Source organism: Numida meleagris, chromosome 1, assembly GCF_002078875.1.
Source record: "Numida meleagris isolate 19003 breed g44 Domestic line chromosome 1, NumMel1.0, whole genome shotgun sequence".
NCBI classification, from domain to species: domain Eukaryota; kingdom Metazoa; phylum Chordata; class Aves; order Galliformes; family Numididae; genus Numida; species Numida meleagris.
This window is the reverse complement of record NC_034409.1, coordinates 33,036,317-33,281,359: the sequence shown is the minus strand read 5'-3', so window position 1 is coordinate 33,281,359 and position 245,043 is coordinate 33,036,317. Positions and strand designations below refer to the sequence as shown.

General features: G+C 38.0%; 1 protein-coding gene and 1 long non-coding RNA gene across 4 annotated transcripts; both read left to right on the top strand.

Annotated features, from left to right (window-relative positions):
- On the top strand, window positions 1,762-185,136 carry FAM19A2 (family with sequence similarity 19 member A2, C-C motif chemokine like). Of its 3 annotated transcripts, none has more exons than XM_021385044.1 (6): window positions 1,762-2,532; window positions 128,561-128,667; window positions 158,918-159,070; window positions 160,115-160,239; window positions 174,211-174,458; window positions 182,211-185,136. In XM_021385044.1, the coding sequence occupies exons 2-5, from the start codon at window positions 128,562-128,564 to the stop codon at window positions 174,220-174,222; spliced, it is 396 nt and encodes a 131-aa protein (XP_021240719.1). In that variant the 5' UTR covers window positions 1,762-2,532; window position 128,561; the 3' UTR covers window positions 174,223-174,458; window positions 182,211-185,136. The 3 variants fall into 3 exon arrangements, with proteins under 3 accessions (XP_021240719.1, XP_021240717.1, XP_021240718.1); XM_021385042.1 differs by having other exon boundaries at window positions 172,874-174,458; XM_021385043.1 differs by having other exon boundaries at window positions 160,115-172,363; window positions 172,874-174,458.
- Window positions 204,278-206,137, top strand: LOC110401120. The gene is made up of 4 exons (XR_002440264.1): window positions 204,278-204,313; window positions 204,862-204,946; window positions 205,549-205,630; window positions 206,047-206,137. It is a non-coding gene; the product is annotated as an uncharacterized LOC110401120 (long non-coding RNA).

The following is a 245,043-nucleotide window of genomic DNA, read 5'->3' as shown; positions in this document are numbered from 1 at the left end:
TTTTTTTTTTTTTTTTTTTTTTTGCATGTGACTTGTTTGTATTAACTTGGTTACAGTAGTTCTGTGGCTCTAGATGTGTTTTTCTGATTCCTGTAACAGCAGGACATCAGCATGAAAGTGCCAAGTCCTCTCTGGTCTCACCATACACTGTCAACACGAGTGTAATGATAAAAGCAGCTAATATAGATCTGTGTGCTCCTATAATTACAAGGTGTTAGCTATGTCTAAAGTGCAACAGCTGCACTTTAGGCGTTATCTGGCTGCTTTTAATCCAGTAACAATGTTTGTGGTCCTACACTGACCCATGCAACAGTAACGTATATCTACTCTGTTATGTATTCAGGCACCACGGCCACTTTGCATTGCTGGGAAGGAGCATCCAGCCCCTATGGATTCACACTACCTTACGTCTGCTCAATGTACTGAAATTATACTGCTGATTGCAGCATGGTCTTAGTGGTTTCAGACTCTTCTGCACTATTTTTAGCCCTTTGTGAATGCAGAAACACAGCTACCAACGTTGGAAATTGTGATGTTATTTTAACAGCTTCCAGTGAGTAAGACCACATTTGTCTTTACAACCAAGGGCCTTTTAACTTGGCTTCAGGCACACCCAGCCCTGTGTACTGCAGTGCTTTCCTCAACTGTGGGTGTGACAGCCACATGCCAAGCTACTTTTAGCTTGCCCTTTCCACACCAGCCTCTTTGTGTTCTGTCCTATTTGTGTGTGAGGTAGTGAGCATTAAGCTTTTTCTGTATTTATTTTGCTTTTTCTTTTTAATTGCATGGGCCTCCAGATCTGCATTTGCTTTGTAAAAATTATAAGTTCAAACACTCTACTTACACAGAAAACCTCTAGCATGGACCATAACAGTTGAGGTATTGCTTCCTTCTGCTTCTCACACGGTTGACCATCAGCATCATACAAGATGTGCTGACAGCTAAAGGCTCAACAAAAGCTTCTTTCCTGAAAATTTACTGTTATGCTAGGTGGTACAGATAACAATAAAAAAAGACAATGGATGGTTAAGTAAATCAATGCTTCTTAACCCAGCACACGATCATTCCCATTTAATCTAGGAATGGACAAGCATTCTGGGAGAAAACTGAGAATCTGATCCCGTGTTTGATATTACTGGAATTAATGCAGGCCCTTTGGCTCTCTCCACTTTTCTGCATCCTTTTTTTTGAACAGCACAAACCACACTGAAATAACGCAGCAAGCTGCGCTTTTACTTATCCTCACCCACCAGCGCTTCCCTCCATCAACCAGCTGTCGTGGCCGTTAACAGAGGTAGGCAGAAGGAGGACAGCCCTTCGGGCTCCGACCCCTAATAAGACCACCTGCCGCCTCCCAGGCCAGCGAGAACGGACTCACCGGCACCGCTGGGGGAAGCCGGGCTTTCCCTCAGCCGAAGCCGCCGTAAGTGCCTCCCGTCTCCCTCTGGAGGGAGACACAGTCCAGCTTTTGGCTGCCGGCGCCGCCGCCTCCCTCCTGCCCCTGCCCTGCCCCTGGCCCCGCTCCTGCCCCGGCCGCGGCCCCGCTCACCCCCCAGGGGCGCTGCCCGGCCCCGCGTCCCCTTTCCGGCCGTCGCCCAGCGGGGTCCCGGGGGAGCGTGGCACCGCAGGGATCCGCTCCTTTCCGGCGGCCACGTGTGCGCGCGTGTGAAACTTGTCAGCCCCCCGTCCCGCTGTTAGGAAGGGAGGGGAGGGGAGGAGAGAGGAGGGAGAGCCGCGCGTGGGGCGGGCGAGACGGCGGCGGCTCAGCCCCGCTGTGCGCGGGCACTGGGGAGGCGGTGGGCGCTGCTGCGGAGCGCTCCTCGCTCAGACACAGCCGCGGGACCGAGCGGGCAGGAGACACACGGAGCAGACACGCGGCCGGGAAGAGACGGGCGTCCCCCGGCACGGCGCGCTGGGAGCTGCCCGTGCCGGCCCGGGGCCCCTCCGCACTCTTGCGCGGTGCGGAGCCGAGCGGAGCGCGCAGGCGGCTGCTGCTGCAGCAGGTGAAGCCCTCTCTCTCCGTTTACTTTTCCCAAGAGGGAGAAGGAGGCAGCAGGAGGGGGACGCGGCGCCGTGTGGGGCGGGCAGGCCAATCAGCGCCGCTGTAACGCAGGGTTCGCTGCAGGACGCGCCGGGTTTTCCTCCCATCTTCTGCCGCCGGGGCTGAATCGGGACCGCACGGACCGCCGGAGCCTCACCGGGCTTCAGGACTTCCTCACCCGCCGCTTCTCCGGCAGCGAATCCCTGTACTTCTCTTTTTTCTTTTTTTCTTTTTTAATACTCTTAAATCTTGCACGAGAAGCATTTCGAGTCCTCCCTCTTTCCCCACGCACTTAACACCCCCAGCGGCATCACCCCGCCGGATCCCTGCTTTCTCCCCGGGAGGCTGAGCCGAGCGGCGGGGAGCCGGGCGCGGAGCCGCTCCATGCCGCGGGCCGTGTGCCGGCGATGCCCGGGCGCTGAGGCCGGAGCTCCCCGCTGACGGGAGGCGGCCGAGCGCAGGGTGCTTCCAGCAGCGCGGAGCGGCCGCAGGTAGGTGTGAGCGGAGCGGGCGGTGTCCGTGCGCCGGGCCGGGAGGTGCCGCGGGGCCGGGCCGGGCTGCGGGGCGATGCCGGCCTCCCTCCCTCCCGCTGCCTGAAAGTTGGGGAGCGTGGCTGGAAGGGAGCCGCCTCCGCCGCTCCGGCCGCAGAACTGCGAGGTTTTGGTTGTAATTAGAGTTGGTTTTAGTGAGACAAACGGTTCTGCGGGGCCCACCGGTCTGTCGGCCCGGCGGTGTGGGTGGGGAAGGGGCCGCTAACTCCCTGCACCCCCGGGACGCGGGGTTTTGAGCAGCGGACGGCTGCAGGCAGAGGTTAACAGCGTGCAGTTCATTCGTGAATCCTTTAAAGAACGGGCTATGAAGGCATGGTTCGTGACTCCGTTTCCTTCTGCTTGTAACGCTCCCCGAGTTCTGGTGCAGGGTACGGAGCCTGTCTTGTTGTCCGCGTTGCTTCCCTTCCGTTTCAGTGAACTCGTTTACCACTAAATGTTAACAGGTTCTGTATTCTGCAGTGAAAAGGGTTTCCCCTTGCTCCATGCCATTCATGGCTCTGCAAGGCAAAGTTTTAACGTAACCCATGTTGTTCCCGTTGAACTGTAGGATCGGACACCCCTAATCTGTGCAAAGAATGTGGAGAAATATCCTACCTTGCCCTGTTAGGAGTTGCCAGACACATCTCTTGCAGTGTGCTTCATTCTTACCAGGAGTTAAAAATCATTGCTTGAAGCAATTTTAAATTATATGTGTAGTTACAGTTGTCTGTTTCCAGCATTTGCTCAGAGATAATCAGTATTTTTGGAAAGCATTGAGCACTTCACTGCTCCCACTCACCCTTGGTCGACTCCGGCTCTGCATTCACAGAACCGTGCTTCAGCTCCTGGAGAACCCTCAATCGGAATAATAAACACACTCAACCCCTATCCCTAGAAGCCCCATAAAACATTTGAGGTCTTGGGGTCTTCTGGCAGCACTGGATGCATTTAAATTACTATTGACTAAATGATAATTGCTATCTGGTCTCTCTGTTTCACCGAGTAGTTTCAGACATTAGCATTCAGCCTGCTACGTGTTTAATACTTTAAAGCTACTTTATGGGCTGATCTAAGTGAAGTCAAATTGATAAATTAAGATTATGTTGTGTAGCACAGAGTACACACAGAGGAGTAGTTCAGTGGCAGAGGGAGTGCAGCTCAGCTGAAGTTGGGAAAGTGCACATGGAGGCATTGTTATCAGGGATGGCAAGGGTTACATCGATTGTACTTTTGCCACAGTAATTGCACAGTCCTTTCATACCAATGCCTCTAAATTATTTTGGGCGTAATGAACAGTAGTAAAGCAATTCATAGAAATTTCATTATTAAAAATTTATTTGGGAGAGCTGATGCTGCTGAGGCAATATTAGAAGCCGTGTGCTTTTTGGTTTCACGGAGTCCCAATTCCCCAAACTACAGTACTGTCAATGTTACGAATGTAAACTCTCCAAGTGCCGTAATTTTAGAGGAGAGCTTTGCTCAACTAGTTGATTGCGGATCAGAGTTACTGTTCAGCGCTTTGCATGTTGTTTGAACATAAGGGGGTTCTCAAAAACATGCTATTAATTCTATACATGCTGTTGGCAGTGGCTGACTTTGAGATAAAATCTTGATTCCTGTCATACTGTTCTAATCAGAGAATGATGAGTAATGTGGCAGTGTCTGTTTATCATACTGGATACACGGGGTAACCCATTTCCCATCTCTCCATATGAGCAGAGGGATCTCAGCTGCACATGTAGGCTCTTGCAAGGCACTTGATAATTCTAGTAGGGAATACATGAATAACTAGTTCTGTACGGAAGTAAATAGATGTGTCTACAGATGGATGTTGGAGATTGCTTTACTGGCAAGTTGCAAAGTGATGATTCATTGAACCCTGTCTGGATTTACATAGAGCAAATAATACTTTACACTGAATTGTGGCAGCAGAAAAACATGTAGCAACCAAGAACTTTCATAATTTCATGGCAGGTGATGACAGGCTTGATAAAGGACCTCTTTACAAATGCAGGCTGTATGTTTCTGGTGAGAAAAACGTACTGTGGCATTTTTTTAGGTCTGAACATCTTCGCACATAAATTTATTGCTGGCTGTATTACTACTCACCAACGTGTGTAAAGCATAAATAGTGCATGAGCAGTATGATGCATTAATTATGTTGTGTGTTTTACTTACTATTAATAAGTAATAGAAAACTGAGGACTCATTATCCATGTTAAAGGAAATCACTGACTTCGGAAGACAAAAAAGTCACATTACCTAATACTCATCTACAGAAAAACATGATCCCCATCTTGAAAAATTATTCCAAATGATACAGCTATCGGTAAACAAGCAGTTCTATGTCCCTTTTTTAACTTCTGCAGTATTTTATTAGAAACGCTTCATTAAGTCATTCTGTAGCTGTTTGTTCACTGAAAATTAAAATAAAGATCAGGAAGTTTATACAGGAAAGCAATATTATTTCCTTTGTTAAGTACTGGAAGTTCAAACAACAACAACAAAAAATCCGTTAACTTCACTGTGTCAGAAACACTGAGTACTTTCTATTTTTGTGATTAACGGGTGGCATTTACTGTTGCAATTCATCAATGTATTTATTAGTCAAATGTCATCAAACAAAATAACTGAAAGCAAACAAAGACTTCGCAGTGATACAAAGGCTACAGCAAGTGAAGACTCTACAAATTTAATTAATTAGTGTTCAGTCTCATATTTACACATCTCATTTGAATGACACGTTTGTTGTCTTTCTCTCATTGATTTTCTGCTGTATTTCCAGATAATTCAGGTAGCAACCACTTTTCATTTGAAAACACATTTTCCATTTTCCCTTTGAAATGCTGTATTTTAAAGGGGTTGAGACAAAAGTTATGCTTCGATGAATATAACAGAAGGGTCCTCCCATGTCAGCAGAGCTGAACGCTGATCTGGCCCCATTCATGACCATTTTTATGTGTTAAGAGGGGCATCCTGAACTGATGTAGACTTTCATTGCTCCATTGAAGTAGTTGAAGTGCTGACATTTTAAACCAGCTGGAGATTTGCTCCATTATCTTTAGATCACTGAATTTAAGTGTGCACCTAAAAAGGATTTCAATTGCTTTTTTTTAGGGTGAGAAAACATTTACATACTATACTGGGCTTCACAGAATCCATTGTAAGTGGATTTGAAATAGTTTTGAAATACCCAAGTCCACTGTCGGAGCTATTTTAACAGAAAATTTGGCCCAGTTATTTAGTTTTGCGAGCTGTCAGTATATGCTTCTAAACACTCTTCATAACTAAGTCAGAATTATAAAATTAGACATGGGAATGAATGTGGAAACATCAACAACGTCATTCAGTGTTGAGTGCGATTTCCTTTTGCTATTGGTAGAACTTGGAAAGGTAGTAATTTCAGTGCTTCGATTCCCTATATGCCCTTGCAGCCATTTGTAGTTACCATAGAGAGTCAGTTATTTATCAAAAGAGAAGACAAAATAATAATGGCCACCTAATGTACTTTTTCTTACTGGTAGTGGAAAACAGTCACATTTTTTAAGATAAACAATTCAAGGCATTTTTATAGAGCTTCTTTCATGCAGCGTGTTTTGAAAAACACTTTCGAAGAAGAAAGAAAAAATAGACACAGTGCTTTACAGTACTAGTTATGGTAGAACACCATATACTTAGAAACGATGGGAAGAAGTCACTAAAAAAAAGCTTTCTTAGCTTTTTCTTGTGTTTCCTATGTTAGAATACCGATTTGTAGGAAGCATTGTAGCAGTAGCTATTGCTTGATGTAGCACTAGAAAATGTTTTCTATGGATTTGATCCCTCCCCCTTGCAGTATGGAAGCAATCGCATATATAATTGCATGCATAAAAATTAGGAAGTTGTGTTTGTCCCTTGTTTAAAGCTCATCAGACCTCGCAATCTGTACTGTGTTAATGGCTTACATATTCAAGCTGCCCCACTTCACATCTTGCTGATCTTGTAATAGGAAACCTGAACACAGGTCTCACAGCACCAGGACAGCGCTGTACACAGCCTCCTGTACTGCGAGCATCCCTCTAACAATGCCGAAGGGAGAGCCACTGGACAGGGCAGCACGCAGATGAAAGCAAATAGAGTTTTTTTTTTGACTGTGAGTTGTCTGGTAATCTTCTATACTTAAATCATGACTTGGAACTGAGGTGGTGGAAGGTGCTTTGGACTGCCAAACTTTGCAAATGAATAAATGCACAAGCACAGTTCAACAAACCCACTCAGCTATATAAATAACAAAGCAATCAAGAAATGGACTACTTAATATAAAATATTTTTTAAATAAATAACCAAATCTTCATTGTTGGTTGCATGTTGGTCTCTTGCTTTGTGGAATATTTCTTGCCTCTGTTGCAATATTACCATCCACTATTTGAAGATCAAGCACTGGACTAGATGGACCACTGGCTTGATCTGATTAAGCAGTTTCCTTTTTGAAATGCAAGGAGGTGTAATTGCAGCACTGTATATTTTAACTGGCTTGTTAGAACCAGACTGCAATTGTCTTGTGTTCTGTTTTTGCTTTCTTTTCTTTTTTCCCTAAAAAAAAAAAAAAGAAAAAAGAAAAAAGCAAGATATAATACGTCCTAAAATAAATCTCTCAGTAACATGCAGTCTCACACCAGCTCCTTTGGAGACAGGAGCACAGACCTGACAGGTCTCTCACATTTGCACTGCCGCTCTCGTATCGGCTTTTTCTCTCCTGCTCCCCCCACTGCAGTTTCTGCATTATATATTGATAAAGTGGAGCCGTGGCTCTGCTCCATCTCACTACAACCTGGAGGGCTGTGCGGTGTTTGGCCCTGTCCTTGTGCCTGTCTGACTTGCTGTGCCATGAGATGGGTCAGGGGATGTAGTGCTGCCCCTGGATCACGAAATGGCTTTGTGTGTCCATCTGAGCATCTCCACGGGGCACTCTTCTTGGTTGCGGTCTCTGCCTGTGACTTCTCCCTCACCATATGAAACCACATATGTCAAACTTGGGACACATATGTCCCAAGGCCTCCGAGATGCAGGCTGAGGTTAGGGGCCTTCATCATGGCCGTGCAAATGGGAGATCTGTGAGCACTGTGTTAGAACTGTGCAGTTCTTCATCCCCTTTCAGTTGAGACTTCTTGGTGTTTGCTCCTGTGTAAGATATCCGTTTGGCATTTTGAATTCCAGACTCAACCATAATTCATTGTTAGCTGTTGTATTGTTGCACTTAATGACACTGCAAAGTATGTCACGGTGGCTTGGTGGCTCTAGGGAAAAATAATGGCATTCTGTGCTGTTGGTATGTAGCAGACTGACTGGGATTTGGATCTTTTCCAGTAATGGATGAGAGTTAGTGTTATCTGAAGCTTGTTTCATGGTTTGTCTAAAATGAGTTAGTAGTCTTAGTCTGTTTTTTACTGTAGAACTGACCAGACCATAAAAGTCACCGCTGGCAAAAATGAGGATGTGCACCTGCTGTGTGCACAGCGAGGCAGAAACTGAGCTCTGATCAAGCAAGGCATTTCAGCTGCAAGCATGTGGCTTCAATGGGACTAGTCAAATTAATTATGTGCTTGCAGACTTTTCTGAAGGGAACTTGAATAAATGTTGCCAACTGCTTGGAGAGATCCACGTTGAATGCATGTGGGTGGGGTGCTGCTGAAATGGCTATGTTTGTGTCTGTATTCTGGGTACAAATTCAAGACTTGAGCTTTGTTTCTATGGGTTGTCAGCCCGACACCTTCTGTAAACATTCATTTCTCTTATCTTCTGAACAGAGACTATATAACAGCAGGTGATGTTCAGAAAGATGCTGCAAATACCTGCCCTGTATTATAGTACTAGAAACTACGATTACAGTCATGTGATTCTTCAAATGTGAAGTTACTGGTGTAGCACTGAAGTAAAATATCACTTTCTGACAAAGTATATCAGGCTGTGGTATTCCTGCAAGAAATGAGGTCATGTTTAAAGCTTAACTGCAGAAAAAAAGACCTATTTCTGTGCCATGGCAGTGGAACAATACTCTCTCTGCACTGTGCTACCTGTGTTTATTTAGCTTTGATTTTGTTTTCTTTTTAATCTATATATTGTAACAAATAAGCTATACTTAAGTAAGGTGGTAAATTTTATCTTGATATCTGGTAACAGTAGTAAATAAAGTGAGATAAGTTCTCGTTTATAAGCTTACTGGAATCAAAACAAGAAAAATTGTATTTGTATGCTAACATAACAAGCTATAAATTCAGATATGTTGTTATCAGCCAATATGGTTAATGTTGCCTGACACTTCTTCTTATATGATCCTGCTTTTTTCTGTTCAATCTAAAACTATTAAGGAAATCTCTTACACTGGGATTAAGATAATACTTCAAACACACTGCTGCCAGAGCACCCATACCTTCTTAACCAAGGCATTGCACTTAACCAAGGTACTTGCTCTAAGAAATGTAGCTGTCAACCCAGGTGCTGGTTGAGCTCCAGCCTTAGGGGATGTGTTTCTTCCCCATGAGGACAATGAATGTGCATTCATTCTCCTTTATGGCAAAATTATTGTATTATATTCTATTTTTAATTATATTTTGATAGAAGTATTCCTTTACCACATAAATCATCTTGTGGTCAAAAAGAACTGTGGGCAACTTTCTTCCTCTTCTCAGATGCACGTGCTTTGTCTGGGAATCTGAGCCCATGTGCAGTAGAGCTCCACACATCACTCTTTTAGATGATGGTATAAGAATGTATGGGGCTTTAACTGTCATGTTTGTGAAGGCTGGTATGGGCTGCATGGCCTGATCTTGTTGCGACTGTGCAATTGCACCGCTGCCTTCCCCCATTCTGATCACGCTTGCATCCTCTCATATAGTTGTTGGGGTCACTGCTCATGTGTAAATGTACTAGGAGGAAGTTTAGCTTAGCTTAGCCTTTCTGAGCTTTCATTTTGAGGGTATGATGTAATTTTTTATTTTTGTTTTTACCAGTGTAATTATTCCTAAATGTTTCAGAATTTCTTTGGAGTTGCTTTGATTTGTTGCATCTGTTATGAATACAGATTTGATGTCTGGCAAATACACACTTGACACTCTTATAAAATAAAGTATGCTTTTTAAAACATACTCGGAGCAATCGGTACACAACAGTTACCATGCTTTCTTGTAAAAAAAAAAAATATATATATTTATATATAATTGCTAATTATTCACCTATATGAATTCTAAGTAAAAGCCCATGTGAGAAAAGTGCTGACACTGCTATCACTATAGCTGCATGAATGCCCTCTCTTCAGTAATCTTATTCTCATTCCCACTTTGAAATTTAACTTGCAGTAATGACACTTGTATTCCCCTCTTCCTCATCATCCACCCAGCCACTCATAACCTAACTTTTTCTCCTCTAGTTCTCCTTGCCCTTCCTTTTCTTTTCACTGTTCACCTCATCTGCATTAGTGTCATATGATCTTTCGGAATGTCAAGAAAATGCAGTCTGCAGTCAGCATTACCAAATTGCTTTCCTGCCAGAGAACTCTCTTTTCATATGCCATGACCCATCATCTCACAGTTAGCTGCAAGTCATTCTGATTCCCAAATTTACAGTATATTTTCTATTTAATGAGCTATTAAACATTATGCACTTTTTAACTTCATCTTTTCTGACTAACTACATTCCTCCTGATAATTATAGCTTTAGAAAGAAACAATTAATTTGAAACCAATTCTGCAATAGAAGTGACATTATTTAGATAGCATTCCTCCATATCTATGCTCTAGGGATTATCTCATTAGAATATATTTATATTTGGAAACTCCTTAAGACCGTTATGTCAGTCCAATGCCACCATGTTGTAACAGTAATATAGACAAGACTACTGCATATGCTATTTTAATAACACACAAAATGAAAATAGATACACGGATGGGTGATTTTTGTTCTGACTCCACCCCAGGAGAACATTTTGAGTAAGCTTAAGTTATACACAGACACAAACAGTACTCCATACATATTGCATAGGAGTGGTCTTTTTGGAATTGGGATGTTATTCTCATGTTTTCTTTCATTAATCATAATGTTCAATTTGTTAGAATAATTTTTAAAATAAATTAGTTATATAATACAAATTTTGTAAAAAAAATTGCAAATGACTCAGTTGAATGAGTTCAATCTTCATAGCTCATACTTCCCCTTATGTTTGTGTATTTATTAAATTCAACGATATCTACTAGTTCAGGTGATACAGTCTGGTTCCGTCATTGTGCTTAATTATATCTAGTTAGTGGATAAATGCTGAATGCTGTAAATGTATGTGCATTCTGCTAGTAGCTCTGCTTGTGGTTCTAATCTCTTTTCCTCTACTGCTTAGAGTTACACTAGCAAAACATGGAAATGATTGACAGAGAGAAACTTTGTCCATGATCTTGCCATGGCAGGAAGTAGAAATGTATGTTTTTAAGTCTCCATCTTTCAGCTGTGAACCCTGTGTTGAAGCTGCAGTCAAAGTATGTCTCTAACAGCCTTCTCTTATGGCCTGTCAGAACTTCTGCCCAGTTCTCACAGTTACTTTTTGAAAATTATATCAAAAACATTAGTTGAGGGAAATTTCTCTGAATCAGTATTAGGTTAAAAAGAGTACAATATGCATATGGTACACGATAAACATATGGACACTCTAGATTCACAATTTATCTGTGTCTTAGATGCCTTTCCACTCCCTTTTGACAGCTTCACTTCCCTCACTTCTCTTGAAGCCGGAATGTTTTGGTCCACCACTACTTCAGTTTCATAGCAAACCTTTCTGTTTTCTTGGCAAAGTAACATGACAGGCCTGATTCTGTCACCTGAAATATTTCTCTCTAGTGAACAATTAAGATGATTCAAAGCTGCATTTTTAAATAAACATATCTGTTATTCCTCCAAACTTCTTAACCATTAAGCAAAGGGGTAAAAGAAAAATATGAGTATACATAATACTACCTGAACTTCACTACTTCTACTACTACCAAGGTTGGAAAAGACTTCAAGATCATCCAGTCCAACCATCCACCTATCACCAATATTTCCTACTGAACCATGTCCCTCATACAATGTATAAACATTTCTTGAACACCTCCGGGGATGGTGACTCCACCACCTCCCTGGGCAGCCCGTTCCACTGCCTGACAACTCTCATGGAGAAGTATTTCCTAACATCCAACCTGAATCTCCCTTGGCACAACTTGAGGCCACTCCCTCAAGTCCTATAGTTAGTTACATGGGAGAAGAAGCTGACCTGCACCTCGCCACAACCTTCCTTCAGGCAGCTGTAGAGAGCGATAAGGTCACCCCTGAGCCTCTTCTCCAGGCTAAACAGTCCCAGCTCCCCAGCCGCTCCTCATAAGGCCTGTGCTCCAGTATATTCAATAATTCAGTAATTATTGAAAAGAAAACAGCCAGCTATCATTTAATCCCTAAGTCCAAAGCTATTTTGTGTTTTGTATTTCAGTCTTTCTGCAGTCTTTCTCTCACCATCTTAACTCGAGCACTTTTTTGTAACTCGTGGTCTCCTTCCCAGAGAGGTGTGTTCAAATGGAAGAAAAGGAGGTTATCAGAAGTAATGAACTTAGATTCACCATAGGGAAATCATGTTTGACCAATATGGTAGCCTTCTAGGATGTCATGACTGGCTGGGTAGATGAGAGGTAGATGAGGGGAGAGTAGTTGTCTACCTTGATTTCAGTAAGGCTTTTGACACTGTCTGCCATAACATCCTCTTAGGTAAGCTTAGGAAGCATGGGATAGATGAGTGGACAGGGAGGTGGAATGAGAACTGGCTAACTGGCAGAGCTTAGAGGGTTGTGATCAGCAGCACAGGGTTTAGTTGGAGGCCTGTAACTAGCAGTGTTCCCCAGGGGGTTGGTATTATTTAACATCTTCATCAGTGACCTGGATGAAGGGATAGAATGCACCATCAGCAAATTTGCTGATGTGGAGCTGCGAGGAATGGCTGACATACCAGAAGGCTGTGCTGCCATTCGGAGAGACCTGCGGAGGCTGGAGAGCTGGGCAGAAAGGAGTCTTACGAGATTCAACGAGGGCAAATGTAGAGTCCTACGCTTGGAGAGGAATAACCACATGGATCAGTACAGATGAGGGACTGACTTGCTGGAGAGGAGCTCTCCAGATAAAAACCTGGGTGTCCTTGTGGACAACGGGTTGACTGTAAGCCAGCAGCGTGCCACTGTGGCCAAGAAAGGCCAATGGTATCCTTGGGTCCTGTTACAAAGAGCGTGGCCAGGAGATTGCAGGAGATGATCTTCCCCCTCTACTCTGCCCTTGTGAGACCACATCTGGAGTACTGTGTCCAGTTCTGTGCTGCCTGGTTCAAGAAAGACAGGAAACTTCTAGAAAGAGTTCAGCAGAGGCCCACAAAGATGACTGGGACCTGGAGCTTTTCCCGTATGAGGAAAGGCTGATAGACCTGGGACTGTTCAGTCTGGCGAAGAGAAGACTGAGAGGGGATCTTATCAATGCTTATAAATATCTAATGGATGGAGTCAAGAGTATGAGGCCAGGTTCTTTTCAGTAGTGCTCGGTGACAGAACAAGGGTCAGTGCGCACAAAGTGGAACACAAGAAGTTCCATCATGAGTACATGAGTTTTACATGAGTAAAACTTCTTTATTGTGAAGGTGACAGGGCTCTGGAACAGGCTGCCAAGAGAGGTTTTGGAGTCTCATTCTCTGGAGATACTCCAAACCCACCTGGATGCTTTCCTCTGCAACATGCTTAAGTGGAGTGGGAGTAAGGGGGAGGGTGGAGGCACTTCCACTTGCTTATAAAAGACATTTAGTCACAATAAGTATAACAATTCTAAAAAGGCCACAATATGCTTATATATGAATAGCTATGTGGCATTCGGAAAATTTGTATGTATCAGTCTACATTATCAGCAGAAACCTAGAGAGAAATATATATAATTTTTCTGTCTGCAGTACATACCTGATTAAGCAGTGGGTTGTAGAGTTCAGATCACAGTAATGACAGATTGTAAAGATTTGGAGAGGTATACCTTTCTCTGTTTTACTACCTTCAGGGTTGTTTGTTGGCTAAGTACAATTTTCTCAGTTGGTCTTTGCCACAGGATGAGTCAGGCATAGGAGTTTCCGGTACTAGATGGCTTTTGTGGAGGCAGAGGTGATGCTGGAGCTCAGTGCATAATTATATGTTGGCTCATGCAGTTTAATTGTTTCTTGTAGAAATTATCTTTTTTAAAATTCTTTTTCTCTTTAGTCTCTTCTTTCTCTTTATCTCGGGAGAGTTCTTGAAATCATTTAATTGTCCGTGAAATAAGAAGCCTGTCATTGGAGCCCACTGAAAAAGGAAATAGCTTCATGGGCAAAATTTTCCTCTGTTTTATTTTGGTAAGTTGTGTTTAAGTTTCTCCAGTGACTATGGACCTGATGAAGACATTTAATTTTTATCCAGGAGTTCTCTTTTTTGAAATTGATCCATTAAGAAACTTTTGGTCTGTTCAGAGCCACAGGACAAGTGGAAATAGACTCTAACAAAGAAAGGAAATCAGAATGTGAGACAGGGAGAAAAATGCTACTTCTTACTTTGCCTAATGCCTTGTCATATGCTTTCCATTGTTTGGTGGTGGCCAATATTTCATGTAAAGCAAATAGAGGAGGACTTATATAATGCTAATGCTTGCAAATATTGAGCACTTGTTCCCGTTTCAGAGGAAAGAAACTGACCTTGACCTATGCCTTTTGTTCTGTCTCTGTTTTGTGCTCTTTTCACATACTGAAGTAATTTTATTTGTGTTTCTGAGAAATCTCTAGCCATACATAGGAGAAAGGCATGCCTGCCTATGACTTTACCATGGAACCCTGGTTTGTTCCAGGCCAGTTCATTCTAAACTGTTGTAAATACTTTCTAGCACTGAAGAAGACAGGATAATAATTGGGGGAGAGAAGAATGAGAAAGAATAGATTGTGCATGCCCTTCCTTTTTAAAATTTAAACAGTCTTTAACTTAGGCTCCTGTCCAAGAAACATTTCCATAGGCAAATGAAACCAAATCTGTCATTCCATTAGATTTTTTGATTTTTTCTTTGACTGTGATTGAATGAAATATTATCTTTGATCAGTACTTGTGTACTAACAATTAAGAACTTCTTCATACTTATAAATGCATGCTTCTACAAAAAAATGGGTTTCTAAATTGAATTAAAAGTAATGCTGGATTACTTTAGAAGTGGTGTAATAATAGAGCAGAACTTGCTTTTCTTTTTTTCTAGGCTTACCAGCATAATAATTTATAGTAGTAATTTTCTACAACAGTTTTAATTTACCAGTTAAATTTCCAATGAACTTGTCATGATTCCTGAATTAAGTCTATTTTTCTTCTCTTTACTGTTTTAGGGCATTTCTCCCATCCCTGAGCGCTTTCAAGCCTCTATTTGTTTCTCTCTCCTTGAGTGTAGTCATTATTTTGCCAGTACACTGTCACTTTCAACACTGTGTTTCCTTAATAGGTCTTACTGGTCTGTAACTGGTTCTGAATAAAACAACCAGAAAAAAATTAAACTAAAAGCAATTTTTAATACTAACGGTCAATTATAGCAAAATATAAAAAGGATTTAAAAACAAGGGCTGTCTTACTCTCCAGTTTCTCTCTTCCAGTTGGTAGCCCAGGTTGGCTTGCCTTCTGCAGTTGCTCAAAGATCTCTGTAATTGAGGAGCTTTCTGAGAAAATGTTAAAGGTTTTCAGCAACAGGACAGGGATGCATCTAATTTTGTAACTGCTAGCGGTCCTGTTGTTACTGTTAGTTATTAAAATAGCATAATGCCCCTCCGTGGTTAACACCACGTGTTCAGTTTCTGTGGTAGTTCTCAATACTTTAAAGCTTTCAGACTGAGTGCCACACACCTCCTTTTTAATTTTGGTCTCTGAGGTGATGAAGGAACTTGAAAACCTGCTCACATGGCCTAAATCTGTCAGAGAAAAGAGTGGAGCCCTTCACACAACTGTTGCAGATACTCTGAAATTCACTCTTTGAACCTCTCATAATAAAAGCTCTTTGGGTGGCTGGTTTTGATTGAAAAGGTGAAGGTGGAGCCACCTTTCAGCATTTTCAACACTAATAAAACTTGTAGCTGGAATTACCTTTTAACCGATATTAGCAAGTCTGGAAGTAGGAGAACAGCTACAATTGTGTTTTACTGTCGTGTTACTCGATTGGCCTGAAAATATTTTTCCCAGTGATTCAATTTTATAATTTGGAATGATACAGCTAGGTGAAGTAGTAGCCTCATGGTATTATGTTTCTTTGCCTGTCCAAATGTATGATAGTAATTTTATTTTCTGAAGTTATTCTTTTTAATCTCAAAGCCTTTGCTCAAAACATATTAAATCTCAGGTTTTGGGGGAAAAGTAATAGTGGTGCATCATCAAATAAAATTACTGAGCAATCATAAAAATTTTGAAAAGAAAATCTTTCTAGACATCTTTTCAAACAAACAAACAAAACCCCGAATGAGCTACACCGGATTCAAAGTAAATATCCCTGTAGCTGAGATTCATTTTATTGTTACACAAAGAACCTTTGCAAAGATACATTCAAAATTGCCATGTCCTAATTTAATGATAATAGAAACTCCTTCTTTAGAGATTTAAGTGATGTACAGAGGGCAAAAGTCTTTTTGTGTCATCTTGCTGCTGCTTTGTGAGGTTATAAAGAGGAATGCAGTGTTGCCTGTTTTCTAGTGTTGGAAATTTGTTTGTAGCCTACCGAAGAGGACATTAGAGACAGGATTCAACTTGAAATTGACACCTAAAATGTTTCTACTTATAGCTATCTACTTGTGTGGTGGCTGTTTAACTTCATAATCAAGGGAAATCAAGGGTAAGATTCAGGTGTGTAACATCATTTCCAAGACCCTAGAGCAACCCGCCTGCGGTCCAGGAGGACAGCTAATAGTTAGCCTTACCCCCTACCCCACGCCATCATGGTGGTGGCTCTACCCTGCCAAGCAGCCTGGCCTAGCCCTCTCTGGGCACACACCTATTGCTCAGCAACAATCAAAACATTGTCCTAAGACCATTCCTCTTCACTCAGTGTGGCCCAGGTAGGTCAAAAGTTTGGACACCCATGCTCTAGAGTACCTTGTGTGCCCTCCAAGTGCTATTCCAGGAGGATGCAGAATCTGATATGCCTTACCAGTCTCTTCCTTTGGGGCATCTCAGATGAGAATGGATGGTCTTGTTTAGGGACTTGAACCATTGAATCCTGGCCCTTATCAGCAGATGTATAGAGTGTTTCTATTTGCCCAAGTTGGTCAAATTGAATAATTTGCTCTAAAATTGTGGTTTAACAATCTGTAGTAAGAATTTAAAATGTGCCAAAGTACCTAAGATACTTGAATAGGATTTATAGCACTGTTTCAAATCTATAACATGAAACTCGTGGACATGACAGGTATTGTATTTAGTCAATTGAATGCAGTACTTATTTTTCAGTGTCCAAGTGTAAATGTCATAATCTTGAACTGAATCCTGTCCCAAGACCTGATAGGTGACAGGAAGAATAATAGCATCATGCACAATAATTATTAAAATTAATTAACCTTGGGTTTGATTTCTGTTAAAACTTGTTAGCAAATTGGGTAAACTAGATTGAATGCTTCTGATAATTCCAAGAGGAATAAACAGAGCATAGCTTTTTTTTTTTTAAAGCAGGTGTGGAAACTGTGAATTCATTCTTTCTACAATGTAAGTTGCTCTGAAAGTAATGCAATCCTAATTATTCCCTTTGTTTCTACAACAGATACAAAAAGCACAATAACACTGTTTGATGGAGAAAATTCTCAGCTACAAAAGCATTTTTGGTAGTGATGAACAAGAGCCTGCATATGGTACTCATAAACGTCTGTACCAGTGCAGGTTAGCCATGGTCATTGTCGCCACTGCTGAAATGCAACAACCAGTGCCTCGCTGTGCTCACACCCACTGATTGGTCTCCATAAATGTTCAGCAAGCATTGATGAATGTCAGTGGGTGCATTTTTTTCATATGAAGGAATTAAATGATACACGCTTGCTTCATATGCACTTCCGTGCCAGATGCCATTTTGTCTGACTGCCCCTCTGCTGCCATCTGCCACATGGCAGCAAAATATAATGGAAGCTCCAACTTCCACCACCAACATCTGCCTCTGATGCTGTGGGTCAACATAATAAAATAGGAGGTATTACTTTCAGAGCAACCCTCGTAAATCATAAAGTACATGACAGTAATTAAATTTATTTCTCAGGTCAACTTCTGTTGCTGAGAGCATTGTCTAGAAGGGTAGTTAACTTCAGAACAAGGATTTATTGTACTGTAGTGTAGTAGGTGGAAATGAGAGGAAGAATTTTCGCACAAATGAATAAGTATATACGGAATGAGTGTAAGAAGCTGCTTGTGGAGATTCAGAACAATAAACCAAATGCACAGTCTAGAGGCATATTCCGTGTTCATTATTTTTGTGGCACTGGTACTTAGCATAACCTCAGGAATAAGGTACTGCACAAAGATAAAGCAAACAATTTTACTGTCTTCTGTTTTAGTTTAGCTGCAAGACAGACCCCTGCAAGAGAGTCTTTCAGTCTTTGCTTTTCATGGCAGCTGCCTGCCACTGAGTCTATAGCTGTAAGTCTGAACCTTGTCCTAACTGCAGCTGTGGTCCTTGTGTCTTGAACTAGCAAGACCGAGAAGTATATAACTGCCAATGACTGCCAGTATTTTATCAAAACAAGCATTGAGAGTGTCATAAAGATATTCCTCATGGTTTTGATTTTCCCATCAAGGATTTGACTGAGAATCATTAAGCTTCTTTAGTCTGGCTGTTATGTAGAGAATAGTTCACTGACATCAGTCCCCAAATTTGCGTTTTCCTCATTGGAACTGGATAGTCAAACTACAGGACTCCTACAGGGTAATCTATAGTTAAAAAACAACAACACCATAACAAAAAAAACAAAGCAATGCCGCTTTGTTTAGTGGGTGTAAGCGATGTAAGAAGGGCATCTTCTGTAGAACTTTTTAGATTATTTTACTATTTACTGCATAAGTGTAGCCAATCTTAAATATAAGAAGTTTTGCTTATCATTTGTCCTGTGAAATGATTCTCAGGAGAGGCAACAACAGTTGAAATCATTAGATTAAAAAAAAAATGGTTAAGCCCCAACCCTGACATGATTAGGCAGTAAATCCTCTCTCCTCATCTCATTTCTCCCTCTTTTTTCTTCTACAGCATTCCTATCTTCATTTCTCACTGTCAGCAAAATAATTTTTGACTGCATTTTATTTTTTTGAGGGTCTTCAAGGCTTGTTACTATTTCTGGACTATGAAAAATTAATCTTGATTTCCCCAGTATCAATATTTGAGAAGCTCTTGTTGCATTTCTCTTGTATTAGCAGAACATCAATATGTGACTAATTAGAGATGAAATGCCCAATGAGAATTGAGTAATGCAGTTTTCTAACTTTCTAATTAATGGCAAAACACACAAAAATGTTAATTATGGTTGGGAGGATCCTAAGTGCCATTTTGTGAAGAGTTCTTTTAGCTTTAATTGCAAGAAATGATGCAAATAATGGAAGATAAGATATTTGAGAAAAAAAAAGTTTCTCATGGCGCATATAAGACATATAAAATATTTTATGACAAGAAAAGGAATTTGAATAAGAATTATTCTTCTTTGCCTCCTTTTGTAACAATAAAAATGTTTTAAACTTGCTTTTAGAATGCTCATAGAGTGAAAAAAATTTAAAAATTCCTACTATATTATTTGTGATATCTTGTGATAACTGTTATCAGAAGTTTCGTAACTAATGACCTAATCTGTCTTTTAAATGTTGAGGTGGATAGATATATGTAGATTGATGGATACAGTTTAAAACCCTAGGGCTTGTCTATAATGGAAAGAATTAGTGTCAGCAATTTGTACAGCTGAACTGATCCCGAAGTATTTAGGTAAAAATGAATGAAGAAAGAATGTTGTTGAACCCCATTTCAAAATAACTGTTGTAGGTTTTTAATGAAGCCATAAGTCTGTGTATGGCTACAATGCCCATAACAACTTTCAAACAAGACACCTAAAAGTTTTTAATAAGGCAATACTGCATCTGCTTTGGGCCTTTTTTTTTTTTTTTTTTTTTGCTGAGTTCATACAAAAGCATTTCACAAAAATCAGGACAAACAGCTGCCCAGCAGTACTTGTGGGAAGTAGGACATTTCTGCTGAATCCACTTCATTCCACCCTCTGTATCCCATAGATGGGATAGAAATACTTCAAGGTTATAGTGCTGAGTGGTCTCTAGGAAGCAGTCCACTTGCTATATACCTGCATTCATACTTGCTGTAAACAACCACAGGCTTTGAAAAAGAACAGAAAATAAAACTGATTTCTGTATTTCTAAATTACTTATGTGGTGCCTTTTGCAGGGGCTATATAAATGAGGACGCATATATTGTACTTATAGTGAATGTCTGTCAAGAGTCATGAATTACTTTTTCCATATTAAGCAGATTTTGCTATTAACTTAGGTTCACTATTTGCATTAAATTTGAAGCATTAGCTTTGTAGCATTTTGCAGGTTTTATTTCAATAATTGTACAGATGCATTTATGATCAACCCTCATTTTTTATTAAAAATGGAGAGAGATCACAGAACATTGGAAGCCCTTCTGATTTGTCTTACTTTTCCTTTCCTTACAAACCTTCCCAAAGAAGATTTCCCAGAAAAAAAATTTAATTCTGAGTACAGTCCCATTTCTTTTTCATACCAGTGAAGAAATGAGCATCAGAAAAATTCACTATAATCTTGACTTTCATCCTGTTTCCACTCTAAATGTAGACCAGGATGTCTGCTTTCTGGGGAGCTCACTTCATTTCATGTAGTGTCTGGCTGACATGTTTGTGCTCTGCTAGATACTGCTTAGTGCTAACGGGAATGAAACTTCGACATGAGGACACAGCAGATTTTACCTTGGGTGATGCAGATGTCTTTCTCAGAGCCTGTAAACCCAGTTTTCCCACTCCCTCTGGTCAAAATATTTTTGGAGATTACGTCTGCATTTTCACCTGATACATGCCCATTGGAGATATTAAGTCCTTATAGCTTCCATTGACTTCAGTTATAATTTGTGGTTCTGCAACTCCAAGTAGAAAATTTCAATAAATAGAAATTTAGATAGTATGTGTAAATTGTGAGACAGCCTGCATAACTTACTGTCATTTCTGCATGTAAAAAGATTATGTCCATAAAACAAAGGCTCATATGCTAAAAAACAAGCTGTATTTTGATGAAATCCCCCAATTAAAATTGTATTTCAGCTACTTGTAGCTGTGTTTTCCTGAGGTGTTGAAACGCAGAGTTGTATGACGCCCTTCTCTGCACTAAACGTGCAGTCTCTGCTAGATCAACATTTTGGAAAATTGTTTGAGATATAGCTTACTCCAAAGGCTGTCAGAAAGCCCTGGAAAAATGAGATGAACTTTAGCGAGGTTTGCATTCAAGTAGTCTACTCAAAGTAACTAGTTCAGATTATTTAGTTCAGTGATTGTAGCTATTCCCAAGTACAGGTGACAAGAAAGACCTTAGCCTTTGTGCTTTAGTTGGAAAGCTCAGTTAGCCAGGAGATGGTGTCATGTCAGTGGAGGCTCCTCCAAGGCCAAAATCACTGTGAACTGTGGGTGCTTGGGGGAGCAGTTACAGCTTTGAGATGCAACAATGTGGCTCTGTAGTACAAGAGATGATAGTGGATTCATTTTTAACTGTGACATGAACTGTTTCAATTCCTGGTGAATGAACCTTGAAGCAATGATCAAGTTAGCTAATCCCAACAACATCTGAATCAGTTTTTCTAAACTGAACAAAGCTGTCGTTGCAGGTGCATACTATTCTGAGGATCAAAACTGAATTTTCTGTGGGGATTTTTCATTTATTGGCATAAATGTGCCTGAGCTTGGGCTGCAGGCTGGAGGATTTCAGCTGATTAAATTTCCTTATTTTCCTGTAGTTCAAGATATCACGTTTTGGACCTTGGTACGTGTTGAGTTATTCAGAATTCTACAAAGGAATGCTTTTATGACCTTGCCTGTAATTACTGAAAATGCTCTGTTTCCACATCACATTTTTGAAAAGCAGCTTTGAAAATTGTGGAAAATGAGAGTTTGAATAGCTATGCAGTTATCTGTGATGACCTGCACAACTTGTATTGACCTGTTTTAATTTTAAAGGAAAAAGCATCATCATCTTTTACAAATCTTACCCAATTTACACATTCTGTTTGATTTCAAGATATTGCTGTATTGTTGATGCTTCTGTGCATGGGGAATTTGCCAGAAGACAATATACTCCATTTGAGAGCTGCTTGATGGTAGCAGACTCTTGGAAAAATAACTTGGAACTCTCAATAAGTACCCAATACTGAGCAGTATTCCAGTGCAGTATGGAACTCTTGTGCTCTGTCTGAAGCAGAGTAAATGCTTTCAGAATCTTTATATTGTCAATTAAAATTAGCTGCTTCAATTATAATGTGTCCTTCAAAAGGCTTACAGAGAAACAATGTCTGTGAGATGGGAGTTTGTGGGGAAAGGTCACCCTCATGTTAACAGAAAGCGTTTTGTAGTAAACATAGGGCGAAAAACAGTTGCATCTGTGCATCTCAAAAAAATGATAGAGGACGATGGCAAGAGAAATAAACAAAAACAAAACACACAGTTTTTCGGTATAGAGCTCAGTGCTTGTTTGTAGAATAAAATATGCCCTCTATGGTTAACTTGAAAAAGAAAAGAAAGCAGTAGGGAAGTAGGGATGCTTTTTTTTTTTTTTTTTTGGACCTTTCCCTCTTCATACATCTCAACACAGTGTTGTTTACAATGTAAATATGTTTAAGTATTTTTGGAAGAAGATGAGAGAGAGCTCAAGGTCTGGAAGGAGATGAAAAATGAAGGGAAACTTTTGGCTGCCCTTCAAAAATTTGAAATCCACATAATCTTGGATCAATGAGCTTAGCTCATATAGAGACTTCTAAAAGTGCTGTATGTATGGCCTAAGCATATATGTTTTCTTAACCACGCCTATGAAAAATGGGTAGGATACTAGATTTCATGATCTGCTTTCTTTGGTTGCCTGAAGTAGAGGAATACTATTAACAATATTGTTTTTTTTCTGTTTTCAAAACTGAAATGACTGTTATTACAGGGAGATTACTCGAGTAGATATTTTTTTGGTAATATCCTTGAGGAAGAATTAACATTAACTTACTGCTTTCTTTGCGTATTTTGAGGACTTTTAAACGTAAATGTCAAAAGAAAAGTACCACACTAATATGAATTACCTGTAACAATCTTATGTTGATTAAATTTTTTTCCTGCCTGCTGAAGTGCTGTGGTTCACCTGCTTTGGTTGTTGCAAAAGGGGAATGAGTCAGATTCTCTTCAGAGTGCTCTTTGAGTATTTATTTACAGTTCAGCATCTTTCCAAAATTGTACTCTGAGGTGTGGGAGAAGTGATTTCCAAAGTGATGGATGACATTTGCGTGTGAAGCCAAACAGATGACAGAGCCCTTTTTGCTGTCATATTGAGAACTCACCGAGAGCTGTTGCAAGGACAGTATGACAGAAGCAACCCTGGCACCATAGGTGCTGGTGATTGTGCACACATTCAGCTAGCTGCTCCCTGGGAGCATTATTTAGTGGTTGGAATAGGCAGTAATAGCTGCTGGAAGGAAAACACGAAGGTTAAAATAGTCTTGGGGGAACGGAGGAAGCAAGAAGGGCACAAGGTCCAACATGTCCTTAGTTTTTCCTCGGAAATGTTGTTCAAAGTCAATGAAATTTATTAATATATTAGACTAGAAAGGAGTTTGCTGGTGACCCAATTTCTGTTTGCAGAAATGTGCTTTTATTCCTTAACATTTAAATATCAAGACTTGTGTGGACATGTAAAAAAAAAACAACAGTATAAAATCTATCTGGCTGTAGAATTTGATGAGAATTGGAAGTGCTGAAGCAGAGGTGTGTCTGGATGTGTTCTCTTCTCCCTCCCATAAACCACTCACGTCAGTGTTAGCTGCTTTGCTCTCTCTCCACACAGAGATGACCTTGTTCTGGCTGGCCTTGTACTTTCTCATTTCTTTGTCTGTGTTAAAGCCAGCTGGTTCTCTCTATGGAAATTCACAGCTAGGACCCTTTCAGCAGATGTCTACATGGCTTTAGCGGCTCTTTTCCTCTGCCCTTCTGTGACATCATTAGACTTTTACCCTCACATTACAAAGTGAAAGCTGGGTCACTCAACTTTCTTGAAATGTGTTAGCAATTTGAAGGCTATTTATAGCTGGACTACAGAGCATATGGAGTAAGCATACCCAGAATATTTATGACCTCTAGATCACTGCCCTTTTTTCACTCAATACTCAGATTTATGTAAGGCATTGTAGCCTTTTATTTTGGAACCAGGATCTGTCCTGATGCATTCTGTGATTATAGAAGAAGGTTTTCTACTGGAAACTGCAGATAAGTTAGACTACTTTCCAGCAGCATTACTTACAGAAGTTTTTGCACAGTTTGTAACAAGATGATAACTGTGAGAAGGTCACTATTTGTTCAATACACAAGAGAGACTTAAGATGGACTTGGGAGGTGGTATCACCTACAAGGCAGGCAGAGAAGTCAAATAATAGCATTGTCAAGTGGGTGCAGCAAAGGATTTCTGTATCTCTGCCAGCTCTGGTAAAAAATAAATGATGGTCTGTACTTGCTACACTTCCTTATTGCTTGTCATATGCAATAAGAGAATTCATACTGATTTAGCAAGAGACATGCTCAATTCACACTAAACCAAGTGCTCAGACCTCTTATAGAAGACCTGCCCATACCAACCAATGATCGAAATTTAGCATGGCTTTTCAGCCTTCAAGAAAGACTGGGAAGCTTACCCTTTTAATTTTTTGGTGAAAGCAGTAGTTTCATAAAAGCTTTCTATCTTTTATATCTCAAACTATGGTTTCTGTCAGCTTGTGTCCTTTTAAAAGACCTCAGAATGATATTTGAATGCTTGGGGTTCAGAGCCTCCATCAAGTGATTCCCAAACATTCTACTTGCAGAAGTAACAAGACTTTGAGATCTCTGTATAGATACAAATCGGGGGAAAAACTGGTTTAGACCTGTGTTTTATTTCAAATCAAATTTTGTTCAAGTTCTGTTGAAGTTAGCAAGAATCTTGGCAAACCTTTGTGTGACATTCTGATTACTTGCATTCTTTGGAGAAATAAATATCTTTGTAAATAGTAAGTTCAGTGGCACAGTGCACTAGTAGCTATGATTTTTTTGATAAGTACACAATTTTGATAGGCATTTTGAGTATCTTATCTGTGTAGAGGAATGTTCTACATTCAGATATATTGTTCCCCCTGTGTAGGGGAATATCCTTAACAATAATTTTGAAATGGAAAAAGATGGTGGCTGAAAATTGTTGAGCCTTGGTAGGAGAGAGATTCCTTTTATGGAATAAACTGACTAAGTTTGAAATGAGGAAATGAAATGAGGAAAAAAACCCCATAACTTCTACCAGAGAATATCAACTCTACTGCTGTTCAAATGTGAGGAATTTTTTTTATTATTATGGTAGGGAACTGACTAAAAACCTTTTCCTTTATTTTTTTTTCTCCAGAGTCAGAAATCTATTTTGGACTTCAGAATGAGGTTTTTGGGATCAGGTGCGGTGGCTGAGGTGGCCTTTTGGTTGTGGGAGGCACCTAGGTTCAGGTTCACTTAATGTGATCATTCAGGAATGGGAAACTGCAGAAAATTGTTGAAAAAGGACTTATTTCCCTAGTTAGTTGCTTGCCATCTGCCTGCAGTATTGTGATCATTTCTAGTTAATTATTCCTTCAGGCTCATGATGGATCCTGTACCTTCCAAGGTGATGCCATGTGGAGGTTATGGTTTCCTTCAGGCATTCCGCAGAACAAGTTCTCTTAGCTGGGAAGCTCATTCAAACTCCAGTAATTGAAAATTTTTTCATGACTCCTAGGTATTTGTCTCATATGCTTAGCAACGTGGGTTGTAGGAAATATATTACAACATGCTTTCAAAACGGAATAGTCTTTTTGTTAAATTTAGTGTTACGATTCAAGGTGGTGCTGCTGATCTCTGTTTACTTGAACTTGCATCTTAGCCACCTAAGTAACAAATAAGACAAAAGATGCAACAGATTGCAAACATGAAATGCAAATAAGTTGATCCTGTGTCTTAGTGTTTCTTCACATAACAAAACTAGAAAATGAGAATATTAAAGATGGGAGCCTTAGTGATCTGAAGCTTCCTGACAGCATTCTATTACACTTTATTGCTGTGCAACAGATGACAACAAAGGGACAGTATGACAAAATGATGTCTGACATGAAAGCGTGTATGAAGCAAATGCATGGCATTTAATTCTCCCACGTGGAGAAAATGGCATCCATTGACGTTCATTGGTGCTTGCTGAACGTTTCTGGAGACCAAACACTGGATGTGAGCGCAGTGGGTGGTGTGTTTCAGCAGTGGCTCCAGCAACAGTGGCTCACCTGCACTGATGCAGATGTTTACGAGCATGGCATGCAGACTCTTGTTCATTGCTGATGAAAATACATAGCTAATGGTAGTGAGTATGTTGAAAAACAGTGTTTTGTAGCTGAGAAGTTTCTCTATCAAACAGTCTTTGTATCTGTTGTAGTTTCTGTGGGAATATATAGGAGGCATTATTTTTGGAGTGACCTATATAATATATATTTGGAATGATCAAGCTTTGTAGTGGATCAGCTAACTTTCAAGCAGGTTTGATCAGTTAAGAATCAGGATATTTGGAATTGCCCTGGTTTGAACAGAGCACTGAAAGAGGAGGAAAGAAACCGCGGAGTCAATGTGGGAAAGAGGAGAAAGAAGGGGAGAATCAGGTTGGGAATTGTAGGGAGGCAAACGGTCTTCTTTGCATGGTTTCTGGTTGATCTGCAGAGCTCCTCACTCTAAGGTGTTGTGGACTTTGAAAGTTTACATGGCTTTGAAAATAACTGGGCACTTCCATGAAGAAATCTCCACCAAGTCTTGTTAAATACAATAATTCCCCCTCTGCGTGAAGAATTTCATGAGGTACAAATTACTAAAGGTTGGGAACATGTTCTGGGGAAATTATCACTGTAGATTTACCCTGTTAAAAACTCTACACAGACTTCTTGCGAGGCACCTCCTGTTGGTGATTGTTAGAAACGATGTACCTGAGATGCGCTTTCAGTCTGATCCTTCTCTCATGGGCAGGCAGACTGGGTTTCAACCATGAGAAACTTATGAAGAATAGATTGCCCTCTGGAAAGGGAAAGGACTGTCTCATGTCAGCTTTCTGTGGATAATGAAATAAACCAAAAGGTCTAAATCAGAATTGGGAATTATATGTTTTCTTGACAAGAGAGAATGGCAAGCTCTTCAGCTCTTTTTTTTACCCAGTAAAGGCAATTCTCGGTAAATTTATGGGTTGCATGGACCACATTCACTTCCCATAATGTCTCTGTCTGAGATTTGACTCAGTAGGAGCTGTTTCATTGGAAGATCTGTATATGTGGCATTTGGGAGATTTTGTTTTTTAATTACTCTTGTTTCTCTAATTAAGTGTGAATGTGGGGAATGATATGGATGCCACACATAACCTCTACACCAAATAGGATAAAAAGTGTAATGCATCTTCACTGATGTTTCAGCTGTTGATTTCCTCTAGTAATACAAGCTAATTTGGAATTATTTCAAATTAATCATACAGCTTTTTCTATTTAATTATGAATTTTAAGCACAATTTAAGGTGTCCATTTAAACTGTGAAACCCTGGCTGTATTTTCACTGCAAATGTGATTCACGTTATTTATAATTTCTTCAAAACCTCACAGTGATTTGTTTTTCAAGGTTCCATAAATGAGATCAAAACAAGTTCAAATCAGAAAGTATCAACTAGAGCCGTGAAAAAAGTCTGCCACTGTAGATGGTTCCCACTTGAGAAATACAAAGCAAAACCTGACTTTTTAACAGTGTACTTAGGTTAATGAAAGGTTATCTCTCTCAAAATAGGTTTCACAAGCTTGTTATTAAGTTTCGGTTGTGCTCAATCAAAAGTACAGGGCAAACTTTTTGAAATGTTTGTTCTTAATGGGGTTTTAAATTCCGGATTAAGTTTTTGTACTACTTTTTGAGAAAATTTTACTTTTTTTCCCTTGCATATAGTTTGTCTAAATAGAGATTTAAGCTTTTGTTATGTCTATCTAATGACGCCCAAAGGTAAGCAGCCTTCAAATACTTTAAATGTATGTTTGAGGTATTCATTGCTATACTTGGGATTTAGCCAGGCAACTCTTATGGAAATCTTCCAACAAGTTTAGGAAAGCAACATCACAAGAGTGACTAGAGCATGCAGGCACAATTCATATGTACATTTCTCATTTATGCATACCATGATACTATTATTGGTTTGGAAGGACTCTCTCCCATTCATCATCTGCAATGAATTACCTTCAGAGCATTATTTAGCTGAGATTTTTTTTCCAGACTTTTACCATTTCCTGTCATGATTTTGCTTTGTCAAACATCAGATTACCAGTGAGGTTCCTCAATAGATGTCATCACAGGAGTGCAATTTACAGGTGACATTTTGCTAATCTTTTATGAGTCATTACATTTGTTTTGACTTGCTCTCTGTATAATCATTGTGGAAGGGAAAAATACTGTTGAGTGTAATGTTTGCCTCGCCTCTCCTTCAGCCATTAAATGCAGTCCTTCAAAAAGGAAATGATAGGAAAGATCAGTGAACAGCGGTATGAAGTAATGTAGCAATGATGTTTAGAGATTGTAATTTACACAGTGTAGCCTTTTTATTTTACATATCCCAAAACAGATTTTCACCTGATTTACAGGTTCAGTGGTACTGTAAGGAGAGGCTGAAATGTGAAATGGGTTGCAGTCTGAGAAATGTATTTGTCTGGGGACAAAAGGGGAGTTTTCAAAATATAAAAATGTTCTTATTCCTTAAGGAAAATGTCCATATATATTTATTTTTGTGAATACACAGGATGTTCTAAAGCTACAGAAATGTAATTATTTGATTTATCCTTTGAAATTACATTTTTTTTGAGGTGACCAGAATTTTAAAATGGTTTAATAAACAGACACACAACTATAAAAATCCCCTTCTGAGTCAGATGAATCTTCTTTGTTTAAACAGATTTGTTGTAGGTCATCTTCGTTTGCTGAATAGAAATAAATAATAATAAATTATGGACTCTTACTACCTCAGCTGCAACTGCAGTGTTTGCACAGATCCACTGAAGGATGCTAATTTGATACATTATGTATAGCCTGGCTTCTTTTTCCTATTTAATAAAAATATACTGGGATTCTCTTTCCATATATGTGAAAATAAATGAAGTAGGGAACTAATTTATATACCCTGTTGTTGTTTTCTAAATGAGTTCTGTAGTTCCAGTTACCATCAGTGTCTTTTTAACAGCTACTGCTTTATTTCTGGAGGAGGAGGAGGGGTCAGAAGCATTTCTTTCTTCCCAAAGAACTATGCTGCAGGATGAGAATGACATTTTGGGGGACATAGGTGGCACACTTATAGTTAGTTCATCTTACCTGCTGTATTTATCAAAGTAAATTTTCTCATTCAACAAGTGTGATAGTTTTCTGTTAAAAGTACCAATAATTCAAATAAGCCCAAGTTACTAAACCATCAAGTCACTTTGTGGAATCTGTATTTTTCTTCCTTATGTAGGATTAAGATGAGTTCTGCAAATATGGACAGTAATTTTGTGTATTTTTTGTCTACAATCAGGAATAGATCCTGTGGGATTCCACTAGAAACAGCACCACAGCACCACTGGAGAAAAATTATTTTTTGAGATCTCTCATTTAATTGGTTTTTAATCCATTTAAGGTGTTCTAAGTTGATTTTGTGTAATGCATTTTCATCAGAATGTCAGACAGTGTCAAAGGCCTCATAGATGTCTAACTTATATCAACTGAATTTGAAAATACCCAGCTTCTGCAGATGTATTTCTAGCCTATAAGACATGCAAATTGGAGGTACTTAATAAGATTGAATCTAATAAAATTTTCTTTCTGATTGAGGACTTGATCAAACAACTTTAAATCACTTCCAAGCCAACATATCTTACCATGGCAGCTTATAAGTCCTGTGGATGTGTTATCGTTTACACAGAAGTAGTAGAGACTGTAGGCCTTTTACCTTTCTGTGTGCATTGTTTCAAGCTAGCTCAGGCCACACTAATCAGAAATAGCATCATGTACTGAACAACTGTTATTATTTTTGGTGACTGGCAAGCTAATTTTAAACATGGTTATAGGCTGAAGTATTTCCTACAGTGCACTGGCTAACCTGTATAACATGTTCCTATCAACTGCCTGTTTTAGCAAGTGGTTCACCTAAGATTGCTTTGAGCCTGGAAGACTTTATGCCAGATGCCTGGTCTGTTAATATTCCCCAGCTTTAAGCTGAGCTACAACTGGTTATGAATTATTCTAGTATTCTGTTTATAGAACAAAATGGTTAGGGCATGCTTATAAATTATGCTTTTTTTATAAGCCCACAAGTCACCTAAACCCTTTCAGCTTCCTTTGCAATTATTTTCGAACATGTGCATGAATGTGTTTGTGAACACATTTAGAAGAGGCTTTGGCCTTGATACTTATATTTACTGAATGACAGAATGAGATGCATTCTGAGGGGAAAAAAAGCAGATACATTCCTCTGCAAATTATTCAAACTGACAGAAGAATCACTGAAGAGACAAAACCTGTCACATCTTATATGAATTTAGACTGATATCTATCTGACCCATCTGCACGCATATCTGTATTAAATGATTCATAATACTTATAGACATTTTGGTTTTAACTAATCTGTCTTCAAACCTTTCTAGCTCCTTGTTTATAAACCTGAGAACTCTGAATTTCCTTGGCACAATCCTAGACATTTTGAAGAGTATAAAGCTGTTGATTACAGAGGCTGTATTCAACTGCTCCTTTTGCCTACCTTTGTACTGAGGTATTGCCACCAAAACCTGAAGAAATATGTTTCTAGTTCAGTACAGTAGATGAAAACTATCTGCAGACAAGTGTTTTTCAATGATAGCTTTGACGTTGTTGTGTCAGCATTGCTATTCTAGCATGAAAGATAATCTCATCCTAATCGAAACAAATTTCTGACATTTTAATAAAAGTAAATCAAGAAAAAGAAAATACTATTTACGCTTCAGAAGATTATCTTCTTATTTGTTGTGTCTAATTTATGGGACAATTTATAAATAAAGATTATATGCATCTTCATAAACCAGTCAAGTAGTTTTCAAGTACAATTTGTACTTTTCTTTACAATTTGTTTGCTTGCGTACATCTGATGCGTAGTGTGTGTTCTGTTCATAGCCTGATTACAGTTCTCAATGGGGGGGGCACAACAGTTATTAAAAATTCTTAACATTTTAAGTAAAAAAACCTGTTGAAAATATGTTGTTAAGTTTATTACTATTCTCTGCCAGGTTGTTTTTCACAGTTCTTTCTCCTTAATTTTCCTGTTTTAAAATGTGGATTCAGTACATGATCTCCTGTTTCACAAGAGTGTGTAAAGCAATTAAGAATACTTTTGGAATGGTTTGGCTCACAAAAGCCTTCCCCTGAGATAATTTCAACATGCTGAAAGCAAACTCTGATTCTTGGCAGCAGAAAGAATTGAACCGTTTAAAAAGCAGCCTCCCAGTAAGCACAATTAAGTTATTCGACCAAGCAAAGGTTGAATTTAGCCTCTCAAATAAATAACTCTGCCAGCTGCATCAGTGCCGCACTGGTCCCAAATTCCCCCTTCTTTGATATGGCATGGCAAATCCGTCAAGTGGAACGAGTGAGAGTCTGCGTTTATTTTATAGCCTGTAAGATGAAGTATTGACCAACTGCACAGTTCCCTGTAAGATCCGGGGGCACTTGTGCAGAGATCATGGGGAAAATTAAGAGTTTGGGCAGCGTGGTACCATGGGCAGTGTCTGTATGACACATGGAAAGGAGCAGTGGGTGTTGAGGCCTAATTCAGCTGCCACAGCCCCAGCTGCTGGCCTTCAGCTCTGCTCACCTCTGGCTATGTAGTATGGCGGGGAGATGGGGCCAGGTGACGGTGCCAGAAAGACATGGAGGGGGATGTGCTGCTTCGTTAGCATTACGGCTTTTATGGCTGGTAATACTGTCATCAGTCTTTAAATGGTATTTTTAGAAAACTAATAGCTGTGAATGAAGTAAGGAGTTTGTGTTTCTAGAGCCTCCTAATGCTGAATTATCACCGTTTAACAAAGTTAAATCCTCACGCATAGGATTCTTGTATTCAAAAACCTGAAAGAATGAAGCCATGTTGGGGCCCATGTTGGCACAGAACAGAGTCTTGGCTCTTCTTTGGTTCCACTCCTCCATGAACAGCACTCATCTTGGACAAAGAAACTTCATTTTAACTTAGAGAGAATTTTCAGCTCAACTAGAAGGAGAGACAGAAGCTTGCTAGGAACCTGAAGTTAGCAAATCATTGTCTTTGAATATGATCTTAATGATATTTTGTTGATTTTGGCATTTTACAATTATGTTCCATGGCTGTTTCCTAGTAAACACTCATTTTTCATAGGCATTATGTAATAATAAATCTTGATCTGAGTGAACTGTCATACAGCAAAGATTTCCACAGAGTAAAGTGTGGTAAATCTAAGCTGTTGCATCACATGTGTCCAGTTCCTTAAATGCTATTGAGAGAAACAAAAATTCAGCAGTGTATAGGCCAATTCAGTATAGGACAAATTGTCACTGAGTACTTTGGGAGTCCAAAAGCCATTACTATTTTTCTTAACTTTATCACTATTCCTGCACTTCAGGCAGCTGTATTAGTCCTTCCATGTCTCTTCTTACACTCAGAAAAGACCGTTGGCAAGTCCAGAGGGCAGTTCAGAGCACCCACAGCACGTGCGTTAAGCTATCCATTTTTCACCCTGCAGATGATCTGGACTTCATCCTCATCAGTCTTCAGAAATAATTTTTTTTCATTAAAGGGAGCTGCTGAGAATGCCTTAAGTTTTGAAGATGATTTTCTGCATCAGCTTTGTGCCACTCTAAGATAGTGATAACCTTTCTCTATATGAAGGATTGCCTGTTATTTCATTTTTTTGCATATGTAGGAGGAATGTGAACCAAAGAAACTTTTGCAGAGCGATACTAAGCAATATAACTACCGATTGATTCTTTTCCTTTAATTTTATTTAATAATTAAACCTGAAGAAACTCCTTTTGTATCATTGTAGGATGATTTAAGTTGTACACATGAAATGGAAATTATAGTGGCAGCTTCATACTTCAGATCTTTCTTGTTAGATCTTGGTATTACACTGGGCCTTTTTTTTGTGTTGTTCTTTCTACCTACATAAGGAAATGCTAGGATAAAAATTCTGGATTTTTTTTTCTTAAAAAAACAATGTAAAAAGCAAAAGTTTGTCACAGGCATTTGTCAGTTTTATTTCAAACATTCAGTGAACACTTTGTATGGGGTAGAATATAGTAGGAGATTATCTTCAGATGGGATATGGAAATTCCCGGTGGCCTTAACAGAGGCACTGATATTTCCATTTGATTTCTGCAGCCCGTAAAATGAAGCCGACCCCTATTCATCTTCACGGCAGTGTGTTTCTTGCACTCTGAATTGCTGAAATGACCGTTACAGGAGGGTATCAAGGGCATGTAATAGAAATAGAAAGAGAAATTGGATCCTTTTTCACTAAGGACAAGGACTAGGTGAGATTTTCAGAGAACTGAGGCAGAAGATTCCACAGATCCTATAATGAGGTTAATGAACCTCACCAGCTAGTAAGAAGGGCTAGCAAAATGTTATGAATACTCCATCTGAGTATTCATAACTCAACTCTGAGTTGCAGCATGAGGGCAGTCCTGTGTACTTTAACAGAAGCAGCAATAGCTCACATCTGCATATCACCCATCCAGGAATGTGAGAGGATCCAACTTTTAAACAGTGCACGGCTATGAGGGAAGTGCAAAAAGATGAGTTTTGAACATCTGTATTTCTGGGAATATGTATAGTTCATATAAAAGTACTGCAAATTGGATTATGTATCTGCTTAGATATTTTGTGTCCAAACATCATTTTATTCCATGTATTTGTCAAGGGGATAAATCTTACATGGAGAAAAAGTATTTGAGATTTATTGGCTTAGACACAGGGATGTAAAGGTAACAGAGCAGAAAAGCTGTAATATTGAATTGAACGTTAAAATTCTTAGCTGGTTGAGTTTATTTCAGGGTTGTGATTTTGATGGTGATTGTGGCCTAATAACTGTCAAAAAGTCAGAATTCTTCAGGTTGTAGGAATATGGTTCACAATTTTCAGAATGAATGAAAAAATATTTTGCAGGAATTGGTGAAGGTTGCCATAAAGCTTACTGTAATTTATCTAGAAGTTTCTTGATTGCTCATATGTAAAATATGTTGGCTGTAAAATTTTAGCATGCATTCCAGGAATTCTTGAAAATTTTTGGTTGCTAATAAATGTCAAAATAAGGAAAAAATCAGGATGACTAATGAGGTAAAACCTGTAGTGACTGATCTTTATGAATACAACTAAAAATTGAAGTTTAGTTTTCATATAATCTTGGAAGAGAACAGATGTGCATTATCACAGTGCAAAAGTTTATGTGCGTTCTTCCTTCTCTTTATCTGAGAAAATAACTAAAAAAGTTTTTGAAAAGAGTATCAGTTTCTTTGTGGTCAGTGAATATTCAAACTGTGGAATATTCAAGTGTTTTCAGAGGTTTCCTCAGGTTAAACCACAACTACAGAGCTGAAAGGGAAGTAATTCATCGTCTGCATGACTGTTTTCAAAATAGCAACAAAACTTCATATGGAATATTTGGCAATACGTAAAAGGCCAAAAATGAAGTATTTCAACACTGACATTGTATTCTTTTTTGTATTTATTCACCCTGATTTTAACTTAGAGAGACATTAGTCTGCTTTCAAGTTAATAGAATTTATTTTCTGCTAGTCTTCTAGTAATTTAACCAGCTCATATATGCTGCATCCTATAGGATGGTATGAGGGAAATAGGTCATCTCTTAGTCTTAGAATTATAGGCTAACAGTAGAGAGGTCTCAGAAGTCCACTCATGCTCAAAGAAGGGTTAGATGTGAAGTCAGACTGGGTTGTGCAGGGCTTTATCTAGTCTTATGTTGTAGATGTCCAAGAAGGAAGACTGCACAGCCTCTTTGGGCAGTCTGCTCCACTGCCTGACTGTCCTCATGGTGAATTTTTTTTTTCCATAAAACCAATTTATTTCAGCTTATGCTCTGTGTCTATTGCCCTCAGACCATGAAGAAGTTGGCTCCGTCATCTTGTTAACCTCCCTGCAGGAATGACTGGCTGCTGTTAGGTACCTTCAAAGTTGTCTCCTTTGCTGGCTAAACAAGTTCTTGTACCTCAACCTCTCCTTGCAGAACAAATGCTTGAGGCTCAACCTCCTTGAGGGCTCTCTGCTGAACTCACTCCAATTTGTCCATCTGTTTCTTATATTGGGGGGCCCAAAACTGGAAGCAATTAGATAAGGCCTAGTGAGTGTCAAATAAAGGAGGATGATTTCTTTCCTTTTTCTGCTATCTTTATCCCTCCTAATACAGCCCAGGATGCTGGTGGCAGTTCTTGCAAAAAATGCATATGAGTAATCTGTGCCCAGTTGCCCACCAGGGCTCTGATTCTTAGAAGGCTGCTCTGCAGCTTGTCTCCTCCATCCTGGGCTGATGCAGAGGAGCTCCACTCCTTGGGGCCATACTTGGATTTTCTCCTTGCTGAATTTCACAAAATTTTTGTCAGATCATTTCTCCAGCCCAACTGGATCTCTCTGAATCACAGCCTGGCCCTCTAGCATATCAGCTGGCCCTTCGTGGCTTGGTGTCACCTGCATACTTGCTGAGAGTCCACTCCATGCCTCCTTCTGATAAAATATTGAGGAGGACAGATCCCAGGATAGGCCCTTGCAGTAGTCCATTTCTTATTGGTCTCCTGGCAGGGTATGACGCATTAAGTATTACCCTCAGGGTCCTCCAGCTGCCCTACGACATCCCATCTTACAATGCCCTGAAGAATTGGCAGTCTGCTCAACTGAAGTCCAGGGTCTGAGCTCTGCTGTGCTCCCTCCTTGCTCATTGTAGGATTTTGGACCCTACTGTTGTGTGGTCACTACAGCCATGGCTGCCACTGGTGGTCAGACCCCCAGCAGGCTCTTCCTTGTTAGTGAATAGCATATGCTGACAAGCATTTCTCTGCTTGATTCACTCAGTACCCTGGCACTTCCAGAAACCTTGACTGCTGTTTTGCCTTTTCAGCAGATGTCAGGGATTCTTGAAAGAGGAATAACAAATTTTTTCAACCATGGTTCTTCATCTGCTAACACAGTTTTATAATTTCATAAGACATTTCACTTGTCAGTTTTTAAGATATTAAAGTATTGAGACATGCATCTTCAAGGAAATTATCTCTCTAATTCTATAATAAATCTCTGCAGATGTGGAGATATGAATGTTTTCCTGCTCAATATTTGCTTTTGTGTTCTAGGAAGTGATTAGCCCCTTCTGCTTTTTATCTTAAGAATTATGAAGGTGGGAATGATGGAAAGCCACTTTCTATGACAGAATGCTACCTCTAGTGCTTCTACAGTATGTAAGCACTTTTATTATATGAATATTACAATTATGACAGTCTGATCTTGTATGCACTGAAGTTTATGTGATAAGGCACTGACTAAAGTACAGGTAGAAGCAAAGGATCAACGACAAATCATTTGTCCATAAATGTAACTTTTTCTGTGAAAACGAAAATGAATTCCATTCTGTGCTATAAATAAGTTTTTAGGTCTGGCCTTTGATTTTGATTTCATTGAATGGAATCATTAGGCAATAATCACTACTATCAAGTTAAAACTTTGTAGATCCCTAGCTATGTATTGTGCTTATGAGGAGCAGAGTGCAGGCAAGTTCAGCAGAGCAAGCGTGCTTCTTCAGCAGTCTTGTGCCAGCAAGTATTCTGTCGTCAGATCCTTATTCTCTTGGCTTTTTAAAGCTTGGAGAATAGAATACAGTCAATTCCTGCCTCAAATTCTGCAGTGAAACTAATGTTTTCCCTATGTAAACAGCCTTGAATAAATTACAGATACCAACTAAATATTGATTTTCTTAAGGCTGAGTTTCAAATTAATTTCAGTTGTCCATATGAAGAGCTTTTTGAATAGATTTAAAAGCAAAATGTCTTCAAGCTGATAACTAATATCTAAAATAATAAATCGAAGTTCATGGTAATATAACTGTATATTTGAAGATGGCAGAAATATACATTAGAGAGAAACTTTGTGATGGCAATGGTATTTCTGTCCAGAATCCCTTAAATATATTAACAGTCATTTTTTATTCGTAAGAGGTTGTCGCCATATTCCCCTATTAGCATCCCAAACTCTTAATAGCGTTCTAAGCAATTGTTAGATTCACTGTTGTTGTTAATTTGGCATTTTTGATAGGAAGTTGTTATTGCTGACTAATAAATGTTTCATGTTTGGAAGTTTGCTTTTTTTGCTGATCTTTTTTTAAAGTGCAGCCACTGCTTAAAGGTAGTTCTTATGAACATCGTTTTTTTTTCAGGGTGATGGTTACGTTATCAGTCTTGCTGAGTTGGATAACTGGGGGGATTTGAGTGTGAGGAAGGAAACCCTTTACATACAAGGGATGCTCAGAAAGTAATACCTCCTATTTTATTATGATGGCCCACAACATCAGAGGCGGATGTTGGTGGTACGGCAGCAGAGGCTGAACCTTCCCACCAATATCCATTCCATGTTGTTGCTGTGTGACAGATGGCAGCAGAGGGGCAGGCTGACACAATGGCGTCTGACGTGGAAGTGCGGATGAAGCAAAGGTGTGGCACTGAATTCTTCTGAGTGGAAAAATAGCACCCATTGACATTCACTGACGCTTGAACATTTATGAAGATCAACCAGTGGATGTGAGCACAGTGAGGCAGTGGGTGGTGCATTTCAACAGTAGCGACAGTGGGTCAACCTCCAGCAGTGCAGATGTTTACAAGCATGGCATGCAGGTCTTGTTCAAAATTGGTGACAGTGCATAGCTAATGATGGTGAGTATGCTGAAAAACAATGTTTTATAACTGAGAATTTTCTCTATCAAATAGCGTTACTGTGCTCTTTGTATCTCTTGTCATTTCCATGGAAATAAATAGGATGCATTACTTTCAGAGAGACCTACACAGTCCTCAGAATTCTTGGATGAGTGTAAGTATTGCAGAAAAGCAACAGCTCTGAAGAAGGCTTTCAGACCCTCCTGCTTTTGTAAGCAGTATCATTGATTTTATAAAAGCATATTTCAAACAACTGGGTTTTTGTAGAAGCTCCTGTAAGCAGAACTTTGTAGCTTGTCACAAACTGATCTCAATGTAAGGTGGTAGGGCGCATGTTCATTTCTTTTTAAATTTTGTTTTCTTATGATAGAAATGTTTCAGTTTTTTGGGAAAAGATATTTCTTTTAGAGAGATAAACATTCAAGAGGACAAGCCAGAATTGTACATGGCATTGCTTTCTGTGCTAAATTGTTCCTACAGCTTGAATATTGACTTAATTTGCCCTTCACAAATATGCAGTCTGGTAATATGTTGTTTACAATGAACTAATGTTCCCACAAAGCCCACTGAAGTAGAGCAAATTGTCCCATTTCATTAGTACAGGGTTCTAACTTTGAATAATTTTATTTCATGTCAACTAGCTTTTTAGCTTTGCGTCGTCAATGTAACCACTATTTATTGTTTTGTAGAACAAGTTGTTGCTGTTTCCCATTTGTCATCTTTCCGCTTTGCTGACTCACTCTAGCCTTTATTCTCCAGTCTCTAATTACTCACACTTTCCTGATGGGATTGCAGCTGAACGCATCTACCTTTATGTTTAATTTTCACTCTTTTTAGATATCACATGCAAGTGGATTCATGCAAACAGTGTAGGTTCAGGATACCATCTAGTTACAACTTCTATCTTTTCATAGAGAAAACACTGGAATTTCTTCCCACTCAGGACAGGTGAAAATTGAATTTCTTATATTATTACACAACAGACAGGAGTGGTGGGCACCACTTTGCAGAGCTGCAGCCAGCACACTCAGAATGGATAGTGCTGTGTTTTGCCATGTCTTCCAGTCTGGTTCTGTGTCTCTGCTCTATAGGTGAAAGTTGATGGCATCAATATATTCATGTCCTTTGGAGGGTGCTCGCTTATCTGATCTGTTAGAAGCAATTAGTATGCTTGCAGTTAAGAATGCTTTTAGGTGAAATTAAGAATTGTGCACGTGTTTAGTTGCTAGCCTGAGACGTGTGGTCAGGCAGCCTGGGGTGATGTTTTCTGTCAGCCCTGCTCTCGCTGTGTGCATCCGATGGTCCTGAAGGAAGAAATTCCAGGTGTAATGAATACATTTTGCCACTAGATGGTGTTGTTATATGAGATTATGTATTTGCTTCGTACGAAGGGATGCTGAGGGGAAGTGGGGCTTTAATGGCTGCTGGTCGTGTGGGAAAGTGCCAGTGGCTGCTTCCGAGCGAAGTGCAGACGGCCAAAGGAACAAGGCTTAGCGGTTAATTAAACCAGAATTTACGATTTTTTTTTCTCCTGTAATTTGGAGGTTTGATTGAATAAAATAATTGCAAGTAATTGCAAGTCAGTATGCTGAGCGTTCATGCTGACAAAATACTGGCAAGTGGGAAAAGTCTTCACTGCTATTGTTGTTTTCTGTTGTATTTTACATGCTGTTGTCCATTCATGGCATCATTTGACTTTCAAGAAACACACATCTTCTGTGTTTGATCAAGTGGGAATATTATCTTCAGGAAATGCATGTGGTCAGTATGAGCAGAAACATAGGTAGATAAGACTTACAGCCTGTGCGAGGCAGTGTTATATGCTACATGTCTGCTAATGCATTATAACTTCCTGAAAATCCAAGGGGGGGAATATGTGTGATGTGTTTAGTCACTTGGTCAAGTTGATTTGCATCTCGTGTCTTATGGTGAAAGATAACAAACCATATCAGCTTGTAGTTGTTTGGGTTCTTTGGATGCTCCATTCTGTGAAGCACAAGGATAGTGAGCCTGAAAGGTTTTATCCCACTGCTTGCTGAGTGGAAGGCATTATTCACTTCACTTGGGATAGGGAAGCAGTTCTCTTAAGCATAGCAAAGCAGGCTGTTGCTTGCATTTGAAAAAAAATCTAAATAAAAAATATCTCTCTCCACTTTTTAGGTTTTTTTTTTTGTAATAACTTTGACACTTCCTTAAGCTTTGCTTTCTTAAAAATAGTGAGAGAAAGCATTTTACTTCAGCTGATTTGGAGTTTTAAATTGCTTTTTCATGCCAGGCTTTGTTTGAAAATGTGCTGATTTCCTGCTTGAGTCAGAGGCAGATGTATTGCTGGATCTTGGTGTTATGATTGACATTTGAGTTTTTCCTGTGTGCTGTGGTGCTATAGTTAAAGACCCAACTCTAGTTTTCCCAGAAACTGTATGAAATCAGAAAAAACATAAGTCACTTGTCCCAGAGCTCATATTAGTTCATGTATTTAGACACAGCTTTCAGTACAGAAAAGTGCCAGATGAATATTTTTTAGTTTAGCTCAGCCCTTCCAATGTCCTCCCCAGCCACTAGCATGGTGGAGATGTATGTGGAATAAGAAGGTGGAGCTCATGACTCTTGTTTCTCATTGATGCTCTTTGTTTTAAGTAGACTTGAAGGTAAAGCATATGTATGTTCTATGTAAAACTAATACCTACCTTTTCAGAGTGCTTCTCCATGTGAATGGCAGTGTCCTCTGGAGTAGCCATTATCAACGTATGCTCTTCCTCCCTTCATGACCCTCTGTCATGTCCTGCTGCTATGGAGGCACCCTCCTGCCTACAGTGAGCCCCTGGAGCTTGTCCACATCATACTGGCAATGCTGATGGAACACTCATGCCTCTCCCTCTGCCTGGTGGCAAGGTCTCATCTGGAGAAGGGCTTCTGGGACACTCAGAGAGACCATATAGATCATGTACCACATAAAACACAGTTTAAAGGACTGGTCTGCCAGCAGGTCTACATCACTCAGTTCTTAGCCCACTGGAAGACTTGGCACAGGAAATTGAGTACCAAGCTGTGAATAATTACTAGGTTAAGATGACCAGCAGACAGTGAAGTCCTAAACAGAAATGCTGCATCACACAATGTTGTACACCAAACTGTAACAGAGAAATGAATTTCATGTATAAAGTCATTATGAATATTTTAGAAGAACACGAAGGCCACTGGGATTGTAAAATATCATTGAGCTTTTTTCCTACATAATTTTCGTCTTGTGTTTTCTTCCTGGTATAGTTTTCCATGGATTAGGTAGTGATTTTTCTTCCCCTCTGGATTTCATTTAGCTTCATGTTTCAATTAACTTCATGATGGTGTTTATAAACATTGGAGAGCAAAAATAAAATTTGCCCTTTTTTTCTGTTTTACCGACTTCTGCGTTAACTGGTTTGTGTTTTCTCTAACAGTTTCCAGGCATAAGCCTGGAAGCTGCTGAGGCAGTTTTATTTTCAGTGAAGGAATCCACTATTTTAGATCATCTTCCACTACTGATCAGGGATAGTTCATAGTTGAGGAGTAATGCCTGAACAAAGTCAGCAACTGTTTATGAATATGTATTTCTTCTTTAAGTGATTTTTGGTTTGACATTTCTTTTATTTTTTAACTTTGTGCCTCTGACAAGCAACAGTGATAGGTGAATAACAATGAATGTAGTGAATGATTGCACTTGTGATTAATATAATGGTACAATTCAGTTCTACCAAAGACTTTCAGGAATACAATTATTTTAAGTGTATTGTCAAAAAAGAAGTCCCTATAACCCAGATTTTCTTTCTTTCCTTTTCCCTTTCTAAACTAAATTAGACCATCATAGCTTTGCGTGAGGTTCAACACAGCAAAGTGCAAGGTTTTGCACTTGGGCCGGAGGAATCCCAGGCATATATACAGACTGGGAGGAGCAATCCTTGAGAGTAGCCCTGCAGAGAAGGACCTGGGGGTCTTGGTGGATGAAAAACTTAACATGAGCCAGCAGTGTGCTCTTGTAGCTTGGAAAGCAAATGGTAACCTGGGCTCCATTAGAAGAGGGGTGGCCAGCAGGGAGAGGTGATTGTCCCTCTCTACTCTGCCCTCGTGAGGCCCCATCTGGAGTACTACGTCCAGGTCTGGGGCTCTCAGCACAAGAAAGACAGGGAGCTGTTAGAGAGGGTCCAGAGGAGTGTGACACAGATGATGAGAGGGCTGGAGCACCTCCCCTACGAAGATAGGCCGTGGGAGCTGGGCTTGTTCAGCCTGGAAGAAGAGAAGGCTGCGGGGTGACCTCATTGCAGCCTTCCAATACCTAAAGGGAGCCTACAAACAGGAGAGGAGTCAACTCTTTGAAAGGGTAGATAATGTCAGGACTAGGGGAAATGGCTTTAAGTTGAAGGAGGAAAGATTTAGGCTGGATATCAGGGGGAAGTTCTTTACTATGAGAGTGGTGAGGTCCTGGAACAGGCTGCACAGAGAGCCTGTGGATGCCCAGTCCCTAGAGGTGTTCAAGGCCAGGTTGGATGGAGCCCTGGGCAGCCTAGTATAGTATTAGATGTGGAGGTTGGCAGCCCTGCCTGCGGCAGGGTGGTTGGAGCTTGATGATCCTTTAGGTCCCTTAAATATAAAACCTATAAAAACCAGAGCTAAGAACATTCATTGCAAGCTTTCTTAATCTGCAGGAAAGTTCAGTACTTTTATGTTATGTGCCATTAAAATAGACAATAGTATAACTAGCTCATAAGTAATCAGTATTTTTTAACAGATATTTCCCATGTATGTGCAGCCTTGGTAGTCACAAATTAGATCTTCAGTGACCCGCAGTGAGCTTAACAAAGGCAGTAAGGTAAAATCGAGTAATTTCAGAGTGGCTTGCTGGTTACCTGTATTAATTATGGCTGGAGAGCACTGCATGTTGTGACTGAGGGAAAAGGAAGTATATATTCCTCATTTTCCTTGATTTGATGAAGAAGAACAGCAATTATTAAAAAAGATGCAATTTTGTGGGAGGGAAAACTCACTTGTAGCCAGTCTGTTCTACACACATGTTCTGTGATGGTTGTTTTGTCACCAGTGGTGTTTTTGAATGTCTCAGTTACCGTGAGTCTTAGAAGTAGTCATGACCGCCTTGCACAGAGTCCTTGGGGATTCTCACTGTCAGATTTCTTTTTTATCATTCTCTGATGCTGGTGCTAAGCTGAGCATGTCTAAAATTTAAATGGAGGTGAAAACTATTCTTACTGATTAGTAATGATTCAAATAATCTTTCTTCTAAATAATCAAACTGACTGGCTGAAAGACCTCAGATGTTGCCTCTGACTTCTAGTTTGATTCCAAACTTGCCTTTGGTGTTAGTATTTCATAACTCTTTTTGCTCAGCCTGCCAAAAAGGAACCTATATTTTCCCTTTAGTGCATGTACACTTAGTGTTCCATGTATTTCCTCTGCAAGTTTAGCTACTGTGTTATTATAGTGATAATATCAACAGCTTTGATTTATTTTCCTTTAGCAATACTACCTAACTTCTTGTTTGCTTTCTTTACTACTTGGCTAAAGGCTTTAAAGGATTTTTCTGTAATAACTTCCAATCTCTTTTTATGCTGCGGAATCTTTCTTTTAGCTGATAGTCTGTCAGTTTGGTTCTTTGTTCTAGGGCTTGTCAGTCTGCATTCATCTACATTTGCTTTTGGCAAGACCAAGGTCTTAAATGATAGAAATCTTTTCCTCTTCAATTCCAGTTTCTGTATGATATGCTGTGGCTCCTCATCTAATAACACTCACAGATTTTGTAATCTTCCCCTTTAACACTGTTCTTCAGGCCTTTTATAACACGTAAAAGACAAAATAAAAAACAACGGAGAGAAGAAAATAAGGCATTCAGGGACACGCCTCTGACTTCTGTAGTCCTTTTGCTCTAGTCTTGTTAACCTGTATATATCCAGAATTTGACCAAAACCTTAAAATGGATATAGCCTAGGTAAGAAAACCTTCCAGACTGAAAATTGCCTTTTGTTCACCAGAGTACTCACCATTTGTATTTTATGCTAGTCTGCCTTCACTGTGACTACCGTGTTCTTTATTGTACAAAGTACATCTGAATCTAGTATGATTTTTGAGAGGTCTTAATTCAACATAACACGTAAGTCCCTTCCTAACTGACTAGAGTGCTCTAATATATTTAATGTTTCTTGAATTATGTGGAGTGAATGGACTTGGTGAAAAAGATGAACACATGCCTGAATATCTTTCTGGTGCCTTTTTTGAAGCTTATTAGAAGAAGGGCTGTGCAGAACCAAGGTGCAGCCATGGTGGGAATGGGGGTAGTTAACTATGATCACCCTGTCCATGTGGGGACAGCCTGTTCCTAGGACACTTAGTGTGATAGAGACTAGGCTTGATCAGCCCAGTTCCCAGGCAGTGTGTTATCTATGTTTGCTGTATACATGCTAATAAATAAGATGGGCTTTGGGCCAGAAGGCAAGTGACATGGTTAAACTCATCCTTTCCCATTAAACAGGGCTTGTCATCCTTCCTATTGGGAACACAATTGGCCTGGATGTTGCCTAAGAGACTGCTGGCTCATGGAGACCGAAACTGTGAGAGGATCTGTGCCAATGCTGTAGCAGTGTCAGTGGTTGTGGGACACTCCTTGAGCCATGCTTTACTCCTGTTTAATTTCCTGGAATATATACGCAGTGGCTGCTCTGAGTGTGGGACATTGAATTGCTTCAGTCCTCAGGGTCACAAAGGCCCACACAGGAGATCTTCAGCTCTGTCAGCTTTGGCACCATGTCTGGGCTGAGAGAATCTCTTTCTTCTACCAAACATTGGGGTTTTGGGGGTGTGAGGCAGAAGCTAGTAGGGTAGGGAGCAAAATCCCTTTGAACTTCCAAGGAAAAATCAGCACTTACTTGGGTTCTTTAATGCTTTTTTCTGTGGAATTTTTATTGGCAGAGCTATGTTAAGAAGTAGAAAAAATAGGTTAATTTCTCACTGCTTAGAAAAATTATCAGAAGGTGTTAAAAAGTTTACTAAATGAAATGTCCGACTTTGAAGGTGAGACAATGCTTATCCTTAGTATGGAGGAAGGTATTTTGAACACTTGAGATCAAGAGTGGATATAAACTGCGAAAGGTCTCTTGCCCAAAGATATTTCCACTTGAAACTTTTACAGCTCTTCTGATTTCTGCCCTTTGGCCTCCTTCCAGTTCAGTGGATGTCACAGTCCTACACCAGGGAGATCTTCACAGTGCTCCATAAAACTTGTCAAATAATTCTCCAGATAAAATGTAACTGACATTTTTTCACTGCCTCTTTTTCACCCTGTCAGAACAGACAGAGCATTGATCAAACCACCAAGCTAGTGGCATGGAAACACAGCGTGCTGGTATTTTTGGTGTGTACCAGAACATCATTTGCTAGTAAGGCACGTGGAAGGGTCATCTAGGGGTAGACATTTCTTCCCATCCCTTCCTGGGGAGATGAACAGGACATTGTGGGGTTGCCTGTAAATGGGGTCTCACATATCCAGCATGATCATTTTGTGGAAGGCCTGCGACAGCTTGGGCCCCTTCCCTGTGGTTTACCTTACCCCACCAGACACCTTATTGTTCACTTTGTATCATCTTCCATATCACCACTGGGAGAGGTCTGTTTTCATCATTCCTCAGTGTGTGGGATGAACAGTGTGTGGATAGTGCCTGAGGTTGTGTTAGGTTTTCTTGGTGTCAGCAGTTTGTGCTTGGCATTGGATAGACGTTGTACGTCCTGCTTATTCTCTGCCCAGTTCAACCTCCTGTCTGTCACTCGCTGGTGTCACAAGACTGCATGGCACTCAAGGGATTGTGGAGGTGGATGTACCACCAAGTCTGTGATGAATTCACTGCTTTGGCTTCTGTCAATAGCTCAGCATGTGGCATGTTTTCCGCGGAATCTGTTCGGCTTGGTTGATCTAATGTGTCTCATTTCTGAATTCCCTTTCTCATAGAAAGGTAACTGCTCCAAGTTTCTCTAGCACTGAGGGGATTTAACCTCTGATTTTTAAATAGGTTTGAAGATACTCTGTTACTTGAGGGAGAAGAAGAAGATGGTTGACAGTTTTTTTAACAGAATTAGAGAACAGGGTTTGACTTTTAACAGTGAAATACTTTTTCCAGGACCAAGGCAGGGTTAGCTAAACCTAAAGCATTCCGAGCTGTAATGTTTAGGTTGATCACCTTTTCTAGGACTTCAGCAGCCTTTATGAGTGAAAATGTTCCTCATGCCGACAAAAAGAGGGAAACAGTAGGGTGGCTTTAGTAGCTTAGACTGAAATCTGAAACTTTTAGGCACAAGATGAGTACTGAGTTACTTGCCCGAGTGAAAATTTTCCCACTGTCAAGAACAGAAGTCCAGAGCAGCACTTGTTGTGGCTGTAGTTGAATCATCATGATCCAGAAAGCTAGTGGGATTACTGTGCTATTTGCTTATTGTGGCCCTGCAAGGTGCAGTGGTGGTTGAGGAGGATGCAGTGCTGCTCTCCCAGTGCAGCTCAGGCACTGTTGCTGCTTGAACTCTGTCTTGTCGTGGTGTGGAGCTTGTTACTGCTTGTGAATCTGCCCCTTTTTCTCAGCATTCATTTTGAAAATCAGAATTGGATAGCTGTGCCCTTTTACTTTCTCACTGTCCCTCTGTCTCCTCTGCTTTTCCTGGTTTCATGAGGGGCTCCTCGACCACAGCAAGGAAGGGATTGCCCAGCTTTCCTTGAAGTGCCAGTGTTCTCTGCGTCTCCAAAAATTTAACTGGTTGGGAAAGTCCCAGCAGATGCTAAACTGCTATATGCAGCACTGAACTGCTGAATTTTGCAGTAAGGGAAGAACTGCAGGATGAGGGTAAACGAGCTCTTCTCTCACAGTCTGTGTTGTCAGTAAATTTTTATAGAGTTGAGATTTATTCTAGCTATTCTGTATGTAGTGGGGGCAGGTTGAAATAGCCTATCTAAATAAAAGCTGTTTGGCAGTATGTAAAGCCACTCCTTCCAAGTTGTTTTTTTTTTTAATCCTTAATGAGTATTTTATCTCTTCATCCTGCTCTTTCATTTTTAGCCCCTTTCATGCCGTTCTTCATCTGGGTGATCCTGTGCATGTTAATTTTTACTAGAGGGAGAGAGTGGGAGATGAATATTTAGCCAAAACTCCTTTTGTTTGGCAATGTACAGAACTGATGTGTCGGTGAAAAGAGAAAAATACAACAGCTACTAGTCCCTTGCTCTTTTTTTTGTTGTTCTTGTTTATAAATATGGTTTTTGCTAGCTGATTGATGTTTGCTCCTGAAGCCATCTAGAGAAAAGCCCACCTGCCATCAGAGTGCTTGGGGTGCTGTGGAGGCACATCCCCAGCAGCTTGGCCTGGAGGCAGCATCAGAGATTGCTGCAGTGGGAGGCAGAGCAAATGCCTAATGTGGGCCCACGGCCACTATGCAGCAATGTATGTTTTCTTCTTACTGATCACACAAGGCTCTGCAGCCATAGCACCAGGAAGTTCCTGGGAGCCTACAGTTGCTGAAATGATTTCTTATGGAGTGAGCCCTTCTGCTAGTGTTCAAACACAGCCTGTGTGCAAGGAAGATGCTTTAACAGGAAGGCAAGCAGTGCTGCAACAGAGAGCTTTCCATGTGAAAGCCTACATACTATAGAATCATAGAATGGCCTGGTTTGAAAAGGACCTCAAAGATCATCTAGTTTCAACTCCCCTGCTGAGTGCAGGGCTGCCAACCACTAGACCAGGCTGCCCAGAGCCACATCATTATATATCACATATTGTCTGAAATAATATGGAGGAAATGCATAAATGAGCCAGAACACGTCAACTGGAGAATCTCCAACCAAGCAGTGATTTTTTGTACATAATTAAGTCAAATCTGCAGCATCAAATGCAACCAAATATTTTGATACATCTTGTAATGTATTAACTATGAATTGGATTTTGAAATATTTTTGGTCTAAAGTAGGACTGCATGGTGAAGACATGCTTTGTTTCTCAATACACTTGGAAATGATGGCAGTTTTTAATGTTTATTCAGATTCTCTGCAGAGAATTGCTGTAAAAGGAGTCATTGCATAGTCAAATCAAAGAGGAATTTAGTGGGAAAATTAAGAAACACTGAAAGTAGAACAGCCTGTTATTTTATTAAGGAAACTTAAAACATATGATACAATCTGAGGAAGGTATGATTTGCTTAGAAAAGAAAAATATATATCATGAAAAAAAATAGAAAGGAGAAAATAACTTCAAATTGAAATCAGTACCATGCATGACAGAATTACAAACAGGAAAAATGAGGGGGAACAACCTGAGCTGTTGAAGTCTAGAAGGAAAAGTATGAGCAAAATTGGCATTACAGTGATCTTTTAAACTAGCTGTAGGCTCACATAAATTGAATTATCAGGCCTGATGCTGAGAAGGAAAAATAGCAAGTTCTGATTAACTTGTGCTGGTGCTTTATCTCAGCCCCACCTCCAGAAAATATTTAGCAGTAGTGTTAGAAAGCATCCTCAGCAAGTGTAACTAATTTAGTTCCAAGTCTGTGATGTTTTATTTATTTCCATGATCTTGCTATGTGTGTGTGCTCTCTTTGTGCTCGTATATGAAATAACCATTCCTTTTATATGACACTGAATTTTCTCACCATTCTATAATGATCACAGCTTTTATTCTTGGCAAAAAAAGTCTGCCTTGCAGAAGTCACATAGAATAACTCTGTCAAATAAGATTTATTTCAAGGAGTATAAATGGAACTGCCTTCACTCACACAAAAATAGACTTGAAAAAACCCCCAACAAACAGAAAAAAGAAGCTTTTACAGACTCCTCTTTCTCGCTTTCTCGCCTGACCAGAGCTCCGAGCCAGCCAAAGACTCCCACTGACTGAAGCAGCTGTGATGTCTAAATGAAGTTTTTAGGTGAACACTTTAAATTGAAGCTGGCTAGGAGGTTCATGAAGTAATTTGAACTCTCAGTGTGTGCATGTGTAGTACATAGGTAACGATATTTTACCTGTTATCACCTCGGAAAAAACACTGGGAGTTGTGGATGTTGGCAAAGTTAGTTCAGACACATTCTCATGGTGGGCTGAGGCGTACATGTATCTGGATTTTCTTCGATGTATTCTTCAGAAGCTTTGTCTGGGCACATTCTGAATACTTTATAAATGTGTCTGGGATTTAGGGACATCTGATAACGCTAGCCAGATGCCCCTGATCCAGCTGCTGTACATAAGCAATTCGTATTTGTCTCCTCTGGGACTCTGGACATAGAAGCGGTCATATTTTGAGCCTCTGAACATGTGCGCTGTATTGTACAGCCATGCATTTTAATTTTGACACTTCTGGAAGGTCTTCTGGGCCTGTACTGTCTGATTGGTTTATGCATGCACAATAGTTTTGATACCTCTCTGAAGCCAAAGGGTTTCTGTGCATGTGCTTCACAGTACATACACATTTCAACCTGGGAAATTTTATATGCAGAGGTTGGTTTTGTCCCCACTGGAATCCTAAGACATTATTGTCAGCTTTGACGGTCAGATTCAAGTACTGCACCTTTTCTGAATGGAGATATGTATATATATATATATGAGGTTAGCATTTAATTTAGTGTGGTCCTCATAACTGGGCACTCAACTTAAAAAAAAGTAGTTTTCAAAGAAATAGTGTTCAGCATAGCATGCAGATTTGTAACCGGATCATTCATTCTTGTTAGAATATTTCAGATCATTGATCCTCTTTTCTAACATAAAACCGATCTCTTTGCTGGTATTGCCTCTCATGATGTAGGTGCTGTCAGTAATAAAAAGCATTATCTTTTCCCTGATCAGCCTGTCTTTAGTGACCTGCATTTCCCCTGACCTGGAAAGGAAATGCTGAAATAAAAGTATAATTCTGTAATGAGTTAATGTGCTATAGATTCATTACTATTATTTTGCAGAAATTATTCTCACTTCATTAGCTTGCTCTCCCCTTCCACCCATTTTTATAAGAATTACGAAGCCATAACTTGATTAGTGCTGCCTTTGTCAATTCAAGTTATTAATGATTAGTTAATTCTCTCAAGGAATCTATTTTCACTGTGGCAGTACTCATTTTAAACCGCTGAGCCTCATGTTTAAATATTTTTAGCACTTACTTTTCAATTATGTAGTCATACTAGAGTAAAAAAAAACGCTTAAATACTTCCTTAAATGTGACGTGTGAGACACTAATGATTTATGTCTGATTTTCACAGCTCTAAAATAATGCACTTTATGGGATGCTGTTTGCGAGATCAATAAAAAAGTGAGATTCTAGTAAAAAAATGTGAATATCTCTTCTGCAAAGGAATAGAAACCAAATGACTTCTTGTGTAAAAAGATGCTTTTTATTTATCAATTAGTAGTGGAAGCGCAAAATTTTTAAGTTGATTTTTTGTTAATAATGTAAGTCTTAGCTCTTCGTAGTGCTTGAAAAGATCTCTTCCTCCTAAGATTTTCAGGTATGGGCATCAGTTATATGTTTAGAATGACCTGGTACATAAAAATAACTCTGCTGTGCTAAAAATGACTTTAAATCTAAATATGAATCAGTGAATAGATGATGTAGGATAAAGTAAAGTAGGACAACTGCTGGGTGGGTTGTCTTTTTTCTTATGTCTTCTTGAGCTACAGTCAAGAATAAATAAGTAATGTGTACTTTTTGTAAGCTTAAGACTGCCCTATTTGCACTTTGTATACTGTGCATGGATTTGGAGAAGAGAGAAAAAAAGAGCTCACTGCAGAATGCATGTGAGAATATGTGGCAGGTCTCCAGGGAATGTTTGTATGGCGGTAAGAATAAACCGCATAGTCTAGGGAGGGACTACTAGTACAGGTGTCTCAGGAGAATATTTTCTTTCTAAGCCTTTGCACTGCAGTGCAGAAATAACAGTAGTGTCTCATGAGGCTACTTCTTGACAAAGTCTAGAGCTGAGAGCAGTTGGAAATGTCTTTTCTCACAGTGCCAGGGTAATCAGACCTTCAAGAGAAGTTATGGAAGTTGTATTTGAAATGTAACATTGCCTGGGATACTTCTTGGGCAGCATCACTGAGCAAACAATGAGGGGATAGTGCTTTCTCTGCTTCAGAAGCTCTGTCCTCCAGCCTTCGTCTGGTTACATTGAAATTTCATCTGAGCTGAAAGCTTTGAGCAGGACTTTCTGAAGTCACTGCTTAAGAAGTCAGGGTTGCCAAGCTCTCTCAGTTGGCTCTATGTCCCTTTCTATGTCACAAAGAGAAATGAAATAATTAATTAAGTGCACTTTTTCAGTTGCTGACTTGCAGGATCAGATAATGAAAGGTTGGATGGTGTTTTAGGAGATCATTTGCTTTCTGACATTTTAAAAAATAATTGAGTTCTCCACATTTTTCAGTCTTGTATCCCTTATGCAAATTGCATACAATGCCACCTCATAATTTTTGATGAATCAGTAGTCAATGTTAAGAGTATTCTGTTGGGAAGATTTGTTTCTCTGGCAAGGAGAGCCATCTGCAAACATGGAGGATGTCAGTACTGAATGGGCTGATCCATTATCAGTATTTCCTTTCTGTCCCTTGCTTGATGACTCTTGATATGAGAGTTTTGGATATACCAGCTCAATTAACAGAATTTCCTTGCAGCAGTTGAACTCCTAGTACTTAAATGGCACATCAGGACTCTTTTGCACACTTTTCTTTTGCTGTTTGTATACAGTGTATTTAGTATGAACTGTCCTTCCTTTTGTCAAATTAAGCAGTTTTCCATTCAGAATTCGTTAGTTTGCCAGATTCCCTATACAAGTAGAGCTTTTGGTGGTATGTTTGTTACAGCATAGTGCTGGCATCCAACAGAATATATATTTTTAAATCCATATTCATTAGATACATCTAGGCAAACACAAATTATATTACCAATTTTTGACAACATGGTGCTAAAGCCAGTGGAAAAGCCTATTTCTGAAGGACAACTCCATTACTTAAATGGGCTCTGGAGATTAGCTATACTCCATGGCAAACTCTTTTTCTTTCTTAATTCATTTCTGATTCATGTTCAAATAGACTATGTGCTATCTGAACCAATTCAGATTTTTCAAGTATTCCCAATATGCTTTTTATCAATAGCTATGCTCTACAAAGTTATCACTGCTTTTTAAATGGTTCATCACTTTTTTTTTCCTAGCTATTAGTTGGGACAAAGTTGTTCCATATTCAGGATTTGTCTTAATTCTATCTCCTTTTCAATGATCTTTTTTTTTTCTTTTCTCTTTTCTCTCATCATGTTTTTAAAATAATTTATTCTCCCCCTTTCCTAAGAATTAACTCGTTTGGTTTTCATTCTCTCTTCATTTCTCTTGTGGATATTTCACAACTATACATATCGCTGCCTATATAAATCACCAGTTCCCATTTTCAGCAACATTTCTTTTTATTCTCAAACCTCTAATCAATCTCTCTGAAGCTGAACTGACCTTCTTGTTGAGCACTTGTGGAGTAAAATCCCATCCCTATTGAATTCAGTGGGAGTTTTGTCATTAATGTCAATGACTTCAATGCTCCACTCACAGTTAACATGCATTAGGTTTTAATTATAATGCCTTTTAGGCACCTCCAGCCTTCTTCCTGCTTCATGGCTTTTAATTACTTCCTAGCGAGCACACTATTTACTCCTTTTAATTCCACTCAGCTTGTGTTTTCAGATGCTTATCTTTTCTCGTTGCTTGTCAGTGCATTGGAAAAGGATGATACCTGATGAAAATATAAAGATAGCTAAAAGGGAATTATGGTAAACATTTAAGCACTGCTTTTCCACATCACTCTGTGAAGGCAGTATGTCTATTAATTTTGGTGGGCTTCATGGGAAACCGCATTCCTTCACATGGAGTGAAGGACTGAATGATTATCACTTCTCAAGTACAAAGTGGTAACCTGTTTAAGGATAAATAAATGAAAAAAATGCATATGACAGACCTAATGATCCTAAGATAAGGAAATTCTATGCTTTTGCTAATGTGTCTTGGGAGAGACAGTAACAAAAATGATTAATAGCAATTAAATATCAGAATAAGACAACTTGTTATCAAATGCTGTTCATCATTGTGTTGATGACAACATAGTATTTAAAACAATGACTTTCTAGTATTTATTAGCTTATTTCTTTTTAGCCTCTCAGAAACTATTTAGGCAATTTTGCTATCTATGATCATATAGAAAAGTTATAAGTTGAGATAACTGATGCCCTCATAGCCTCTATAAATGAAATAAACCTGAATCACTCCATTTTTTTCTGAATTTTCTCATAGTTGATCTACAGTTTTTGAAGTTGCAGATAAATGAAACTAGTAGGAAAAAGGAGATGACTTTCTGTGTTTATCTGTGCCTCTTATGATTTTAAGGCTTATTTCTTACGTGCAACAGTATCTGTCATTTTCTGTATGTTTGTGTAACATGTGAAACAATAAGACCTGGTCTTATCAGCTTCTGCATATTCTGACCTCTAATGTTCCTTGTTCTTCCCTACAAGAGACAATACTATGTTGGGTCATGAAAAGGACAGAGATAGTGATGTGAAATTTATCTGAGCAAGATGTCCTACTAAGAACCAGAGCCACTGAGAATAGCATCTTCACATCATTAGTTTTTGATATGACTTAAAAAAACAGAGGAATAATGTCAGGAATAATGATAAATAAAAGTACTATGAGCAATGAAAGGGAATATATTGCCTGTAAATGTCTGAGCAGAAGAACTGGCATTGAGTTGTGGTAGGCAAGTCAGATATATCTAAGTACAGTAGTGCAGTAAGGTTATATTCTTTTTAAACAATATAATAGTTTTAAAAGATTTTGTCAGAATCAGTCCCAGAGAACTGACATCAGCATATATTTCACAGAATAGAGCTAAGTAATTCCTGACGAAAAAATTCTTGTGCAACGACAAAAGCAACTACCCTTGTAAAATCCTTTCTTCTCTCTGAAGTATTGCTGGTGAGTGGAGTTCCATCGCCTCCATCCATTCCATGGTCATGGGGTGTCCTGTCCCTGTCCTGCCTCACATTAGATGTAGAGAAGAAAGTACTCTGACAGTTTGGTCTAAAAATAGGTTTGACAACAAACAGGTGAAGATAGCTATCTAGTGGGTAGGGCAAGAGTGCATTCTCATTTATTTCTCACTGTGGCTGATTCTCCCTAGCTAATTCATTTTTAACAAGATTAATCTCCTCTTTGTCTTGTTGTCTTTGAAGAATTAAGATTTTGACAGTCCTGAGCCATACATCAATCACTTTGCCTTTTAAGTACTAAAACATCAACATCAATATTCTGAGATATCAGCTTTTTCTTCGATGACATTTCTTTTCTGATGGGTAGCACTAGTCGAGTCCTCTGAGTTGAAGTCATTCTGTAGCAGCAGCTAGAATTAGGTCACTGCAGAATGTGTAGTTACTATTATTTTTCTAATAATTAAGTCAGTCTTTTTTCTTTTCCCAGCTGGTATTGGTAGAAGAGACTTAGTCTCTCCATCCTTCCCCATATTCCTTCAAAATACAGGAAAAGAAATCTAGTTCGTTTGAGACCTTTTCCCTTGAACTACATCCTGCAAAAGAAATTTGAATGAAATATTATGGGAAAGAGATTATAGTTGGTACTGTGCGAATTGCTGCTGCTCTTTGTGAAAGGGGTACAAGACCTTTTCACGTGGCAGAACATGCTACCATTAGCAGTAGCTCTTTCATAGTACACGTTACAGGTTATACTGAGGATGGGTAGACATTTGCTTGTGTTGAGCAGTTGTCTTATCCCTTTATGTTCTTAGATTTTTAATCATCAGCACAAGAAGGGCAATCAAGAGAAACCTGGTCTGTGCAGCTGTGACAGGAACATACTGCTGCTCCATTTTCTTCTGTGGGAAACAGACTCTTTTCCATCTTGGTGCCAGCATTCGGGATGGGAGAAAACCCCCAAAACTTTTTGCCTTGAGTGTGATGATTATTGAGTGTTGCTCATTCAGCTCTTCTGACACAGTCGAGAATGTCTTGTAAAAAAAAGAAACACAAAAATAATTTCAAACCATTAACAAAACTTCCTCCTGATTCCATGTTTTCTGTGATAGGTGAATACAGCAGAATCAGGATATGATTTCCATTTTAAAGACACAGTAAGCAAGGACAAACCATTTTTCTTGAGCTTTGAAATAAAGTGTGTTTTTTAGTTACGCTAAAATTAATAAGTGGGTAGACACAAATGACATAGGAGAATCTTGTAGCTTAGTTTTACTTAATATTTTAGCTTACAGAACTGGAGATGGAGACAACAACTGTATGTTCATATTATGGTGCTTCAATATGAATGCTGCTAAGCAGTTGCGGACTTGCTAAGGACTTAGTCAACAGTTTGCCACAAACTAGGATGTGCTATTTCCAGTCCATCACTGGAACCAGACTGGAGTGTTTGTAGCTCCAGTGTCAGTCAAGTGGTGAGTGGAAGGTCCCTATTACATTTCTGTGTGACCCTAAACTTGAATGTAAAAATCAGAATTAGAGTGCCTTCTGACTTTTCAATCTCACTGTAAATCCATTATTATCAGTTACTCTTACCTTAAGGCTCCAGGTCAGTGTTTAATGCAAGTGATTGATGGTGTGTTGACATTCCAAAAGTTCTACCTCCTGCACTTAGGTTTCTAATGTGATCCCTATGTCTGATGCTAGGTAAAAGGGAAAAGAAAACACTTCCTATGTACCTCCTATGCACTTATTGATAGTGCTAACTGCTTTGTGGAAGCAATTCCAAGGCTTTGAAATTCCTGTGTTTTCCTCTATTTCTGATCTCTGCTATTGCTGTGTTTTTAGAGGGGTTGCACAGCCACTCTTCTGATTCGATGGGGCTTAAGGGAAAAGGAGGAGACTTAAAACATCTGGATGATGTTCTTTGCTTTAAAGGAGACATCTGATCCCTCCTCACCAGCTTAAAAGTGCTATGTGGATTGTTTGGTGGAGAGGAACCTTATGAGGTTCAGCAAGGGCAAGTGTAGAGTCCTACACCTGGGGAGGAATAACCACATGCAAAAGTTGGACCTGTTGGAGAGGAGGTCTGTGGAGAGGGACCTGGGTGTCCTTGTGGACAACAGGTTGAATGTGAGCCAGCAGTGTGCCTTTGTGGCCGAGAAAGGCCAATGGTATCCTGGTTCCTGTTGCAAAGAACGTGACCAGGAGGTTGCGGGAGATGATCCTCCCCTTCTACTCTGCCCTGGTGAGGCCACATCTGGAGTACTGTGTCCAGTTCTGGGTTCCCCAGTTCAAGAAAGACAGGAAGCTTCTAGAGAGAGTCCAACAAAGGCCCACAGAGATGACTGGGACCTGGAGCATCTCCCATACGAGTAAAGGCTGATAGACCTGGGACTGTTCAGTCTGGCGAAGAGAAGACTGAGAGGGGATCTTATCAATGCTTATAAATATCTAATGGGTGGAGTCAAGTGTATGAGGCCAGGTTCTTTTCAGCAGTGCCAAGCAACAGAACAAGGTTCACAGACTAGAACATAGGAAGTTTATCCACTGCAAGGAAGGAATTTGTTACACAGAGGTGAAATAGGGCAGGTATAGACCAACTCTGTCATTGAGTCTACTCCCATGCAATTACTGGGGATTATTACAGTTATTACAACAGATGTCTTGTTTGGAGGTTCGCAGAACATCTGCCTCACAGGATCTGATGTATGCAGAATGTCTGCCACACAGATTGTCACATATAACGGACCACAAAATGATTCCTTCTGTTCTGTGACAAATGACTAATCAAGACCAATGCAGTGAAAAACCCAAATCAGAAAGCTACAATGTTGCAGTACAGAAAATGGGAGAGATGGAAGAAGTTGCCCATGTCCTATGTCCTTGATATGTCAAGGGACTTGGCAGCTAGAACCCCTGGATGATCCCAGGAGCCAATTACATTGTCAATAGCAGAGTGACCCTGGCTGGTTCTTCTGGAGGAAAAGTTGAATTTCCTTCTGATGCAACATCTGAGAGTTGTTTGAACCTGTGTGGTGTGTTAGCTTAGGACAAACTTCAGTGATACAGAAGAAAATTGAATTGTCCCTCAGAATAAGTCCAAAGTCATACAGAAGTAGGACCCAGGTCCCGAATTGTGCAGTGTTTTAGCTTCCTCCCATCTCTCTCCTAATATAACATCCATCTTCATTAGTGTGAGATATCTGTGGCTGAAAGCTGTCTGAATTATCTAGCAGCACAATTTCATTTGAAAAATTTCTAATATCAGCGCTTTTATACTGTTGTCCCAAGTCTGGATCCTTGTTAATGAAATGACAAACACTTGCAGGCAATGTCAGCACTTAGTTTATTGCTTGTTTGCATTTATTCCTGAAAATTGAGAAGCTATGTGCATTAAATTCTCCTTGTAGAAATGTATTTGAAGATGATGATCTAGAAGAATATTCTGTAGGAAACCCTCTCATCTGACTCTATTTCTTTGTCCCATGAGCTGGGATGCTGCTGCATACGTTTAGCTCCATATACCGCATGTAATCGAACTTAATACTCGGTTCAGTGTCCAATTTTTCTTTTACATAGAAACAAAATATTATATTAAAGGAGTCTGTCCTATTTTGTTCACAAAGGTTCTGGAAGTTTAAATGCATTTAGGAAGATTTTTTGATAAAGAATTCAGCAGAAAATATATTATAAATTAAAACAGGCAGTTCTATGGCTGGATGCAGGCATCTTTATTAAGCTCTCTTCTCTTAAGAAAAATGAATGAATTCTAAATATGATTTCAAAACCAAAGATTTATTTTTGTTTGTCAGTTCAGCAAAAGGAAGAATTCCCATGTAGACAGCACAGTAAATGAGATCATGTCAGAGTGAAGTGGCAACTTCTTCCTGTACTGATTTTAGAAATAAGTGCTGTGATTAGAAAATATAAGGCAAAGTTTGCTCAGGTCCTTTGATGATATTCTAATGTAGGAATTGGAGTTACACTGATGTAAGACTTCTTACAAGATCTAGGAATAGCTAAAATCAGTAAAACTAAATGATGATGTGTTGAATTCCTTTTTTAGTAAAGGGTGCTCATCAGGTGTTTTTTGTGTTTGTTATAGTCTTTTGTGATCTTCTATCTTGTCATACTAATATTACTCCATAGTAGAAAGCAGATATTAAATAGTGAATAATGTAGAGTAAGAAAAGGAGAGGCTTGGATAGTTAATAGATTTGTGTTTTATCTAGAGCTGTTGATGGTGTATTAAAACTGTCCATAAGTAATTACATTAGTGTCCTTAAAAGTCTGTGTTCAGGCGCGTGAGGGAATGCACAGATGCTTTAAAGATAAAGACAGTTAATACCAAATTCAGGAAAGACTTACCACTGTCCAGTTCTAGGTGGATAAGTCACAGACCTCAGTGATTCTAAGTTCCGCCATAGATACCAGGTTGCCTAGTATATTAACCTTTAGGATGTTGTTTTATCCCAGATTTTCAGGAAGAACCTGGGATTTTTTTCCCGTCTTCCCCTTTTCAAGCATAATTCTACAACTAACCCATCAGTCACATTATCATAGAGTCATAAAAAAGCTTGGGTTGGAAGGGACCTCAAAGCCCACCCCATTCCAAACCCCTGCTGCGGGCTGGTTGCCACCCAACAGCTCAGCCTTTCCCGTCCAACCTGGCCTTGAGTGCCTCCAGGGATGGGGCACCCACAGCTTCTCTGGGCTGCCTGTGCTAGTGCCTCACCGCCCTCTGAGTAAAGAACTTCCTCCTAACATCTAAACTAAATCTCCTCTCTTTTTAGTTTAAAACTGTTCCCTCTTGTCCAATCACTATCAAACTGTGTAAAAAGACATTCCCTCTCCTGTTTATAAGCTCTCTTTAAGTACTGGAAAGCTGCCAAGAGGTTTCCCCACAGCCTTCTCTCCTAGCTGAACAAGCCTATCTCCCTCAGTCTTTCTTCATGGCCCTCCTCTGGACCCTCTCCAACAGCTCCACATCTTTCTTGTGCTGGAGTCCCAGGCCTGGATGCAATACTCCAGCTGGGTATTGCTGCCCATGAGGGCAGAGTAGAGAGGGACAAACAATCCCTTCCCTCTCTGCTGGCTACTCCTCTTCTGATGCAGCCCATAATACAGTTGGCCTTCTGGCCTGCAACAGCGCACTGCTGGCTTGCGTCAAGCTTTCTATCCACCAGAATCCCCAAGTCCTTCTCCACAGGGTTTTTGCAGGAAAGAAGAGGGCCTCAGGTGCCACTGTTTTTATCTGTTGATATGAGAAAGAAATCCTCCTGGTTTTCTGTCTCCATGACAGGTCACAAAACCCTGATACAACCTGGGGCCCTGGTGGGGGCAGGAAATGGCTCTGTGGGAACCTCACAGGAGCTGCACTCTGCTCTGTGGAGATGCCAACCAGAAGACAGCTCCAGACACTTTGCAGTGGTGCATGGTGGGACGGAAGGAACTAATTGACTTACGTTGCATCACAAGGGGTCCAGACCCATTAGGAATGGTACAGGCAGGGGAGGAGGTTGTCCAGAGAGGTTTTGCAGTTTCCATTGTTATAGGTCTCCAAAAGCTGACTGGGTAGTTCTCTGGGCAATGTGGCTTGACTTTGTGCAAAAGGTGAAAATAGAGATTTCCTGACTTCCTTTCTAGCCTGTGTAACTCAGCATTTTATGAAATTCGGGGTGGAGGATGGAGACCTCCATCCTCAAGGTGGAAGTGGAGATACACATAGTCCTTATCTGTGCTTAAGCACCTTTTTCTTCTTTTCCAAGACTAAAAATTTTGTCAGCTGCATATTTTAAAACACAGTCAGACATGGTTTTGGTGCAATTTTGTGTCACCTTTTGTTGTTAGGGCACTTCTCTTGGTGGTAGACCTTATTTGAGACCACTGGTCTCTTCAAGATGAGGAGGTTCAGATTTACGTCTCCATCCTTCCAGGAGACTACTCTTAACCTACAGTCATAACCTGGGTGTATCATCCATATTCCCTCTTCCTGAAGCAGTGCAACTGCACAACAAAGAATGCAAAATCCAGCAAGAGCAAGTGAGATTTCCAGGTTTTGCAACTGTCACAGCTGTCTGTCTGAGTTGAGTCCGGGATTCCAGTCTCTTTCTCTTGTGCTACATCTAACTTTTAGCTGGTAGACAGTTATTCCCACATACATAAGCATTCATGGAAGAAAAATTCATTTCTTTTAATCCAACTAAATATCTTAGTATGAAACAATATCAGTCTTTTCCACTCAAGCTACGTTTTTTTCTTATAGAAACAATTATGGCTCCCTTTTGTTTTGACTATACTTTCTCCAGTTACTGTGTACTTTGCTTGCTACAGATGCCTTCTAGATCACACCTCTGACAGGAGCAAGAAAGCTTCTTTATGGAAATCCTGCTTGTCTTTCAACTTTAATTCAAATCAAGTATTTTGTATCCTAATTTATTTATGCTGATTGATAGTGGCCAATAGTCAGGCCACATTCTCATAAATATTGCTGTTTTTTATCAAGGATACTCTTGTAGAAAATGTACAGTGTTCTCAGTGAAGGTAATCTCAAGTCACAGTGAAGCCAGTGCAGGGCAACCAGCTGCTTATCTGCGTTTTCCCTTGTCAAACACTGTTCATGACTCATGGCTTCCATGGGGTTGTTTGTTTTACTTGAAGAACAGAATGTCTCAATTTACAAGATGGAAGTGGTTTCATTAGAGAGTGTTAAATTTTATAGTTCCCTCATCAAATATGTCAGATTACTAGGAAGAAAGTGTTTGAAATGGTTGACTTTAATTAGAAGATAATAAATTCTGCAAGCAACAATAATCCATTTTTTGGTGACCAAGTGTTAAAGTAATTTAGAAGTTATTCCATTCTTAATTATATTTTCATTTACTGAAGTTCAATCAATTTGGAAAAACACTAGTCCTAATGGTATGCTTCATTCAGCATGAATTATGTGGCAGAGTATTTTATTTTTTTTTTGTTTTGTTTTCTAGTCTCTGCCTTTTGCTATTATCTTCTGTGGTGCTTTTAGCATCATTTGATACATCTGATTACAAAGTGTCATGTTGGTCTTAGATTTACCATTTGGTAATATTTCATCTGTTACAAAGACACCTTTGTAACATCACCAGGCTGAGACCTTGATCAGCAGTAAAGAAAGAGAAATGCTGATTAATTCTTCTGTCATATCAAGGGCTGATTACTGTAATTCATTCTTCTAGAGACTTTCAGAACATGCTGTTAGGAAATTGCAATAGACATATTATGCTGCCATGAGAATTCTCTTAAAAATCAGATTATTTGAATGCATTACAGTGATGATGAAATTTCAAAATAATCTGAATTTCACAGAAATTTTATATTAATTATGAAATATATATGGAAGAACTTAGAGAATTACCAGCATGAGCCTCTCATATAAGTAATCATTTTCTTGTTCTGATCTTTCCTGTAGACTGTCCATTTTACTGGGCTGTCCTGATAAAGGTTTGTATATCATCATGAGAGTAAATTATCTACTGGTATTCTCTAACCTGAATCTGTGTTGTTTTTCAGTCATCATGGAAGTGCTTTGTATTTACTTGAACATCTGAATTGCATTGCAGGCTTTCCTATTCCTCTTTTTATCTGGTGATTTATAATTATGTGCTTGGATGAGTATTCCTAAAAGATAATTATCAACAGATAGTGAAATTCACTAAATGACAGTCCAGTTTGGATAGTAGTTTTGAATACTAAAAATTAATAAAAGGTATAAAAAGCATTATTCTTTTTTTTCTCCAGCTATTTTAAATTTTGTCAGAAAAAGGGAAAATATTTCTCTTTCTTCAGAAAGAGAAAATTCTTACATAGGTGAGAAAATCCTGGTTTTAACTATTCTAATCAGAATAATTTGAATGGTTTTAGCTATATTGGTAATAGTGATAACCTGTTTATGTATGCCAAACAGCACCGTTTAATTATCAACCTTGCGTTAGTGAAGTCGTTTTCCATTTAAGAGGAAGCTTCAACCTCTAAAAAGTCCTTTTGAAAGGTCAGTTTCAAATGAAAAGAAGCTTATGCTTTATATTATACTGATTAGGACAGATAAAAGCTTTCTATTCTAATGGATTCTTGCATACTTATTTTTTGTTCGCTTGAAAAAATAAAATTCTACAGCCACACAGACTTTGGAAAAGCTCAAAGAATCAACTCCGGTGGCTCCACTGGATCAAACATATTTCTGACACTCTAGATTTTAGCTTGGGTTGTGTAGCATCTCATTTCAGTCTACTGCGCCTAAAGAGAGCGTCTTCCACTGTATTCTCTTGGTGTTTGAAACATATGCTGTAGTCTTGAACCAAGACAATATGCAGGCAGATGGGCTCCAAAACCTGTTTTATGCTGAATAACTAGTGTCATCTGGCTTTTTTTCCCCAGCCCCAGAGAGAGTGAGGTGAACAGCAAATGGTCGCCATTTATCAAGTCTGTTGTTGTGTACTGAAGAGAAATGCTTTATTTGCACTGAAGTAAAGAAGGGTGTGGGAGCCAGGTATGCCTTGGAAAGTGAGGCTCAGAGAAAGAGCACAGGCTCAGAACTGTACTCAGAGGATGTGTGCTTCTCCATAGATTTCTCCTCCCGCTTTAAGCTCTGAGACAAGTTAAAGAATTTTCCAAATGGGTTGCCAAAATAGGACTCTGAAAATATTTTCTTTTGTAACATGGTTTCTAGCCTTGTAGTAGAGATTAACATGTCTTATCAAAATAAGCATATCCTGTTCTGTAAAGCATTGTAGGAGTCTCACTAAGGCTGATAGATGGGATAACTTATCTCTCCAGAAATAACTAGTATAAGTAAAGCAGAATACATAGGCATTTTGATCTGCTTAGGTGCATATAACTTTCATGCTGCAGGGATTGCAGGGCTTGGCTGCATCTCCTTGCTGAGTACACTGGGTATGTGGGGCTCTGTCAGCTCCAGGCTGCTGATGTTCCTCCATCAAGAAGCAGGCAGTAGACCCAGCAACAGACCCTGAACCACTACAGTGTGGAAGATAAAATAACTTATTTCAGAATAGATTACCTTCCAAATACAAGGGAAAGATTTTATGCTCCTGTATCTGACATTTAAAACTTATTGAAGACAGTAAAAAGAACCATTGGGATGGTTGGTGCTTCTGTGTGCTTCTGGAGTTTAATTATGATATTTCCAAGGAGTATCTGTTCAATGGTGAAATCTCTTATTTTTCAGCAAAGTTAATGTGGAGCTTGGTCTATCTAAGAGCTGTTAGATTTGATTTGAGGACATCATGTTTGGTGAATGTCTAGGTTTATTGTCATAAGTTTATAATATCAGTTATTCATCTCAGATCCACAGTTGCCATTACCTATTTTAGCAAAGTTAATATCCTCTGATGTTTTTATTTTAATGTTTTCTAATTTAACACCGTTCCTGAAACCATCAGATTTGAAACAAACAAGTTTACATGTCCCAAACTCTTGAAAAATCTGTTTCTCATTTTAACAACTGTTCAGAATAGCAGGATTAAAAATAGAAAGAGTTTCTGTATTATAAAGTTTTTTTTGCTTTACATTTCTTGGAAAAATACAATCTCAAAGTCCCTAGTAAGCCTACTGTATGTCAAAACATGATGCTGAAATCTATTAATGTTCTAACAAAATTCTGGAAGAAGTTTTCTTTTTTACAAAATTACTGTCATCCCTCTTTTTATTACAAAATATTTTGTAAAGTTCATCATTTATTCAATAAATGTAATCTAAGAAAGGGTAACTTTTTATCTTAATTACTGCAGTAATGATATGTGGGAAAACTTTTTTTTCTTTCCTCAGGAAAATATTAGATACCAAGAGTATGACCCATTCATATAAATTGCTGAATAGATATATGCCAATTTGTCTTACTGCTGTTAGATCTTTTTATGGTTCATTTGCTTCAGTTACATTTACACTTTGTAAAATAGGAGTGAAAAAAATTGGTTCTGTTGGCAGTATGGGTCATTTCTTTTGCTTGAAATGGAAATTTGGCAGGATAGTCATTGCAGATCTAGTTGAAACTTGTCTTCTTAAACAGACTATTTGTAGGTTTGCTCAAATAAACTCTTATTTGAGATCATTTCTCTTGCTGCTGGCTGATTTGCTAAGCTACTTAATCTCAGCTTCAGTTCATTAGACAGCAGTGTGTGTTTTCAGTGACAAAAGCTAGAGGCTTGATTCCTGCTGACAGTTGCATTGTATCTGTACATGCCATTGTAGCTTTGAAGCATGCAGTTGAAGTAAAAGCAGAGGATTGTGGCCATTAACTTTTCCTTAGTGTGGTCCAACTTTTTTATTGTTTAGTCTTGGCAGAACTTTTGTTATATTGCAGTTCATAGCGCTGAATTAAGGAGATAAGTCTTCGCTCTGATATGCTGAAGCTCACCACTCTGAATAGTGGAAGAAATAGGTGAAGAATTATAATGACAAAAGAGATATGCTTGGAGCTGCATAATTGAAATAAAATTCCTCTTCAGCTTTCAGTGGTGCTGAGAAATCAGTTTCACACAGATGAAGGTGATGTTTCCTGTCTGAGAAAAGAGTGAGTGTAGTAGATAATGTGCAGCTGTCTTTTTCTATGGAGAGGACAGTCTGGGAGGCACCCTAAGCTGAGCGAGCAAGTGTGGCCTGTCTCTGTTTCACTAAAAGGTTGTTCTTCTGTCTTCTGAATGTAGATCTGATAGAAATCTGTTGTTCACTCAATGTTTAGATTGATTTAGAGTATGTTCAGAAATTCGGAAAAGTATTGCATACAGCAGTAGGCTTCTTAAACAGCATCTGCAGTGTATGTTAAATGAGACTATTTGACAACTTTCATCCATTAATTCTATTCCACAAGAACGTGTTGTATTCCAAAGTAATACTTTTAAATCTTTATGAAAAAATAAGTCACCTCATTGGGACTGTGATGCAGAGAAACTGAATTTCCCCTTGTACAGGAATTGGAATGTGTTTCTTCAGCAAGGGGGTAACATGTTTCCTGGCTCACGTGAAGCTGCTCAACTTCAGGTTAAGCAGGGTACTGTAGCTGCTTGTAAAAAGGTACAAAAGGACAGGAGTTTTGTGACAGAATGACTTTATTTGTTTGTTTATCTTGAATTTTGCAACACCACAAAACTCCCCTTTCAATTCTATGGAATTAGGAAATAAAAGGTACTAAAGCATTTAGAAACTATGTTGTGTTTTCTAGTATTTCAAAGAATCATTTGGAATTCGGTGTCCTCAAAGTATGCAATATTTGTTTTTACATCCATCATTTTTTGCCGTTTGTTTCATACCGGGATCTACAGCTGAACCATGGCAGCCTGAGGGCTAAGAGGCTATGTAATCAGATGCTACAGAGAAGGTAATGGGGTTAGGAAGCTTGGCATTTTTAATGGAGTTTTATTTTTTTTTCATAGTCAAAACAAAAAAACCCCACCAAAATTACAACTATTGGCATTTGTGAGTAGGGTTGTGATTATGAGCTATTACATAAAAATGAATATTAAATGTTCCTACTGTTAAATGTCCCAGTGCCACAGCTCAAGCCCTGGGTAACATCGCTCTTTCCTAGGACCAGCACTTCAGAAATTTCTCATTTTCCACTTCTAAGTTGATCCTGGTACTGTCAGACCTGTATTTAACCACATTTAAAGTTTATTTTAAAAGTTGTGGCAGCAGGTATCGATGAGGATGTTACTGGAGAAAAAGGATGTTAATTTTTTGGGGCGTAGATTAGACACAACTTCTTTTTCAGTTTTCTTTCTTGATAAGACATTTTAGGAAATGCTGAAGCCTTTCTTGAACAACCATGCCTTGGTTTGTTATCTTGAAAAAAACAGCTCTAGAAAACAGTACAAAAAGTATCTGACATATCAAGAGTTCTGACTGCTCAGGAAGCAGAGAAATAATCCATTGATCCATCATATGATGGCTATCAAACCTGTGCTGTGAAAGTGATTTGAAGGTCAAAGAGGCGTCAAATTTCAGAGATGGTTAGGCCCATTATTAGCAAGTATGTAGTAATTCATGATGATGTTTCTAGAAATACCTGGAAAATGAATGACGACAATCAAGAAAGAGGTTTTCAGCAGGTGAATTTAATATTCTTCTCTTGCAGTGGAGGACAAATACCAGACAAAGAAGATATATGTCTTACCACTAACTATATATAACTTTGGATAAAACCCATGGTTCTTAAGTTTTTCCTGTAGAAACATTGATGCTTTTCATTCACTTCACTGGAGTCACCTGCACCCACAGACTTTACTTTGTTTTGAAATATTTTGGGAATTCAGGCATAACCGCATAATTCTTAAAATATAAATCAGTAAATATCTGTTGGTTCTCTAAAGTCTAGAGATCTAATGTTTAGAGCATCTCAGCTGCCAGAAGCAAAAGCTGTTCAAATATTTGGTGGGAGAATTCCATTAAAATTACTACATTCTAAATACCACAGTTTGAGTGCGTGACTCAAATAACTATAATCCCTATAATCCAATGGTAAGACATGGTTTCAAAGCATATGATGAATTTTCTCGCATTATACAAAAATTTCAGGATTGCTTTTTTATGTGTGTCAACGGTTTACAGGCAGGTTCGGCCCGGTTCCGTGACTAATGGGGCGAGGGACCCACAGACCCATGCCCTGGGAAAGGGAAAAGGGAAAAAAGGGTAGGGAGGTGGGCCTAAAAACAAAACAGCGGCAATGATCTGAGGAGAAACAAACTAATTTACTAGATAAGATATCAGAATGCAAAATAACACAATATAATACAATATAATTACAATTTAAGCTAATAAATCCAATAAAATGAGAGAGAGTGTCCAAAATTAAAGTAGACCTTACTCTAATACTGATGGTGAGATGGCTGGGAGCAAGGTGCTGCCGGGACAAGAGACGGGAAGAGAAGAGGGGAGAATGTCTTGTGATATGTGAGTTTTTATCTTTCCCTCTGACCGGAAAACGGTAACAGAAGAGCAAAGTCCTCTGGGAAGTGTAGTTCTTCTTCTCTTTTGAGAACCAGGTACCCACAACTATCCATGATCCATGGAACTGGAGCATTAACTCTTTAACTCCCAGTGCACTGCATGATGTTATGATGTGGAATACCGATAACCAAAAATGATAAAACCATGACAACGTGTGACTACATTTTCTAAGAAACTCACTTGCAATTCATTTGCAAGTATGAACTTTATGTTTGGAGTCTAACTTTGCTTGTATCCCATGAAATCCTTTATTTGGACCATCCCTCTTTGTGAATCTGAAGCTCATATGGAACAACTTCTGACTTGTCAGTAGAATTGTCATCTGAACAGGGGATATAAGAACAGCTTTCTTTTGTTAAAGGCACAGTTTCTCATGCCATGTCAGCTTATACTTGGTTTCCAAAAAAAATTATTTTTCCCTTTTATAGAATGTACTCATGCTCCAAATACAGTTGTAACATTTTCAGTGATTTGCAGTTCCTTAATGCTTCTTTCAGCACACTCCAATCTTTGGCCAGATATGTTAAGATGATGCCTCTGAAGCTGTGTGTGAGAGACAGAAAGACAGATAAATAATCAATTTCTGTAATCATCTGCCACAGCAAATCTCCCTGAATGTTCAAGAAATTGTATGAAGTTCCTGTTAAGTTGTTGTTATTTACTTCACAGCACTAAGAAGTAGATGATAGACATTTTAGACAACAAGATCCTTGCTTTGGTAAAATGAGCTAAAATTATACTTTGAAGTAGCTGCAGTGTCATAATGATGAGGGGAAAAGGTGCTGAATGAAATGACAGTACATTGATTTTTGTGATGAAATAACCTCTTATGGAATGGAGAGCATAAGATACTATTTGGCTAAAGCACTTGACTGGGAAACAGGAATCAAGCCCATATCCTTCTAATCAATGAATTTATTGCATAGTCCTTAATGTAAGAAAGCAGGACATGAGGGGGCTGACTGGATCATCATAGTATAGCAGCTTTTCTGTACATTGTTTTTTCTCAAGAGGAATGCCTAATTTCCCTGTTCTCTGACTCCCCAGCTATAAGATAGAATTAACATTTTCCCTCCTTATGAAGGAAGAGCTGTGGGATGTTACCTTTATTAATTAAAGCATTGTGCTTGACAGAAGAATAATGAAAGTCAGACCAATAAACATTGTTTTTAAGGTTATGTTACTTCAATTGATATTTCTTAGTATGTTTATTAGTTGCGTAAAAGCGATGGATAATAATTGTCTATTCACTTCTCTATGTCCCTGTAAGCCCATCATTATTATATTTTACTATTGGTTTTCATAAAGTCATACATTTAGTTCCCAGTCTCATTTTCACTGGAGAAACTGGAGCAGCTATAGAACATTGCCCCTTTAAACTGCATACCTTTTGAACACAACAGAGGAAAATATAGTTTTAGTACTTCAAGAGCTGAAAGAAGATAGTTCAAAGAGTGTAGGCAAACAATGACGAGAATGTGTTGACAGTGCATGAAATCTCTGATGTGGATTGTTTCATAAAATAAAATGATTTTTCAAGGATGCAAAGGTGGCTGTTAATACCTCCAGTTATAAACTCTCTGGAGAAAAGAATCATCCTTTGCTTTTAGCATTGCTTCCCAGCTGAAAGAGTGATGAAAGATTGTTGATACATGCTGTGTAGTACATAGGTTTGTAACAGAGGTTATCCTGATGCTGATAAACTGTTTTTATGTATTTATTCATTTTCTTCATTCTTCAGTAACTTTTTTGTAGGAAATAAAAATAATTTAATAGGTGAGATTTTTTTAGAGAAAGAGTAGGATTCAGGAAACAGGAGAAAATTTATACGCCATTTACACAGCCATTTAATATTTGTCAAAGAAGAATATGTAAGCTTTTTCTGTACCCCATTAGTGCATGAGTTGTTATCCATAGAGCAAGTGCCCCAGTAGAAGCAATAGAACTCTCATTTATTTTGCACACTTTTGGCTCAATTAAGGAATTAAAGTGTTCAGTTTCATTCCATCTTACAGATACAGATCTGTACCAGTTGCGTTGTACTGTGTGCTGCAGGAACACCAGAAAGCACTCTGCCTTGGAAAAGTTGAGTCTAAGTCTTCTACAGTTTGTGAGAAAAATGCTGAAAACTGTCTGCTGCTCACTGAGGCCTTAGATGAGTCCTTCTAGCACCACAGAGACCATGGCCTGTGACAAACCATCCACAAAATTTACTGCAAATATCTGGAATTCAAACATGGAGATGCCATTTCCATTATGTATTCATTAAAGATTTATTTTGTTAGCACCTCGCTGTTCTTCTTTCTCTAAATGTTGGTCAACATTCTTAGAATCTGGCTGATGAAAACACATATTTTTGCTCAGTGCCATATATAGACAAGCTCTAAACCAGGTGTCTTGCTCAAGTTATTATGTCCTTATTCATGAGAGTTCTTTAAACAATACTAGCCCTTAAGCAGACATCTCAGAACAAACACAAATACTACAGGGAACTCAGTCCCTGGTATTTCAAATGTTAAAAACAAACACATAAAACAAATAACCAGGGGAAAAATGACACGTACTCTGCAGTATTAAAAAGTTATCTTTATACAGCTTCAAGAATCTTACTGCATTTGTACATCGTGAATACTTTGCAGCAGACACATTCCCTACTCTAAATGAGTTTCCTTTTGTTTTCCTGATCTCTCAATATTTACATCTTCTTCATTATGCATGATATTCATATCTAAATTTAATTGCGTGATTATATATTAATCCTACTTATACGAACCACCTTTATTAACATGGTGTTTCACAATTTTACTTTATTCTGTAAAATGTTTATTTATCTTATTGAACTTCCATAAAAGCCAGTTTTATGGATGCAGTCTTCATGTCTGTTTGGGTCCTATAAGTCCCATAGATAACTTACAGTTGTTTAGAAAACTGAGGTAGATTCTTCTAAATTTGCAGCTTTTGGCCCAACCACTGGGCCATATTTTTATCTGTAATAATGCTTGTTTTTGTTTTGCAAGGTGAAGGAAACTGAAATGATAATGCTGTTACAGACCAATGTGCTGTACTGAAATTAAATTACAGGAAGGGATATATGACTCAAAGTATTTCTGTATCTGTACTTCTTGTTCTCAAGGATGCAAGTATTCTTGCTTTTGATAAAAGACTACTGAAATACAAATACAGAATTGTTTCCTATCAAACATGCAAAAAAAAATCAGATATCACCTCTGAAAATATCTGAATAGCAAACACTTTATTATCTGAGGGAAAAGGACATTTTATAAGATGAGAACTGTCTGGAATTGGCAAAGTATCTTGCTGATTAAGTATGGACCAATCTTCAGACAGGAAATGAGAACTGTTTGAAGGATCTGGATTTCTGTCAAAATTAGTGATGATAGGGTAGTGTCCTTGATAGTTTCACTGCAAAGATGGAGAGGCTGGAAGAAGTGTTTGTGCAAGTTTGTGCAACAGAGAGAAAGACAGAATGTTAGGTGCAATTGTACAGTTCATTAAAACATTGCAGCTGTTCCATTATTATTTCACCTTCAGATGTGAAGGTGAAATATGTTCCTACATATTTAAAGGAAGCTCATGGCTCTTAGGATCATAAGGTAACAAGATAATTCAGACTGGAAGGGATATTAGGAGGTCAGCCAGTCCCTCCCCAGCCTGGGCTGCTACAGGGGTTCCCAGAGGCAGTGCTTTGCATTTCTCCTCATTCATTTTCATGAAGGTCTTTGAAAGTCCCATCAGTTCATTTCTTCAGCCCACCTGGGTCTCTCTGAATGGTAGCCTTGCCCTGCAATATATCAGCTGGCCCTCCATAGTTACGTGTTATCTGCAAACATGATGAGAGTCCACTTGATTGTCCTCTCCAGGTCAATGATACTGATGTTAAGGAAGACAGGTCCCAGGATAGACCTTCACTTCTTACTGGCCTCTGTGCAGTGTATGATCCATTAACCACTAACCCTTGAGCCCCATCATCTTGGCATTTTTTTTACCTGTCTGGTTGCCTGTACCTAAAAGCTGTACTGTTCAAACTTTTACACAGGAGTACCGTGGAAGGCAGTGTTGAAAGCCTTGCTAGAATTGAGATTCACTTCCACTGCTCTCCTACTGTACATACACAATCATTTTCATTCTTTATGAAACTAAGCTATGATGGAGTTACACATACCAGAACCCAAACAGTGAGAGTATAACTAGAGGCAGCTCCTTTATCTAACAGACCAGCCAATTCTGTTGCCTGGCTGCTTCAGTTCAACTGGAGAAACCACATGTGGTTAACTGCACCAACTGCTTACATATGCGCTTAACTGTTGAAAAGGGTTGTGCGAACATTAATTTATCCTTCTAATCAATCTATTTGTCTTCCCGAAGAAAATGTTGATGTTACAAGATGGCTACAGACTATCATGTATAGTAAAAGTACATGCAGGTGACCCAGTAGCAGCTCTGTAACTTTGTTAATTTGTGAATTAGGCTACAACATTAGTGGAGTTATGGCTGAGTAGAGATAACCTTCAGTCAGGCAACTGATTAGCTAAAATGCTACAGAAGTTGTGGTGAAGGAGGGAGAACCTGCACATAGGGAACTGATTAGCTTGTTTATGGTGTGATCTTTGAATGGCAATTGATATTGCAATGGTTCTGGCATAAGGAGATAACTTGAAATAATTATTTCTTGAGAAAAACCAAGCTAACAAACTAGGAAAATTAATAGTTTTCCTGGGATGTTACATTACTAGGAAAAACATACAGAACTTTTAGCTAGAACGTGGATTTATTTTAAAAAAATATAGTCATGATGTAAAGAATCGTCTCTGCCACAGCATATTGAAATTCCAAAGTATTTTGTTCCGTACCAAGAATTTTCTTTGCAGAAAAAGTAAACCCTTGAACACTTCCCAAAATGTTAATTCCTCCCCAAATTGGATCTATTTAAAATATGTGAATACTATGAAATGCTGTCTAACAAATGGTATGGTATTTATCTTCAAAATAACTACCGGATTCTTCATGAAATAGGTTCATCTAAAGAAAGGGATTGTGCCTACTAATTCATATGAGGACTTAGGTTTCGCCTTAAAGAAGCAAGGGATGATTTTTATTGTCACCCTCCTGTCTGAGGGGGAGAGCAGATGACACTTAGAAGAACTGGGACAGAATAAGAAGGGAAAAGTGGCTTATTGAAAGAGTGCTGGTTTATAACATTGGAACCTGCAGCTCTCTGCTCAATTAATAGTTGGAATAGCTTGGTGTCAGACCACAGCTGCTTTGTGTAATCCATGGAAAACATTTGATATCCCTCCAACTATTGCAAAACTCGAACTTGTGATTTTATTTTTTCATTGCTTTTGTTACGTGATGATGCTAAGTTGCTGGTTAAAGGTAAGTTTTCAATTCAAACTTTCAGTTTTGTTCTATATTAAATATTCTCCCAAGGCTATGTGAGATGGCCGTTAGAGAACAGTGTGGTGGTTCTGCCTGGAGAGCATGGCCTTTGCCACACTTCCTTGCTAAATGCTTGTCTCCTGTATTATTCTTCACAGCTGAGTGTGCATTAATAACGTCTTAATTTTAGTACAGGTAATGTGCTTTGAAAGGGGAAAGGGAACAAAAATGTATAGTTTTGCTTAATCAGCCTGCTGTAAAATTATGTCGCAATGTGACAGACACGTTGAGAGGGAGATTAAAATGTACATCCCTTGGGTGATGTGTGAAGGTGGCATTTACAAACTTGTATGCCAGAAGGGTTAGTGCTTATCAGCTGGAAATGCACTGTATGTTCTGATGGAAGCTAACATGCTGCAGTACTGACTAGGACTCTTTTCACTGTGTATGAAATAAAGACAGTTGAGAAAAAAATGTAATGCAGGTTAGCGTGTGTGTGGAGAATGTCAATAATTGTCTTGGTGGTGTGCAGACAGTACTTTACAGTAATTTTGTAGCACTAGTAGAATATTAATGGCATGTAGGTTTGACCTGATATCAGTTGTTGTGATTTGCATATCATTTGCATAACATTTTGCATATCACATATTAATCACTAGATTTTCATACTGCTAGAGTGGTGGATTTTGAAAATGACTATGGTAGCATTACTCCAGAGAAACAGATCACCTTCTAAGTTTATCTTTGTTTTTCTATTATTATTCAAAATATTTTATTATGATATTAAAAAAAATTCTTTTTTGAAATCATGATTAATAGCAAATGCTGGAGAGATCATGACAATACAGTTTGCTGTTAGTCCACCTCATTCTTATTTTTCCACTTTATTTAAACTTATGACAGGTTTACTTTGTAGTTAAAGCTGTGCATTTAAGATGTATTTAAACAAAATAATGACTATAACTATTGAAAGAATGGATCACAGAATGGCTTGGGTTGGAAGGGACTTTAAAGATCATCCGGTTCCAACCCCCTGCCATTGACAGAATTGCCAGCCACCAGATCAGACTGCCCATGCGCCCATCCAATGGAGCCTTGAACATCTCCAGGGATGGGGCATATTAAGTGTACTGTTTCCTCCCTTGCCAACAACGACCTTATCTTCACTTCATTTTTATTATTTAGCTTTGGCTTCCTATGAAGTAATCTCTTGGGAAAAAATCTATACTCAGAAGCCAAGACTGCATTAGAGAGTTTTTTTAATCTTGTTTGGTCTCTTGAGTTGTGGGCACACTGCCGGTCTATGAATGCTGACTGTCTGCGTTGGGAGAGCTAAGTATGGGCTTGCTGTGCATGAGCTGATCCTAAGTGCATTTGGTCATGATCTTGCCTCATTGCTCAGACCTCATAAATAAGAAACCAGGCTTGTTTTAGCTGTATGTAACCTTCTCTCTGTATATGTCTGTTGTTGTTTTCTTTTTTTTTTTTCCTTGGCAGTAGGAGTAGCTTCTCTTGAGAATGAGTTCAACCCAAATATAATGGAGAAGTGTCAGCATATTCCTAGAAATTTGATCTTGAGACATCAAACTCAAGGACAGCTTTTACACTGTGTTAGATAGCGATAGGGTGACAGCTCAATGTGTAGTACCTTGCTTTGACCTCATCTATTTATGTTTTGAGAGAGAGATGTTTTGAGTATGTACCGCATAGAAATCGAGAGTGGAAACAACTTTTCTTCCATTTCATTGTAAGGGAAAATTACCACTTTCAGAATGCCTTTCTTCATAACTTTAGAAAGATACAATACACAACAAATTTGAATTCCATTGGCCCCTAGTAAAATTCCTGGTTGTATTAGGCCATTGCATCAAGTTTAGCATTTATTTATTTTTAGTTGAAAGGTTACATACATTTGCATTGACATGGCAGGGTTAAGGTAGATGTAAGTGCTCTTATATTGTCAGTGGACTTTTTTTTTCCCCTCTGCTTATTTATAGATTCCAAAATAACTATTTCAGTTCTCAGCAGGGCTGTCTCCTGGAGTTCCAATGAAATCAAAGATGTTTTCACAGAATCATAGAATATCCCAAGTTGGAAAAGGATCCATCAAGTCCAACTCCCAGCTCCACATAGTACCATCCAAAAATCAGAGCGTATGTCTGAGAGTGATGTCCAGATGCTCCCTGAACTCTGGCAAGCTTGGTGCTGTGACCTCTGTCCAAGGAAGCCTGTTCCATGCCCACCATCCTATGGTGAAGAACCTTTTCCTGATATCCATCTTGAACCTCCCCTGACGCAGCTCCATGCTGTTGCCTCAGGTTCTACCACCGTCACCAGAGAGTGGAGGTCAGTGCTGCCCCTCTGCTCCCTCTTGTGAGGAAGCCATGAGGCCTTCCCTCAGTCTTCTCTGGGCCGAACAAAACAAGGGACCTCTATCGCTCCCCATACGTCTTCCCCTCCAGACCCTTCACCACCTTTGTAGCCCTCCTTTGGATGCTCTCTAATAGTTTTATGTCCTTTTTGCACTGTGTTTTGTTGTTAATAAGCCTTTCTCATGGCCAGGTTTTGACATTATGAAGGTTCCCAAAGAGCCTTTCCGATTTCAGTGGAAGACACTTACTTTTTAAATCAAAGTTTTCATCTTTATTTAAAACAGTAATTTTTTTACAGATCCTGAAAAGCCTCTGCTCAAGCAATGTATCTGCATTTTTTGTTTGGAGCGCATGAGAAAGGTTATGTAGAACTTGCTTTGCATTAGTTGATAAGAGACATCTTACAGTGCAGCCAGCTATTTTTGGTGCCCAGCAGTAGTGATGGTGCTTTTAGTAGGCCATATGTATACCTCATTCTCAATTGCTCCCCAGATAATTGAGAGTTGTCAAAAGTTCTTTAGTGAGATAAATTCAAGTTGAAATGAGTGTCTTCTTTCTGCCAGCTCCACTTGTGTCACTGTTGTCTAGATAAACTTTTTCCATTTATTAGGACAAACCTTGTGCAAAGATTACTTCTTCTTTCCATAGATCAGAACCAATTGGCTTTGGTCTGCCCAGGTAGGTGGTACCCCTGCAAATGCTTTCAGTTGGGCTCTCCATGTTCACAGGCTGGTACAGGCCATCTGAAACTTTCAAACAGTTGCAGACTTGGTGCTGTTATCTGATTTACTATCTTTGTACAGCTGTGCCAAGCAGGCAGATGCTACAGTAATAATAATTCACTTTCTAACCAAAATCAGACAGTCTTGTGGTTAAGTCTGGTGCAAAATGAACAGGATTTGCTTCATGTTTTGCCTTAAATCAAGCAGGCTTGCACTGTATTGGCCTTCCTACTGTGCAGGAGTAGACTAACATGCTGTATTGATGGTACTGCGTTTAGTTTGCATTTTCAGTAGACTTTCAGCAATCATAGTAAAAAGAGAAAAGAAGAAAAAATCCATACACTGGCAGATTGGGCATGGTTTTCTTTAGACAACTGCAATTTTGCTAGGAAAAATTAAATTAAACCTGTTTTCATTTCTCCCTTTTTAAGAGGTGAGGATGTATCTAGAGAACAGAGAAGGTGCAAAAAGATAGGTGTGACAACTAACATTTTAGCTTCAGAACTCAAACCGTCATTCCAAGATCTGATGCACACAATGAATGTGGAACTTTTGTGCTCAGAATCTAGTAAAATAGTTTTTCTTAGTGTTAAGTAAATATTATATGTCTTAATTACATCACGATAAAAATCTCCAGTCTGTTACCACAAGATTTGCTCTCAAGTTGTTACCATTTTTTTGTCCAATTTTTAAATATTATAAATATGAAAAGTTTTTCTTTTTGCATTACAAAAATGGATAAACTGAAAAATAAATTATTACATAGTATGCAATTTTAGATCATAAACACACCTTTTTAATCATAAAAAAGTCAGAAGGAATGGATCTATATTTGCACTAAGATTGACTTCGCATTGAAACAGTTATTTTTTTAAAATAAAATTCTGAATGTCATAATAATAGAGATTAAAGCAATATAAAATTGCATTATTTTCTGTATAATTTCACAGAATTCATACTATGGGTATGCACAGCTCTACGCTGAAATAATTAACTTTAATTCAGATCCAGTTTTAAGCGAACCAAACATTAACAACAACGCTCTAGAATAGAAATACTAATTTAATAAAGAATGATGCATCAATTTAACTCAGCATGATCTTCCTCTTTGGTGATTTTTCTCCTTTACTTTCAGATTGCAGAGTCTCATGGTACAAATCAGGGATAGGTCATGCATCGTTGCTTAGAGGTTTCTTAATTAGTATTATAATCCATTTGAATTGTTAATAGCTTTGCATTTGCAAATACTGTATCTCATTTTGCTGAGGGATCGTCACCACAGATATTCAAGAATAGGCCTGTTAGGGAACCAATAGCAATGAAATCCTTTGTAATCTTGCAAAACATATTTGTCATAGTCTGTCATCCAGTTGAATGTTTTTCATTGCAGCCTTCTGGCCTATTTTTCTGTGAAACCTGGGCTGACATCTGACCTGTCTGCTTGGCTGTATCTTTAAAGCTGGAGCTATTGTGCATTGTGGCTTTAGGTAGAACCGTTTAAATGAAAAAAAAATCATGCTACATGTAGGCCAAAAATGTAATCTCTGCTAGTCTTTTCATTCCTATTAAAGAAGGAAAATAGTATTATCAGGAAGAAAGCACCTGTAGAGACATGGCTGCATTGCTTACTGTTTAAAAGCTTTCTCAAAGCACCTTGCATTACATTGCTGAGAAATGCCCATGATGATTTTGTGTGGTAATGAGGAGCCAGAAGTCGTGGCACATCAAGTCTTACATTTACAGCCAAAGGTTTGCTGTGGCTTTGTTAAGCACATGGTGTGCTGCAGGGCACTCCTGCAGGTGGGCAGAGCTGAACTCGTGCTCAGTGCAGAGACAGGCGGGCTCAGAGAGTCGCTCCAGCTGGCTGCGTGCTCCTACAGGGCAATAAAAAGTGAAAGATATCAACTTGGGAAAATGACCAATGGAAATACTTCAGTGCCTTCAGGAAGAAATTCTATTTTAACATAAAAAAAAAATTACCAATCTTCATTAGCTAAAAAAAAAAATGTAATTTCCTCTTGACTTGAACTAATGTTGGTCTTGTTTAATGTTTATTCACCAGCTCACAAAGGAAGGCAGAGTATAACAGCACTGCAGTGCATGCTCGCTCAGCACTTGGTCAAGGTTTAGCTGAAGTTCAGGCTGTGCAGATGGGTAATAGTTTGAAAGTGCAGATGGAATTTAAAGATCAGCAAATTCAGTGGGAAATCTGCTGTATTGAAGAGAATGAACCAACAGCTTGAAACAGAAATATTCAGATCGAGCTGGTTATTACAGAAATTATTTCAGCCTCTCCTAGCCTATAAACTGTGAGGACAAATGGCCTATGTTTTGCAGGAATTAGCTACTTCCTCTCTATTCTCTTAAACAAGAAGTGCCTCTCAAACCTAATTAAAATATATTTTTTGATTGAGCAATGTTTTATTGGGAGCTAGTGGGAAATAGAGAAGAAAAAGGGCTTAAAAAACAAGGCAGAACTAAAAGATGTGCATAGCAAAATCAAGTGCTGGAGATTTTAATCCCAGGTTTTTTTAATCCCAAGAGCGGAATTAAAAAGCAGCCAAGTGGGAAGGACAACCTGTGGTTCTCACCAATCTGCAGGTCCCACCTGTGGTGAGAGCCTGCTCCTTGGCAGCACTTGCTGTTTCCTTTGAGCAGCCTTCCTGGAGAGGCAGGGCCTAGAAGCATGTCTGGCTGCCCTTTCCCAAGAGGAGCAAGAGGAAGGGTTCCCAGCTACCCGCTCCTTTCTCTGAGCTGTGCCCGCTCAGTAATCTCTTTGCATTTACCCGCTTCCCACTAATGCCAAAATTGCATTGTATCTGCAGTGACTTAATCTCATGCCCATGTACAATAAACTTTAGTTCTTGCTTGATCATCTCAAATTTCCTGTCAGTTGTAGCTGAACAGCGCAGTGTCTCCTTGCATTCAAGTAACTGTGCTTCTGTTTACTTTCTGATTCTCATACTGCATTTTTTTTAGAAAAATTTTGATGTATGAGGCAAAAAAAGGTAAAAATCAAAGAAAAATTTTTTTGAAAGACCATTTGCATATTTTGTATTTCAGCTCAGTGACTTTCTAATATTTCAGGTAGAGGTGGATGTTTTCTAGCTAATCCGTAAAACAATATTATTTTTGAAGTACTAAATTCCATATATATGAAATTCCAAGAATAATGTGAGATCCATCATTCGGAACAGGAAGAAAAACTTCAGCAATAAATTTATTCCTTGAAGCACTGATTTAAAAAGAAAGAGAATACTAAAATTATATAATCAGATGAATTAACTCTATAATTTATTGCTACGACTTCTCTCCTGCAGCTAGAGATTATCTCATAAGTAAAGTCACTGTGGTCGAGCATTTAAATTCAGAGTTTTTTAAGTCTGAAAGTTTTTTCTTCAGAGTTATATATTCTATACATTTAAATTTTAGTTTATTAAAAACAAAGCAAAATAACAGAACTATCAAAGCTGTTTGTTGAATATAACTAATTTTGTATGCATGTGTTTGTAATAAAGATAGATAATAAGTGTAAAAGCTCCAAACAAATAATTCTGCATCACAGTGTGTTAATGTCCTATTAAAAATAAACATTCTTCTTTATGACAGTGTTTCTTTGGAGCCCTGCTGTAGGAGCTGAGTGTTTCCACATAAATCAGAGGAAATAATAATGAAGTTGCTAAGGGTCTTTGTATGAGCTTATTGGAGCCAATACTGTGGAAGGAAAAATTTTCTGGTTTATGTCCTTCTCTAAGCTGAGCAATTTCTTCCAGAAGTACATTGAAATTTACTGTGATGTGTTTGGATATTGTTGGAAGCATCACTACCTTCAGTGGTTGTGATGGAAAAAATGAAAAGTTTTAAATATCATTTTTTAACACTTTTTGAAATGACCCTTGCTTTCTTTTTCCAAACTATTGAGGATTTTTTTTTGTCATAGAGCTTATACTACCTATCAGACAATAAAGAAACTGAAAGCTGTTTGTCTTCTTTTTGAAGTAAATGTTGATGCTGACAGGATCAGAGAAGGGCTTCTTTTTGAAGGAATCACAGCATGTGATTGTTCCTTCCAGCTAAGGGTTTATGATTGAAAACAGAGCTGGAGAGGACCTTGCAAGGTCACCCACAAGGATTTAATAGGGGAAGATCCAAGCATTTATATCAAGGATCTGTTGATTCTTGTTTTCAACTTCCACATATGAAGAGTCCTCTGAGCACGTAGCAGGAGTCTGAAAATGAAAAAGAAATGCTTGTGCCATTCAGGGAAAGAATACTAATCCTGTAACGTGGGCATCTGGTAAAATACATTTTGCAAGAGTGCCAGTGACCCAAGCTAGTTTTGACTGTGCTAACCCAAGTTCCTCTGTGTGAGACTGCTCAGAGCTGTGCAGAAATACTGCTGTTTGGTAAATATAGCTTCCTTGAAGACAGAGATATCGGAGCTATCTGGAACCGAACATGGACAGCATTGGACACCACTGCCTCCTGATCCTTGTAAGAGTTGCTGTGGAAAAATTCCTGACTGCTTTTTTAGTAGTTTTCATTGCACTTGCAAAGAAACCTAATACTGGGCTGTAAGATAGTGACTGCGATGCCTCAAAGCAGGAGTGTTTTTCTGTTAAGCATTATTGTGCCTTTCAGAGTAATGTACAGAGGTCCCACGGTGTGAATCTACATGTGCCTGACATTTAGAGAACATACACTTGCACAAAACATTCCTAAGCAGAAGCTGACTGACCTAATCTCATTAGTATAATTAGATAGCACCATCATTTATCAATTCCAGTCATCAGGACGTAAGGAAATAGCAAGGAATTTCTGACTGAAACTGGCTGTTAACACTTTGATAACAACTGAAGTAGAAGCTTCCTAGGGACGAGGGTCTGCACAAGTCTCTACTAAATGTGACGAAGAAGGAGATTGGGTTGAAAAACATTAAATGTTCTGGCGAGGCATTTATGTCACTGTGCTTTTTGTGTGTCAGGTTCCCATGTAGCTATTGTGCAGAGTTAAGCAGTCCATCAGGACAGTGGAAAGTGCCGATGCTGGTCAGCTGTCAGGCTTCCACCAATGGTACTGAGATGCGTGAAGCACCATCCTTTGCTAACAGTTGTGCGGTTGTCTTGTAAGGCACAGGAGCCCAAAATTAGGTGACATGGATGAACAGAGTTGCTCCTGACTTACATGTTACGAGCACAGCATGTACAAATGCAGCTGCTTTGCTCTACAGGGATACTGACCAGCTGTGGTGATGAGTGGGTCTTTCTGTAAAACACACAGCTTTCCTGACTTCTCTGATTATTTGTAACTTTTTATTTAAGTTTTTGATAACTACAGAATGTCATCATCAGCTTCTTTCCTATTTCTGGCCTTTCTCTTCATATTTTAAAAATCCTTTTTTTTTTACTTCACAGTCATAGATTCATAGTATCAATAAGGTTGGAAAAGACCTTTAAAATCATCTAGTCTAACCAGCAATCCATCCCCACTGTGCCCCACTAACCATGTCCCTCAGGGCCACATTTACCCTTTCCTTGAATGCCTCTGGGGACAGTGACTCCACCACCTCCCCAGACAGCCTGTTCCAATGCCTCACCATTGTTTCTGAGAATAAATGTTTCCTAATATTCCACTGAACCTCCCCTGGGGCAACTTAAGGCCATTCCTTCCTGAGAAGAAGAGGCTGACCCCCCACCTTGCCACAACCTCCTTTCTGGGAGTTGTAGAGGGCTATAAGGTCTCCCCTGAGCCTCCTTATATCCAGACTATACAATCCCAGTTCCCTCAGCCACTCCTCATAAGACTTGTGCTCCAGACCCTTCACAGCTCTGTTGTCCTTCTCTGGACACGTTCCAGGGCCTCAATGTCTTTCCTATAGTGAGGGGCCCAAAACTAAACACAGTATTCAAGATGCAACCTTGCCAGTGCGGTGTACAGAGGAATGATCACCTCCCTGCTTCTGCTGGTCACTCTATTTCTGATACAAGCCAGGATTCCATTGGCCTTCTTAGCCCTGTGGGCACACTGCTGGCTCATGTTCAGTCAAGCATCAACCAACACCCCCAGATCCTTTTTGTTCTCACAGTTTTCCAGTCGCTCTGCTCCCAGCCTGTAGCACTGCATGGGGTTGTTGTGACCAAAGTGCAGGACATGACACTTGGTCTTATTAATGCTCATACAGTTGGCCCATTGATCCAGCCTATCCAGCTCCCTCTGAAGAGCCTTCATACCTTCAGGCAGATGAACACTTCCTCCCAGCTTGGTGTCATCTGCAAACCTACTCAATTCCTTCATCCAGATCATCAATAAAGATATCAAACAGGGCCAGTCCCAATACTGAGCCTTGGGGAACACCACTCATGACCAGTCGCCAGCTGGATTTAACTCCATTCATCACCACTCTCTGGGCCCAGCCCTCCAGTTTTTTATCCAGTGAAGAATGTACCTTCTCCAGAATACCATGGGAGACAGCGTCAAAGGCTTTGCTGAAATCTGGATAGACTACACTCACAGTCTTTCCCTCATCCACCAGGTGGGTCATCTGGTCATAGAAGGAGATCAGGTTGGTCAGGCAGGAGTTGCCTTTCATGAACCCATGCTGGCTGGTCCTGTTCCCCTGGTTGTCTTGCATATGTCGCATGATCACATTCAAGATGATCTGCTCCATAACCTTTCCTGATACTGCAGTCAGGCTAATAGGCCTGTAGCTCCCCAGATCCTCCTTTCAACTCTTAGTAGATGGGCATCACATTGGCAAAGTCTCTAGGGACCTCTCTGGTTGACCAGGACTGCTGATAAACAATGGGAAGTGGCTGGTGAGCATTTCTGCCAGCTCCCTCAGTACCCTTGGGTGGATCCCACCTCGCCCCTTAGACTTGTATAGTCTAGTTGAAGTAGCAGGTCGCTGTTTCCTCCTGAATTGTGGGGGAGTTTATTTCGCATCCCATTCCTGTTTTCCAGCTCAGAGGGCTGAGTACTCAGAGGATAACTGGTCTGACTATTAAAACAAGAAGACTCTGAGAGCCTCAGCTTTTTCCTCATCCTTGGTGGTAACGTTCCCAACCACATCCAATAAAGGACAGAGATTCTCCTTGGCCCTTCTCTTGCTGTTAATACAGCTGTAAAAATATTTTTTATTATCTTTAACACTAGTGGCCAGATTAAGTTCTTGAGCTTTCATCTTTCTAATTTTCTCTCTGTATATCCTAGCAAAATCTTTGTACTCTTCCTGAGTTGCCTGGTCCCTCTTCCAAAGATGGTAAACTGTCTTTTTTTCCTGGAGCCTCAGCAAAAGTTCCCGGTTCAGTCAAGCCTGTCTTCCTCCCCACCAGCTCATCTTAAGGCACAGAGGGACAGCCTGCTCTTGTGCCTTTAGGATTTCCTTCCTGAGGAACATCCAGCTTTCATGGACCTTCAAAATTATATCAAGTTGTGTAAAAGACTCAATTTGGTGTATTATTATTCAATTTAGTTAATTTTCATGATATATCCATTCCAAGCACATAAAGACATAGCTTCTGCTGTTTGTCTTTCCCAGTTCTATGGGATAACAAGCATTTTATTTCATTCCTTTGTGCGAAGTAGCTCTATGCATAATTAAATGCATGAAGATGACAGATAGCTGATTGATATTTCCTGAGCAGCTAAAAGTTGAAATTATTTTAGTCTAACATGGAATAGATTTTCAAGGATGATATAAGAGTTTTATTCATTTATTCATTACAGAAAAGCTGTTCATGAGACACTAGGTGACTCAGAGAGTTAAGTGCAAAATCTCTTCGGCACCGAGTTCAAACCAGGACTGAAAATGATCTTTACTGTTCTCATCCAGCTAATCCAAAGAAAGTCTGTAAGCTTCAGAGGAAACCATCAATTTGTCACTGATATTGTGTTCTATAGATCTTGCTGAAATAAAAGAAGGTGATTTCAGGACAAAATTCTCATAGTTATGTGGGAAACTCCTACACAAAAGAAGCAACTCAGAATTGTCAAATACGGGCAATCGTGGGAAAGAGGGAATCTCATATATACTTTTCTGTGACATATTATCATAACATAAAACTGTGACACTAAGCATAAAATTATTATAAATTACAGTTTGAACATTTATTGAAGCTAGTTTACCACCAAGTGTGTATATGGACCCTTAGAAATCTGCTGTCAGCTCCACAAAGCAGAACACAATGCTTATTTTCTACCCTTGCCAACACAAGTCTGAGGATCAATATTCATTTCTTCCTCTTCTAAAACCTTTCTTGAGATCTCACTTTGCAGTTGCTTTGGTCCAGGTGTCATTTACATTTCTTTTCATAAGTCAAAACATTGATTTTAATATTTTACAGAAATGAAAGACCAGTCTGCTGCAGCAGTCTGTCATCTCCTTAACTGCCTTGAGCTGATATTTTATACATAGCTCTATGCATACCAACACCAACATCAGACTGAAATAAAAACCCAAGACAATATGTATTCATCTAAGCTATAAGAAACTGAAAAGTTCTATGACAGTACTTATTATGGAATCTTAAAATAAGCAGGACAGCAATTCCATTTATAGTATGTATAAATACACAGTGTACAACATGTTCATTGTTCATGATGACTAAAACCACTTCACAGCAACAGACAATCAAGCTTTTAAAATTACAAAGCCTTTTTTTTTGTATTCTTTCCTTAGCTTTCACAAAACCATTCAACTCTGCACGAGATGTGACATGAAATTTCATAGGGAATGTATTGCTTGGGGGACAAATGGTTGATGGGAGTTGTAGATTGGACTTGTGATGGAAGCTAGATTCAACCTTAACTGTGCAAGAACTATAACCATTTCATAATAAGAACGAAAAAAAAAGATTAAGTCTTGGCATATTGTTTTGTCATTCAGGAACTCTGGAGTTAGTAAGAAACATTTGCACAGTCCAGTCAGGATAACACATGCTAAGAAAACTGAATTAATATAGGTTTCTAACCTTTCTAGGGCAAGAATTTATCTGATGTTTCTTTCTTCTAGTTTTGTTTTGGAAGAGGTACTTAAAACAATTGGGGTGCCAAATCAACATACAGTGCTTCAAAGTTGGCTTATACTAAGCAATCTCCATAGACACAGGAGTGCCATTTACAGGTTACACAGAGGTACAGTGCACAGTTAACTAGAAGAAGAAATACTGAAGATTGAATTACATTGCATATTCAGCAAATTGAATATGACATATTTGATTCTTAGTTGTACTTCAGCAATGATTTTCTTAGATATCTGACATCTTGAATTCACCGATGGTAGAATTCTAACCTGAAGTTGCTTCTCTGCCAATGAAAATAAAAAGTCAACAGAAATAAAAGAACTCAGTAAACACCTGAGACTTGTCCCTTATATTCCTCTGCCTGATCATGGCTTCTGAGCAACTATTCTACAGCAAACCAGAATAAGAATCCCACTGTACTACTAAGCACATTTTTTAAGTTTGCTTTAGGGCAATGACAAGCTACCAAGCTGTCAACCAACACTACTGCACCTCCATGAAAATGAGAGAAGCAAAAGCTGTTGTGGACAATTAATTACTAAAGTAGCAGAGTTTCAGATGAAATCAGTTTCTGATTAGAACTCAGGATATTTCATTTTCTTAAACATTCAGCAAACAGCACTTTCCAGTGCTCCTAATAATGACAGAGAATGAATGAACACTGATGCAAGGAACACCTGAGGGTCTGGCTACTGCATTTATAAAAGCTGAACTCTTTTTCTGATTCTTTTTACTAAAATTTATGTTGCTAATAGAAAGTCTGAATACAATGATAACTGCTTTCAAATGTGTAGAGAGGTATCATTACCATGTAATAATTACCACTTTACTGGCAAAAAACTATCATTACTAATGGTCTCTTAAGTAGCTGGTCATACAAATTTTACATTTGCACAACACAAATTACTGTGCTTCAGATCTTCTCCTGTTAAGTCATACTCAATATCCTGTCTGAAGCAACTTCAAAATGGTCAAATAGATGATATATAGTCTTACTATAACAGTAAAAATACTTTTAAGAATAGTTTTATCCATTATTATTTTAAGGTAGCATGGAATGAAGAAGTATACCAGAATGTAAGAGGCTATTCATATTTACTAGCTACAATTAAGTTGTTGCTATCTGTTCAGAGAAACATTTGGGTTTTGGACTACTTCAAATAATGTCATGAGAAATGTCATCATTTTCTTTTGGTTGCAAAGAGGTATGTGAATACAAATGATTAGGCTTCTCATGTCTCCAACAAGTAAATTTTCTAAATAGTATTCTTATGCCATAAAATAGAGACAAGATAGATTATCATCTCCTTTAACATATTTTGTCTGTCAAAAACACATTTTAAAACTTCAGTAAAAAGTAAAACTTCTCTTTGAATAGGGAAATCTGTTTCTGACTATAAATTAATTTAAAAAGCTACTATTTTCTTTATTCTTGTAAAAAAATTATGTTCAAATAAATTGTTTCAAAACACTTTTTCTAGGTGCTGTGATCTAAAAAATGAATTTTATTTACAGTAGTTTATAAAGAATTACCCTCAATTTTTTCAGGAGAGTCTCATTTGTGCAACTGAAATATGATCAATAAAAAATGAACAATTTAAAAATAGAGATGCAGAATTAGACTGAGTACAGAAATAAAAACATTTTGCTTTGCTGTCATGAATTACTATACTGAACTCAACATGTATACAGGCGCCCTAGGTACATGGAAGGACAACTGAACCCCTGTTGGAAGCACCATATACTTCCAGAAGTGCAGATTAGCTGATACTGAGATGTCACTTCTGGATGTACAATCCTTCCATTGGAATAGCAAGTCAAAGATAAGTGGGTGGAGTTATAACTTCATGTATCAGTTAGAAAGTATCTGCAGGAAAAGAGGTACTTTATGTAGTAGAAAATGTCTTCTGAATATGATTCACAACTGAATCAGAAAAAAAGCCACATTGTGTACTATTTTCCTTATGGGTTACTGTAGGCGCATAAGATTTTAAGAAGATTAAGTACCTAAAACATGTAGACAGCCTGCATGGAATGCTTCCTTGAGTCTTCCGAAAGGGCTGATGTTGATGTCAACAATAGGACTTAGGCATCATTTAACCAGCTTAGTCAAAACAGGCCATCTACGAAATACCTGCATTCATGTTCCTCCCATCGCTCACTGAGCACATAATCTGCAAGTTCAAATCCTGAATTCCACTCTTTGTTTTCAATCCATATTATTCAGCAATTGTTCTATGTGTAAACACTACAAGAAACAGGAATGGATCCCCCTCCACATGAATGGGTTTCATTGTTGGTCTAATGGTCCTGGATTCTTACATGCCTTTCCCTAGAGCAGCACAACTAGACTGGTGAAGTAGATTTAGATCACTGAATCATAGAACCATAGAATCAAAGAATGGGCTTCATTGTTGGTCTAATGGTCCTGGATACTTACATGCCTTTCCCTAGAGCAGCACAACTAGACTGGTGAAGTAGATTTAGATCACTGAATCATAGAACCATAGAATCATAGAATGGGCTAGGCTATAAGGAACCTTAAACACCACCTAGTTCCAGCCCCTCTGCCATGGACAGGGACACCTCCCATTAGATCAGGTTGTCAAAAGTCCTATCCAAGTTGACCTTGAACACTTCCAGAGACAGAACAGCTGTACATTCAAATGCAGTAATTAGTAATTTGAGTAATTAGTAATTTGAGTTTAGTCTGAAAAGAACAAGACATCTGCTTTTAAACATTTTGAACCTTTTTTTTTTTACATATAATTACATACAGACTGGTGGTCTTATTAATGTATTTCATTGTTTGATCTGATTTTTAGACTTCATCATTTTATCTCCAATATACTTCAAAAATCTTATATGCAGTATGTCCCTGAAAACAAAACAAAGTTATCCTCATGTAACCCCTTTCAATTGCATCATCTGTTGTTTTCACTCAACTAAAACCACTCTGGGAAAAATCCCTAAAGACCTTCTTGAAGCCTATACTTAAAACCCATTGAATCCCCACACTTCTGGATTTATCAAATGACTTAAAAACCTATATACCCTTTTATTCTTAAAACACTTGACTGACGAAAAGGTTGGCATTTATGTCAGAAAAAAGGTACTCGAAGTTATCTTTTTTTTAATATTTTTTTTCTTGAGAGAACTTTGACACCACATAGCTCCAGTGGAAGGCATTTATTTCTTCTACACAAACTGAAATCAGACAATGTTTTTAAAAGTGTAAGTTTTAATCTGCTCACACTAAACAACAAAAATAGGTTTGACAGAAGATAGACAGTATTTTCCTGACACCCCTTTGAAAAACGGAGGAAAGGGCAAAAATCTACAGGCCTATGCAGAAGTCACTTGTGCTCTCCTGAAGGACTCACTGCTCAAGGGGGATATTAGCAAAGTCAAGACCATTGAAGTGACAGCATTTTGACACTGCTTGCAATGGCCCCCAAAAAAGGGAGCTTTGCAGTGCTCTCCATTAGAGACCTCTTCTCTCCACAGCCCATGAGTCTGAACTGAATGTGACAGAAACTGCTTGTCAGGTTGCAAGGACAAGGACAAGCTGACATTTCTGCTTCTTGTACGCATAGTTAACTATTAGCTTACTTAGGCTGAGGATTCAGGATCTCTTCTTACGTTAAGAAAAATTCATAAGGATTATGACTTTTAAATTGGGTTACTTCACACAAGTAGGCCTTAAGGGCACATCAAACCCTTTCTGAAAGCACAGTATTTTCTGTTTCAGGATTGTGAGATCAAGGAAGTACTGTCCTGCGATTCAGATAAGAAGGAAACAGGATTTTAGAAATTATATTGGGCCACGGAGGGGAAAAGGTCAAAGAATGTACCTCTGCAATTCATGCATATCCATTTGTCTTTTGTCACACATCAACTGTGACGGAAGATCAGTTTTGGGCTTCTCACTATAAAAAAGACATCGACATCCTGGAGTGCATCCAGAGAAGGACAACAAAGCTGGTGAAGAGTCTGGAGCACAAATCTTGTGGGGAGTGGCTGAGGGAACTGGGATTGTATAGTCTGGATATAAGGAGGCTCAGGGGAGACCTTATAGCCCTCTACAACTCCCAGAAAGGAGGTTGTGGCAAGGTGGGGGGTCAGCCTCTTCTCCTAGGTATCAGCGATAGGACAGGAAGGAATGGCCTTAAGTTGCCCCAGGGGAGGTTCAGTGGAATATTAGGAAACATTTATTCTCAGAAACAATGGTGAGGCATTGGAACAGGCTGTCTGGGGAGGTGGTGGAGTCACTGTCCCCAGAGGCGTTCAAGGAAAGGGTAAATGTGGCCCTGAGGGACATGGTTAGTGGGGCACAGTGGGGATGGGTTGCTGGTTAGACTAGATGATCTTAGAGGTCTTTTCCAACCTTAATGAATCTATGTTATGGATACACTGTAGAAATGTTGTTACTGTGACTGATAATAGCAGCTATTTATTGTACATCTTAGGTTAGTGCTTGAATTTTGATTGGTTGTACTAATTATTAAGTAGCACCCTCCACTGATTTCTTTGTGCTGTTCCATTTAAACATGTGAAAAGAGATGTCTTATCAGGCCTGAGGTAAAAGCAAACCTCACAACTTCATTTAAAACTGTAAGATGTAACAGACTGTACGATCTTCTTGAGATTAGATCACTGGCAAATAAATGTTCAACTGTATTTCCTTGCCTGAGAAATTAAGACCTGATTTTTTCTCCATTAGCTTTACTATTCATATATTTTAGAGTGAAGTGGTACTTTTTTAACAATGGGTACTCCTCTTCCTTTTTGTCTTCTGTACATTTATTGAACTAATTTATGTCTTAAAAATGCTTTAGCATGAAAAATTCTTGTTCCACTATTAACTTGAATGTTGATGCTATAATAAAGATACATGGGAGTATGAATCTTGACTTCCTCAGTGCATTCAGAGATCAATGAATTTCCTTCAAGATTTCAAAAGTTTGAATTCACTTAATATTTTCTTATAAATTTTAATATTTCTAGATTTACTGTCCCATATTTTCATTTCTATTTGCAGCAGATAGCCCAAGAGAAGCTGGTAGGCTTCTGACAGTGAAATGCAAGCACTCAACAATAGATTTAATTTGCTTGACAGCATCTTTGGATAGTCTAAACATTTCCTTTCAGAACATGTATAACTTTAATGGTAGGGCCATGAAAGCCTCCTGGGCAAGGAACTAATTTTCAATGTTGTAATAAAAAAGCAGTGTGAGTGTCAAGGGTATGCAGCTCTTTTGTTAACTGGGAACATTTTACTGCAGTGTTTGTCTGCAGCAGTATACTTGCATATCTACTCTGCAGTGAAAGTACAATCCTCTCTTCAGAGTACAGATTTAAAGGATTGTTTTTTCAGACTCTCAAGGATGTGATAAAAAGGAATTTTTAAAACATCTTTCGAAAACAGAACTCAGGGACTTTGTTTATTTTTCACTAGTTGGGGAATCTCTTAGAGTCTTTAATAAGGCATTTTATGTAAGAGAGGCTGAAGTAGAAGGGACTGATACAGAGTCACTGAACAATGACATAAATATAGCAGTTTCTCTTTGGACAGGGAGAATATCTATTGACTTCTGGGTCCTGTATTGTCTATGAAAAATGGAGTGTTTCCCATTGGAATCTGGGTCAAGATTCTGTGTTTGTGATGATTTGAGGTTTTGCCTACTTTGGTATGTAGATAAGATTATTTCAGTAGTGTTGTCAAAAGGAAAAATACAGGCAAGACTGTCATTGGTTTCTGTATGGTGAAAGCTGTAGTCATTGCCTGGAGAGGCATCCAGATGAATCTAAACAGGAAAGCAATTTGAAATATAAAGCGTACATTAAATACATTGCCTTTCTATTTAGTTTGTCATCACATCTGTAGTCTAGAAATAATGTGCAAACTGACATAATTTTAGTGACTCTGCTAGGGGACTCGCTTGAGCAGGGAGATTGGACCAGATGGTCTCCAGAGGTCCATTCTGTGATTCTGTGATTTTGAAGTACCTGGATGTGTGGAACAGAGAGAATTTAGACACAGAGGCATGTACATGCAACATAAGACAAGCTTCAGTTCAGATTAGCAGGCTCATTTTTGAGGAGGATGTAAGATAAATTTGAATATGCAGTAATGTTAGCATCTCAGTTCCTAATGTTTTGGTATATAAACCATATCTTTCATTTAAAAATGTTTTTCTATGTCCTAAAAGTTTTTCATATATATTTAACAAAAAGTGCTTTTAAATTCATTCATTCAGCAGAGCTCAGCTAATCAGTGCCAGAGGAGACTGGCCCCAAAATATGATCCAAAATAATGATGGCTCAGTTTGGCTGCCCTTTTGCTACTTTCTCTCTTTATTTATAAGCAAAAGAAGAAATGTTAATGCTTACTGAACAACTCCACATTTAGCAAATAAAAGGCAACTTTCATTAGTCAGCTTCATCATGCCGTGCATAAGAATGTGATAGAGTGGTGATTGCTGTTTGATCCATCTGCGTGTTATGATTCATGCTAATGGAACATGCATATGCTCTGATGAAGAGGAACTTAGTGCATAAATTCATTTAAAAGACATCCTCAAAATGTCTCACATTCTTTCAGTCCTTGAATATGACTAGAACTGTGACAACATGAGGTCAGTTCCTGAGCTGGGATAGGTCAACTGACAGTGATATACCAAGCCATAGCAACACATCAGGATTCTGACATACATCATTATTAGAATTTGCCTAATATGCTTTGTTAAACTATTGGCATATAACATTATGAGGGAACTAGTTAATGAAATTAGTATATCTGAGATAGAAAATACAACATCAGCAACAGGATTATTTCAGAAGCATATTTACCTAACCATATCTTTTTTTTTTTCCCAGAAGATTATCCTAAATCCATATAATCTGCATTTCTTAATATGGAGCTTAAATACATGGCTGTCAAAGTGAAATATTTTTTAAAAGATTCCAGATATTCCAACTGCTTTTTTTTTAAAAACATTTAGGTGGTATTAAAGTGAAAAGGAAAGTGCAAAGCTTGCCTGATTTGTCATAAAATTCTAAGAGAAGTAAGAGAGATTTTCAGAATAACACAGGAAAATCAGATACCTCAGTTTAATGACTGAAAACTTTGACAGTTTTCTGTTCTTTTGCTGTGCCTGCATTCTGTCTTTAAGAATGTTTATAGCACTTTTGAACTTGGTCAAGGAAATGCCAGTGGTTGTTAAAATGTATTTCCATATTCATAGCTCATAGGTAATGTGGTAACAGTAATCTCACATTCACTCCTGCACACTGATGCAAATGAAATCTACTTACTTTCTCTATGGTTTCTGCACCCTCTTTTCCTTCCAAAGAGTATTATCCTTTTAGTACATTTTTCAAATGTTATCTTATCTGATCTACCCTAATATATTCTAGGACATTATCCTAATAGATACCTCCTAAATATTTGAGGAAATAATTTATCTGAGTGGCAGGTTTTGGTTACCTATTTGGGAATGCTAATATCTCTGCAGACATTAATAAAAGTTGTTGGACAAAATGGAAGTGTGCAACTCTTGCACACACAGTTGCACTGTTGTATGTTCAAAACACCTTTCCTGGTGTGGAGTGGGAGAAATTCTACCCTGTAGCAAGGCAGAATCCAAGGTGTTCTTTCTGTTGCCCTGCGGAATGTTTAGGTCTTCACATGATCCAAGGAAGCAGAGAGGAACAAGCTGGGAGGTGGGAAGGCTGTTATTTGATTCTGAGCTCTTCTGTGACCAGCCCAACCAGCAGCACACAAGTGAGTGAGGTATGAAAACTGAAACTATTTTGAAAGCAAACCTTGATGATTAATTCAACTGATTAAAAAAGAAAGCCTCGATGTATGCTAGGATAAAGCTTACTTCTGTCACACATTTAATTTGATTTGAAACTCTAGTTCTGAAATTATTTTTCAATATTTCAATTTTTTAAAATTACACAGTACTATTTAAAAATATTATAGAAATAATGTAAGTATAAATACAAAAATGTAAACAGCAGCTTTTTGTTTTGTTTTTGTTTAGGCCCACAAAGTGGCTACTCCTTAACTTTATTTTATATATTAGATGATTGTTGTTCCTTGACCTTATCAGAATAGAAGGTTTTTAATGAAGAAGAAATGAGGTGATGAGTAATTAGAACTGTGCTCACATATGGGGAATGCTTAGCAAGAGGTGTGTTCTTGGTTTGCTGGACGAGGACTACTGAAAATGAGAAATGTGTTGAAAAAATCAAAAACTAAAACAATAAAAAAAGAAAAATGATTTTGTTTTGAACAAAAAAAGAAATGCTTCAATTTTTGAATGTTTCAACTTTTAAAAAAGAAGATATTTTTGTAGGTGCATTTTGAACTGAAGAAGTCTTTAATAAATTACAAATTGAAGTAGGTGTTTATTTTAAACATTTTGATTGATTCAGCACAAATTCATGAATTGGTTGGTTTATCAGTGTAGAAAATTTTCTGCAAAAAAGTTTTCATGGAAAGTTTCATAGAGCTGTAGTTATGCTACAGTGTATTTTTCACCATGTACAGCACATATAGCTGTCACATTCCAAAGCTCACGGTAAGAATAGACTCAGTCTAAATAAAGTGATGAGATTTTTATAGATGCCATTAATTTTTGTGAGCTCTTTCTGCTGTTGGATGGAAAAATATTTCTTTCTATATAGATACGTGGAGACAGTCTTAGTAAGATGACCAGTACAGGGTACTAAAGGATGTGTGAAAATGTGCACTTGTAATCTAGGTTGTATTATCACCCTGGTATTTACAACTTCTGTGGATTCTTAGGATGGGAGAGTGGATTGTTTAGTGAAATAGTAACAGGATTTGAAGACTGTCATCTCTAGGGTATTGATTTATGTCCCACGTTAGGCTGCCACTGTCTGAATTGAGTGTTTTGTTTGGCCTATGTGAAATGAGTGCTGAATTTTTAGTGAAAAGCTGTCCAAATTGCAAAAATGCCATTGAGTTTTGCACTAATTATGATCCTTTGTTCCTTACGGAAACCACAAAATCAAGTAGACATTGAAGCTGGTAAGTGATCTTCTTTGTTAAGGCACTGTTTCAGGATATCCTTGACAATCATATGCTGCAGTCGTCATGCCAAATACCTGTTCAGTCAGTAATGAAAAACCTTCAAGACTTGAACAACTACAGCACTAACGTAAAAAGGCCATAAAAAAGTTTGGAGACTAGAATTTTCAACGGCATTGGAAAACTGTTGTCTCCCAAGGACTTGGAAGCAAGGAACCTCAAACTAAATCATCTCAAATGGTTGATCATCATGTGTCTGATTTCAGTGAAGAAGCAATAAACACTGCATGACTAAATCACATTTATATGTTTGCAACTGCTTCATTACAGACTGATGCAAAATAGAAGGTTCACTGGATGGAGGAGAACAGTGAAAGTTTGCCCAGGAGAATATTAAATACAAGAATAGTACCTCATACCTAGGCTTTGCATCTTGTACCAAGTAGTTGATAACTTAATAGAAAAAACATTAAAGATTTTTTGTCCTTAATTTTTCTCCTCCCCTCCCTTTGGGTGCAACAGATACCTGAGCAATGGGTGATTTCACACATTAGGATGTTCCAGTAGGAAGCATCCAAATCCCTAGGGCGTGCATCTTGAGGGAATCTAGAAAATAATGGGCTATGTCTCCATCGCAGCTACATCGATCAACGTCAGATCTTGTATCTGAAAACTCAGAAATGACAGAATTGTCTTCCAGGGACAAGCATTAATCAGGATGATCCTCTGAAATACATCAAGTAAGGGAGGTAAATCTCCTAGACTTCGGGCTCTTAAAGAATCATCTAACAGAGACAGAAGACTGTAGAAAAGGCTACCCCAGGTGTGTTTAAGATCATGGCAACTCTAAGCTTTCCTTAATCCTTGCTGGTACAGCACATGCCATGAACCAATGGCATATATCTGCACAGCCCCTTCACTATGTGTAGAAAATTACTGAGACTTAGTTTGAAATCTTGTGGAAGAGGAAGGTGGTTTATTTTAAACAAAGCTAATTTAACTCAAATTCATTCTTTTACGGATTTCACTCATTCCCACTCCCAGACTCATGTACAGAACAGCACTGAAGTGTATCTATTGAGGTGATTTAGCCAGTATCACTTAATGTGACATGAAGGTCATGGAATGCTGACTATTGAATCTTCCTAACAGCATTTAGGTTTTCTTGATTGGTGATGACAAACAGGGTTTTGGGAAGGCCTTTTATCCTTCAGAATTCAGCAGTTTCTATGGCACGGCTCTTTTACCTCAGAAATTTGCTTACTTCAGCCTTCATAAATTTTAGGCAGGTTTGCTGGACATAGTTTATGTTTCCTAATTTTAGGTAACTCAGAGTTGTAACCTGTATTCCTGCTGAGCTGGCAAGAAGAGGAACGGCTTATGTCACGTGCTGTAACCTTGCTGTACTCCTTTCATTGAGGCAGAGGGTCTTCCACTATTGAGTCGTCTGTGCTGTTGTCTTAGCAGAGCATGTACTTTGGTCTCGATGGAAACATCACGTCTCTGAATATTTCACTGCTGTTGTTTGTGTCCTTGGTTATCAGTGTAGGCCATTCTTCTTTTAACCCTATTCTTCTGCTTCTGGTGCTTTCTCATGCATATTTGCATTCCACTTAATTCAAAGCAGTGTAATATCTCTACAGGTATAGTTCAGGACACATCTGTTCTGATGGGCAAGAAGGCAAAATAAAGGAAAATACTGACTTTTGAGATGTCTAACTTTGAATTTCATATGTTCCTGTGATATGTAGAATGGGACATTTACAGTCTATGAACATGAATAGTGAGCATTTTCAGAGAATAGCTCTGGGGCAAAAAATCTCATCAGTGCTATGCAAGGTGAATCAGTTACATATTTGGCACTTGACAGACTTGCAGTTGACATCAGTGTTATTTTTTTCAGAAAAATGGGAACAAAATATGCAATAATATTTCATACTACAAACCAGAAAGCAGACTCTCTTCTCTCTCCTTAAACTTGAAAAATGCTGCATGTTCACAGTCATTTCTCTAGCTGATTCATTCTACCAATTAAATCTCATCTTGTAGATGCAGCTACTGTATTTACTACTATATTTACCTTACCATCTTTTAGTATTGTGCAATCTTCTAAATTGATGATTGGTTCTTTGAAATTAATTGTTTATTACCTCATTTGGATATTTCTTCTACATCTTTTTTCTTTGCTGTAAGTCACCAAATTGCCTCATTTTTATGAAAGCCAGCTTTTAACGTAGGCTGGTTTGTTGGTATCATTAAATAAAAGACATTAAATGATTACTGCAGTTGTAGGGAGTTATACAGTGTACTTTCAACATTTAGTGAGTAAAACTTACTACATTAGCAAAATTTTGCTAGTGAAATCTGTTACAAGCTTCATCAGCTGGCACAGCAATATACTGGCAAAAAAGTAATTCTGTTGGGGTAGTGCAGTGATAAAGTACATAGCATAGTCCTCCTGAGAAAACAAATCTCAAGGGGAAATACACTGTGGCTTGTGTTACTTCTCTCCGGTTTATTCTAGCTTTCAGTGTTGAATACTCTAGTATTTTTTTTAATGCCTTGAGAAGGTTTTTTTGGCTGTATATTTTGTATAGATCTAAATGGTTTCCCCCCCATGGGTTTTGTCTTTGCTAGGGACCTTCCACCTCCACTGAAAAAACTCTCATTTTAGGTCACTTTGCAATGCAGGATGTGGCAGGGCCAGTTGAAGTTAATAGTTTCTGCAGCAACCAAATGAACCTGGACAGACAGCTTGGGCTACTGGAACTATGAATTGTATTTGTGAAGCAGTTGCATTGGGTGAATTCCCCTGGACGCTGGTTTGCACAGGTGAGGGACAGCTCCTCGGGCTCAGCACTGCTGCAACTCACCTGCAGTTTCCTCCTTGTGGGGTGGTGTCCCCAGTGCTGCTGCTGATGCTACCCATGTTCTGGGCTGCTGCTGGGATGTGCTGGGAGGGAGAAGTGGAAGGGTAGGACCGTGGTATTGTGGCTCGAATGAAACAGAAGGGATATAATGCCTACCTGCTGGTGGGTGAGCAGACACAAGCTATTCTATGTGCAAATGAAGGATGTTAACACTGGGTCTGAGTCAACATGTCCTCTTTCTCCATAGGTCTGGTTAAAAAGATTTGTCAGGACAACTCTGTCTACAGCTTCTGGATGGAGATTCAACTTGGAGTATGAGCAGGGTCAGGCCATGCCTGCTTGCAAAATAGGTGTTTCCCATACTGAGCTTACTGAAGAAGGACCTACCTATTTTGTAGGGAAATAAGAACATGATCTCCTGGAGTTGTTGTCAGAACATTTCCTGATTATGCAGAAGTACCTTAGAATAACAGTTATTCAGTGTAGGCTCTGTGTTGCCTTTGTCAGATTAAGGGCTAACAAGGTGATTGCCTTCTCCCTGATCTCCCTATTGGACTTTGTTTATCCAGACTGCTGTTACCACTCCATTTGACAGCGTTAAGCAAACGTTTGAGTTGCTGACTGCACCATCTTTGGTTTACCTGAGACATTAGATGCAGGGACAATGACCGGAGCTGGTTCAGCAGGTGCTGCTGCTGCTCTGACTCTGCTATGCAGATGTAGCTGCATTGGGCAGAGCAATACTGCAAGAGCTTCAGTTCTTCCTCTTGGTGTTGATCTCACATGCATTTTAGTGAGGCGTTTAGAGATATTTACTAATTCGGTGAGGAGAAATGCCAAGTGCTGCCCTTGGGAAGGGAGTTCGTGAGTGGGACTGGCTGGGAAGCAGCTCTCTGGGGCCGTGGTGGGCAGCTGAGAATGGGACAGTTGTGTGTCCTGGCAGCTCCACAGCCATGCCCCTGGCAGCTGAGGAGCAGCCTCTTCATTTATAGGGGCACCGCCAGCAGATTGAGATCATCTTCCGTTATTTAGTACTCAGACTTTGTCTTTGTGCTCCCCAGTAACAGAAAGGTATGGACAAACAAGTGAGCTCAGCAGAGGGCACCAAAGAGTGCTGGGCACTTGCTCTGAGATGAGAGGCTGAGGGACTGGGGCTTGTTTAGCCTGGAGAAAAGGTGGCTTTGGGGCAGCTAACAACAGTATGGCAGTACCTGCATGGAGGTTAAGGAGAAGATGAACCCAGGCTCTTTGGGAGACTGAGAGATAATGGAACTGAAACAGAAGATGTTCAGACTGGGTGTAAGGCAAAACTTTTTTCACCACGTGGTTGGCCCCAGGAGGTTATGTTTTCTGTCCTCTGCAGACTTCGAGACTAGATAAAGCCCTGAGCCACCTGGTCTGACCTCAGAACAGACCCCACTTTGAGCAAAGAGTTGCATGGAAGACCTCCTGATGTCTCACTTCCATCCTTGCCTGGCTAGATTAACATCTCCTTTTCAGGAGAGAAAGGAAGAGAACAAGGAAGGATGAAGAGGGAAGCCATGTTAGTACATCCTGTTTTTGCCCAGGCCACCAGATTGGGCTTTCACACGGTGTTGCCGTTGCCTATGGTTTGGACTGTTCTGCTAGTCTGACAGATGAGTGCTTTTACAAGGGACTAACCCTGTGGCTGGCTCTGTGAAAGCCTTATTTCTTAGAGGATTATTGATGATATCAAGGAAACCAAGCTCTAATGAACAAATACAAAAACATGACTTTTTTTTTTTTTCCCTTTTATCCTGCATCAGTGTTGCAACCTTCATGTCAAGCAGCGTTTCCATAGAGGCCAGCTCTTCTCTGGCCTGGGACTGGCTGTCTATGTTCTTTTGCCACAAATTGAGAGGTAGGATTTCTGTGCAGGCATTTTTCTTCTGCAACATTCTCCTTCTGCTGTTTTATTACCTGACTGTGTTGTGTTCTATTCATTATACGAATCATTTTTTGTTCTCCAGTACCATCTTTTGCATGCCTGTGGCTCAAAAATATACCTTTTACGTGATCAAATACTTCTTAGCAGTTCCTTTAATGCTTATGGGTCATGGAACATTAGGCACCAAATAAGGGCTGTCTGTAAAAGCGCAGAATGAATGGTCCTCCTGCTGCAAGGCCTCACTTATCACTGTCATAAAAGAAGAAAAACAATACAGCGCAGTGGGCACTGTTTTGTGCTGCTGAAAGAAATCAGCAAGGCACTTGGAGCTAGGGCTGGGGAGTGGGAGAGGTCCCTGTGGCTGTCACAGGTGTTACGTACTCTGTGAAGAACTGCAGCTCCTTTTGCAGGCACATGGAGTGCAATGCTTTGGCACTCATATCCTTGTGAAACCTCAGGTGCTGTCTCTAAAGGCTAGGATAAAAAACAAGAGGCTAAGAAAGGAGGTGGCTTTATTTTTTATTACATACAATCTCTCTGCTCAGGAGCCTTTTGGTTTTGATAAAAAGAAGAGCTCATCAAATTCAGAATACAGAGTAATAGATTTAGTGTGGAGACTTTTAATCCAGTAATGCTTTTCAACAATCCTAAGAAACAGGTTATGCTATCACATGGATTTACACTAGAGGATACAGAATTTGTTTGATCGTGTTCCAAAAGTCTAACCTGTAGATAATTTTGTCTGACTCCAACAGTCTACAAACAGAACAGAGAAAAGAAAAAAACCCAAACAGACTAAAAAAATATTACAACTGTAAGCTTGCATCTCAGTGTTAATCGAACAGACACCAGTGCAAGTTCTCAGTGGTTGGTTGATCAAGTAAACTCACAAACAACCAGCACTTTCTCCGTATGAACTGTAGTAGTGATTCCTTCAGATTGCTTCCTTGCTGTTTTTGGCATTATCTTCATTTGGAAAAGGTTTGTCAATACACATCATGTACAAATACAAATGCCAAGTGGCACTGCATATATTCTTGTCTTTTGTTTGAATTAATTTTATTTATATTAAAGGTTGCATCATTTTCTATCTATGTAGTTGAATTTTTAATCTCTCCCCTCAATTAGGGGGTAGACAAACTAATCTGTTCCTTTATTTTGAGAAAATTTATGTGTATCATGTTATGCTACACACTCATTGCAACAAAAAATGTGCTTTTCTCAAAATTAAATCTTATCAATAAAAGAGTTGATTGGAAATGCCACTTTCTTTCTCTGAAAGATTCTTTCTATTGTTGTCTATTGTGCTTTCATAGACATATGTTCACATGGATGCACACACTTACTTCATACATACTATCCAGACTCTGTTAGAAAGAGTTTACAGTAGAAAGATGTTGGATGATTCCGCCTTTCTGAATGATCCATATACGGAGTCAGTCCTTTATAGGATCTGATTTTCAGGTGAACACTTATAGTTCTAAGCTTTAATTTATGACTCAGTTCTATAAAGGTGTTAAACTCTCACCTAATATGAGATGTGAAGTTTAATACAGAGTGAGTCTTTTACTGTTTTTCAGTATTTGTTTAGAAATATAGAGTTCACTTTCTCCAGTGTTAGGTAGAGGTAAAGTCTGGCAATGCTAAATTCTTTGAAAATCATTTTACCTAGGGAAAAATATGCAATTGGATGCCTAATATAATTGACAGTGTGTTCTATGTATAGCAAGAAATAACAACAGTTGCTGAAGTGTTATAAACATCAAAATAATAGTTAATTATCTGAAAGACAATAATATTGCTTATGAAATTCTGTCATGGATTTCCTCTATCCTAGATATTTCTCTTTATATTATTTGCATTTTAATCACTAAAATAAATACTTTCCTTGAACTAATATAAAATTTTTAGAAGAAACAAAATGGAAAAGAATCACATAAGAATACTTGCACATCAAAACATTATAAATAATGTCCAGGATAAATAAATTAGAGTAATTTTTTGATGAGACACTTTTCTTAGTTGGAAAACAATGATGGGACTGAGCTCAAATGGCTTGTGGGAAATATCATTTTTAAAATTACTTTGCTGTTTTCAAATTGTTTTAAAAAAGTTAAAAATTGTGGAAACATCACTTTTTGCCATTTTTCAAATGAACAGCTTAGTTTTTCTTAATTGAAGAGTTTGTTTTGAAATGTGTTTTTGTTGTATTATAGTATCAACAATGGAATGAGAATTTAAAAATGAACTATTTTGACTTGCCCAAGAATGTCTTCTGTTTGCATTTTCAATTTGCATAAAATATTTGAAGTTTTGGCCTTTATTTCCCTGTCTAAGGGAGAGGAAGGCTGTTGAAATCATTAATGTTTTTGTGCAGTAGTAAATTATTTTCCCATTGAAATCTGTTACAGTATATGAAAAGAGACAGCATGCAGCTACCCTACGGAGTCCATTGGCTGGATAAACATAAATAGAGCTTGAGGCATGAGAGAGGAGACTGCCACTGCCTTCTCGAAACAATTAATGCTTCCTGTTTAATGTGCTTAGACATATCTACAGCCAGAGTATCAGCAAGAGGATCTTGAGATGCTGGAAGGGGGACATTAACTTAGAGCTCTTTGGACGTACATAGGTCAGGACTTTCCTTTTTCCAGTGAAGGTACGTAAGTCAGGAATCTCTGAACCTCTCCACCTCTCTCCATCTCTCTGCCTACTGCATTGGGAGGGTTTACCCAATGAGGCCATGGCATGCCATGGGAAGACATCTAAGCAGAGACTAGGGGATTTACAAATTCTCTGATAGAGAGGAAAACAAAGTGGGAACTTAGGATAAATCAGTGTTTAGAAGACAGACAGAAAAGGAAATGTAGAAAGTTAGGAATCTGCCAGTAGGAGAAGCTTGAGTATTTGCCAGAAGACAAATAAATGAAGTGCATATAAAGTAAAGAATATGAAGGAGATGGGGATGCTCTATAAGGAAAGAGAAATGAGAAGTAGATAGTAGAGCCAGAATAGAAGTCTCTAGACCTACTCTGTCGCGTACAGAAATAATAGACACTAAGATCAAAAATAAGTCTTCTCCTGCATCAGTGCATGGTTACTACATAACCATGCATACTTAAATCAATTACAATACTATATTTCTTGTGTGATTCTATGAGAAGCATTCAGCATAATTTCAATTTAATTACTGTATCACCCAAGCAGTCTTTCTCCTTGGAGGGGCACAGAATAAGTTCCTTCAGACACTGGTTTTAGATTGTCTTGCAGCAGCTTCCAGAGTTATCTTTTGAAGTGAAATTAAAACATACAGATATCAAATTCTTTCATTAAAAAATTGTGAGAGAGAATACTTGTTCATTATGCCAGGAGCATTCAAGCTATGTAAGTGGTCCAAAAGAATAACTGAGAGAGGAAAGAGGATTATATCATAGCAGAAATACAAGCATATACTGTTTAGAATGAATGCTTCTTAGGCAGAATGTTGCAGTCTGCTGCAAGAGTAAGTGATTACTTACAATATTTAGATTTGATCTTCATCAAATGTATTAATATAAACTTTGTAAAGAAATAGGAAACAGTATCAAGTTACATTGTTATATGTGCCAGTGAGATCAATGATTATTACAACCTCCAGATTAATTTCTCTTTCTTCCACTAACTTGCTCTTTAGAGGAACAGCAGATTAGCCCTTGATTACTAGGGGTGAACAATTCACAGTGAATAATTTATTTGGCAAATAAATTATGGCTTAGAATTTATTTCCCTAAATGCATTCATTATAAGTTATACAAGGCTTTTTATATGAACAGTTTTTGTTCTATAGAATATTCATAATTGGTTTTACAATTTCCATAATCATATAAATTTATATACTGGAAGAAAGATAATAGATTACATTATCTCAGTCTCTGCCTTGCTATTGCAGAAGCTGAGAAACTGGAAGTCTGCAACAATCAATAGGAATCTTACAATTTAGGACCAAATTACACAACTTCCATTGATTTCTTGCTATTCCATGTACATATTTTTGCTACCAAACATTTAATTTCAACTTGTATCTGATCAGCATGGATAAATGTTATTGCAACTATGGAGCTATCTGTATGATATATTTTCTCTTTATCTGATGGCTTAAAGAAAATTTTTACAAACGATATTGAACAGCTTTTCTGGTAGTTTTGGCAGCTGCTGGTAGAGTCTGAAGCAGCAATAGAGTGGTAGAGATGAAAGACATAGTGTGGAACAGAATGGCAAGTTCCACATCACTAAAAACAATCTTTCCTCCTCATTTTTTTAGTATACACTTTCAATTTTCACTGTCTCCATACATTTGAACCATTTTCATGTGAGTTACTGCTCTTGCTGTTGAACTGAAGTATCCCAAGGTACATAGCTTGTTTTGATACTGAGAGAACTGCGCAGTTAAAGCCACTGGTGGTTTCAGGGGAGCAGGTGAATAATTGTACTTGAACGCCTTCCAGTGTTTTGTATTTGGGGCAGTGTGAAGCTATTCCCTACAGTCAGAAAGCAAAGAAAGTGCCCATCCAGGAAAGCATCTGGCTACTACAAAACTGAAAAAAAGAAGTTTTAAAAACTCTGGGAAACTAACAGTTATACAAAGTTCAGCTAAATCTCTTGGTATTAATCCTTTAGTGTTGTAGGGTTCATGTTTATTAAGTGACAGCAAGATCATAAATATTTGAATTGTAATGAATTATAATATAGTTAGCATAAGTCAGCCTGATGCTATAGGATTAATGAACATTTAAGTAATGGGAGCTAACAATGGCCTGTGCTCCTGGTCTTTTTGTGTATTACTAATGATACAAATTCCTGCATTTAAGAAACAATTTATTTGTTGCTAAGGTTTACACAACCTCCTTTCATACAAGAATAATGACAAATGTGTAACTACTTTGATTGACTGTGAAGACAGGTATTAAGTCTGTTTGTTTGTTTATACATCTATTTGGGATAGGTGTTGAAGAGGGTGTTATATTCTCAATATGGGGAGCTAGTTTTGAAAGCAACTCATAGCAACTCTTAGCATCTTGGTAAGGCAGTATTATTATGCAACTAGGCATGACATTGTGGAACAGGGAAGAGTGAAACCTGCCAGTGTGTGGTATGCTTTCCTAGATTAGTTAAGTAACCACAGAATCAACAGTTCATGACAAATGTCCTCTATAACAAAGTTGCCATTTTTAGCAGGTAACAGGAATGTTAAAACTTGGACATTGCACTAACATCTACTAAAGTAACAGTATCAAACATGCATGAAGTGCCAGATGTAATGGCATGAGTTCAGAGTGGAATAATTGCTGGCTGTGACTCTTTCCTTGAGCTGCTGTGATGTATCCATATGCTATCCTTTTACACTTCCAACATCGTCTTGCATTCTGATGTAGTGAAGAGGCCCTGTTTTCACAGCAGTATGCTGGGGAAAAATTCCCAGTATGATTCCTGTTACATAGTGACCACTACCATGAACATTGATGTGTCTGGAATGTAGCTAAAGCTCAAAACTGAAAGCTGTTGTGCATTCTCTGGTCTTTATCTGGTACTCCCACGTGTCCTGGGTTTTGACCACTCTGTGCCATTGTATTTGGTAAAGTTTAAAAAGACTTCTCAACAACTATTTATTGTCTCAAAGTAAATTACTTTCAAATGATTGTATGGTTAGTGGTAGAAACTGAAATTACTGAGAACTAGCATCCATTACCAGGTAAGCAACACCATTGTTTTGGCTTTTTTTTACTTCACTGCTTTTTATTAAAAAGCTCAATCTTGTTAAGTACTTTTTTGAATTACTTGAATAGAATGACTCATATACTTGAAGTTAAGCTTCTTGCCAAAAGAAGACCACAGATCTTTCAAAGAGGTCTTTGGAGCACATACATATTACAAATAGTATTATGAATATCTCTTTATCCTTGGATTCATAGTGTAGCTTCCGCTTTCCTTGAATACTGGAAAAAAAATATTTACCAAATTTTCATGAATAAAAAAAAAATAAATTTTATAATGCTATTGAAATGAGGTGGTAGGGTACAAAAAGACCCACAAATAAGTTTTTTCATATTCAGCCAGCTCAGCTATTGGCCAGTGTGATTCAGCCACTTGCTTTCAAGTAGTTGTATTACATGTCCATCATAAAAACAAACAGAAAATGTCTAACTGACCTAAGATTTCTGTCTAAGAATAGGACAAGATTAACTGAAAATTGCTATTCTCATTAGCATATAATGAAGCCAAACAATATTATTTGATCCTGTGTAAATATATATATCTGTCAATTCAGTGTATTAAAAATGGAAGTTAACTGGAGAGACTTGCAAAATATTTTACAATTCGGAGGGACTGTGTGATAAAGTGCCAGATGAAATTCAGTGTTGATAGATGTATAGTGATGCACACTGGGAGAAAAAGCTAACTTTACATACCTAGTGATGGGGTTTGGATTGGTTTTTTCCATTCATAGAAGAAACTGAGGAATTATAATAGATCATTCTATGAAAAAGTCAGCCTGTGCTTAGAAATAGCCAATGATTCAACCGTACACAAAGAAGGCTTATAAAATGAGGACTGCTGGGAAAAGAATAAAGAACAAAGTCTGAAACATTTTTACATCATTGTGCAAATTTCTGGTCTGTCTTTGTCCGTAGTAATTTGTACAGTTCTAGAGTCCTAGTCTTTAAAACCCTATATGAGAGTTACAAAAGCTAAAGAAAAGGAATGATGTGACTAATTAAAGGTATGCTAATTTAAATGTGTGAAGAGTGACTTTCTGCACTAGTTTACTTCAATCTGAAAATGAGATGTTTGGCCAGTCCTGTGCAGAAGGTTTCTGTAGGTAGGGAGAGTTTATAATGGAATTACCATTGTGTGCTTTCTCTTACAGTGTTCTGTAGGCATCGTTATTAACCGTTGCCAGAGACAGGATATTGAGTCATATGAATGTTTGGTCTGACATACATGGCTCTTCTGCTTTAGTTATGGCCTGTTACCATGAAGAGAAACAAGATTAAACACTTTATTTTGGTTCAGCGTTCAACTGTCAACTAAGAAAGAGCCAGTATTTCTGGACTGAAAAAATAGCTAGATATCTTTCTGTCCGTCTCTCTGTCTACCTATCTGAACAAAATTATCTTGACCTTGCTAGCATAATCAGTATAATCAGTATTGTCTGTTTTATTCGTGAAAGAGAGACATTTCTCCTCCAAGTATGACATGATATAGCTCATACCAGGGACTGAGAGCCAATGAAGTGCATAGAGAGAAAAAGATTTCTCAACCTCTGGAAGGCAGATTGACATGTAATGTTCACAGTACACACACACACCTCCATTTTATCTATCTACCACTTTGTTATTGTACATAGATTATGTTATGATTAGTTGCAGTTTGACCAGCTTACTGTTGTAAGTGAGCTTTCCACTGGGGCTTTCCATTCAATTAAAAGATTAAACATAACTTAATATTGCACAACTTGAATTAGGAAGAGGACACAGCCATAACTTTTGGCAAGTAAGTGGTCACAGTCAAGTGTTGAGTTACACTAAGTGAATAACACTGTTTATTTTTTATAAATTCTTAGAGAAAAGTAAAAACAGCTGACATTGAATATTTACGACCCAAGGAAATTAATTTCAGAAATACCCACTGATGATGGGTATTTCTGAAAAAATGTTTGTAATGTATTGTTTCTAAGTGATAATACACACATATATAAATGTAATCCAGTGGAAATAAACTATTTTGTAGTAAATTCTTCATGTTTTAGAATAAGAAGGCCCTCACTTGGAGTTAATTTGATATAATTTGTAAATAATCATCATTTTCCAGTCAATGTTTGTTTCTATTCTTTGGAATAGCTAACAATATCTTGTACTTATCTCTTGAGAAATTAGAAATACAATAATATTCCATATATCACCCTGTGTACATCTTCCAGGTTCAGTTCCATCTCTGAATTTGAAGTCTAGTTCCCAAAATGGAGAAATGAAAATGGCTACTTTTAAATGAGAATAACAGTATAAAATACACCTCTGAAGTAAAATAGAAAGAAGATAATCAGAGTGAATTTCATTTCTGGAGCAGAAAGTAAACAGAAGTAAGTTAGAAAGTTATTATATGGTTCAGTGAGAGGACTAAGTCAGATAAGGTACCTTTATTAAAATAAGTCACAGATGTGCTATAGACTGAGTTGATATGCCTAAATAGGGTAAGTTTTGTAATACTGTGTTAATCAACACCTATCCTAAACACTGACAGTGAATTCTCTATGCTGAATGGATGAAAAGAGCCCTTCCTGTTGCCTATTATCAAATTGCAACTTGACAGTTTCACTTGAATTTGTGAAAGCAGAAAACACAATAATGTCTAGAGATTTCAGTTGCTTCTGTGTTATCTAAAAAAGATTAAAAGTTCGACTGTACTTTTTAACATGAAAAAAATAAATTATGAGAAATATGAAATGCAAAGAAGCTCACTGAAGAGAGCAGCAGCAAGGACAAAATGCTTTCAGGTAACATTGGTACATTTAGATAAACTACAAACCTAAGTAATTGGAGAAAACTTTCAAGATACAGAAAAGTTGTTAAATAGCAAACAGGGAGAAACTGTTAGAAATTATACACATGCATGTTATGTCCAAATAAGGAGAGTGGAAATAAATGTAAACTTTGCAGTTTAAATATAAAATTGCATCAAAACAAACTCAAATTCTTTTGAGGAACTTCTTAGTAAAGCAAATTAAAAACAAATAAACAAAAAAAGCACCAAGAAACACACCAGAAATAAGACGTCTGCTAGAGAATCTCTGAGATACCTGTATAAGTAGGTAATAAAAGTCACTGAGTGTAACAAGGCCATTGTGCGGGAAATCTGAATTAATTGTATGCAGTGAAGGTTTGTTGCAGAGGTGGTCAGGAAAATACTTTCTTCAGAGTCATTGTTTATGGATGATAAATTTGAGGAACTGTCTCAAATTCAAGTGTTAATAAAAGACATTTTGGAGCAGGTCAATAAAATGAATAGTAAGAAATCACCATGATCTAATGACTTAGCTACAACGTTGATGAGCTACTAATAGTAGCTATAGTACCAATAGTAGTATGCAAGCTATAATTTTGAATGAAAAGAAGGTAAAAAATGTAATTCCTATTTTAAAATGGATCCCAAGACAATCTTTTTGTACCAAGAAAACTAACTTTTGCTTTAAACAATTTGATAGATGTTATGATAAAGAGTAAAATTAGCGGTCACAAAGATAAGTACATGCAAGAGGCATAAAAATTATTTGGAAGCTAGAGGAAATTTGACTGAAAAAGTGCTAGAGTTCTTTGAACTTGTCAGCAAGCATGGGGTAAAGATGATTCAAATTATTTCATGTAGATAGAACTGCAAAAGTTTATGACAAGTTTCTTCAACAAAGACACATATATTGCCAGCTTATTAAAAGATTGCTAGATAGAAATCAGTGGTTTATTCTTACAATGGAGCATTGTTAAAGAGAAAATTCTGCAGAAGTCTGTGCTAAGCCTGTGTCATTCAATGTATTAATAAATTGGAATTTCACAAACTTATAAATTATTCAGAAAAAGAGTTGAGTACTGTACTGACAGAGTTTTCAGACAAAATAATGGCTAGTATTTAAAAGAGTCTGTGATGAGATTCCAATGGTATGATGCTGAGTTACAGGGTAATAAAATGGCAAGCGAAATTCAATGTCAATAAATACCAAGTGATGCATGCAAAAGAAATAGTCCTAACTACACATACAGAATAATGACCTCGAGAACACCATTACTATTATCATTTAGCATGATTAGAATCACAGCAGGTATTTCCAAACATAATGTGACGTAAGTGCTGAATATTCAAAAGAGAAAGTAGATGTTGGAAATACAGAAGTTTTGAGATGAAACATTCAATCTTCCTTAAACTGCTACAATTACATGTTGCGCTAGTGCATTTGAATTCTGCATGCAAGGTTCATTCATTCTATTACAAAAAGATATAGCAAAGCTTAGAAAGGGCACAGAAAATTTTACGAAATATGGAGCATCTTCCCTATTAGAGGAGATAAAGTAGATTAAGACTCTTCACTTTGGAAAACAGGATGCTGTAAAGAAATGTGAAAATATCTAGGAAATTGTAAATGTCCACCCTTTCCTGTCACACTACAACCAGGGAGCACCAATTGAATTTAGTAGTTTAAGATAGAGAAATGGAACTGCTTTTTCCTACAGCTACTAAGTAAATTCTAAAACCCACTGCTGTAGGATGTTGTGAAGGGGAAACACAGAGATGGTTTCTGAAACTAATGAAGACAATTTGTGGAAAATAGAACATTTGTCGTTATTATCCTCAATGATCTTCATACAGTATCCGACCTAGAGAGTCCCTATACTGCTGGCTGCTGTATGAGGGAGACATTAAATGTGACCTCTGTCTTTTGCTGATGATTTTTCAATGCAGGACAGTGATCAGATCAAGCAGATCTAAAGTTGACTCATCTCAAAGATAAAAAATGAAGGTAGAAGATCAAATTCTCAGCAGCCTTGTGCCCTCCTCCCTGTATTGTCATCATCACTTATTCAAAGTACATATAATATATTACCACTCTTCTTTGGCAGTTTTACAGTACCGGCAGACTTGTAATGATGTTTCCAAAGAACAGAGACTTGAGTCCAGCATGTTGTTTTCTGTGATGATTTAGGTATTTAGTCACATCTGTTCATTGTGTAAGAATCTGTTCAATAATGAATGCATTGTGCAAATGATTTTTTTAAATGGCTCATTGTACTGAAGAACAAACAAATTCATTTTAAACAAAAATATCTGGCAGCATAATATAAGTTCATCATTTAAAATTTTACTTCAGCTATCGAAGTGTAATACAAGGCAATACATTCTTGCACATTGCAGAGATATCATGTACATGTTGTTTACTTATAGGCTAATATTAATACTTAATTACGTGTGAAGCAGTGACAAAGCTGGGTAATTATGCTGAAAGGACAATGCTATTATCCAGACCCAGGCCTCTTCTCCCTTTGAGGAAACAAAAGGAATCAAAAGTTTGTAGTCTGATAGCTGTACTTTATCTGCAAGGAATTTCCTCAGTTCTTGGGCTCTCTCTAAACGTACCAAGAGACTTGGCCTTAAGCTGCATTTGTGCAGTGCAAAAATTCTTAATCTCCTGCTAAATGAACTAACTTGAGTAACAGCAGTCCAGCTGCATTGGCATGCTGCTATATTTAGGCTGCTGCTCCACTACATACAATGTAGTCTGTCTCAGGTAGTGGGACTGCAAGTTCCAGAGAAACAAGTGAGGCTACAGACAGGCAGTTATCTTTTTTTACAGTGCTGCTTCAGAGGAACAAGATTTTCACTATGTTACTTTTAAATTATAGGAATCATCACTGAGATACATATTCGGAAGTATGTGCCATGAAATGGAAAGACTGTTTAGAACCAACTGTGTTTAAGTAAAAGTATTTCAGTGTTCAGAGCTCTGGTACTCTGGAAGGATATCTAAATTGCAGATTTTAAACAAGGAAGGGATAAGAGGCTGGTTCACCTCTCCTGAGAAGAAAGGTTGAGGGAACTGAACTTGTTTAGCTTGGAGAAGAGAAGGCTCCAGGGAGACCTCACTGTGGCCTTCCAGTACTTGAAGGGAGCTTATAAGCCAGAAGGGGAGCAACCTTACACACTCTGATAGTGATAGGACAAGGGGGGATGGCTTTAAACTGAAAGAGAAGAAATTTAGGTTGGCTGTTAGGAAAAAAAATCTTTATTCAGAAGGTGGTGAGGCACTGAAGCAGGCTGCCCAGAGAAGCTGTGGATGCTCCATCCCTGAAGGTGTTCAAGGTCAGGCTGGGTGGAGTCCTGGGCAGCCTGATCTGGTGGGTGGCATCCAGTCCACAGCAGGGAGTCGGAGGCTGATGATCTTTAAGGCCATTCTGTGATTCTATGAAATAAAAACTACATTTGTCCATGTTACACACTGATGAAATATCTAGAAACCAGGGTTCCTTCTGGGTACTGTTTTGCATTGCTTCTGTCTCTGAAGAAGAGGGAAGGTTAATTAATTGCATAACATTATTGAAACAACAGCAACAAAGAATTGCTTATAGTAGCAAACAAACCCCTCCTTGATAACAAAATAAGCTGTTTTTTTAAACCTTAATGCTACTAAGCCTGAAAACAGGGAAGAATACTGCTGTGCATTTTTCTTCTTGGACGAGATTCAGGGCTATATTAATGGAACGAATATCTCAATTGGCAGAACTTTTTGGTTGTTGCAACTCACTCCTCATGGATTGACTCAAGGTAAAATCATTGCTGTTCACTAGTTTAGTGATAAGTTTGAGGCGTGAACCACATTTTTTTTTTTTTAGTATGTGTGATGACTTGCTGAATATCTTTGCAAAATAAAAAAAGCAGCATTTAAGAAAAATGGCATGTAACAAATCAAGTCCTTTCTATAGTGGTGCATGTTTTGTTGTCCAGAGGATATTTTCAGCTCCTGTAAGCGATCTCTTTAAGCACTTTTATTGTGATAATTATTATGGGAAATGAAAAAGAACTGTTACTTGCTAGTCTGCCTCCCTTGACAGCCATGAGAAATGGAGTGCTGGCTTGTCTGTGTATTCTCTACATGTCCTTCAGATGGCAGAAGAAGAGTATGACTAGATCTGCCTGAGTTTCTGCAGATACTAGATTGTGTTCTTTAAGCTTTTTGGATGTAGTATTTTTGGCCTTTCAGGAGAGAATGATCAATACTAACTGAGGTGTTCAGATTTGCTGGTAGGGCACAGGTCTGGTCCATATCCATTTATGGTTCCATCACATTGTTACAGTGGTACTGAAAGAATACTACTGTAAAATGAGAATGGAATTTGCCCTCTGAGAGTAGATTATTGCTATATCATATAAAACTGAACTGAAATTTGAACAGAAGTCTGATACAACAGACCAAAATTCCATGTCGTATCAGCTTTGTTTTCTGTATAAATATAGGAAACTGGAGTCTAAACAGAAGATATGTTTTTGTTTCCCTTTTAGGCTGCAGAGATAAAGATTAGGCTTAACTTTGTGACCAATGCTGGGAACTACTTGCTGAAATCCATCCCATAGCTTTGAAATTCTGTGTCACTTCCCACAAACAGTGAAAAAAACAGCTCCTGGTACTGCTGTGCTGAAAGGTTGATGTAGCCAGCATATCACAAATGATACCATCACCTACTGCCCAGCTAGGGGAGGAGGTACCACATATACCAAAATTTAATAATACCATATAGATGGCAGCGTAGTTTGACTTTGCAAATAATGGTCTTGTAGTATTCTGTGGTTAACAGGCAGATGAAAGCACATATCACTTCACTTGAAATTCATACCTGACAGTTTTGAAGAGTGCAAGTCTTTTACCGGCAAATTATTTTGATATCCTATTCCCTCAGGATGCTTAAATGTAAAGATTTGCCGCAGCTCAGATGGTATTGTTCTGTTGACATATAGGTTGTGGCCATAATCTGGCATTCATTAGATCTTCTGACAAGCTTGTCCATAGGTATTTATATTTTTACAAAACCTAATGCATTCTGAACACTTAAATGGCTGTACAATTGTTCTGTCTTTAGCATTATTTTAGTAGTTTTCTGTTTGACAGCATATTGCTACTGTAACTGCTGGTAAAACTACCTGGTAATAACTGATGATATTACCAGGCAGTTAATTTGCACAGGGCCAGGAATTAACAGTTTTACTATTTATGTGGCACACTAATTTTTCTGTAAAAAGAACTCTACATTGATGAATAATTTAAATCCCATTCTCCCTGCAAGTCTATAATCACGTGCCCCACAGAGACTGGAGTACATTCTACTGTGAGCATTGTGCAAAAGATTAGTAGCTTCATGGTGGCAATGCTGCTCTAACAGTGTGAATTGCACTTTTAATTTGTCTTCCCATCTGACAGAGCATCTCATTATACTTTATAAAATCTATTTTAAATTATACTTCTAAAATTCTCAGTTGAAGGATATTTACATAAAAAGGTGAAGATTAAATAAATTGTTTTAAATCATATCAGCAAATCATTTTAATGAGAATGTCCTTTACTCTTGCATTTGAAAAAGGCTGTGCATTTTGTACCCATCATGTTTAGTTCCAGTCAGTCAAAATCAGCAATGACTAGTTACGATTTCTTTACAGTATGAACTAGATGTGAAATGTGTGATAAGTACTACTTTGTGTTGTAAAATTATGCAAACTCTCTACTAACTAACTTGCTAGCTGTCTTGAGTCTGAAAAAGATTTTATACAAAATCTTACATGACCAAAACTTTTCTTTCGCAAGTAGCACTGAGCAGAAAATTATTACTTATTGTTAATCACATTAAATTGTGAAGGGGTATACATCCATACTCCTTATGCACGTATTTTAAATAAGTGTTATATTTCTTTCATTCCTTTTTGCCTATTCACTCTTTTTAAACTACATTATTGAAATTTAGGAAGGATAATAGGTGAGCTATTTAATGGCATATCATTATCTTCCCATAACATAATTCATATTATTCATCCTCTCATATTATTCATTAATCCATTATATTTATTCTCTCTTTGTCTTTTTGTGACTGTATAGAGAATTAGACTTTTCTACACAAATGGATAATATTTTCCAGTACTCAAAGATCCCAGTTAATATTGGTGACCTGTTAATTAGATGGCTCATTTGTTGGTAGGAATTCATGTTATTTTGACTGCATTTTTTATAGTTCTTTTCTCTGGGCATCTGTCTGTTAGAGTTTAGTGCTCTGCTACATGTGATGCAGAAGTCATGGACCAACAGTCTCAAAAATGCTGTAGACTCATAGAAAATAAGAGTGATGTGTTAAAAGCCAATGGACACTTTTGTAAGGCTTCTGTGAGTAGGGTTATATTTATGTGAAACAATTGCTTTTAATACTTTCTCTTACAAATTATATGAGCCTGATCCTTCAGTGTAAGGGAAGGTTTAGGAGGCTGTTTTCAGGGCACTTTGCTTCTAGCAACGCTTTTGCAGCACATGCATCCTGTGGGATGTAGCCTCAGCCAAAGGCTCCTTATGCCTTAGTGAGGTGGTAGGAGCTTGTTTGCTGGGGGGACAGAGCTCTGAGATTGAGTCAAGGCAAGACAGGTTGTGCTAAGTCTTGTCCCTAGGCATTCTCCTAATCTGCATATGAGTTGGCAAGGGGTGGCTCTACTGCTTTCTTTCCTTCTCCTTTTTTTTCCCACTCATTCTAAAATATTGCTTTGCACTTATTAATGATTGGTAAGGGGTGGTGTTTGGGTTCAGTTCCAGATTTAAACATCAGAGAATGCTGTGATATATCTAGGCCCACACTTTTGAATTATGTCATCTGGTAGGCTTTTCTGTTATTTCTCTTGTGCTAAACTGTAAAGAAAGAGTTTATGTAAATTCTTTACTTTTTTTCCATCATTGTTTTAGGTAACTTTGTTTTGCAGTGCTCATACATTTAGGTTGGGATTTAAAGTAAAATTCATTTAAAATGACTTTTTTTTTTTGTTGTATACCTTGCTGAGATTCACTGATGTAAATTACTCATGTTTAAAACTAATAACAAAAGATACATGTAAGGAAATAGTAAATAATGAAGTCCAAATGGGCACATCTATTCACTAATACCTCATGTCTCCCAGGAGCTGAAACTGTAGTCCCAGTTCCACAAACACTAGAATATGTACTGAGTTTTCGGTACAGCAGTTTGTCCCAGTGCAGATATCTGAGATGAGTTCTCAGCATTTTGCATATTTGGCCCCCAAGTGCATAGATGCTCATGAGCTGATCTTTTGTGTGTATGTTGAACAGAGATTAGACTTCATAAAGCTGTGCAAGCATTTTGGAAAAGAAGTCTCACTGCAGTGTTAAAAACAACTTCTACCATCTGCTTGGGAAAAGCAGTTTGTCCTTCCTTGTGAACTTGTCAATTAAATATTCTAAAATATAGTAGTAGCAGGATAAAATGTCTGCCGTACCTTTAAAAAACAAAAACTAAAATCTAGCTAAATAACAAAAAAAACCTCAGATGAAGAGTTGCCATCTGGTTACCAGGTAAAAACAAAACTCTTGGTACTCTTAAAACAACCTCATTGGAATAGATTTTAGAGAGGAATTTTAAAGCAACAGGAGTTAAGTTCTGACTGGAAGAGCAAATTTCTTGTTTGAAGTCTTTAAAAAGCTGTAAAATATTTAAAGCTGAATTTATATGCTGTTTTATTTAGGCTGCATTTTTTTTTTCTGGCTCTAAAGAGGAGAGTTAAAAACTGCAAAATTCACAGCAGTTCTCTGAACTTTTAGAAGCTGAGATCTGCACAGGGGCACAGTGGACTTAGTGCTCCAGCTCTTTGAACAATGAAATCACAACACTCATGTAGATTTTAAATCATTATTACACTGCACATCAGAGACATCATAGACTTAGAGATATGAATTATTTCCTTGATTGTTGGATTATAATAGTATTTTGGTGCGGTGTCTTTTTTGATGAAATATAGCTAGGTGATTCTTTTTCTGATAAGCTATGAGGTAGGCAGTTGCTTTCTACTGATTCTTCTATTGATAGAAAAATAGTACTTCTGGGAATGTCAATCTGAATCATTTCTAATCATTCTGATACTTTGATTTCTTGCAGTTCATTATTGAATGTAGCACCTTGGTGCTTGAAGTATGCTGTATGCTGACTTTTAAACTGTATCTGTCTTCAAACTGTACTTTTGCTATAACAACTTAATTCATTTTTCTGCATATATCCTAGAATAAGTGAAAAAGTGAAACTGCCTATGGGATTTAAGAGGGATTAGATTCACAAGTGTATATTATCTTCCACTGTTTGAGGTAGACTAGTCAAAAATTAGTGGCTAGATCCTAGTTTTTGAGTGTCCTTTGGAGAGATCACATCTATGCAGTGCCTTCTTTTAGTGTTATCTAGTGCTTGTATGGAATGGGTATTTCTCACTCCCTTCCTTCACATATGCTCAGATAAAATGACCATAGCTATGGTTATCTGTAGACAGTAGATTTGTTGCCAGAAATGCTGAGCAAAGAAAGTAGGGCAAATAAAGGTAGGACAGATAAAGAATTTAGCAAGACAGATTCATCATGAGGCTCCCTGGTTGGACCACGAAGAATCAGAGTTTTTCTCCAATTATGCATGACCACCTTGCTTTTCTTGAAGGGATTTGAGTTCACTTCTGCATCACTGTGTCCTTATGCTAATGAATGCAGCATGTAGTATCCATCTCTATCATGCACAAGGCAGAGTTAAACTGAGTCTCTTACCTGAGGTCAGTGTCTCAACGAGTGCAGTGTCCTCTGGCATAAATCTCAGTATTACACTACATATCTAATAAATAAACTTTTGAATCAAGGAATAACTCTTAAGCATGATGGTTCACTCAGACCATCTAGTTTTCAGGAAAATACAGGTCTTTTCTGCCTTTTCTGATCAATATTCAATAATTTCATCAAATTGGAACATCTTCAACTAGAGAACTACAAAGCTAGCAGCAGATTATGACCAAAAGATGGACATAAAGTAAAACTCTTTTTGTTCCAAAACTCACCTCTCTCACCATGTAGAAACCATATTCTGCATTATTCTCTCTCTTTGTATAGGAGAAACATGGAAAGCCTTTTTGAGACAGCAGTAAAAGAATTGTGGACTGCAGGGCTCTGTCATGTTACCAAATTTAGACTGCTACTAACAGCAGAATGGGCTTAGTTGCTAGAGAGTGCCAATTAATTATTATAAAAAAACAAGAGTGAAAAAAACCCCAACAAATAGCTCTCTTTACTCATGCATACTACAAATGCTGACAGCAACCTCCTTTTTTTTGAAGAAAATATATGGAATCCTAAACATCCTTGTGTCTAACAATGGTGTTGCTAATGCAATTGTTATGAAAGCATAATGACATAACCTTCTTCAATAATGAAATACAAATGAAAGTAAATAATATTTTTGTTCCACTCAGCATGAATAAGAATGCAAATGCAGTTTGTTAGAAACAGTTAATCCTGTTGTAAATATGGTAACATCTGAGGATTTTCTCAGCCAAAGCTGTATTACAGAACAAAAATATTCTTGAGTCGGATTTATTTCACTCTAATAAACTTCTCATTTAAGGACACTTTATGTTGCTAGAATGGAGTAAAATAATTTTAATCTATTAAGAATACATTTTTTTAAAATAAAGTAATCTGAAATGTACTTGTACTCAATCCTTAAATCAAGTCCTGTCTGCTAAGAGTGGCCTGTAGGCCCCGGGGACATGGGATGGGGGTGGTCTCCGGGGATGAGTGGGACAGATTCTCCCTGACTGGGGCCTGTCTCGTTTTCAGCTAGTGATTTTTTAGACTTTTCCTTTTGACCATCATTTACTGTTCATCTAAAAGGCCCACCCATGCATCTTACTAAGGTAGTTATTGGTAGAATGATTACCAGACTTAGGGAAAAACTGCCAATAATTTAATATCTGGAAATAACAGGTATGGAGGTAGTAAAGTATCCAGTTTGACAGTTTTACAAAGAATTGATATACTCTTCAACAGTAGAGTTCCTTGTAGATTAGATAGACTCTGTGAAAAGGGACAGCAAGGCTCTGGTCTTTAATTTTCTGCATTTAAAGACAAAGGATGTTCTGTTTTACAAAAAGAGGAACAATTCACTGTGCAATTTGAAGTAGTTTATTCTGTACTCAGTTTTTTAAATTAGAGGCATGTACTGCAGGTAGCTTTTCCCTGAATTTGGCATACAAGTCTTTTCCTTTGCTGTAGTGTCACAGTAGGATTAATGGCCCTAAAATGCAGATCAGAAGTTGTTTAAAGGCTTCCAGGGTGACACAAACAAGTCCCTTTTAACATGCTGTTGAGATGTGCGGAAGATCTGGAAATGCTCTTAAGATTAATCACAACCAAAAAGGCGTCTTACCAAGTATAAAATAATAATTATGTTCTTCCTCATAGACAATAAAACCGTGCCTGCAATTAGCAAATAGTTTATCCTTTCTAATCTGTAGACCCAAATTGTTTTTGCTGAGGGTACGAAGTCTGAAATGTATTCATTTGGTGGAGAAGGAGATTGTTTTCAACAAACTTGTCCTGTTCTAGTAATTTGATATCCTTCCACTATCAGGCTTCCTGCTTAGTGGATGAAGGTAAGGTGGCAGACATAATTTTTCTGGATTTTAGTAAGGCTTTTAATACCATTCTTCACAGCATCCTTCTGGAAAAATTGTCCAACTATAATATAAACAGGTTCACACTGTGTTGGGTGATGACCTGGCTAAGTGGTATATCTCAAGGAGTTGTAGTAAATGGAGATATATCTGGCTGGTGGCTGGTCACTAGCAGTGTTCCACAGGGCTCAGTTCTAGGGCCGGTTCTGTGCAACATTTTTATCAATTATCTGAATGCAGAAGTGGAATGCATTGTTATAAAGTTTGCTGATGATAGTAAACTGGGAGGTACTGTTGACTCCCTGAAGGAATGAGAGCCTTGCAGAAGGACCTAGATGGATTGGAGCACTGGGTGATCATCAGTGGCAAAATACATTTTGGGATGCATAGCCATCTAGTCAAAAGAGGTGATTCTCCCACTGTATTTAGCATTAGCATGGCCTCACCTTGAATATTGTGTGCAATTCTGGGCTCCACAATATTAAAGGGTATTAAGGTACTTCAAAGAATCCTGAGAAGGGCAACAAATCTGGGAAAAGGGCTGGAAAGCATGTCCTGTGAGGAGAGGCTGAGGATACTCTGGTTATGTAGTATGGAGAAGATATGATCCCAGGGCTCTGGAACAAGCTTCCTAGAGAGGTAGTTGATACTCCATTCTTGTAAATGTTCAAGAGGTTTTTTGATAAAAGCCCTTAACAATATGCTTTGGCTTTTGGTTAGCCCTGAAGTGGTCAGACTGTTGGACTCAATAATTTTTGTAGATCCCTTCCAAATCAACTATTCTAGTCTAGTCTAGTCTAGTCTAATTAAGCCTAGTTTAGTCTGTTATTTAGGAAGCATAGATTTGTAACTGGCTTTTAATTAAGTCCTGGCTATACTAAAATGTAAGGCCACATTAAAAAGGATAGCACATGCCAAAGTGAGTGTGTTATTTCTGGAGCTACATTTCTGTGGATGAAGCTTAGGACTGTATTGTCAGTGTCTTTCAAATTGCTGCTGGTACCCTTGTAGAGAGTGTGTTTGAATAGAAGCTGGGAAATGAATAGGATTTTACAAGGAAGAATGGGTGCCATTTAGATACTTTTGTCATCATTAAACATATCTCTACCTGACAGAATCTATTTCTAGGAAGCTTTCACAGAAATACTGTTTTTTTCAGCATGAACTGGTTATTAATACTTTTCATACTGTTTCAGAGCAGTGATGAGGAAATAGACACTGAAGGGAGATTGCAAAATTGTGCAGCCCCTAGCATGATTCTCAAGAGAACATTAGTTATTATAGTGTATGTGACAGATTAGAAAGCATGCAAGGGCCAAAAATCTTAATATTTGATAAAATGCTGTGCACAGACAGAAAAGCTGCTGCACTTCCCTACCAGTATAGAATCACAGAATCATAAACTAGAATAGTAATATAAGAACATAGGTTTTCCTGGTGTGCCTATGTGGCATACCTTTGCTGAGTACAAGGCTGTGTCTCTGGATTAGCTGCCGAACATTGTGTTCTGCTTCCCAGCTGGCAGCTGAAATTTTTGTGTGCATCCTGGCTTCCTTTCTTTATCATCTCTCATGTTTTCCAATGAATTTGCTCTAGAACAGAAATTTGCTTTGTGTACCAGATTCGTTTGGGAAGAGCCTGTCCTATCTTTGCTATGCTCAGCTTTCTGTGGAAGTGGTGCCTGTGGTAGTTACGAAGAATGAGCATGTGTTAGGATTTGACATCAGAAGCGTGGAGGAATGTGTTCCAATTGTTTTTCAACAAGGTTTGTTTCCAGTCGGCTGCTTTCCTGTCTTCTTATTGCATTATGTGAGCTCTTAGAGCTATTTTGGTCAGTATACAAAAGGCTTGTTATTTTTTCCGTGATTTGAGCAACCTGTCATTTTTCAGTTACACTCAGACCCTTACCTTAAAGTGTGGAGCAAAATGCATAGAGTCGGGTATAAAATACAAAATGGGCTCGGATATGTCTTTCGTTTGTCAGAAGTGCTGCTTTGTCTATTGATGGATGCAGTTGTCATGAAAGTAGCAAGGGGGGGACATAGGCAGAGTCTTGCTTCCCTATTTATGTGCAGAGATCTGTCACAACATTATTTACGAGAAGAATTTATTGGAAAAAAAATTAATCTTCAGTAGGGAGGTCATGCAGGAGAATCTTAATGGTTCCTGTGGACACACTAAACTTCAGACTGACAATATCATGTAACACAGTCAAAATACTTGATCCATATTCTTACGTGCATGTGAGAATCCCAGAATCACTCACTATTCCTTGAAATATGTTTTAGATTATAGTATCTTTACATGAATTTAATAATAGAAATTTAAAAGTATTCACACTTCTTAAATACTTTTAATTTTGGACTCAAATGCTATTGTTTCCGCAGGTTTTTTTTTTTTAAATCTTGAAGTGCTTAATTAATACTTGAAAGCATAAAGGTTTTGTTTTCTGCATTTGAATTATTTAAGAAAATGACTCCTTCATATCCTGACGTTTTTGCTGCTTGCCAGTGTTATGTTTCCATGACATCAGTGTTAAAAACATGATGACAATAAGATTTTCAATTTAAAGCAAGACTGATGGAAAAGAAAATGAGTTCTAAACAAAGTGAGAGTTAATCATGGAGTGATCACCTATGTTCAACAGTAGGACTTTAATTCACTGAAGTTAGTAGAAAAGCAATTTCAGTACTGAATGATCCTCCAATACAAGTACTGAAACTTGGTCATCTTAAATCTTCTGAAACCGAGACTGAAATTACACTTAGACAGTTTTGAAAAATAAGAGGAGAGACATTCATCTTAATCAGATGTTATTCAGCATGGGCTTGCTGAAGTGAGTTCAGGTACAAAGATACGAGGCATGCATTAAAATTAATAGTTCCAGGGAAAAATAATAGTTCCAACATGAAACAATTAAATGAACTCATTAAAAATGTCCCAAAAGTCCTGATATTGGAGCTTAAGATCCATATTTGACATCTTAGTATTCTATTTCATGGAACTCAACATGAGTTTAGGTGTTGATGAGGAGACTCACATTTGTTCTCATGCAAGATGTCACAGACAAATGTTATGGCTTTTTTTTTTAGGAGAGTGAAATGACTTGGAAAAAAACACTACACTAACACACTTGGAAAGAACTGTCTTATTGCTTTCTTGTTGAAAAATACCACATGACTTTCTGTACTAATACATAAAAAAGGGATCATGGTATTGATGTAGATATATGACTAGAAGAGGATTCCTGATTCACTGAGCTGAGTGTTCTCAACCTGCCTGCTGGCAAGATACCATTTAATCTACTATATTTTTTGCCCTTGCTGTGTTTATTTGCTTTCTGTTTCCCTTCTGTTTCCCTTCAGCCTTTGCTTTGCTCCACAAACCAAGCTTTTTTAAACACCTGTTGGGATAGGGTTTTCATTTCTCTGATTATCCTAGAAGACTGTCTCCCTGTGTTTTGCAGGTTCAGTTTTTCTTTCATGAAGATGGTTGGCTAGAATTTTATAGATAATACTGACCAATAGTTAAGAAAATGCATACTAACCCTTCAATATTTTTTTAATAAACAGATAATTTAGTAATTTATAGGATTTGTCTTTTTCACAGCTCCCTCATATCACCTTGGTACTAACGTATTCTTGGTGATAACTAAACCAGACTGTTTTTTATATGAGTTGTTTCAAATGATTGATTCTGAACTTGTAGCAGAAATGTCATTAATCTCTGATAGCCCCCTTCAGTACTACCTGCTGTTATCACACTGGGATCCACCTTTCAATTCTTGTAGTAATCCACAGAGTCTCTAGCTTAACGTGTAAGTTCCAGAGCGACACTGCAGAAAATGCTTTATCTAAATCCAGACAAATTATATCTACTTCATTTCTTTGTCTAGCAAATCAGTTATCTTATCAAAAAAGCTGTCAAGTTAGTCTGACACAATCTACCCTGCTAACACTGCTACATTTTATCCCATGTTCTATTTACTTCTCTGGCTTTAAATTTGTCTTTTTCTTCAAAGCCTGTTCTAAGGTCTTGCAAACCGAAGAGGTCAGACTAATAGGCTTAGGTTTGCCCAGATCATTTCTGTCTTTGCTTTTAAATATGAGCACTTCAGTTGCTATTCTCCGCTAGTATTTGATGCTTTCTCTGCCTTCATAGATTTGGAGGCTTATCCCTGCCACTGCAGTGGCCTTTATGAAATCACAGTAAACTTAACAAATCAGGTTTCAGTGAGACATTTTGCTAAAAGCCTATTGAACTTTATCCTTTTTTTCTTATAATTTAAACTTTTGATTGGTTAGTGTGTTATGAATAAAGAATATTTAAATAACCATCTACAAAAGGATCACATGTAAGATATAAGCAAATACTGCTGCTGTGATGATTAAGTGGATAGACAGTGCCTCCTACAACTTAAAGCCCCTTAAGCACGGAAACTGGGAGAGTTTCAAATGGCATAATAATAACAGAGGAAATGATACGAAGGAGAACTGGAGCCTGAGGACAATCTAATACTGAGCACTTATCTGTGAGAACTTATTTCACAAGGCTGTAGAACATCACTGGGCGTTAAAGCTGTTAGAATATTTTGGAAGTTTATTTTGTAACATTTTATGTTAGGCACTTAAAAGCACAATGACTGGAATGCGAAGGTGTAATGCTAGATTATTTGTTAGCTTTATATGTCTTTCTGTTAATTTTATACTTCTATTTTCATAAATACATAGAAGTACAGAATCTACCTGCAGCAATTTATGGCATTTTCTGCACGTGTACTTTAGTAATCTGTCAGCATCAATGTTCATCTGATGAGCAGTCTTTTGCTGGTCTTGATGAAATGACAAATAAAGGAATTTAATATATATGCAGTTAAATATACCTGTACCATGTCTAGGACGACAGTGCATTTCTTGTTTCCTCTTTCTTTGTTTTCTTTATTGCTTTCTGTTAGGAGTTGCATCTGAAAATTAATGAGGGTGAAAATTGCAATCAATTGTGTCTACAGAGAGCTGGTGTTAATCTGGAAGCAAGGGAGATTAACATTGATAGCACTGTAGAGGGAAGGCCATTCATCATTGACATCTGAGTTTTCAAGGTAATATCATCACAACCATACATACCCATTTGGAATAAGTTTTGCCTATAGTCTTCGTAAAAAACATAGGGGCTTTAGCTGTGAGGTGGTACACAGAAAGTTGGCTACAGCATTTTATACCTTTGCCAACTTAAGCACCTATGCTTATCAGTTTTTGGAAACAATAATATTTATGTAAATGTAACATCCAAGTGCTAGGAGATACTATAGACAAATATAGCTACTTTTATGTCCATCTGTCTCCAGTGTTCCAGCTACTGGAAACTATTTGCAATATGTAAATACTTTTTTTTCATTTCTTGCACATTTTCCTATATTTCTTAACTTTTTACTTCTCAGACATTTGAGATATTTTCCTTTCCTTTGTTTTCTTACAGTTTTCAGACTATATCTTCTTACAGAAACTGACTCTGTAAATAGTTTTTCAAGAAAGCTTATGTACATCCATCTCTATTTGGGAAAGTATGTGCTTAAATTTAACTATGTGCTTAAGACACACATTCAAATGAAAGATAAGTATGAATGTCTATGTTCATCATATCCTTACATACTTTTGAGAAGAATGCACTTGCCTCAGTGTCTTAAGAATTAGCCCAGTAATCTTTCAAAATTTTTTTGTCAGTAAGTCTAAAATTTTTCAATTTGATTCCACTTCAGCTGAAAATAACAATGGCAATGTTACCTATATTGATCTGCCAGGAATGCCTTAACTCTCTCTGAATATTACTCAATAGCACAGGTAGGCTTCCTAGTGCCACTTATTCTGTTATTAAAGGATCCACACTGCTAAAAGACAACTTTTTGAAAAGAAGGACCACTTTCACTTTGCATACAGAGAATTCCTGTTTGACTCCTATGTAAAACTTGCATGCTTTACTAGGCTAAATGCCTCTTCTCTTTCTTTTCTTCCCACCTAGATATAATGCAGTAGTTTATGAGAATAGGACTGTATTTTTCCCCTGGCTTCATTTCAGAATCAGAATGCACTTTGTGTCTGTTACAGGCTGTGATGTATGAAGCAGAAAGAAGATTGATTTTCACAAGCTACCTTGTACCTGAAGTAATGAGAGTGGCAAATTACTTGTTCACTGAACAAACATGACAGGAATGTCATAGAGGGAATTTATATATATGCAAACACACGAGGGTCACATCAGTGTTACTTTAACAAAGTGACCTTATCCACCACAGGGGCATTTTAAAATCTGCATTAGCTTACAGAGGAAAGGCTAAATAAAGCTGCAAAGACCTGCATTGCGTGGGATGATGAAACTAACACAGCTAATAAATAATGTAATATTCAACACAGCATGGAACATAATTTAAATGGCTGCATTATTTCTGTAGGAGAGACATCAGGTCAGAAGTGGTTTCTTCTACTCATTTACTCATTTAGGGTTTCTCTGAAGTAGAAAATATTTTTTTGTAAAAAGAAAAGTGAGAGAATGTTGGACTAATTTTCTATCAAGTTTTTGTCTCAAGCACTTCATCAGGATTCAGTAGAGAAATAGGATTACGCTTCTCTTTATGAACTCTTGCATTCACAGGGTATACATATTTGCAGAAGACAAATGGATCTTACTGACACTAAAAGTTCCTACATATGTAAAACAGGAATGAATGAATTCTGAAAAGCTTCACAGAAGCTGATGCTTGTAAAGGAGAGAAAAAAAAGGAGAAGGAGAGAAAATTGCTGTTACTCCCAGGAAACAGATGAGAATTTTATTTGTGTATGAGCTCTAAAGGGAAGAAAGAAAGCTATTATTTCCTTACTTTTTTTCCTTCCTCAACAATAAAGATTGCATGAGGTTACACTTCACTTAAAATAGAAAAGCAAGGCAATTTAGCTCTGGCTGTACAATGTAAAGTGACTCCCATGTGATTCTCCTCTATTTCGGAACCATTGGTAAGGTGGGCTGGTCTCTCGCCCAGAAGCAAAGAAGGAAGAAATTATAAAGTCAAAAGTTTATGGAAGCTGCATTCCTGCAGTGGATATTGGAGATATATGTCTGCTCACGGCAGTTTTAGTACAGCCAAATAGTTGAGAGAAAGCTGAGAGTGAAATGGAGCAGAGATGAGGAGAGCCTGTGTGTTCACAGTTTGCATCTGATGAACCATGGAGGCCAGGGAGAAGGGTTTCTGCTGACACAATGGTCTGTGAAGGTTCTCTGCAGCATCAGATGTGGTTTCACTCTGAGAAAAAAGTCCAGCAGTTTTTTAGATACTTCTGTCATTCATTCATTGCCGCAACAACCTATCTTTAAATCCATGATACTGGGCCTGATGTATGTTATGATGTATGTTATGGAGTACACATTGGAGGAAAGGAATGTTCTGGAGCAAAAGTAGCAAATCCTTCATATTTATTCATTATGTTTTGGTGTTGGTGAAGAGCCAGTCACAGCACAATCATCGCACTCTCAAACCACCACCTGCTTGAATTTTCCTGGTAAACTGTATTTGTTTTATTTTGAGCGTGTCCCTGGTACCTCAGGAAAAGCTATCTTTCCTTGCCTCCCAACCGCATTGAATAATGAACTCAAACAAGGCGGCCTTTCAATTCTTTGTCTGAGTAAAAGTGCTGAGAATTCATTGGGCTTATTTCCAATATTTTGGGGTTAGAGACTTAAGGAAATGTTTTTTACACATAATGGTTGTATTTTATTTTATTTCTTTGGCACAAAGCTGATTTTCAAATGTAAACATCTCCTACAGCATGGCTGTTTTTAGCTTTGATTGCCTTTGGCTTATGTGGCATTATTGGGGGCTGTAAGGAGGGAGCAGAAAGAAAGGAAAATAGAAAGGGAGAATATCTCACAGAGAAAACCATTCAGATTAACAGCTATAGTTTTGTCTATGCAGCTCTGCATCACCTCTAGGAAAAGCAGACCTCATTTCAGACCTCATTTGTTCTATTTAACGCAGCCAGTTATGTTAGTGCAGTAACGGTACAGTAATGGACTGAATTTTATTTCCTGAATCCACTTAGTTGACGTGGAGCAGAGTTGCAGGGGCTAATAGTTGCATTTCAAAGATGAGGCCAAATGTTTTCTATTTCCATTGTTTTCTCAGTGCTACATCTTGGGTTGCTTTGCAAATCCACAAAAAACAGCATCACATTTTCTAAGTCCATGTGATAATGCATGCGCTCGGATACTGAGTGAATCTCACGGTCTCTCCTTGTTATCTGTCTGCTTTGCTGATGAGATGTATCCATCCCAATCCCTTGAGTTTCTTAGACTACAAACTCTTCACTTTTTATTTCCAGGGCTGTAATGCTACAGTCTGGCTTCTGCTTGTGTTCCAGCACTTCCAGAACTACTGAGACACTTCTGCCATTCGTAGGGAGCAGTGCTTCATGCCTTGTCTCTGCTTATGCAGCCACATTGGCCACTGCAAGTGGCCAGTGCACACAACCCCAGGTCTAGTGTTACACTGCCTAATCGATTTGAAACTTAGCATCATCTCCCAGCTTTTTCTTATTGCAGCTGCTGCATGTAATGGATGCTTTAACTGCTTAGAGACATTTTTTATACTTCTACTGATGGCCTCTGAACTATTAGTCCCCATCTGGAGCTGCTACTTAGACTGACTTTTCTTTTAATTGTGCCTGTTGTGGGACTGCTAAAAGATAGTATTTTTGTCTTTCTAAAGGATAAATGCCTTAAACAAGTAATGCAGAGTGGTGCAATAGCCTTGTGGTACAGAAACAGTGTATTGTTTTCCTGAGGACTGGGAAACCTGGCAATGGCAGTGATCCCAGATTTGCTGCATCAAAGCTGAAACTTTCCTTTGCTTTGCAGAACAGCTTCTGCTAGATTCAGTGCTGGTTTACACCTCGTTGGGTGCTGGGCTGTGAGCAAGGTTTGTATCCTCACTCTGCCACCCTGAGGGGCTGCTGTTCCCACGCAGATAGGTTGCTGTTCTTTCTTTGTTCCCACTGCTACTGTTTTTCCTTGTTTATTTTTCTGCTGTACATTTGCAGCAACTGCATTACAGTCTGGTTTGCTTAATGCTTTGAGTCCCACAGGGTTTTATGTAGGGCTGAGTAGGTGAAGAAGAAAAATTTCATTTTAATGACTTGGCACCAGCAGTGTTGGAGGTGCAGTAAGACAATCCAGGAGAGAAAGAGTTATTTCATATTCTTTTCACAGCAATAGCTGTGGAAGAGCATATGCTTGAATGTGTATTCTTTTTTTTATTATTATTATTATATACAGTGACAAATAATATATTTCCCTTTAGATTTGAGTGCCTCATAAATGTGGAGCTGATGATGAATACGTAGTTTGCACTCTGAAGGCACTGGAATCAGTGCAAGAAGACAGAGCTTGGTGTGGTTCACAGCGCATTGCGACCTCCATAGTGATTATTAATCAATCAGGATTTCAGGGGCACATCCACAATCCTGGATAAAGTACTTGCTTATTCCTCTTGCTTTTTTTTCTTGATAAACGTGATAGCTGAACTTCTGGCAAACACACTATGGATGCGTGACTTCTGTCAAAGGATGCTGAGTTCTCTTTGCCCTGAATTCAGGTTTAAAAGGGTTTGGTATGTTCCTCAGTGGGTTGTTAATGTGAATCGCCTTGTCTTGTTGCACGCAGCCTGGTGTGGAATCTTAACAATGTTCAACAATCTTTTGGAGAGCCAGGCTGACAGCTTTGGGGGAAGTGGTCTGGTTATGAATCTGGGAACCATGAGCTGGGTTGTGGAGCATTGGAGCTTGCCTTGTTAGTGTGTGATGTTTTGTTAGAAAGCAGTTTGCTCAGAGGAAAGGAATTACTTTGAAGGAATAAAAAGAGATTTGGGACTTTGAAGAGGTTGCTGGTTAATTCCGTGTTGCAGCAGTGGTCTGCCCTTCATGAAGCTTGTGGTTGCACAGGATAGTGTTGTACATGGGTAGGGCAAAAGGGACATTCTCAAATTCTTCCAGGCTTCTCGTGAATACAATGGGAGATAAATGTGAAACCATACTGAAGCAATGCAGTTTTTTTTCTGCTCAGAAAGAGAAGGCAGCCTAGTTCCAGGCATTGTAAAGTGGCAATAATTTTATTCAAGTGACCAAATTTGCAGCTTTTCTAGTATAAGTGAAGTGGAATAGGCATTGTTGTCCTGTTGGCTTATCCGCAGAAACGTGACCATTGTGCTGAGTTGTTTCTTAGCCAGATCCCTAAGGTTCTTCTGCAAAGAATGAGAATTGAGAGAAGGTTTCATTATTATACCTCTTGCCACTCTCCGCAGAGCTGTAATCCTTAACTACTACAGCCTATGTTCCTGAACGTGTCTTTGTGGCAGGGAGAGAGGTATTTTGTCTTTGAAGGAAGTTGCTGAGAAATAAGCTACGTTACCTTGTACTTGAACCACCACAGTAGTTTGCTGTTACAGTGAAAACATCACTGAGCAAGATGAGGGTAGCTGTGAGCAATCTCCTTTGGTGCTGTAAATCAAATTTTTTCATTACCCTTTGGACAGACAGGAGAGAGACTAGAGAATCTGCCTGTCTGAGGCCATGTTTTCAAACTACTTAAATCTTCCCTACAGGATTTCTCTCATGGATGGGTTGGTATATGTGCTGGAAATCTCTTCAAATCTGTTATGTTCTTATAACTCTTGAGCAGAATCCAAAAAGAGTCGCAGTCCCAAAAGCTAAAAATTCTACTGCACATGACTGGCCCAAAGGCACCAGTGGAACTGCTTTTGTTTAGCAAAACCTATTGCAGAGCTACTATTGCTTGGGCCTTAGTATAAAACTGATGGAGGTGTTTAATTCTCCTGGTACTGACCAGGGTGGAGGAATGATGGCAAAACAGGGAGAGAGGTTATATTGATGCTGTGTATAACTCCTTTAGAGCTAAGCAGAATTTAGGACTGAAGAGATGTTAACCAGAAACAAAATGTTTTAATTCTCCTTAATTTAAGATGAAAAGTGTTTTTTAAATAAATATTAAGAGAACTAATTATTTTTGTGTATTTTTCTTTGCAGGATGAATAAGAGATACTTACAGAAAGCAACGAAAGGGAAGCTGCTAATAATAATATTTGTTGTAACGCTGTGGGGGAAATTAGCATCTGGGGCAAATCATCATAAAGGTAAGAAAGTCTGTTTTATTATATTGTTATATCTCAGCCTTCAGTCAACAAATTCAGAAGTCTCCACTTTATAGGATCTTTTTTTCTTTAGTATGTATTTGTGTGTCCTCATACTGGTTCATGAATCAATATCCAAGGGATTTTATTAATTTGGGGGGAATTTAATTATTTCAGTTCCATTTTCAGCAGTCTCTGATTTTAGCACCTTCTTGGTCAATTTCTAATGATGGTGTAGTTGAAAAGGTGGTGCAAGAAGATGGGCAAGTCAAGAAATCAAATAAATAATGAAAAATGCTTATATTATAAAATAGTTATATTGAGTAGTTTTTATATGTGCCTCTGATGAATTCCTGCAATGAACCTTGGAAACATTATGTTGCTACTGTGTACAGCTACATGTCAGGGCTAACTTCATGGATAATGTGTGCCGAGTGTGATTGTTTCTCCATTACTTTCCAGTATTATCCATCTCCTATGCTTCATTTCTAGTATTGGACCAAAGTCTATACCAAAAATTTGACAGTGTGAGTTTTTTCTTCCTCTTAGTTCTTCCAGTCCTTAAAATGCAGACACACAAGGACAAGGAAAACTAGCTTTCCTTTTTTTTCTCTTAATAATTTGTGTAAAAGAATAATGAGACATAAACTACTAAGAACTAAGGAATTAAACATAGGGAATGATTCTAATAAAACAAATTAGTTCATCTGACTTCATTTTATAATGTTCCTTCTGATAATAGAATTTTGTGAGCAAGTACTTTTATATATCTAGATGCTAGATATTTTTCTGCTGTGTGAAGATGTTTTTCTTCAAAATACTCACTGACTAAAGACTTCATGATGCAGAGGAATGTTCAGCAGTCTTCTGTGAATTGTGATTAAGGCACAATCTGATATGGTCCTGCAGGTCACCAAAGATGGGCATTGTGCCAGACAGGAACCATGCTGACTCACTTTGCTCAGCCTTTGTTCTCTCTCTCAACTAGAATGAGGATTTGTGTTCTGGCTTGCTAGAAAACAGCTTGTTGGAAAACAGCCAAGATATCCTACCATGAATTCAGAATTCTTTTGTCTTTGATTATGTTTCTTTAGAAATCAAAAATCCCATATCCAGATCATTTTTATTCTATCCACAAAAGGCTGATCAAGCTGTGTTTGCCTCCATCCAACTGAAACTTTATCAAAGTGTGCTTACCACTCTTTTTGAAAAACTGATGAATGAAACCTGTCACCAGTTACTTCCTAGGAAAAAGGTTAGAATCCTAAGGATCAGTTTTACCTTTTCAGATATATTCATACAAAGGAAAATGTAGAAGAGCTATACCACTTATTATCTGGACAGTACTTGTTGATTTGAACCCTAGCTGTAGAAGAGAAATAACTTGAAAAATATTAAATTTGATCACAGAATCATAGAATCACCAAGGTTGGAAAAGACCTCAAAGATCATCCTGTCCACCTACCACCACTGTAACCCCACTAAGCCATGTCCTTTAGTACCACACCTACACGTTTCTTGAAATCTTCCAGGGACAGGGACTCAATCACCTCCCTGGGCAACCCATTACAGTGCCTGACCGCTCCTTTTGAGAATAACTTTTTCCTAATACCCAACCTAAACCTTCCCTGGAAAAACATGAAGCCATTCTAGTCCTACTTGCCTTCTAGTCCTACTGCTAGTTATGTGGAAGAAGAGGCCGATCTCCACCCCACCACAACCTCCTTTCAGGTCATTGTAGAGGGCAATAATGTCTTCCCTGAGCCTTCTCTTCTCCAGACTAAACAATCACAGTTCCCTCAGCCCCTCATAAGGCTTGCACTCCAGACCCCTCACCAGCTTCGTTGCCCTTCCCTAGACACTCAGCAGGGCCTCAGTGTCCTGTAGTGAGGAGCCCCAAACTGAACACAGTACTAGAGGTGTGGCCTTACAAGAGCTGAGTACAGAGGGACAATCACTTCCTTGCTCCTGCTGGCTGCACTATTCCTGATACAAGCCAGGATGCCATTGGTCTTCTTGGCCAACTGGGCACATTGCTGGCTCATGTTTAGCCGAGCATTGACCAACACCCCCAGGTCCATTTCTTCTACACAATCTTCCAGGCACTGTGCCCCAAGCCTGTAACGTTGCCTGGGGTTGTTGTGGCCAAAGTGCAGGACCTGGCACATGGTCTTGTTGAACTTCATCTCATTGGCCTCAGCCCAGCGATCCAGCCTGTCCAGATCTCTCTGAAGAGTCTTCCTACCCCCAGGCAGATTGACACTTCCTGCTAACTTGATACCATCTGCAAAATTACTGATGATGCACTGAATCACTTCTTCCAGGTCATCAATAAATATATTGAACAAGATAGGCCCTAATACTGATTCCTGGGGAACATCAGTCATGACTGGACGCCAGCTGGATGTTTTTAAACAAAAAATATGAACATGACACCCCCCCCTTGTGAAGTCAGCTTGTTAGCTTTAGGGAATTCTTTATATTTCAGAAAGCTGACAAAAAGCTTTGGTTCTTCTTTAAGTAAGTTATAACTTTTCATATAATTTGTTATTTAGCAATATAAATGAAGATGTCTTGCAGGGAACCATAAAAAGAAGAAACATGACTTGAGTGTTTAATTTAGAAAAGCAACAATTGTGCATGTCTAGATTATTTTACAAGGAAAAAAAAATATGCAGGAGGATTTTGTCATAGATGTAGTAGATCTCCAAAGCAGCTGCACTCAACTTACATAGGGGGGATTTTTTTTAAGCACAAGTCAAAGATAGGCAACTCAACTACCACTGCCAAGGAAACTGGGAGTTTAACTTTCATTCCGCCAAAACATTCTTCCCCCCACTCAAATAGCAGAAAAGGAACTATAGTGCACTCAAGGAGAACTTGGCACTGCTCACCTTCACCAAAAATGTTCAAATACTGAGAAAAGTGTGAGTTTCTTCTGTGATAATTATCCCTAGCATCATTAATCTTCATTTATAGAAGTCCTTACTAACATATTGATGTGACAAACCCTAATGACTTTGAAGGAGCCCCTACAGTTTCACAGATCAATAATCTACATTTTAAAAAATCTTTACTTTCCTCTATTGATTTAGTCATATTACACATCAGTTGCGCCAACTCAAACCCATCTCTTTTTCTGAAGGCTATTGTCAAAAAAAGAGAAAGAAAAAGAAAGAAAGATCATCAACGTGTGAAAAATTGTTTAATGAGCATTCTGCTCTCCAGACAGACTTCATCAGTGATAGAAACAACTGACTCTGACAAGCCACCTGTAGACTTGTTGTATTTATTTCAGTGACATGACACAAACAAGAAATTCCAAGTCAGCAGCAAGAGAAGCAAAGCCTCAAGCAGGAGATAGGGAACCAGGCCATGAGGCCCAGTTGAGGCTGCAACCACCAGAGTTGCTGCCTGGGATTTCAGATTACAGCTTTTTGGTGTCAGGTAAGTGAGTAGCTAGTCATACCTTCTTTCTCTTGACTGGTTTGAAGACACTTGCGTTCCCTTGTTGTCTTGGCTGACTGCTAAAAGTTCATCAGTCTGGAAGGAAAGACTGGAAAGACTGGAAACATACACTAAGAGGTGTATGCCCTCATGGTGTTAAAAAGAAAACACAAAACTTGCTTTATCTTATCTTCTGAAAAGAAGCAGGAACCCAACTTTTTCCTTTTAATTTCACTGGGAACTCATGCTATGAAGATGTGTGTCTTACCTAGCAAGTGTGTTGATGAATCAGCCTGAAGTACCATATGATCTTGTACTGCAGTAGCTATGTATGAGAGGACAAGTAAAACGTGGAATTTAAGTATCCAAAAGGATGTTGTCAACATTATAAGTCTGAAAACTGATATGCTTTGATGGTGGCCAGAAGATTTTTGCTTCAAGAAATCCATAAGAGTTTTATATTATGAGACTGATCCTGATCCTTCTACTTATTGCTTGCTCTTGGAAAGCAAATAAACCTGTGCAAACATATCGTCTTCACTGACAGACATGGCAGGCAGGCATTGGTTCAGCATCACTGCCTCCTTGCTCTTTCTGTCATAGGGAACATGAATTGATTTGGTGACCATTGTATCTTAACCTGTTTTAAAGGCTTGAAGTATAGGACTCGTCCTTTTGAGAAGGAAATATACCAATAAGCCTTACAAACACTCCTTTATAAACAAGAAGCAAAACTGAGACACAGTTTCTACTTTTAAATAAAACTCGCTCAGAATTTGGATTTCTTTGAGCTTTTCATAATTACTATTTTTTTTACACTGGTAACAGAATAAAATAATGTAAATAAATTAAGGGTGCTTTTTAGTCTGAGCCTACTTGTCCAAATTACAAACAATAAATTAAATTTTATATCCCCAGACAAAACTAACCTGCATCAGCAGGGGTGACCCATGGTCACTGTCACCACTGCTGAAATGCACCACCCACCTCCTCACTGTGCTGACAACCACTCTTTTGTCTCCATAAATGTTCAGCAAGCAGCAATGAATGTCAGTGCATGCAATTAGTACCATTGCTTCATATGCACTAAAATGTCAGATGCCATTCTGTCAGACTGCTCCTCTGCTGCTATCTGTCACACGGCAACAAGTAATGTAATATTGGTGGTAAGGTTCAACCTCTTTGCCATACCACCAACATCTGCCTATGATGTCGTGGGTCAACATGATAAAAATAGGAGGCATTACTTTCGGAGCAACCCTCATATATACTGTAGTGAGTGTATGTAGGTAACAAAACTTACATTAACTTCTCAAATTTTTATTAAAACATTAGAAAAAGAGAGCAACGGAAACAGAAATCTAGTAGGATATTTGACCATGTTTTTCTGAAACTAACGCATCAGTCTGGTTCTATGGCAATGGTTGCAATTCTTAGTGTGAATCTCCTTGTCAGAGACTTTTGACAGTAAACTTTTCACAAGTGTACATACTGCCAAAAAGCAATGACATGAACAAGGTGTGATTGTGAAAGGGAGGGGTACTTTTCTCTGGTAAGATAGGGCTTATAAAAGTGCAGTAGAGAGACATGATAAATTTTTTGAGTTGAATGTCTGATTGCAACTCTGTGGATTCCGTTTGAAAATCTGCAATTAATGTACTTGTTTTGACTGAAAATGGAGTCACAAACACAACTTGATGAATTTTTTTAGCAATCTTGAAATCTATTCTCAAATTCCTTTAGCAAAACAAAAAGCATGGCGGCACATTTTTTGCTGTTCACAGAACTGTGTTTAGCCACTGCATCAAAATGCATAAAATTATTAGCCATCACTTGAGTTAGCACTGCACTGCGTCCTCCCTGTGGCCAGGTTTCAGCCCAGGCAGCACTGATAGCACAACATTTGGTTGCTGCTGAGAGATGGGTGTGGACTTTGTTGGGCAGAACTGCCACCATGATGGCGCAGCAGTAGGGGTCAGGCCGCATTGTGAGCTCTGCTGGGCCTCACACGGCCTGTGGGCTGGACATGCCTGACTTAGGACAACATGGGCAGTACTACTTTTGCTTCTGCACAGTCAGTGGAATGACTTCTTGCCCTCATGGGCAGATGGTGTGATACAGGTTTGTTCTTTTGGCTTCTAACGTTCACTGGGGCTCTCTTGGAAAGTGCAATTATGCTAACACTGCACTGAGTCAGCATGTGACAGACTCCTGGCTCTGCCTGACCCCTGGAGTGTGGAATTGATTTGTTCTAAGCAGAGATAATATAGCACTTTGTTAAAATGTGTGCTAATGGCCTGTGTGCATTACCTCAGTGCCCCTGTACTCATTCTGTGCACAAGGAGTGAAATTCACTGGTGAGTTAGGACATCTTTTTTGGTGGCGTAATGGGTGATTTATGTCATATTTGTTGTTCCTTTGTATCACAAGGGAAGTGTGTGGGAATTGAGGCATGATGGTGTATCTTGTGCAAACTCAGTGTTGCGAATCACACCTAACAGATACCATTGATTGTCTGACCCTTGTGCTAGATTTTCTTCTAGACAGACTTTCTCTTTTTAGTTATCCATCAACTGACATTCATCTCATTGCCTACATGTAAATCTAATGCTATACATGTGATCCCATGCTCAGCACTTTAAAGTCTAGTACTGGCTTGCACTCACTAGACTTCCAAGACAAAACTTTCCCACGGTATGTGCAGCTTTGAAATTTACTAAAGGCGATGCCTAAGTGGAGATGCTTCTGAGCACTGATGTTTAGTTCTGCTTATTTGTCTTCCTGATTTGCTGTTTGCTGTGTGTTTAAATATGAAGCCACAGAACAGAAGACACTTTGCCTCATACTGATTCCTTGCCACAGTCTAAATGATACTGCTGTGGTGGCTCTGGGAGAAAGCCTCCAGAGGACACAGGTGGTCAGGTTGAAAAGGACAGAGACAGCATGCCTACGGCAGGAGCAAATATTGGAGGATGACTGCAAAGATCAATGAACAGGCACACAGCCTTTTGAAGTGATGGAAAAAAGGGACTTAAAGAGCTGTATATGACTGAATTGAAGGTTTCTGCTCCAAGGGCAGACCTGGATAGAAGAACCCATGTGACTAAAGGCAGATTTATTTATAAACATTTTTATTACTGTTCAGCTTTCTGTTCAGAACCACTGAGTTTTCTCCGTTCTAAGATACATATATATATATATTTTTAATAGGGACTTTGAATTCAAAGTCCTGCTGAAGTTTTAGAGTACTCTGTTAGAAAAGGTCTACCACAGACCTGTGACTGACTTTGGTCTTGTATTTTGTATGCAAAATCATGTAAAAATTTCTTCAATGCTATATAAACTAGAACACTGCAGAATATGTATTACAGGCTCTATTGCTAGGAATCACAGTGGGAGTTACAGTCATTCAGAAAGGTGGGTGAAGGACTCTATCAGCCCTTTACTCTCATGTCTTATTCTTCTATTAAGACCATGCAAGTTATTGACAATCATGTTTGGAATCTTGGGTGAACACATACATACAACAAATTGCAGGTAAATAATGCTGTCTGTTTTGCTTTATTTTGGCATATTAGGGGGTTATCTATCATTTTGGTGTTTGAGATATACATTCCTAGCGTTTCAAGTTAGAATCTCAGTGTCTAGATAAGAATAGCCCTAACAGAAACATGGGAGACCACCCAAATGTTCAAACTTCTATATTTTTGTAGAAAGAATTGTGAGGCTATAGAGCTTTGGTATGGATGTACCCTTTCTGTTGAGAATTTTACACTGTGTAGAAGACAGCATTCATAATGCAGACTGTTTGCATTCAATTTTAAAAGCATTAACTAGTGCAGAGGACATAAACCAGACCAAAGACATCCAACTAAGTAAGCACAAGACATCTACGTGCTCCGTCCTGTAAGAGTCCTACTGGAGGTAATGGCATTCTTTGAGGACATAAGAAGTGTGGTTTGAACAGCTTTGAGCTAAAGAATGCCCTGACTGCAGATCTCACTGGCTATATGAGACAGGCTCTAACATGAAGGGTTAGCAGCAGTAATATCATGTCTCTCTGTGTTTGTACTTTTTCAAAGTGCTCGTACTACACCATTTTGTGTGGGATTGGATCCCACTGTATGTGTCTAATATGTGATTTCTGTATGTGGGCCTGTCAAAGGATGTAAGAGTTGTTCTGTATATTCCTGGGTTCCTGGTGGGAATTAGGTGGGATAAAACTGAATATTTAAAAAAGGGAATTTGCAAACTCACAGAGATGTGTGTGGATGTCTTAGGAGTTACCAGGTGATGCTGGAAAATGTCACCAAGGACTGTCAAAATATTAGATGGAGGCATCCACTCCTATATTGTTGATCTGTCAGTACTGCTTCATCAAATTCTTTTGTCAAAAATGCCAAATGTGCTCAAACATGGATAATCTTATCTCTTGTGAGAGTTTGTCCCAGAGATAGATTCTCTTAAATGAGAATGCTTTGTGTGCAGCTTTCACTAACTTAATTCTGAGTGTAATTAATGTTTAAATATAGAAACAAAGGAATACCACAGCCATTTTAGCAGACGCGAGGAAGAAAGCTGTTAGATGTTCTTATCTGGCTTCAGCATTAATTGAAAGTTTTAGTTATACCAGGATCAGAACCTGATCCCCAAATTGCCATTTGCTTGAAGATAAAATAGAACAGTCAGTCAAACACTTTCATATCAGTATCTGTCAATGCAATCTAAAATGTTAATACAATATCTGTTAGAATTCAGTAGATAGCACTCCTTGGCATTGTGCCAGGGTATAAAAGAAAATAATTTTCTCTGGTCACTAAGATGACAATAGTTCTGGTGGTTTACTTGGATGTAGATACAGAAGTCAAGACAACAGCAGAATAATGCCAATTTATTCTCTGTGATACCAGTTCCATCAGACTACATGGCTGCTTTCATTTTTGCCCTCCTTTACACCACCACCACCTTGAGGACTAAACTTGGGCTATCATTGAGGTAGCCATGGAGAGAGAAGTTGGAGAGTTGCAATGAGATATCCTACATCTTCCTTAATGCTGATTACTTCAATTTTTTTCTATTATTTTTGGCTAGTGTTACTGTTTCTTGATGTTTTTCTGAGACAGCTAAAATAAAAATGCGTAGTGGTTCTTAATTTCAGGCCTGATCCTGTAATTCCAGTGTCAAATTATTATTAGCTTTTCATGGGTGAGTACCCAATATTTATCCTTAAATACATTCAGATTTTATGTTGCAGTGGAAAGGAGGTAATTGCATAAAAGATGATAATCTTGTAAAAGTTACATAGTTGGTTGATTTTACAGCTAGAAATGCCAGACTTTTTTAACATTTTTCAGCACTTTCCTTTATTAGAAATGTTATCTTTCCTTGAATAGCTTCCCATCAATCAGCTGATTTTTTATCTGATTTTCATTTTTTGAAGACTAATTTTTCCCTTAATTTTTGTTAGGAAAATACTATATGATGCTAAGAATGAAGAAAACACTGATTCTTTACTTACCTTACTGTTACTTGTCCTATCTAGACTAAACATTGATGTTTCCCAAATAGGGAAATACTATCTAATTTTCCAGTTTTGTATTCTTGGTTTCAAATGAGCCTTGCTGATTTGTTATGTATACTAAGTAGTGTGTTGTGTTAGATTTCTTTAACGTAGGAAAACGTAGAGGTTACATTTTCATTTACCATTTTGAGTAGACTCATAAAAGTAGTATGAGAGGAATAAGCTCACTGCAGTGAGCTTATGGGAATGCTGCTGCTGCATGTGCCCACTCCCCAGTCCCATCTCCCTTTCTGTAAACATTTTCATTATACTGGTTGTGCTGTCTTTAAAGAGGATCCTTCATCCTTCCAGTATAGACTGATAACATAGGAGCTGTGAATAGGAAAATTATTGACATCTTTTGTGTCTAAGACCATGAAACAATCTTTCTTTGGTGGAGAAACCGATTAGTTATTTCTCTACTGGCATGATAACTTTGTTATTTCCCTTTTTCCTCAGGGAAGCTCTCATAAAATTTTATTAATGTTTGAGACTATCAAACAAGAATATAATTGAAAAGAAAATCTGAATGGTTTATAGTTTCCCTTATGTTTTGTCCAAATTAAGTGTATTAAGATTGAATTCTTTTTATAGGTCCAACATAATGGGTCAGCATCAGAGTATAATTAGAGTCTGATCCTTAACATTACCCAGATATGTAAAATTACTGTTATGGCAGGAATAGGTCAAATTCTACCACTGAATTCTAGTCTATTCTTAAGGTTTCTTGCTCTACTCCTCAGGTTTTACTTGTATTCCGTAAGTGCAATGATTACTACCCTGTATGTATCTATTGAACACATATGTTATTTTGCTCAGGGGATTTCATGTATCAGGTTTGGAGATTTGTGCTTGGAAAGTTTCATTCCATGTGGAGATTATTTCTATAGCATCCAGGGGATATGTTAATCTGTCTTTCATCTGCATTAATTTTCTGCTGATGATGTCTAAAGACTGTGCCCTTCTCTCTTGACACTCTTCACTGAATTTAGTCTATGGCAGTGTTAAGTGACTGCTTGTACAAAGTTATATTTTAGAACAGCTGTTCTTTAGTCATGCAAGTGCCAAGAAAATGTTCAGAATCAGTCAGCTATTCTGCAGAATTACAGGAGAAAAATCCTTTATGGTTTTTTGTTGTTGTTGTTGTTGTTGTTGTTGCAATTTGTAAAGTTTCCTCTTGCAACAATACTTTTTAGTTTTATTCTTTGAGGTGTTGGGAAAGGCTTACCATTTTAAGGCTCACTATGTCAGTCTTCACTGTAGTGGAGGTTTGTAAAAGGGTCTCATTAGTTCTGAAGATCAGTGGATTGATCTGAGCCCAAGCTGCACAAACCAACAGCTCCAAAGCAGCAAAGCGTGTGTCTGCTTGCGTCTGTGTGCACAGAGATGGGAGACATGGGTGAAAGAGAAAAATACAAGGTCATCACTGATGAAATAGCTTATGTGGCCCATTTCAGTGTTTTTAAAATGCTTATCATTTATTTATAGTAGCTCTGCAAAACACTTAGTGCTTTTCAAACATAACCGAAGACTCAGAGAATTATTCACATCATGCCTAAGAGAGGCATCTCTTCGGTTCTCTGAAACACCTGTCAGAGCTCATTTCTTTCACAAAGTGGGAATTCAAACCTCCAGTCTTGTTGCAAATACTTCCCTGAATTGATATACCAAGGAGTATGCAAACTAGCGCAAACCTGAAACTTTCGGAAAGTCTCGGCAGAAAGTCTCAGTTCGGATGTAGTTCCTTTATCTGCCTAAAAATTCTTCTTGTGTTCCAGAGTCATAATGTCCAAATGAAACTGTAAAGGTCTTATTTTATTTCTGGTGCTCAAATAGAGTCTTATGTTACAGGTCAGAAGCTAATGAATTTTTGTCTGTGACAGATTAATTTATATCTATCTGCATACCATTCTGCAAATGTCATTTTGTTCCATTAAGAAAGGGTTGATTCTAAAACTTGGATTTGTCACTTGCTCCATATCTCCTTGTTGAGCTAAAATATACAGAAACACATGAAAAATTCTTGAAATTTGCAGGGAGATAATACTAAAAATTTGACCTTCCAATTAAGGTGTGAAAGTACCTTTTGACAGAGAGGTGACTGCAACTGAGAAAAACTCACTTCTCCACTTAGGTGGGAACAAAGCTACAGCATACTGACTGGAAAAGGGAGACTGGCTTGGGTTTGGATGACAGGAAGCAGGAAAATCATAAAAGAGCAGTCTGCTTTGTGCAGCTTTCTTTTACCAGACTGAGCAAGAATTCTGTCTGCAGTGATGAGGAGGCTGAGGCAGGAGCTGCCAAGTCTGTCTTGTTCTTTTTTTCCCCATAGATTTGTATAACTCTTGTACTGAAATTGTTCTCAAGTAAATGCAATAGACTTAGAATTCTTTTTGCAAAATACTTATGGCTTTGCTATCAAGTGTCCTTGAATGACTGAAGTATAAAGCTGTATGTGTGAGTTATTCTGGGTGAATGCAGTGCTGTGGAAAAGATATGCCTGAGAAAAGTGTTCTGTTAAGACCAACACAAATCCTGGGTGCATTCTGCCATTAGAATTTAAGGTGCAAATCATTAGAATTGTTTCATATGACTCTTTGTGCTCCAGGACAATGTGCAAGCGGAGAAGTAGGGCTCATAGAAGGCTGGCTGAGTTGCTGGGAAGGCCAGAATTGTTCTGAATCCAGAATTTGAACCCAGGTCTATGTATGTGTCCAGTGAAAGGGGAACAGGGATAAAACAGGTAAAAGTGTAATTCCATCTCAGTGAAAAGAGTGGATCTTAGAAAAGACTGAAATCAACATTAAATTCCTTCTGTGAGCTGGAAGGTTAAGCAAAGCCAAAGTTAACTTAAAACAAAAATGACAGCAGAAAGCATTGTTCTTATGAACAACAAAATCAAGGGATTTTTAGAAGAAAATTCCTTATTCAAAACTTTGGTCTGTTTTGGTATGATATGTAAATTTACAATCAGTAGAAGAAAAGATTACTGGTGCTAAACATTCATCTAAGATGCATTGGCATGTGTCAGATTAACTGCAAATTTTGTGAAATGGAACCCAGAAGGTGTGCTAACTGCGAGACACCACAGAGTGGAAAGTAAATATATTTCCAGTGAGTGAATATTGAGAAAATAAGCATCTGGAAGAAATGGGAATTTTAGATTCTTAATTGCATCATTCACCCCAGAACATCTGCTAGAGATACTAAGAACAAATATAACTGTATCTGAGAGAAGATACAAGTTTAAATAAGGAAGGAAGAAGAGTAGTATCCTGCCATCTTGTTCTGCTGCTGCATGCTGAGCATACGAAGGCTGTGTAAATCTCCTCCTCCCTTTTCCTTTTGGTTCAAATGCACTGTAGAAAAATAAAAATACAGTTTCCATGCCTATGCCTACCTTTCTAGAAAACTGGAAAATACAGAAATGCTCATCTATGATAAGTAAATAATAATTTTTTTTATTTTTTTTTTGCATATTTTGTCTCATAATACACTAAAAAGTTGGATTGCAGATGACAAAAGATACCTTGTGTGCTCTGGAAGTGGCTGAGAAATGAATGAACCTTTCATCCTACTTATGCCACTCCTGTTCGTAGAATCATTTAGGCAGCGCAAAAGCTGCTTTACCAAAAAGAAAAAGAAAAAAAAAAAAAAAAAAAAAAAGCTGCTCTCACACCAGCCCCAGGAACGGCTCTGTGGGGACTGCAGGAAGGCAGGGCAGTCAGGGCTCCTGTGTAGTGCTAGAGAAAATGGGATGGGATGTAAACAATTAAAACATGAGAAATTAGGAGGATGCCCATTATTCCAGTGCAAGGACAGTCTCTTCTCATCCTTTTCTTGACTTTTCAGTTTTTGCTCTGCGTCATTAGATGTCCTTTTCTGCTAGGCAATTTAAGGACAGTATATATTTCCCATCCTCCTCCTGTCATGAGAATACCGTCATTACATTTTCCTGGGTTTACTCTGAAAAGCAGCTTGTGTAGAGAGGAAGAAGACTGAAGAAAAGAGCTTAGCTTCCTGAGAGGGCTTTGGTATATTGCACTTCACAAATCTGAAATAAAACCTAAATCTCCGAGAAAAAGAAAGCATTTTTAAAATGGTGCCTTTTAAAATTTTATTTTAAAAAAGAAAATACCAGAAGGTCCACTGCATATTATTAACTCTACCAATGGCATATTTTAGAACAGCAGTTCCTTTGTTATACGAAAATGTTCACAATTTTTGCAAACTGCAAAATACAGTTTGGACTAGGATCCTCCATTAATAGATTCTCAACATTTTATGTTCATCTTATAAACATTTAAAACTTGAGGTTTTAGCCAAAAGCCAGAGCAAAAATAAATGAGACTAGTCTGAATAGCACATGGAAATCATATTTTTTCCAGCTCATGTGGTTTATTTCATCATGGGTTACATTTTCTCCTCATCATTATTTTTTCATCTTTTTTGAAAGTCTGTTGGGTGCTACTGACAGTAAAAATTGAAAATAGTTCTAAAAATAATGAATTTGCTGACGTAAATACCTTTCTAGTTTTGCTTCTATTTGCAAATATATCTTAGTCTACTGAGCTAAACAGCAGTGTAAGGCAGCACTTTGGATAGCAGAAAAACTCTCGCCAAAACCTGTTCTATTGTCTGAGCAGATCTGTAGGAGTGATTATAAATGAATTTGCTGTTCTGCTTGATGGTAGGAATACAACAGCACTATGACCCTCACTAAAAATATGAGAAAATGCCAGATTATGCCTTATCCTAATAGAATAATTGTAGGAGAGGACTGTTAAGCTGTAAAATATTGCTTCATTTTTCATAACAATGATCACTGGGAAGTAACAATTTCAACAGATTTTAATGAAGTTTTTATATTTGGCATGTACTTTGTACTTTATTTATTTTATGGAAAAATATCCTAAGTCCATGCATAGCAAAAATGAATAATTAAAGAGCAAATAGATGAGACACAGGAGATTTCTTTCTTACAGAGAACCTGCAGAAAAATGTGGAAATGTTTTATAGTTGTAGATGGTATTTATAAGTTTCTGACTATCTTTGTGTCCATTTATTAAAGTCAATTGTCTACAGTGAGGAAAGAAATTATATATATATATATATTTGAAGGAGTATGTTCATAGTATAAAGAGAGCTTTGAAAGTCAGTCTAGATATGCTGCTCCCATAACTAGGTAACATTTTAAAAGTTCCTGAATATTGGCTAGGGAAGTATGTTTCTCAGATGTCCTGTTGCTTCTTTCATAGAATCATAGAATCATAGAATTGCTCGGGTTGGAAAAGACCTTCAAGATCATCAAGTCCAACCGCAGCCTAACCATACTACCCTAACTCTAACAACCCACCACTAAATCATATCCCTGAGCACCACATCCAAATGGTTTTTAAACACATTCAGGGATGGTGACTCAACCACCTCCCCGAGGAGCCTGTTCCAGTGCTTAACAAACCTTTCTGTAAAGAAGTTTTTTCTGATATCCAACCTAAACCTCCCCTGGCGCAGCTTGAGGCCATTTCCCCTTGTCCTGTCACGTGTCACCAGTGAGAAGAGACCAACCCCGCTCTCACTGCAATCACCTTTCAGGTATTTGAAGAGAGCAATGAGGTCTCCCCTCAGTCTCCTCTTCCCCAGACTAAACAGCCCCAGTACCTTCAGTCTCTCCTCGTAGGGCATATTCTGCAAGCCCTTCACAAGCCTTGTTGCCCTTCTCTGGACCTGCTCCAGCACCTCAATGTCCCTTCTGTATTGAGGTGCCCAAAACTGAACACAGTACTGGAGGTGAGGCCTCACCAATGCTGAGTACAGGGGCAGGATGACTTCCCTAGTCCTGCTCACCGCACCATTCCTGATCCAAGCCGGGATGCCATTGGCCTTCTTGGCCACCTGAGCACACTGCTGGCTCATATTCAGCCGACTGTTCATCAGCACACCAAGGTCCCTTTCTGTCAGGCAGCTTTCCAGCCATTCCTCCCCAAGCTTGTAGGGTTGCCTGGGGTTGTTGTGACCAAAGTGCAGGACCTGACACTTGGCCCTGTTGAAACTCATACAGTGTACCTTGGTCCATTGATCCAGTCTATCCAGGTCCCTCTGTAGTGCCTTTCTACCCTCTGGCAGATCAACACTCCCTCCCAACTTGGTGTTGTCTGCAAACTTACTGAGGGTGCACTCAATCCCCTCATCAAGATCATTGATAAAGATGTTGAATAGAAGAGGCCCCAGTACCGAGCCCTGGGGGACACCACTCGTGGCTGCCTCCCAACTGGATTTAACTCCACTGACCACAACTCTCTGGGCCCAGCCACACAGCCAGTGTTTCACCCAGCAGAGTGTATGCCCATCCAAACCATGGGCAGCCAGCTTCTCTGTGAGGATGTTGTGGGGGACAGTGTCAAAGGCCTTACTGAAGTCCAGGTAGACCACATCGACAGCCTTAAAGCCTTTTTCTGCCTTTAGTGTTACATTTGGACCTGAAAGTCACCCCTCTGCTGAGTCCTGGGAAATACCTGGGATCTTAGAGGTCAGCTTTGCAGCAGAGGATGAATCAGTGGATTTATTTTAGCTAGTTTTAGTTATACACCTATATTATTAGTGATAGAGCAGCTGTGGTTGTAGAGCAGTGACCTTCTGTTAGATCTGTTTCAGAATCGTAATACCAGATTTTCATGGGGGCAACCTCCTGGAAGCAATGACTAACCACGGACCAACTCAAGAGCAAATTCGTGTCTCTGCTGATGTATCTCTTTCCCTTAGGGGTTTGCCTCAGAACAAATCAAAACCAGATCCTGCAGGGACGGATCTAATCTTGCTTATGTAGAAATAATGCATTACCTCCTGGGGCTGCTTCTGTGCATATCTTTGTATTCATTATACAGGGATGTCCCGTTTAGATTAGTTATCAAAGCTATAGATATCCAAGGTATGGTGTTGTGTCTTTGCTTTTGTAGAGAGCCATGGAATCTTCACTTTCTCTGCTGTTGAAATAATATAGTAAATAGTGTTATAAATATTCAGAAAGTGAATAAAAATGCTGTGCTGTATTACTGTTGTGTTAAACTTTTGGATCCGCCTACTTAGTGCTTCATAAGCCTATGAGTGTACATGTATTTATGTACTTGTATCACATATATAATATTTGATAAAAATAGGGACAAAAACTCTAGCAGTCTCTTCATTTTGCAGGTTTTAGTTGCTGCTGTGCATTGCTTTCAGGGCTCAGAACCTTGCCTGTACTACTGAAATTTGGTTTCTGTTCATTCAGCTGACAGTACCTTTGTGTGTGTCACTAGACTCCACAAGTGATTGTGCAGGAGAGGAAATGTGGATGAACATGCCTCTCCCTTGAAGAGAGGAGACAGATTATAAGAAATAATCAGCTAGCATCCATTTTATGTAGCATATTTGCTAAAGTAAAAGTCCTAATGAAGAGCAGTCACTGTATGCAAATATCAGAGTAGCTGTGTGTAAGATAAAAAGCAATTCAGTGTCCACTTTTATTTTGATTGTTGTGGTTTTGTTCCTTAAAACTTACAGATGCCTAGCTTTAATATAACTTCACGTAATGCAGTATATAAAGAATTAGCTGTCAAAGCAAGGCAGTACCCTGAAGTCAGGCTCACTCCAGCTGCATCTTCAGTATCTGATTCTCCACCCTTTTATTTTTTCTTACAATGCTCTTCTAACTACAGCTGCACATGGAGGATGTGTGCTAAAATTATTTTCAAGACTTGTGTCATGAGCACTGTGAAGATAAAACTGCTAGATTTGTGAATGTGATCAGACAAGGTACCTCATGAATGGCATTTTGTCAAATCCTACAGTGTATCCCTTACTGTTCAGCTTTTTAAGGTGGTGAATTGAAGGGGAAGGCAATTCTTGTTTTGTGACAGTCTTCCACACATTAAAGAAGATTTTGCATGGATCCCTTCACAACATATCAATGCTGTAGACCTGGACAGTTATTTAATGCTCTTCTGTTTCTTCTAGTGTGCATTTTAGAGCTAAAAAAAATATAAATATTTGTCATGAGTCAGTGCAGGTATTCCTAAGGAACTGTGGGTAATGGTTATTTCCCTGTAACAGTTTCATCTAACCTTGAAAGCAGGCATGGCCCTGTAGATATTTATTGAGATTTATAGATGGCAACTCATTTGCTGTCAGTTTTTGGAAGACAAATACACTGTACTGCTATGTGTTGTGCATGGCATTCAGCTTCATCCGTGGGACTTTGAAAGAGTACATATAAACTCCCCCACTGATAAAAATTGTTTCTCCATCTACTGATCTTTCAGTCATGTAACTAAAGTTCAGCCAGTTCTGAGTGACCTGAGGGGTGAAGTTCTGAGGTTTTAATATTGACCTCTGTGTGGAAATTCCTACATTAAAGTATCAAAAAGATAAAGAATATGCAGCCATAAAAATGTGCATACCTGCTATATGAACACTATTATTTTCTGTACAGATGGTAATTTGCTTATACATCAATTCCTTGCAAAATTTTGTTAACAACATTTACATTACAGTGGGACCAATAAATGTATTACCATGATACTTTCATTGCTCCCTGAGGGCCCATCTGTCTCTTTCCCCCCTCGCCCTCTCACAGTGGTGAGAAAGATGTGAGAACTGCGGGCACCTCTTCAGACTCTCCCTTCTACATGAGCCATCTCTGGCTTGGACACCGCAGAGAGTTCCTTGTTCTCTGCATCTGGGAAGTGTTGCATCGGCGCTTTTGGGAAGATGGTGCATCTGGGTGATGGCTAACATGGAGAGGAGAAGCTGTTGGAGCTGGATCGGGTAAGGTGTGCGAAGCTCACCTTAAACAGGGGCAATTAATTTCTACTAATTTACTTAAATCCTGTTATGTGTTTGCTTTTTATGGTCCCAAAATGTTGATGCCCAAGAGGTGCACAGTGAGATCTGCACCAGCACCCCAGAAGTGGCTTGGGCACACACGTTACCTGGCTTATTGCATGGATGGGCAGTAACCAAGAGGCATCGCAAGCTGGCTTGGGCTCTCACATCCCAGTATGCAACGTGTGAGCTCCTGCAGATATACAAGATAAAATGCTGAGCTTGAAGCCATATTCTCACTCTCTGATGAAGTTACTGAATACTATTTTTTACCTCATATCTTGTTTTGAAAAAGGCTTCTCTTGAAGATGTGAATAACTTCAGGTGCTTCATTACCTGACAATTTTTGCAAAGCATGCCTATGGTGTTTTGGGAATGGTGATATTTTTGCAGCTTCTAACTGTATAGCAGTGAGAGTGGTATTTGTTTCCTATCAACAACTTCTATCAACCAGGGTTCCTTCAGAAACAAGTGCAAGGGAGTCTGCTCGAAGCATCTTAAAAGATACCTGTTCAGCAGCAAGAGATATCTGAAAGTACTATCTACTGGGAATCCATGAGCAAAAATATTCTTGATTGCACAGCTCTGAACAGTGCTTCTTGCTGTTTCTGGTCTTTTATTTTGCTTGTTGAAATGTGCTTACTTTTTCTCCATCTTGAAGAATAGCTAGCTTCTTCCTGGGTCATCCAGCTTCAATTCATAGCCTCTGTCTAGTTACTTATTGATTCATCATACCCATGGCTTAGAGACTCGCTATTTATGAAATCAATAATGTAGAGGGAAGGTTGTAGCAGGGGAGATCACTCTAAAAGAGGGGATTTCACAGGACTGTACATGTGCCTTGTTAGCAGTTTTTTTTCTAAAGGCCTGAGTTAAGTTCCTCCCCTGACTCTGCACTTCAAAGAGCTTGCCTGCGGCTCTACAGAAGCAAACTGAAACTTAAAATTAAGATCTTCTTTGAGACAGTGAACTGCAAGTTGGGACATCCTACAGAGTTTCTCTTAACATATGTGTAGGAGCCTGAAGTACTGTGGGGAAGTCCTAGAAGGCAGGGGTGGGAAAGGATCATTAAAAAAAAAAAAAAAAACATGTAGGTTTCAGAAAGGCAAGTATGTATATATGTACTTGCAATTCGTGGGAGGAATATTTCAAGGTAGGAATCTGATATTTTGGTTTAATTGACAGACTAAGTGAAAATGCTTTATAGAGCTGCAAAGTGGAATGTGATGAGGTATAAAAAGACATTAAAGAATTAAAGAATCTTTAAATTAGTACAGCTATACCACTCTATCCAGACATGAAAGTGGATACAGCAAAGCAAACCAAAGCCAGAACAAACCCCTAAAGATTGGCACACCAACTGAAACTCTGTCTATAAAAAATAACCAACTAACCAAAAATCTTTTGAAAGCTTTTAAAATGTGGAAAGGTGGAGTTAAAAAAATCAACTGCTTTTTATAGGTAACTTTTGTTAAATTTCATCACGTATATATATGTGCTCAGTTTATATGTACTTCTGAATGTAAAAAATATTTTCAGAATATTTTTATTTCAATATTCTTTATAGATAAATGGGTACACAGGTGTATGTAAGTACATTTCTGTACAGAAAATGAGTATAGAGTCACTTAGTATTATGACTATTGTATTTGAAAAAATTCTGCCCAATGGATATCTTGAAGATGACAGAATTTTTGTATGTCCACCTTGACCTCACTGAGTGGATTAAATCAGGTAATTGCTAGAATACTTTTGGTATAGTGTGTATTCTAGGTTTAATCAGCTTAATGATTCATCAGTACAGGTATCACCTTTTAGTGATGTCCCTGTTTCATCTCGGATAGAGTTAATTTTCTTTGTAGTGGCTGGTATGGTGCCATGTTTTGGATTTAGGATGAGAATAGCGTTGATAACACACCAATGTTTTAGTTGTTGCTGAGCAGTACTGTACAGAGCCAAGGATGTTCCAGCTTCTCATACTGCTCTGACAATGAATACGGAGCTGGGAGGGAACAGAACCTGGGCAGCTGACCCAAATTGCCCAGAGGGGTATCACATACCATAAGGTATCACATGAAATGATAAAACTGGGAGAAGTTGGCTGGGGGGGTGCTGGGTATTGGTCAGCAGGTGATGAACAATTGCGTTGTGCATTGTTTATAATGTGCATGTTTATTTTTCATATTAAAATGTTTTTATCTCAAGCCATGAGTTTTAATTTTGTGCCCTGATTCTTTCTCCCATCCCACTGGCAGAGGAAATGAGTGAATGGCTGTGTGGCTGTCAGGTTAAACCACAACAGATGTTCAGATGTATCCTTAGAAAAAAATGTTTGTGTTAATTACTTTGAAAGTCATTACTTTCTGTTTTCTTTTAGTGGAATTTATTAGTGTTTCCAAATAAATGGAGGGGCTGTTGCTTTTCTAACCTTGAAGAATCATAGTATGAGATGAGTAAGTGGTGCTAAGCAACATTTTTTAAAAAAAGTGGAATAAAACATAAAGACTTTGATAACAGAATTAACGGTAACATTCAAGCGGTAAATATGAAGAAAGCTTCTTATCAAAGCATAATATGTTTCTGTACCTTAATAAATAAATAAATACCTTAACTGTGGAAGCAGGAGTACTTGCAATTGACTAGGTGTGTGTCGAGATGGAATTAGAGCACAGGGATTCAGAAGCATTTTTCTCTGGGGAAATTACTATTGGCCTACCCTGGGCTTCAGCTGCTCTTTCCACAGAGGCACCTAAAGCCTACTGAGGTGCCTGAGCTATTTTCTAATAAGTGTGAGAAGCCTGGAAGCAGGCTGTTCAAAAGGACTATTGAATTTACCTCTCCACCTTGTTACACTAATCCTATTTTATAAAGACTCCCATTCACAGCACTTTTCTTAAGATGTTACTTCAGGCGAGGGATATGAGCCAGAGGGTCATTCAAATGCATGAGGATAGAGAAAACCTTTATTTTTGCCTCTGATGCATGCCTGAGATCATGTTAATTTGTCATCTAGTACGATGTGCCCTGAGACCATTTGGGTCAGCTGGAAAGAAAAGAAAATTAATAATGAGAGTCATCTAAGGAAGCAGGGGAAACATATTTCCCATAAACTGTGTAAACTACAGGCTTCTGAAGCCCTGAGACAGAGGAAAAAATGTGGGTTTTTTTGTACTCTGTCAGATGCTGAAGAGTGCTCTGAGACATGTGCTACTGCTTCTTGCTGAGTCGAAATATTTGGCAGAAGGCCCACAGAGAGAAAGAGAGAATAAGAAGTCTTTGTGCCAAATGTTCTTTTGAGTGTCTGAGACTGGATTGGTCTTTTTTCTCTGCAAAATCATATAATTAGTAATCTCAAACCTCAGCCTGTTAATTTACAAAACGTCTGCACACTTTAATATATCATTTGCTTAACATGTTTGATAACAACCTCAGAGATACTGGGGCTTTTGACTTCTTGTAGTATTTATAAACTGTGCCTCGCCCTGGGTGTTTCTTTGCCAATGCTGCACATGCTTGTCTTGTGGATGGTGTCAGCCTGCAGCAGCTAGGAAGAAAGGAGGGAAGTGTTTTGCTTTCAGAAAGCTATTTCTGGCCCATGAGGAGGCACACAGCCTTTGCTGCCATCAGCATCTTCTCCTCTCCAAGAAATGGGAATGGTGATGGTGCCGCTGTTCCACCTTGGCACCTCAGGTGGGAAGTGGTGAGCAACCCTATGGATTGACTGTGGCTGGGAGCTGAGCTTGTCTTGAGGACTGGGCAAACATGCAGAGGTCTTTTCCTTTCTTCCTCTTCCAGTGGGTTGCACAAGGGTTGGCAGCTGTCAAGAATCCACATAGTAGCCAATAGATGCAACATGGTTTATTACCACTACAGATGCAGATATCCCCAAGACTGCTGATGAAGCCCTGGGAGCCCTTCTGGGACAAGAGGAACCACCAGGCCCCATGGAGTGTTGGCCCATGGTTGAGGCTTGCTCCTACTAAAAGGCAGAGCCCTTTTCTAATAGTGGTTCATACATATTAATGTCTTTGGTTTGTGGCAACTCTAGGCAGCCCAATGGGATCACTTTTACAGCAGCTGCCCTATATGATCAGTTTCCACATCTGGGAATGTTAATGTTGGAACACAGGGGTAAGCTCATATAGAGAACAGAGAATCAAGAGCACTGTGTGGGCTTGACCTTTGGCTGAGCAAGATATAGTTGGCCATTTGAAATATGCAAGAGAGACCAATAAGCAAGAACAATCCTTGGTCGATCTTCTTACTCCTTGCAGTACCTTATACAATGAACCATGCAGTGAGTGAACACAGAGAGGTCTGCAAGATCCCAAATGATTACTGCATGTGATCTTGTCTCTGAACTCTCTGTGGTTTCAGAAACCTGGCAATCATCTGATTTTGAAGTTAAAAGTGGGACCCAGGGAGGTCAACAGTGTAGGCTGAGAGGGTGTCATGTGAAGAAGAGATTATCTACCAGAAAATCGGCTGTGTTTGAGTTCTTGTATCTTTGCATAAATGTTTGTCCTGAAGATGTCATTTGCAGCCACTGCCATAAGAAGTCCCTGACTGTTGTGAGAGGGGAGATAAGCTTATTTGAGTAACATTGTCTTACTCCTGCCAAAAGTCTGATTGATTAAATTAGCCCGAGTAAGGCCAGGAAGTTAAAGTCACATGGTTACGAGATCTCTAGGCCCAACAGATCCTACGTGAAGTTCTCCATCTGTGATTTTATGTTTGTAAAAACCATGTGCCCAGCTGGGACCATGCCAGCTTGTTGTGCTATTCCAGTAAGTTTTTTTCTCTCATTGTAGAGAACTCAATCCTTCAGTCCATTTCAGTGTACAGACAGTGCCATAGGAATATCTGAGGCTTGATCTCTCTGGGTCACTGGTGAGCTCTCAGGGGTAGCACTTGCACTGCAGTCTTCCTTGTTGCTTTTGTTTTTGTTTTCCAAAAGAGAAAGCGTCTTCCCACACAGATGGTTATAACCAGTGGCTGGCAAACAAGCTGATGGATGAGATTTAATTTTGGCACTGTACAGCAAAGTATGCTTGGCAATGGGACTGTGGCAAACCATTCATTAGCTCAGTTTTTAAGGGCTACCAGAGATGCTATCAGCATAGTGTTGTCACATGAATTCCACTTACCCTTCTTCACCCGAGTGGCCTAAGTGGGTTAATTGCATGGTAGAGGCAGACCTGCAAGAGGAACGGGGCTAATGCCTGCAGGATAAACACTTACCATAAATTGCTCTTGTAATTTTAAAGTGGTTCTCACAGGAGAGAAAACATCACATTGAGTCCAAGGAGCCTGGGAGTTGCAGCAGTTAGCGGGGTCTTTTGTGTATGTGTTGCCAACAGGTGACACTACAAAAATAATTTGTCCAAACAAGCAACTCTGTGTTGTTTATTTTTTTACAGTTCACCTGGGAATCTGTCCCAAGATGCACAAGACATCAGAACAAAAGAAATGAAAAGTAATGCTGTACTTCTAAGCTAAACTAAGTGTTCTTTCTGGACTTTTTAAGTGCTCAAGGTGAACAAGTGACTTTTAATAGCTATAGCTGTCGCACAAGGCATGGAAAGGTGAAAGCAGTTAAATAAGACCTCAAAGCCTTGTCAGTAAGGTGTGTTTGTAGGGGCTTAGGAGATATTTGCACGGGAAGGAGTTGTCCATATCATTGTATTACCCAAATCAAGCAAAAAAGAGGTCTGTGTGGCCTCTGGCACGGAATGGACTGCTCTGATCGAACAACACGACTCTTTGGCTGGACTTTCTGCAGCGTGTTGGCATGTGCCTCTCTTCAGATATTGATTTGCTGATCTAGCAGGTAGCCTGTCTAATATGAGAGGATTATCTTGACAGTCTGTGTAAGTTTCTTAGAAGCAAAGGTTGAAGGTTGAGTGTTTTTTTTTGCCAAATGCTGTCTCTGTCTTCCTGTTTGTTTTTTTTTTTTCCTTTCTGAAAGTTTTCTACTGCTCATATCTGCTAGAAGCTTCAGAATCCAGTGGCTGGAGAGATGTGAGTCTGCTGCAGCTCCTTATTGCTAGGTTTTGCCAGTGCTGAGGCTGAACATGTATGCTCCATACAAAGAAATAGATGAATACATAGATAACCAAATAACTTTTTAAGTAGCTGCCAGAAATGTACTGATAATGTAGAGTAAGAAAGCACAAAATTATCATCTTTTTCCTGCTGATTCTTTAGTGCTGCATTATGTGTCATCTGAAAAATAAAGCAGCATGAGTGCCTTTCCTGAGACGTGGTACAATTGTAGCATGCCTCATTGTCATTACCGAGGACACAGGAATAACTGCTGTGTCTGTAATTGATTTTTCAGTTCACTGGCCAAAACATTAAAAAAAAAAAAAAAAAGTAGCTTTTTCTCCAATAAAATTAATTATTTTGCTTTGTTTTCAAAAATTTGAAAATTGTAACATCCCTTAAGTTTACTTTAGTATTTAAAAAAAATCTTGTTAGAAATATAAAATGTCGTGTGGAAGCAATTTTTTTTACCCCCTCTGAGGATGTTTACTTTTAGGTTCAATGTGTAACAAGGTTTGACTAGGTTTCAAAAATAATTTCTTTGCCTGGTTACTGTACTTTTAGCAAATGAACTCCGCAACGAAAAATACGACAACTTTAGCAACAGGTTAAAGCATGATTAAATAATCCTAATTCACCATATTTTTCAGGCACATATCTAGAATATGTGCCATCATTCGCTCAATCGCTGCAATAGGTGCTAAATATGGAATCATCAGAATAAATACCTAAGTTGTAAATCCAGACTTCACCTTCATTGACAATACAAAATTTTAACATGATCGTTGAAATTCTGACTCACAACCACTGATCAAGCCCAAATAATTGAATTGAAAGGGCTTTCAGTCTGGTCTATAACAGTTATCTTTAGTAAGGTTCCTGTTGATGTGTCTCTACCAGTGCTTCTCTGTGAATCAATGACTTGCTGCATTCCAGAGGTAATGAGAGATAACAGGTATGAGAGACGTCTGCTTGCTTTTTTCCTTTCAGTGCTGCCGGTTCTCCATCTAGGCTATGGAGCTGATGTTCTGTGTTCACGTAAGGACACTGAAGCTTGTACACCTGAAAGCTTGTCTGTTTTTTCCCCTATTACATTAATGGCTGATCAAAGAAGAGATCATATCAGTAACAAAAAAGCTTTGTGTTTCTTATGTTCTTAGATCACCCTAACTACATCAATATCTCTCCAGTGCTAACAAGAGCGTGATTGAATGAAATTCAGTTTTTTCCTTACCTACTGCTTGGTAGATGTAAAAGAAAGATATTATAATTAATCAAGTGGGTCCTTTCCAACACAAGCCATTCTGCGATTCTGTGAAGGAAGTGGACATTGCATTTTGTTTCATATACCTTTGTCTGGCTTTTAACAGAGAAAGCTTAGTTGGAAATATTGGCTTAACTGTGGCTGCGCAAGATTGTGATTGCTTAGATATAGCAAGTACTAACACTTATTAAACTACCAAAAATATACAACAGTGCTCTGTGTGTGTGTGCTTGCATGTGAGCGAGATTTTGCAAGTTTATTTGTAATCCTTCCTATCTACAGTGAGGCACTGAGAGTGATGTGACATACTGAAATTGCTGAAGTGTAGTGGAAATACAACCTACATTTGTTTTCCATGTCAATCAGAATAAAGAAAGCAAATAGACTATGTGAACAAGAAAACCCACTTTTTTTCTTGGTCACCTAAGAGTAGGACAGTGATTTATGGTCTGTTCTGTTAATGGTGTATTATAATATCTAATTTTATTTAATTTTCTGTTATTGTTACCCCTCCCCTCCCATTTAAATATCTTCGTGGTATACAATAATGACTAATTACTTGGGGGAAATGACGACGCAGTTTGGTAATCTGCTGAAATATTGTTTGTTTTCCCTTGCAGATGCTTAGTAAAGAATCAGTAGTTCCATTATTGCCCTTAATGTAATTACTCATATGGATATGGTATACATAAATAAAAACAGTGTATGTGCATAGTTTGAACAATTGGATCACTATAGTATTTCATATGGTACATCTTTCTAATTATCCCCAGAATGACATAAAGGCCAAAGTTTATATAGTATTATATGAAATTTGGATTGAAACTTGGGGCTGAAAGTCATTTCTATTTCTCACCTTACTGGTGATCTCCTGCTTCTTGTTTCAACAAAAAACTTTGCTTCTGGGACAAACTTTAAAAAATGCCCAGCTGTGTGCAAAGAAAACTTTGCATATTGTACATAGTCTCTCTGATCATGGAGGAGTTACCTGGAAGGCAATGGAAGAAGTTACATTCATCTGATGTAAGGGCGCAAAGCTGCAGTGCTTGTATGCCAGTGTAGAACCGGTTTCTGTGGGAGGAGGTGATCACAAGTCAGTGGTCGCCTGCTCCTGCTGCCTGTCTTTGGCTGAATCTGCTTCTCACTAGTCTCTGCGCTCAGCTTTAGGTGCTATGCTGGTAGAGAGCTAACCCTACAAAAAAAGGAGATATTTTTCTGCCCATCTAAATCCCCAGCTTACACTTACTAAATTGCACTGTTAAGGCAAGTAAGGGATGAAAGAGTGTGGGAAAAGTGTCTAGGGATGTGCTATTTTTTCAGTAGCTGTTCATCATTAGGTTGGTTTAGTTGTATCACTCAATTGCGCCTGTGTCTTTGCAGAGAGCACATAATGGAGCCATAATGACTTTTTTCCCTCATTATTTTACAGTGACTACTGGAATGATGGGAAGCCTGAGTACAGATACAATCTGTGACTTTATTTCATCCAGGCCATGCAAACATGTTTCTTCCTCTACTTTCGATGGCCCATGTCTATGTTACTGCATGACTTATATAACTTTCAGTAAATGAAAGATTCAGATGCTAGCAGATAAGTGTCAGATATGGACTTGCATGATCAAGTGGCAAAGTTGAGAAATAGCGACTGCAGTGAACAGTCAATTCAGAATAGTGTACTTTATTTAATGCTAGATTTGTCTACAACACTGCATTTTGGTAAATACATTATATTCCTATTTGTGAGTTACAAAATAATAATCTGGAGCAATAACTTGTGTTCTGCTCTGTAGCAAACTTCTCACAGAAGTGAAGGACTCAGAGCCATAATTTAATGCCAGATGCACTGTTCAAATATGACTAAAATGTCATTCATCTGAAGGAAATAAAGTTAAAATTTTCATGAAGGGGCAAGAACAGTTAGAAATGATATATGTTTAAATTTATTTACCGAGTATGTTTAAACATATTCTTTAAGCACTTTAAATGACATATAAAATGAGAAGCAATAATTACCTAGCTTTATTTTTTCCAGAATTGTAATTGTCCTGAAGTTTTTGATGTACCAGTATTACACTGTTTAATGAGATAGCTATTGACAATTTCACTACATGAAAAAAAGCTGTAAAAGTGGCAGGCTAATTACAGGATACACCATTAATGGGTAAGATATGATTATATCTGTTTTCCAAGTTGCACTCTCATATTGCAGTGGTACACCTTCTGAAACATAATATATATGTATATTATATGTAATCATCAGGGAAACTTCACAGTCTGTACACACAGGTATCTCTCAGTCTCTTTCTTCAGTCCTTCACATTGATTTCAGGCAGGATTACTTGCATTGGCAGAGGATGGAGAACTGAGTGTTTGTGGTGGTTCTGAATAATGAATTTCTGAAAGATTCCAGAAATGGCACTCGGTTCCTCAAACATTTTCTGCAAAGCAAGCAACATGCTTTGAAGTCTGTACTCAGAGAAGAAGGAACAAAACCAAACTGTGAGTCTTCCAAAATACCGTCTCCTCTTGTGGAATGCTTCAGTGGCTTAATGAGGTTTATTTGTATTAGGTTGTGGGAAATCCGTTATCTACTGCACAGAGGCTTTCATTTCACATGAATGTGACAGATACTGTACTTACTGAGTTCAAACTTAATTATGTGATAGTATAAGGAGCTGAAATCCCTGCATTTCCTCTCAGGGAATTTCCTAGCATACTCTAGATGGTAAACAGAAACTAGAGGATGGTTGGCCTAGATTTTCAATTATTGAAATATGTTATACACATATTAATATATACCTGTTTGGTTGTTTTGGTTTTATACCTACAACATTTAAAAACAATTTTAATAATGACAGGTCCTTCTCAGTCATACGTGGTTATTTTTTATTCTATTCCTTTTTCACAGTTCTTTACCCTTTGAAATGTTTTTCTGTGTTGTATGTGAAAGTGACCATTTCTTCTAATTATAGTCTTGTCCAATAAGAGCCTTTAAATGACCAGTTTCCTCTTCCTAATTAGTACAAAGTGAGTCTTTCAAAAGTTTTGTTTCAGAATGAACTTTTCTTTCAAAGCTCTTAACAACTCTTTTAACTGGATTCCATTCCAGATGGCTATTGATGTACACAGTAATTTCTCCTTGCAGGTATATTATTGCATTTCTGGAAATTTGGTAAAGCTGTGTAAAGCTACCTAATGAGAGACTGAAGGGACAACATTTCAGGATCATTGAGACACACTGCAGTACAAATAAGGACTGAAAACTAATATAGTGAAAAATTAAGTGGGAAGAAATTCACTAAATTTACATTATCTTTTAGATTCAATGTCTGTTTTTTAAATGAATATTTAATAGCACACAAAACGGTGAATTTTTGTTAGCATGTGTGGGTATAAAATGTGTAATTGCCTATCAAAATAAAAATGAAAGTGAATTTACAAAAGCAGCTCATGTTTGTTCTCTTATATATCATGTATATGACATATTTTTCTCATAGATTTCTGGTGTGGGTGTTATATTTCAGTTTAGCACAGTGAGATGAATCATGGGTTAATCATTTTCACTGTGTTATGACATTTCAGATGTAGTACAGCATGATATGATGAATATAATGCAACCTGATGTAGCAAGATGCAGTGAGTGACTACAAAAATCACAGGCTGTTCAGTGGACTTTGTTCTACTGAAAAATGCATAATTGCCTGAACGAATTGTTTAGTAGTTTATGTTTTGTTAATGAAGACCCAGAGTCTAATTACTGCCTGTGGCTTTTGTCTTTAGGCACATTCTTGGGGGCCATATTCTACATCAGATATGTTTTGCTTCTTCAGCCCTTTTGAGAGCTGTGTAATAACAGCTGAGTAGATCCAGTGGTCAGTGTTGGGGTCCTGAAAGTCCCTTGGTAGGGTTTTCTCCATGTGGAAACTCACTTTTGCCATTGGGATATAAAAGGCACTTGAACCATTGAGTGTACTGGCTTTGCACAGAGCATCCAAATGCTGACTAGAAGAAGAAATAGAGGGAGTGCCAAAGCAACTGTTGCTTTGTACAATTCCTAATCCTCCCTGTATGGTGTTATAGATCATTGCCAGTTACAGATTTCTTCCTCTTCCTTCTGATGGAAATCAATTATCTTCAGAAATGCTGTCCTTTTTTTTTTTTCTTTTTCTTTACCACTGCATTCTCTGATAAAATTATTTTTATGAATTCCAGATCCTTTGAGAACTGGCTGCTCAACCCAAAGGGTGGTTTTCTTACCAATCTTGCCACATCAGTCCTCTCACAGGACTCCAGTGGCATTGGTTAGAACAGCATGGGGATAGTGAAGATTGTGCTGTTGTCATCTGGGTTTGAAAACCTTTGATTTCCTTTGTTTCCAGACTTCCTTTGCAGTGCCATGCAGACACTTAAAATGCAACTCCTTAATAGTTTTTCTTTCATTTTCTTTTTTTTCCCTTTTTCTTTTCTTTTTCCATTTTCTTTCTCTTTATTTTCTGTTTATCTTTTTCTTTTCCCTTTCCATTTCCTATTTTCAAGGCTTTCCCTGTATCCTGCCAGCTCTTCTATGACCATTTGCATGAAGGTTTTGGGAGAACTTATGAACGTTTGCCCTGGACATAAACTCTGGACACACAGAATCTGAAAACATATGCATATGTATGAATTTTAAAGTTGATACACTTCCCTTCCAAGGTCTTGCCCTGAGGGAAAAGAATAAAAACCTTGGTAGAAATATGCAGCTGCTTTTGGAAGTCCAGAAATTAATATATTTTGTACATTAGTTTTATAATGTCTCTGCTTTCCACTTCACTGGATCAGTTCTGAATGCAGCCTTCTCCAATTGCTTTTCTTTACCCAGCATTTTCTGCCTGAGATAGTTACACTACATTTGGAAAAGAAATCAACTTTACAATCTACTGTTAGTACCATTGTAATTCTAGTTTCATGCATGGCAGATTGCCTTACAGATCCAAGTTTGATGCATTTCTAATTAAAGAAAAACAAAAAAAGTACCCTCAAACAATACGATGTTACCTCACAGTGTTATGAAATTGCCTGTCTTCTTATTTTCACAGCTCACCATGTTAAAACTGGGACCTGTGAAGTGGTGGCACTCCACAGATGTTGCAATAAGAACAAGATAGAAGAAAGATCACAGACAGTGAAGTGCTCCTGCTTCCCTGGGCAGGTAGCAGGTACCACCAGGGCAGCTCCTTCTTGTGTTGATGGTGCGACTTCCTCTTTTACTTCCTTTTGTTGCATGTTCCTAGAGAATTTTGATGCCTTAAAGACATAAAAAAACCCACTCTGTTGCAATTAGGTATTTAAAATAAGAAGAGGAAGGCTTCTGCATTTTGAAGGGCAAGCCCAAGGTGAATGGGAGGATGATGGGAAAAATGAATTAAATGCTATTACTCTGTGGAAATGCTAAGTGAAATTATTAGATACTAGTGAAGGAGACCTCTTGAGAAGCAAAATTTGACCTAACCAACAGAGTGCCTTCAGCACTGTATGAAATTCACTTAATTAAAAGTGTTTACACAAAGTCTACATGAGCATGTCATTTTCATATGCTACAGTCTTACACTTCATATTTCTCTTCATCATAAAGCATTAAACAAGCAAACAAAGATAACACAATTCTGGTTATTTTTAAAAAGTCTCTGTAGACCAACAGTATTTTTTCTGTTCATTGTACAGTATTAATGTTTTATTTAACAAATCCGGCATCGATTCATATGTTTTAATTGGGAAAATACTAGCTTATTTTTCACTTCTATTTCTCTGAAAGAGGAACAGAATAGATTCGCCCTTTCCATGATCTCTTTACTGTCGATATGTTGTTGGCTGTCAGAGAAACTGTAAATATGTCATCATTGGGGAATATATTTAATCAGCCTGTGCTAGACTGTAGAGTAGATCAGGCAAAATATACTAACTCAAAAGAAAAGAGCCTGCTTAAAACTTTGAAATCTGGCTGAGCGAGAGAAAATGAAAGTTGGAAAGAATGCTGTGAAATTACTTTCTGAACTGCAGTAAATTAGAAAAAAAAACACGTAGTAAAGAGATTGTCTTTGAAATATGTAGCACCTTGTGCAAATTGAGGCGTCATTTCTTGTGAAGATTCTGAGCTGGCTGCAAATCAGAGAGTAAATGTCAGTTAATATATTTCCAACATTTTCCTGGAAAATAAAAGAAGTCATGCAATGTAATGACATATTAAAATATCAATTTCAAGAACATGCAAATGTAGTTGTTTTCTTCTCTTGCAGCTTCAATAGTGGAGCAGAAATGGTGGTGCCACATGCAACCATGTCTTGAAGGGGAGGAATGTAAGGTTCTTCCAGATCGTAAGGGATGGAGCTGTTCCTCCGGGAATAAAGTAAAAACAACTAGGGTAGGTATGAAACCAACCTTACATGCTACAAACAGGTAAAAAACGTGCACAGGAGATTGGGTACACATGGAAGACATTAGCTGAGAAGAGCGAAGATGTGTGGGAAGAGACTTGTACTGGGAATGGACTTCATGGTCCTGCACACTTGCCTCAGCATACATAGCAGTTGCTTCATCATGGTAAGCAGTGTGCCAGACCACCTCAGGTGAGCAGTGGAGATGATAGAGTTGACACCTTTTTCAGCAACTGATAATGATCCCATTTTATAATCTGATACATATTTCTTTGTGAAACAAAATCTGTACACTGTGCTGAGCTCTTTGTTTACAGACAAGTACATTTTAATCAATAACATGGCTTTACCATGTTTCAATGTAGAAACTGCTAGGCGTGGTAAGCATTTGATATGCAATTATAAGAGAATCTTCTGGTTCTTTCTGTCTTGTATGACTGATTAACTACAAAACTTTCAGTTTCAGTAAACTCCTTTCGCCCATTTGACACTTTTTTATATTACTGTTTCAAAATTAGATTATCTAAAGTAAATCTAACATTAATTGTACACAGTGCCTGAAAACAAAGTAAACCTTATGTCATCCCAGTTTTTAGTGCCTATCAATACTAGAGTAACAAATTCTGCAGTTAAGCAGTAAGTTCTCAAACTTCCTCAAACTTCAGAACTGTATCTCTACAGGATCAACAGCTCTATATCCACATAAAACATCACAAATGCTCCTGCAGGACACATATGCATGTGTATAGGCATAAACACCTTCACCTCTCCACTCCTCCATCCATACATGACAACTGTTTTGCTTATACATATTTAGTAATTGTGGTGTCAGGCTATAATTTGCCAGTACATTGTTTACATAGGTGTATCTGAGTGTTTATATCATTTGAATAAAATCTTCCCTGTGTAGGCACTAAATTTCTGATACACCTTGGTTGTAGTGAAATGTAGTATGTGCTGGCTGAATTACATTTTATTCCACAGAGAGATCTGCATGTCTCAGTTTCTGTATGCGTAAGTCTTTTGCCATTTTGACATTCTTTGAAGGAAGGTTACTTCCTCAGTGTTTGATATACTGTTCTGCTCCCAGATCGTCTGTCAAATGTATTTCTTCTGAAGCTAACCTTGCTTGAATGCTGCCCACCTGACTTAGTACACCTAACTTAGTACATGCTAATGCATATCTGATTATATGAACATAAAAGGTGTGTGCATGTGTAATCCAATGGAAAGGAACTAGAAAAAAATGTAATAACAGCAATAGAAATAGGAAAAGAAGTGTGTGTATGTTCTGAAATTTGTCCTTGTTACTACTGCATTATATATGACACCATTAGTGCTCAAGAATGCATGCCATTTTATATTTAATGTTTTTAACAAGCTTATAAGTAAAAGTGTGGCTCTGGATTACCCTCCTGTAGAAAAAATAAAAACGATCACAAAATAGGGAGATATCAATAAGAACATCTTTGAGGATATTTCTTCACATTTTGTCAAAAGATAGGTTCTTCTGTCAAGGTTATGAAGTTATGCCTGCCCCTAGGAATCTCTAGAAGCCTAAGGCTCTTGTCCTGAAGGGCTCATGCCTCTGCTACAGACACACAGGTCTGGCTCTTTGCAGGAGTTGGCCTTTCCTTGTTCTCCGTGGATAGTGGCAATCCTCAGGACTCACTTCATGGCTCCTCAGAAGTGATGCTGTGAAAAAGCCAGCTATTAGACACACTGATTCAGTACAATGGCCACCATAACCTGCAACTACTAAGAGGAAAAAAACTAATCACCTTAAATCCCCTGCCATTTGCTCTGCCTTGTAGTTTGTCCAGATACTATGTGTTTCCCCCTTCTTAATTTCGCAGACATGCAATACTGTTTTGAGATGTTCTCAAATTTGAATTCAAATTACTGGCTGAGACTTGGTCTCAGTCCTTGAGAAGTGATGATAGGGAAATGAAGCTCTATGTCTTTCTGGAATTTTAACAGATATCATTATGATGCCCAGAAAAAATATACATTGCTATTAAGAATGCAATTGACTGTAGTAAGAGTAGCTTGTTATCAAAAGCAAGTATTTTGCCCTAATATGTAGTGAATATAATATTTTTGTAGTTCCTCTTTCTGGCCTCCCAAGTCTATAAATAACAGGAAAAATTCTAAACGGCTCTAAGGTTTCAAAACTCTTTCTAAAGAAAAATAAAGAAGAATTCTTCAGAGAGTCAGTATTAAGAAGACATGAAAAATATCCTTCCAACTGTTAAATGAAATAACCCATATGTGATTATCATGTATAATGTAAAAGCATAAAGAAATGAAGGAACGGAACAGCTTAGGTGATTTAAGTGTACTATAGTAAAGCATTGTGAAAGCTTTCCTGAAAGGGTCTAGGAAAGTATTAGGTCTATATTCATCTCCAAACATCTTCTGTAATTTTGCCTCCTTCATGAGCACAAAAAGTAACCCAATTAACTGGTGAAGTGCTATCTTCTCAGCTACAGGATACCAGATTCAAAAGCAGCACCTAGATTTCCACAAGCTGTTAATAACTAAGCATTACAGTAGAATTAATCCAGTAATAGGAAGGAGACATTTTTCTTGTCCACATCTGTTTGAATATTTAATTGCATCACTGTAAAGAATGATGATGCCAAATTGTTGATACTTATGTTAAGCAAAAATCTAAGCAACAAGCCTATGTGAATAATGGAAGAAAATTGATTTATTTTTAAATATACGGTCTACTTGTGTTTTTGTACTTTGTTTAGATAAATAAGGATCGAATACATTTACAAATCAATAAAAGATTAGAAATAGTATGAATTTTATGGTACTCAGAATTCAAATGTTAAGAAAAATCAGATAGCAATTATTTACCTTATTAATGCAGAATAAAGTAGTATGGAGAGATTAAACTATATTCCTAATTTCTCTGCATACTAATGGAAGATGCAGATGTTAGGAGTTAACCGTGGAAAAGCAATGAATTCTGGGATGGGGAGCATGTTTGTGAGTAAACTGAATACTGAGTAAACTAATTCTGGTTTAGAATTGACTATTTTGGGCCTATGTAGCCTGCAGTAGGGGAAGGAGAGAAGAGGGAATGGCAATTTAGCTAATGATTTCATGTAGAGAATTATATGTTTGTGTTCCTGAACATTATACCACAACAAAAGAAGATGTTCAGAAACTCATTAATAGAATTATGAAGTGCTTATGTGCATAACTCAGATTTACCAGGGACGTTGCAGCATTTTCCTGAGGACTGAAAAACCTTTGAGAAGGAAGTAAATGAATTTTTTTTCTGTATGGCTAGTCTCAAAGTTTTGCAAAATAAACACAAAAATTTTGCCAAGTTACTCTCCTTAAAGGATGACAAAAGTTGTAGAGAAGGGGAAAAATCTGAAGATGTCTTTTTGCTTTTGAAATATTTTTTTTCTCGCAACCTTTTTCTAATATAATTATCTTCATTCAATAAGTTATCTTGCTTGTGTTTCCTTTCCTCTTTGTGAAACAAAAAAATGTCTGTCTAAAGCGAGAATTTTCTCATCACTCGAAACCCCCAAAATAGTAGTAGTATGCATGAAATAGACAATGACATTAAAAAATATATGAATTTTTATTAAACTTTTATTAAAGAGGAGCCCTTTACAAAGACTAGGTAGCAACATTGTGCAGTTAGATAAGATCATCTAAGAAGAAAAAAATCCTGTTTCCTATTTCTCACCAGTACGAGTGTACCTCTTCCACATTGGAGATCTCAGGGTAGTGGTTTTTCGAAGGCAAATCCAGATGCTAGGCTTTACTTGTGTTTGTAAGAACAGCACACTGTCCACTGTCTTTATGATACAGGTTTACTTCAAGTAGGAGCACCAGAAGCTACATGTGACTTGTGTGAAAGAGCAACCTGAAATGCCTTCTGTGGATCCTGGTACCCCAGGCATCAACCCTCAGACTAGGTTGGAGCATGGCTTGGCTGTTGGGCAACCCATAAACCCAGATGTCTTTTCTAAAGAATCTGGTGTGCAGGAAAACATGTGAAGTGGTGCATCTTGAGGCTTCCCTTCAGATCCCAGAGCTGTGATACGACAAGAAATTGCGCTTAAGAATGGGGAAGTGCCCCTGGGCTGCAGTTCAGGCACAGTCTGCGAATCTGTTCAGAGAAGGTGGACTGGTATTTTATGAAGATGTAGGGAAATATGTATTGGTATTTTTCATGCAAAACAGTACCTTGTCCTTCAACTTTCATTTTTTTTTGGTAGAACTGCTAGTGGAATAAGTTACAATTCAATACAAAGCTCTGGTTAAACTATTCATAGTGGAATTCACCGGTGTTTGTTTGGAACAGGACTGTCTAGCCTAAGATCCAGGCTGTCTTATTAGTATCAGAGACAACTGCTCAGTTCTGGAGAACAATCTGTTTTGTCCTAAGGTAGGTCAGATGAATTATCTTCAGAAAGTGCTTATGTCTCCCTAAAAACTCTGAAGGAAAGCTTTGATCATTAACTTAATGTCTAACATTTGTATGCTTAGTGTTGAATAAGAAGATGCTGTCTAGGAGACTTTCTTTGATGGGGTCTTCAGTAGGAAGCTGAAAAATCCTAAGTCCTCTGTCAGTTTGGGAAGCTTTGGGCTTTGGCCACTGTCAAATGCAATACAGTGTAAGAGAATCTTCTAAAACATTCATGCTCTGAAGATACTCAGATGTATGCCAAACAAGTGAATCATACTGTGATGAGCATCATGCCCAGTATCTGTTATTCATCAGAAATTGGTAACAAGTGCATGTCCTTTTAGGACAGCCTTGTTGTTATAATAACAATATAAATGAACGAAAATTATCAGATACATTGCATAGCAGGCATTTCTTATTAACCTTTGAAAATCTCTAGAAGGTGAAAGTGAACAAAGTAATATTTTCCTATGAACAAGTGCTAACAGTACTTTCACACAGGTCATAAAGGACCATCTTTTGGAAATGAGCATCTAACTTCTGGAATAGCTTTAACACCCACACTTTTATGAGAGGCAGAAGAAACTGCAATTGTCACTCTGAAAACAAGCTATTATTTTTAATATGTGGGCAAAAGCACACTCCAGAACAGAAAGAAATCAATAGTTAATATATTACTGTGTAACTATATGCCAACCCAATATTAGAAATAGAGTACTGTAAATATATATATATATAAGGAACAGAGAGAAGTAAGAGAGAAGTTTTACATGGCCAAAAATAAATCCATACTGAGTCCATTTATCTACATTTCAAATCCAAATCTACTTTCCAAATCAATACCAGAGATAGATGGCTAATGCAAAAAAAAAAAAAAAAACCAAAACCAGAAATATTGCCAGGATGGAGAGAAATCCATACTGAGAGTGTTTATCTACATTTCAAACAATACTGGAGAGAGTCTGAAGTCAGATATTTGTAATATTCCATTTAATCTAATTTTGCATTATGACATCCAGAATTTAAAACAAACTAAAAAATTAATAATATCATTGGAAGCAGAGAAGTATGCTGTCCAAACATAACAACTGCCGACATATGAAACGAAATGGTGTTCAGCATGTGTATTCCACTACTCTGAATCAATGCAATTCTGCTGCTATCTATAAGTACTGCTTATATTTTTACTGTCTCCTCTTTCTCACTTGTAGATGCTAGATTGTTTCTAAGTTAATTACAGCTGCTGATGGGAGAGGCAGTAATTTTATTTATGTTTCAAATTATAAAGCGTGCTGTTCATAAGGCTTTCAGCCCAAGGAATGAAAGTGCTTCCATTAGGTACCTTTACACAGTAATGCTCTGCAGTGGGCCAAAGGAGGAAGGCTGAAGGCAGGATGGTAATTACTAAGAAACCTGGTATCAGAAGGCAGCATTAACAGTGATTCAGCTGCTGTCATAACCAACATGTGAGTAAGACAACACAAAAAATGAGAACTAAAATGTATCCTTGGATATGAAAAGAACGGAACATTTTTCTGGAAACTGAGCCTGACATCGGCAATGCAGCTGTGTTAGCTGTTGATTTCTGCTCCTCTGTATCAGCAACATATGCATTGTCTCTTTAAGCAGCAACAGACATAAAAAAATGGAAGTACAACTTTTTTGTTTTTTGTTTTTGCTAAAGTTGGATAGAAATATTGCCATTGTGGTTGCCTCTTCCCTCATGTCTTCATTCCTTCTCTTTCATCCAAAATTTTCAAAAACACAACTGGTGATGATGTGTAAGTAGAAAAATCAGAAATTCATAAACACTGTGTAGAGAGTATTTTAGGATATTTACAATAGACTGGGGGTATCATTGTAGTCAGTCTGTGCTAAAAAGGCAGTGCATTTCTTGTGTGACATTTTTTCAGAGTAAAACTAGTGCTAACCCCCATCACATGAAGCAATTCACCTTTTGCTCTGAATACTGTCAAACTTGAAATACTTACAGGATAAATCAGTGATTTGCCAAGTGTCAGTAGTAAATAATTGCAGGAAGTACTTCTTCAAATGTTATTTAAGGAATTAAATTAAAAGACTACCATGCTGTAAAACTCCTCTATCCCCCGCCTCACTTCAAAGTTTACGTCTATGGACACATCAGCTTCTACCTTAATTTTGGGTGAAGATTTATAGGAGTAATACACATATGGGTACAGTGATGAGCTATATTTTGTGGTTCATAAAAAGGATGTTATTAAAATACAAGTAAGTGCACAGACTGTAGCAAAATATTAGCTATGGAAAAGAATGGTTGCACTTGTGACAGGCTCTTTGTTGCTATGGTATCTCTTTCCATGCCTTTGGCTAATCTGTCACTAGCAGAAATTTGCAGCTGTCTCAGCATGTTTCTCATTGCTAACTCAGAGACCCAGTGTATCTAATCTGTCATTAAAATAGCAATAAATGGTATGTCTACATTTTCTTAAAAAATGCACACAAGTTTCAGGGGACAAATGAGCTGCGAATGGAAATAACATTTTCAAGGGTCATGTTAGCTTTTTGCATTGGTGATTATTGTTCTGATCCACTATCACAACTCATTCATATTGAGGATCAGTATTTTTTGGTAGGTTGTCCAAACAGTAATCTTTTTTTGGACACTTCGACATTTTAAGGAAAATATTTAGCATCTCTGGACAACATACGTTAGAGTTTCCCAAGTGTAGCTTTCCAAAAGATTTGAATGAATCACCAGTTTTCAAGGCTAAGTAATTCACTGAATCTCTTAAAAATATCTGCAGAATACCAGGTTTATGTCTTTAACATAAAGTTGGCAGGCCTAATTCTATCCTATGAAAAGGTTCCTGTTACAAGTCTACATTTGATGCAAGTTTAGGCTTAGAGCTTGATTATATCCATTTATGTATAAAAGTCTTGACAAATCATAGTTTTTTTCCTAGAGACAAATGTGTATTAAAAACAAATAAACAAAAAGACACAAGAAACAAGTTACGGTGATAATGATTAGAAGAAAGAAGAGTATTAAGGTAGTGAAAGAGACCACTTACAGCATATGTGGAGAGTTTGACTCAAGACTGCATAAGAGAGGTAGTCCACCATGCTGTGCAATTTATTTGAAGCAGAACTAATAGTTCAGTAATGAAATTTCTTACAGGCACGTGACTCGAATTACACAAATCCAAATAAATTACAGAACTATGAAACTCATAAGCGTAATGCAAAAGTTAGCAATTCATTGCTGTATGATGTCGCATACTGGACCTGGTTTCCAACTTGGTCTTAACTTGTTCTTCCCTTTCCTACTTACCTCTTTTACAGTATAAATATAGATGCATTTATTGACCTGATCATGAGGTAGAACATGGGATCCACCCAAAATCTATTCAAATATGATAAAAAGAATGAATCCAATGCATTCCAGAAAGCAATGAAATAGACCCATAAAAATAGGAATGTGGAAAATTTTAAGTGTTTTTCATTTAAAGTCTGATATGTTAAAAGCAAAGTCATCAAGTGGCAGTAAAACTTGGGCAGGTCAAGATATTCCAAATATTCAACCCAGGAAATTTTCTGTCGCAAATTTTGTTGAGTTCTATGTATACTGATGTGAAGGTCTGAAAATGAGGAACACCAAAAGAGAATTGGATGAGGGCAATATTCATGTGTAGCGCTTCTGAACACAGAGAGCTTGTTAATGCATTACTTTAAAAAAGAAAAAATTTGAAAATCAGAATGATATTTCTTATTTTTTTTGAATTATCAAAATTTAATTGCCTAGAAGGTTTGAAAATTTGCCTTGATTTTTTTTTCAGTCCCTGGTACTACTTGGGACTGCCTTGGGTCTTGTCTCTAGCTGTTCTGAGATTTTATTCTAATTATTTTTAAGAGCAGGTTCTCTGAACATATCATGAGAAATGAAATCTTCTGCAATCCCTTCTTCACACTCATAAAGTGTTAGTAATATATCTTACAGTTTATGCATTTTTATGAGGTGATAGTTTTCTCTAAGGTAAGACTGCAGATAGCATCCATTGCAAAACATTATTTTAGCTTCTACAAAACTTAAAAATTGATGGAATTGCTCTAAAATCAAAAACAAATATTTCTGTCATTGTTAAAGAAAAACATAAATGGATTCAACTGCATGTCATTAATAAACTAATTGGTGATTTTTTGCAAGTATTGCTTTCTTCCACATGGGAATCCTCCACTCCATCAGTCCAGCTGAGAGGTTTTCTGCCTTTGTCCCAGAAGATTCCACTTCCACTTGTGATTTTTTTTTATTTTTTTTCTCCCCAGTTTTTCCTTTGCTGGCATATTTGAGATACTAAACTCATGTCTGAAGAATAGTTTTCTGCCTCTGTAATGAAAAATAAGAATGACTTCTGAAGGCCATATATAAATTACTGGTTTTCTCCACTTCTCTACAAAGTGGAAAAGGCATAACACTGAAATCAAAGATGTTTTTACTCTCATTTACAGCCTCTTTGCCCTTTCAGAGCTATGTAAGATAGAATCTTTGAATATCTAGCAGTCTTTTTTCAGCCTTAGCAATGGCAAACCTTTGTCAGTTTGCAGTACCTTACAATTATAGGAAGATGATATTCAAATGACAGTATCATATGAGTGATGCTGGCATGCTCTAAAACTACTGCTTCTTCCTTGTCACACCCACCTTTGTGATCTGTGAGGGCTTTGGATCATTTCTGAAAGTCAGAAACATTGCATTTCATTCAGAAGGACTGGAGTATTCTAAAACCTCCCATTACCCAATGCTGCATGCAGAACTCTTGCCTCTATTTGGCACAAGCTTCACAAACTATTCATCTCTGTTCAGTCGCAGAAATGATATGAGGGTGTGGGAAGGTGGACCCCAGTTCTCCTAAGGGTATTACTTTCAATTCTCCCAAATTCCATAGTTTTCTTGGGGTATTTCCTTACTTGTTAGGACTGTATAGAAAACCTCAGATGTTCTACTCTGTTTTAGTTCTGCTTTTCTGCCTTCTAACAGGGACAGAAAAAAATGAATGGAAAATAAATAACAATTACAGAAGATCAGTCATACAGAGCATTCATACACAGTCAGTGGTGGAATGGTGAAAAACTCTCAAACCAGCTGGAATCAGATTATCCTAATTAGAATAATGAAGACAGTCCAGTCCTATCAAAAGACTATTCAAACTGAAGAAAAAAAATGTATTTCGGACAAGAATAAATGAGAGACTGATCTCTACTACATAATTTAAAAAAAAAAAAAAAAGAGGACCAACATCAAATTCATTTCTGTAAGATTTTCAAAACTGTTCTTGTTTTCGTAGCTTACAATGCTTTTTCCACACTGAGGAAGACTTGGTTCATCTCAGGAAAGACACTACTGTTGTACGTAGAGAAAAGTCTCCAAGGGTTTTTGTATGTTCTAAAAGTAGACTTTGAGCTTTCTTCTACTCCTTTATTAGGACATACAGATGATTCATTCTCAGATCTTTTAGTCCTGATGACTAGCATTCAGTACCTTCTATATCTGCAGTGAGAAATGTCACTGAGTTCTGAAGTGAAGATTTTGAGTAAAGCTACAAAATATCACTTTCGTCATGACACTTTAGGTGATGTGACCTGTAGCATTTTCTTGGTAAGGCCTCTAAAAACAGAAGTGAACACAAGGGTGTCTCCAGTTTATAAGGACGGATATCATATCAAGTGAACAGTGGATTGTTTCTATGCAGCCTATGTCTATTAACTCAGTACAAATGGAAGATTCAAGAATTTTAATGGAGCTGCATATTTTAAGATGTCCAAAAATTGTGTGTCTTCAAGTTTGAGAATACCAGAAAATATCTCACTAATTCTAGACAGAAGAACAGCAGCTTTTTCCTTCATCTTGAGTTTAAGCTTTGTGGTTTAGGAACATAACCCTGCCAAAAGACCAAAGAAGTTAACTTTTCTTGTGTTATTACCAACCTAGTCAAATGCACAGTAGCTGTTCCAGAATTTTGAGATTCCTCTGTTGTACCTCCTTGCAGTCTTTTTGTAGTGATCTTGGGAAAGAACAGCATAGCAAATTTATCGTCTTCAAGGCATAATTCTACTTCCAGTTGCCAATAATTATTGTTCAACATTACCTACAAAAAAGGAAGAATACACTTTCTCCTAGAATGCAGCTTGTCAGTTTTGAAGCTGGTTGCTGGCAAAGCCAATTTCTTTTTGGGAGTCATTCAAGAGATTTCTATTCTAGAGCCCTTTTTCCTCTTTCTTGACATTAAATCATGTAGTTGTTGCTTACATTCCTGAAATTTGAAGGCTACAACCTTCAGATACTTTTGGCCTTTTCTTCACTACTTGAAATTTTAGAATACCAGTGACTAATTATGATTAGCTACTCTGATGTGTTCATATTTAACTTGTCTTGGGTCATGTACTTGTCAGAGCATAGTGAGAAGATGAAGGTATGAGGAGAACTGTCCAGATTCTTTACACAACACAAATGAAATGGAGTATCAAGGCAGTCCTTTGTGACATTTCTAGAGTTCATTATTTTCTTACACAGACTATGTCTTTTCTGTGCACTATGAAATCCAAAAAACAGTATTGAGGTAATCCCCAGTACACAGAAGTTATAGGAAGTTGTAGCTTTTACCTGGAAATCTCCATAATACTCAAGCAAGAAGATATTTCAAGCTTATTACAAGTTTGGGGAAAATGCTGAGGAAGACTGTTAAACACATTTTCTGGAATTAATATCAGCGTGCATGCTTCCAAGAATGCCACAGGAAGTTGTGATCATATATGTCGGATGTTCAAGAGGATGGCAGGGAAACTTAGTCATTCGCATGCTACTTCAAGCACAGATGGTAGATTTGCTCTCTGTTCTGTATATTTATTTATTTAAATTGGAAGTTGATTGATTTCTCTTTTTCATTCTTTTTCTCTAATAACCAAGAATTAGTCAGGAATGAGCAATTGTAACCCTGACTACTTCCTAGTGAACCAGGCCTTATGTATTTTCCCTAGGCAGTGAGAAATCATCCTAATTGTTCATCTATGACAGCTTTTAGGTGGAAAGCTCTTCAATCTTCCCTTTTCTTGCTTCTATTAAGAACTGACAAGAGGTGAAAGGGATTTTTCTGTAATCTTCTAAATCTGCCACCTTTCTTCTGTTTCTTATTTGTATTAGAGTGATAGTGTGATGGGTACTCAGACTGGAGAAAGTTAAAATTAGATTCCCTTAAAATAATTTTATATTCTCTAAATGGGTACCCACTACTCTGTCAGCACTCACTACTTTGCTTTAATTTTCTCTGCACAAGGGAAAGTCTTTTCTTCGTTTGGAGATTCTAAATTGATGGAAAGAAAGAGGAAAATGATCAAAGTGTTTCAAGTTGATGACTGATTCATTGTTTTTAAGCCTTTTTTTTTTTTTTCCTGCCTGGATATTGCTCTGCCGTATTCTAACTTGTTTTTTAGTTGTCTTATATTCCCTCAGCTGTGGCAGTATTCCTGGAGCCAAATGTGAGTGCACTACCTCAAAATGCCGGTAGTGGAAGCTGGTAAGCAAGTGGGGGAAAATCACCAAAGGAATCTGAAGCTTGGGACAAAGGTAGAAAACACATCAGTACTGCACTAACAGAGCAGCAGGTACCCTCATAGAGAAGATAAAATTACAGGTAAGGAAATAATTTATGTTTCTATTGTGATCTCATCCAAATGGCTTGTTATTCTCTATTCAAAATCCCTAGAAAAATAACACACCTGGGGATAACACATTGCAAGGGATAATTTGAAGTTCAATCTTATGCAATTTCTGGAAAAATATATTAAAAGATGAAAATCCATTTTAGCTACTAGGCAATTTAAAACCTCAACCAAGTTTAAAATTAGGACTTTTTTTTGTTTGTTTTGTTAGCATATTAGACAAAAGAAGCTAGTTGGCAATGGTTTCCCTTTCCAATCAAGAACAATAGTAGATTATTTAGGTTAGTGCTCAAAGGTTGAGTGAAAGACAAAAAGACTCTGCTTTTCCCTTTACTTTCTCAGAGTTAGCAGGATAGTATGACTATAATCCTTCAGGTTGCCTATTTGTAAAAAGGACTGAGGTTATTTTTATCTTCTGTTTGAGATGATTAGATGGTGTAAAACAGAAGAAAATTACATTTTTTTAATTAATTGTCTTGCAGTCTTTTATGTCGTCATGCCGCAGTCCCACTATGGAGTTGTGATCACCTCAAAAAACCACGAGAGGATATATCCTTGTCTGAATTACTACAGTTATTATCTGTTACAGAAAGTAAAATAAAGGTTATGGTTAAGTATTCTTTCAATACAAAACTGTTGTCTCTAAATGAAAAATTTTGTGAAGTTATGACAATCTAACATAAACTTGATTTCTCTGCTGAATTACAGAATCGCGGAGAAGGTTTAGTTATGGACATTGTAGTGACATTATCTTTTGGAAGAGTATAACAACAAAATACATTTGGAAAAGTGATGAATTATATTTATCCTTGACATAACTCGTATGTCTTCATCAGTTATACACTATGATAATTGTCCCAGTGAGTTGTGTCAATTATGTTTATTTTGTAAAATATCGAGTTGAAGTGAATATGAATCCAGAGCCACACTTATTTGTCTGACAATATTTTAAATGTGTAGTTATTTTATTAAATCAACTAACTGTCCAACTTATGATTTTTATCTTGTAATAGAGGTTTCTAATCATCTGCAGTAGGACATTTATGATAAAAGGCCTAGAGGAAAAAGAGAAAAAGGAAGATAATTATCTTTTGTAAGCATTATTTAAAGAAATTTAGGTGATCTTTTGAGGTGCTGTGAACACCTTCTCAGAAGCAATCAGAATTTATCAGCAGATCCAAAAACTTATCTCAAAAATCTAGATAAGGAACTAGGTGCCTGAATTGAGTAGTGTGTTTTGAAATGTATCATTGTTATTTTATGGTGTTTCCTATAGCCTACTAGCCACAGAAGTGACTGTAAGTAGAGTTCTCCTCTGAATGCTCATTTTTGTTAAACTTTATGCAGTTGACTTTTTTGGTTTTGTTTTGTATTTTTTAATGTATGTATGTTAAGAAAACACACCTTTCATTTAGAGGGAAGTGTATTCTGATCACATGCCTCTTTTTTGTACCAAAGTTCTATTCATGCACTTTGATTTTCAAAGACACTTTCAATTACTGTTTTAGAATAGAATGCTGATACACTTGCAAAAATGAGAGCAAATGTTACTTATCCATTTCTGTTTGGTTTTCTTGACAAATCTCAAAGCTTGAATTTGAGTATATTTGAACCTTTTCCTTTGAAATTACTGTTATTGTTTGGGGTATTTTTTGAGACCATGCTCCTTTGCTAAGAGAATTTACTTTGGTTCTGAAATGTTTCTTCCTGTTGTTCTGCACTTTTACCTGTAAGTTAAAGAAAATTCCATCTATCCCAGTTTTGTTTTCTGCAAGTAATTCCATAACAGTGTAGTACTTGACATGTGTTTGTTTCTTAGGCAAACGTGTAAAACTCTTCAAGTCCGAATGGAGAAGTAGAGAAAGGAGGTTTCTGCTGTGCCTGATGACAATTTATGATTTTTCCACACATACTAAATAATCTGGCTCCACGTTGGAGCACTAGTTGTGATGAATCCTAGTCATGGTCGGATTCTAAGGAAGGGCCAGAACGTTCGTTGAGGAATAAAGAGTCAAACCACTCCAGAAAATGTGTTCCAGCCCTGGTTTATTACTCACAGAGCAGCAGGTGTGTACAAATACAGGTTTACATAGTATTAACAGGAACTGTTGAACCTTACTCTTCATTGTAGTTATTTAGTTTGCTGCAGATACACAGGAATCCTGGCTTATTTGGGCAATACTCCAGGAGGGTGGTTCAGGGGACTCTGTGCTGTGTTACCGAGCAGCTTCAGTGCATCAGTCAGGTGCTTCTAAGAGCCTTTAAACATCTTACTTCTCCCACTCTCCTTTCAAAGGGTGATCCAATTAATAAACTTGCATTACCATCACAGGAAAGCATGAGAATACTGCTTAAAAAGAAGTATATCTTGGTATGTGCAGCTAGGTGTTGTTTCATGGATGAAAGCTTGGTATCTCATACTGGATTACTCACAATTCAGAAAAAGTTGGGAAAGGGGTATTTGTGCTATATTCCTTAGATAGAATTTGTCTGTTTAATCTTAAAACTTTCCTGTTTTCAGAAATATATGCCATGCTCTAAAACGTTTTTCTTCTATTTTTCTAGTGCTAGCTTTAAGATCACTTGGCATATGCTTAGTACATATGGAACAAGTGGGAAGCTCAGTTTACACGTGAAATCCCTTTTAGTTTTCCTTACAGTTTTTAACAATGCTTGTCTAGGTCTGCATATTTAACAGCTAAAATTTCCTGCCGAAATCATTAAGAGTAGTGAGAAAACATGAAATACAAAAGTATACTTAAATGGCATGGTGTGCAATGAGTTGTCAATGTTTGTTTCATTCTAAGAAACAGTCTAAAGTACAAGAATGATCGCAAATACAATTCTGTTTAGTCACAGTGCAATAAAAGCACAAAAGAGTTAAGAGCTTTAGAGTCTGGTACTAATCAAAGACATTGGAAACTTTGGAGCCATTTAACTGTATTGGGAAATGTTCTGTTTAATTAATAAAATGGGCTAGAGTTGTTTGCCAAAGGACATACCTGAGGATCTAGAATTCTAAATTGCTTTGTTGCATGCTTGAGAATGTGTTTAGAAACACATTTTATATTGCAGTCTCTAAAGTAAAGTTAAGAGAAAAATTTAATGCTCTTGAGTCTTGATATCAAAAGACGGGTATGGCTGAAATTTTACGGCCAGGAACGAAAAAACTGAAGACTTGAAAAAATCTCTGTCAATACTTAACCCTCTCTGAAGGTAAATTAATGCATATAATTACAATTAAATAGCTGTTTTCACAACTGCTCAGAAATCACTCTAATTTTGTCTTGTGTCATTAGCTCAATTCAAATAACAGTCTGTAGTAGTGAAACAGCAGCCTGTTTCCTGACTCGTAATTCTCTGTTGCAGTTACTTTATCAAGCGTACTTTTGAAATATGATTGAATAACTTTAACCTTTCCCAAACTTTTGAAATGATTTCTTCTGCCCCTCAAAAATTGGTTATCTATTATGGACACCTAAATCCACACCTATCTACTGTTAAGTGCATAGGAATATGGATACCCTATTGCAAACATATCCTTAACCACTCTGTTTGTTCATCTTCATCCTTGATGTTGAAAATAAAATACAGGATTCTCATGTTCTGAGGAAATTGTCAGCCTGTCCTATGTTAAGATTTGCTAAGTAATTCGAAGTATCACAGGTACAAGGTAGTATGTTGCAAGTTTAGAATATTTCAACAAAATCAACAAAAATGCGCAAGTGGCAATGCAAACTGTCACTTGCCTTAACAAGCCATGTATGAATAGCAGTGCATAACAAACATGCTATATGGATTTTGAAGTTCCAGGAAATAATGAGCTTCCATCTGTTCAAAATATTTATTTCCAGCTTGGACCTTCATATGCAGGGTGCATAAGAGGGAAAAATCAATTGACAGATATTTGTTTCTGGTTGTATGGGCACTTCTGTTTCTCACTGTAATGTCCATATTAAGCTTTCACTACCAAAATAAGCTGTTTTTTTTTTTTTCATGAGAAAATATGACTGAAATAACTTTCTTCAAACCTATTCTATTTTAGGAAAGGGTTGCTAAAAGATTACTTTGTTGACTCTGTTTTATTGATTTTTTTTTTTGGTGCTTTGTTTATGTTCAGTATGAGAAAGAATGTAAACGTAAGGACACAAAATTGTACTGCATACAAATAAGGGCTATACTGGTACAAGATCTCTATCTTGTCTCCAAGACACATTTCTGAGGACAATTCATAGCTAGGGATTTTTGTAATGTGTCTCTTTGTTCAAGAATTTATTTAAGGGATTCTTGTGACGTTCCCTGTATTTAGCTTGTCTCATGTTGTCCATTAAATATATTTCTGAGAGCCTTTTTAGTTTTTAAGAAATCCCCACACCATTTTTGTATTCTACAGGCGTTTAAAATTATGCAGAAGAATGTAGGGGTGTTAAGAATGCTTTTCTTGTGTAATGCAATTCCACTTAGCACAGGGTGAACTATTAACTGTTAAAGATATATAATTCCCTATCTCTGTCATACATATCTGAAAAAAGAAAAGATAGCTTGATGATTTTTCAGTATGCTCAGACAGCATGCAGGCTATGACCATACACATAATACTATACTATATGGTTGATGGAAAAATTCTAAATGAAGAAGAAACAAAACCTAACAGCAGTAAAACATTAAGTATTAAATTCTTCCTGTCTCTCATATTTATACAAATTCCTTGGCTAAATGACAGAACTGAGCATTGCTCATACTGCAGAATCTTACTGGGGTTGCAAGGGCACCCACAAAATGGAAGTTCCTAACTTTCAAGTTCAAGAAAATTGCTTTCTTACATAGAGAACATTCATTCAGCCATTCTTTACATCCTGTAGTCCTGAAGTTTCCTCCCTCCTCTTCTAAGGCAGAAGAACATCTTGAGTAAAAGCAAGATACTTTCTTTTTTTAAACAAACAGAAATCTATTCTAATGGAACAGAACATGTTATCTGCTGTATTCATCAGCTGTCGGAATTTCACAAGTGAGAACAATTTTCACATGTTGTAAGTAGCACTGGAATGGAAGCTGACCAGAAAATATCCTGAATTGATAGCTTTTCTAATGTGCTGCCTTTAAGACCTCCTCCTTTCTGGTTCATTCTGGATCACACTGGCAAAAATGGTTTACCCAAGGACTGAATCTTGTAGGAACATTAGAGGAAAATATGTAGAAAACTTCAGATATATTTAATTTTATATTATTGTTTTAAAATAAAATGAGTTCACATGTAATTACAGCCAATTTACAGCAGCCACTCACTAATTTAAATTAAAAAGTCTGCAACTGCAGAGTAATTATACTTTAATTGCATATTTGGTACAAGAAAGTGAAGAGAGACTAATGTATTGTATTTATGACATAATAACCGTGTGAAAAATATATTAGCATAAAGGGAGTAATTATATTCCAAGAATGAACAAATTAATTCAAACCAATACCTACCATGCTTAAGGTTCTATGTACTTTTTTTCATTTGTGTTGTTAAGCAGCAGCAAAGTTAATTTTCATGCATATTAATTATTCACTGAAAAATTGATTAGACTTGACTTGCACCCATTCAGCGTGTTACTGTTCTCTTAGGATTTTAGAGATCAGACACACTTTTTTCTCAGTCCCTATTTTGTTAAAAAGACCTTTGGCACAGTATCTTGCTTCACAGCTACTCAAATCCAGTGGCTTTTATTTTGTCCGAGATTAGGCATTTCTGGGAATAACATCACTACGTATTAGCTAAAATTTCCCTGCTTCTTTATGAAATTGCCTTTAACACCTGAGAGGTCTATTCTCTCCCTAATGTGTATGGATATATAACTTCCATTAATGTTAATAGCTGGTGTGTGCTTGCTCATAACAAGTATTACCTTCCTACATAGCGGAAAATGTGAACCACTATGTGTATTACTAGGAGTAGCAGTGTGTGACCTATACATTAAGAAAATAAAAAAAAGCACAGCAGGTGGACAGGTGGAATAATAAGAATTCTGGCAAAGGAAAGGAGGTCTGAGGTAAAAACTCCAAAACTGTAAAAACGTCATATGCAGTCTGTATAAACAAGATGACCTTTGTATATTGTTAGACACCTGATATAAAGCAAGGATTTGAATGGCTATCAGTCATTTTTGCTTTATGTCATTTATTCATTGTACGTAAGAGTGTATGTTGATTGTATAGGGATATTCTCACCACACAGTTGTAGAGCTAGATATGGGAAGTTGACAGACCTTTCAGAACCTAAAGGGGGGCTATAAGAATGAAAAAGACAGACTTTTTAGCAGGATCCCTTGTGATAGGACAAGGGGAAATGGTTTCAAACTAAAAGAGGGGAGATTTAGACTGGATATAAGGAAGAAGTTTTTTATTATAAGGGTGGTGAGGCACTGGCACAGGTTCCCCAGAGAGGTGGTGGATGCCCCATTCCTGGAGACATTCAAGGCCAGGCTGGATCTCTGATCAAGATGATCTAGCTGTAGGTGTCTCTGTTCATTGCAGGAGAGCTGGACTAGAGGACCCTTCAGGATCCCTTCCAACTCAAATGATTCTATGATTCTGCTGACTTTGCTTAATGCAGACCAGGATACCATTAGCATTCTTTGCCACAAGGGCATATTTCTGGCTCATGGTCAACTTGGTCTCTAAAAAGAGAGCTTATGTCCTCTCTTTTCAGTAACAAAGACTTACTCCCTGTGGATTGTGACTCCCATCTACAAGAAGGGTCGTAAGGAGGATCCGGGGAACTACAGGCCTGTCAGCCTGACCTCGGTGCCGGGGAAGGTTATGGAGCAGATTGTCCTGAGGGAGATCACACAGCATTTGCAGGACAACCGGGGGATCAGGCCTAGCCAGCATGGGTTTGTGAAGGGCAGGTCCTGCTTGACCAACCTGATCTCCTTCTATGATCGAGTGACCCGTCTGGTGGATGAGGGAAAGGCTGTTGATGTGGTCTACCTAGACTTCAGCAAAGCCTTTGACACTGTCTCCCACAGTATTCTCCTGGAGAAACTGGCAGCCTGTGGCTTGGACAGGTACACCCTTTTCTGGGTAAGGAGCTGGCTGGAGGGCCGGGCCCAGAGAGTGGTGGTGAATGGAGTTAAATCCAGCTGGCGACCAGTCATGAGTGGTGTTCCCCAGGGGTCGGTGCTGGGGCCTGTCCTCTTCAATATCTTTATTGATGACCTGGATGAGGGCATCGAGAGCACCCTCAGTAAGTTTGCAGACGACACCAAGCTGGCAGGAAGTGTCGATCTGCCTGGGGGTAGAGAGGCCCTACAGAGAGATCTGGACAGGCTGGATCTCTGGGCAGAAGCCAGCGGGATGAGGTTCAACAAGACCAAGTGCCGGGTCCTGCACTTTGGCCGCAACAACCCCAGGCAAGGCTACAGGCTTGGGACAGAGTGGCTGAAAGACTGTGTAGAGGAAATGGGTCTGGGGGTATTGGTCGATACTCAGCTGAGCATAAGCCAGCAGTGTGCCCAGGTGGCCAAGAGGGCCAGTGGCATCCTGGCTTGTATCAGAAATAGTGTTGCCAGTAGGAGTAGGGAAGTCATAGTCCCTCTGTACTCAGCACTGATGAGGCCCCACCTCGAGTACTGTGTCCAGTTTTGGGCCCCTCACTGCAAGAAAGGCATTGAGGGCCTGGAGCGTGTTCAGAGGAGGGCGACGAAGCTGGTGAGGGGTCTGGAGCACAGGCCTTATGAGGAGTGGCTGAGGGAGCTGGGATTGTTCAGTCTGGAGAAGAGGAGGCTCAGGGGAGACCTCATCGCTCTCTATAACTACCTGACGGGAGGTTGTAGTGAGCTGGGGGTTGGCCTCTTCCCTCTGTTAACTAGTGACAGGACGAGGGGGAATGGCCTCAAGTTGCGCCAGGGGAGATTTAGGCTGGACATTAGGAAATACTACTTTTCTGAAAGAGTGGTCAGGCTCTGGAATGGGCTGCCCAGGGAGGTGGTTGAGTCACCGTCTCTGGAGGTGTTCAAGAATTAGATATAGCGTTGGGAGACATAGTTTAGTGGGGTTGTTGGTGGTAGGTGGATGGTTGGACTGGATGATCTTGTAGGTCTTTTCCAACCTAGCTCATTCTATGATTCTATGATTCTGTGATGTGGGCAGAAAAGAGAATTCAGCTGAGTTCCTGTGACTGTGCCTTTCCAGCTGTGTCTCTGAGAAAACCTTCCTCTGGTTCTGCTGTGATTCTGGTATACTCAGTGGTACAGAAATGTAAGATACTTTGGCCGTGCATCTACTTGACTCCTTTGGGAATCTCTTTTCCTTTTATCTGTTTTCAGTGCGCTTTGCCTCAGATGATTTACCACAGTTTTTTATATATGTCTATGTATCAAGCAAAGCTAATAAAATTCCACCTGCAGATAGGATCAGAAGATGTATATTTTACAGTATGCATCCCGATGGCACTTGGGTCCATGAGTAGAATTCCAGCTTGATACAATAACAAATACACACAAATAAACAAAGAAACAAAACCAATTAGATGCTGTGTCAGCGTTTTGAGTTTTGTTGCAGGGTATAGAAATATGTCGCCTGACTTTTAAATTAATTCTTCATTACTGTTTCAGGCAATCTTCCATTACAGAAGGGGTCACATAAGGCAGTTTCCAACAGCAAGAACTAAAAATAGCAATGTAATAAATAAATCTTTGGTATTATAAAAACCACAAAGCACAATTTTATTACTGTTTTCCTAATTGCTGTTTCTGGAAACAACTTAGTGAAGGCAAACTGAAGTAATGAACTCCTGGAACAGTCTTTTTAATATTCTACTCTATGTTTGTGCTCTGCAGAGCTGATGAGAGCTGTGTGCAAACAGTTTTGCTGAGGGCAAAAGAATGTTTCATCATTACAGAGCGTGACCCTTCTCTCTCAGATCAAAATGAAGAGCATATGCCCCTTGATGTCTGTCATAAGGTGTTACTGTGACCAATCCAATTAGGTTGTTCATCACGAGTTGGGATGTCGTCCCCTGACACAACTGGATATTAAAATGTTACATGGTCATTAATTGTACCCACTGACACAGCAGAAATATTCCTTAAAATTATGTTTCTTTGATATGATGGGCTTTTTGTCTTTTAATGTTTAAAATCTGAATTAGACATGAGGAAAGTCCAATTAATGTGAAATGCTTTGCCTCTCACTCTTTCTATATGATCCTTCTGTTTCACTCTTGTTTCATGTTATGTTGGGTAGAATCACTCTAAGTGAACTCCTTGAATTATTTTATACCTTGCAAATAACAGGAAAGATCTATCTTTTGTTTATGTATGCATGGCTCTTGTCCTTTTTCATCACTAAGTGGTTATTGCTTGCTAGAATATATTTACCACTTAACAGAACATTACATTTTCAAGTAGCATGCAAAGAATAGATCTCCAATATATCTCCAATATATCTCCAGTACCCGATGGCTAACATTTTAAAAGCATTGTTTTCACCATTCAGAAATTCTAACACTGAAAAGGATGAACAAAATGTGGAAAATTTCCTTAAACCCAATGCCCTTAACATTTGTGACCTTTAGTTTTTTTTAAATTATATTTTTAAGAATGGTCACATTTCAGTGTCTCCTTTTTAAGTCCAATTCCAACAAAGCACTTAATTACACAATGTAACTTGGGGAGCATCCCCATCTAATACCATTGGGAAATATTCACTTCTTTATAAACCATTGAAATAGCTTTGCTGGACAGAGGTCTTATATTTCAGCTTCAGTTTCCAGGACTTCAGAATTAGATTCTCTATGAACAGTTTTGATTTTCTGATTTTCTTTTTTCTTTGCAGGTAACCCGATAGCTAAAGACAAATCAAGTCAGTCTCAAGGCTGATAACGTTAAATACAACACATAGGAATTTCATTTCTCCAGGCAATTCTTGAAGTGAAATTTCATACTGCTGGGGTGTATCCTTCAGAATCAATTGTTTCAATGAGAACCTGGTTTGTAATCAACAACAGCCTTGAGATCAAAACTACTGGAAAGTTATTTTGAACTTCTGTGTCACAAAGATTTCAACAGATTGAACTGTGTACACTTGTAAAATTGCACTTCCTGAGGAATTTGCAGCTGTAATCTCAAGAGGTGGTTCTCAAAAGGTGCAGAAAATCAGCAGTCGTTCGGATTCTCCTTTCCAGACTGATGGCATTTCATCCTGATGAACTCAGTCTCCAAAATGTATTGGTTCCTTCCCTCAAAAATGGTTCCCGGTCTCCATTCAGATTGCTGGTGGGACTGCACACTGCTTTAATTAAATTTCCATTGCAGAAATTGTCCTCTGGCATGGCACAATTTTAGACATTTTTATTTGTATTCTAATCTTGGAGCTCTAAAGGGTACATATTTCAACATCTTGAAGTTGCTTTTGTTATAGGAATGGAAATATATATCCATTGTTAATAATTATTGTTGACAAGTAATAGTTATCTGAATACATCAGTCATATTAGAATGTATAGTCAGGTTGACATGTTTCCCTAAGGCTAACCAACTACTGCAGCTATTTGGCAGTTGAAAAAAGTAGCGGTCAAAACTCAATTACCACTTCCATTATAAAGCATTTTATACCTTTAAGATATATATTTCAATTTACTTTGAAGGAGGCAAGTGCTCCTATACTTTACTTTCCCAACCTTTAAATCACTGAAATTCTTGGTAAGCAGTCAAGGAAAGTATTTCATCCATTTTTATAAAAGTAGGCAGGGATGTAAATGAGTTTTTCAGTTATGAAACTGGATGGTAATCATTTAGAATTTTTCTCTTTTTATTGAAAAATAAAATCTCTTGCTTGAAACTAAGTACTGTTGGATGCTTATGTAGATGTCTGCTCAGACTGATTGCTATAAAGGAAAAAAGTCCTAGTGCCCTCCTAGATGTATGGTTCATGAGTATTTTGCTTGCTTACTGCCCTCCAATTCACACCTGACCTGTGCCAAAATCACATTTCCTTTTTTTAATGTTCTGTTTCAGTAGAAATTTCTTGAACTTTTTGATGTGCTGTTACATGAAAAAAATCCTCCATATTTAAAGGCCTTAAGCATCTATGAGCTTTTTTTCTAAGTTATTACAGAATGTATAATTTTATACTTCATTTAGTGTATTTTGTGCCATCTGTAATATTGATACAACAAAAATTTGGCAATTCCTTTTAGTGGCACTACATAAGCATGCTAACTGAGAGAGTGAGAGAGTTCTGACTGTATGCTTTGGTGCATTAAATGAAAAGCACATTCACTAATGGTATGCAAAAATATATAGCATTAAGCTTATTTAAAAGTCCTCTGTGGTTACCAAACTCTCTGAAAAACATGGAAACGATTTTATTATTATGGGCCATTGACACGGCAAGGTGGTTATATATTAAGTTCTATGATGGATGCATACCTTGGAGAGATCGGCCTGTCACAGTATCCCTGGCTGTTCCAAAACCATTTCATTACCTCTGTTGTATTACTGCACAGGAGAGCTTAAATAAAATCAATGATTCTTGGGAATAAAATTGAGAAGTATATTCTATCATTCTGCTGAGAAATAATAAAAAATGTTGGCAGGGAAAGATATTTTTTTCTGATTAAAATTTAATTAGGATAAACTGTAGCAGCAATTAGGTATCTCAGTAGTTTAAGATGGATTAATATTGTATGGATTTGTGCTAACGGGTGCAGGATGGAAGGCAGCACCTTAAAAAGAATGGGACAATGCAAAGTATTAATGTGGTGTTTTGTAAAATCTGAATATGGCCTGTCTTTGGTCAAAAGTCTGCATCATGCTTCTCAATATTGTTTTATTTATTCCTTTGTTCTTAAACCGACAGTGAAAATACTGTATTATATACAAGTGTAACACATGCATATCAGTAAGTGAAAATAAATGGATTTTCAAATATACTGAATAGATTATCTGCAGTAGATTAATGTTGTGAATATTCATAACAAGTGAATAAAATTGTGATACAAAACAGTTCCCTGAATGGATGTACGCTTTGAAGATCTATCTTGTTTACCCATGGAACAAAACAATTTTGTTCAGTGAGCAAGAATTTCAAAAGTTTTATTAATGTTGTATTTATTCAGTAGACCTGCAAATATCTCCCACCAGTTTGAAAGATCTTTCTGCAAAGGCAATTGATCTAATGCAACTGTTCTAGCATTCAAGTGGGTGTACTGTTCTTTTTAGATTAGACTGAATACAAACATTGTTTTTTTCCCCACATTATTCCTGAAAAAAATCATGGTAGACATTCCTGAAATTGCAGTGTTTTGGTTTAATTTATTAAACTGTTTAAAAAAATATAAATCAATCCAGTTCAACAGTGAGCTCTGCTGCTCAATCTCAGAGCAATGTGGGAACCATAGTTCAGCTGTCCATAGTGTCTGTTTTAGTAGCGGTGTCTTTGAAAATGTGGTACAGGTGACTAGATCAGCTATGGGCATTCATACTGTGGGCATCTGGAGATGAATTCTTCTTCAATTTCTCCTTTATTTTTTATATTCTATTTCCCAGTTTCTATGATACACATTTTGATTAAAAACATGATCAGGCATAAAGATCAGAGGAAAATCCACGTTTCCTTTCAAGTTCACTTGTCATCAAGAGCTCTGAATCATTAGAAAATATGTGGTCTCTGTCTGCAGTTTTGTATAGTAGTGCAGTAATGGAAAGAAAACTGACTGCTTTGTTCAAACTTTTCAAAATGAAATCTACTGGATCAGTTCAACAAAATAAAAAGGAAATCCTGATATGAGTCTTAATGAAAAAAATTCTAAGCCAGATGTAATAAATATAAAATAGAGCTTAAAAAACATTCCAAAAATCTGTGTCAGATAGGTTTGTTTTAACTAAAAACGTACTGTAAAGTTTGTTATTTTGAAAGTATATGCAAGTTTGTTGTTGTTGTTGTTGTTATTGTTGCTGGTTTTATTTTCCTAATTATGATTGTACAGCAGACTTTTGTAACTATTCAGGTAATGCATGACTGTCTATAACAACAAAACAGGCAGATGTGATTGGCATTCTATTTGCTGATTTACTGCCTCCTCCTTGAATGACTTGAATTTTGCAAATAAGTTGTTAACCAAGATATTTACTAGGGAAAGGAACACAGTTTTGCTTTGTAACAGCAGTATTGCCTTTATCTCATTTTTTTTTTCTTGCCAATGGTTATAATCAAACATGTCACACCTGAACAATCTGATAGCACTAAATGATTTCACATTATTTAAATGATGTTAAATGAAATAATGAGTATTATCTCGTCACTTGATTAGTGTTCATAACACAGTTTGTATCTGGAAAAATGTTTCTGTTTATTCTTTTTTAGCATGAGAAAATATTTCCACATTACATCTTTGATCTTGTTCCTGTACATAACTTCCTGCTACCACTTCACTGTCATGGCAAATATTTTAGGAAAAATGCCTTCCATGGCTGGTTGTTTTGCATCTTCTGTATTCATCTGCACTGCTTATGTGTGATTACAAGAGCTAGTATATAAAAAGGCTGAACTACCCACAACTTTATTTTGACAAGTGATGACAAATGTTGCCAACATCTCTTAATCCAAAATTAATTTTAGAGCATCTGGCAGGAGGACCATTGCTTGTGTCAACTGGAAACAATTCTATAAAGGAATGACTATTCTTTCTCGGACTGCTGTCAGTGGGATGCCAGGCTAGGAAAAACCATTGTAGTATGGTTTCATCACCAGAGATTGAGATTATGGGAATGTGGATCTTGCATACAGGCAGCAACCCACAGAAGTCCAGGCTGGGGCTTTTTGTGGTGGTGACAGCAAGTCCTTGGCTCTGTTTTCTAGAGCGGTGGAAAGATCTGCTTTGTGTTCCTGGGATTTGCTCCAAAACTAGCCTGTAGAAAGAGCAAAGTGCCTTGATGATTTCATCAGGGTTTGAATAAAGCCTTCAAAATTTTTTGTCCAGTATTTTGCTTAGAAAATTCTGAATGAGCAAGTTAAAATTAATGTGCTTGTCCTTGTTGAGGTTAATGATTAAATAACTTTCTCTCTGTTTTCAAATCCTCTTTGCTACCATTCAGGTAATGTTATGTGGCAATGGGAAGTGAAGTCCAGTTGTTCTTTGATCAAAGATTTTCATGATAAAATATAACTCATCAGATCAGTATTAACCATGACTGAAAGACTTGAGCTATAGCCAGCTTTTACTTCTGAAAACAGTTTACTGTCCAACTAAGTTCAAGGAATAGTTTGTGTAATAAAAGTATTATTGTCCATATATAACCCTCTTAACTTTCTGTATTAGCTCTTTAGCTCTTTAAATTATGCTTATGTTCATAACTATAAAATTATATGTAAATCTTCTGTAACAACAAGGCCGTTCTTTTCTCCACAATACCATTGAGAAACACTAAAGACCCTGCAGTTTGGTATGTATTACTTTTCTTAAAATGCAGCAATGCATAATGGGAAAAAAATGTAAAAATACTAGCGTTATTTACATTGCTGAGAGATTTTTCTTGGAAATGATGAAATAGGTGCAGCTGCAGGTTAAGACTGTATCAGCATATTGGTTGAATTTCTCTAAGTCTTTTCTCCTTACTGTTAGAACAATCATGTCAAAAACTGATCTTAAATTCTCTAGCTTTATGTCTTAGTAGTTAGATCTCGTGTCCAGAACGTTCAAATGTACGGTGGTTGTTCTGCTCACTATGTTTCCATATAAAGGAGTTTTTGTTTTCTCTGTTTCTCTCTTTATGTTAAATTCTGGATGTCTTGCTAATATCTCAGTGTACAGAATATAACTCTTCCTATTACCAGTTTAGAGTTTGAGTCTCTTTTGTTCTATTTTTCTTTAGTCATTTTCTCTTTACCTGGGATACAGTCAGTTCTTACCAAACTTCATCAGTGCTGAGAAAAGTTTATTTTATAAATAGTATCCTAGATCTGAATACGGGCTCTTCGTAGTTCTTGGAGAGAAGAGAAAAAGAGAAATTATGTCTGTGTCATTAGCTTTTAGAATGTTTTCCAGCTCAAACTGTTCTATCTGAGTAGGAACGTTTTTCTCTATGTATAAATGGCCTGTGTTTCAATATGCTCTCTGATCATAAAGCTGATGAAATGGTCCTCTCTGTATGGCAGATTACCTCAGCAGAATTTACAAATGGAAGATGATAGTTTTGCTACTGTCCATGGGCAGGTAGACAGAATTTGCTCCCAGATGCTCTGCCTAATGTTCATGGCAAAAGCAACTAAAAAACAATGCCTCCATATGCCGTAATTGCTCGAATTATTTCTCAGGCATATTCCCTTGTCATCCCTCATATGTAGAACTCATTAGATTCCTAGTGGGAGAACATATGGAGAGAAGAGATGATGAAAAACATTGTAAAACAGATTGTATATTTAAATTTATATTATAGAAGACCTTTCTGCACAGGCAAATGTAGTGCAGAAAGTTAAAACTCATTCTTCCCACTTCATCAGGAAATCAACATTTATGGAGCTATTATCTTAGCATTCATAGACATTTGTACAAGATGGGTTAAAGTCTGGCTTTAGGAATCCTAGTAGGAATTCTCCTGCTAAGTTCAGGTCAACTCTATACGTCCTACAGTGTTTTCCTAAGTATTTAGTTAAACTATAGCTGTGTAATTTTTTTTCACTAATAGAAATGGCCAGAAATCACGGTTTCCACCCATATAAAACTATTAGTAAGATCAGGTCTTCGTGGGTTTGTGAATTAAGTGTCAAAACAATGGCTAACATTGTTTCTTTCACACTCAAATAAAGAATAAAGTTCCTTTCATCCAGCTCAATTCACTGGTGAATGGGGATCTATATCCAGTGCAGAGTTCTTTTAATTACTACTGGATATTAATAATTAATTACTTATCCTTATCATCAAATAGAAGAAAAATAATCTAATAATACATGAATTCAGAGCATTATATGCAAAAGTTTGTGATTTTTTAAAAATTACACTTGTGTCTCTTTCCTGTTTTATTGAAACGTTTTTATTACTTGTGACTCGCTGAAGCTGATTTTAATAGGGAACATCTGGGGTGCTGTAACAGGTCCCAGAGGTGGAGGTGGGCACTAGTAAAACTTGTCCAGTAGACTAGTGGGAGTTGAATAGACTCGTGTATGGGAACACTGTGACTTTGCTGCTGCCATTGGTAAAATATGGCCTATCACATAGAGATAAAACCTATCACCTTGTTACCCAGCTGTGAAACAAACAATTCTTACAAGAGATCACTTATTGCATTCAGCAGAATCAAATATGATTCAGTGATACCAAAATGAATATTGGAAGGACTCGTAGGATGAGTGAGGACATCTCTTAAAGCACAACTCTACAGACCTTAGAAATGTTGGATATGTCCACAGGATATTTCTAAATAGATTGTTGTCTTTCTACGTAGAGATACAGAACAGCTGTTAAGGTAGCATTTGCAGTGGAGGGTATATATGTGTGCAAGTGCACACACATGCTAGCAAGCAGATCTCCCGTGCTGTCAAAAGCCAAGATTTGGTGTCATGACTTGAGAGAGGGCCTCCAGAAATACAGATCTGATCCTCTTCTATTACTACTGAAATTAGATTGCATTGCTGTACTATTCTAAATTAGAGCAGAGTGGTATGCTGCTGGCAGGCTGCACCACTTGCCCTGCACCTTTCAGAGCAGAGTAGTAGCTTCCTCAGCAGGAAGCAAAACATGCATTACTATGCATGCTCTGGCAACCCTGTTTGTTCTATGCTCGTTAATTTTTTTTTTCTGGCAGCTACAGGATAATTGCTTGTCATTGGGTAAAAGTTTAAAATTTGTTATTTTGCAGCAATTTGAACAACGTGCATAAAAGATGTATTTTGCTGCATCTTTTTTGTTCATCCTGTTACAGTTTACCCACTTATTCTATATCTGTGTTAGCCTTTCTGTCATTTACTGGTGGCACCTGTTAAGATACTGTCATCTGTTGGTGACTTTTTAGTCACTGCAGGAAAATCCTGTTTGCACTGTGAGTCTTTCTTTACCATGTTGTGGTTTTCCATTCTGTCAGTGCCAGCATTAGAGACTAGATGATGAAGTATTAAAAGAGCCTTGAAAATGTACTGATTTAATCATTCTCAAGCAATCAGCTGGACCTTCTTCAGTGAAGGAAGTTATAGCTCCTATGTGTAAGATTGTGTTCTGTCATTCATAATACCCAGCCCTGTGCTTTGATTCAAATTTGATTATATAGGAATTTGTGCAGTAGTAATATTAATATAAAAGTTTAATAGCTACTTGAAAGATGGATCCTTAAGTATTCATGCATGCATGAAGTATCCAGGAATTCTGAATTCAGGGCCTTACTTAATGTTCCCAATGACTTGAGCAGGAAAGTGCCAGTTATATTCTCCGTTTTTATGTCTTTGGAAGGAAATATATAGATATACCAGAAGACTGGGAGTTAAAATGCTAACTTAACTGGACCACAGTTAATAATGTGTTTATTACCCAAATCCATATAGTTTGAATCTTACTTCGTGTTTTGTTAAAGCATATGGCATGAGGACATTATTTTGCAATTAGCAGTTATGAAAAGAAAAACAATAAGGAAGGATGAGGCATTTTGTGCCTTGTTAGCTCCTCTTTCTTTGCTATTGACTGGGCATATCTGGTTTTAAGCATGCTAACTCTATAATATGGAATAGGCTGCAGTTCATTTGAACATCTAGATGAAAGGGCATATGAGATATCAAGAGCTCAGGTCAGAACAAAATGTAGGTGACAAAAAACTGAATCTCCTGTATAGTTTCACCAGATACCATATGGCTGCGCTGAGTCTGGGAATTATGTGATCTTGGTCCCACCTCCAACAGAGCAGCATGTGAAATTCAGTCCTGCTCTTGTCCTACCATAAAATGCATACCTAAGGCAACTTATGAAATGCAAATTCCAATCTTCTCAAAGTCCTTGGGCAATGTCTCTACTCCGTGCCAATGCTCCTTACATCCTGAAAGTAGAGCTTTCTGAGAACACTGCTGGTAACTTCAGCTTTCTATAGACTTCTCAGGTTTAAATTTGATACTGAGTACTTGTGCCAGCCATTCCAGAAGATTTATCATTGGTTCAAACACCCTTCTGTCCCTGCTTTGTTGTTGCTCAGTATGGTCAAAAACATTCTTAGTAAATATTGTGTTTATATTTGATGTTTTTGATTGTCTGCAGCAATTCCAAAATGGCATTCCTTGCTTTATGTCAAACTTGAGAATTATGAAAATACCGTTAGTAGTCATAAAGTCAGTTGACTTGTTCACAATAAGGAGCTGTGATGCCTTAAGCTACTTTTTACCAGTCAGAGTATTGTCAAGGTGACCTTTCACGCTGTTTCAATTGCATAGCCTTGCCATTATTTAACTATTAGAATGATGGAAAGCTTGCACTTTGCAATATGAGTGGCAAAATTTCTAGACACAGGGACCTGAAAGAGTGAACACATGAGGGGCTAAAATTAATGTGCCACATTAAGGAGTTAAGCTTAAGGAGCCAAAGAAAGACTTTGCTCCTGATGGAGCAAAGCAGCTGCAGACTAGTCTTGAAAACTAAAAATCCATTTGCAGTGCTTTCTGGAATCCTAATATCTCCTGTTGGTGACAAATTGTTAATGGTGGCTCATTTTTCCTATACTTTGTGTTGACCATCCATCATAATTGAAATGTACAAGAAAATGCAGCCTCTGGAATGCTATTAAAATTCCTCTAAAAATTTAAATGTTAGTGAGGTTACAGTACAAATCATACTTTTTAAAAAATATTTGTTTTAAAATTTTTACGTATATATTTATACCATTAAAAAGAAAAAATACTGAACATCAGAAAGCTCTTTGTTTTTTAGAAATAGTGAGTATTAAAAATATTTTAAACTATAGAAACTACAAAAAAAGCACAGAAGAGACTAATATAATGCAGCAGAATTATTTTAATGTCATCTGGCCTACTCAGGACATACCCACTGTGTAAAAAGGAAACATTATCTAAAACAAATAGGACCTTTTGTACACCGTTCTGTAATTCTGTATGTCTGTATATGTCTTCTTTGTGAAGCGGGGGATTTTGTATGATGGTAAGGCAACACGAAGCAATCATGAATAGGAGTGAAAAACTCACGTATTTTGTTTTTTTAGGAGAGGTAAAAAATGGGAAATAATTCTCTCAGCTAAAATGCAAATTTAGGAAAATTAATGTTCACTCTTTAAAGTTAATTGAAAAGCAAGAATTTTTAGTGCAGTTCATCTACAATAATTTGAGAAATAATAATTATTTGCCTTCTAGGAATTAATTTCACTGTAATTTTGAGTCCATTCCTGGCCATGTTAAAACTGGTATGACTGTGTACTTAAAAGTATTCTGTCTATGTAAAGCCTGACTTGTGTTCACAGAAAGCAAAATCAATAGAAAGACATGGCTGCTGGAAAACCTTTTGTCTTCAAAATGCTATTGGAGGAACGTGAACATCACAGGCTGTGGAAGCCCTGTAAAAAGCAGAACAGAAAAAGGTTTCTTTTTCCATCAGCGGTTAAGTGATTTATATACATGACTCTCATTAACATTAATGGGAGTTATCTGCCTCATTTTTTATGAGCCTGATGTGAAGTTAATGGCAGTCTTCCCATTGTCTCTAGTGGGCTGTAGATCAACCACTAAGTGCACAAATGAGTTTGTTTGAAATATTGGTGCTTGTAGGCTTAGAATTTCAACATGCTTCATTCACATTTCCAACCAAAAAATGCATTGGGAATGTCTAAGAATGTGAGCTGAAGAGTTTAATATTGCAGTGTGCTGATCTGCATGCACTTTGGGGCACCTACACCGCAGACTGTAGAGCCGCCCGAGCCAGTGCTCAGTGAGCTGGTGTGAGCAGGAGCAGTAATCTGAGAAGCAGCATGAGCTGGTTTACTTCTCAGAGATCTGAACAGGAGGAGGTGTAATGGGTCTCTGTGTTAAGGGAAGTTAGATCCTGAGGATTTTAAGACACAAGGTTTTTCCTCCCAGTCTGCCAGACAAAGCCATTACTGATCCCAATTCCAGGCTCAGCCTGTAGTGAGGCCAGGCATGTATTTTGTAGGTACAAATATACACAAAATAAATACGAACACTGCCAGCCACATGGCTCAGTGCAGGCAAGAAACCACTGCATTCAGCAGCATCTAGAAATGCACAAAGCATGCACATAACCATGCACAACACAGATTGCTGAATCCCTCCCTCCTCTCAGTCTGCTCGGGATTTAAATTTGCTGGTGGGGCCTACACACACCCACAGTCTCTCAATTTCCAGTCATTCCTACATCTAAAGATTCATTAGATAATAGTGTGGACTTTAAGTCAGTCCAATATCCTTGCTTGGACACTGATCTCTTATCCAGCTGCAATCTCTGTCCCTGGGCCTTTCCACATGCAGGTCTCCTCCTGCTCACTGGTTAGTCAAGCTTGGGAGAAACTCACTAAGCAAATCACCCACACAGAACTGAGAGCAATATCATGGTGAAATGAGATTGGTTAGGAATAGGGCTAGGAATAGAGTTTAATAAGAAGAAAAGACAGGCAGTGGTGATCAGGTGCAGAGCTTGGCCAGGCAAGTGCATTGACCAGAAATCAGCTGACACATAACTTCTCCCTTTTATCCTCCCTCCTCTCCCTCTTTTACTCCCTGATCCACTGATCTCTCTCTTTTCCTGCTTGTTGTCCTATAACCAAACATTCCTTGGATATTCTGTGCTCCTACAATCCCCTTGAAACATCTTTTAATACACTTAACTTGATTCCATAGTCCTGCTAAAATATCCCAAATCAAGTTTGCTCTTTCTCATAATTATCTTTTTTTTCCTCTTGCTTATCAGTTACACAGTTCTAGTTGAATCTGGTCAAGGTCATGCTTGAGCAATTCCTTCAATGACCCTGCAGTGACCTGAGAGTTCTAATTTTGATGTGACCTTAATTATGTACTGTTTGTTACAATTTATATATGTGTGTGTTTAATCTACTGCTTCTTTTTCATTATTATTTTTCATCTGCTGACTAGCTATCAAGCGGATATCTGGACACATCAGATATTCTTACATTCCAACTGTATCCTTACAGGTAGGTTTATTTCGTTTCAATAGCAGCTGCTGACCTAAATTCCTTTGTGCACCTTCACCTTGTCCTCCCTGTGCAAAGTCGTACCTCCTCAGTTTGTTTTTTGCAGTTTGATAAAGTGGGGAAAATACTTCTTTCCTTTAAAAGAAAAAGGTTGGATTCTTCTTTTCCTTTTCAGGCTCTTTGAGGTCAGACGGACCAGGCATGCTGCCCAGAAGCCTGAGTTTGAAGCTTAGATTCAAATCTTCACAGAAGTATTTAAAAAAGGTACAGAACACCTTCTCTGCATGACCTGGGAATAATGAGATCATGGAAACCTCGACACGTTTGTGGATCAAAGGTCTATAGAAGATGCTCAGGATGGTGTTCAGCATAGCCATGCTCTCACCTCCCACATGGATTTTGCTCCTTTCAGAGATAATCTCAACCCTACTGATAACTAAACTTCAGGGTCTTCATATGCCATATTGCTTCCGGGCCAGCAAGGGAAGACTTACATCTTCACAAGCTATCAAACAGGTTTGTGTCCCTTCTGACTTGTGCAGGAGTGACAGTTCTTCATCCTGCCAGAGAAAAGTCAAGCCTCTCAGCTTAATCCAGCTGGCCTGAAAATATGGGCCAATCCAAATTGCCTAAATGCACCTATATTGCCTGCTTCAGCTGAAAGGCACAACAAAATGCAGTTATTATCCACCTCAGGCTGTGATTTTCCTACGGTCATTCTGTCTATACAACACCATGAAATGTCAGCTTTTGCAGATGAACTGGTTTTCCCTGGCTCCAGATTCCTCACAAAGTTTCAAAATATGAGCAAAGAGAATTAGGAAGGATGCTGCGCAATGTTGGTAAATCCGTTAGGTAGGTTAAAAGCAAGTAACCCTCTACGGGATTTACTGGCTACATTCATGTATTTTAGAGAATGTATGGTTCAGGTAACCACAGAAGGAACAGAGTAAATGCTCACTTACTTAGCTCTGGGAGGACTGCACACTGTGCATAACAGAAAAGTGAGGAGCGTGGAAGAAAGCACACCATTGCCATTCAGTTTTCCTGTGGAAAATTTTTAAATGTTATTTACAGGCTGTGCTTTAGTTTTAATTAACACTATTTTTCCCTTTTTTCTTTTTTCAGATTAAACACTGTTTGATAATTTAAAAAGCACTTTTACATCTTGTTAACAATCAGCAGGTTGGACTATAGTGCTCTAGACATTTTTCTTGCATATATTCGCAAGTTTAATTAAGGTCTGCATTTGTATTAAGGACTTGTAGTTTGTGCAATTGTAAGGAAATGGGAAAACAAAGGGTTTTATATAATAAATATAAAAATAAATAAATAAATAAGTAAAATTTAAATAAATAAATATAATAAACCCAAAGGGTTTTATTAAAGTATCAAAAATCAGCAAGCAGTACCCAACCAATAAAATAGCACTCTAGGTCCCTGAAGTAGAAAACGTAGAGGCTTGCACTTAAATTGATATTTTCTGTGACAATGAAATCAACACTTATCTAATTGAATCTGTAAATTTCATCAGATGCCATACACCAAATGCAGTTTCCTCAGAATGGAAATTAAAATAAAGTTCCGTAAAAACCTTATGACATATCAGTGCATCATTTTAAAAGTATTTCCATTAAAATATGAATTTGCAATCAATAAGAGGTCTAAATAACCATGTGTACTATATACGTAAGCATACATCTGAGTGCCAGATACCATTTGTCTGTATTCACCCTGGGACTGTATTGCTTCTAGGGTGCTTTCTAGGTGGTGTGATATTTCTCTGGAGTACACTCCAATATGTGGAGTGCACTCCACAAGAAAAATTGCTGCCCTTAGTGAAGCAGATGTTTCTTTGGTGCCTGAGAGCTGGTGTAGCTCCTCTACAGGAAGCTTTGTATGATTAACATTGGAGTATACTTGCAGAAAGCTACGCCAGCAGATCATGCTTTTGACTTGACAGCAGAGACACAGAACTGATGAGTGTGCTTAGCTAACAAAGAGCCCTATCAGAGTCCCCCACAGTGCACATTCTTTGTACCTTGTCACACACTGCTGGTAAATTGGGGATGGTCCTCAAAGCATTCTTGTGCTAGAGATGTGAATCACAAGTGATATTTAAATGTGGGTACTCAAGGCTATGTGCTTTTAACACAAATTTTTGAGGACGGGTAGAAGTATTTGCTTGTTGTGTATGTTCTGAATGTGGTTTCAGTAAGCCTTTCCTGGGCAAGAGAAAAACCTACCATAGAGCTAATAATTCTTACTGGGTGGATATTTGTATTTCAAAATCATCATCATTAATATATTTTCTTTGCAACTTTATCAAAAAGAGTAAGGGTAGAATGAACATGAATTATTCAGTCTTCACTTTTGAGATGACTCTTCTGTTGGACAGAAGCGGTGTGATTGGTGGACATTATTTGCGTGCACTGTCACTTAGCACTTCTGTGGGTTGGCAGACCTTTTTAGATTCCAAGGCCATTAATAATCAAATGTGTAGGCAAAAGCACTAAGAAAGTTTTCCTTTACTATTTCCTTAGATATTAAGAGAAAAAAAAAACTAATAAACCTCTAAAAGTGTTTAGCAAATAGGTTTTTTTTTGTTGCTATATCATTACTACAGTTTGCTCTGTTTTTCTTCATGAAAGCTTAAGAAACGAGGCTCAAATTCTGATTAAGGTTCATTTGCTCCAACAGTGTTTAATCTCCACAGTCCATGAGATGTCAAAGGATGTACTCCAGTACATGTTAATGGAAAGTACAAGCTAAATATATTAATAATTATCACAGCTGAGCAACAAACAAAATATGTACCATTATTTGATCCACTCATATTTAATATAATTTTTAGATTTGCTAGTGAAAAAGATTAGTCTCCAGAAAGCTGTGAAATTGTCTAATTTGACAGGATTTAAAACATACAGAAGATTCTGATTGGGAAGTTAATATACAAAGACTAGAAAACCATGTATAAAATAGATTGATGATCTGCATTCAGCTGTATTTAGTGTTCCATATGTGCATCTTCTAATATTTTTAACTCCCTATTCTGTATTTGTCTTTGCAAAATTATTCTATATTAATAGATAATATAACTTCTCAGAGGAAGAGAAATAAAAAACACACATTGACAGGCAACCACAAAGACAGTCCATTTCACTTCATAACTCTTAATGGCCATGGCAATAATTTAAAAGGAAAGAACAACCTTGCTCTCAGGACAGTGTTAAGAAGTGTAAATCTCCCACACAACAAAACACTCCTTGGCTCTATGTTACTTCTAATATATTTACTCCTCAAGAGTTCCACGTTCTAAGAGAGAAAGCGTGACATATGAACATCCCACCAGCTGCCGCACGTTCAGCATCGTGAGAATTTTCCACCGTGTCATGTATAACTGCTTTTAAAGAGCATCAGTTTCTCGCCTGAATGGAAATCAGAGTCTTGTACACAGTGAGTTTTCTTCCTGTTCTTGTCAATATTCATAATGCTATATTTATGGGTAGGATGTTGCTTTATCAGTAATTGTTCCTATTGTTCTCAGTTCTTTTATGTATCTCTTACATTCTTACATTCTCTTCCACATTTGCAGAGAATTTTAAGGTACAAGTAAAGAAAGTTGGGATATTTTTATTCCAACCCAAACAATGTTTATTATGTTCTCAAACACTGTGGTATGGTCTAACAAAATTAAATAGGGACAGCAGGAGCAGCGTTTTATCTATATCTGAGATTTACTCAGGCACACTGAGGAGATGTTTATAGCTTTTCATTTGTGCTTCCTATTGCTGCTGAAGCAGTTCCCAAATAGCATTTTGAGTTACTTCAGGGGTACATCTTTCTCAATTGACTTCATGCACTGTTTCAGCACTGTTTTGGCAATGCTGATGAGAACTTTCCCTTTCTATCCATTACACCAAAAAGAATGCCATGGGAAGTGGCAGTTCTATCCTCACCATATTTCTGACAGTGGTGTTCTCCTTTGTGTACTCATAATTACTCCCACTTATCACCGATAACCTTCTTGCTGCTTCAGCGGTGGAAAGTAGGTTTAGCTGACAAAAGAGTCCAACCAAGGATGTCACAATGGACTGGAAAAAATAATGTAAACATAATCTTTGTGACCTAGAAAAGCAAGAATTTGCTCAGAGAAGGTTGTCTAGAGAAAAGTTATTAGTATATGTTCAAGATCTGCTGCCTCATTCCTGCAAGATTGAGGTAGACAACTCCTTTGAGTAGGTGACTCATCCCTGAAACCCACCCTTTTCTTGTGTCATAGCATGATGACATTTACGTTGTTGCAGATGTCACAAATTTAAAAGGCCCTAAACCTCCATGCCTTACATCTGTGTGGCACGCCTATGCCACAGTCATAACTGATATTCTGCATAAAGGAACATCTGCAGATATTGTATGCTTAACAACTTTTCAAAATCTGCTTTCTGTCTTGCCTGCTTTCACATATACAAATTACCTTGTTGATGTTCTGAGTTTTTTGATCATTCATAGGACAATTCATGCTGGAAGAATTCTCAGGAGATTTCTAGTGCAGTCCCTGACTCAAAGCAGGGACAGATCTGATGTCAGACCAGGTTATTCTGGTCCAGATAAGCCATAAAAAACTCCAAGGATGCTGAATGCACAAGTTTTTTAAAGAAACCTTTTGCTAATATTTTCACAGGAAATTTAATTAGAAAAAAACCAACAACCATGTTATTGTATCTTTGCACAGGAAAGATTAGTAGAGTGAAAAAGTTTCTGACAAAATGGACTTGACATCTTTTCCCTCTTCTATTGCTCAAAATGTCCATTTCTATTACTCCTTCCTTTTGTTTGCCTTCCTCTTGTGTAGGTGTCTCTTCCATTACATACATGCTGCAAAGATCCATGACATGATATATGCATAAACTGCCAAACACCTGGCAGTCTTGCTTTGGTGTGAGCTGTAGGGCACCTCCCACGTTGTATAAATATTATGGTTCCACATTTTCTTTTGAAGTAATGGTTCAAAGTATTATTTTTCCTTGTGTTGCATCGCCAATCCCAATCAAATCTTTAGATAAGTAACTAAGATGAGAAAGTAACACTCCAAACCACTAATTTGGGCTTTTGGCCACTGTATTTTTCAGGGAAGTGAGTGAGCATCTACTTAAGCCATTACTGTTTTCAATGGGATAGCTGTTTTCTGTTTTCAAAACTGAGACAAGTCCATAAATCCATGTCTATTTTCTTCTGTTTTTTGTTGAAGAACCCTCTTCCATCAGTTTAGATGGTCCGTTTAGATCAACCTCACCTTTTCTGCAGATGTTCCTTCCTTCTTTTATATTCCTGAATGTGCTTCTCTCCTGCCTATTTGCCTACCTCCTTCCAATTTCTGAATGTGATTTCTGGTCACTAACTGTATTCCCTGTGTTAGGTTAAGAGCTGGTCTGCATGCACAAAAGGCAACAATAGGTGGGAGATTCTAAGTGATACTCTGTTCTTGCTAGTCCCGGGACCATCATAGGTCTGTCTCCACAAGCCCATAGGAGCAGAAGGGCACAATGGCTGTTGGGGAACCCAAATTAAGGACTCAGAGGAAGGAGCACCCTGGCTGTGCTTTATCATGATTGTACCAGGAGGAGACCCTCAGCCAGGTCAAGGCATGAAACCCATCCAGTGCTGGATTAACTTCTGGACTAGGTGTGATGGTGATTATATGGTACACATTGTAAGTTGTAAGGGAGGAGCATCTTGGGATTAAACAAGACTTATTATTGGATTTGTAGAGGAGGAAGTGGGGAAAATAGAAGAATAATGGGAGGGCAAATTATCTGTGAATAGCTTGCTGGCTGGGGTGTCTGGGACTTATCTGTCCCCAGGTGCCAGCAGCTGGGGATACTGGGGGATACGAGGGCCAGTTACAGTCTACCAGGGCAGACTGGTTATTTGAGCCCAGCTGCTGTCTGCATTTGTGTGAATGCTGTGTGTTATCTATGTGGCGAGATATGTATGTACATACATATACAGTGTACACATATGCTCTGTGTTTGCTTACTGGGAATCCACACTTAGCCTCAGTACTGGCTGGACGTTGGTCATAGAGCTACAGCAACGTCAATCTCTTGTGAGCTGCCAGAACCAGCATAATTTCTCCTAACATTCTCCCTTTCACTCAGGGCTTTCAGCATAGGAGCTCATAATACTGCATTGTTTCAAGAGCTTTCTCAGCCCTTCAACATAATGCTTCAATTTCTAAAAAAATATAGAGCTCACTGCATTGGTAACTATGAATAGTAGAATTCCTGATTATTACAAAATAAAGAGCCTGACTAAGAAGCATTTATTATCTCTGCCTTCTTTATCCACCCTCCCCATAGTCCCCCATTAGAAGTAATTACCTTACTGCTTTTATCTTTCTGTTTAGCTGTCTGTGTTCCTACCTTTGATTCTACACCAAATAACGTAGATGTTGTATTGTCATATCAGTCACCAGCTCAGAGGAAAACAAAAATACAAGAAAACCAAAATTCACTGCAAAAATTCGTAACTAAATTTCTAGCTCTTGTTCATGTATTTTAGCTGGGTCTCCACCCTGTCCTAGACAGAATTCCAGAGGATTAAAGAAGAATTGTCTGCACGAGAAATTTACTATGTAATTTGGAATTTGGAGATACTCCTTCCAGCAAAGGAATACCAAAACTGAAGGAGAAATACAGATGTGCCCTAAAGCCTCTGAAAAGAAACACCATAATCTGACCAAACAGTCAGTTTTGTAGACTGACCGTGTCTACCAACTACTGGTGGTAGATTTAATTTAACCTACAAATTTTCCAGCATTTATCTGATCCTTACCTGAACAAAAAGTATTCCTTTTGTTGTTCTCCCTACTGAAATAAAGTTTCAGTGCTACTTCTAGGTCATGGCATACAGCATGGATCAATCCTGTAATTTGGTACCATCCCTCCAGCTTCATTTTCCAATGTGAATGTGGGATTATGATCTCCCAGCTGAAATTCCTTACTTATTGAGTAAGCTGTTAAGAAGTGAGGGTTGTTAATATATACCTGAAGTCCTATGAGGAACTTCACTATGTTCAAGTGCTACTGATGAGATAGGTTACTTCTGTGAAAATGCATTATTTGCTTATGTTACTATGAGAGCAAGGTAGCTTCAAAGAAGTGGAAATCAGATGAGAAATACCACTGCAACTGATAGGATTTGGGAGCTGATTTAGAATGGCTTCCTGATAACAGACTGTATTTTTATCTTTATCTTATCTTGCATATTTTAAAGATCAAGTATATTATCAAGTATCTGATCCTAAAAATTATAGATCAACTCATGTCCTACTAAACCAAATCTCAATGGTGATGCTTAATTGTGTTTTTTCCAAAGGCAGATTAATTCGCATGCTATATACACAGAGCTATTGAAAAGTAATGAAAGAAATCAGGACTTAGGTAGGAAAGTCTAAATATAGGACAACTGTCAAAGTAAAAGGGCTGTTTCAGTTTAAATTCTCCAAGCTATTGGTTTGCTGGCAATTTGGAAGAATTTAGTCTGGATTTTTTTTATTATATTTTTTTTCAGCTGCCCAGGAAGGTTGTGGATTTTCCTTCTCTGGAGATATTCAAGACCCACCTACATGTCTACCTGTGCAATCTGCTGTAGGGAGTCTGCTTTGGCAGGGGGGTTGGACTTGATGATTTCTAGAGGTCCCTTCCAGCCCCTACAATTCTGTGATTCTGTGATTCTGTGAAAAGAGACGGATTCAGTAGGATTCAGCTGAGCCACGAAGATTGTGTCAGACCATGGAGTGGCACTGATGGATTAGATCATGCCCTCCTTCTTGACTTTTCCAGCCTAGCAAATAGGAATAGTCTGTACTTTCAGTCTCTTGCAGTTTGATTTTTCTAGACCATTTCATTATTACTGCTGTCTTCTGCATTTTTTCTCGTTTATCTGTGTTCTGAAAGTGCGCTCCCGAAAACTGGACTTAAGGGGATGCCTCTCTGGTGCCTTGTAGACCAGGATGACTGCCCTCTTACTATACTCCCAGTAATATAGCCCAAAATTATTGCAAGAGCAGCACACTCTCAACTTGTGTTCAGTTTGTGGTTCCACTATCCTCCAGATCCATTTCTGCAGTGTAGCTACCTAGTCATTTGTTTCCCATATTATATGTGTGTATTTGAGTTCCTTGAAGTACTTCACAGTTGTTGCTGTTTAATTTTATTGTATCGGTCTCACCTCATTTCACCAATTTATCATGATTATTTTGAATTCTAACTTTGTTCTCCAGTGTGCCTGCAGTCCCTCTCATCTCAATTATTGACAAATGTAAGCAGCTTTTCTTTTCCATAATTCACATTGTTGGTGAAAGTACTCACTAGAACTGTGGTCCCCACCTAATACACTGTGTGATGTAACCTACTGATAATTGCCTTAAAAAATGTCTCTAACTTTCTATGCTTCTATGTGCAGGCAAAACATATATGTCAGACATTAGCCTTTCTTCTCAACTCTTTCAGCGTTTGGGGGGATGCCATGGCAGACCATTTTCTCCTTCTTTTTCTCCTGAAAAAGTGACTGTGCAAAAAATATACCTGGGTTCTGTGGGCAGTTTGGCTTGTGCTTCTTTCTGTTCACTGAAAGAGGATCAACCAGAAAAAGCAAACAGTTTAGTCATTCACAAGGTTTTGTCTCAATAACTGGATAGTGGATTCTTAATGTTACTTTTTTTAAGTGCTTACAAATTGATTATTCAATCATTTGCTTTGGCACATTCTGCAAAACCAAATTATGTTTACTGATCTTGAATTCACCAGGTGTTTATTTTTCTTTTTCTTAAAGGTAAGATCAATACTTATCCTTCTCCATCCCTTTCATATGTCATCTATTCTCCATGAAGTCTAGAAGATAATCACTAATGATTCAAAGATTGCTTTGCTCTAAGATAAATTTCCTCTGGCCTTGTGTCTTGAATATATATAGCTTTCCTGAATACCTAAATATTCTCCAATGTATTCTGTTTCTAGTCTGGCCTAAGTTCTCATTCCTTTTGTTGTTAACAGCAATCTTGTGAAGCATCTGATCACTATTAACATTTTGTGAAAAAGGAAGCAAAAAAGCCTGGGAAATTTCTGCCTTCACCATGTCATCTGTTAATATCTCAGCCTTCTCCGTACAGCTCAAGAAGTTTTACTTCGCCTTCCCATGGTCTATAATGTTTTTATAAAGTCACTTAAAAAAATAATCATAGAATCATAGAATCGTAGAATTAGCTAGGTTGGAAAAGACCTACAAGATCATCCAGTCCAACCATCTACCTACCACCAATAACCCCACTAGACCATGTCTCTCAACGCTATATCTAAATGTTTCTTGAACACCTCCAGGGACGATGACTCAACCACCTCCCTGGGCAGCCCATTCCAGTGCCTGACCACTCTTTCAGAAAAGTAGTATTTCCTAATAATAACTGTCCTTTGCTAGATTATTATCCATTACATTTATACATTTGCACTTATCTATTCCTGGTTTTGTCTGTATGTACTTCTGTACTACTTTCTTAATCACTCTAATCATTTTCTCCTTGTTTATACATTTTGGACAATCCCTGTTTGTTTCTAACGTATATAGAGAATTCTCTGTGATTTCATATCCATCTTACTGCACTTACATTTTGGAACTGTTTGATTTCAATACTGTTTAGTTTTGTATATGTTGCCTTCCCAACAATCTTTTCCCCCATTATTCCCTTGCCCAGTACTTTGTTTACCAAACCTTGAGTTTATTTATTTAAGTCTGCTTTTATTTTAGGTTTATTGTCAATAATTTCTGGCTCTCACCCTTGCTTTCTGAGAAATCAAAAATTCTGTAGAAATGAAAGCTCCTGTTGCAGGAGCTGTGGTTCTGAAGAAAGAATTTTTCCAATGTTCCTGCTGGGACATCATGCTACTGAACAAGATTGATCTGCCATAGTAGGTACTTTTTGATACCGAACATAAGAGAGAAAAAGGATATTCTGCACTGTGACAGCTGAAAAGTGCTAACTCTGCATTATGAAGAATGGTCTGTAAAGGGACTAATAATAAAAATGACATTCTATTTACATATTTTTTGGTGTATGTATTAGGGAGAATGTTATTTCATCTTTCACTGAAATGCGACCATTCCAAAGTGGGCAGAATGCAACATTATGATATATTTTAAGAGTTAAAGCAGTAGAACCATTATCAGGAAAGACTAAATCCCTTCTGTGGAAAAGTGTTATTTCACAGGTTATTATCTTTGAAACAAACTGACCAGTTCAGCTTCTCCTTCTGAAAATGGATATGCTATTCATTGATACTTCATATTAGAAAATGAGTTTTCCATTCAAATATACCATAATTATTATTTGTTGAAAGCAGTGTAATTTCCTTCAAACGTAGAGTAAGAATTCGTAATTGAGTGTGTAAAAAGACACTATTGCTGGCAGGGAGTATATCAGCTGGTGGAGAACATTTCCTGCTTTGCTCTGGGCGTAGTACTGGAGTGTTAAGAGACCACATAGCCTATGGCACTTCATGAGCCTACATATCTGTAGTGGCAATGCTAAGTCATGGCTTGAACCAGTGATTGAGCACCTGGTGGGAAGACAGGGCCAACCCAGGGGAGTGCAGGTGCAGGCAATGCACCTGAGTGACCAGAAGGGGTGGAGCCAGTATCCACCCCTTCTCTGACCTCAATTAAGGGTTGGCAGTGGAGGTAAGGGTGTCTCTTTGGAGATCTCTGCTTGTGTGAGGGCCTTATGGGCTTCCTAAAGGTAAGCAGCTTCTTCCCCTTATTTCTGTACTCACTGCTCTTGTGTTTGAGCAGATACTCACTGCAGCCTGGAATCTTGCTGTTCTGCTGTCTTGTTGTGCTTTCTATCGTATTACAATTTCTGACCAGGATTCTCTGTCTCATAATGCTTAAAATTCAGTTATGAGAAAAATACTTTAATGCTATGTAGATGGAGCTAGGGACTTATTGCTAGCCCAAATTAATGCTTTAATAGTAGTGTGGTGTAACCTAATAGCAAGCCTTCTGCTTGCTTCCCCCCTTTCCCCCCCCCCATCCTGTCTTTGTGGGGTGGTGGAAAGAATTGGAGAATAAGCAGAACTTGTAGATTCAGATAAAAACTACTACTAAAACAGAGAAGGGGAAGAGAAATATTATAACAGCAATAATAATATACAAAGCCTGCTCTGAAAGTAATACTTTGTATTTCATTATGTTAGCCTACACCATCAGAGGCAGATGCTGGTGATATCTCAGTAGAGGCTGAACCTTCCCACCAATATTCTGTTATATGTTGTTGCCATGTGACAGATGGTACCAGAGGGGAGTCTGCAAGATGGTGTCTGATATGGAAGTGCATCTGAAGGAAAGGTTTGGAACTGAATTCCTCCATGAGGTAAAAATGATACCCATTGACATTCATAAATGCTTATTGAATGTTCAGAGAGACTAAACAGTGGATGTGAGTGCAGTGAAGTAGTGTGTTTCATCAGTGGTGACAATGACATGAAAGAAAAGCTACATTCCGGATGGCCATGCACAGCTGCCACACCATGAAATGAAGGCTGTCATCACACACGAATCAGCTGATGCTGGTGACTAAGTTGAAAAACAGTGCTTTATAGCTGATAGTTTGCTTTCTCAAATAGTGTTATTGTGCTCTTTTTATCTGCTGTAGTTTCCATGGAAATAAACAGGAAGTGTATCAGAGCAACCTAATTGAGTGTGTGTGTATTTATATCTATTTAGAAAACAAGTGATGCACAAAACAGTTGCTCACCGTCTGCTAACAGGTGCCCAGCCAGTTCCTGCACAGCAGCTGCCCCCCAGACAACTGCTGATTGCCTGTTATTGGTATTTACAGTCTGGGATCTCTGATTGTCCTTCCACAACATATTTTTGCTCTGGAGTCCTAAATTGTACAACCCCACAGAATGACTTCGTGTTAAACTAAAGCTGAGCTAAAGCAAATTCAGACAATAACTACTTTACTTCTAGACATGATACCATGACCATGCCAGAGAAAATCGCCTCATACCAAGATGAGCCTTGGCAAGTCTTCAGGCCCAACACCTTAAGGGTAATACGAAGTCTGACTTTTTGCCAGTAATAGCAAAATCATACTTACTGGGCCACCCTCTGTCTCCATGAAGGTTATGTGGTTGATCTGCACTCCTAACTTAACCCACTTGAATGCTGCTAAATGGGTCTGTGCAATCATTTCCGTTCCTATACTTCAATCACTGTTTATGTTTGAAAAACACAGATGCTATTAGACCAATTTCCTCAGTATTAAATGCAAATAATGCTATTTCCTGGGATCTCATTTGTAAAGTAATTTAACAGCCCTTGAGGATATGTCTTATTAACTACTAATATTATCAAAGTGTTAATATATGGAAGGTTCTAAAATAAGTTTCTAACCTCTGTTTTAGACAACTTAATTATCTGATATGATATTTAAGGGTACCAATATAACCTTTCTCTTTCTAACAGTCACTTGTGTTGCCAAGATGCCAAGAGAACTATTGGAAACTTGGGGAACACAGTAGGCATTGCAGCTGACTGATTTTATTTGGGAATTCTAAAACAGGTGATAATAACAGAGTAAATCTGTTGAATCAGTTTGTCATAAGGTATTAGTTTGTTTTCTGTAGTGGAACTGCAAATTGTGGTATATGCTGTAATCTTTTTGGGGCAGCTATAAAATGCATTTTATCTAAATATTCGTCTAAGAAAAGATGAGAAACCTTAAATCTTCATCTTTTCTAGAATTAGTTATTACTTTTCATCTCGCCTTTGGCTATGATGGGGACTGTTAGATTTCTATGGTATATATTTCATCTGAAATCTTTCTTATGCCTTCCAATTGTGCCATGTGACCAGCTATACAGACAAAACTGTTAAACACAGGGTTAATGAGTAGTGATGAGATCAGTCAGTTCCACCCCAACACAGCAACAAGAAAAATCATATTTAAGGGAAAGAAAAGGAAAAGACAGACCGTGAGCAAGTGGAACAGGGGAGAACAGAGGCTCATGGGTAGTCCTATGCACCTGAGGTTGGACTTGTTAAGAAACTCTGCAGTGACCATTTTCTTGTGTGGGTTTTTTCTTTTTTTTTTTTTTTTTTTGCAGAGGGAATGTGGGCCCTGTGGGCTGACCCATGTTTCAGGCAACGAGTCCCACCAATGAGTTTTTAAAGGAACAAGTTGGCTCTGTGTTTAGTTCTGCATCTCTTTTTCCTTCTGATGACTGATAAACCTGGAAGGGAAGGACTTTCATGTCAATAGCTGGAGGGCCAAGTTTCCTGTGGTAAATATAGAGGACCTTTCAGTTGGTGCAGGGTCAATTCTGTCTGAAGACAAAACCTTTTTATCCCTTTAAAGCACAAAGAGAGGGAGCCCATTAGAGACATGAAACAACACGCAGTTTATATGTAATTGGACTGGGAGCCAAAAAAAACGACTGATTTTATTCATTAAGGCAGCCACAAGAAATGCTGTCATATTCTCTCTAGAAATAAACATCTCCTTGATCTCTAATGGTTCCAAATTGGATTCTCACTTATAAGATGTATTATTTTGCATATTTATGTTATATTATTTAGTGTATGCATGTTGTTTACCAGATATACAAGTTTGCCATTATATCTGTAGTACTCTACAGATTCTAAATGACTGTATAAACTCATTCCATTCAATGTGGCATCTACGCAAGTGTAGCAGCTTTTCTGGTTGTTTCTTTTATTTAAAAAAGTGTTGATGTTCAATATCAGAAAAGGGCACAAGAGGACATCTAAAAACATGCTTGAAATAAGACGTGAAAAAACAACCCCTCTTTAGCTATAAAGGCTGATTGAAACACTGTGTGCTCTCTTTCCACTCTTCCCAGCCTCCTCCGATTATGAAGGCAGTACTACAGAATCATTAAAAGAGAAGGGCTTAGCCTCTGGATTCACACTGGTAGTTTGATAAAAGGAAGGGCTCAGCTAGTGTTCTTACACTAGTGTTTAATGAGCTGATATGTCTATAATCAGAGGAGAGAAAGGTACCAAATGTACCTGTAACATTACATGAGTGAGTTATTAGCCATTTTTATCTACTGCATTTGGTACATTGTAGTAGAATCAATGAGATGACATACAGTTAGCAACAGGGCATTTATATGATAACTAATCCTGAAATATAATTGGTAATAAAACATCTATTAATGTCTTATGCTATGTTAACAGGGTCTTAACACTGATCTAGTGAATGAAGTAAGTAGAAGATAATAATTAAGAAGTCAAAGGTTAGAATGTTATTAGTAGTTATATATAGGGGTATTGAAAACCCCTTAAAAGCAGCCAGTTATACCCCAGACTGTCAGAAATTAGGATCATTGGCAACCCATAATTAAAACCAGGAAGGCTTACTGCTATCTGCTGAACCCTGCATATAGTTTTTAGCTGAGGACCCAATACACTTCTGAGCTGTCTGGATTTCTCTTGACCATCCTATCTCCTGTTTGGATCACATTTAGGACTGAACTGAATGAAGCTTCGTGGATGTCCAACTGAATTTTCCCTTTTAGCACCAGGGGAATACTTTTGTTTCAGCAGGTCAAAAATTAATGCCCTAGACTGGAAGCACTTGTCACAGAAATGCAGCCAAGAACAAAACCCAAGTTTCTTGCTAATGTTGTTAGCTAGTGAAGATGGCTAATAAAAGCAAGAATAGCAGCATTAGTGGCTTCCCCAAACTGCAGTTTACAGCACGCTCTTCTGGGATACCCTTGGTTCCTGTCAGGCTTGGACAGAAGGTTTAATAGGGGAGAACATATTGCAAAAATAATCCACTTGACTTTCACTAAGCTACTAAAGCAGCCAGCCATAAACTAGTTTTGTTTTTTTTTTTTTGAAATGCTGTCATGTTTATAGCAACATGCCATACATTTCAACAGTGAAGTGATAAAGCAAGCTCTGACATGAGTTTTGAAGCAGAAGTTAAATTAGGTTTAGCTAAAATGTCTCCTCCTATGACTCCCCATGAATGCTTCTTTTGTCCAAGAATTTTTTTCTCAATCTCAGGGTTGTGTGAACTCACAGAGTATGTGTGAGACAAAGAGTTGACCTGCCCTACCCAGACAAAACTTCTGATGACAAGTCAGGAGTGATACATCACCTGGCAAGTAATTGTTTTGAATCCATTTCCTAGTCCTGAAACCACAAAATTCTGAATATGCAAGATCTAAAATCCCATCTGTGTAATCTAGCAGGGGGAGTTCAGAGACTTAGGAGCAAAATTATAGGAAATATCCCTCTTCTCCCTCTAGAGTTCCATTTGAGTGCCAGGTGTGTATCACCTTTAAGAATAATAATAAGAATTGCCTTTGGATTTAGGCAGGCAAATTCAACAGCTCTTGCTGCTGCAGTCTTCCAGGCAATAGATTCAATTAACTCTAGAGCTTTTCTGCTGTAGCATTCTACTTTGTGATAGACTTTTTTTTTTTCCCAAAATTCTGAGTCTGAATTTAGTCATGATAATTTTATACTCTGTTAGCTGATGTGCTTCTGTTAGGTTAGCCTAAACAATCTCCTTTTCTCTTATCCTAGTGACAATGCTCTGCAACGGCACTAGATTGAATGTATCTTTCTTAAACAAAACTGATTGCAATTATGTTCAGAATGCAGATTTCTCTTTTTAATTTGGTTTCCTAATTAAAATGTAACAGGCTACATAGATCTTATTTTCTGCAGGGTAATCATTTGGACTCCTCCAAAATTTGGATAACCCAACCTGAGAAACAGATCTTAAAGACTTTTCTTCAGAAAACTCCAGGAATTTGCTCTCTGATCTCTAAAAGCTGTCCATTTGAGTACTCAAGGGCCCTAACTTGCTAATACTTCAAGGTGCTAAATCTATTTAGGTATTTATTTGTTTGATTCATGTCTATGTCATTACTAAAATGTCTTTTTGTCTGTATATTGCCTTCTGGAAAAATAATGGAATTTTTAGTTTGTTGATAACGCCATATACTAAATCTTGGATGTGGCAAAAGGAATAAAAAAAAAAGATGAGCTTCACATTCTGAAAAGATGTTAACTAGTGTATTTAATGGCTTGAAATCAAAGCAGTTCATTCTAGCACAGCATATGCTGCCAGAGCAAAGCATTAGCTTTGTTTTTCTGATGTGAAACAAGATGTTGTCTCTTGGTCAGTTTAATTTTATTTTACCACAGGGAAATAACTGAGTGGTATATTGCAGATTTAACTTCTGTTCAGACTTACACATTTAAAACCTTGACTGAGACAGGCATGGAATATGTGGGACTGAAGGAAATGAGTAACTTGAACAAGTGTGCCATAGAGAAGATTTTAGCCCAGATCTTGTTCTCTAGCCATTGATCTGGTACCTGGGAGCATTTGTCAGTGGTGGTAGACGTTGCTGTGTGCCACTCCTGCTCACTTAGTCCTGCTCCTTTGGGCTTCATGTCTGGGTGCAATATCTCTTTTCTGGGTGTGTATGTCTCCCACATAGTGCTTGGATTGTATTCTGCATGGGATGACTGCACTTGCACTGGAACAGGCAGCTTGGCAAAATGCAAGAGAACGAGCAGGCTCATGTTGTGCTGGCCAGGGGATGAGAGAACTAGTTGTGTGCAAGGAGTGGATTTTGAAATCTCAAATCTGAACGGAGAAAATAAAAGATGCTTTTCCCAGGGACAGGGTATGGATGTGTTGAATTTTTAGACCTGACTGTAGTCCTGAGTTCTGAGGTGTTCCTGTTTCATTCATATATGATTATCATCTCCTTCTCTGCATGTATACAAAGTTCACATTCTTTAACTGCTGTGTATTAAGATTTCTTTCTGTTTTTTTTCTCCCTTGGCAATTAGTCTAGTATTTCAATTTCTTCTAATTCTTCAGTTTCTGCGGGAGGAGTTGAAAACCCAGAAGATACAGCTACACTGCTAATGATCACTTTGAGCTGTCCAAACCAAGTGAGTCACTTGCTGTCATCTATCGTTTCAAATTAAATATCTTTGGAGAAGTTGATTCTGATAAAAGGATACAAAAGAACAATGGACAAATTCTTGGAAGGGAGATCTGTTGTACACTGGGAAATATGATAACCATTATGCCATCTCCAGAAGTTGGGAAGGCATCCTAGGAGATATTTTTCTTTGTAATGAACTGTAAAGATACTAGATTTGAAGGTTTTGACCCATCAGATTTTTTTTAGCCTTTAATGCAACTTTCTTTGCAAGTTGCTCCCTCAGACTTCTCTGTAGATGGAATAACAATATATTCTTTAAAGCAGAAAAAAAACCCAAAGAAAAGCAGGTATCTTTTCTACATTATTTCAAAATTGATATTGAAGAAAAGTATGACACACAGCAGTAAAATGTGTTTTAAAATAGTAAGTTCCCCACCAAAAGTGGATTAGCAGAATTGTTATTAAGGTTGAAACAAGAAAGAGTAATCATTAATTGGCTTAGTCAAATTAACTGGAATTGAGTAGAGCTGAAGAAGGCTTATTCCTTCACTGAACTCTTTTCATTTAACACCTATTTTCATAAAAAGGGAAAACAAAAGGAAAAAAAAAAGTCCTTTTTTTGTACCTGGAACCCAGGAACTGTGCTGTTTCCTCTCAGACTTGGACTGCGTTTCGTTGGAATATCATTCACTCATGAAAAACTAAAATTCATTGGAAGTTTCCCACTGAGATTTATCTGTTTCAGTCTGTGGTTTGTGTTGAATTCAGTGATATAAATGCCTGCTAGTAAGGGAAGCTGGTGGGAGATGATGGATGCAGCATTTGAGCTGATACAGACAAAGTCAGTTGCCTTCTGTGTGACCACCTCCACCAACTTCAGCATGGTAATGGCATTCCCATGCCTTTGGAAGGTAACGTGAACAAGAGAACTATTGTCTTTCTGCCTGTACTAAGTGACTGACTACCTCATGTTTTGTCACTTAGCCACACTAATTCTTGTCAGGCCTGATTTCAGTGACAGGGTGGGACAGGGTAGTTCCACTGTCCCCCATGAAATTCCAAGTATTGCATCCTCTTCTGAGAAGGGGCGGTAAACCTGAACTCCATTTGCTGCCTTTCTGTAGCAATCTGTTGCCTTCCAATGACTGTCATATCAATAAACTATTAAAGCTGTTATCCAATGGGCAGTAATGGAACGATTGTTCAGTCTATCATTTGTTTGAGTATGTTCCTTTGTGCATGTTAAAATTTTTATCACTTAATTACAGAATAAAGTATTAGCTTTTTCTACATTAATCTATACCAGGCACATCTACACTTCTATGCTACATTTATATGCAAAAGAACATTCTTATTTGAATGAATCTTAAGCTTTGTCAGTCTATGTAAGTGAACAGTCCATGTTACACATCACTGTCTTCAAAACTGTAAGGGAAGGATATTGGGCTGTCACTCCCCTGCACTATTCTAAAGGTACACATAGAATAACTGCCAAGTTATGAGAAAAAGTGAAGTTCTGTAACTGTTAGTTACAGTAATAGTGAAAGAGTAGAGACAAACTACAGTTCTATTTGAAATGGAAACCACAAATGTATTAACCATAAGCAGTTTCCTGTATTTCCTCTATTAGTAGACATTTCTTCATTTTTGTTCTTCCTTTTAAAATTCCACAACACAAACGTATTGCTGTTAATACAACATTTACAACATTATAGGTGTGCATCTGTGTATGTCAGGGAAGCAACCTATAAATAAAACACTCTTCTAGAAGGAAAACAAAAGTTAAAGACAATCTTAATATCAGTTTTCCAGATTGCTGATTTTTCATTTACATTCATAAAAGTCTGATAATTATTTGGTACCTAACAGTGAATTATGATGTTCCTGTAAAATTTAATGAAAATATGACAAATTTAATTAAAAAGTACTTTGTTATACGTTTGTTACTTATTCTAGTCATTTTGCCTTGAGCATAATTAACCTTTTCACTTTATCTTTTATGTTAAAGTAGCATCATAAAAATATTCTGTGCAAACTAGCCATATAATTTATGCTTGTGTATCTTGTTTTTTAAAATTAGATAGTATCCTATATTGCTTTAAAAAAAAAAAGTGACTGTTTAAGATGACAGTTGATGAAACGGTTGAAGTATTATCCTTTGCTTTCCAGATTGCATTAAGCTAGAACTGCCTCAGGCAGCCTTCTCTACAGGTCTTCATTTTCTCTTGCTTCAAATTAAGAAGTAATTTTTTAAAACTTTTTATTTCATTTATTTCTTTTTAGGGATGTTTCCCTCTCTATTTCTCTACTTTTTGTTTGTGCAGATGTCTGAACTCCATTGTGGGAAATCCTACCTGTCAAACTGTGCTAGTCATTTTTCAGGCAAAAAATCTGATGATATTTAATGTGTCTTTCAGCAGGACTGTTCTTGGATTGGTAGCCCTACTAGGAAAGGCTTCCCCACTGCATAACAGAACCACAGCTTCACTTCTCTTCCACAAGATAAAAATACTGAAAAAAAAGGTTGTTGTACATTGGCACAAAAAGTGGGATATTGCTGTGTGGTAGGAGAACATAAATGGGATCATTTGCATTCATCACAGAAAGTCTGAATCTGAATTTAACTCATATTGCCTGTGTTTCCCAGTTCTCACGCATGAACACTAAGTTCACTAGTTACTGATTTTTTTTCCTTAGATTAGCTGTTTTCCGTCATGCTGTTTAAACAACTGTTTTGGTATTTTGCTGTTTTACAGTGGAAAAATGTGAAAAAGTAAGTAGCACTGCTTCAGTCTCACTGTGCCAGTCTCCTGAATTTTTATATACATTAAAAGCCCATATGACTGAAGTTCCTCAGTATCCATTCGTCAATAACAGATGGCTGTTCTGAAGAAACAATAAGGTTAGCCAAGATGTTTGCTCACAAGTTGTCAAAAATAAACATACAATGATTCACAGAAACACAGTAATTTCAGATGTAGTGATGTTGCCTAATTTAGGCTGTCAGATATGGACCTACAAAACAATGCCACTTAAAATGCAGAATTAATACATACTATTTATGAAAACAATTGTTTTTAATGTGGGTTAATTTTTATAAAGATAACGTATTTAAAATTACTCTTTGGACTCAACTTGTAGGTGTTACACAAAAGGATAGTTTATTATTATAAAGACAGTTGTTATTTTTATGTTTTGCATTTATAATTGCACAAACAAAAATACTGTAGAAGATATAAAATATTTTGTACAATAAGAGCAAATCATGATACACAACTATATAAAATGTCACAGTTGTAAAGATCTGGGAGTTGCATAAAGTTCTCAAAGACAAAGGGAATGACTTTCATGACAATTAAAATGCAACTAAAGTTTCAGCACTTACAGAGTAAGGAAGAATAAAACAGAAGAAATTGAATCAAAAGAGAGCACAAGAACTGCTTGGAAATGGGATATGAAGGAGGATTATAAAACCATGGATTGTTTGGAGAGGGTGAATAGGTGCTTAAAATAGATTGCTTATCTGTTTTTCATCATAGAAAGAAGCAAGTAGCAAACACTTGTGCCTGGTGAAGACAGATTTCTTTCACATATTTGCAATAAAAATACTGCATTTTATTTGTAATAAGATTACTTTTGTAGGATGCTGTGGAGGCCAGAAGCAAAAACGGATCCAAAGACTGATTAGAGAAGCTCATGGAAGGCAATTCCCTTGGTAGCTATTAAATGTGATGGCCAGATGCAATGTCCAGCTCATGAAATCCCTAACCACTCATTGCTGGAAGCTAGGAGGCTATGCTTGGACTGTACTATTCCTATTACAATCTTTCCCAAAGCATCTATTAACAGACTACTATTGGAAGTAGGACTGACCTAGTCTGGCAGTTTTTATGTGCTTATATTACTGAGGCCTGAGTGAGTTGGCAGTTCTGAATTAATCTTGACTTGCTATGAGTATTGCTATAAAAGCTTCAAAAGCTTCATCCTCCACTACTGAGAACAGATGTGTCCTCCAGGTCTTTTGCCAGGGGATAATATTTACCTGCTTTCTGACAGCCTATGTTTAAGCTTGTTTATTCAGCATGTGTTCTATCTAATTGCTGAATATGTTTAAAAGGCAGTGATTTAGGAGAAGAGAGGCAGGCTGCATTTTTCTTTTGCCAAATGGAGTCCTATAAGGGCAGAAGAAATGAGCCCTTTTCTCAGGAGCTGCACATGGAAGGTAGAAGAGGGAGCCAGCAGAGAGACTATGATACTCTGTAAGGTTCACCTGTGGGATTTAGGCTGGGCGGCTACTGAGAAGAGGCACAAAGAGAAAAGCAGCCAAAGTTGTTTTTTTTTTTTTTTTCTCCTCATGGACCAGAGGAGATTGTATCGCAATACATGGGATGAGGGGGATTTGGTTATTTCTTCTTCACACTGCAGAGCAACATGTTTCTATTTAAAATGTCATATTTTTCTAATTTGAGTTAAAAAAAAATAAATCAGTGTTTGAAATTTGGATGGGAGATGAGTTGTTGTTACACTTAGATCTAACATTCAGGAAACTCATCTCAAAGTTTTGGCTGAACTGGAGTCCTGTTATGTGGTCCAAAGTAATTTGGAAGTTATAGAAAGGGATTTGCAGAGAGACACCAAGCTAGACAGTACTGAATACAGCATTTATTAAACCTGCTGTTGTCTGAATTAATTTTCCTTTCAGTTAACTTGGGCTTCATCCATAGCTCTACTATTTAGTGAACTGACCATCCAAATTCCACTAGAGCTAAACTAAGAATGACAATCCTTTGGTATTGGCGTATCATTTAGTTCAGCCTTGTAAGTAAATTCCAGCATACCATGGGTGTTTGGAACCAAATAGTTTTCCTCTTTGTATTCGTGATTTTTGGCAAGGATGGGACTAGAAGTGGGGAATAATATGTCTTTTGTAATTCGCAACAACTTAAAGGAAAAATAATTTCTAAAAGGAGGATTTTGGAAAAGAGAAGACAGTATGTTTGTGCATGGGTTGAATGCTCCTGCAATTACAACAAATCATTCTCACAGCAGGGATTTGGTTTTGTTTAGGAGACCTTTCCTTTGATTAGCTTGTATGTAAATGAAATGTAGTAACAGAAAAGTGAGACTCGCAGCACTGAGGAGGGAGGTTTGAGAGAAAAGAAGCTAGAAACAGGGCAAGCCAGCTTCACTGAAGGAATGATCCTTACAAAAATACAAATTTCTGGACTAAAAGTCTCACATAAGATTTGAAGATAGGGAAAGCAAAAACTGTGTCAGTATGCAGAACTAACCACTGAAAATAAAGATGAATGAAAAAAACAACAGATTATCATTGCCAGTAATAATGCTGCTGTTATGGAAAAGGCTGATAACAATATATATATTGGATTGAGATTGTAGAGAGAAAGATTATTTTGATTTGCTTTCTTTGTTTTATTTTCAGTCTGAAACTAGGAAATAGAATAATGAATTAATACATAAGAGAACTGTCCATTCTAGCATATCTACCTGCTTCAGGGAGGTGATTGTCCCTCTCTATTCTGTCCTTGTGAGGCCCCATCTGGAGTACTGCGTCCAGATCTGGGGCCTCCAACGCAGGGAAGTTGTGAAGCTGCTGGAGAGGGTCTAGAGGAGGGCCACAAAGGTGATCAGAGGGCTGGAGCACCTCCCCTACAAAGACAGGCTGAGGGAGCTGGGCTTGTTCAGCCTGGAGAAGGGAAGGCTGCAGGGTGACCTTGTTGCAGCCTTCCAGCATTTAAAAGAAAGTATATAAAAAGGAGGGGAATCAACTTTTTACAAGGGTAGATAGTGATAGGACAAGAGGGAATGGTTTTAAGCTCAAGGAGGGGAAGTTTTGATTAGATGTCAGGGGGAAGTTCTTCACAGAGAGAGTGGTGAGGTGCTGGAACAGGCTGCCCAGAGAGGCTGTGGATGCTCCGTCCCTGGAGGTGTTCAAGACCAGGCTGGATGGAGCCCTGGGCAACCTAGTCTAGTACCAGATCTGGAGGTTTGTGGCCCTGCCTGTGGCAGGGGTTTGGAACTTGATGATCCTTAGGTCCTTCCAACCCAAGCCATTCTATGATTCTCTGAAACCTCCTACTCTGAATCTTGTATTGAGAGAGAAATGTGATTGGGAAAAACTTGATTCCAGGGTATACAAGAAGATATTTAGGATAGAGGAGAGCTAAACCTAAGTAGCAAGGACCCCAGGTAGCAAGGTTTTTGAACAGTTCTAGGAAAGGATTAGCACAATGGCAGCTAGCAGTAGACACTCCTCTGTGGAAGAAGCCTTGAGTTTGGAAAAGGGACAGACTGATGATGTTCCTCCTGCAATTTTTTGTAAAAGGAACAGAGAAATGAGAGAAATGATGAATTTACAGTAACATCGGTGACATTATGAGATAAAAGTGCCCTTTTTGTGTCTCCTAGTATTGCAGAAACTTCATGAGGAATAGAAAACTGATGAAATAAGTTGGAGCAGAGGCTTTTTTCACTGTAAGTCTGTAGCTGCACTGTGACTTGACAGATCAAAAGTGTCTTGAAATAAATGTAAAGAAGAAATCTTCTGGTCTTTCTGCTGTATTCACATGGCTCTGGAGCTGAATTTTATAAGCCTTACTGAGAAGCTGAACCATGTGGGTCTTCTGAATGACAGTTAACTTGGAGGTGTTTGCTATGAGCTCTGCTGCATGATGAAGACACGCAGTAACATTCTTGGTAGTGAAAAGGTTGCAGGAAAAAAGTAATTGGAACAAAAATACATTCATGGAGATGCAGGTGATTAATTTTTAATTAACTGATATAATATCTGATTCTGGAATATGATGGATTGTTCGTCACGTGAAATATTCAGATCAAGATGCAACATCTTTGTAAAGGTGCAGGCACTAGCTGGCCTAGGGTTATTGATTTGATACAGGAAAGGATGGGTGGAATTCAGTGACATATATTATGCAGGTCAGATTACATGAGCCTAATAATGCCTGCTGGCATTAATATCCTTGAATGTGTATAAGTTTGTGCAGTGGAGTAGCTAACAATGCTGACATTTTAAATTGTCATCTTCAGATATCAGAGCTGGAAAAAATGGGGCAGTTCATTCATGTGTTTTCTGTTTTCTTAGCAGGCATGAAGGTCAGAAACTTTTCAAATATAAAATATTCCATTATATTGCAAGAGGTCCTTGTGCTCGAGAGGAGGAGGAAATCTTATCCTACTACTATTAAGTGTAATATCATGTGAAAACCATCCTGTTTTAGGGGGAAGGCTTTTATAAGAGTATCGTGGTTTGCCAGCTGTATGTAAGCCATTATATTAAATTCTTGCTTCTCTGGTCCATTACGCTACCTCCATCTTTGAACGGTATATGCAGTGTAATATTGTCCTGACCTGGAAGACAGCCCATGTAAATGCAGGTCTTCTACTCAAAGTGCATGTGAGCCTGGATAACAGTAGCTTCACTACACTTATTTAATTTCATTTTCAGCACAGTTGTGTTGCTGTAGAGTTATTTTGATACTGAATCAGTGATACTGCTATGGCTAGAAGATATTGATGGCAAGTGAATAGTAGAACATTGTGTCCATGTATGTCTGCAGATAAATACATCTAATGGATTATTTTTTTTTTGTAGAGTTAAGTGTTCACTGCTTCTAGAACACAGATGTATCCAAGTCTAAGTTATGCTAATAAAACTTTGTGTGTTATCAAGAAACCATAGCCTGAAGGTCATTGAAGAGAAATAGGATTTTAACATAGACTTACAGTGGTACAAGAGCCAGATGATAGCAAGAGCGTTAAAAGTGCAAGCATGGACTGATGACGGAGGTCCCGGTACTATAAAACAAAGATCACAAACAATTAGAGGTTACTAATGGAATGCATCCTTGGGAGTTGGTAAAACTAGTTCTAGGAGATAAAATAGAGCAAAGAAAAAGTATCCACAGACCATATAAAATAAAACACAGATAAAACATTGAATTGGATCAAGAGCTCTGTGTTAGCAAACATTAAAATAAGAGAGTCTTTATCTCTAAGAGAGATAAAGAAGAACCTCTTTTTGGTTTCATGTTCCTCCTGGTGTAGTACTTGGGATGCTGACAGCTCACTGCAAACCCTTTCACCTTCTTGAGGCAGACTAGCACCATCATCTCTAACATTAAGAGAGATAAATAGCAGAAAGTTTTCTTACATAGAATCATATAGTCATAGAATGGTTTGGGTTGCAAGGGATATTTAAGGTCATCTAGTTCTGATCCCCCTGCTACATGCACCTCCCTCTAGACCAGGTAGCTCAAAGTTCCATCCAGCCTGGCCTTGAATGTTTCCAGGGAGAGTCTATTCATAACCACTCTGGGCAACCTGTTCCATTGTCTCACTGCCCTCACAGTAAAGAATTTCTTCCTAATAATCTAGTCTAAATCTACCCTCATCCTGTTGCTACGTATCCTTATAAAAAGTCCTTCTCCAGATTTCCTGTAGGCCCCCTTACATCATTTCAACAGTATCATTACTGGCAACAAGGTGTAAAAATTTCAGCTGTGTTAGTATTATTGTTACAAGACTAATCTTTGATTAAATTACCAGCACTTTAATTAGACTAACAATAAAATCTTGGTTCTGCATATAAGGTATGTTTCTTTAGCTGACTGAATTACATACATTAGTCTAAATTCTGCCAGCTTTGTAGAAACAGATTATTGCTTCTTTGCTGTGTATCAAGATAGTTCTGTATGTGCTGCCCAAAATCATGTTGTCATTATCATGGTAATGTGCTATTGTGTAACTCACTGATTTCTATTCTGAAATAATATTGTTGTATTGGTTAGTTTAATCATATTTGAAGAATGACTTCATCTTATTTCTTCATCTTCCACCTCTTCAGCTGGACCCTAGGAAGTTATATATTTTATTTCTTTTCATTTCTTGTAGAAAGGTCATTTACTATATTTCTCCATTTATTATCATCCACTAATTTAATTATTGTGCTGTTTAACTCTTCCTGATTGTTAATGCAGATGCACATCTTACATCTTTTCCATCTTTAACTCTAGTTTTCAGTTTGAGGTTTGATGAGTACAAGTTCAACACATACAGATCTTGCAAAACACTCCTGAGCTGGTATTTATTAATACTCTTATGCTTATCTTTTCTTAATTTGGTTTTAGTGTGATGCCTTGCTTAATTCCATGCCAGAATGACTGAACATCACCAGATAGCCCAAAAATAGGAGCAAAATTTTTCTAAAATTCAGAGTTATCTTCATATGCTTTTACTCCATAGAATATTTTTTTCCAGCATGATATGATTTTAACAAAGACACGATATTTCTTCCATATTGTTCAAGCATTTTAGTAGCCTATTTATTTTCCTTGATCTGAAGTGAAGTTTACTAGGCTGCAACAATCAGATCATTTTTGAATATTCACTACTTATGTTTCAGATTACTCATAACCTTCACATTTCTGTGTGTCCTCTAACACCTGCTGGGTGATTATGGATTCTGTTTACTATGTGTATCATGGATTTACTAATTTGACTGCTTTCCAGTTTTCTTGTATTTCTGTTGCCATTCATTATTTGCAGATACATTTATTTTCTTGTCAGGATCCTTGTGCTCACTAAGTCAAGAAGGATACTTAGAAGGCAGTTAAGCCTTTCTACTGTGAAGAATAGTTTTTGATTCCCTTGCCCAAATAGTGCTCTCTAGGGTCTTTTGGTGATGTCAGTTCATGGATGTGAGACTTCTCTTGTAGTAATAAACCAATACTCTGGCATGTTTCCTTCTCCCTTGTAAAGCTTGCCTCTTGCAGACCTCTTTCTCAAGGAAATTAAGATGCAATAATTATATGTGCCAGGTGAGTTTAAATGGCTAATCCAAATTCTCATCTGGGCATAGAATATGAGAAGTTAGAAGACCCCAATACTGGGCAGCCTGTTGCACAGAGTGAGCCCAGAGGAGAAAGAATTGATACAGGTAGTTTTCCATCCTAGTTGTGAGAATCAGAGGTAGCAAAAGCAATTTAAATATGCATCCAAATGATAAAGATCTTTTCTGAATTGATTCTACACATTCTAGGATTTGTGGTGATGTCCATTTTCAGCAGGTGTTTAGCAGTCAAGTCTCCTGAACTGGGTGCCTTTTGTTATTACTGTTGCAGAAGGATGTAGGTCATTACAGATGACATCTAGTCTGCCTTGTCTACCTTAGAAATTTCTAGTCTACGAAGTGTACTCTCAGAGATATTCAAAAGAGGATCTTATCTTACATGATATTTTCAGAAATGCCAGTTTTGCTTTATAATGTACCTGGATACTACAGAGACTAGCAGCTACAGTGGGTGGTGTGGATGTCTCATTACATCTTTAGAAAACCTCATATGTTACAGTACTCCTTGACTTGCAGTGGATTCATGGGATTTAAAATCATAATACAAAATTAACTGTCAGATGTAGTATCATGAATGGATTCAACTTATGTAGAAGTGTAATCTTTCACTAGCTATGGGACAGCCTTGAAAAAATAATACGGACAACAGAAAATGTTAGTTGCATCTACAATTGTAATCACATTAGAAACAAATAGATTAAGATCTTAACACATAAAAATACAGTAACTTTAAAGATAAGCTCAGAAAGGCTGGTTTAATCAAATGCCATCAAATGATTGTGGTTGAAATGCCTTGCAGATCTTCCTCTATAAGAAAAAAAGTTATAGAAGATTATTTAAATATAATGTTAAAACAAGGCATTGCCTCTGCTGCTTGTTGTTCACGGACATCTCCACTCATATTAATGCATTTCCTCTGGTGAATAATATCATATGGACTATGGGAAGTTAAATGGTGTCATTCAGAGATCAACATCTGCTGTCTGAAGCTGATGAATCATTAGGTATTTGAAGTTTAGCTAGGTCCATTAGCACCTAAAACACATGAAAGTGTAACTATAGATGTTTCTGAACTGAGATTGAAAATCACGGCTCTATAATAGGAGGATGCTGTATCATTTTAAAGTCGTGTCCTTTAATTCACATGCAGTGTTGCAGAGATTAGAGAGTTGTGTTACGGCAGCTTTGATTTTCAAAATGTACATTTCTATTTAGATGACTTAACAGAAGCATTGTCTATTTTCCAAAAGCAGCCACAGCAGCAGCTTTTGCAAGATTTAGAAGCATTTAATAGAATATGAAAAGCAGGGATTACCCATATATTAGAGAAATGTCAATTACACTTCTTCTGTTCGGAACAGTAGGTAAGGATTAATAGCAGATTTTCACAAATGCTGAAGTGGGACTGAAAACACAATCTGATAGTCAATTAAAAGAAATTAGGTCATTCTGAGGAACCATAAAGTACCACTGAAACGACACGCCTGACTGTTCTGTTAAAGCTTCCCCTTCAATCAGCTCAGAAGATGTGCCTTTTGAACAGACTCAGATATGCTAATAAGCATTTCAGCTTAAAAGTGTTTGTCAGCAGTTTTAAAATATTCACAATTCAACTTCTCATTCAAATTACTTTCCTCAGATTTAGCAGTATGCTAGGGAGCATCTGTCACAAAACTTTTCCATAAAGGATCACACAGTGTGGTAGCTTAGTTCCTATTTCAGGTGATAAAGCAATACAATAAATAGTATAAGGTGAGGTGAATTCACATAAAATTTTCCTGTTGAACACTTCTTTCCATATAAATAGTTATTCTGATACTCAGCAACAAAAAGTGTCCTCAAAGCAATGGACCAGCTCCTCAGCTACTGCAGACTTGCAGAGCATCACTCACAGTGAATTTCTCTGAGATCTACTACAGTTCACAGAATCCTATTCATATGGTACGGTAAGAGGGTCCAAACAGTAAAACATATTAAATATTGTATTTTTAAGCAGGGTTTACATTGCAGTATTGTCTATAACAATATCTAACACCATATTTATTACTTTCAATAGGAAAATAGAGCAATACCTCAGTTTTTGAAAAGTTTTGAAATTATCTGAAGATGAAAAGTATGATGTAGTCCTCCCTGTACATAGGGTCAAATGAAAACCTAGGATCCAATTCTCTTGTCAAATCTTATGATGTTTGGTCCTTTCAGATTGGAAGGAAGGAATATCAATCCTCCAAGTACAGTAGAACTATTGATAAAAAAAATAGGGAAAAAAATATTTTTCCTACTGGTTCATCGTATGGATTGTATAAAATAAATTTTAGCCACTTCACATTCATCTGTGTATGTGGTGACAATGTTAAAATCTGCAAAGTTTTTTAGTCATTTGATTTACATTTCTAGAGCCCTCCCAATAGATGACAGGTACTATAAAGTGAACTGGATAAATGGTAAGTGAATGTGGGAGCAGAAGTTACATGTGCTTTAACAACCAAACAAGGACTAATTGAAGACTAGATGTCTGCCACATAGTTGAAAGGAGGTGCCTGTTTAATTACTAGTGATCCCCTGGCATGAGGTAGTTTAAAAATACAGTGTAGCTGGTGAACTGTGAAATGAATGAAGGAGAGAACAAATCACTCCTGTTCCAGTATGGAAATGATGGGGAGATGGTACAGGCATTTCATTTTTTTTGTCTCTGATCTCCACACATACTGTAATGGGATGGAGTTATTTTTTTCATTGCAGCCTGTATGGTCCTTCCTGGATTTGTGATTAAAGCAGCATTTATAACATGGCCATGTTTTGGCTATTGCTCAGCAATGTTTGCATAGCATCAAGGCTTTCTCTTTTTCAGTCTCTACATCCCACAGCAAGGAAGCTGGGGATGGACAGGAAACCAGGAGGGGACACAGCCGTGATAGCTGGCCAAAACTGGTGAAAACTATACGTCATGTGCTGAGCTATAAAACTGACATAGTGGAATAAGAAGGTGTGGGTTTTGTGTGTACCCTCAGTAAGTTTGCATATGACACCAAGTTTGGAGGAAGTGTTTATCTGCTAGAGGGATCTGGATGGGCTGGATTGCTGGGCTGAGGCCAGTGGGATGAAGTTAGGCTGCAACAACCCTATGCAATGCTATAGGTATGAGGCAGAGTGGACGGAAAACTGTGCAGAGAAAAAGGGCCTGGGGGTGTTGGTTGATGCTCAATTGAACATGAGCCAGCAGTGTGCCCACATAGCCAAGAAGGCTAGTGGCATTTTGGTTTGTATCAGAAATAGTGTTGCCAGCAGGAGCAGAGAAGTGACAATATCTGGTGTGGCCGTATCCTGAGTACTCTGTTCAGTTTTGGGCCCCTTACTGCAGGAAAGACATTGAGGCCCTGGAGCGTGTTCAGAGAAGGGCAATAAAGCTGATGAGGGGTCTGGCCTTACATAGCATCGCTGGTAAAAGAGATCTCTAGCTGCAGATGCTAGAAGTTCAAAGACATGTAGGAACTAAAAGATTTAAATCATTTGTTTCTTAGAGCATGCAGGTAATATCTTTATGAACTCAGTTAATTCTCTGGAGAAGGCATAGTTCACCTTTAGTGCACCATCAGCAGTCACAACAGTAGGATCTAAAAGGGAAAAAAGTCTCAGCTTTCTTTTATAAGATCTTTCTTTGTTTCAGAAGTAATCTGATCTCTACCAGAACAGCAGTAGCTAAGCCTTGTACCTAGTTAGCAATATGGTTATTTAACCCCAAGAGTCTCTTGTGTCTTCTTTAAAAAGCTCCTTTTATTCTATCCATGCTACTTTTCTCTCCTGTAGTGACTCTTGGGGAAGCTATAAGTAAGTTTGTATTCAGTCTACATTACCAGCAAAACACTTTCACACTTTGGATTGATTGTCTGCATTTGCATTCCTGTTTAGAGCATCCTCAATTTGGCCTCAAGGCAAGACAGCAAATCATATGCTGATGGCACCAGTCTTGAGATCTGTGATGGGCTGCTGCTTCCTAACTTCTGAAATGAAATCCTGGGTGTAGTCACATCTGCCAGAGGGGCTGCAGCCCATGGAGGACAGTATGGGCCTATGTGCTTATACAGGATATGTCAAACAGGCACATGGGTGTGTCTGCCACAAGGTGTGATGGGGCATTCACAGAATCATAGAATGGTTTAGGTTGAAAGGAACCTTAAATATTATCAATTTCCAACTCCCTGCCACGGACAGGGCTGTCACCTACCAGCTCAGGCTCCCCAGGACCCCATCCAACCTGGCCTTGAACACCTTCAGGAATGGGACATCTACAGCCTCTCTGAGCAGCCTGTGCCAGTGCCTCACTGCCCTCCTCACATCTAATCTAAGTCTCCCTTCTTTTAGTTTTAAACTGTTCCCTCTCATCCTGTGACTGTTAGATCATTTAAAATTCAGTCTCTCTCCTGTTTATGAGCTCCATTCAGGTACTGGAAGTCCGCAGTGACGTCTCCCCAGAGCCTTCTCTTTTGCAGGCTGAACAAACCCAGTTCCCTCAGTCTGTCTCCAGAGGTGCTTCAGCCCTCTGATCACCCTCGTGGCCTCCCCAGAACCCTCTCCAACAGCTCCAAGTCTTTTTTTGTGTGCTGGGGGCCCCAGGCTTGGACACAGTACTCCAGATGAAGCCTCACAAAGGCAGAGCAGAGGGGGACAACCCTTTCCCCACGTGCTGTCTGCTCATCTTTTGATGTAGCCCAGGATACACTTGGCCTTCTGGACTGCTAGCACTCACTGCTGGCTGGCATCAAGTTTTTGTCCACCAGAATCCATCCGTGGTGGTGTAGCTTTCTTCTCCAGCCTTTTCTTTTAGTCCAATACTGCAGCACAATATCTCATGAATATCGCAAGCTGATATCCCCAACTGAGGATAAGTACCTAATGAGTAATATGGTTGTAGACACCTTGCAGGATTGTCTGCGCTTTGGAGTTTTGCTGCCATAGTCCTTAGCTGAGATATATACCTGTGCTGGAAGCCCCTAGATAGACTCACCATTATGGGCAAAAATCATTGTTTCAGGATGGCTTACTCTTCTGGAAAGAGGGTTTAGTGAGGAAATGTGGCTCTCTGGTTGGAAACTGCTGTTTCTAAGCCAGTGTAAGCTACAGCAGTAGTTAGAATATAGCCATATCAGCAAAATTCTGGGAAGTGTAGATTAGTCTTAGATAGCTCTGTGATGTCTTTCCAAAGTTAACAGATTGACAGCTCCAGGACACAAAAAATAATGAGTCAAACTGAAAGCCAGCAAGTTTGGACCGGGTAAATCACAATAACAAATTCCAAATGATGACGAAAACTCAGCACAAACTGGGTAGAAAGTGGTCATCATGAAAGGCGTGATCATGCACAGCCAGCTCACCCATATGGAACCACTAATTTTATCTCTATTAACTTGAAGAAATTGAGACACTTTTGTTGACATAACAGCATTAAAGTAGCATTGCAATGCAAAATTTTGCGTTGCAAGTAGTACAATTCCTGCTGTTTATCTGCGCATTGTATGTATCATGGACAATATTGAATATGATTTCTTCAGCCACTTGTTAAAAGTGACAAATATAAGAAAAAAGAACTATTCTTTCAGAGGGGGATCCTGATCGTGGAATCCTTCCTGCACAAAGGTTCAATTTCTTATCTAGGAATAAAATAGTGTATAACCTAACCAACTGCATATATTATTGCCTGATGTTAAAAAGACTGCAGAGTAAGAAAAGATAAAACAATGGTGCATTATTCTTGTGTGCAGTTTTTTGATCTGATCATAAAGCACATGCCCAAGTGTGATGTTACCCTGCCCAGAGATTGCCTGAAGAGTTATCTATAGGCATTTTGCATGAGGGATTCGTTTGTTTGTTTTGTAGTCTTTGGGGTATTTTCATTCACACTTCTGAAGACAGATTTTTCATCTCAAGTAATGCATACCAGAAAGCCATTTTTTTTTCTCAAAGTTAGCACTAGTTTTCATTAGCGGGGTCACTCTTGTGTCCTATTAAAATGTGGATTTTCTATCTCAGCTGCTTCTTGTATGAGGATTCATTTCCATGTATCCCAGTAGATGAGAACAGCCCTGCAGGTACATTAGAAACTGCTGCAGAAGGAGGGAAAGTACTTTCAAGAGAGTGTGATTTCTGTTTCTGTCTTTACTTCTCTCTTTCTGGTCTCTTCCTCCATTTCTCAGAATGAGGCTTTGTGTAGCTCAGCTGAGCAGGCAGGGGAACATTTGAAAGTGCTCACCTGCAATGTGACACATACTCTAACACAGGACTAATGTGCCTTTCACCCTGACTCTGTCTCCAAGATGTAAATTTATCTTTCTGGAAACACCAAATCCTTGTACTTGAACTCACCTTGGTATGTGCAGACTGCCTCAGCCTGTGCTCCTGAGTTAATTTTCCACATTACTCTGTGGGAAAGTATTTAAGTGATCAGATGCTGAATGCAAACTTTATGATGAGCTGAATTGTCCACTGCACTGATTATAATAGGAATTTAGACATTTGTCTTGAATATAGGCATATCTTAATTTGGATTTATCTCAGCATTTGGATGTTGTCTAAATATAAGTGTCTTTGTGCCATTAGAGATGGAACTGTAATAACTAGGACATCCACACATGTCTGTCATACAGGATATAGCATCTCCTGGAGACTCCTTTCCTCTGGACTGGCAGCTGGAGACTAGCCAATGCACATTAGGGCATCTGAAATGCCACTAGATATTTATGTTTACACAACTTAATTCTACTATTTATTTATTAAGACCAAAGTGGTGGGAATGGCAAGTCTTTGTGGTGCCAGTTTCTACAGTAAAGAACTGGGGTGTGCATTGCTTTCAGTACAAATACATGTGGAGTAGTTCTCGATCTTCTAGTACATGGAGACAATATACTCTTCAGGCTGGTGGGAACCAATCCAGAAAGGATATGAATAATAAATCTTAGAGCTGAGCTTTATTCTCAGGGTTGCGCTTCACTGGGTAATAGGACAAGATGTTCTAAATAGGTGCTATGACCATATAGAAAGTGTTTTGAGCGGGTTGTTGTTTTTAAGTTTTGCTTATTAGGAATTCTAGCAGCGTTGGTAACGATATTACTAGCATTAGTCTATAGCATATTGTGCCAGCAAGGAATATTTACTTTTCAAAGGTAACTTCTTCTGTTCTGTCAGTCTGTTTTGGATTCACTCTGAACTAGAGTAAATCCAAAAATGTTCAAACACTTTCAAACCTTGGACTTTTCTGCCCCCTCAGCAGGAAAACTGATTGTTTTCTGGTGTCAAGACCAATGTCATGCTATTTTCCTGGCATGACTCTGTGATCTGAGGATCTCCTGGGGCTCTCTGCACATTTTGAAAAATTTTGATGTTTTGGCAAAGCCAGACCAGAACAGAAGTAATAAACACTTCTGACTTGGGATATAGCATGGCTTCACCAAGCTAAAGTTTTGAAGGTAATTACACATTATTAGTATTTTTATGGCAGACATCAGGGCCAAGAATCCACCGCTTCCACATTACAAAACTCTTTACCACACATAGAAGAAATATAGACAACATTGCCTTTAAACCTTACATTCAATGCAATGAAAATTACTTAAGGCTGAGATACTTAGAAAAAAAGGTGTTTGGGGCTTGGCGAATCCAATCTTTCTGTAAAAGTTTTTCTGTTTTAAAATTTCCTGGTATCAAATATTAGCCCAAGTGAAAGATGGCAGACAGGCAGGGAGTATGTGAGGATTTATGTGTCACAAAGTCTGTCTTGCAGTACCAGAATAAACACTCTTCTGTGTGCTGTTATCTTTCTGTAGCTTAACAGACTGAGTATTGAAACATTTATGCATAGTAAAGTCTTACTGTTGCCATAAGTAAAGCCCATCAGATATTTGAGTCCCTAATGCTTTCTTCATCCCAGCAAAGTGCTGCGATGGCAATTCACTACGTCAGTTGACTCAGCTCCTGGAGGCGTCATTGCCATTGGTATCAAATATGCTAAGCACTAAAGCAGATCCACTTGTGAATAGCGACAGAAAATGGAAATTGTATTAAGATAAAACTCTCATGCTATTTTCAGATTAGACTGAATTTTTTTGTTATCCTTTTTGCTGCTTCTATAATCTTTGGCTGTTCCCAGAAGAGTAAATTAAAGGCAGTGGCCTGAATTTCAGAATTATTAGTGAGTTGGTGGCTTACTTTCAGGGGAACCAACCTCCTCTACCCAAAACAGGCTGAGTTCTGGGGAAGTACAAGCCTTCTCTGTAATATATGACATAATGTTGACTTTTACTAACAGGTAATTTCTTTTAAGCTTAAGGCATCTGTAAGCAGAAGTTTTAAATACCTTTTTACTAGTATGTCTTCTGTCATAACATCCTTGTACAACAGAAACAGGCAAATGCACCCACAAAATTTCTGCCGTCAGAAGTAACATGGCATTCAAGAAATCCCCCTTTGCTTATAATCCTTGGCCCTTTCTTCTCCTTTGAACCATCCCACTCACACACTTGCAAACACAAAGTGTGACATTGATGTTTTCTTTTCTGTGCTAGGCCATTACTGCACAAGCGGGCATGACTTTTATGTCGTATTAGTCCTGGCTTATGTGTAATGGCTGAAATGTCCTAGCATTTGAAAAAAAATTGAAAAATGTAATGCTGTCATCCAGTGTTCACTCTATGCAGATATCTTGCCAGGAGTGTGATATTACTATTGACACTTACTCTTCAGGCTCAAGAGACATAACTGATGCCACTCATGTGAAGGTCCTCACTGGTAGGTTCCATTTAGCCACAAAGTTTTACCTGGTTCTTGTTCAAGACCTTGCTCTTCAGATAAGATTCATGTGGTGTGGGTGTAAGTGGCTGCAGGTAGTGGAATGATAAAATGGTAAGGAGATATGTCGCTTTTGGTTTTTCTGTGGGAGGGAGCTCAGCACAGCTAGGAAGGGGAAGAGAATAAGTAGGCATGTTAAAGGAACATTCTAAGGTAAATAGAAGGCTAAAGCAGTTTGTTTAACATTCAGAGAATTCCTCAACCAATTTAAATCTAATGCATAGTTTGCCTCAAGTGTAAGAAATTTTTAGTGTTTCTTTTGTAATGTCTTTTCTCAGCTAAGCACAATGCTGGTACCTGCCCCTGGGGGGATGGTGTAGAATGTTCTGGGGTACCTGGGTTCTGAAGAAACCTGACAAAGTACTGTATTTTTGTCTTTATACACCTTGGGGCATCCAGAACTCTCATTCAGAATAGACCCGTTGTGACCCAAGATAGTCTCCGTGTCAGAGAAATTAGAAAGAACCGCAGATACAGGCTGGGAAAAAAAAGTAGTATTTACCCAGTGTCAAGGATGGGGTGTAAACAGTACAGTCCATAGTGAATATTTCTGTTGTCACTGATGTTTTGCTCTAACTCCCAAGACTCTAAAACCATTTCAAAGGACACATGGGGTATGCTTAATTGGTCATAAATTATCTTTTCATTTCCTTGGCAGATACATCGGTATGTGAGTCTCAGTAGGACAAATGCAGGAACTGCCTATGCTCTTCTAAGATAGTAAGCCTTTTATACATGAACTAGTCTGTTTTCAACTGTGTAGTTTCTGAGTTAACCCCTTCCTGATAATAAATATAGCTGTTATCTGAAAGAGCATCCTGTGCAGTGTATATAATATATATCTGAATTGGAAATCTGAGAGCTTCTCTTTACCCTCCTTTGTGCTCATCCGTGTTGCCTGTCAACCTCTCACTTTTGTCTCATTTTGAGGAAACATAGTATTTGGTTTATGAATCATTCATTTCACCTTCAAAGCTCTTAGAGGAATTAAAAAAGAGTAGTATAGGGTTTCAGAATTACAATGACAAGAGCAAGGGACTGGGGTTCCAGCTGGTATCTGGCACTTAGAAGTGCTTAGAAGTGTTTGCTGCTCTGTGCTGTTTGACTGACACAGCCAAGGAAGCAGTATTTCTTAATTGCCAAGTGCCTGTCCTAGATTTGTGCTGATGTAAACCACTGGCACTAATTATCTTATTACAAGATTTTTTTAAAAATCTCTTTCTCTCTCTCCAAATCCCTCCCTAATTAAGACCTTGTCCTTGTTGAAATCCACCCTACATCATTTATTTCCCTTGTTATTAGCTGGCTGTCCGCTTTTTAGTTCTGCAGTACTCTTGTATCTTTTGTGTGAATGCTGACAGTATCTTACGTATAAATTGTTTGGGAGCAGAGAGGGTTGTTGGGTTGTTGCTGGTTTTTTTTTTTTTTTTTTTTTTTTTTTTTTTACTTTTCAGTGCTTTGTGGACTCATATTTGGGAAGTTTTTCATTGTATGAGTCATAACTGTAGTAAAAAAAAATTCAAATGCAAAATATGTTGTTCTATATGTAGTGATGTTATTTCCTTTCTTCTCTCGAAAACTAAAATCTTGAGGAAAAATACGTATTATGTATTACGCATCCTTTTTAAATTGTAAATGGAAACAAAGCAATGGAAATGAAAGATAGTAGCATTAACAGTAAGGAGACAAAGGTGCTATATTCTATGCACAAGAAGGCACTAGTTAGACAGTAGAGACCTTTGTGGTTTTCAGCAAATTCTTTTTAGTGCCTCGTGGTACTTTCACCATAGAAATGTGCAGTAACTGAAGCACAGTGTTAGTACATTTTTTCCAAGAGGATGATGGTAACTATTAAAAGAAAATATTTTCAATTTCCAGTAACTTTGTAAATAAAACGCTCTTGAGAGTGTCTCACTTTGTATAGATGGGTAATTAACAAAATTATTTGCTGGTTGGTGGGATGTGTATTTAGTCTTGACGCTTAGTAAAAAATCTTCAAGAGACACAATATATTATGATCATTTTTATTTTTCACTGTCTGTAGGTGTCATACAGAAGTCCATATATGAATATATTACTCATCCCAAGTACAGTTGCACCTTTCTGGAGTTACAAAAGATCACCTCCTGATTTAAATCCTTCTCAAATTTCAATACTATTAATCTGAGATGCAGAAAATAGTATTTCTTGTCTTGGAGTTCGTAATGTGTGCTATGAACAAGAAACGCTCTTCAAGGCATCCTCCTTGAATTGCTTCTATTATCTGGGCAGTTGACAGAGAATCGGAGGCTCTTCCATGCTAGCAGATTTTCTGAATAGGGAGAATTTCCACCTTCCACATTGTGGTGATATCTGTTGTGACAAAATTTAATAGTATCAATGTATTTCATAGGGTGTTTTTCAGAGAGAAATGAGAACTCTGAGGAAGAGGAGTGGGTGTATAAGTATTTGAAGGGAGAGTGCAGAGAAGACAGAGCCAAACTTTTTTCAGTGGTGCCTAATGATGGCACAAGAGGCAATAGGCACAAACAAGAACGCAAAAGGCTCCTTCTGAGTATCAGAGAAACCTTATTTACTGTGCAGGTGGTAGAGTGCTGGTACAGCTGGCACATCCTTTCTGGGTTGTGGAATCTCCTCCTTGGAGGTCTTCAAAAGCCACTTGGATTGCGGTCCTGAGCACCTTGCACTGGATGGCCCTGCTTGAGCAAGGGTTGAACCAGATGGCCTCTGGAGGTTCCTGCCAACCTCAGTCATTCTATGATTCTGTAAGTTGTGTCTGAGGCTGGTTATAGCTAACTCATCTTGTAGTGGAAACCTAATAGAAGCCCTGTATAGGATTTTTGCTTATTTACAAGGCAAGTAACTTTAACATACAAATAGCTGTCTGCCCTTAAAATTAACGTACTTTGACTCAAAGGAGTTAAAACCACTAGTAGGAACTAACAGAGATGCAACTTGGCAAAGAGGTGTAATACTTACAGGACTTCTGCTTCTTGTTAATCACTTAGGTAAGTGAAAGGTTTAATTACTCCTGTCATTTCTTCACCTGTGTTCTGATCCTCTTGTTCCTATTCTCTTGTGTATATCAAGAATGATGAATGTGTATGTTGGCTTTTTCTGTCTGTAAAATGAGGTCAGTAGTTTCCTGACAATTTTTTTTTTTTCATGATTAGAAAATGTCAGCTTTTACTACAAGGTTTGGCTTTAGTTTTTCTATTCATTGTATGATTAGGTGCCATCCAAATTGCATTTTTTTTCCTTTATTTTATCAGCATTTCAATTTTTTTAAAAATTTGAGCAAATTTCTCCAACAAAGAAACTTAAAATAAATTGTTAAACCAAACACACATTAGAAGTATATTCCTTAACATTATCAATAATAGTATTAAGCTATCAGCTATACTGCTCATTTATGATGGGGCAGGTTACTTATCAAAGAATATTTACAGCTTCCTTGGTTCAAAGATGTATTTGAACTTAGCAAGAAATAATGCAGTCTGAGTGGTGTGCTCATTTCATTTTGGAATGATTTGGTAGAGAATTATCTAAGAAATCTTTAAATATATATATGTATGTATGCATGTTAACAGAAAGGTTAACAACATTTTCCTGTCATTTTGAGCTGAGTTTACATGATGGTGGAATGAATAGTCTGGTGGTGCAAATTTTGCTTGTGGAGCAGGAAAAAGAAATGTTAGTATCTGGAAGTAAGGTCTTTAGTCTCTTCAGTCAAATTTTGAAGATCATTATTTTTGATGTTATGTTTCTTTTTCCAAATTAGCATTTTAATATTATATAGCTACTTTTAACACTCCAACCATCTGTAACTAATTTCCTTTTCTCAAAAAAACTGCCAACATCTGTTTATGTGCAATTACAATTGCAAGCATGTAGAATATTACCTCAAATTTAATATTTGTCTAAAAGCTCAGGACTCTGGAATGATATTAAAATTAACTTGCAATTTATTATGCTTAGACATTGGTTTAGAAAAGCAGATCTAGTTACACAGCATGTCTGCTGACATACTGTTAAACCTTAAAGGCATGTTACCATCTTATTTTAGTTTTAGACTTTTAGACACCAATTAGTATGAAGAAATAGCATTCCCCAAGCTTCATCTTTGTTAAACTACTTGAACTTCTGATTCATCTCTTTAATAATTCAGGCATATTTTGAGGATGTTCTAGTAATCTAGAGAGGAAAAAGTACTCAATAGAGAAAACTTGTGGTGATTTATGAACAGTCTTTCTGTTATTCTTTAGTTCTACAAAAATGGTTTAATCTGTTTGAGAACATATCCTTCTTTCAAGGGATAGAAGTTTAAAACCAGTTATAAGTCTATGCTAATACACAGAGATTACAAACTGGAAATGGCTTATGAATTCTTATTCTCCAAAGTAAATAAACTATAGAAACATTTTTTTTCATAATTTCACTTTCCATAGGCTAAACTGCAAAACCCAAATACAGTAACATATTTGTTATATGTAAAGTTTAATTACACGATACCTTTAAATTTACACTCAAATATAAATATTTTTGTTTCCTTCTGTAACATAACATGTGACGTGTCAAAAAAAAAAAAAAAAGTAATTGTATCCTTAACTCCTTAACTACATATTCAGTAGCTATGCAAAAGAGAAGGAAAAAGTGTTTCTGGAATTATGGAAGATAGTAAAACAAGATGCTACTAAATTTTTCTTGTATATCAAACACACATCTGTGGTAGTAATGGATTGTGATGAAGATGTGGAGATTTTTTTTGCTGTCATTGGCACTTACATTTCTGTTAATTACAGCCTGCTCTAAATACATGGCATGGATGCAGGTATGCAATCATGAGGATGGTAATGTTAACTCAGGAGGTGAAACTTCTGTTAATTACTCCATATTCTGCCATTATTTTGAAGTTTTTTAGGACCTTGCTGTTTCTTTCAACTCTCACAAATTGTTTTTATCTGTACTCGACAAGACTATCCATAATGCAATGATATATTTTATCTTAATTTAGAAAAAGTGTTTGAATTCAGTCCATGACTTGGTGACTAGTAGCTTGTGAAATTATACCATGGTCGAGCAAGTGTAGTCATTAAAGCATATTTACTTTTGGGTTAATTAACATGTAGTAATGAAAAATATTTTCAACTGTAAGGTATATTTTTTTCATCTACACTATGTATTCAGTCCATTGAGCATTTCCTCTATTTATTCATTCAAAAATCAGCTATTAGTTCTTAATCCCACAGAGACCAGGAATACTGACTTTAGTTGTTTGTTCTTCAACAATGAACTGGACTCAGAAATGATTGTTGTAACTTGTTCTTTCCTACAATAGTTGTAATCGAGCTATCTGTAACTAGACCATTCTGCATATTGTTGCAAATCATTAAGGAAAAAAACAATAAACTATCCTGAGTCTCTGTGTTAACTTTCAGAGATTAATGCCTACATTTTGACTGACTGATCTCTCAGGTCTTCTGTAATAGCATTCCTTCAAACACCCTTCTACAATGTGTATCACAAAGTATTTCACTCTGAGATACAGAAGTATCCCAGAGTAGATGAGATTTTGATCATCCACTTTCACAGAATTGGAATTCTGGCTAGTTTTGGGACAAAGAATTATAGCTAGGATCGGAAGAGAACACATGATAGAAATCACTTGAAGAGTGAGCGAAGTTCTTTTTCCTCTTCCATTTCATAACACAGCAAGATGAAATGGACATAAATACTTTCTATCAAAACATCAAGGGAGATTGACTTTCTTTCAGTAATAAATTAATGTACAAGATCTGCCCCCCATTCAAAGAATTTAAAGTTTCAGCTGAAAACAGGAAGGCTTCTGATCAAAAGTTAAATGAGGCTTTGTAAGAGGCATCAAAAGGAGAACTGATCTGAACGACAAACAGCCTTATATTAAAAAGGAACTTTAATGAAAGAGAAAGAATGATGTAATTACTCCCATTTGTGGATTGTACCCGCAAAAAAGTATGCTGATGGTATGACCTGTATGAAATGGTCCATCGGGCCCAATCTAGAGGTGTGCACTCTTGTGGAAGGTTTGTGGCTAAGCGTTTGTGCAGTTTGTAACTTCCTTCTGTTGCTTTTCAGTGACTGGCTATAGAGTAGCTCAGCAGCTCTTGAGATTGATGACTTTTATTTTTTTTTCGTGCTGCTTGCTTTCTTTCTGCTTAGTATTAAAAACTGCCAATATTATGTGACAAAGGCTGGTCAGAAACACTGTGTATATGAGGGCATATTTGATTATTTTTGTTTATTGTGAAGGAGACTCTTGTGAGTCACTTGGGAACAGCTGTGCATACAAACCATTCTCTTGTGATCTGCCTTGATCAATCACGGTCAGATTACATTAAGCTAATCTTGAATTGAGGGGGCAAGAGGGGAAAATTCAAGCCAATTCTCTTAGTGAAAGACACTTAGCACTTAATCCAAAATGTGCTGATAAGGCTTTCTGCCCTTGAGCCCTTTCTGGGATGCTTAAAAATAAAGAACTGGCATGAAAAATGCTGTAAGGTTATTCTGTCTCAGTGTCTTTGGTGTTTTAAAAACAAAATAAATATTTGAATTTACAAGTGCTGATCTGAGATTTTTGAAGTCTTGTTTTTTCAGTCCTAGAGAATTTCTACTGACATTTCGAAATCCTTTGGAACTCCATCTGAAGAATTGCTGTCTAGGAGCCTTAAGCCTCTTAAAGTCTGCAAGGCAATAGAATCTGAAAGGTTTGATTTTTCTGTTTTAGTACCAAATAAAATCACTGGCGGGTTTCCTTTTTCTCCATTTTGTTTTGTTTTTGTTTTCCATCTTATGAGGCCTTGGCTTTCTATTTACTGTTGTTTAAACTACCATCTTCTATTTTCTCTCTTTTCTCTTCCCTTTCACCTTCTTTTGTATTCCTCTTTTCTATGATTTTATTTTATTTAGGCAAATGAATAATGTAAAGTGATACAAATACTTCTTGAAGAATTCTAATCACTGGTTTTATTAGAGATGTGATTGTTCAAACTGAAGTTTATGCATAATCTCCAGTCTGTCATGACTGATCTATATTCTTGTTGGTGAGTCATCTTACCTCTTTTCATTGACTTGCACAGCATTCTGTAAGTGATTTCAAGATGGAGTACAGTAACTCTAAATACACTTCTATAAATCTGTATTAATGAGGTGAATATTGCATTCCAAGGATGTTATTTATAATGGTGCGGTCACAGTAGGTAGTAGAGGAAACTAGGTGGCTTTCTGAGATAGGATTTCTTCCTTGGCTACTCCAAAGACAGTGCTTACTGGTGCTATGGTTTCCTGTATTCATAATGAAATTACCTAAAAGCATTTGGTTTCTCAAAATCTAACATTGATGTAAATATTACAGATATGAGGAAACTTGGACAACAGCTGGCTATACCTGCAATTGCTCTTAAAATGAGAGAATATAAAAGGAGATTGTAATTAGTCTAGTTAAATCTTGTCCAATCTCAAATGCAATAAAATCTGTTTCTACACTGAAATCAATAGAAACCTATGCTTTTAAAAAATTCAGTTCAACTATGTAGTTAAAGTGTATAATGCAGAGCTATTATTAAGCCTACTTTTTAATTCATCAGAATTGCCCAGTTGTGATACCAGTTTTTTTCATGCACATCAACAAAGCAGAGGTCTACGTAGAACTTCAGTGTAATGCTTGCATGCAGGAATAAACCCCGAGGAAGAATATTCTGCTGTGACAGAACATACTCTCGAGTACACTGAGTTAAAAACCTAACAACACCCTAAGTGCTGAGTCAGAGGCTTGGAAATCAATACAAGTATCAGGTAGCTTCTATAAACTGACACGGTCTAGTTCTCTGCACAGTCCTTCAGGCTTAATTAGACACAAACTGAATTGTAATGGTGTCTTTATCCCCATTCACTTGCACCACATACCTCTACACAGTTCCCATTCCATTTGTTCCTCATTATAATGTATCCCATTCTGACCATTCCCTACAAGGATGTGCTGGCTTGGTGTGGGCAGAAAGTCTTGAGAAACTGAGAGAAGAATTAAAAAAGGTGAGGAAAAAGTAAACTTTATGTGAATTACTTTAATAATTTGTCAAGTTCATATCTTATATCAGGAGCTTGCCTGCTATTATTTTTTAATTGGGTTAGAAAAGTTTTCAGATCTGAAAGTGTCTGTGTAAACTCAGATACCATCCATGTGCTCTTAAGTATTTAATTTGATCATTTTTGTATGTTTCTGAGTGCATCTTATGTATATAAATCCACATGTAAAATCTACCTTTCCATTTCTTAGTGTTAGTGAATGTTTCCTCTGTTCTTTGCTGTATGTGTATTTCCTCTTATATTTGTGAATCCTTTTTCTTCTGTGTTATTTATTGTAGGAGAGCGATTGACCATTAAGGCTTTCTAGGCCAATTCAAAAGCTGTTATTTAGACTCCTGATTCCATTAGTGCTTACATCAGTTAAAGTGCCTGGAAGATCATGATGAACAGTATTCCTCTAACCTACACTCTCCTCTTTGAAAAACTACCATGAGAAAACTGGTTTTTTCCCCTCTGATAATTTTTGGCAGAGGTTAAAACAGATGAAAGAACTGAAGCAGTGGGATGAGGTAACATGGGCTGCATTGTATAATGCTGCATAAGCAGGTCTGTTCAGATAGAGAAGGGTCTATATGCTCAATGGAACTCAAATCCTGAAAAGAATTGGACATGAAAATCCAATTGCTTTCCATGAATGTGGCAGGAGGAAGTTGAATACTGAGTACTATACAAAGTCAATAGAACTTGTTTTTAGTGAACTTATCCTTTCTTCATTTTGCTTATGCTAGGAGTGCTTGACTTTAGATCTGGCCTCCACATACCTCACCAAAATATCTTTGATTTAGGAGAAAAAAAATAGATAAAAAGCCTGACAAATTCCATTTACTATGCTTGCTATTCTACCTACTTATACTTCTGATAGAAATCAAAAGTCCTAAGGAGCAGGGTGTTATTCATGCCTCTTCATTAGAATGATAGAATAATTTCAGTTGAAAAAAATCCTTTAGACTATCATGTCCAGTCATTAATCTGTCACTACTAAGTCTACTATTAAAACACATCCACACATCTCTTAAACACCTCCAGGGACAGTGACTGCACTGCTTCCCTGGCAGCCTGTTCCAATCCTTATTACCGCTTCTGTGAAGAAGTTCTTCCAAATATCCAATCTAAAATTCCTGTAGTACAACTTGAGACTGTTTCCTTGTGTCCTGTCTCTTGTCACCTGAGGAAAGACACTGACACCCACCTCACTACAACTTTCTTTCAGGCATTTGTAAATAGTTATAAGATCTCCTCTCAACTTCCTCTTCTCCAGGTTAAACAACCCTCATTCCTTTAGCTGCTCCTCATATGTCTTGTTTTCGAGATCCTTCGCTAGCTTCGTTGCTCTTCTCTGAATGCATTCCAGCAACATAATATCCTTCTTGCAGTAATGCATCCCAAACTGAAGACAGTACAGGAGGTGTGGTGTCACCAGTGCCGCATACAAGGTGACTTTCACTTCCCTAGCCCTGTTTGCCACATTGTTTCTGCGGCAGGCCAGGTTGCTATTGACCTTCTTGACCACCTGGCCACACTGTTGTCTCGTGTTTGGCTGGCTGTTGATCAGCACCCCCGGGTCCTTTCCTGCCAGGCAAATTTCAAGCCGCACTTCCCCACGTCTGTATGGCTGCATAGGGTCATTATGACCAAAGTGCAGCACCCAGCATTTAGCTTTGTTGAATGCAAGGCAATTGGACACGGCCCATTGATCAAGCCTATCCAGATCTCTCCGTAGGACTTTCCAACTCAGGCAGATCAGCACTCCTGCCCAACTTGGAATCTTCTGCAAACTTACTGAGGGTGCACTCAATCCCCTCATCAGCATGATTAGTAAAAAAAAATATTAGACAAAACTAATCCCAGTACTGAGCCCTGAGGAACACCACTCATGACCAGTCAAATTTAACTTTTCACAACCACCCTTCTGGCTTGGCCATCCAGCCAATATTTCACCTAGTAAACAATACATCCATTCAAGCTATGATCAGCCAGTTTTTCCAGGAAAACACTGTGGGAAACAGTATCAACAAATTAGTACTAGAAAGATATAACTAAAGAAGGAGGCAATGTCATGAGACTTTGATGGCCAATTGCACAGTATGAATCCTGTATTCCAGTACTGAGATCTACTGAACATAAAGAAATATTCTCAGTGGTCAGCTCATAGCTGAAATTTTGCTGGGGAAGATTCGGTGAAACATATTGAACGCATTCCCAAAGTTGGTAATCTCTTCCTAGACAAAAAAAAATAAAAATAAAATAAAAAAAAATACTGGAGTTGATGTTTACCAAAGTACTCAGCATCTCTTTCTGACTGAAATAAAATCTTACTGATGTAATCAGAACAGTAATGTGGTTCCTTTTGCTATGTTTCCAAGCAATCAAAGCAGCCAAAACAAGACTGGTCATCCTTTTCCAGTGCATTTTGAAGTTGGTTACTTCCACCTTGTTTTCCTTCCTTTGTGTTTTGACATCACTGTTCTCCATTAAGGTGTTGATTTCAGAACAAAGCTTCTGTGCTTTGATTTAGTGCAAATATTACACTGTATCTTTCTACAGAAATTGACTACTAACTCTAAAAATGCTTTTACCCAAAATGCTTAAAATTATCTTTAAAGGTATGTCAGTTTAGGATCTGATACTGCTGTCACCCCTTGTAAAATTGGCAAATGCTACGTTACTATTTCTTGTGCCTGTCTCTATCAGTTTTTATGTTCTATATTTAGATTGATCCAAGAGCAGTGATTTTTTTTTCTGGCCTCTTTTCAAAGTTTACAGCATAGCAGATTCTTGTTTCAAGAATGAGTTCCTTGAATTTTGTTAAAATAAATAATAACTATTAAGAATCTGATGATAACTTTTCAGTGGCGATCTATTCACAATATATGATTTTTTTTAACTTCTGGTACTGAAAGGGATTTACAGATTAAAAAATTCACTTTTTCTCCCCATTTGTTCTGATCAAGGGTATACATGCCTCTCTTCTCCCTCTCCTCTCTCCCTTTCCTCTCCCTCTCCTTTCCTTGTCATTGTTCTTGTGTTTTTCTTTAGTAAGAAAACTATGTTAATTTCAGGCAATACCTGAAATTAACTATGTATTACTAACATTATGTGGGAGGTCACAAATGACTTCAGATAGCTATGTTCCACTGAATTATTAAATTGTGAAGTGTCCTCAAAATATTTTGTTCCTGCACACATCACTGTGTTGTCCCTATATGTCAGTAACAATGTGTGAGTGAAGACCTGGTGAGCACTGATCTTGCTGCAATATGTGCAAGGGATAGACATCAAATCATGTCTCTGAATTGTCCTTAGAGCTGCACTTTGTTAGGCTGAAAGATTTGCACTGTTAATAAATACTAGATTTTATTAATTTCATGCTACTGAGATGTAGCTTCTTATAGTAACTATTGGTACAAGAAGAAGCTGCATTTGATATATGACATTTGATATATGCAGTAGGTCAGTAACTATTGCCCTACATATATTTGTTGAAATGACACCCGAAGAATTACAGGAACAGAATGGAATTGCTCCCTTTTGTTACATGAAGAAACATAATTTTATTATCCAGTTATCCTTAGCATGATTCCCATAAAAACAAGCAAACAAAAAACCCACAGAAGATCTGAAAAAAAGAATAATAAAATCAAAATCCACAAAAGAACATCCATTTTTTTCTAAGAGAGAGAGAGAGAAAAAAACGTAGCACTAAAACCAACATGGAGTGAGCATCCTTAGATTCTTAATGATGTGGTCTTTCCAAGACTGGCACTATATTTGAGAATTCTGGTTTCTTTCTCAGAGGAATGAATATCATTATGAAGTCTCTGGTACTGGTACTGTATAGATAGCACCTTGCCCATACAGTTAGAATACATTTGCATAGAATACATTTGAATGTTCTTTATTCAGCTTTTTTTGGAAAATATTTTCTTAACAGAATCAATTCATTTTTGTTCAGGTATGCCAGGCAGAAGGATGCAGATGTAATCAGCATTTCCCTCCTCCTTCTTCCTCCCCTCCCTTTAAAAAGCAAAGTAATGAAGTCAGCCTGATCATAGCTCACTGAGGTCTGGCCATTTAAGAGAATAAGAGACTCTCTTCCCTGCCAACATCTCTCTAAGCTTTGCAGTGGAATTGTATTGCCACAGTGTTATTACCTTCTTTGCTGAACAACACAGTGTGTGAATTCCTTGCTATATGTTGCTATCCTACTGTGGTCTCATCTGAGAAAATTAAATGGATATGGTAATTTAACAGAAAACTGAAATGTCTGAGAAACACTGAAAAGGGTCTACTTAGACATGCCTTAATTTACAATGAAATAGTGGCAGGTTTCAAAAATGGATTCTCATTCCATTAGAATGCAAATAAACACAGTTTTCCTCTGTACACCTCTATCTAGTTACAGAATATTAACTTGAGATAAAAGTTGAATATTGTAATCTTTGACATTTTGCATTTTCATATACTTATTTTTTCATAAATTACAACATTCTTCAATTATACAGTTAGTAGTGATGAATCAGGTATTACTAATCAAAATCATTTTAAACAGCCACTTCTGAGAGCAGGTATCAGTGCAATATGGAAAAGGGCATGATGAAGAGAATATCTGCAGCCTAAAAGGTACCCTTTAGCAAGATGCCATTTTACATGAGGTGTTGAGAGGTAATGTGGGTGTGTGTATTAAGCACTGTAGCAGAAATCTAGTTCATAATGATATGAGCTCCAATGATCTGGCTTAAAGGTTGAAGACGATATATTAAGGCAAACTGAAAACTGAATGCTTTTAGGCTGCTTCTTTTATCTGCAATATGAGAGAAGTAGAAGGGAAGAAAGAAGAAAAGAAAAAAGGAGGATGGAGACAGGGACAGAGAGAAGGAGAAAAGGAGTACTAATGAACACAACGGCAGTGTGCTGATTATTTGAGATACTGGAGAATGTCATTCCAGCTGCACTGTTGCAATCTTCATCTATTGAAGGAGTAAAAAGTCAAAGTAGAAGTAAAAAACAGTATTAGACCTCTGCTAAGAACCTTGGATTGGTGATTGACTCCCACCAGGAAAATGAAGGTATTTTTAAAGAAATCTGTTCTAACTTGAACCCAATTTCCATGGCTCTCATAGGCTATGTAGCTGCTGTACTTCAGGCTGTTGTCTTCCTTATCAAATGTAGTGGCCGTAGTCCCAGATCTTTAGTATTTATAGGACCCCCTAACAAAAAGTTTTCCTCAGGTAGGCAAGTCTGTAAGTTGCTTTGCATCATCAGTGTATGTGAGTGCACACGATATGGATCAGAATACTAAAAAGAGTGACTATTATTATATTTTTTAAGCAGACTTTTCAATGAAAAGCTCTTTTTTCTCCAGCTCAGTATTTTGCTCAATATGCTAAAAATTACACGCCGATCCAAACTTAGTTTTGTGAGTTTGTAAATTGCTTTCTGTTCGTTTTTGATATAGAGAAATATGAGGTTCAATAATAATAATTGAGGTTCAACAAGACCAAGTGCCAAGTCCTGCACTTTGGCCACAACAACCCTAGGCAACGTTACAGGCTTGGGGCAGAGTGGCTGAAAGACTGTGTAGAGGAAATGGATCTGGGGGTATTGGTCGATACTCAGCTGAGCATAAGCCAGCAGTGTGCCCAGGTGGCCAAGAGGGCCAGTGGCATCCTGGCTTGTATCAGAAATAGTGTTGCCAGTAGGAGTAGGGAAGTCATTGTCCCTCTGTACTCAGCACTGGTGAGGCCCCACCTCGAGTACTGTGTCCAGTTTTGGGCCCCTCACTGCAAGAAAGACATTGAGGGCCTGGAGCGTGTTCAGAGGAGGGCGACGAAGCTGGTGAGGGGTCTGGAGCACAGGCCTTATGAGGAGCGGCTGAGGGAGCTGGGATTGTTCAGTCTGGAGAAGAGGAGGCTCAGGGGAGACCTCATCGCTCTCTATAACTACCTGAAGGGAGATTGTAGTGAGCTGGGAGTTGGCCTCTTCCCTCTGTTAACTAGTGACAGGACGAGGGGGAATGGCTTCAAGTTGCGCCAGGGGAGATTTAGGCTGGACATTAGGAAATTCTACATTTCTGAAAGTGGTCAGGCGCTGGAATGGGCTGTCCAGGGAGGTGGTTGAGTCACCGTCCCTGGAGGTGTTCAAGAAACGTTTAGATATAGCGTTGAAAGACATGGTTTAGTGGGGTTATTGGTGGTAGGTGGATGGTTGGGCTGGATGATCTTGTAGGTCTTTTCCAACCTAGCTAATCCTATGATTCTATGAGCTCTCTAGAAACTCCCTGTTATTTCTTTGGAAAGAGGCCTCTAATTTGGCCCACATGGCTTTTCTGGCAGAAAAAAATAAAAAAATAAAAAAATTAAATCCTGTCTCTGTGTTTCTATTACACTTAGTATATATCTTCATTTATGGCGTGGAATATCTTGTATATTGAGAGCAATGAAGTAGTTCCTCATTGATAAACTCATTGGTTAACTGATTGGATTCAGTTATTTTACTCTCTATATATAGAAAAATCCTGATAATCAAATTAAGAAAACAGATTAGTGTGGGCTTTGTTCATCCATTGATGTGGATTTATTACACAAAATTCCCCAGCATTCTCCTAACAATACGTCCCAAACTCCAGTTGTAGTGTCTTGTTGTCAAAATATGTTATCTAAGTTCAAATCCATAACTTTTTAGCTAAGATTTCCAAAAAGATTAACAATTAATCAGAAGGACAGTTCTTTTCTATTGTGTTTTATTTTCTTTTCACGTGGAATAATCAGATTCAGATATATAGTTGCTTAAGTATCTTCACAAGGCAGTCAAGACCATAGGTACCTTTTGTAAATCTGAAACTGAACAAAGACTTTCATTACTTTATCCAGCCCAACAAACTCATGGTTTTTAAGATATTATGTTATATATGTGAATATATCATAATATCATTTAAATAATATGCTAGTAAAAGTTAACTGTATTTTTGTTATGGGCAGCAGTGGAAGGCTTGATTTTAGTTGTAAGAAGTTTAGTACACATTTTCATCAGAAAGAATAGCATTTTCTTCCCAGTCTTCTAAAACAGGAACCTGGTCGTTGTCAACAGCCTTCCCTGAAATTCAGTCCTGTGCTTAGGATCGGTCTTGAGCCTATTTAAGCCCTCCTGCAGCTTTTAAGTGGGGAATTGGACCTGTGCTCTCAACTCCCCTGGCAGAATGGAGCTGAGAGCCAAATCACTCTGCAGATTTGAGAGAGCTTCCCAATGAAAGGAGGAGTAGCTGATTAGTGGGGAAAGCAAAATATCCTTGAGTACAGAGTCTGTCAGTTGCCAAGAAAGCTTAATCCGCTTTGCTGTCAATAGTAACAATGCTGGAATGACTCTGCTAAGGCTCTGCTAAGACTTCATGGCTTGAAAATCAGCTTCCAAGCAAGTAGAGAACTTGAGCACTGCGTCCTTATTTTAGTTTTGCACAGACGGGATGGGTTCAGCTGTCAGATACTGCAGGGGACCTTATATGTTTCTGCTTCTTTTAACTTGTTAAAAAATAAACAACACAGAGTTGTTTTTCTTCACTTTTGTGTTTATCTTGTGGATGATCCCACTCTAAAATCTGTGTAGGAAGTGACTTGATTTTATTTTGAATGAAATGTTAATTGTACGCTTAGATACTTTTCTATGGTTATA

Excerpts from the sequence above, each read along its gene's own strand:
- FAM19A2 (XM_021385042.1), top strand. The coding sequence starts at position 128,562 with ATGAATAAGAGATACTTACAGAAAGCAACGAAAGGGAAGCTGCTAATA. Across the intron at positions 128,668-158,917 it reads TGGGGCAAATCATCATAAAG|CTCACCATGTTAAAACTGGG; the intron begins GTAAGAAAGTCT and ends TTATTTTCACAG. Across the intron at positions 159,071-160,114 it reads AGCTCCTTCTTGTGTTGATG|CTTCAATAGTGGAGCAGAAA; the intron begins GTGCGACTTCCT and ends CTTCTCTTGCAG.